This window comes from Hyla sarda, chromosome 5 (assembly GCF_029499605.1).
Source record: "Hyla sarda isolate aHylSar1 chromosome 5, aHylSar1.hap1, whole genome shotgun sequence".
Classification (NCBI taxonomy): Eukaryota; Metazoa; Chordata; class Amphibia; order Anura; family Hylidae; genus Hyla; species Hyla sarda.
The window spans coordinates 248,434,781-248,667,336 of NC_079193.1; the positions used below are offsets into that span (position 1 = coordinate 248,434,781).

At 43.7% G+C, this 232,556-nt stretch overlaps 1 protein-coding gene across 4 annotated transcripts; it reads right to left on the bottom strand.

Annotated features, from left to right (window-relative positions):
• Nucleotides 1-10,767: 10,767 nt before the first annotated feature.
• Nucleotides 10,768-196,880, bottom strand: SOCS6 (suppressor of cytokine signaling 6). Of its 4 annotated transcripts, XM_056521460.1 has the most exons (3): nucleotides 34,301-34,319; nucleotides 15,497-15,604; nucleotides 10,768-12,850 (listed from the first exon to the last, which is right to left on the bottom strand). In XM_056521460.1, exon 3 carries the CDS (start codon nucleotides 12,724-12,726, stop codon nucleotides 11,122-11,124), a length of 1,605 nt encoding a protein of 534 aa, XP_056377435.1. In that variant the 5' UTR covers nucleotides 12,727-12,850; nucleotides 15,497-15,604; nucleotides 34,301-34,319; the 3' UTR covers nucleotides 10,768-11,121. The 4 variants fall into 4 exon arrangements, with proteins under 4 accessions (XP_056377435.1, XP_056377436.1, XP_056377437.1 ...); XM_056521461.1 differs by lacking the exons at nucleotides 15,497-15,604; nucleotides 34,301-34,319 and adding an exon at nucleotides 196,815-196,880; XM_056521462.1 differs by lacking the exons at nucleotides 15,497-15,604; nucleotides 34,301-34,319 and adding an exon at nucleotides 48,511-48,564.
• Nucleotides 196,881-232,556: the final 35,676 nt, after the last annotated feature.

Consider the following 232,556-nt stretch of genomic DNA (forward strand, 5'->3'; position numbering starts at 1 on the left):
GCACTTTTTAGGCTAAAATTTTTAGCCTAAAGTCTATGTGCGTGTTATACGCCGATACACCCCCAGGAAAGGCAGGGGGAGAGAGGCCGTCGCTGCCCGCTTCTCTCCCCCTGCCTTTCCTGGGGTCTAGAGCGCTGCTGTCGGCCCTTTTCACCCCCTGGCTATCGGCGCCGCTGCCCGTTCTGTCCCCCTGACTATCGGTGCCGGCGCCGATAGCCAGGGGGAGAGAAGCGGCGCCGACAGCCAGGGGGAGAGAAGGGGCAGCGGCACCCATTGCCGGCGCAGCTGCCCCGTTGCCTCCCCCCATCCCCGGTGGCATAATTACCTGAGTCCGGTCCGCGCTGCTCTAGGCCTCCGTCGTGCGTCCCTGGCGTCATTGCTATGCGCTGAACGGCGCGGCGCATGACGTCAGAGCGCCGCGCCGTGCATAGCAACGACGCTGGGGACGCACGACGGAGGCCTGGAGCAGCGCGGACCGGACTCAGGTAATTATGCCACCGGGGATGGGGGGAGGCAACGAGGCAGCGGCGCCGGCAATGGGTGCCGCTGCCCCTTCTCTCCCCCTGGCTGTCGGCGCCGCTTCTCTCCCCCTGGCTATCGGCGCCGGCACCGATAGTCAGGGGGTGAAAAGGGCCGACAGCAGCGCTCTAGACCCCAGGAAAGGCAGGGGGAGAGAAGCGGGCAGCGACGGCCTCTCTCCCCCTGCCTTTCCTGGGGTATATCGGGGTATACACGCACACACACGCACCCTCATTTTTTCATGGATATTTGGGTAAAAAACTTTTTTTACCCAAATATCCTTGGTAAAATGAGGGTGCGTGGTATACCCCGATAAATACGGTATATATATATATATATATATATATATATATATATATATATATATTATATATTATATATATATATATATTATATATATATATATATATATATATATATATATATATATAATATATATATACCAGGGCACCTCCCTGAGTCATCTCATGTTTTTTATTTTATTTATTCAATAAATATGGTTCCACTGTGAACCTTTTCACAATATCCAGTCCATTCTCTTCATGCTGAGGGAATCACAGCGTCATCTGCAAAGGGTTCTTTTTCTCATGCTTCTCCACATCTGTATCCAGGACAGCAACCCAGAAGGATAGCAGCATTCATCCCTCCACTCAGTACCCCATTATTGCTGGTGAGTAAGGCTTTTATTTATCCTCCTCAAGGTGAGCGGCTATCTATATGGTTTTTGGGTCTATCCTTGAACCCCACTGCTCCTGTTGCCAAGGGTAATAAGCTAGGCGCCGGTTTCAGTCTCTCTCTTTTTTTCTAAACATATATAAAATATAGGGAGGGTAATCATTCCCGGGAAGGGTAAAATTCCTGGTGCTGTCATGGAAGATTTGTAGAAACCATGGGGGAGATTTATGAAAAACTGTGAAGAGGAAAAAGATGACAAGTTGCCCATAGCAACCAGATCGCTTCTTTTATACTGGTCAGCTATTACCAAGAAGACTAATCTTTTTTTTCTCCTTCATCCCCACAACAGCACCATAGGTATTAGTAGATGTGTCTCGTTCCTAGTGTTGAGCGGCATAGGCCATATTCGAATTCGCGAATATTCGCGAATATATGGACGAATATTCGTCATATATTCGCGAATATTCGTTATATTCTCGTTTTATTTTCGCATATGCGAAACTTCGCGTATACGAAAATTAACATATGTGAAAATTAGCATATACAAAATTAGCATACGCGAAAATTCGCATATGCGAATTTTCGCACGCCAGTCTCACACAGTAGTATTAGAGCCTTCTTTACACCACACAAGCTGGAAGCAGAGAGGGGTGATCACTGTGATGTGTACTGTGAAGGAAAAAAAAATAAAATAAAAAAAAAACGAATATTCGTAATTACGAATATATAGCGCTATATTCGCGAAATTCGCGAATATGCGAAATTCGCGAATAATATTCGAATTGCGAATATTCGCAAGCAACACTACTCGTTCCTCCCTGATGATTAAGGTATGATATTGTTGTCAAATTGTATGAAGAGACTATGAACATACTTGTCTGATAGAATGTTTTCTGCTACCATGAGGGACTCCTAGACTGTTTATTTCTTTGAAATCTAAATATTCATTTATTATGAATATTTATAATAGCTTTCCGGAAACAGGTGAGCCTGAGCTTAGACCCCACAACATGACTTGTATCTGTAGAAATAGGGATGTTTGGTTGATTATATCAACAAACCTCTTTCTCAAAATTTTTCCCCTGTATCCACCAATTTAAGGATGATCTGAAGGATTGTGGGATGGTTAGAACCTTTTGAAGGCCTGAAGTGTCTTTGTTTCATCTGGTCATAATGAAAATGGAGAGGTTTGGAGCGAGCATGGCTCCACAGGATTGTTGACTTGCAAGATCTTGATACCCAGAAATAACATGGAGGGACATTTATCAATGTTTGCTTATGTATTTTTTTTTTTTTAGTATTTTCTTCCTTATTTTTTTTTACTGGTTTCAGCCTGTTGATAATTTTCTTTCACGTAAGCAATTTTTCCTTTGGCATTAGTTTTTTCTGCTCCATGTTTGAGCTGGAGCTTAAATTTAGTCAATTTTTAACCTTGTTGCGACTTTTTTTTGCACAGTTGCGACTGTCGCAGTTGATAACTACCCGACTAAAGCCAATCCATTTTTAAAAATTTACTACGTAAGCAAGTTAGAATTTTCTTGCTTTTCTTTTTATTCATGCAAATTGTCGCACGAAAAACACACATAGTCGCAGTTGCGACAATTATAGTAAAGAAAACCTGAATAAACCCGTTGATAAATGTCCATCATAGAGTCTCTTTTGGAGAAGACATTTATGGAAAAAGACTAAACTTCACCAGGAGAGAGGATTTTTCTATTCAAAGAAAAGAAAATAATCGGGAAGATTTATCAAGAGGGGTGCCCATAGCAACCAGATTGCTTCTTTCAATTTTAACCTGTTAAGGACCAAGGGCATACCTGTACATCCTGGGTCCTTTCCCTTTCTATAATGCGGGGCCACGGCAAGGCCCCATGTGATAGCGGGTCGGGCCCGGCCTCTAAAAATGACCGGGACCAGTGGCTAATAGGGCATGGCACTGATCGCAGTGCCGCACTATTAACCCTTTAGACGTGGCGTTCTTGCCGCATCTAAAGTGAAAGTAAACAAATGTTGGTTAGCTCAGGGGGCTGTTCAGGACCGCCACTGTGAAATTGTGGCATCCCGAAAAGCTGTAGGACACGAGGAGGGTCCAATTGCCAGGCATGAGCAGTCAAGCGGCAGAATCATCGATCAATGGTTTCCTATGAGAAACCATTTATCAATGTAAAAGATCAGTGTGTGCAGTGTTATAGCCCCCTATGGGAGCTATAACATTGCAAAAAAAAAAAAAAAGTTAATTAAGATCATTTAACCCCTTCCCTAATAAAAAGTTTGAATCACCCCACTTTTCCCATAAAAAAAAAAAAGTGTAAATAAAAATAAACGTGTGCTATCGCCGCGTGCAGAAATGTCTGAATTATAAGAAATATATAATTAATTAAACCACATGGTCAATGGCGTACGCGCAAAATAGTGTATTTTTGGTCACATTTTATATAATGAAAAAATTTATAAAAAGCGATCAAAAAGTTCGATCAATACAAAAATGGTACCGCTAAAAACTTCACATCACGGTGCAAAAAATGAGCCCTCATACCACCCCATACGCAAAAAATTAAAAAGTTATAGGGGTCAGAAGATGGCAACTTTAGACGTATACATTTTCCTGCATATAGTTATGATTTTTTTCCCAGAAGTACGACAAAATCAAAACTATATAAGTAGGGTATCATTTTAATCTTATGGACCTACAGAATAAAGATAAGGTGTCATTTAAAAAAAAATAATTACTGCGTAGAAACAGAAGCCCCCAAAAATTACAAAATGGTGTTTTTTCTTCAATTTTGTCGTACAATTTTTTTTCCGGTGGCACAAAAAATAAGCCATCATATGGATTTTTAGGTGCAAAATTAAAAGACTTATGAATTTTTAAAGGTAAGGAGGAAAAAATTAAGGGGCAATAACAGAAAACCCCCAGGTACTTAAGGGGTTAAAGAGGTCTGTAAAAATTAAGGAAGCCATCTGATAAGATACTATGGGCAACTAAACACCTTCTGGTTACTGGAGAAAAGTCAGAATTTTATATTTTAATAATTTACAGTAACAGTTCATAAGGTTAAAAAAAAAGACCAGAGTCCACCAAGTTCAATGTATAACCCTAATGAGTCCCTACTGAGTTGATCCACAGGAAGGCTAAAGAAAAAATTCATACTAGGGGTAAAATTCCTTCCCGACTCCAAATATGGCAGTCAGAATAAATCCCTGGATCAACGTTCTGTTCCTAAAAATCTAGTATACATAACCAGCAATGTTATTATTCTCCAAAAATGCATCCAGACCTTTTTTGAACTCTTATACAGAGTTCCCCATGACCACCTCCTTTGGCAGAGAGTTCCATATCACACTGCTCTTACAGTAAAGAACCCCATCTGTGCTGGGGTACAAACCTTCTTTCCTCAAGACGTAGAGGATGCCCCATTGTTATGGATACAGTCCTGGGTATAAATATTTAGATCATGGGAAAAATCTCTATACGTTCCCCTGATATATTTATATTAGTTATTAGGTTTCCCCTGGTTGCCCATCTTTGAACCCTCTCCAGCTCCACTATATCTTTCTTGTACACTGGTGCCCAATACTGTATACAGTATTCTATGTGTGGTCTGACTAGTGATTTGTACAGCGGTAGAATTATTTCCTTGTTGTGGGCATCTCTGCGTCTATTGATGCACCCCATGATTTTATTTGCCTTGGCAGCAGCTGCCTGACACTGGTCACTAGAGCTAAATTTACTATTAACTAAGACTTCCAAGACCTTTTCTACGTCAGTCGTCCCAAGTGTTCTCCCATTTAATACATAATCCCAGCCTGGATTTTTCTTCCCCATGTGCATTACCTTACACTTATCAGTGTTGAAACTCATCTGCCACTCCTCAGCCCAAACCTCCAACCTATCCAGATCCATTTGTAACAGTGCACGGTTCTCTATTGTGTTCACCACTTTTGCTACTTTACTATTCAACCCCTCTACAAGGTCATTAATGAATATATTAAATAGAAAAGGACCCAAGACTTACCCCTGTGGTACCCCACTAGTAAGTCACACAATCGGAATAAGTACCAATAATAACCACCCTCTGTTCCCTATCACTGAGCCAGTTACTTGCCCACTTACACACATACTCCCCAAGCCCAATCCTTCTAATTTTATGTACCAATCTTATATGTGACACCGTATCAAATGCTATGGAAAAATCCAGATATAGGACATCCAGTGATTCCCCCAGGTCCAGTATGGAGCTCACCTCCTCATAAAAGCTGATCCAGACCGAAGGATTCTAGAAATGTACTTTTCCAACCGAAGGATTCCAGGAATGTACTTTTTATACTTTTATTTTTAAATAATTGTTTTAGGTATATGAAGGGACCAAAACTATGCAATACTGGACTTTGTTAATTAAACAGCATGGTCAGTGTTGCATACGTTTAAATACCATAGTATTTTTACTTTTGAAACCACATTTGTTTACATTTTTTTATTGAAGAAAAAGGGGGGATTCAAACTTATTTTTGTTAACTTATTATTATATTTTTTTAGTTTCCCACAGGCAGGGCCGTTTGAAGGAATTTGGGGGCCCCAAGCAAAATGGACATGGAGGCCCCCCCCTTGATGTTCACGCAAGTCACGCTCTAGGGCCGGCGTTAGGACGTAACAAGCCGGCCCTTGAATTCTGGGAGCACGACATGAGCGAACGCCGATACATTATATGCAGCAGAGTTCCCCCCCACATTAGGTAGGCAGTGTTCCCCACAGACATACAGCCTCCAGCCAGTGTATGGCTGGAGGCTGTATGCCTGTGTACTGCCCCACTTCAGTGCTCCGACCATAGCATTAGTTCCCGGGACCGGAGAAGGGGTGATCGGAACTAGGGATCGACCGATATAGTTTTTTTATCACCGATAATCGGTGCAGGTTAGGGCCGATAGCCGATAATTTATACCGGAATATCGGTATAAGTTATCGGCTATTTAACCCCCTGCGACACCGCTGCAGATCATTGATTTAAAGCGGGCGCTTTAAATCAATGATCTGCAGTGGCTTTTGCGGGGCCATAGGCCGCCGCCACCACCCGCTTCTCTCCACTACCTGTCAGGGTGGTCCGGGCCATCCATCCATCGATCATGTAGTGTCCGGGGGCATTCCGGGTGGAGGGTGGTCCGGTCCGGGCTGTCCTTCTCCCACGGTCTTCTTCTCCACTCCGGGCAGACTTCGGCCTAGAACGCTGCATAGACGCCGCTGCGCAGTGACGCCCGTGCGCAGCGACGCACCTGACGTCACAGCGTAGCGGCGTCTATGCAGCGTACTAGGCCGAAGCCTGCCCGGAGTGGAGAAGACCGTGGGAGAAGGACAGGCCGGACCGGTTCACTCTTCACCCGGAACGCCCCCGGACACTACAGGAAGGAAGGATGGCTCGGACCACCCCCATTACGGGTAAGTTTAATTTTTTTATTGACTCGGAGGGTGGGGGAGGGGCCCGACCGGTATACCGCCTAGCATCACGGTGGGGGGTGCGACGCTGTGCGGTGGGTCAGGGGTGCGGGGCGGCGGGTCGAGGGGGTGGCGGTCGCGGTGGGGGCGGTGCGGGGTCGGGGCATTATCGGCTTATCGGCAAGATTATTGCCGATACGATAATGCCCAAAATCGTGATTATCGGCCGATAATATCGGCCATACCGATAATCGGTCGATCCCTAATCAGAACACCAAAGATGACGTCCCACTGGTCACTTACCAAGCTGGCCAGCGCACGTCTTCCTCCTCCTCGATGCTACGGTCTTCTGCGCCTCTGTTGCTATCAGGGCCAGATTAAGGCTGCCTGGAAGACGGAGCACTTCATTAGAATGGGCCCCCCCGACAGTTCCCCCACATTAGGTGCAGTATAGTTCCACCGCATTAGGTGCAGTATAAGTCCCCGCACATTAGGGGTGCAGTACAGTTCCCCCACAAAAGGGGTGCAGTACAGTCATCCCCCCCCCCCCATTAGGTGCGCAGTACAGTTCCCCAATTAGGTGCGCAGTACAGATCCCCCCACAGACATACAGCCTTCAGTCATATACAGTGTATGGCTGGAGGCTGTATGCCTGTTTACTGCCCCACTTCAGTGTTCCGATCACAGCTCCTCCAGTCCGGGGACCGGGGTCACGATCTACTGCTATGGCCTATGGGCCATAGCAGTAGGTCCTGGGACCGTAGGTCAGAACACTGAAGATGATGTGCCGCTGGTCACTTACCATGCGCTCGCGTCCTCCTTGATGCTCCGCTCCACTCCATTCTCTTTTCTCGTATGGGCGCACGCACGGGTCGTCAGTGATGTCCCTGCGTGCGTTATCTCCCGGCAGCGCCTGCGTTTTTAAAATTAAAGGACAACTGCAGCGCAATATACACCTATCCCCTATCTACAAGATAGGGGATAAGTGTTTAATCGGAGGGTCCGACCGCTGGGACCCCCCCGAGATCTCCCTAATGGGGCGCCGCCATTAGCACTCATAGTGAGCACTAAGGCGCGTAGCGTAGACCTAGAGGTCGACAGTAACGCCCCGTCTCCTCCCCGTCCCCATACAGTTCTATGGGGGAGTCGGGGAGGCACGAACGCTGCCTCCCCGCCTCTCCCATAGAGAAGCATGGAGGAGGCGTGCCGGCCGCAACGTCATACTGCGGCAGGCACGCCCCCTGCACGGGAGAGCCGCGGCCCCGTACAGGAGATCGTGGGGGGTCCCAGCGGTCGGATCCCCGTGATCAAACACTTATCCCCTATCTTGTAGATAGGGGATAAGTGTATATTAAGCTGCAGTTGTCCTTTAACGCGAGGGCCGCCGCAGAGAAGTAACCGCTGGGACATCCTTGTGTCCTGAAAAGATTTTTCGGAACACAGGGATGTCCCAAATGTGACGGGGCCCGGAACAGGCGATCCATAGCGCTAATGAAGATCCGGCCCTGGTTGCTATGGGCGCACGCACGGGACGTCAATCTCCCGGCGGCCCCTGCGTTTTTAAAGTTAACGGGGGCATCCCTGTGTCCCGAAAACATCTTTCGGGACACAGGCATGTCCTTAATAGTGAAGGGGGAATTGCCCCGTTGTTACAGGACGGGCAAGCACCGGCTCTGCTCAGGGCCCCAAGCAATTGCTTGGTTTGCCTGTCCTGTAGTGACGGGCCTGCCCACAAGGGTCTACTGCTTGCAATTTTCAGATTGCATACACGGTTTAATGCTGCTCAATAGAGCAGCATAGATCAGTGTTAAGGGTGCTCCATTGCTCCAGCCTGCAATGGCTTACTGGAGCACCAATTGGACAGCGAGGAGGCAGGTAAGGGCTGATCGGGACACCACTATTTCACTGTGGTGATCCAGATCAGCCTGACAGAGCAGCCAGGATTATTTTAATTTTAAAGCTTTTATACAAGCCTCAATACAGATAATATCAAGGAATTTGGTGGGAGACTTGTGGTGGGATATTGACTATAAGTACACATGCTAATCTCAGGGGGATAGACCGGATCATCGCTTGCCAGAACAGGAGATATTGTATGAAGGGGATGTATTTTGGTAATATTCTGTTGAGAACAATAAACAGACAAACAGAGTTCAAGAGGTTAACCTGGCCTCCAAAAAACACAGATCTCAAACTGACTGAGCATGTTTGGTATGTGCTAGAAACACAAGTGTCATGTTTAAAAAGGTCCCACCTTGTAACTTACAGGATCTGGTTCTAATGTTTTGGTACCAGATACAACAGAACACATTCAGAGGCTTTGTGTTGTCTACGCCTCCACCGATTTGGTTGGATTCTCACACCGTATTTAGTCCTCATTTTAGTCAGTGTATGTAACCAAACCAGGCATGGTTCCAAAACACCACTGTAGTTTTTCTTTATGCCAATTAGGCTAAAATACTGACCAAACCTTTTAGGGGGACCTACCTAAGTAATATTAGGCAGGTGGTGTAACCTCATCTCCTTCCCAAACCCATGACATTCATGGGTCAGGTGGGCGGACATGACATGGGCCTGTGGGTCGGGTCCGCGTCATGACCGGGAGATGTCCACTTCTATAAGAAGCTGACATCTGCCAGTAATGGACAGAGATTGCTCCGAGGTCCGTCATTTAACTGTTTAAACATTTAAACATTAAATGCTGCCATTCCCTGACATCTAGTGGTCCCATAGACACCAGGGACCACTAGACACTGTACAAACAAGAAAAAAATACACATTTGGTATCACCATGTGCGTAATTGTCCAAACTATTAAATTATTATGTTTCTGATCATGCACGGTGGTCGGCGTATACGCAAAAAAAATTCTAAAATGCCAAAATTGCTGATTTTTGGTTACATTACATCCCAAAAACACGTAATAAAAAGTGATCAAAAAGCCAGAACTACATAAAAGTGGTACCATTAAAAACTACAGCTCAGTGAGCAAAAAACAAACCCTAAGACAGCTCTGTAGGTGGAAAAATAAATAAAAATTATAGGGGTGAGAACGTGGTATTGAACAAAGTTTATTTTTATTTTTTAAAGTTTAAAAAATTTTTTTAACCATAAAACGAAACAAAAATAATTCAAGTTTCGTATCATTGGAATAAAGATGGCATGTCAGATTTACCGTATTTGCCCTACAAAATTGTGCAATTCCATATTTTTTTCAATTTTGCCCTACATATAATTTTTTCTGGCTTTGTAATACATTTTATGATAAAAAAAAAGAAAGTGTATCAGTAGAAAGTACAACTCGCCACGCAGAAAATAACCCCCAATACAACTTTGTCAGTCAGGAAAAAAAAAAAAAAAAAAGTTATGGGTCTTAAAAGGTAAGGAGGAAAAAATGTGAGCCAGAAAAAAACATTTGCTGGGTCATGAAGGGGGTTATAGCTGATTGATGTATACTGGATGACAATGACAGTCTGATCTTTGTACTGTACTTTAACACAGCACAACTAAGAATGGTGTCACACAGGGAGCCAGCTGTCCGATATGTGCACCAATGAAGTAGATTGGGTGATTTGAAACCGATGAACAATGATATCTTAATCAGCTTATGAATGGGCCCCGAGAACTAATTTTAATGTCAAATTCAGATCTGCTTCCTGTAACAGAATCAGATATCACTATTGTGTTTTCAACTGCTCAAAGCTTACATATGACAATCTTAAAGGGGTACTCTGGCCCTAAGACATCTTATCCCCTATTCAAAAGGATAGGGGATAAGATGTCTGATTGCGGGGGTCCTGTTGCTGGGGACCCCTGCAATCTCTCATGCAGCACCCGCAGTGCTGGAGGCTCAAAGTCTGAAGCCTCATGACCATGGGGCCGAAGTATATTGACGTCAGGACGATCCTTTGGATAAAGGATAAGAGGTCTTAGGGCTGGAGTACCCTTTAATAATACGTGAAAGGTAAAAATAATCATTAGATCCTATAGCTGTAGCCATTAATCAAAGTTTTTAGCTGTAACTACATGTAAACTTCCTGTGATATGTTCAATGACTTAAACTAGAGACACAAATAAATATATTTTTGCTATCAAAATCAAAAGTAAATAGGGTTCCTACTTTAAAAACAAACAGGTAACAAAAGCTCAAATCTACAAGTTTAATGTCAGCGGTGGCAAAGAACACATGAGATGTGTGTTTTCAATGCATAATAGTCACAGTGGATAGCAGCTAAGAACATGAAAAAAAAATAGGAGAATCTAACAGTTCACATTGTGATTTTGTATGTTGATAAAAGATGGTGATTTCACGCATCAGATGTTTTATGGTTTTACTATCAAGGAAAAAAAATAAAAAGAATACAGTAATGCATTACACTTATTCTTCAGAACTAAAATATTGGTATGGCAGCAAAATATTCATACAGAAATGTGAGTTTGTAAACTGTATTTAAATCTCTTTTTTGATCCCAAAGTGCAAATTGCAAAATTCCCACAAGTTCAGTAGTGCTTTTCCTGTAAATAATCCTTCATTTTGTTTGGCAAAGGCAGTTTCTGAATCAGGTCTATTCTGGTGTACTGACGTATCACAAAACGACACAGGTACTGCAAGGACCGCACCTGCATGAACCGGGACACTGGATTTGTAAGTCTTACTGGATACGTAGCGGATCCTGGAACTCTAGACCTGGAGTAGCAAAAGGCTCCATTTTCAGAGTCCCTGATGGAATGTTCTATAAGGTCAACTATGGAGGTATGTCCTTCCACATCTGGTTGTTCATAAAAGCTAAATCTACCATTTGAATGTTCAATTCTAGTATGAAGTGTTTTATTATGAGAACGAAAACTTAGGCTTAAAAGGTAACGGTCATCAGAACTGTCTCGGACCAGAAAGGAGCCATCTGGCACATTAGCAAGTTTTTCTTCTGCTTCCCAGCGTGTGATAGGTCCCCAGTACCAACCTTGTTTTGCAAGTTTTTTAAGCTCCTCAGTAAGACTGGTTACTACCATAGGCCCATTGCTTTGTACAGAGTCATAGACTCGGCCCACACCAGGAGCAGTGTTTGGGTCGAAATTCAAATGGCACCGCATGTTTTCAGCCATGTGTGCTTCTGTGCTATTAAGTCCTGCAAAGTTCCTTTGGATTTGACTGTGCTGGACTGGAGGTAGCAATGGGGAGAGCGGTGGGACGTCGTTGTGACCTACCCTGGAATTTTGAAAAAGAACTCCATTGGTATTATGCAGCAGACCATTTACAGTCTGGTCCACAAAGATGTCCGAAGCCACTACTACATCCGGAGCCACTTGAGTTTCCTCTTCGTGAAAGCCATTACTTCCTATTTGGGAAGGTACAGCTGAAATTTCCATCGGGGATGAGCTGTCCAAACAATACGTACGCGGTCCTTCCAAAGGATACATTCCCTCATCTAAAGGCACAGTATACTGAATATAGTCCTGAGGCATAAGTCCAATAACTACAGGCACGTGTTCATTTATATGCAAATGAAGATCTCCATTATGAGAGTCTGTACTTTTCAATGGATTACTTTGTTCCTGATAAACATTATCTGACTGTAGCTCATGAAAGTCCTTTCGAACCCCATTAAGCGCCGGGCTTGGACTGGTGGAATGAACCAATGCTTTAACTTTAACTTCCATTTTTATACAGGTCTCTTCAGAGTTTGTTGGACGCAAAGGCCATGGAGTTGGACTGTAGTGGTGAGTTCGAAGTGATGTTGACCTTAATGGCCTCTGAGATCTCACGTCTTTAAAAGTAATAGGTGCAGATGACGAAGAAAATGTGTCCTCTTCTGCTGAGTTAACTGATGTGCTTCCCTTTCCTTTTTGTTTCTGCTTTGCTGAAAGGCGCCTTTTTAATGTCCCCATTAAGCTCTCACTTTTTGGCCTATTTTTGCCACCTTTCTCATCTTCACTGTTGATTTCACAGCCCGTCAAGTCTTTACCATAGCAGCTACCAAACAGAGAGTCATCTTTCACAAAGTTATTGGTTATTGAAGGCTGCTGTACCATTACAAAGTCATTTTCTTCTTTGCTTTTGTTCAAGTTAAAAGATTTGCGAAATGTTTTCAGACTGATTTTCTTCATTATGGCAAGTGACCAAGTCCTCTTACTGTTGGACTTCTCCAGTGGATTGGCCCTAGAACGCTGCCATTAATCACTGCTTCACCGCTTTTTTTATATGGCGTCATTTAGCTTCTGTAACCATCACCTGTAAGCACACAAGAAAAAAAAAAATGTAATGTCAAGATATTGAATTGGTTATTGTACAATAATCAAGTTGTGCTTAGCTTATTGCTCTCTCCAGGGCAGGGATGGTTTTAGCTGCAGAGACATACAGGAATGGGGCTACCTGGGCTGCAGTATATATGCAAGATAACATTAAGGCCTTAGTCTAATATTAAGGAGTTTACAGGCAGATACCAGATTATCTAATAGTAGTCTACATTCCCATTTTGAGGGCCTTAAAATCTACCATATATCACTTTTAAACAGAGCCAGAAAAAGGAATACATACACACCTATATATCGCACTTGTTTACAGGCCAATAATTTTTATTTATTTTTTTTATTTACACAAGGTACAGTGTATGTATTAGAAAGCTAAAGAGAACACATCAGCATTGCTTACAAAATCTCCCATATACTACTCAAAAAGGAAATACATATTTTTTTAAAGTCATCCTTTTCCAAATGGTAAATCCTTGTGATCTTTCCCCCAAAATGTATACATCTATGCATCTACCATACTGATCTTATTTCCACCTTAGAATTAAAACAAAAGAAGGCAGAAACAACACTTTAAAGACATAAAGGGGAGATTTATCAAAACATGGATAGAAGAAGAGTGGTGCAGTGGCCCAGAGCAACCAGATAGCTTCTTTCATTTTTAACAGGCCTCTTGAAAAATGAAAGAAGCAATCTGATTGGTTGCTATGGGCCACTGCACCACTCTCCCTCTGCACAATTTGATAAATCTCCCCCCAAAGAGCTTATTAAAACTTACTGACAATACTAAATCTGCTCAAATGGCATCAGATTTGAGGACCAGTTTCAAGTACACCCCACTGTGAAAAATGTAACAGTCTTTGGTTTACAATCAACTCAACAAATATAATGTGAGGCAAAAAAAAAAAAAAGCTCAGGATAGTGTAAAATAAATAAAAAAAATCTAATAAAAAATCCCCAGACAACCCCTTTAAAGGTCAAATTCACACACGGCAGTTTTGATTCACTAAAATCAATGAGTTGATCAGGTAATACATGAAGAATTAAAACAAAGAAGGCAGAAACAACACTAAAGCTAGAGATGCTCTTCTAGGGTGCCGAACACAGGAGCTCAGTCTACACAGAAACTTCTGTCTAAATACCTGTCTTTAGTTAGGATCTAAACTGGCCTCAGCCATTGACTGGCCAAAGGGCGCTTCCTTTATGTCGAAACATAAGCAGAGAATGTTATTCAGCCAGGACCATCCAGGGCACAAAGATTTGATTTGTTCAGTCCTTAAGCTCGAGACTTTATCCTCACAGATGACCATAACCCCAGCTTTTGAGCCTAACAATAATGACTGAATCAAGAATTTAAGAAAAATTGTATTCTGCCAGAAGATCTAACATGTTAATTTTTCTAGCAGAATCCGTGATTAAAAGCCAATTGAAAGCGCAACTGTCATGAAAATTATACCCCCCAGACTAATAACATGATAGTATAGATGATGATATGTGTAATGCAGCTGTACTTTTGGCTGCTGTTTATCACTCTTTATCAGCCAGAAAATAGTTTTATCGTGCGGTCAGCAACAGTCAGATAGGCTTGGCTGGGGATCGTAATGCCCCACCTACGCCACGCCTATCCCCTGTAAGTGAGCGCTGGACCACTGTGTGATTGACACACAGGTCCCCACCCCCGATGTCCATGATGTGCGGGCCTCCACTGAGCCTATACATATAATGTGCACCTTTATGTTATATGAAATACAGTGCCCGTGCTCCTCTTCTTTCTTCTCATGGTGCCGGAGACGCGCTGCTACTGCTTTCACTACAGGCAGTGAGCTCGCTCCCGTTGTCTTCCGCCAGCTCTGTGCGCCTGCGCAGTGCTAGAGGCAGGGAGCGAGCTCACTGCCTATAGTGAAAGCAGAAGCAGCGCGTCTCCGGCACCATGAGAAGAAAGGAGAGGAGTACGGACACTGTATTTCATATAACATAAAGGTGCACATTATATGTATAGGCTCAGTGGAGTCACGCCGGCCCGCACATCATGGACATCGGGGGGTGGGGACCTGTGTGTCAATCATACAGTGGTCCAGCGCTCACTTACAGGGGATAGGCATGGCGGTGGCGGGCCATTACGATCCCCAGCAACGCCTATCCGACTGTTGCTGACTGCACGATAAAATTATTTTCTGGCTGATAAAGAGTGATAAACAGGAGCCAAAAGTACAGCTGTATTACACGTATCATCATCTATACTGTCATGTTATTAGTCTGGGGGTACAATTTCAATGACAGTTGCGCTTGAAGTCAATATACCCAAATTTCCTGACAAAATCAGTTTTAAGTGCAATTGGTGCAGAAGTTACACGTTGAACTCACTAGTCGGCATTTCCTGATTACATCTCTTGAATTTCGCCCCAATTTCACTTTAATCACAAGCCAGCTAGAAGTTGAGCAGAAATTGGCTGAATGGTAGACGTCACGCCCCCTCCATTCACGACATAATGACCATGGCCGCCCGAAACCGGCATCTGGGCCAAAGATCACAGGGGGTCCCAGCTGGGACCCCCACAATCAAAAATCTCATCCCCTATCCTTTGGATAGGGGATAAAATGTCTACGTACAGAGTACCCCTAGAATTACCTTCGTGGTGTGACTGTAACAGAACTCAACAATTACTGCCAGATTCCTCCACAAAATTACTTCTGATCTTGGTGGGACACGTCATTACCAGGCTATTGTCATGGACCACTTGGAAAAAAAAAAAATAGAATGTCTAAAGCACATCATTGAGAACTCCTGCTTTCCACGTGTGAATGCATAGGTATTTAATTGTTGGGTTAAATATGTATTCATATTTAAGTATTTTAGATGCCTATTGCACAAACATATTAATGTTATTTGCCATTTGTGATCTATAATGTAGATATACTGCAAATAACGCATACCCTTTGGGAGCCATAAGCTTGTAAATATGTGCTATTATGGCAGCTTAACAACCTGAAATAAATGTAAAACTGTATTTTTATGTGTAAGGGACAAACGCATGAGACTGCATAAACAATCCTCATACTAAAGCAAGATGGAAACCGAAGACATACAGTACAAACATGAATATATCACTAAACCTTACGGCTCTGGCTTTTTATTATTCTCTCTTAAAAAGACATAAAAAGAAAACTAGAATGGTTAGGAAGGTTTTGGTTTTCGTGTAATACCAAAGGCATATTGCATAGACAGGCCAGAAGATACCACATCAACACCTTCAAGTGCCTAAATTCCTTCACAGCAAGTTAGATATAGAATCGCTGCTCAGTTCTACAAGAATCTTTTCTCGTGCTGTGAGAAATACGCAATAGTTGGACAAGTTAATAAATGTCAGAAGACACTATTTATGGAACCGTATATAGGACACTTCATGTAGCTACATGACTCACTGTCACTAGTGATAAGAAAATCTACTGCATGGAGTCTGAACAGGCAACGTTAAAGAGGCCCTCATGGCGCCGCTCCAACTGTTCTACCAAGTGACAACTGTGTAAACTGGCTGAGCTCCAAAATCCTACTGGGGAAATGAGCAGGTAAACACTATCCTGGTTACCAAACTCGCATGACTATCAATTTCTACCAATCACAACTCTACAATTCTCCAACGTTGGGCATTTGGATATAATGCAGTGCTGTTTCTTATCAGGGTGTGTTCCCTGGTTGTTTGATACATTTTCAAGCCAAAACCAGGAATGAAAAAACACATAAAACAAAAGACTGAGACAGCTTCTTTTTTGATTATATTCTTGGAACTACCCTTAAAGGGGTACTCCACTGGCCAGTGTTCCGGCTGCTTTCGGAGCATTTAGCTCTTAACGCTTTGCGCGTGCTGCGGGGGTCGACCACGCCCCCTCATGACATCAGGTCACGCCCCTTCAATGCAAGTCTATGGGAGGGGGCTTGCATTGAGGGGGTGTGGTGTGATATCACGACCCCCTGCAGCGCGCACCCAGCATTCAGCATGCGATCGAGCAGACCAGAGCAGAAGATGACCGATAACCCTGATCAGTTCTATGTCCTATGCATAGCACTGAACAGTATTAGCAATCGAATAATTGTTATAAATAGTCCCCTATAGGGACTATTAATGTGTAAAAATAAAAGTAAAAAAAAATATATATATATATATTGTGAAAAAACCCCTCCCTCAATAAAAATTTTAATTGTCCCATTTTCCCTATTTTACCCCCGAAAAGAGTAAAATAAATATTTTATATACATATTTGGTATCGCCACGTGCGTAAATATCAGAACTAATAAAATAAAATGTTAATGATACTGTACGGTGAATGGCGTGAACGTAAGAGAAAAAAAAGTCCAAAATAGCTGCTTTTTTATAACATTGTATTCCCCCAAAAATTTATAAAAAATTTATTAATAGCTTTATATAAGCAAATATGGTATCAATAAAAAGTACAGATCATGGCACTAAAAATGAGCCCTCATACCGCCGCTTATACGGAAAAATGAATAAGTTATAGGTCTTCAAAATAGGGGGACACCGGCAATCAGACATCTTATCCCCTATCCTTTGGATAAGATGACTATGGGCAGAGTACCCCTTTAAAGGCCAAAACAGAAGTGCACTTGAGGGATTATATATAAAAAAAAAAAAAAAAAAAAAAAAACAGATTCTACCTCTCTCTTGTAAATGTTTTCTGATTTTAGCTTCAAAACTATATAATTAAAAAACCTGAACAAAATCGGATCAATACCTGAACATGAAAGATGACCCTAGAGCAGGGGCATAGCTAGAAACCACGGGGCCCCGGTGCGAAAAATTGCCCTGGGCCCCCTACCACCTAACGGCCCTCTTCCCCAATCCCGGACGACCCCTTACTTGGCTGCACAAAGATATCAGTGACTGCAGCACTGATGGGACACAGTCAGGGGAATACACAACAATATAAGTGACTAACAGGCAGGGCCAGACAGACAAAACAGGCATTTAAGAATAAGCAGCCCATTTTTCTGGAGGGGGTCCAACTGCTGGGACCCCCACATATCACCCAATCAGCTGTTGTAAAGCTATAACTCCCATCATGTCTGGAGAGCCTCCGGCATTATAGGAGTTGCAGTTTTGAAACAGATGGAGAGCCACAGATTAGGGTACAACATCACCCATCATCACTGAGGAACTTAGAAGTGACTCCAGCTCTGATGGGACAGTCAGGAGAAAACACAATGATATCAGTGACCTGAGTGACGTCTTCTCTGTTGTCTTTTCTTTTCTTCTTCATCTGGTTCAGACGTCAAGACGTCTTCCAGCTCCATCTTCTCTGCAGAGTCTGACACCCGGACATCACAGGTTCTCACTTTGTCAGTAGATCCTTATCCTCTGTACGAAGACAATAATCATTATTATTCTGCTAAATACTGCACCCCCTCAATATAAAACTACCATCCACTGTACCTCTTGCATATAATACTGCCACCCACTGTACTCCCTAAATATAATACTGCCACCTACCTAATCCCCTGAATATAAAACTACCGTCCACTGTACTCCTTGAATATAATACTGCCACCCACTGCACCCCCAGAATATAAAACTACCATTCCAATGTACCTCCTGCATATAATACTGTCACCCACTGTACCCCCTGAATATAATACTGCCACCTACTGTTCACCCTGAATATAATACTGCCACACACTGTACCTCTTAAATATAAGGCTGCATTCACACCACGTTTTGTACATATGGGTGCCGGATCCGGCGGGAGGAGGGGGCAAACCGGGCACTCCCGTACCCCAGCCGGATCAGCCCGTGATCCATTTACTTTAATGAGCCTACCGGAGTCAAGCGGTGACTCCGGTCGGCTCAGTTTTGACCCGTATGCGGTTTTGTGACCGGACCTAAAACCGTAGTATACTACAGTTTTAGGTCCGGTCCAAAACCGCATACGGGTCAAAACTGAGCCGACCGGAGTCACCGTTTGACTCCGGTAGGCTCATTAAAGTAAATGGAGTCACAGGCTGATCAGGCTGGGGTACGGGAGCGATCGGTTTGCCCCTCCCCTCCGCCGTGGTGTGAATGCAGCCTAATACTGCCACACACTGTGCCCCTGAATATAAACCCTCAAAAATAACCATGCTATACGCTGTACCCTCCCACACATTATACAAACATCTTGCTTACACACATCTATCATTCATACACACATCATTATTCATACATACATCATACATACACGCCACCTCCGGACCCCCCCAAACACATGCATTATACATACACACACACACAGATCATACATACATACACCCGCCGCCTTCAGATCCCTCTGCATACATCCTTCTAGCTTACACACATCTCCACACATCATACATATACATCTTGCTTACACACAGCATTCATACATCATACATACACATCATTCATACACACGCCGCCTCTGGGCCCCCCACACATGTATAAAACATACACATCATACATAAACACACATCATACATACACCTGCTGCCTCCAGATCCCCCAACATAATACATGTCCACACATCATACATATATCCTTCTAGCTTACACACATCATACATACATCGTGCTTCCATACATCGTGCTTACACAACATCTGTCATTCATACATCATACATACACACACACATCATTCAAACACACGCTGCCTCCAGACCCCAAACACCCCCTTATGCATATATACATCGCACTTACAAATACATACACAATAATACAAACACACATGATACATGTACTCACACATAAAACATACATATACACACACACACACACACACACATCATACACACACACACACACACCTCACATAACACATACATGCAAACATACATACACATGATCCCTGCCCACCCCTCGGTCCTCGGCCTCCTCACCTGCATACGCCCTCAGTTCAGGGTGATCCGGTCCCGGGAATCCAACGGAGTCAGCAGGCCGCACGGAAGCTTTAGTGCCCTGGCCAAAGCAGAGTCCCGTGCTACAGAGCGATTCAGGGGTGCGGGAGGTTGGCGTTGGGGTTCCGGGTTTTAGTTCGGAGGAGGGCCCCCTACATAGACGGAAGGCAACCCCCCCCCCCCCAGCCGGCCACCAGGAATATGTTGCCGCGGATGTTGGGGTCAGAGGCAGATGTGGAGCACCGGCTCCCATCTGCTTGCCAGCCTCCATTTCTTCCTCAGCGTCAGGAGCAAGAAGACGTTTGTGCCTGCGCGGCGCACGTTTGCCTCCAGCAGCCAATCCGCTGCAGCAGGAGGAGGGGTAAGAGCGGCCGCAAACTTAAAGAAAAATAAAAGTTTTTAAACATTGCATTGAAGCAGACAGCCCACTGGACGGCCCGGCCCCACCGGGCAAATGCCCGGTGTGCCCAATATCCAGCCCGACCCTGGCTGCAGCATAGTATAGTGAAGTGGCAGGGGGCCCTGCGGGCCCCCCGGGCTGCAGAGCCCGGTTGAGATTGTGACCCTTGCAACCTCTATAGCTACGCCACTGCCCTAGAGGAAAAGTTTAAATAATAGATCTACTTTGGCCTCACCGATTCTTACCCGTACTTTAAACAAAGAGACCACAAGTAGCTAAGCACTAGGGAAACCAAATGGCTGTTCGGCAGATAGTATCCAGAACACCATCGCCTTGTCGGCAGGCATTTAAATTATCAGTCCATGGTTCTTTCTCAGTTGTGCAGTCAAGTGGGATTATAAAGGATGAATTACAATGTTAACAGTTGCCAGGTGCAGTCCTCACAACCATAGCCTGGCATGCAATTAATACTGCTTGTAGCTTGTAGAATAGCAAATTAATTGCCCGTAGATAGTATAAACTACAAGAATAACTGATCAGAGGATACTAGTAAACAATACAACAAAGAAGCTATTAGCACACAACATAGGAATTACAAAAAAAAAAGAAAAACATCAGCATTTCTGATGATGCCTCTATCCAACGGTATTCAAGTGCCTTATATGATGCAAAGGGAAATATCTACTGTGTCTTTCTAGAACTACCATAATGATCAGGCTAGTGTCAGGCTTAAAGCATTTGTGTACTTTGTAGTCATGCTTGAGACAACTTTCTGAACAATAAAGTTTGTTGACGATTTACGGGGTTGTCCAATTAGTTTTTAACTGTAAGGTTAAGTATTGGGCTAAATAAAAACAAAATTGAACCCCCACATACTTACCTGACATCAATTCAACGCAGGTATCGTTCTACTATTGACTTCCTGCTCTGTGTCCTGGCACTAAGGAAAATTACTGAGGAAGCTTTGGATAGTGGAGAAGGCACCCTCTCGTGTATGTCTTTTTATCCTCCCACCTTTACAGCTAAACATATCTAATTAGACATCCCCTTTAAACAGCAGTTGAGCGAACAATCACCCAGTGAACAATTGTTTCAAAATAAGGGTATGTTCACACTGCGGAATCCCGCGAGTAAAAGTCAGCACAGTGAACATTACCATCAGTGTGAATGGGTCTTCCGCGAGACCCGTTCACACTCCGAAATTTCAGCGGCAGACAATTCCGCCGCTGAAATTGTTCAGCGCAAAGAAAGAACATGTTCATCCTTTGCGCGGAAGTCCGCGAGCACTGAATAGCCATCAATGGTGACGGCGCAGTGCAGCGTGGTCCTACCGCCGCCGCCTGCCAGTCTGAATTCTGCGAGCGGAGATTCCGTTCACACACTGTAGTGTGAACATACCATAAGGCCATACATATTTTAGCCCATATTGGCCATTGTAGCATTGTAGTAGTTGCATTCATGGACAACACATGATACAATGACACTGAACAAAGGAAAAACAACCTCATAACATTTTTTTCCTGAACAAGAGAGAAAAAGCTAAGGTGAGAGAAAAATGACCACAGCCCTAGGGAAGGGGACACATTCTCCCACCAGCGCGTGTTTTTACACATGAATAAAAAATTATATACAGAGGTGTGTGTCACTGGATTTTTGTATTTTGGACATCTATGGAACTGAGCACGATTTGGGAACCTGAGTGCCGCTGAGTGCCGTTGAGAGCAGAGCCATCAGGTTTAGTGCTGGTTGCATATTTCTATAAAGGAGTGACATTAAACAGTCTGTCATTCCCACTGACTTATCTAATGTGGTTGGGGCCTTAAAGGGGTACTCCGCCCCTAGACATCTTATCCCCTATCCAAAGGATAGGGGATAAGATGTCAGATCGCCGGGGTCCCGCTGCTGGGGAGCCCCGGGATCGCCGCTGCGGCACCGCGCTATCATTACAGCACAGAGCGAGTTCACTCTGTGAGTAATGAGGGGCGATACAGGGGACGGAACAGCTTGACGTCATGGCCCCGCCCCTCATGACATCACGGCCCTCCCCCTTAATGCAAGTCTATGGCAGGGTGCGTGACGACTGCCACGCCCCCTCCCATAGACTTGTATTGAGGGAGAGGGCCGTGATGCAACGATGCTCCGGCCCCTATAATGCTCGTCATTATGCGCAGAGCGAAATCGCTCTGTGCAGTAATGATAGCGCGGTGCCGCAGCAGCGATCCCCGGGGTCCCCAGCAGCGGGACCCCGGTGATCTGACATCTCATCCCCTATCCTTTGGATATTAAAAAGGGGCAGACATCATAAGGCCCCTGATATAGCACCCCAGTCCCTTAACTCAAATTCCTTCCAGTTGCAAAGAACAAAAAGTAGCAATAATAGAACAACAGCCCCCGCCAAATGAAATATCAATTGTAGCAAAAATAGTGTAAGAAACAAATGAGAAAAACAACCTTGTAGTAGAATTAAATGGTCACTTTCAGATATAAAAACTTTTTATATGTTGCACATCTTGGCTAAACAATAGTTTTTCTTACATACTTCTTTAATAAAATTTTTAAGAAAATGTTTTAAAGAAAACTGCCTTCGAAAATCCCACCACTAGGGGTCCCCATACCTCCTGGGACACTGATGAGTCCCACAGCAGCATAAGTGTGTCCAAGGGTCATGGACACGATATGGCTGATGGACAAGGCTGCAAGAGGAACCCAGTTTGCAGCAACACTGCTTTAACGCTTTACCAATCATGTGCCTTCAGCTGTTGCAAAACTACAACTCCAAGCATGCCTGTACAGCCAAAGGATGTTTTGCAAAAGCTGTAGGCACACAGCTGAAGGCAATACTGCTGTAAAAAAAAAAAAAAAAAAAAAAAAAAAAAAAGAGTTATCCAAACACTGTACCTCCAACTTTTCCAAAACTACAAGTCCCAGCATTACAGGACTGCCTAAGGATGACACATATGAAGATGTAAGTTGTACACTCACCATATTGTCTTTGGTGGCAGAGTGCGGGGGTGTGTGTTATTTTGTGACGGAAGATAGTAACGGGAGAAATAGTGTATGCATTATTTCTTCCGTTCATTCTCCCGCCACAAAATAACGTCCGTTATTAATAACGGGCTAAAATGGGTTAAAACGGATAATGTAAAAATCCCATAGACTATAATGGGATTTTCCACCGGCCGTATGGGATTTTCTAAGAGCCATTTAACGGACAATTTTCAGGTTTTTTTATAATGGAACATTGAACGGATCTTTAAAACGGATACATTTCATAGTGTGAAAGCAGCCCAAGTTTTAATATGCAAATTTTTTTGTGAAATATCGGTGATAGAGACATAAAAATGACATGTACATGATTAGGACCAGGATGAGGTACAGAGTAACATAGAGCAGTTATGTTTTTTTTGTGGGATCTGACAGGTACGCTTTAAATCACAAAAATATCACCAAACCATCAGATAAGGTGTAGGTCCATATAGACATTGGCCCTCATTTACTAAGAGTGTTGTGTAGGTGTCTTTGTGGGTTTTAATTCCCTACAATTTATTTTCCACAGTATTTACTAAGGTTCCTACATTTTCCACTTTCCCTACACTTTGCTTTTTTTTATATTTTTTACACATGCTCTGATCTGTAGGTTTTTCCTCAGCTCAAATTCACATTTTATGTGAAAAAATTTGTAAATATGTTGTTTGTGAAAATGTCGGTAACAAGCCCTTTTTTGGAGACCACGCCCCATTTCCCGGCGGCCACGCCCCTTTCCGGGTTTTCTTAGCAAAATGGACAGTCGGGTTTTTTCAATTCTGGTGCAAAATCTGGCGCAGACAGAATTTCTGGTGCAATGCGACAGAATCTGGTGCGCAACCCGACAACACATGTCGGGTTTGCAATAGTAAATGAGGGCCAATGTGTATAACCCCCCAGCTTGGCCTCCTCAGTGTAAAGCTCGCCATAGACCTGAGATTTTTGTTGAAGGGAATCAATCAGCAGATTTTACCATATATAATGCTCGACAATGCGTTATATATGCTAAAATCATTATCCTCACCATCCCCGGGGGACGGCGAAGATATTAAGTTATAAAGTCCCCCCGCAAGTAGTCCCCTGGGCGGAGGATTTACACTTACCAACTCAGTTCGCTGCGGCTGTGGCCCCGACGGCTTGAATGACGGCTCGCGTCATCGCTCTGCTCCCTAAGCAGACGGATCAGAGCGGTGACATGAGCCATCATTAAAGACGTCGGGGCGGGGCCACAGCTGCAGCGAACGGAGCTGGTAAGTTTACTTGCGGGGTGGCCGGGGGACTTTATAACTTAATACCATCACCATCTTCACGGCTGCGGCAGTGTCCTACTTCAGTCACTGATTGGCGAAGCGGGCAAGTCCTATGGGGCTGGGACAGTACAGAACCTTGAAGAAACAGACCATCGAAGGACTGAGAGCATCAGTGGGGCAGCTGCAGGGGAAGTGAATATGGCATGTTTATTATTTGTATACAATCTCAAGATGTGGAGAAAGTTTTCATTTTGCCAGGACACCCCCTTTAAGCCTCTGGCCCTCCAATAATCCAGACAGCCCTTTGGTATATCAACACATTACGGAACATCTGCAGGTTTTACCAGTGAAACTGCACAGACATATCAGACTTGTGGATGACCGTTCAAAGATCTCATCCACGTGCTTCACCTTGTCTTCATCATGATGGAGTCTAAAATCCAGAGAATGTCAATGTTTGTTGGTGGATTGTTACCACTAATTTCTCTACCCCAATGTATAAGGGTAAATTCTGACAATCCACACCACAAGAAACATATTTTGCTGCGGCTCAGTGGCGTAATGATCTGCCACACATAATTCCAGTACAGTACTAGAATGTAAGACTAAGCAGAGACAGCCAAGATCCGACCGAATCATCTCCTGTCTTAGCATTTTATTTTACACACGTTAGAATGACAAAATGAAATATTAAAATTCCTAACCTTAAAAGGTTTAACTCAAGTGGAATTAAAGGATTTTACAGTACAAGGAAAATACATAACTGCAGCCTGTTCACTGAACTCCTGCACGAGAGCTTGTACTGGATGCGATCTGTCAGGTAGTGACTTCCAGGCCGAATTCACATCAAACCCTCATTTTTTGCCAAAGTTTATAGTCAGATTCTGCGCAAGAAAACAAGACATTTTGGGGGTGTGGGGGGGGGGGGGGGTCGCTAGCTCCCTTAAAGGGGTACTTCAGTGGAAAACATTTTATTTTTTTTTATTCAACTGGTGCCAGAAGGTTAAACAGATTTGTAAATGACTTCTATTAAAAAATCTTTACCCATCCAGTACTTTTTAGCAGTTGTATAATACAGAGGAAATTCTTTTATTTTTTAATTTATTTTTTCACTTGTCCACAGTGCTCTCTGCTGACACCTCTGTCCGTGTCAGGAACTGTCCAGAGCAGCAAGGTTTGCAATGGGGATTTTCTCCTGCTCTGGACAGTTCCTGATACGGGCATCAGATATCAGCAGAGAGCACTGTGGACAAGACAAAAAAGAGATTAAAAAAAGAAAAGAATTTCCTCTGTAGCATACAGCTGCTAAGAAGTACTGGAAGGGTAAATATTTTTTTACAGAAGTCATTTACTAATCTGTTTAAAGGGGTATTCCAGGAAAAACTTTAACTTTCTGGAGCCAGTTGAGATATATAAAGTTTTTCCTGGAATACCCCCTTTAAACAGATTAGTAAATGACTTCTATTAAAAAATATCTACCCTTCCAGTACTTCTTAGCAGCTGTATGCTACAGAGGAAATTCTTTTCTTTTTTAATTTCTTTTTTGTCTTGTCCACAGTGCTCTCTGCTGACATCTGATGCCCGTATCAGGAACTGTCCAGAGCAGGACAAAATCCCCATTGCAAACCTATGCTACTCTGGACAGTTCCTGACACAGACAGAGGTGTCAGCAGAGAGCACTTTTGCCAGACAGAAAAGAACAACACAACTTCAGCAGCTGATAATTATTGAAAGGATTAAGATTTTTTTAATAGAAGTAATTTACAAATCTGTTTAACTTTCTGGAGCCAGTAGAGAGATATAAACAGATTTGTAAATTACTTCTATTAAAAAATCTTAATCCTTTCAATAATTATCAGCTGCTGAAGTTGACTTGTTCTTTTCTGTCTGGCAACAGTGCTCTCTGCTGACACCTCTGCTTGTCTCAGGAACTGCACAGAGTAGAAGAGGTTTTCTATGGAGATTTGCTTCTACTCTGGACAGTTCCTGAGACAGGTGTCATCGGAGAGCACTTAGACAGAAAAGAACAACTCAACTTCAGCAGCACAGAAGTACTGAAAGGATTAAGATTTTTTTATAGAAGTAATTTACAAATCTGTTTAACTTTCTGGAGCCAGTTGATATATATAAAAAAAGTTTTTTTCCTGGATAACCCCTTTCACTTTCTGGAACCAGTTGATTTAAAAAAAAAAAAATTTTCCACCGGAGTACCCCTTTAATTTACAGAAGATTTCAATGGCTTATCCTTAGGATCAGTATCAGATTGGTGGGGTCAGAGGACTGACTGAGGAGGCTGTGGAGCTCAAGAGAGTCCTTTCTATTACCAGTTAGAGCTTGGTATAGTTTCTAGGGCAGAGTTTCCAAACCAGGGTGCCTCCAGGTGTTGCAAAACTACAACTTCCAGCATGCACGGACAGCCAAAGGTTGTCCAGGCATGCTGGGAGTTGTGGTTTTGCAACTGCTGGAGGCCCCCTGGTTGGGAAACACTATTCTAGGGACTGAGCTACGTGTAGTTAAATACACACCTGCTGAAACATCAAGAAAGCTGTGCTTGGAAATAAAGATGGCGTAGTACTCGGCTGAGCACCGGAATATACACTGAGCAAAGAGTATAAGTTTATATGGGGTGCATATATAACAGATCCCAAATAATGCACAGAAAAAATGGAGGCACTGACCAATGGTGCTGTATGTGGACCATGTTGTCCATTAGATTTGGGTGGCGTGCAGTTTGGTTTTCTACTGCCTAGTAAATTACTGGTCCAAATGCACACACAGATGTTCCGAATTCACAAAGTTATATAGAATGGGAATGCCCATTGTATATGAACTCCTCCTTGGCACAGTCATGCCCCCACTGAGACCGCGGGGATCCCCGGCAATCTAACATCTTATGCCCTATCCTTTTGATAGGGGATAAAATGTTTTTGCCGGAGTACCCCTTTAAACATGCTGCAGATTTCAGAGAACTGCAGTGAAAATAAAAAAAAAAGCAGCTGTACTCATTTGCCCCACTCCTGTGCCATTTTCAGGCCCCTGCTCCTGTCTGCTTGTTCCTGGTTTCTGTGACATTTTGTTTGGGCAGTAATGTACAGCCCAGTAATTGGCTAAGCGGGCATTTCCTGCCATAGAGAAACATCGCATGAACCAGAAAGAAAAAAAAGCAGCAGGAACTGGGACAGGCAGCAGCAGAGGAGCAGGGCTGGTAAGTATAGCTGCTAGATTGATTTTACTGCAGTTACACTAAATACCCTCTGAGACCCGAAAACCATTTCAAAGCGTAAGTGTTATTTGAATGCACTGAATATAGAACGGCCATGCCTATATGCTCAACCAATATCTGAACATATAACTGTGAGATAGCCACGTACATAGATAGCTGTCAGCTTTCCCTTGTACACCAAGGAGGGGGGTGTCATACTCCTATGGCGGTGGCTTATCTCTCCCTAAACAAAAGGATCCAGCAGCTGAAATTCAACATGTCCAATCCTTCTCTACCAGACATCACATGTCAGAGCGGGGTCAGGATACACAGATGGTCGAGCTGGTCCCAAGAGCAATATGGTACAGAGCAATATCAGTGAGCGAGAATAACAAAACCATGGGCTCTGACTTTCTTCTGTAGGTTTCACTCTTCACCATTTACAACTGCAGCAAAATCTAGTGTTAACACAAGTAGATTTTACAATACAACTTGTAATGGAAAATTTCCACCGGTACATAACTGTGTAAGGGGAATATGCCCTCATAGGCCCACAATGGTCCCAGTGCTGTGGGAGACTTCAGGTTTGCCTGGAATACACACAGCATTAGGGTACGTTCGCACGGGCGGATTTATTTGCGGGTTTCCCAATGCGTATTTGAAAGGGGGCGGGCTCTTCTCGGCTGTCCGCAGCAGATTTTCCGCTGTATAATTTCCGCTGACTTCAATGGGGCTTGCGGCGGATTTTCTGCTGCGGACAACAACAAAGAGCCCACCCTTTCAAATACGCAGTGGGAAACCCGTAAATAAATCCACCCATGTGAACGTACCCTTAGATTGGATGAGTTCACAATTGCATCAGAGCTTTTGCAGATTTATTTTGCAGGATTTGAACTGACATAAAAATAAAACACTTCAAGCTGTCTGGTCAAATCCTACTAAATATACAGACACCAGGCAGAAACCCAACTGACCCCATTGAAGTCAAAAGGATCTCTCCGGATCCTTCAGATCATCCAGCTCCCTTTTGCTGGCCCCAACCCATATGTGAACCCACCCTTACACTAGGCCGTACATGTGAGTATTCTTTAGATACCCTACCCGTTCTGCTGCATATTATACTTATCTGTTATGGATTTTGCTGTGGATTATCCCAGCAATCTGTTTTCTACATAGAATTTGAACAGAAAACACTACTATAATGTCAAATACGCGGTAAAAAAAAATAATTTTTTTAAAAAAAACGCATATTCTCATGGAAAAAACAATACGATGCATATTCCATCTTCAATCCTCTACTATACTCTGCTTGTTTACTCCATATAATATTCACAACCTCTGCTTGTAGTATTTCAATTGGAGCCTTGTTTCCTTTCAGAATTCAGACGACACAGAGGTCTGACATCCGTCCTGATCTAGGCTCCTATATGATCACACAGAGGTCTGACAGCCGTCCTGATCTAGGCTCCTATATGATCACACAGAGGTCTGACAGCCGTCCTGATCTAGGCTCCTATATGATCACACAGAGGTCTGACAGCCGTCCTGATCTAGGCCCGTATATGATCACACAGAGGTCTGACAGCCGCCCTGATCTAGGCCCCTATGTGATCACACAGAGGTCTGACAGCAGTCCTGATCTAGGCCCGTATATGATCACACAGAGGTCTGACAGCCGTCCTAATCTAGGCCCGTATATGATCACACAGAGGTCTGACAGCCGTCCTGATCTAGGCCCGTATATGATCACACAGAGGTCTGACAGCCGTCCTGATCTAGTCTTCTATATGATCACACAGAGGTCTGACAGCCGTCCTGATCTAGTCTTCTATACGATCACAGAGAGGTCTGACAGCCGCCCTGATCTAGGCCCCTATGTGATCACACAGAGGTCTGACAGCCGTCCTGATCTAGTCTTCTATATGATCACACAGAGGTCTGACAGCCGTCCTGATCTAGTCTTCTATACGATCACAGAGAGGTCTGACAGCCGCCCTGATCTAGGCCCCTATGTGATCACACAGAGGTCTGACAGCCGCCCTGATCTAGGCCCCTATGTGATCACACAGAGGTCTGACAGCAGTCCTGATCTAGGCCCGTATATGATCACACAGAGGTCTGACAGCCGTCCTAATCTAGGCCCGTATATGATCACACAGAGGTCTGACAGCCGTCCTGATCTAGGCCCGTATATGATCACACAGAGGTCTGACAGCCGTCCTGATCTAGGCCCCTATGTGATCACACAGAGGTCTGACAGCCGTCCTGATCTAGTCTTCTATACGATCACAGAGAGGTCTGACAGCCGCCCTGATCTAGGCCCCTATGTGATCACACAGAGGTCTGACAGCCGCCCTGATCTAGGCCCCTATGTGATCACACAGAGGTCTGACAGCAGTCCTGATCTAGGCCCGTATATGATCACACAGAGGTCTGACAGCCGTCCTGATCTAGGCCCCTATGTGATCACACAGAGGTCTGACAGCCGTCCTGATCTAGGCCCCTATGTGATCACACAGAGGTCTGACAGCCGTCCTGTTCTTGTCTTCTATATGATCACACAGAGGTCTGACAGGCGTCCTGATCTAGTCTTCTATATGATCACACAGAGGTCTGACAGCCGTCCTGATCTAGGATCTTATGTGATCACACAGAGGTCTGACAGCCGTCTTGATCTAGTCTTCTATATGATCACACAGAGGTCTGACAGGCGTCCTGATCTAGTCTTCTATATGATCACACAGAGGTCTGACAGCCATCCTGATCTAGGCCCCTATATAATCACACAGAGGTCTGACAGCCGTCTTGATCTAGTCTTCTATGTGATCACACAGAAGTCTGACAGCCGTCCCGATGTAGGCCCGTATGTGATCACACAGAGGTCTGACAGGCGTCCTGATCTAGTCTTCTATATGATCACACAGAGGTCTGACAGTCGTCCTGATCTAGGATCCTATGTGATCACAGAGAGGTCTGACAGCCGTCCTGATCTAGGCCCCTATGGGATCACACAGAGGTCTGACATCCGTCCTGATCTAGTCTTCTATATGATCACACAGAGGTCTGACAGCCGTCCTGATTTAGGCCCCTATGTGATCACACAGAGGTCTGACAGCCGTCCTGATCTAGGCCCCTATGGGATCACACAGAGGTCTGACAGCCGTCCTGATTTAGGCCCCTATGTGATCACACAGAGGTCTGACAGCCGTCCTTATCTAGGCCCCTATATGATCACACGGAGGTCAGGTGATGACAGGGGTCCTTATCTAGGCCCCTATATGATCACACGGAGGTCAGGTGATGACAGTGGTCCTTATCTAGGCTCCTATATGATCACACGGAGGTCAGGTGATGACAGTGGTCCTGATCTAGGCTCCTATTTGATCACACGGAGGTCAGGTGATGACAGTGGTCCTGATCTAGGCTCCTATTTGATCACACGGAGGTCAGGTGATGACAGGGATCCTTATCTAGGCCCCTATATGATCACACGGAGGTCAGGTGATGACAGTGGTCCTGATCTAGGCCCCTATGTGATCACACAGAGGTCTGACAGCCGTCCTGATTTAGGCTCCTATGTGATTACACAGAGGTCTGACAGCCGTCCTGATCTAGTCTTCTATATGATCACACAGAGGTCTGACAGCCGTCCTGATCTAGTCTTCTATATGATCACACAGAGGTCTGACAGTCGTCCTGATCTAGTCTTCTATATGATCACACAGAGGTCTGACAGCCGTCCTGATCTAGGATCTTATGTGATCACACAGAGGTCTGACAGCCGTCCTGATCTAGGCTCCTATATGATCACACAGAGGTCTGACAGCCGTCCTGATGTAGGCCCGTATGTGATCACACAGAGGTCTGACAGCCGTCCTGATCTAGGCTCCTATATGATCACACAGAGGTCTGACAGCCGTCCTGATCTAGGATCTTATGTGATCACACAGAGGTCTGACAGCCGTCTTGATCTAGTCTTCTATATGATCACACAGAGGTCTGACAGCCGTCTCGATCTAGTCTTCTATATGATCACACATAGGTCTGACAGCCATCCTGATCTAGGCTCCTATATGATCACACAGAGGTCTGACAGCCGTCCTGATCTAGGCCCCTATGTGATCACACAGAGGTCTGACAGCAGTCCTGATCTAGGCCCCTATATAATCACACAGAGGTCTGACAGCCGTCCTGATCTAGGATCTTATGTGATCACACAGAGGTCTGACAGCCGTCTTGATCTAGTCTTCTATGTGATCACACAGAGGTCTGACAGCCGTCCTGATCTAGGATCTTATGTGATCACACAGAGGTCTGACAGCCGTCCTGATCTAGGATCTTATGTGATCACACAGAGGTCTGACAGCCGTCTTGATCTAGTCTTCTATGTGATCACACAGAGGTCTGACAGCCGTCCTGATCTAGGCCCCTATGTGATCACACAGAGGTCTGACAGCCGTCCTGATCTAGTCTTCTATATGATCACACAGAGGTCTGACAGGCGTCCTGATCTAGTCTTCTATATGATCACACAGAGGTCTGACAGCCGTCTTGATCTAGTCTTCTATATGATCACACAGAGGTCTGACAGGCGTCCTGATCTAGTCTTCTATATGATCACACAGAGGTCTGACAGCCGTCCTGATCTAGGATCTTATGTGATCACACAGAGGTCTGACAGCCGTCTTGATCTAGTCTTCTATGTGATCACACAGAGGTCTGACAGCCGTCCTGATCTAGGCCCCTATGTGATCACACAGAGGTCTGACAGCCGTCCTGATCTAGGCCCCTATATAATCACACAGAGGTCTGACAGCCGTCTTGATCTAGTCTTCTATGTGATCACACAGAAGTCTGACAGCCGTCCCGATGTAGGCCCGTATGTGATCACACAGAGGTCTGACAGCCGTCCTGATCTAGTCTTCTATATGATCACACAGAGGTCTCACAGCTGTCCTGATCTAGTCTTCTATATGATCACACAGAGGTCTGACAGCCGTCCTGATCTAGTCTTCTATATGATCAAACAGAGGTCTGACAGCCGTCCTGATCTAGGCCCCTATGTGATCACACAGAGGTCTAACAGCCGTCCTGATCTAGGATCTTATGTTATCACACAGAGGTCTGACAGCCGTCCTGATCTAGTCTTCTATATGATCACACAGAGGTCTGACAGCCATCCTGATCTAGGGCCCGTATATGATCACACAGAGGTCTGACAGTCGTCCTGATCTAGTCTTCTATATGATCACACAGAGGTCTGACAGCCGTCCTGATCTAGTTTTCTATATGATCACACAGAGGTCTGACAGCCGTCCTGATCTAGGCCCCTATGGGATCACACAGAGGTCTGACATCCGTCCTGATCTAGTCTTCTATATGATCACACAGAGGTCTGACAGACGTCCTGATTTAGGCCCCTATGTGATCACACAGAGGTCTGACAGCCGTCCTGATTTAGGCCCCTATGTGATCACACAGAGGTCTGACAGCCGTCCTTATCTAGGCCCCTATATGATCACACGGAGGTCAGGTGATGACAGTGGTCCTTATCTAGGCTCCTATATGATCACACGGAGGTCAGGTGATGACAGTGGTCCTGATCTAGGCTCCTATTTGATCACACGGAGGTCAGGTGATGACAGTGGTCCTGATCTAGGCCCCTATATGATCACACGGAGGTCAGGTGATGACAGTGGTCCTGATCTAGGCCCCTATGTGATCACACAGAGGTCTGACAGCCGTCCTGATTTAAGCTCCTATGTGATCACACAGAGGTCTGACAGCCGTCCTGATCTAGTCTTCTATATGATCACACAGAGGTCTGACAGCCGTCCTGATCTAGTCTTCTATATGATCACACAGAGGTCTGACAGCCGTCCTGATCTAGTCTTCTATATGATCACACAGAGGTCTGACAGCCGTCCTGATCTAGGCTCCTATATGATCACACAGAGGTCTGACAGCCGTCCTGATCTAGTCTTTTATATGATCACACAGAGGTCAGGTGATGACAGTGGTCCTGATCTAGGCTCCTATATGATCACACGGAGGTCAGGTGATGACAGTGGTCCTGATCTAGGCCCCTATATGATCACACGTAGGTCAGGTGATGACAGTGGTCCTTATCTAGGCCCCTATATGATCACACGGAGGTCAGGTGATGACAGTGGTCCTGATCTAGGCTCCTATATGATCACACAGAGGTCAGGTGATGACAGTGGTCCTTATCTAGGCTCCTATTTGATCACACGGAGGTCAGGTGATGACAGTGGTCCTTATCTAGGCTCCTATGTGATCATACGGAGGTCAGGTGATGACAGTGGTCCTGATCTAGGCTCCTATTTGATCACACGGAGGTCAGGTGATGACAGTGGTCCTGATCTAGGCTCCTATTTGATCACACGGAGGTCAGGTGATGACAGCGGTCCTTATCTAGGACCTTATGTAGACATCACATGACGACAGATTTCCCCTAAGGGAAGGATTCCAGCCAAAGACAGAAAGCAGTGATCTTTAATACCACGTGAAATCCATACTGAGCTTATTAGAGAATTGCGTAACTTTAGTCAGACAAAAACTATGCCCCATGTGTTGAGGCAGTAATCCCCTTTGGGTGTACAGCACTACCAAGGTGGGGGGCTTTATTAGATTTACCAAGGCTAGAAGACGTCTCCCAGCATCCATCCAGGTGTGAACACGAGCCTATGCCACAGAGACAGAAGAGCAACAAGTGGTGTGAACAAGGAGCAATAGAGAGAGGCCAGGAACAGTGTAGAGCTCTGTGCCCCCTGCCCTGCCGCCTGCTGCCCCCTGTTCACACGTCACGGTCCCCTCTATCCACGTCCACACCGGAGCCCCGTCCTCCCCACTTCCTGCACTCTCTCCCGGGCCTCCTCCCCATCACAAAGCCTTGTCTGCGGCCTCTCCCTGCACCCCGGCGGCGTCCCCCTCCCCGGCCTTCCCCACCACAAGGCGGCCGGCAAAACGTCTCCGGTGCCCGGCCCCGTCCTCACCTTACAACGGGCCGCACGGATCACTGTGCCTCCTCCAGCCCCTGTCACCGACCCAATCCGCTGCTCCGTACGGCCCCACAGAGCCGGCCATGAGAGGAGGAGCAGGACTGCCAGACAAAGACTACAACTCCCAGCAACCCCCGCGGCAAGATGGGAAACTGTCAAAAAAAATGCAACTTTATTAAAACGAGCAAGGGGCTAACAACGAAATGAATTGGCAGCCACCAGTGTTTACCGAGGAAGGAGAAGGCGTCAGGATCTGTGGGTGTTGTGTGACACTGTGCACACGGTGCTGCTTTATGGAGGCAGGTTACTAAAACGCATCCCATCTGTATACAGAATAGTATAGGACAGACATCTACAATAACCATCACATGTGTTTATCATAATAAAGTGTTTCCTAACCAGTGTTACTCCAGCTGTTGTGACTGTCCAGGCATGCTGGGAGTAGTAGTTTTGCATCAGCTGGAGGCACTACAGTTTTTGGGCCAAATTCAGAACTTTTCCAAAAAACGCCAGCAAAGAACCTGTGTGGAAACCTAGCCTTAGGGTTCGTTCACACGTACAGGATGTGCTGCATATTTTGTTCAGCTAATATTACTACCCATCAACTTCAATGGGCAGCAAAATCAGATGCAGAAAATATGCAGCAGATCCTGTACGTGTGAACGTACCCTTATAGTAGATTGGAAAAACCGCAGCGATGGCAGTGGCAACAAAATGTGTGGGAAATGGACCCATCTTGATGTACATTGTGGGATTTATTTTGGATTTTCTATTGACTTTAAAGGGGTATTCCAGTTTTTTTTTTTTATTTGACTATGCTACAGGGGCTGTAAAGTTATTGTATTTCATAATATAGTGTCTGTACCTGTGTGTGACGGTTTTCTCACAATTCTTCTGTGATTATCGCCCCAATATTTATTTTTAACAGCATACAAAATTACTCATGTCTCAGGATTTCCCAGATTGCATTGCGTCAAGACCTGACATCACTAGTCAGATGATCAGAGGGAGTCTGTCCTGCTTCAATGGGAGGAGCGACCGCTGGGTGGGAGAGAGATTATTTTGCAACAGCTGTAGGCACCCTGATTAGGAAACACTGGTCTATTGCATTGAAGGGATTACAGGTGTGAGAGGGAGTAAAGTGACATCATATTTACAAACTATGGAACGATGGGATTAGTAGTTTAGAGAACGAAATTCAACAGGAAATACCCAGTTCTGGCAGGTACGTACTACAAAATCACTTTATGGTGGATAACCCCTTTAAAGGAGAAATCATAATCCATAAGAAACCCAGTTTCCGGAGAAAATCAGAAATTGACTTTGTTGCCCATAGCAACCAATCACAGCTCAGGTTGCATTTCATAAAAGCTGAGCTCTGGTAGGTTGCTATGGGAAACAGAGAGTCTGTGGCCCAGATTTACTAAAACTGTCCAATTCTTACACTGTAAATGTAGATTTATCACACCTTGTGCAGTGGAGCAGTTGCCCCTGGCAACCATTCATATTTCAGTTTTCTTTAAAAGAAAAAAAAAACAGCTGGAATCTGATTGGTTGCTTCACTGTTCCTTTGTACAAGGTTTGATAAATCTCCCCTTTACACCACGGAATTTCCAAACGGAATTCAACTTTGAAATTCCTCTTGGAAATTCTGATGCAGCAGAGTCCTATTGCTATCAATGGTGCACAGTGCGCACTACAGAATTTTTAGCGGTGGAGCTTACCGCCACTGAAGTCAGTCCACTGAAGAAATGAGCTGCTTTATGTTTTCAGTGGAGTATATTGCTGCCTTTGGGGACTGGAGATTTCGTAATGTGAACCCAGCCTAAGGGTACGATCACACGAGGGGATTTACAGTGGATTTTACGCTGCGGATCCGCTGGTGAAGGCCCGCTCTATGCTGTCTTTACATGTGCCTGCTCGTAGCGGCAATACACCGCGATGAGCAGACACCCTGCAGCGATGTGCGCGGCATACTCACACATCGCAGCCACTCTCCTTGCTCTGAGCTAGACAGAGAGCTCCCGCTATGTGCGAGTATACTGCGATTCGCACAACACAGTGTGTCTGCTCGGAGTAGCGTACTGCAGGCACATGTAAAGACAGCATAGAGCGGGCCTTCACCAGCGGATCCGCAGCAAAATCCGCTGCGAAAATCCGCTCGTGTGAACGTACCCTAAGGGTCTGTTCACATGTACATGTTCATACAATCTGCTGCCGTAACTCAATGGGTAGCAACATATTTTGGTTTCAGATTTTCTACTGTGGAAATTTTGCTTGCAGAATTCTGTATCGGTAATTCTGCTGCTGAAAATTCACAGCGGATTATTTACGTGTGAATGTGCCATCAAATTAGACAGCCTAACAGTGTATCAGGTTTGTGTCACATTCTTAGACTGTTTGGTCTGAGTTTAGACCAACTATTAGCCCATGGGCATCCACAGAGGCCTTGGCAAGAGGGTCCCAGATCTCTGACTATTTATATTGTGTATGTGTCGGGATTGCCATTCTCTGGAACTGACTGTAAGTCATTGGCATTCTATAAGGCGAGAGCAGCTCTGGATGTAAATGTACATCCTGGTGTGTTAAAGGGGTACTCTACTGGAAAACTATTTGCTAACTGTTGCCAGAAAGTTAAACAGATTTGTAAATTATTTCTATTTAAAAATCTTAATCCTTCCAGTACTTATCAGTTGCTGTATACTAAAGAGGAAATTCTTTTCTTTTTAAATTTCCTTTCTGTCTGACCACAGTGCTTTCTGCTGACACCTCTGTCTATGTCAGGAACTGTCCAGAGTAGGAGCAAATCCCCATAGCAAACCTATCCTGCTCTGGACAGTTCCTGACATGGACAGAGGTGTCAGCAGAGAGCACTGTGGTCAGACAAAAGACAAACATTCAAAAAGAAAAGAACTTCCTGTGGAGCATACAGCAGCTGATAAATACTGGAAGGATTAAGAAGTAATTTACAAATCTGTTTAACTTTCTGTCACCAGTTGATTAAAAAAAAAAAAAAAATGTTTTCCAATAGAGTACCCCTTTAAGTACCAGGGCACCAGGATGTGCATTTACGTCCAATGACTTTTTGAAGTTTCAGTGTAAAAGCTTTTTTTTTTTTACAATCCACCCCCGAAGGAAAAAGATATATTTTTTTAAATACAATAGATTTAATGTAAGATGTTGGCAACAAAGAAAAAAGGGTAGCCCAGCAAAAACAAGGCAACATTGATAGAAAATATTTGCCACATCACAAAAGCCGTTGAAGGGTTAATGCATTCAGTGCACTGGTTGTCTATCAGGCCTCTTCTGCATTCATATCTGCTTGCACATGCATATTTAGCATCATTTTTTGGAAACAAGTAAATGAAGGACTGCTGAAGGGCATGCAGTGTATGGTATTGCATGGAAAAGCAGGTTTTTTACACATTAAAATTTTAGAATCCAAAATGTTGAGACATATGAGGAAATAGTAAAACATGTGGCACTTAGAAGTGCAAATGTAGCCCCTAAGACTGAATGAATAAAGAGTAAAATAAATGTAAAATGCTATCAAACTGTTCATCTGGGAATGCTCGGACCTGACATCCATAATGTGGTGGTCACCATCTTGCTGGAAACACTCAGGGAACGTGCCAGCTTCAGTGCAAAAAGAGGGAAACACATCAACATGTAGCAATTTCTCCTATCCAGTGGCCTTGAGGTTTCCATTGATGAAGAATGGCCCCACTATCTTTGTACCCCATATACCACACCATACCATCAATTTTTGTGTTCCAACAGTCTTGGAGGGATCTATCCAATGTGGGTTAGTGTCTGACCAATAGCGGTGGTTTTCTTAACTTCACCATTCACATAAAAGTTTGCCTCATCACTGAGCACGTCACATTCCTGGAATTTTTCCAGCAAGATGGTGCACCACCACATTATGGGTGTCAGGTCCGAGCATTCCTAGATGAACAGTTTCCTGGAAAGTGGATTGGCCGTCGTGGGCCAGTGGAATGGCCCCCAAGGTCTCCCGATCTGACCCCCTTAGACTTTTATCTTTGGGGTCATCTGAAGGCAATTGTCTATGCTGTGAAGATACGAGATGTGCAGCACCTGAAACTACGGATACTGGAAGCCTGTGCTAGCATTTCTCCTGCGGTGTTGCTATCAGTGTATGAAGACTGGGAGAAGAGGGTTGCATTGACAATCCAACACAATGGGTAGCACATTGAACACATTTTATAAGTGGTCAGAAACTTGTAAATAACTCATGAAAGAATAAAGTTACGTTAAAACCGAGCACATCATTGTTTTTCTTGTAAAATTCACAATAAGGTTGATGTGTCACATGACCTTCGTCCTATTGAAAAAACAAAAGTTGGATTCAAAATGGCCGACTTCAGAATGGCCACGATGGTCACCACCCATCTTGAAAAGTTTCCCCCCTCACATATACTAATGTGCCACAAACAGGAAGTTAATATCACCAACCATTCCCATTTTATTAAGGTGTATCCATATAAATGGCCCACCCTGTATATTGATTTGTTTCTTCAATGTTATGTTTGCAGTTTACCTCCTTTTTTTAAAAGACTGTACACAACTTATTTATGAACTTATTATATTTTTCTTCCAAATAATTTTTATTTCTCCCTTTGGTTGTTAGTTCATTGTATTCTAATATTTTAAAGGACAAAAGCTCATTGGTAGTTTCACATTTTTTAAATGGGGATTTTCTTTACCTACCCTACGAAAATCTTTTTTACTGGATGGTAATAAATATATTTTAAATCATAATGTATTCACTTTTAATGGTAATTTGCATCACCAGACCCACGGCTGGGGACTCAATTCACCCCCAGTGACACAAATTTGTACATGGGGATTTTCCAGTCCCTGTATGTCGCGGGTGTCTGGCGATATCTGTAAGCATTTTATAGATGACTTGTTTTTAATCTGGATGGGCACAGAGGCTGACGCACTTAACTTTATATAGCACCTTAATAATAATTCCTGTATTATTTATTTATTTTTTGATCTGGAAAGTTGTAAATCTGCTGAGGGTATTATTCAGACACAAACGCACTTTAAAAAGGTTGACCTGAACAGTCTCCTGGATTCCAAGAGCTCATACCTCCCAACCGCCTCGCCGTCCCAGAATGACCCCCACATGTCCTGCATTTAACTGTAAATGCCTCCTAAAGGGGCATCTACAGTAAAATGTGGCACTCGGTGGTAAGTTTGATCACTCTTGGGCCCGCCGCTACAGTAAGGCAGCGGACACAAGAGGCTTGTTCTTCCTCTGCGCTACGGTGCACGTGTGATGTCATCAGACACCGGACCGCAGAGGAAGAAGAGAAGAGGCCGTGCCGAGGGTGAAGACAAAAGAGCCGCAGGAGGTAAGTATGCAGGAGGGGTAAGGGAACTACAACTGCCTAATATGGAGGACTTCTGCTGCCTAATATGGGGGCCTTCTGCTGCCTAATATGGGGGCCTTCTGCTGCCTGATATAGGGGACTCCTGCTGCCTAATATGGAGGACTCCTGCTGCCTGATATAGGGGACTCCTTCTGTCTGATATGGGGGACCCTTGCTGCCTCATATGGAGACTCCTGCTGCCTACAGTGGGGGTACTGCCACTGCCTACTATGGGGGAATTGCCGCTGCCTACTATGGAGGAGTTGACGCTGCCTACTATGGGGGACTCCTGCTTCCTACTTTTTGGGACTCCTGCTGCCCACTATAGGGGAATCCTGCTGCCTAATATTGAGGACTCCTGCTGCCTAGTATGGGGGGACACTGGTGCTGCCTACTATGGGGGAATTAACGCTGCCTACTATGGGGGCATTGCCGCTGCCTAATATGGGGGAATCTGCTGCCTACTATGGGGAGAATCTGCCGCATACTCTGGGGGTACTGCCGCCTATTATGTGGGGGGTATCTGCTGCATACTATGGGGGGAAATCTGACCACTATTATGGGGGGGGGGGGAAGTGTCGCCTACTGTGGAGGGAATCTGACATCTACTATGGGGGCGGGGGGAATCTGCCACCTACTATGAAGGGATTCTGCTGCCAACCTAATGTTGGGGCCATCTGCTGCCAACCTAATGTGGGGGTCTTCTGCTGCCTACCTAATGTGGGGACATCTGCCTACCTTATATGGGGAACATTTGGGGCATTATAGTTATTGGAAAAGTGCGGAGCCTAAAATGTTTTTCCCACATGTTCATCAGAAATTGTAGCCGGAAGAAATCATCATGGCCAGAAAGTGAATGACTACGATCAGAGAAGATGTCACCTGATATAACTGTTGTCACGATGCCGGCTGGCAGGAGGTGGATCCTCTGTGCCAGAGAGGGATTGGCGTGGACCGTGCTAGTGGACCGGTTCTAAGTCACTACTGGTGTTCACCAGAGCCCGCCGCAATGCGGGATGGTCTTACTGCGGCGGTAGTGACCAGGTCGTATCCACTAGCAACGGCTCAACCTCTCTGACTGCTGAAGATAGGCGCGGTACAAGGGAGTAGACAAAAGCAGGGTCGGACGTAGCAGAAGGTCGGGGCAGGCAGCAAGGATCGTAGTCAGGGGCAACGGCAGGAGGTCTGGAACACAGGCTAGGAACACACAAGGGAACGCTTTCACTAGGCACGATGGCAACAAGATCCGGCGAGGGAGTGCAGGGGAAGTGAGGTATACATAGGGAGTGCACAGGTGAACACACTGATTAGAACCACTGCGCCAATCAGCGGCGCAGTGGCCCTTTAAATCGCAGAGACCCGGCGCGCGCGCGCCCTAGGGAGCGGGGCCGCGCGCGCCGGGACAGGACCGACGGAGAGCGAGTCAGGTACGGGAGCCGGGGTGCGCATCGCGAGCGGGCGCCACCCGCATCGCGAATCGCATCCCGGCTGGAGGCGGTATCGCAGCGCACCCGGTCAGTGGATCTGACCGGGGCGCTGCGGGAACGAGAGTGTAGCGAGCGCTCCGGGGAGGAGCGGGGACCCGGAGCGCTCGGCGTAATAGTACCCCCCCCCCTTGGGTCTCCCCCTCTTCTTGGAGCCTGAGAACCTGAGGACCAGACTTTTATCTAGGATATTGTCCCCAGGTTCCCAGGATCTCTCTTCAGGGCCACAGCCCTCCCAGTCAACTAAAAAAAAGGTTTTTCCTCTGACCTTTTTGGAGGCCAGTATCTCCTTTACAGGAAAGATGTCCGAAGAACCGGAGACAGGAGTGGGAGAGATAAGTTTAGGAGAGAAACGGTTGATGATGAGTGGTTTAAGAAGAGAAACGTGAAAGGCATTAGGAATACGAAGAGAAGGAGGAAGAAGAAGTTTATAAGAGACAGGATTAATCTGGCACAAAATTTTGAAAGGACCAAGATAGCGTGGTCCCAATTTGTAGCTGGGAACACGGAAGCGGACATATTTAGCGGAGAGCCATACCTTGTCTCCGGGAGAAAAAATGGGGGGAGCTCTTCTTTTCTTATCAGCAAACTTCTTCATGCGTGATGAAGCCTGTAAGAGAGAATTTTGGGTCTCTTTCCATATGGTGGAAAGATCACGAGTTATTTCATCCACAGCGGGCAAACCAGAGGGCAAGGGAGTAGGGAGGGGGGGAAGAGGGTGACGGCCGTACACCACGAAAAATGGGGATTTGGAAGAAGATTCAGAGACTTTGAAGTTGTACGAGAATTCGGCCCATGGTAGAAGATCTGCCCAGTCATCCTGGCGGGAAGAAACAAAATGCCGTAAATAATCACCCAGGACTTGGTTAATTCTTTCTACTTGCCCATTGGATTGAGGATGATAAGCAGAAGAAAAGTTCAATTTAATCTTGAGTTGTTTACAGAGAGCCCTCCAGAATTTTGACACGAATTGGACGCCTCTATCCGAGACGATCTGCGTGGGCAACCCGTGAAGACGAAAAATGTGTACAAAAAATTGTTTTGCCAACTGAGGCGCAGAAGGAAGACCAGGAAGGGGAATAAAATGTGCCATCTTGGAAAATCGATCAACGACCACCCAAACAACAGTGTTGCCACGGGATGGGGGTAAGTCTGTAATAAAGTCCATACCAATCAGAGACCAAGGCTGTTCGGGGACAGGCAGAGGATGAAGAAGACCAGCAGGCTTCTGGCGAGGAGTCTTATCCCGGGCACAGACAGTGCAGGCCCGCACAAAATCAACAACATCCGTCTCCAGAGTCGGCCACCAATAGAAACGAGAGATGAGTTGCACGGATTTCTTGATGCCCGCATGGCCTGCGAGATGGGAGGAGTGACCCCATTTGAGGATTCCGAGGCGTTGGCGTGGAGAAACGAAGGTCTTCCCTGGAGGAGTTTGCCTGATGGAGGCTGGAGAAGTGGAGATCAGGCAATCCGGAGGAATAATGTGTTGCGGAGAGAGCTCTACTTCCGAGGCCTCCGAGGAACGAGAGAGAGCATCGGCCCTAATGTTCTTATCGGCAGGGCGAAAGTGAATTTCAAAATTAAACCGGGCAAAGAACAGGGACCACCTGGCCTGGCGAGGATTCAGCCGTTGGGCAGACTGGAGATAGGAGAGATTCTTGTGATCGGTGTAAATAATAATTGGAAATTTTGATCCCTCCAGCAGATGCCTCCATTCCTCAAGTGCTAATTTAATGGCCAGAAGCTCTCGATCCCCGATGGAGTAGTTCCTCTCCGCCGGAGAGAAGGTCCTAGAAAAAAAACCACAAGTAACAGCATGCCCGGAAGAATTTTTTTGTAGAAGGACCGCTCCAGCTCCCACTGAGGAGGCATCAACCTCCAATAGGAAGGGTTTAGATGGGTCAGGTCTGGAGAGCACGGGAGCAGAAGAAAAGGCAGACTTGAGCCGCTTAAAGGCGTCTTCCGCTTGAGGAGGCCATGACTTAGGATTGGCATTCTTCTTGGTTAAAGCCACGATAGGAGCCACAATGGTGGAAAAATGTGGAATAAATTGTCTGTAATAATTGGCGAACCCCAAAAAACGTTGGATAGCACGGAGTCCGGAGGGGCGTGGCCAATCTAAGACGGCAGAGAGTTTGTCTGGATCCATTTGTAGTCCCTGGCCAGAGACCAAGTATCCCAGGAAAGGAAGAGATTGACATTCAAACAGACATTTCTCCATTTTGGCATAAAGTTGATTGTCACGAAGTCTCTGAAGAACCATGCGGACATGCTGGCGGTGTTCTTCTAGGTTGGCAGAAAAAATCAGAATATCGTCCAGATACACAACAACACAGGAATATAAGAGATCACGAAAAATTTCATTAACAAAGTCTTGGAAGACGGCAGGGGCGTTGCACAGGCCAAAGGGCATGACCAGATACTCAAAGTGTCCATCTCTAGTGTTAAATGCCGTTTTCCATTCATCCCCCTCCCTGATGCGGATGAGATTATAAGCACCACTTAAGTCCAGTTTGGTAAAGATGTGGGCACCTTGGAGGCGATCAAAGAGTTCAGAGATAAGAGGTAGATGGTAGCGGTTCTTTACTGTGATTTTATTAAGACCGCGGTAGTCAATGCAAGGACGTAGGGAGCCATCTTTTTTGGACACAAAGAAAAATCCAGCTCCGGCAGGAGAGGAGGATTTGCGGATAAAGCCTTTTTAAAAATTTTCCTGGATGTACTCAGACATAGCAAGAGTCTCTGGGGCGGACAGAGGATAAATTCTGCCCCGGGGTGGAGTAGTGCCCGGGAGGAGGTCAATAGGACAGTCATAAGGCCTGTGAGGAGGAAGAGTCTCAGCTTGTTTTTTGCAAAACACATCAGCAAAGTCCATATAGGCCTTAGGGAGACCGGTTACAGGGGGAACCACAGGGTCACGGCAGGGAGTACTGCAAACCGGTTTAAGGCAGTCCTTGAAACAAGAGGTACCCCAACTCTTGATCTCCCCTGTGGACCAATCCAGGGTTGGGGAATGGTGTTGAAGCCAGGGTAGTCCAAGGAGAATTTCGGAAGTGCAATTGGAGAGGACCAAAAACTCAATTTTTTCGTGATGAGGTCCGATGCACATTAGGAGGGGTTCCGTGCGGTAACGCACGGCACAGTCCAATCTTTCATTGTTAACGCAATTGATGTAGAGAGGTCTGGCGAGACTGGTCACTGGGATGTTGAACCTGTTGATGAGAGAGGCCAAAATAAAGTTTCCTGCAGATCCGGAATCCAAGAAGGCCTTAGTGGAGAAGGAGAAGGTAGAGGCAGATATCCGCACAGGCACAGTAAGACGTGGAGAAGCAGAGTTGACATCAAGGACTGTTTCACCTTTGTGCGGAGTCAGCGTACGTCTTTCCAGGCGGGGAGGACGGATAGGACAATCCTTTAGGAAGTGTTCGGTACCGGCACAGTACAGGCAGAGATTCTCCATGCGGCGTCGTGTCCTCTCTTGAGGTGTCAGGCGAGACCGGTCAACTTGCATAGCCTCCACGGCGGGAGGCACAGGAACGGATTGCAGAGGACCAGAGGAGAGAGGAGCCGGGGAGAAAAAACGCCTCGTGCGAACAAAGTCCATATCCTGGCGGAGCTCCTGACGCCTTTCGGAAAAACGCATGTCAATGCGAGTGGCTAGATGAATGAGTTCATGTAGGTTAGCAGGAATTTCTCGTGCGGCCAGATCATCTTTAATGTTGCTGGATAGGCCTTTTTTAAAGGTCGCGCAGAGGGCCTCATTATTCCAGGATAGTTCTGAAGCAAGAGTACGGAATTGCACGGCGTACTCGCCAACGGAAGAATTACCCTGGACCAGGTTCAGCAGGGCAGTCTCAGCAGAAGAGGCTCGGGCAGGTTCCTCAAAGACACTTCGAATTTCCGAGAAGAAGGAGTGTACAGAGGCAGTGACGGGGTCATTGCGGTCCCAGAGCAGTGTGGCCCATGACAGAGCTTTTCCAGACAGAAGGCTGACTACGAAAGCCACCTTAGACCTTTCAGTAGGAAACTGGTCCGACATCATCTCCAAGTGCAGGGAACATTGTGAAAGAAAGCCACGGCAAAACTTAGAGTCCCCATCAAATTTATCCGGCAAGGATAGTCGTAGGCCTGAGGCGGCCACTCGCTGCGGAGGAGGTGCAGGAGCTGGCGGAGGAGATGATTGCTGAAGCTGTGGTAGTAGCTGCTGTAGCATCACGGTCAGTTGAGACAGCTGGTGGCCTTGTTGCGCTATCTGTTGTGACTGCTGGGCGACCACCGTGGTGAGGTCGGCGACAACTGGCAGAGGAACTTCAGCGGGATCCATGGCCGGATCTACTGTCACGATGCCGGCTGGCAGGAGGTGGATCCTCTGTGCCAGAGAGGGATTGGCGTGGACCGTGCTAGTGGACCGGTTCTAAGTCACTACTGGTGTTCACCAGAGCCCGCCGCAAAGCGGGATGGTCTTGCTGCGGCGGTAGTGACCAGGTCGTATCCACTAGCAACGGCTCAACCTCTCTGACTGCTGAAGATAGGCGCGGTACAAGGGAGTAGACAAAAGCAAGGTCGGACGTAGCAGAAGGTCGGGGCAGGCAGCAAGGATCGTAGTCAGGGGCAACGGCAGGACGTCTGGAACACAGGCTAGGAACACACAAGGGAACGCTTTCACTAGGCACAATGGCAACAAGATCCGGCGAGGGAGTGCAGGGGAAGTGAGGTATACATAGGGAGTGCACAGGTGAACACACTGATTAGAACCACTGTGCCAATCAGCGGCGCAGTGGCCCTTTAAATCGCAGAGACCCGGCGCGCGCGCGCCCTAGGGAGCGGGGCCGCGCGCGCCGGGACAGGACCGACGGAGAGCGAGTCAGGTACGGGAGCCGGGGTGCGCATCTCGAGCAGGCGCCACCCGCATCGCGAATCGCATCCCGGCTGGAGGCGGTATCGCAGCGCACCCGGTCAGTGGATCTGACCGGGGCGCTGCGGGAGCGAGAGTGTAGCGAGCGCTCCGGGGAGGAGCGGGGACCCGGAGCGCTCGGCGTAACAACTCTATGTAATCGCTTATATGGTCTGAAGGGGTAATGATGGGGGTTGTTGTCAGTTACCTGATATAACTAAGTAATCTCTTATATAGTCTGTAGTGGTAATGATGAGGGTCGTTGTCAGTCACCTAATATAACTATATGTAATCACTTATATTGTCTGTAGTGATAATGATGGGGGTTGTTGTCAGTCACCTGATATAACTGTATGTAATCTCTTATATGGTCTGTATTGGTAATGATGGGGGTTGTTGTCAGTCACCTGATATAACTGTATGTAATCTATTATATGGTCTGTAGTGGTAATGATGGGGGTTGTTGTCAGTCACCTGATATAACTGTATGTAATCTCTTATATGGTCTGTATTGGTAATGATGGGGGTTGTTGTCAGTCACCTGATATAACTGCAAGTAATCTCTTATATGGTCTGTAGTAATTATGATGGGGGGTGTTGTCAGTCACCTGATATAACTGTATGTAATCTCTTATATGATCTGTAGTGGTAATGATGGGGGTTATTGTCAGTCATCTGATATAACTGTATGTAATCACTTATATGATCTGTAGTGATAATGATGGGGGTTGTTGTTGTTAGTCACCTGATATAACTGTATGTAATCTCTTATATGGTCTGTAGTGGTAATGATGGGGGTTGTTGTCAGTCACCTGATATAACTGTATGTAATCTCTTATATGGTCTGTAGTGGTAATGATGGGGGTTATTGTCAGTCACCTGATATAACTGTATGTAATCACTTATATGATCTGTAGTGATAATGATGGGGGTTGTTGTCAGTCACCTGATATAACTGTATGTAATCTCTTATATGGTCTGTAGTGGTGATGATGGGGGTTGTTGTCAGTCACCTGATATAACTGTAAGTAATCTCTTATATGGTCTGTAGTAGTAATGATGGGGGTTGTCAGTCACCTTATACAGTATAACTGTAAGTAATCTCTTATATGGTCTGGAGTGGTAATGATGGGGTTTTTGTCAGTCTGTCAGTGTAGGAGGTCCTCTCAAACTTGACAGACTGACAACATTATTGCTGTTAAGAGGTATTCCCATTCTGGAGGTGAAGGCGTGGTTAGGGTGTGGTTAAGGGTGTGGCCATGAGTGTGGTTAGGGGGCGTGGCTTGTCACGCTTTGCTCTCAGCAAAAGTTGGGAGGTATGGGAGCTGTCATTTCCACAAATGGATTTTTAATATCCCTTACGGTCAATACCAGATGGTTTGCAAAAATTGCATAGTAGATAGCAACTTTATTGCACATCAAAAATTTTATAGAAACGATTTCAGGAAAAGGGTTACTCTCAGAGTCTTTTAAAAGCACAAATTTTAAAACAGTCTGAATTAGTCACTCCACATGAAATAGATGTCCCAAAAATGCAGTCAAAATAAGAATGTGAACCAAAACTATTGTTTTAATTTTATTACTAATTTTAACAGCCATAGCTCTAAGATAAAAAATAAATAAAAAAGACTTTAATGAATTACTGGCCGATCTTCAAATTGGATCCAAGTTTGAGAAAAGAGATTCCCAACAAGCCTGTGATTACCTTTCGTAGAGCCAGGAATCTAAAGAGTTTCCTTGCGCCAAGTAGATTGCATTATGGTGTCCAGAATAGCGATGAACGTAAGGGGACTAAGAATTCACTCCGATCATGTGATCTACAGCCATCTAAACGGTGTGTTCGAGAATGAAAATAAATAGCGTGAACATCCATAACTGTTTTATGAAACATAGTGTCTACCGCCATGTGTGTCTATAACATGGAGGCAATGTAAAAGTTTTACATCTGTCTATTATTGAGTGTATAGTTTGTAATAGATTTAAATTTTAATCAACAGATAATTTTATTGGATTTTTAATTATAATACTTTATATCCGGGCTTAATGAAGTGATAGAACGGACCTTGGTATGATTCATTAATTCGTGGGCATTTCATTTTGTTGTAGTTTCTCTCTTGCTTTCCTCTTGTATATTCTATGTTATGCATAGCAACGACGCAGGGGACGCACACCGGAGGCCTGAAGCAGCGCGGACCCGACCCCGGCAACAGGTTATTATGCAACCGGGGATGGGGGGAGGCAATGGGGCAGTGGCACCGGCAATGGGTGCCGCTGCCCCTTCTCTCCCCCTGGCTGTCGGCGCCGCTTCTCTCCCCCTGGCTATCGGGGCCGGCATCGATAGTCAGGGGGACAGAACGGGCAGCGGCGGCGATAGCCAGGGGGAGAGAAGGGCCGGCAGCAGGGCTCTAGACCACAGGAAAGGCAGGGGGAGAGAAGCGGGCAGCGACGGCCTCTCTCCCCCTGCCTTTCCTGGGGGTGTATCGGGGTATACAGGCGCACACACGCACCCTCATTTTACCATGGATATTTGGGTAAAAAACTTTTTACCCAAATATCCTTGGTAAAATGAGGGTGCGTGTTATAGGCCGGTGCGTGGTATACCCCGATAAATACGGTATATAAATATATATATATAATTTTATATATAGATATATATATGTATATATATATATATATATATACATATACCGGTATGTATGTATATGTATTTACATATATATATATATATATATATATATATATATATATATACACACACATATATAATATATATATATATTTTTTTTTTATATGGCTATACAATTTAATAAAAATAATGCAAAATAATTTATTGTAGAAAAGTCTATGGGATAGCAGCTACCAGTGCATGCATTGTATAATACAACGTCCGCAATTTCTAATGGATACTAAAATAATAAGTATGTTCTTTATTAATGGCCAAAAGTAATTAATAACAAAATCCGACCATAAGACAGAAAAAAGCGGCCATAATAATGCGAAGTAAACTGCAGCAATTTCTACAACTTTTCTTGTTTAGGAAAGTATTGTATTTTTTTGGTGACAAATACGATCAAAATACACTGTGTGAACATGACTTTAGTCTGATGACCAAAATAAATAATTTCATGTTGTGCTAAGAAAGCTGCACTGCAAAGTGAGTATACTCAGTATTTTTTCATTTTTGTGTATGAAGATTTAGATCATGAAAATAAATCATGCTGGCATTTTCCATGTATGAGCCATTCTAGACTGTTCTAGCCTTTTTTTTTATGTAAAGGGCTGACCAAATTATGCTTGACACACAAACAGTATCAACCAAACAGTAAATCTAAATGTCACATGATGTTGCCTTGTGACTGTTATACTCCATGAACTAATCATAAGAAATACTTTCATCTTTACATAGTTGAATGTGCTGACAACAAAATCACATAAAAATTATCAATGGAAATCAAATTTATCAACCCATGGAGGTCTGAATATGGAGGCACACTCAAAATCAAAGTGGAAAACCCCACTACAGGCTGATCCAACTTTGATGTAATGTCCTTAAAACAAGTCAAAATGAGGCTCAGTAGTGTGTGTGGCCTCCACGTGCCCATATGACCTGGGCATGCTCCTGGACAGTCTGTAGTGCAAAGTGGCGTGTCCCAGATGTGCTCAATCGGATTCAGGTCTGGGGAATGGGCGGGCCAGTCCATAGCATTAATGCCTTCCTTTTGCAGGAACTGCTGACACACTCCAGCCACATAACGTCTAGCATTGTCTTGCATTAGGAGGAACCCAGGGCCAACCACACCAGCATATGGTCTCACAAGGGGTCCGAGGATCTCGGTACCTAATGGCAGTCAGGCTACCTCTGGCAAGCACATGGAGGGCTGTGCGGACCCCCAAAGAAATGCCACCCCACACCATTACTGACTCACAGCTAAACCAGTCATGCTGGAGGATGTTGCAGGCAGCAGAACGTTCTCCATGGCGTCTCCAGACTCGGTCATATGTGCTCAGTGTGAACCTGCTTTCATCTATGAAGAACACAGGACGCCTGTGGCGAATTTTGCCTATCTTGGTGTTCTTTGGCAAATGCCAAACTTCCTGTACGGTGTTGGGCTGTAAGCACAACCCCCATGCCCTCATACCGCCCTCATGGAGTCTGTTTCTGACTGTTTGAGTGGACACATGCACAATTGTGGCCTGCTGGAGATCATTTTGCAGGGCTCTGGCAGTGCTTCTCCTGCTCCTCCTTGCACAAAGGTGGAGGTAGCGTTTCTGCTGCTTGGTTGTTGCCCTCCTATGGCCTCCAGATGTACTGGCCTGTCTCCTGGTAGTGCCTCCATGCTCTGGACACTATGCTGACAGATACAGCAAACCTTCTTGCCACAGCTCGCATTGATGTGTCATCCTGGATGAGCTGCACTACCTGAGCCCATTGTTGTAGACTTCGTCTCATGCTATCACTAGAGTGAAAGCACCGCCAGCATTCAAAAGTGACCAAAACATCAGCCAGGAAGCATAGAAACTGAGAAGTGGTCTGTGATCACCATCTGCAGAACCACTCCTTTATTGGGGGTGTCTTGCTAATTGCCTATAATTTCCACCTATTGACTCTTCCATTTGCACAACAGCATGTGAAATTGATTGTCAATCAGTGTTGCTTCCTGAGTGGACAGTGTGATTTCACAGAAGTGTGATTGACTTGGAGTTACATTGTGTTGTTTTAGTGTTCCCTTTATTTTTCAGCAGTGTATTAGACACTGTGGTCATGCAAGTTTGTGAAAGAGCCATCACCAAGGACACATCAGTCATGTCGTAAAACTCCTAACACACATTAAAATTACATCCCTGTCCTTTATTTTGATTATCAGTTAACACAGTAACATAGTTTGTAAGGCTGAAAAAACACATATGTCCATCTTATTACCCTGCACTGTTGATCTAGAGAAAAAATGAGATAGAAGCCAATGTTCCTCATCTTGGTAAAAAAAAAATTCCAATCCTGAATCTAAATTGGAAAAAAATGAAAAGAACATTCCATTATCGATTCATTGGCAATCGATTAGTTGTTGGCCCCTGACCTTTAGACTTGCTCGAACCAGTACACATCTGCGTGCCCGATCCCCTGTAGCAGGCAGTGTGTTGGAGATCTCTAGGGTTTGTGGCCTGCTTCCAGCACCGAGTTGCGGCCTGCTCCTGCCAACTAGCTGAGGAGAGACTAGGACCCAAGCGGGAGTAGGCAACTGTCCTCACTTGGGAGCCAGGCAAATAAAGAGCAGCAGCCAGAGGGACACAGCAATGAAGATTCTGGATGCCAAGTCAGGTAGGATCAACCACATCAACAAGTCTCACAACAGTCTATAGAGGATGGTATTAACAGCTCTGTTTCTATCTTTGCAGATGACACCAAGCTTTGTAGCACAGTACAGTCTATAGAGGATGTGCATAAGTTACAAGATGACTTGGATAGACTAAGTGTCTGGGCATCCACTTGGCAAATGAGGTTCAATGTGAATAAATGTAAAGTTATGCATCTGGGTACTAATAACCTGCATGCATCGTATGTCTTAGGGGGGATTAAACTGGCAGAGTCACTGGTAGAGAAGGATCTGGGTGTACTTGTGGATCACAGACTACAGAATAGCATGCAATGTCAGGCTGCTGCTTCCAAAGCCGGCAGGATATTGTCATGTATCAAAAGAGGCATGGACTCGAGGGACAGGGACAGGGACATAATAATCCCCCTTTATAAATCATTGGTACGGCCTTACCTGGAATATGCTGTTCAGTTTTGGGCACCTGTCCATAAAAGGGACACTGCGGAGTTGGAAAGGGTGCAGAGACGCGCGACTAAACTAATATGGGGCATGGAACATCTTAGCTATGAGGAGCGATAAAGGAGTTACAATTGTTTAGTCTTGAGAAGAGACGTTTAAGGGGGGATATGATAAACGTATATAAGTATATTAATGGCCCATACAAAAAATATGGAGAAAAACTGTTCCAGGTTAAACCCCCCCCAAAGGACGAGGGCGCACTCCCTCCGTCTGGAGAAGAAAAAGTTTAGTCTCAAGGGGCGACACGCCTTCTTTACCGTGAGGACTGTGAATTTATGGAACGGTCTACCTCAGGAACTGGTCACAGCAGGAACAATTAGCAGCTTTAAAACAGGATTAGATACATTCCTGGAACAAAATAAGATTAATGCTTATGAAGAAATATAAAATCTCATCCCTTCCCCAATATCGCGCCACACCCCTACCCCTTAATTCCCTGGTTGAACTTGATGGACATATGTCTTTTTTCGACCGTACTAACTATATAACTATGTAACTATGTAACTCCTGCAAGTGTTAGAGCCGGTCACCTCACCGGTAGCTGCCGCACAACTCTGGGGAGAAGTTCTCTGTCTAGTTTTGCAGCCACTAACCATCCCTGAGCTGCCAGTATGTGAGGGGGATGCTCACATTGGGGAGGGGGTTAGGTCGATTTCTAGTTAAGCAACTGCTCTTAACTTTGTACAGAAGCTGCTAAAGGCAATTTTCTTTCCATGAGCCGAGACTGCTTTATGGATTAACCCCTGAGCTGCCTGCTGCTAATCAGTCTGTTCTTGGTACAATGTATGAGTGTGCCCCTATTGTCAGAACATGATGATGGGAGTTGTAGCTTTGAAACAGCTGAAGAGTCACCGGTTAGGAGTATAGAGCAGACAGGTATAAGATAAATGTTCTCACTTTTGTCAGTGTCTGGGATTGTTACTTGTGTTACTTCTTTGGTACTGACCGATCACAACGATACCAAATTAGTACAGTTTGTCGTGTTATACTGTTTTTAAAAATCAGACTTTTTAGAAAAAAAATATATAAATAGTTATCTTCCGACCCCTATAATTAATTTCTTTTTTGCCTACGAAAACGTATGAGGGCAAAATTTTATTGCGCCATAATCTGTATTTTTTTGTACTATTTCAGTATTGATCAAACTTTTAATTCTGTCCCCTCTCTTTTCCCCCTGTAAACCCTTCAAGTGCTCCCCCCTTTTTTCACCCTGTTAAAGGGGTACTCCAAAGGATAAGGATGTTTGATCGCGGAGGGGATAAGATGTCTAGGGGCAGAGTACCCCTTTAACCCCTTAACAACGCAGGACGTATATTTACCGCGCCGCGATCCCGCATCATATCGCGTCGGTCCCGGCGCTCATCAACGGCCGGGACCCATGGCTAATACCACACATCGCCGATCGCGGCGATGTGCGGTATTAACCCTTTAGAAGTGGCGGTCAAAGCTGACCGCCGCTTCTAAAGTGAAAGTGACCCGACTGCTCAGTCGGGCTGTTCGGGACCGCTGCGTTTTCAGCTGACAGGACACCGTACCGAACAGCTGACAGGACACCGGGAGGGCCCTTACCTGCCTCCTCGGTGTCCGATCGGCGAATGACTGCTCCGTGCCTGAGATCCAGGCAGGAGCAGTCAAGCGCCGATAACACTTATCACAGGCGTGTTAATACACGCCTGTGATCAGGATGAGATATCAGTGTATAAAAATATATCATTAATTAAACCGCACGGTCAATGGCGTACGCGCAAAAAAATTCCAAAGTCCAAAAAAGCGTATTTTGGTCACTTTTTATGCCATTAAAAAATGAATAAAAAGTGATCAAAAAGTCTGATCAAAACTTCAGATCACGGCGCAAAAAATGAGTCCTCATACCGCCATGTATGTGGAAAAATAAAAAAGTTATAGGGGTCAGAAGATGACATTTTTAAACGTATAAATTTTCCTGCATGTAGTTATGATTTTTTCCAGAAGTGCGACAAAATTAAACCTATATAAGTAGGATATCATTTTAACCGTATGGAGCTACAGAATAATGATAAGGTGTCATTTTTACCGAAATATGCACTGCGTAGAAACGGAAGCCCCCAAAAGTTACAAAATTGTGTTTTTTCTTCGATTTTGTCGCACAATGATTTTTTTTCCATTTCGCCGTGCATTTTTGGGTAAAATGACTAATGTCACTGCAAAGTAGAATTGGCGACGCAAAAAATAAGCCATAATATGGATTTTTAGGTGGAAAATTGAAAGGGTTATGATTTTTAAAAGGTAAGGAGGAAAAAACGAAAGTGCAAAAACGGAAAAACCCTGATTCCTTAGGGGGTTAATACTTAACCTCTTCAGGACATAGGGCGTATGGATACGCCCTGAATCCCGAGTCCTTAAGGACCGAGGGCGTATCCATACGCCCGTGGGAATTCCGGCCCCCACCGCTAGCCGGTTGGGGACCGGAGCCGGATGCCTGCTGAAATCGTTCAGCAGGCATCCCGGCATATCGCCCAGGGGGGTCATTATGCCCCCCCATGTCGGCGATCGGTCCAGCGATCTGCGGCGATTCCGGGTCAATCGGGTCTCCGGTGACCCGGAATTACTGGCTGTTCGGGGCCGTCTCTGACGGCCCCGAACAGCCAGAGCCTGCAGGGGTGAGGTGGCACTGGTGCCACCTCACGATCGCCCTGATTCGTCGGCCGGATTACCAGCCGACCAATCAGGGCGCCTGCTGCGGGTGTCACTCCCGCACCCGCTCCGCCCCTCTTCCAGAGGACGTGAGTGGGTGCGGGAAGACGACCCCCGGTGCTGGGGACCCCGATCCCCGGCGCCCCTGTTGGGATCGGGGCCCCAGGAGCAGCGGCGGCGGCGGGACTGACCTGCAGCGTCTGGATCGTTGGAGGTGAGTGACAGCCTCCTGCTGTTGCTTAGCAACAGCTCCCAGCATGCAAAAAGGGCATGCTGGGAGCTGTAGTTATGCAACAGCAGGAGGCAGACCACCACAACTCCCAGCATTCCCTTATGGGCATGCTGGGACTTATGGTTTTGCAACAGCTGGAGGCACATTCTTTCTATGGAAAAGTGTACCTTCAGCTGTTGTATAACTACAACTCCCAGCTTGCACAAACAGCTAAAGTGCATGCTGGGAGTTGTAGTGGTGCATCTGCTGGTTGCATAACTACAACTCCCAGCATGCCCGTTGGCTGTCGGTGACTGCTGAGAGTTGTAGTTTTGCAACAGCTGAAGGCACACTGGTTGTGAAACTCAGAGTTTTTTTTTACCTAACTCAGTGTTTCACGACCGGTGTGCCTCCAGCTGTTGCAAACTACAACTCTCAGCAGTCACCGTACACCATGCACCGTACATGCTGGGAGTTGTAGTTTTGCAACAGCTGGAGGCACACTGGTTGTGAAACACTGAGTTAGGTCACAAACTCAGTGATACATAACCAGTGTGCCTACAGTTGTTGCAAAACTGCAACTCTCAGCAGTCACCGACAGCCAACGGGCATGCTGGGAGTTGTAGTTATGCAACAGCTGGATGTCCCCCCCCCCCAATGTGAACGTACAGGGTACACTCACATGGGCGGAGGCTTACAGTAAGTATCGGGCTGCAAATTTGAGCTGCCGCAAACTTTCTGCTGCAGCTCAAATTGCCAGCGAGAAACTACTGTGAACCCCCGCCCGTGCGACTGTACCCTAAAAACACTACACTACACTAACACAAAAAATAAAATAAAAAGTAAAAAACACTACATAAACACATACCCCTACACAGCCCCCCTCCCCTCCCCAATAAAAATGAAAAACGTCTGGTACACCACTGTTTCCAGAACGGAGCCTCCAGCTGTTGCAAAACAACTCCCAGTATTGTCGGACAGCCGTTGACTGTCCAGGCATGCTGGGAGTTTTGCAACAGCTGGAGGCACCCTGTTTGGGAATCACTGGCGTAGAATACCCCTATGTCCACCCCTATGCAATCCCTAATTTAGGCCTCAAATGCGCATGTACTCTCTCACTTTGGAGCCCTGTCGTATTTCAAGGCAACAGTTTAGGGTCACATATGGGGTATCGCCGTACTCAGGAGAAATTGTGTTACAAATTTTGGGGGGTATTTTCTGCTTTTACCCTTTTTAAAAATGTAAAATTTTTGGGAAAACAAGCATTTTAGGTAAAAAAAATTTTTACATATGCAAAAGTCGTGAAACACCTGTGGGGTATAAAGGTTCACTTAACCCCTTGTTACGTTCCCCGAGGGGTCTAGTTTCCAAAATGGTATGCCATGTGGTTTTTTTTTGCTATCCTGGCACCATAGGGGCTTCCTAAATGCGGCATGCCCCCAGAGCAAAATTTTCGTTCAAAAAGCCAAATGTGACTCCTTCTCTTCTGAGACCTGTAGTGCGCCAGCAGAGCACTTTTCACCCCCATATGGGGTGTTTTCTGAATCGGGAGAAATTGGGCTTCAAATTTTTAGGGGTATTTTCTGCTATTACCCTTTTTAAAAATAAAATTTTTGGGGGAAAACAAGCATTTTAGGTAAAATTTTTTATTTATTTTTGACATTTGCAAAAGTCGTGAAACACCTGTGGGGTATTAAGGTTCACTTTATCCCATGTTACATTCCCCGAGGGGTCTAGTTTCCAAAATGGTATGCCATGTGTTTTTTTTTTTGCTGTTCTGGCACCATAAGGGCTTCCTAAAGGTAACATGCCCCCCAAAAACCATTTCAGAAAAACGTACTCTCCAAAATCCCCTTGTCGCTCCTTCCCTTCTGAGCCCTCTACTGCGCCCGCCGAACACTTTACATAGACATATGAGGTATGTGCTTACTCGAGAGAAATTGGGCTACAAATACAAGTAAAAATTTTGTCCTTTTACCCCTTGTAAAAATTCAAAAATTGGGTCTACAAGAACATGTGAGTGTAAAAAATGAAGATTGTGAATTTTCTCCTTCACTTTGCTGCTATTCGTGTGAAACACCTAAAGGGTTAAAACGCTGACTGAATGTCATTTTGAATACTTTGGGGGGTGTAGTTTTTATAATGGGTTCATTTATGGGGTATTTCTAATATGAAGACCCTTCAAATCCACTTCAAACCTGAACTGGTCCCTGAAAAATACTGAGTTTGAAAATTTTGTGAAAAATCGGAAAATTGCTGCTGACCGTTGAAGCCCTCTGGTGTCTTCCAAAAGTAAAAACTCATCAATTTTATGATGCAAATATAAAGTAGACATATTGTATATGTGAACCAAAAAAAAATGTATTCGTAATATCCATTTTCCTTACAAGCAGAAAGCTTCAAAGTTAGAAAAATGCTAAATTTTCAAATTTTTCATCAAATTTACGGATTTTTCACCAAAAAAGGATGCAAGTATCGACAAAAATTTACCACTATGTTAAAGTAGAATATGTCACGAAAAAACAATCTCGGAATCAGAATGATAACTAAAAGCATTCCAGAGTTATTAATGTTTAAAGTGACAGTGGTCAGATGTGCAAAAAACGCTCCGGTCCTTAAGGCCAAAATGGGCTCCGTCCTGAAGGGGTTAAAGGAGTACTCCCGTGGAAAACCTTTTTTTTTTTTTTAATCAACTGGTGCAAGAAAGTTAAACAGATTTGTAAATTACTTCTATTAAAAAATCTTGATCTTTCCAGTACTTTTTAGGGTCTGCATACTACAGAGGAAATGGTTTTCTTTTTGGAACACAGAGCTCTCTGCTGACATCATGGCCACAGTGCTCTCTGCTGACATTTATGGGGATTTTCTCCTACTCTGGACAGTTCTTAAAATTCAGTTTTTTTTTATCTTTTTGAAAAAAATAATCCGCCAACTAATCGATTGTGCTAATAATTGTTAGTTGCAGCCCTAAAGAATACCCTTCTATGTTAATAAAGAAAGCTTCTTTCCTCTAGATCAGTGTTTCTCAAGCGCAGTTCTCCTTAGTCTTTCATAGGTGATATCATTATGGCCAGTGTATCAGGCATCACCACAGTTATATCACCTGTAAAAGACTAAGGAAATCCTGAAAACATGACCTTTTGGGTCTTGATGACCATATTTGAGAAATGCCGCCCTAGATGTAAGCTATACCCACTTGCTATAGATACAGTCCTGGGTATTCATAGTTCATGAACAGATCTTTGCATTGATATACAAGTAATTATTATTGCCTGACAAAAGCTAAGGAAATTGTATTAGAATGCCAGTGCAACAAATAGAAAACAGTTTGTTTTTGTTTATTGAAAATATAAAAAAATAAAAATAAAAACCGCACAACAGACAGTTTGAAGATGGTGATAATGATAGAAGTTTAAGGAAGCTGAACCCTTCAGGATCTTGTCTGAGAGCTGTCCTAGCCACATTACTGTGATTAAATTGCTGCAGAAAGCTATGGCTGAGCTGGGAGAGGAAAGACACAAGAATCATTTGATTATGTCATAAGAACTTTTGTAACTTCTTACGTTGCCCTCTTTGATTCAGACCATGACACCAAAGCTACATGAACCCTCCAATGTATAAATCCCCAGTTTCTTGCCGATTTATAAAGTACTGTTTGACATAGTGATTAAACAGCCCCAAAAGAAACAAAGACACTTACAGCTACTGTCTTTTTTCCACCTTTGTTCAGACACTTTTTTATATAATAAATGTATCCTGATGCTGATCACAAAGTCTAGTCACCATGTCATGTACAAACTCCTACCTAACCAGCACATCATGACTTAAAGAATGCATAACAGAAACCAGGAGAGCAACATCACAATAGAAAATCAATGCAAAACAGAATTACCTTACATTCATACTCTATGGCTTCCACTAGCTCGTGGACTCTTTTCTGGCAGAAGATGCCATCTGGGGAGTTTTAATAACTTGTTTGGAATGTGTCGACAACTGATACGTCTTTGCCAGGAAGTGACCTTAGCCCTATGTGCCTTGAGATATGTCAGTGCCTTCATAGGCTACTAGTCATATGACAAATGTGCTAAATGAGTTGAGTTTCAGGTACATGTTGCTCAGATGACTGTAAAGGAAAATGAACCTTGCTTGCTATATCTGTGGGTAAAGTCATCAATCCACATGAGCAGTGGAAAAAGACATTCTATTTGTGTTACCTAATGATAATGTGGCTAAAGATCCAGATGTTGGATCCAGCATTGATGTTATTTACATCACCCTTCAATCAGCATGTAGGCTACTCCTTACTATAATAATATTCTAGAGCAAACTTCATTTCATTTTAGTGAACACCTAGACACACAGTTTTTGGTGTGTTATTTTGTGTGTGTTTTTGTGCTTAAAAGTTCAGGGCCCCTGCAGATTTCAGACTTACCGTATTTTTCGCCCTATAGGACGCATCGGCATATAAAACGCACCCTATTGTAAAGGTGCAAAATCTAGAAAAAAAAGATTCTGAAACCTGCGGACCTCCAGATGTTGCTAAACTACAACTCCCAGCATGCCTGGACAGCCAACGGCTGTCCGGGCATGTTGGGAGTTGTAGTTTTGCAACATCTGGAGGTCCGCAGGTTGAAGACCACTGGATAGGAGGAAATACTCACGTGTCCCCGCCGCTCCGGACCCGTCACTGCTGCCCTGGATGTCGCTCCATCGCTGTCGCCGCGTCCCCGGGGTGTCCCCGACGCTCCGGACGTCTTCTTCCCCGAGATCCATGCTCTCCGTCGCCGTCATCACGTCACGTGATGACGTCGAAGGAGAGCGCCGCCATGCAGGGGATCCCGGCACAGAGCAGACACCGAGGAGGCAGGTAAGGTCCCTCCCATTGTCCTTTAAGCTGTTCGGGACGCCGCGATTTCACCGCGGCGGTCCCCAACAGCCCGGGTTACTGTCACTTTCGCTTCAGACACGGCGGTCAGTTTTGATCGCCGCGTCTGAAGGGTTAATACAGGGCATCACCGTGATCGCTGATGTCCTGTATTAGCCGCGGGTCCCGGCCGTTGATGGCCACAGGGACCGACCCGATAGGTGTGTATTCGCCGTATAAGACGCACCAACTTCCCCCCCCCCCCCCCAGTTCTGGGGAAGAAAAAGTGCGTGTTATACGGCGAAAAATATGGTAAGTCATGAAAACGTATAAATAGAAAAAGATCACCAGAGCTGGACATTTGGGACATTTATCTGAGTAGGTGACTCAGACCATGAAAAAATCTAAAATGTGGAGGATGTATAATGGCCCAGCCGCCTGATCCACCCCAGGGGAGTGTTTGGGTCTTTGAAACAGCCATATAGTATGGATTTTTGAGATTCCTCTTGGAACAACTCCAAGGGATTGTACCATCAGAAAGTCTTCCATAAAGACATTATGCAGCAGTAGCTGTTTTTTAACTGGTTTTGTCTTCTGTGGATGATTTCTGTATTTTTGTACATACCACTGTGTACCCTTTTTTTCAGTTTAAATGTTTAATTAAACAGGCACTGTCAGAAATGTTTTATATCTCTCCTGTCTGATAGTACTCGTCTGTGTTTTCTCCCGTCCTATCAGACAATAGAGAGCACAGAGGAGTACCAGCCCACCCTCGTTTTCTGGACTTTCTCCATGCCTGTGCTTCAGCTTGAACAAAGCCATGATTTTATAAGCCATGATTTCTATAAAAAGGATATAAAATTTTCTTATGAAGTATATTAAGAAGGTTTTTCCAAAATGTACAACATATAAAAAGTTTTTATATCTGACAGTGCCCGTTTAATCTGCTTTTGTCTTTGTTCTGTAAAATTTAGTTTGTTCTTAAGGGGAAAGCTCAGGTAGAATATATATGTGAAAGGGTTAAATGGACACTGTCAGATATAAAAACTTTTTATATGTTGTAGATCTTGGCAAAACAAATTTACTTCTTTTAAAAAAGGTCACATTTTATTAAAGAAAACTGCCTTTGAAAATCCCACCACTAGGGGGTCCCCATACCCCCTGGGACACTGATGAGTCCCGCACCAGCATGAGCGTGTTCAAGGGTCATGGACTCAAGATGGCTGATTGACAAGGCTGAAGAAGGACCATAACATCCACAATGGTTACTATTTGCGCACACTTGCTTAACCACACAAAAAGCAACGTCCTTGATAGCCGGGCTACTGCACTAACTTTCAACACAATATCAAGGTGCATTAATCAGCAGACAGGTTTGATATATTGAAAATCTTCTCACACCAGTCAGTAGGAGACCACTTCGATATATTCTTATTTATTCTTTAAACTTCATATTTTACATTCCATGGTGTAGGATGTAGATAATTTCATAAAGCAAGATGAATAAAGCACATACCTCGGTTAGATGGAGAGAGACACGAGTAAAAACCTGCTGCGCTACGTTTCAGGGGCACGCCCCCCTAGTCATGCGCACTGGATTGTGGCTCAGGTGAGTTTAAATGTGTGAGCAGTAGGTAGTAAATAGGATTAACCATTCACATACTGCACGTACTTCCACTATATACTTATACTTAGCACCCTGTTCACACAGAAAATGCACCTTTACATAAATATTTACAAAAAGACTTTAAAATTACAATTCTCATTTAGGCCTTTAGGTTCCAGTGATTCCAATTCTACAATCCCAAATTTTTCCCTTTTCAACAAGTTTTGCCTATTCACATCCACATTATTGTTTACCGGTACCTCTTCTATTATCTGCCATCTAAGATCGGATGCTACATGACCATTTTTTTTAAAATGCCTAGCTACTGAAACTTGTTGAAAAGGGAAAAAATTGGGATTGTAGAACTGGAATTACCGGAACATAAAGGCCTAAATGAGAATTGTAATTTTAAAGTATTTTTGTATGTAAAGGTGTGTTTTCAGTTTGAACAGGGTGCTAAGTATATAGTGGAAGTATGTGCAGTATGTGAATGGTTAATCCTATTTACTACCTACTGCTCACACATTTAAACTCACCTAAGCCACAATCCTGTGCGCATGACTAAGGGGGCGTGCCCCTGAAACATAACGCAGCAGGTTTTTACTCGTGTCTCTCTGCATTTGACCGAGGTATGTGCTTTATTCATCTTGCGATATGGAATTATCTATATCCTACACCATAGAATGTGAAATATGAAGTTTAAAGAATAAATAATAATATATCGGAGTGGTCTACTTACTGGTGTGAGAAGATTTTTCAATATATCCTACCTGTCTGCTGATTAATACACCTTGATATTGTGTTGGAAGTTAAGGCTGCAGAAGGAACATAGCTTGCAGCAACACTGCTGTAACACAGAGTTTTACCCCACATGTGCCTCCAGCTGTTTCAAAACTACAACTCCAAGCATTCCTGGACAGTCAATGGATGTCTGGGTATGCTGGGAGTTGTAGTTTTTCAAAAGCTGTAGGCACACAGTTGAAGGCAACAATGCTGAAAAAAGAGTTATCCAAACACTATACCTCTAACTATTTCAAAACTACAAGTCACAGCATTAGAGGACTGCCTAAGGAGGACACACATGAATAACATAGGAAGAGGCAAGTTATACACTCACCATATTGTCTTTGGTGGTAGAGTACATGAAATCTCCAATAATCATTTGTGTGTGTGTGTGTTTGTGTTTGTTTGTCTGTGTGTGTCTGTGTGTCTGAGTACAGCATAAATCTAGAGAGGAAAGGGTTAGAGAGCAGGGCTGCCAGGCTTCCAAGAGCATTGAGGCAGCAGAGTGAAGGAGGGAGAGGAGTCATCACAGTGCAGGCAAGAGAAGGACATGTCTCCTCCCCTTGGAAGGATGAAAAAGACATTGAGCAGCTGTAATATGCTATTTTTTTTGTTAAATATCGGTGATAGAGACATAAACAATACATCAATACATGATCAGGATGATGTACTGAGTAACATAACAATGTTGTTGTTTTTTTGTTTTTTTTGTGGGATCTGACAGGTAAGCTTTAATTTAGTGATATGCTGGGGCCAGCAACAAGGTAACCAGGGTTCTGGTGACATTAACCCTTTCACTCTCCCACTCTTCACTTTCTCTATTGTCTCAGCTAGGCCTATAGTGTGACCTTAACAAAAGGTTACAAGGTGACAAAAATACTAACAAAATTGCAATATCAATAAATCAAAATATTTGATATAACAATATTGAATATCGAAAGAAAATTTTGTAAAATAATCTTAACATGATGAAAGTTTGTCCTAAGGTTGTTCCAAGAATTCTCACTCATGATCAGGAAGAAAACAATCAGCAAATTTGTTCAGACAATTTAAGCAAATCAAAGCAGATCAGATTTTTATTTATTTATTTTTAGAAAAGCTTTCACTACAATCTTGAGTCCAAAAGTCAGTTAATCCATTGGGAAAACCCAGGTTTTACAAAGCTGAAGAAAGTATTGACAAGACAAATTCGAAACCATGTTTGATGCTACACTGAATCAATATTATTACAAAAAAAGTCCTTCAAAAGTTAGAGTCTTCTCAAATGTATGTATTTACATATAACTGCACACATTTTATTTAATAAAAACATGTTCAATGAAATGTTATAAGTTAGGGTGATAGGAAAGTGGCCAAAGTTGTGAACAAACTGATTGATCCTGTATTAGGAAATTGCTTCTGCTTACATAGCACTGTGAAGCAATTTTCAGCCCTGAACAGCCCTCCCTCCTCACCATATCTAGCATCATGTGATTTTTTTCACTCCCCCCAAAAAAACAAATCTTCACTGAAATAAAGAAGGAAACAAATGATCTCCTAAAACAGAAGATGACTTATTGCATGGCATTGAGCAGTGGAAATAAGAGTGTAGCAATACTTCAAGCAGAAGGGGAGTATTTTGAAGTACTTCAAATGTTTTACTGAAATAAAGTTTTAGAATCAGTCTTGGTTTTTAATAGCCATATCTAGTAACATATTTAATGAGGTGCTGAAGTATGAACTTGGGTCTAAAATGGCAAACTAAAAAGAATGCATCTGCTATGTCCCACTGCCTGTTTGTTCAGCATAGACAATTGGTTGTGGGACATTGTGACCCTGCATTCTAAAAACTGTAATATTTTGTACTTTGATTTTCACTGTGTTTGTACTATTGTGAATGTTATTTTGTGTGTAACACTGGCTACGAGTAGGGGGTCCCATACACTGTCCCATTCTCATATTGCCATGTCTTCGCAGGGAAAGAGAGCAGTCCTGAACTCATCCACAGCCTCTATCCCTGCCTACTTAGGTACCCGCCCTAGGCAGCGAATCCGTAACCACGGTGACGGTCCCTTCCTATCAAAGTGATTGCCGTGATAGTCAACACAATAAACTACAAAAAACAGACATATGTTGGGAACAGTCAGGAGGCACACAAACTAACAGAAATAAACTAAACAAACACAATTAAAGGGGTACTCTGGTGAAAACCTTTTTTTTTTATCAACTTGTGCCAGAAAGTTAAACAGATTTGTAAATGACTTCTATTAAAAAAATACTAATCCTTCCTGTACTTATTAGCTGCTGAATACTACAGCGGAAATTCTTTTCTTTTTGAAGCACAGAGCTGTCTGCTGACATCATGAGCACATTGCTCTCTGCTGGCACCTCTGTCCATTTTAGGAACTGTCCAGAGTAAAAGGAAATCCCCATAGCAAACATATGCTGTTCTGGACAGTTCCTAAAATGGACAGAGATGTAAGCAGAGAGCACTGTGCTCATGATGTCAGCAGACAGCTCTGTGTTTCAAACGGAAAATAATTTCCACTGTAGTATTCAGCAGCTAATAAGTACAGGAAGGATTAAGATTTTTTAATAGAAGTAATTTACTAATCTGTTTAACTTTCTGGCACCAGTTGATTTAAAAAAAAAAAAAAAGTTTTTCACTGGAGTACCTCTTTAACCCCTTAAGGACTCAGCCCATTTTGGCCTTAAGGACTCAGACAATTTAATTTTTACGTTTTCATTTTTTCCTCCTCGCCTTCTAAAAATCATAACTCTTTTATATTTTCATCCACAGACTAGTATGAGGGCTTGTTTTTTGTGCGACCAGTTGTCCTTTGTAATGACATCACTCATTATATCATAAAATGTATGGCGCAACCAAAAAACACTATTTTTGTGGGGAAATTAAAACGAAAAACGCAATTTTGCTAATTTTGGAAGGTTTTGTTTTCACGCCGTACAATTTCTGGTAAAAATGACATGTGTTCTTTATTCTGAGGGTCAATACGATTAAAATGATACCCATTATTACGTACTTTTATATTATTGTTGCGCTTAAAAAAAATCACAAACTTTTTAACCAAATTAGTACGTTTATAATCCCTTTATTTTGATGACCTATAACTTTTTTATTTTTCCGTATAAGCGGCGGTATGGGGGCTCATTTTTGCGCCATGATCTGTACTTTTTTTTGATACCACATTTGCATATAAAAAACTTTTAATACATTTTTTATAATTTTTTTTTAATAAAATGTATTAAAAAAGTAGGAATTTTGTACTTTTTAAATTTTTTTTCGTTCACGCCGTTCACCGTACGGGATCATTAACATTTTATTTTAATAGTTCGGACATTTACGCACGCGGCGATACCAAATATGTCTATAAAAAATGTTTTTTATGCTTTTTGGGGGTAAAATAGGAAAAAACGGACGTTTTACTTTTTTATTGGGGAAGGGGATTTTTCACTTTTTTTTTACTTTTACTTTTAAATTTTTTTACATTTTTTTTTACACTTGAATAGTCCCCATAGGGGACTATTCATAGCAATACCATGATTGCTAATACTGATCTGTTCTATGTATAGGACATAGAACAGATCAGTATTATCGGTCATCTCCTGCTCTGGTCTGCTCGATCACAGACAAGAGCAGGAGATGCCGGGAGCCGCACGGAGGAAGGAGAGGGGACCTCCGTGCGGCGTTATGAATGATCGGATCCCCGCAGCAGCGCTGCGGGCGATCCGATCGTTCATTTTAATCGCGAACTGCCGCAGATGCCGGGATCTGTATTGATCCCAGCACCTGAGGGGTTAATGGCGGACGCCCGCGAGATCGCGGGCGTCGGCCATTGCCGGCGGGTCCCTGGCTGCGATCAGCAGCCGGGATCAGCCGCGCATGACACGGGCATCGCTCCGATGCCCGCGGTTATGCTTAGGACGTAAATGTACGTCCTGGTGCGTTAAGTACCACCTCACCAGGACGTACATTTACGTCCTGCATCCTTAAGGGGTTAAGTCAAAGTTAACCAGCCGAGTCTGTCGAGGTATCAAGATGCTAACACGGAAGAGAAGTCAAAAAGCCAGGCCACGATCAAATAACAAAATTGGAATCACAGGATATATAATGCTAGCTACTGGAGTCAAGCTCTTTCACAGGCAAACAATGAATGGCAAATGCCTCCTTACATACACCTGAGCATCTAGCAGGAGGACACTGATAGGCTGCAACAGAAACACACCCAGAAGCTCAGAGGCCTTGTCCCAGCAACCACGATAAACAAAAGTTCTCAAGGCAGATTAACCCTTCGGGTTCTTACACATATATTGGGAACAGAAACTGGTAGGAGCCTGCCCTGGCCTAGGGTCTTATTCCCTGATGAGAGGAAGATCAATTAGAGTTAGGAAGAGAGGAGCTTCTAGTCCCCCTCTTTCCAGAGATTTAGGCCTCAGACCTGAGGACAATTGGAGAACACAACCACTGTGAAGTGGCATTCATCTACTGGTGAAAAACCATTAGCTCATGCTGAAGAGGAAGGAGGATAAAAGAAGACATTGAGGAGAAGTTCTACAAGCACCCCATTTCTACAGTAGGACCCTACTGGGTTTCAGGTTGAGCCTAGATCCCATGTGACTGCCAAGCCATCTGCATTTTGTTCAATACAGAGCCACCACCTGCATTCAGTTTGCAAACAGACTATTGAAACTGTTTTGCTATTGTTAAAAAAATCATCAACCATCTTGAGACAAACCATTCTTGCTATATGAACAGTACCATTTGTAACCTGTAATATTCATAATTTTTTAATTTGTTTCTCAGTATAGGAAATACAGGAGGGACACATTTATGGCACATATGAATATTCAGCTGGAAAATGTGTTCTTTCTTAATATGTGGTTTAATTTATATTTATGGCTTATTTAACAGAATTATGAGGTTACAGCACAAATACATTTCCAAAGACTATTTTCTTTAACATAGATCTGATTTACATACAGCTGAAATAACCTAAATCCATAGTGAATTCTGATGATGACTCTTCCGTTATTATAGCTTAACACATTTCTTAAATTGTTACACATATAAACATCTTTTATATCCAGTTCATTCTGGTAACAGATGGCTTTGTATCCGTTGGCTGCTGTGCTCCGTTCTTCCTTTTTTTCAAATCAACGTATTTGGACAGCAGGAGTGTCCAAAATGTTAACCAAAGTAAAATAAAATCATGAAAAATAGACCTGAAAATTTGCATATAAATATCTTATTTTTTATTAATATTTTCTACTTTGTACTCCCTGATACACAATACAATTTTTTTCCGGTTGCAGACTACAATTTTAATTTACAATCTCACTTTTTTTTTTTTTTTTTTAACAGATGGAGTTAATGGTATATATATATATATATATATATATATATAAATATATATATATATATATATAACTAAATGTGAATATTTAAGTTTTATCAAAGGAGAAGCCTCATGGTAAAAAACGTATCCCCTATCCGCAGGATAGGGGATAAGTTTTAGATCACAGGGGGAACCCCCGCAATCTCCTGTATGGGGCCCCCGGCTCTCCACATGAGCAGCGCGTCACAACCCCTGCCCGAAGCGGAAGATAGCCGAATGGCTCTCCCATAGAGATATATGGAGGGGGCGTGGCGGCCCCCGCTTCGGGTTGTGACGCACCACTCTGGGGGAGAACTGGGGCTCGATATAGGAGATCGAGGGGGGACCCAGCCGTCTGACCCCCACCATCTATAACTTATCCCATGGATAGGGGATATGTTTTTTTACCATGAAATATCACCTTTAAACATAAAACATATAATTAAACATAACATTATAGTAAGTTTGTAAGTAAGATGGAGCAGAATGGTAACAAAGGCTGTCAATCACGTTGAGTGGGTGGGATTACAGCACAGCCTACGGGACTAGGTAAGTATAGCTTCCTGCCTACTTATGATAAATTTTGTGTGTGCTTAAAAAATATTCACAGTTCTTAAGTTTGTTTGTTTCTTTGTATGTATATGAAGATCGGAGTACACAGTGCCAGTCATACAAAGTTTCCTTTATTTGCAGGCTGCTCCTTGTTCACTTTTGGGAATAGATACACTGCACATTTGGTGCTGTGGTTAAGGAGCGCAAATGGTACTTCAAACGCGTTAGCTGAGGAGTGTCTGTACAGTGAAACAATTTTTTTTATGTTGTGATTTTTTTTTTTTTTTTCATAATAATGTCAAGAATTTTTAGTCTTACAATTTGCCTGCTAGGAAGACAAGAAACTGACCTGCAAGGTAGGCAGTGTCAAGGAAGACAGTGGTAGACAGTGCAGCTGTCTATATAATGAAAACAAAGCCAATGACACTTTGAGAAAGTAGACAGCCCAGCAGCACCTATAGCTAAAAGTGCAAGGTGGACAGTTGTTAACACCACTAGCTGTCACTGCCCTTACAATATATAGAAGGCAGCTATGATTATATATATTTTGAGATATATATATATATATATATATATATATATATATATATATGATTTGGAAAAGGCAGAAAGTAGATAGAAGCTGCAGTATCACCAACAGTCTGATCACCTTCTTATGATCTTTTCAACTTCATTGATTCTTAATGCTACAGCTTGTCATATCCACAATTGTAAGCAATTTTCACTCTAGTTCTGTATAACAAGCCGTGAATTGACTGATGTGTAATTCCAGACACAAAGTACTGAGAAGTGTCAGAATAAGTTACAAGAGAATCCACTGAACTCATAGATTAACAACATGAGTGGAAAGATGAACTGTTATCAAAACTTTTTTCAATGTAGTTGATATGTATCTTAGTTATTATATTGGTCACAATAAGCAAAACTATAACCAGTATAGAATACATTTTTTTCTATAAAGATGCTCAGAGTGCCTGCTTAACCAAAAAAGAAACTATACATTACCTCTCATGCATTCCCGCTGCCTCCAGTATCACTGCTTCTGGTATCTGTTACTCTCCACTTCCTGGTGCTTAGTGTCAATACATCACAATGACACTTTGAACATCTTTAAATGGGCACTGTCACCAACTTTATTTTTTGATATGTTGTAGTACTTTTTTGCATTATCAGTGTGAAATTTACGTTTAAAAACCGGCCACTAGGGGTCACCCTCCTAGTGGCCGGCTGCAGCCTGGCGTGACGTCACGCCTGAAAAAGAACTGATTTTGGCCTGGCAATCAGTCCTTTTTCATTTAGGCTGCTCTCGCTCCCTGCCTGTCAATCAGACAGGCGGGAGCGAGCTCATTGGCTTCCCGGCCACTGGCTGGGAGTCCACTCCTCCCGCACATGTCACCGCCGCTGCTGTCCCAGCACGCCCACTGCCGGACTCTGCAGTATCTGTAAGTATAACGGAGGGAATGGGGTATGCGGGCGGGGGGTTTGTGATGGAGGGAACGGGATATGCGGGTGGGGGGTTGTGATGGAGGGAACGGGGTATGGCGGGGGGGGGGGGTGACGGACAGAACGGGCTAGCGCCGTAGCGCCGCATGACACTAACTTATAGTTTATCTACACAGGGTACCTCCAGCTGTTTCACTTCTACAACTCCCAGAATGCCCTGACAGCCAATAGATGTCAGGGCAAGCTGGGAGTTGTAGTGGTGAAACAGCTGAAGGCACCCTGTGTAGATAAACTAAGGGTGGAAGTGTTGTCCCCAGCAGGCATCAGTGACGTGGTGCCTGCTGGGGAAGTCTGCCTGGTAGCGAGCACACTACCAGGCAGACAAAAAGTTATTTTTAATATAGTAAAAAGAAAAATTTAAAGCAGTGAGGGGGTTAGGGATAGATTGGCTATAGGCAGGGACAGAAAAAAAAATATAGGATGGTGGGAGCTACCCTTTAAGAAAAAGAACTGATGATACTTATTGTATATCCGACATATCCCTATTTTTGGAAGCCTTACCTTTCAGGAGAACAGGGGTCTATTGAAGCCTGTTCTGCAATGTGTTTCAGCTGCTTTAAGGCAGATACTGAAAAGAAAGTTGGAACACGTGCAGCACTCTATTGGAGTCTAAAGAGTAAGACCGGATAAACACTAGCCCAACCGAAGGTTTAGTGACATGAACCAGCAGCATCATAGTTCAGGTCATTAAACCATAGTAAGACAGGATTTGTGGTCAAACTACAGGTGCCGAAATATTCTATAATTGTGCAAGTGTGAATGTGGCCTAAATGGTGCGCTCTCAAATTAAACATTTCTATACCGTTTTTGAAGCCAAATAAAATAACAACATTTTAATGAAATATATGTATTAAAGGGGTTTTCCAACAATAACCGATTGATGGCTAATCCACAAAACACATCATTAATAACTGATCTTCAACATGCTGACACCTGGCAGCTGTATTGCACAGCCACTGTGTCCAGATGTAAACTGAGACTTCTCTTTATAAATCCATTCCTGGCTTTGGCTTCAAAAATTGCACCAAAAAAAATATGTGGGACACACCCTTATAAAAAAAAATAAAAAAGCATATCAGTCTCGTTGTAGATATGCCATGAAGTGTCAAAACATGCATCAAAGGATCACTACCTTACAGTGAATCAAAATTTCTTAAAATGAGGCACCCTAAACTGTTTTATAATGCCGAAACAGGTTTGCGAATACTGGTAATCTCTTTATCTTTAGTATAACTTTTATGTTTTTTAGCTAAATATTTTAATTGCTTGCCTAAAGTATTCAATTTAGTATATGGTATAGTGATTAGTGACCACTGAATTGATAGACATCTTATTAGACTGTTATTGAGATAAAAACCTGTGAATCTCTTGTAGCTAACTTAATATGACCTGGTATTTGGGTCCGAGGTGAAGCCAATGTGATTTGTTAGACTCTAAACTGCAAATTAACCTGGAATTTGCCCTGAAATTAGCAACAAATTGTTTCCCTTTTCCCAGGTCCCAGGACTGTATCTGTTGCATTATTAATAGTTCAGACCTCTCAAAGGGGTTTTTGATTCCTTATTACCAAAAATTGATAGCTGTGTGAGGAACATACCTGGAAGCCTTTTCACTTCTCTAAGTTTAATTGAAACTGAGGAAATCAATTTTATATAATATATAGAGGGATAATAATATTTGTAGCCAATATTCCTGAGCATGGGCACTTAATAATGCATTGTACATGACTCTATCTATTGGCCTACCTTCTAAGAGCATATTCCGCCTAGCATTGATTCTCTACAGTAGAAATGTCGTCGAGAAGCAGTTACAAATAAAAAGACCCTGAGAGATCTATGCCTATTACCGCACATCATTGTCTATTGATCCTCATCATATTAGAGTGCCCTGAGAGATTGTTGCCCATTATTTCTCATTACTTCTCATTCAGACACAAACTTGTAACACAAGACAGATTCTGCTTCATTCCTCTGCATGTCCAAGCCACAAACAATTCTAGCTGAGACAGATACCTGAAAACACCACTTTGATCTCTGCTAAGTGTACATTTTAGATAGAAAGTCATATGAGATAGATCGATAGACAGATAAGATTTGAGAAAGATAGATGGTGCATCTAGAGTAAAGTGCCAGTCGGGCAGTGCAAGACTGGGTAGGGGAGTGTGCCTTACCCTGTGGGAGAGTGGACAGGGAGAGTAGCACTTGGAGCTAGCGCTAATGTCCTATTATAGAGCGCCTGGGTCACAAGTGTTAAAGGGTTACTCCAACCCTAGACATCTCATCCCCGCCGCTGGGGACCCCCGCGTTCTCTCTGCTGCACCCGGCTTTCGTTTAGAGCATCGGGTGCAGCGCCGGAGGCTCGTGAAGTCGCAGCCACGCCATGCTCATGACATCAGGGCCACTCCCCCTCAATGCAAGTCTATAGGAGGGGGCGTGAGGGACGTCACACCCCCTCTCATAGACTTGCATTCAGGGAGCATGGCCTTGACATCACGAGTGGGGCATGACAGTGACATCACGAGCCTCCACCCTCTCAAAATCATACTTCTGTGCAGGCTGCATCAGAACCCCCAGTTTAAATTTGTAACCCAGATTTGTGTCTCTATGTGAAAACCGCTATCTACATATGTTCCTGTTACCGCCAAAGCAAATAAAGCCTTCACTGAGTTAAGCATTGCAAATAGCCCTTGCACTGCCCTCACAAGCTTGTAAGGGTTATCAACATCCCCCCCCCCCTGTGCACCCCTCTTTCAGCAGTTTCTCTGTATAGTGTAATTATTTATCATTATAAATTTAACAGGAGAACCAGGGAGCTTTGTCGTCTAAGCAAAATGAAGCTCCTGACAGGTTCCCGTTCAATAGTATAAATATACTTAATCTGATTAACCATGAAAAACCAAATACATCTATAAATACTGATCAAAGAGGTATATATCACTAACAGTGTTGATTTTGATATACAGTAAAAGTGTTCCTGTCATGTCAGAGTCCCACTGTTTGTTAGGATGAGCCGAGAGAAGTGCACAGTTAAGCGCTTCACTCCCTGGCCCGCTGCCTTTTTGACCCGCTGCACGATACGAGCTCCACTGTATGTCTATAAAGTGACAAAGGGAGCACAGGGAGACAGGAAGTGAGGAGTTCAACTGTACACTTCTTTCAGCTTTTTCTAGACTTGCATTAAGGGGGCGGGGTGTGACATCCCACGGGGGCGGAGTCATGTGGTTGCCACGCTGCACACTCAGGGCCTCCAGTGCTGCGGAGAGCTTGCTAAGGTGGGTGTTGACAGATTGCGGGGGTCCCCAGCAACAGGACCCCCGTAATCAGACATCTTATCCCCTATCGTTTGGAAGGGGATAAGATGTATTTGGGCCAGAGTACCCCTTTAAGGGGTCATAACTGGTCTGTAGTTTGAAATGAACCGGGGGACTGCTTTTTAATACAAAAAAATATATATTAGTAGTAACACAAAGGCTCGCTGTAGGTGGTTAGTAAGCCTGATTTTATACTTACTACTAATTCTTATTGGTATAAAAACCAATACAAATACATAATGCAACAGATGTTACTGTGCATTTTATGGTGTTCTATGCTCATATTTTGGCTATATAGAATAACTGGCCTCTACATCAGACTGGCTCAGTTTTCTACACACTGCTGTGTTACATGCTGGTACAGCAGAAAAAGTGTTGTGATATACTTCTGCCTATTATCTGACCAAGCACTCCCTCCCTCTAGTATCCGTTACTTGTGCTGTGATGAGGATGGGATCCTGCTGTCACTAAAAAGAAGTGGGAGGACTGCGAACTGTGCACAGAAGGGAGTACTGTGACACAGCATCTTTCAGCAAAAATTACTTTCTCTCAAAATGTACCTCTTCTGCTTAAAAAAAAGAATAACAGTATTTTACTTATATATCTTAGTACACTGAAATTTAAATGCAGTATGTGCTTTTTAGAACGGAGTCATCCTGGCAACTTTGACAGTGAAGTAGAAACCACACTGGCTCAATGCAAATAGTAGCTTTGAAAAGAATAATCTGTTGAAATACTATCCTGAACTGGAAAATCACATTTCAGCATAACTGCATAAAGTTGAAAGCAAATAAAAAACAATTCCAGGAAGCCCAGAGTGCAGAGGCAGATAAAGTATTGCTTACTGATAATTGGACAGGCTAGTCATTCACGCATTGGCGCAGTGCCCGATGGTCAAAGCCAGTTTTATAGAAACATATGGGCCATATTATTATTAAAGGGGTTATCTGACCAAAATAACTAATCCACTATCACACTTCATGCAGCAGGGAGAGTCGGGCCCCAATCTGGAGATCACAGGGGTGCCAGCCTTTGGGCACCCTGCAATCAGACACTTAGCCCTTACACTTTGTGTGGGCATATGGGCTGAATAAATCCTGTTGAGCCGGTGACTGACAAGTATAGTGGTAATTGCACAGCCCCGTACAGAAGATTGTGCAGGTCCCAGAGGTTGGACCCCCCCACACACACACAATCAGACACTGTGGATACGGGATAAGTTTATTTCCTGGGAGTACCCCTTTAATAGAATGTTGGAAAATTAATAGTGCAACTTTTTCAAAAAGATAATAAACTTATAGGTGGTGCTTTACGAGTAGTGCACATTTTTGTTCAAACTAGAGTTTTTTTTTTAGCAAAAATGTATAGCATTTTTTAAATATCCATCTCTTGGGTTTAGTGGGCAGGAAGGGGCGAAGTTGGGGGGCACGCCATCCTTACATGTGACATTAGGCTTGATTTGCACCGACAAATGTAACAGACATCTAAGGGCTGGTTCACATCACGTTTTCCCCCATACTGCAGCGCATACGGCAGGGGGAAGCTAAAACCTTTATGCCTTTCTATGCGCTTCCGTATGTAATTTATTTCAATGAGCCGGCCGGAGTGAAACATTCGGTCCGGTCAGCTCATTTTTGCGCTGCATGTGCTTTTTCCCCGGACCTAAAACTATGGCCAACCACGGTTTTAGGTCTGGTTGTAAAAGCGCATACGGCGCAAAAATGAGCCGACCGGACCGAACGTTTCACTCCGGCCGGCTCATTGAAATGAATTACATACGGGAGCGCATAGAAAGGCATACGGGAGCGCAAGGTTTTAGCCCCCCCTGCCGTATGCGCTCCCGTATGGGAAGAATTGTGATGTGAACCCAGCCTAAGCCAGTGCTGTGTTAGCTTAGATTTCTGTATCGGGGGCACAGACAGCCACTGGATTTATTGAGAGGCATGTACCCCTTAATAAATCCAGCGCAGTGAACATGGGCAGAGCTTTATATTAGTGCGGCAAATGAAAACAGTGTACAATATCCATTATGGTTACCAAGTTCTTATTTTATGGGCTTGCTCTCCTTATAGCTGAATTCCTCTAAACTTTTTTTGTGAATGTAATCATCTTCTGACATCAGGAAAGTGAAAGTCAAAAAAGAAATAGCAAATGGCAAATTCACTCGAATTTCACTTGAAGAGCCTCATGTCAATGGGAGGTAGACATCCCTGTAGTTCCATACTATGGATAGGTAGGCAATGTATTTTGGAGCTTCATAATACAACTTCTGATGGACTTTGCCACATTTTTTTTTCCCATTATTCTCTAATGTCTAAATGATATCCATCAGGAAGAAAACCCATATAAAAGCAAAGGCGTTCAGAGGTCAACAGAATGTCTATGAGTGTCTATGAGTGTCATATTACAACGAAGGCTGTAATACACATCTAGAGCTGACTCTTGTACAATGCTCCTCCACTGCAGTCCACACTGTCTTCATATACTTTATCTTCACAACACAAAGCAGGTTATTAGCAGCATGGCATACTAACATAATAACCATTTGTTGAATAAAAATAATGTGGTACTCCACTTGCGGTGAAAAGTAGAAAATATTTATTGTGCCATTCAACATATCGGGTAACGTTTTGGTCAAATTAGACCTTCATCAGACCAAATTGCTGCAGAGCAAGAAAGGGTTAAGGCCACTGTACTTGACCATTCTTTATCCTTAACCCCTTCTTTCACCGCAAGTGGAGTGCCACATTATTTTTATTTAGCTATATATACAGATTGGGAACCTACCTGTGCACCCACGTATTTACAGAGTGCCTTCATCTTTCTATTGTAATAACCATCTGTGTTATTTTTTAACCCCCATCCCCAAGTGTTCTATTAATATTATTATGGCAGTGAAGGTCACATAGCTATATAAATAAGGACAATTATGGGGACACACACAATCATAATCCTTGTTACCTCTATTCTCAGGTGTTTAGTGACAGCGGACAGCGCAGTGCATACATCATATGGGAACAGATGTTCAAGGGGAGAGATTTATGCTGTAGAACATTATACCTATCTATTTTACTCAGTCACAGTCAACTAAGGTGAAACACGATCTCCCCGGAGCGGGAGGACTTATCATCTGAAATACTGCAAAATGTGGTATATCGCCCAGTAGTCACATAAACAATGAAAAGTGAGACGATAAGCCTGTGCAGAAATCTGCCATTTTCAACATCTGTTCACATCTGCTTTAGACACAACAAAAACAAGCCAGGTCTGCATCTTGATAAATCTTCCAGGCTTTTTTTTGCTCTTACCCTGGTGAGTTGATACAAGCAGAAGCCTGGAAATTATGCAGGTTTTCCACACCCTTTAGTAATTTGACCCCTAGGAGTTAGAATGAATTAGTAGCATTGCTAAATGCACATTTCTCATTAATACCATCTGTCACCTTGTAGAAAATTTACTTTCCCAAATGGAATTAAAGGGGCAATAAAACCATGTCTTCATGCACTTTGTACTGTATAACTGAACATTCCACTCCTGTATGACTTTATATAAGGCATGTATGCTTCATATAACATTACATTTTAGCTACATAAACTTGGAGCCATGTTTTGTTATTCTAAAAAGGGTATGAAAGATGTTATATGTCAGTTATCAGCCAATAACAATGCCAATAGGTTAAGAGGACACTATTGCTCTTCCTGCCATTTGGGCCATTACAGTATTCATGTTACACCGTCACATATAACTGTGGTTGACCATGGACATTACACCTAGACCTCTGGACCCCTGCATGTCAACAGCAAAAACTCACCTTTTGGATTGACACATTTTTTTTTTTATATTTCAGCTAATTATTATTATTATTTTTTTTTTTTGGGCACAGAAATTGTTACAAAATAAAACAAGTTTATTTTCTTTTTTGTTTTATATGGAGGAAATGCAAATCTGTACACTTTTCTATAATTTAGTATGATTAACCTGAAAACTTTACAAAACAATATACCGTAATACTCTCACATGTATAGCAGTACCAACCGTGTACCCTTTGTTCAACATACATACATTGTTTTAGCTTTCTAGCTTTCTGCCACCTGGGGAAATTCTGGCTGTTACACAGGGTGTAATGTGATCTCTGTGATGGCATAGTACTACACAACGCAACCTGCCAATGTTGGCCCTGAGGACAAGGCCAGGTTTAATTTTTTGTATTTTCATTTTTCCTCCTATCCTTTTAAGAGACATACCTTTTTACTTTTCCATCCACAGACCCATATGAGGGCTTGTCGCTGGACATCTTCCATTTTACAATATAATGTACAGTGGGGGGGATGGGTGGCGGGAGATTGGATTGGGGGTATTGAAAAAAAACATAATTTTGTTTTTGTTTTCACGTAGTAAATTTTATAATAAACTGACATTTATTCTGTGGGTAGAGGCAATTAAAACAATACACATGATTGCATGTTTTTCTATAATTGTATTGTATGTTAAAATAGTTTTCTTCTGATCGCTATAACTTTTTTATTATTTCGTACACAGGCTTTCCATATAGTGCTAATTTTTATGCCGTGATTACGCATTATTTTTTTCTGATATATGATGTAACCAAAAATCTGCTATTCTATTTTTTTTCTATAGTTTACACCTTTTTCCTGATATTTTTAATTTTTTTTTATTTATTCATGGCCTTATATTTTTATTGGGGGAGGACTATTAAGCGGTTCCCGTCTAAAGACGAGTTGGCTTGTGCTGAGACAGCAAGCGGTGTATGGCACGGGCTCCTGACTCGAGCCTGCGCCATACTGGCCGGCCTCCAGCTGATTCCTGTAGCTGGGGGCCGCCGTTAATAGCGGACATGCGGCAATCGCCGCGGCCAGCTATTAACCCTTTAGATTGCCGCTGTCAAAGTTGACAGCGGCGTCTAAAGGGACATTTAAACCATACCCGGTGGTCCAGTGGGGTGGATTGCCCCCCTGCAGTGTGATCGCGCCTGGGGGAGATCCACTGTGGAGGTAGTTGTAGGGCTTACCTCTGCTTCCGTCCCTGTCGCGGCTCTGAGATTAATAAAGCCTGGCTGAACCAGAGCACACAGATCAATGTGGTTCTATGGAACTACAGTAATCTGTATGCAGAATCGACTGATTCCTCCTAAAAGTCTCCTAAGGGGACTAAAAGTGTAAAAAAAAAAAAAAGGTGAATAAAAAGTTTAAAAAAATTAAAACATTAACCCCTTCCATATAAAAAGTTTGAATCACCCCCCTTTTCCCAATTTCCATATAAAAATAATTTAAGCATAATAAAAATAAACATATGTGGTATTGCCACGTCCAAAGTCCAATATTGCGTAATTTTGGCCACTTTGTATACCCTTAAAAAATGTATAAAAAGTGATCAAAAAGTTCCATCAAAACAAAAATTGTACCAATAAAAACTTAAGATCACGGTGCAAAAAATGAGCCCTCATAGTACAGTGATCCCTCAACATACGATGGTAATTCGCTCCAAATGAACCATCGTTACATGAATCAATTGTATGTTGAGGGATCCGTGCTATAATAATATAGAAATTTATACTCACGTGTCCCCGCTGCTCCGGACCGTCACCGCTGCCCTGGATCGTCGCTCTCCATCGCCGTCATCATGTCGCCGCACATGCCGCTCCTATTGGATGACGGGATGGCGTGTGCGGCGACGTGATGACGACGAAGGAGAGCGACGGCCATGCAGCAGAGCATGAAGAGGATGGTCCGGAACGTCGGGGACAGGTGAGTGACACTCACCGGAGCACACAGGGCACATTAAAAGGCTATCCGGCGACAGCTGAAGCAGTCTGCACTGCCAGCTAGCCGTTTATGCTATGGCCCCAACATATAAAAGCATTGTATGTTGAAATGATCGTATGTTGGGGCCATCGTAGGTTGGGGGATCAATGTATATGGAAAAATAAAAAAGATATAGGGGTCAGAAGATGGCAATTTTACACATTCTAATTTTGATACATGCACAGTACCCGACCAACGATGGCCCTGACATACGATAATTTCAACATGCGATGGCCTCTCAGAGGCCATCGCATGTTGAAGGCAGCATCAACATACGATGCTTTTGTATGTTGGGGCCATCGCATAAACGGCTATCCGGCAGCGCTGACTGCTTCAGCTGCCACCGGATAGCCATTTACGGTGCCCCGTGTGCTCCGGTGATGGTCTCCTACCCGTCCTCGGGGCCCCGGCACATCCTCTTCACGATCCCCTCCATCGCCGGCACTCTCCTTCGTCGTCATCATGTTGCGCGCACGCCGTACCGTCAGCCAATAGGAGCAGCGTGCGTGCGTAGTGACGTGATAGCGGCGACAGAGAGGGGAAAGCGAGGATCCCGGGGAAGCAGAGGCATCCGGAGTGTCGGGGACACCACGGGGACGCAGCGACATCGATGGAGGGCGACATCCAGGGCAGCGGTGACGGGTCCGGAGCGGCGGGGACAGGTGAGTACAGCTTCCTATACTTTACATTGCACGGATCCCTCAACATACGATGGTTTCTACAAACGATGGTTCGTTTGGAACGGATTACCATCGTATGTTGAGGGACCACTGTAGTTATAATTTTTTTATGTAGTAAAATAAAATAAGATCTATATAAATTATGTATCTTTGTAACCGTATGGATCTACAGAATAAAGATTTGGTGTCACTTTTACAGAAAAGTGCACTGCATAGAATCGGTAGCCCCCAAAAGTTACAAAATGGCATTTTTTTTCCACTTTTGCCCCACAAATATTTTTTTAATGGTTTCCCTGTCAATTTTGTGGTGAAATGATTGATGTCATTGTAAAGTACAATTGGTGGCACAAAAAAAAAAAACTCATATGGGTCTGTAGGTGCATAACTGAAAGCGTTATGATTTTTAGAATGTGATGAGGAAAAAACAAAATTGATCCTTAAGGGGTTAATAGCAATCCTTATATATGTTCAGAACTATGTTATAACATAGTACCAATTAGTACTATCAATGATCTTCTTGTACAGCCTGGCTCAGCCAACCTGCAGGCCAGAGGCTGGTAAGCGACCTCCAGTGGCCATTTGCACCCACTCAAATCCACCGCCAAATCAATCTTTACTGTAAATGCCTTGATCTCACTGATCTCAGCATATATAGGGTTGATGGTGGACATCAGCATAATTGCTGATGTACACCATTATCTGTGAGTCCTGTTCTCGCTTCATAGTTGCGCTGTAAATGTACAGCAATGTGCGAGGAATTACTTGCTGTAGTGCTATACGTTAATGGCCCGTGTCATTAAAGGGGTATAAGATGTCTGATCGCGAGAAGCCCGCTGCTGGGAACCCCCCCCCCCCCAAAAGCTCCCTGCAATACCCGTGTTATGTGTGGAGCTGCGTCTCCAAGCTCGGAAACCGGAAGTTTTCGGGACTGGAGACGTGACGCAAAGCCATGCCCCCCTCATGACATCATGCCCCTTCCCTTCATGTCTATTTGAGGGGGCGTAACGGCTGTTACGCTCCCTCACGAGGGGGCATGGCGTTATGTCACGTCTCCAGCCTCAAACTTCCGGTTTCCGAGCCTGAAGACGCAGCTCTGCACATAATGCGGGTGCTGCAGGGATATTGCAGGGGGTCCCAGCAGTGGGCCCCTCGCGCTGGGAATACCTCTTTAAGGGGTTAAAGTTCAGGTTGTTGATATTCGACATAGCTACATGGGACATTCGTAAGACATATATATGTACAGATTGGCTGCAAAAAGGGGTCGAGCTGGCCACATATTTATAGAAATATTGTCCCACTTTTTTTTTACTTTTTTTTTTAATATAGATGGGATTAACAGCTCTTTTTCTATCTTTGCAGATAACGTAGCACAGTTGTGTCTATAGAATATGTGCATATGTTCCAAGCTGGCTTGGAATGTTTGGACATCCACTTGGCAAATGAGGTTCAATGTTTAAAAAATATAAACTTACGCATCAGGGTACTAAGACTTTTAAACATCATATGTCCTAGGGGGGAGTAAAACTGGGAGAGCTACAGGTAGAGAAGGATCTGAATGTACTTGTAGATCATAGACTACGGAATAGCATGCAATGTCAAGCCGCTGCTACTAAGGCCAGCAGAATATTGTCATATATCAAAAAAGGCTGGACTCGCAGGACAGGCACATAATACTATATATTTATAAAGCACTTGCTGAGTACCCGGTGTTGCCCGGTTTTTCCTACCTAATCCTTGTGGAGGAGGAAAAGCAACATAGGACGAAGCACTCGTCCTCATATCCTGTCCTCATATCCCGTCCCCATATCATGTTCTTATATTTTGTACTCATATTCCGTCCTCATATCCCATCCTGATATCCCGACCTCATGTCCCATCCTCATATTCCATGCTGATATCCTGCCCTGATATCCCATCCTCATATCATGTCCTCATATCACGACCTCATATCCTGACCTCATATCCCGTCCTCATCTCCTGCCCTCATATGCTGTCCTTATATCTCATCCTCACATCCCGTCCTCAGGTGGGGCTGAGTTGTAAGAGATTGTAGGCAGAAAATAGGAGGTGTGGTTTTGTGGGCGTGACTTGCAAGACGGACCGATTCACAAGAAGGGTAGAAAATAAATGGGGTGGGGCTTAAATGTTGGGTGTGGCTTTGCAAGATGGGGTGTGGAATGCAGGAGGGGTGTGGCCAGACTGACACAATCACGAAGAGATGCAGAGCAGAGCTTGTGGAGTAAGGTACCGAAGTCCCATATACTGGCATGAGAAAAAAAGGGGTACTCCAGTGCTCTGGTACTCTGGGCCGGAGGCCGTGATCATGACATCACGGCTACGCCCCCTCATGATGTCCCACCACGCCCCCTCCATTTATGTCTAATGGAGGGGGAGTGTCTGTGATGTCACAATCACTGCCGCAGAAACCCGCCATTTGTTTAGATATTTTTGGATAGGGGATAAAATGTCTACAAGCGAAGTACCCCTTTAAGACAAAAACCCCATCCTTCACGTAAAGGGGTAGGTTAGGATTAATTTAACTATCATAGATTTTTATTTGACATAAAAGTAACATGCGTACTAAGTTTCATAAAAATATCTCCAGACATTTGGAAGTTATGCTGGAACATACATTTCCATAGACTTGCATGGGACTTAAAATAAAAACCCCAACCCTCGCAAATGGGGGTGGGTTAGGGTTAATTTGTCTATCCTATGTTTGTAGTTGACATATAAGTAACATGTGTACCAAGTTTTATTAAAATATTTTCAGTCGTTTGGAAGTGATGCTGGAACATACACACATACATACATACACATGGGGGAGATTCATCAAAACCTTTCCAGAGGATAAGTTGCTGAGTTGCCCACAGCAACCAATCAGATCCCTTTTTTAATTTTTCAGAGGCCTTTTCAAAAATGAAAGAAGCGATCTGATTGGTTAGTATGGGCAACTCAGCAACTTTTCCTATGAACAGATTTGATATATATATATATATATATATATATATATATATATATATATATATACTAGATGAATACCCAGCATTGCCCAGTTGTTCCTTCCTAATCCTTATTGGGGAGGAAAATAAACAAAGGAGGAAGCTTTTGACTTCATATCCCGTCCTCATATATTGTTGGCATATCCCAACCCCATATCACGTCCTCCTATCCCGACCTCCTATCCTGTCATCATATACTGACCTCCTATCCGACCTCCTATCCCGTCCTCCTATTCCGACCTCCTATCCTGACCTCCTATCCCATCCTCCTATCCCGACCTCCTACCCCGTAATATGTGTACCAGGTATTGAAATATCTCCAGCCGTATGGAAGTTATGTGGGAACATACATTTCCAATTGATTTGCATGGGACTTTAAACAAAAACCCCGACCCTCACAAATGGGGGTAGTTAAGGGTTAAATTAAATATCCTATATTTTAAGTGGACATATAAGTAACATGTGACCAAGTATTATCAAAATATCTCCAGCTGTTTGGAAGTTATGCAGTAACATATTTCCCATAGAGTTGTATGGGACTTTAAACATAAACCCCGCCCCTGGCAAATGGGGGTGAGTAAGGGTTAAATCACCTATCCTATGTTTGTTGTTGACATATGAGTAACATGTGTGCCAAGTTTCATGTTAGTATCTTTAGCCGTTTGGACGTGATGCTGGAACACACACATTGAGTTTTATTTATATATATATATATATATATATATATATATATATATATATATATATATATATATATATATATATATATATTAGCTTAATACCCGGCGTTGCCCGGTTTTTCCTTCCTAATCCTTGTTGGGGAGGAAAATAAACAGTTTTTTGACTCGAAAAACAGGGGACTCGATTTGAGCTTCTTATCTCATTATCAAAATTTCTTATAACCTTTGCTATATACTGTATTCTCTTATAACCTGTACTGGATTCTCTTTTTCATCTCACTTTGTTCTGCTAATTACCAGTCTCTCCCCTGCTCCCCCTCCCTCCCCCTTTTTCTCATCCTTATCTATTTAGTCTATGTTCCCATAACAGGACAATTTATGGCCCATCTTAGTGTGAATTCTCCACTTCTATTGTCTTAACCCCTGCATATTTGTGAGATGTAACCTGTGTCTTCTACTTGTGAGCTTAGATTTGCTTTGGACTTGATAAAGGGAGGAATCCCGAAAGCTTGTCTCTACAAAATTCTGTTAGTCCAATAAAAAAGGTATTACAAGATACTGCAACATTTTATGATTTGCATCTGCATCACTGGACTAATACGGCTACTCAAATTTACTATATATATACAGAGTTATGACAGGTCCTCTTTAAGCATTGTGCTTAGAACTTTGTGCTAGTTTTCCCGGATGGAAGCAGGTCAGATCGCAAGCTTCTGATGTCGTCCACTGTATCTTGTTTAATTTGAAAACAAAACTGGCTCCTTATGGTTATCTGTGTGAGTAAATTTTCTGCAAATAGGGTTTGATTGAAATGTCATAGATGGTCATAAAGATGACTCTGATCTCCCGGTTGCTTTATTAGTTCATTGCCCTGCAGATACAATTTCCACAATCATCCTTATGATCAATAAGTAATGTAATCACATACAGTGTGCACTTGGAAGGAGAGCATATTCTCAGTAAGGCATAGCCTGAATAAGCGTTTGGAGGCAGAAGTTCTTGTTTATTACTGAGCATTATTACAAGATCAGATCTGACACTTGATCTGAGCTTGAATTTCCAGTTTTGTAACATAACATTAACCTGGGTTTTATATGATTAGTAGCCTTTACTATTATATGTCTTAACGATTAGAAGTGTTCGTATTCAGGAGCACAAATTGGTATCTTAACTATTGTTTTCCAAATGGTAAATCACTCTGAATTTTTGTCAGTATCAAACCTGTGAACTGACACAATGAACTGATTCTACCATGTCAAAAAGGAGTAAAAAAAAGTCATATAAAGAAACAGGAAATCAAATCAAACATAGGACAATTTGGCAGAAAAAAAAAAAGAAGTTTATCTAGTTATCTGAATTGTTTGTTACTATGTAAAATGTCATTTAGTCTAAATTGTAAGGTGCAGCGGACTATATTGGCACTATACAGAGATTATTATTGTGGTAGTTGTTATAAAAATAATAATAATAATAACAACAACAATTCATGTATTGCATTACATAATAGCAACCCATGGTATTTTTTAGTTAAAGTTTGAACAAGAAACAAAAGCAAACCAAAGGAAAATAATTGGCGTATTTTCCTAGGGCTTGCTTTTGTTCAAATTGTAGCACTGTTCAATTGTTCAAATGTCCATTCCCTCACATTTTTATGTTTTTTTTTAATTATTATTATTATTATTATTATTTTTAAATCCCTATTAAAGGAGTAGTCCAGTGGTAACCCAGTGGTGAACAACTTATCCCTTATCCTAAGGATAGGGGATAAGTTGCAGATCGCGGGGTGTCCGACTGCTGGGGCCCCCTGCGATCTCCTGTACGGGGCCCCGACAGCCCGCGGGAATGGGGTGTGTCGACCTCTGCGCGAAGCGGCGGGTCGACACGCCCCCTCAATACAACTCTATGGCAGGGCCGAAGCGCTGCCTTCGGCAATCTCCGGCTCTGCCATAGAGATGTATTGAGGGGGGGTGTCGGCCACCGCTTTTTTCGGAGATAGACACCCGCTATCTGGCCGGAGAGCCTGGCCCCCGTACAGAGAGATCGCAGGGGGCCCCAGCGGTCGGACCCCCTGCGATCTCAATCTTATCCCCTATCCTTAGGATAGGGGATAAGTTTTTCACCACAATCCTGCCTATTGAGAGATATTGTGATACGATTTCATAGAGGCAATTCTACAAACTGTTCCTTGCAAAACCACAATGTAATGCAGTGTTTCCAAACCAGGGTGCCTCCAGCTGTTGCAAAACTGCAACTCCCAGCATGCCCGGACAGCCGAAGGCTGTCCGGGCATGCTGGGAGTTGTGGTTTTGCAACAGCTGCAAGCACACTGTTTGGAAACACTAAGCAATAGGAATGGGTCTTGTTGCTTAGCATTGACAAACTGCATTCAGTGACCATCTACCAAGGATTAGAATAAATATTAGTTGTAGTTTTGCAACAACTGGAGGCACCCTGGTTGGGAAACACTGACATAATTACATGTTTGTTAAAGAGGTTGTCCAGGAATAGAAAAACTTAGGTAATGTATTAAAAAAAAAAGTGTCACCTCTGTCCTTAGGTTGTGTGTGGTATTACATTACAACTTGGCTCCATTCACTTCAGTGGAATTGAGCTGCAATACTACAAACAACCTCGGGACAGGTGTGGTGCATTTTTTATTGTGCTGTAGTTTTAACCCCTTAAGGACAATGGACGTACTCCTATGCCCCCGTTTCCGAGTCCTTAAGGACCGAGGACGTAGGAGTACGTCCTGTCCATTCCCAGCCCCCCGCCGCTAGCCGGAGGGGAGCCGGTGCCCGATGCCTGCTGAAACCGTTCAGCAGGCATTGCGGCATAACGCCCAGGGGGGTCATTATGCCCCCCCCCCCATGTCGGCGATCGCAGCGCATCGCTCGTCAATTCAGACGAGCGATGCGCTGCGATTCCGTTCCCCGCCGCTCGCCGGGCGGGGATCGGAGCCGGATGTCTGCTGATTTCTATCAGCAGACATCCCGGCAGTGCGCAGGAGGAGGTCCGGAGGACCTCCTATACCTGCGATCTCTGCAGGACGCCGGTAACTACTTACCAGCGTTCTGCAGCGGTTCCGGGTCATCAGGGTCACGTGTGACCCTGTGACCCGGATATAGATGGTGACTGGTGGTGTAGTATACACCACCAATCACCATCCATGCTGTACTGGGGGCTGGCATTGTGGCCACCCCCCTCAGTACAGTTGTGATTGGGTGGCCAAAGTGGCCACACCAATCACATAGTAATGGGAGGGGATCTGGTGGGCTAGGAGCACGTTACTCTGTTCTGCCCACCATTCCACAGAGATCTGGTGTGCCCACCATTCCACAGAGATCTGGTGTGCTGCCCACCATCCCCTGAGTCCAAAAAAAGTGCCCCTTGCCCCCTTTCTGTGGCCCCTTGGCACAGAAATCGCCAGGGATAGCTTTAGATTAGGTAGGGACAGGTTAGGGTTAAAAAAAAAAAAGTCCCCCCTTTTTTTTTTTAAAAAGGCTCCTTTTTATTTTATATTTTTTTCTGTTAGGGCGGGTTAGTTTAGTTAGGTTAGGTTAGGGAGGATTAGGGCGGGTTAGGGAGGTAATATCGCACCACACCACACGCAGCACACACACCAATAAAGTTTCCCCCCCCCCCCCACACACACACACACACACACCCCCGTATCCACATTAGAGTAGGGAAATGGCCCGCAGAGTGTTTTCGGCGGAGGAGGCATATGACCTAATTGCCTCCGACACCGAGAGCGGCTCAGAGGATGATGAAGACCCCACCTTCCTTATTTCATCGTCCTCCTCATCATCTAGTTCTGATGATGAGCCACCAAGGCGGCGGAGACGCCGCCGTGCGGTGCCGCAAACCTCCTCTGCCCTTGACCCTGTGCCCCATGCTAGTATGAGTCCCCCTGGCGCTACTAGTGAAGCCCCCCTGCCAAGGTCACTGGTACATCGTACCGGAGAACTTGACTGGGCTGAGCCAGCGGACCACGAACCCGTGATTCCTGAGTTTGTTGGCGACTCAGGAATCAAAATTAACATCGCCGGGTTCACTGAAAAGGACTTTTTCGGTCATTTTTTCAGTGACGACTTTGTTAATTTGATGGTTACACAGACGAATCTGTACGCCCAACAGTTTGTCGCCGCTAACCCGGGCTCACTTTTAGCTAGACCCGGCGGCTGGACTCCAGTCGATGCAGCCGAAATGAGGACCTTTTGGGGCCTCGCGCTGCATATGGGTATAGTTAAAAAACCCAGTGTCAGGCAATATTGGAGTGGGGACGTCTTTTACCAGACACCCCTCTACAGTATGGCCATGGCACGCTCCCGGTTCGTGGCCATTCGGAGATGTTTGCATTATGCTGATAATGCGGCATGTCCCCCCCGAACTGATCCCGCGTATGACCGCCTGTATAAAATCAGGCCGGTCATCAATCACTTCGGGGCCAGATTTTGGGAGGCCTATGTCCCGGGGCGGGAGGTCTCTATTGATGAGTCTCTCATCAGCTTCAAGGGGAGACTCAGCTTCCGGCAATACATCCCAACCAAGCGGGCGCGGTATGGCGTGAAGATGTATAAACTTTGCGAGAGTACCTCCGGGTACACTTGCAAGTTTATAGTGTATGAGGGACGAGATTCCCGTTTTGAACCCCCAGAATGTCCCCCCACTCTGGGTGTTAGCGGGAAAATCGTTTGGGGCCTTTTGCACCCATTGCTAGATAAAGGTTACCACCTTTACGTGGATAACTTTTATACTAGTATCCCTCTCTTCACATCCCTCGCCGCCAGATCCACGGTCGCTTGTGGGACAGTCCGGAAGAATCAAAGAGGCCTTCTGCCCCATCCCCTACATGCTCCTATCCCCCGGGGTGAGTCCCGTGCCTTTACCTGTTGTTGGTCCGGTATAAGGACAAGAGGGATGTCCTTATGCTCACCACAATTCATGGGAATGGCAGCACCCCTGTCCCTGTGCGAGGTACCGCGGGACCGGTCCTCAAGCCCGATTGTATTCTGGACTACAATCGGTATATGGGGGGAGTTGATCTTTCTGATCAAGTCCTCAAGCCATATAACGCCATGCGGAAAACACGCATATGGTATAAAAAGGTTGCGGTCTACATGGTGCAGGTTGCCATGTACAACTCTTTTATACTGTACCAGAACGCTGGCAACACAGGGACATACCTGGAGTTCCAAGAGGTAGTTCTAAAGGCCCTCATCTTTGGTGACCGCCAAAGAGCGGGTCAGAGCACCTCTGGAACTTTAGGTCCCCGGATCGTCCCTGGCCAACACTTTCCAGGTGTGATCCCCAACACTGGAAGGACGGGACGAACCCAGAAGAAATGCAGAGTGTGTCACAAGAAGGGGAGACGGAGGGACACCACCACTCAATGTGACACTTGCCCCGATCATCCGGGCCTCTGCATAGGCTGCTTCAGGGAGTATCACACTTCCATGGAGTACTAAATTTTCCATCCTTTGCCCTAATTTTCATTCCCCAGAATTCGGCTCCAATGTACCAGTCCAGGGTACATCGACTTCCAAATTTTAAACCAAAACGCACCCCCAAAAAACAAAACCTTTTTCCCAATAGCCCAATATCTTTTTTTTTTTTTCTTCCCCCTAAAAAATGGGTCATGGGACACAGAGTCAACAGCATTGGAGGTTTGCAGTTGCCTCAAATGCGCAACGCTCTCTCTCCCCACCTGAGCGGGTTGCGCATTTGAGGTAACAGAATAGGGACGGCCCCACACATCCCCTTCCCAGAATGATGATTCAGAGTATAGGGTTTGGGGCGGGCATCATTTTTACTTTTGGCTGTACTCTGGGTCATCATTCTGGGAAAATAATTGGCATATCAGTACTAAAATTGCAATTTTCTTCCCCCCATAGTACACTTCATCCATTCCTGGAAAATAAATGAAGAGAACAGCCGTCTGTTCCAAATCTCCACTTCACCCTATACACCTTCCCTAGGGGGTGTACTGTTTGTAGTATTCTCACATATGGATGTTCCTTTCTTGTATTTTCCTCTGAATGTATGTAACTGTTAGGTCCATAACAAACATCCGCCTCAAATGCGAAGAGTTCTCGCTGAGCTCTGTCGTATTTCCAGGCGACAATTCGGAGTCACATGTTAGTTGTTCCCAGAAAGATGAAGCAGAGCATAGGTTGAAAATTGCAATTTTCAAAAGCTACCCTTCATCCATTCCTGGAAAATAAATTTAGGAAACACCTGAGCATTAAAAATGTCCTCTTTACCCCTATACCCATTCCTCAGGGTGGGTACTTTCTGTAATGGTGTCACATGTGGGTGTTTCATTTTTGTATTTTCCTCGGAATGTATGTAACCGTCAGCTACTGATATGCCAAAGGCCACAAATACAAAGTGAACTCTATGACTTCTGAGCCTTGTTGTGCGCCCGCCCAGCACGTTACCCCATATGTGGATGTATTTTTATAGTCAGGGGGAAAAGCCCTCCAAAATTTGTAACCCAATTCCTCATATTATGTTAATAATTGGGTAACCCCAGCATTTTACTGTAAAAAAATCAAATTTTTCAATTTATCGCCCACTTTTCAAAAAAAACCTGTGAGGTGTTATTTCCCGCTGTACCCCTTGTTACGTTCATTGAGGGGTGAAGTTTCTAAAATGGTGTCACATGTGTTTTTTTTTTTCCTGTTGGGGGCTTTATAAATGAACATGACCCCCGACTTCAATTACAACAAAATTTTCACTCCTTCTATTCTGAGCATTGTAGTGCGTCCACAGAGCAATTTACATCCACATATGGGGTATTTTTTTTCTCAGACAAAATTGTTCTACAAATTTTGGGGGCCTTTTGCCCTATTAAATGAAACATTTGGGGTAACACTATCAATATAGTGCAAAAAAATCAAATTTTTCACTTTTACGGCCCACTGTTTAAAAAACCTGTGAGGTGTAAGTACTCACTGTAACACTGTTACGTTCCCCAAAGGGGTCTAGTTTCCAAAATGGTATGCCATGTGTTTCCTAAATGTGGCATGCCCCCAGAGCAAAATTTGTAACTCCTTCTCTTCTGAGACCTGTAGTGCGCCAGCAGAGCACTTTTCACCCCCATATGGGGTGTTTTCTGAATCGGGAGAAATTGGGCTTCAAATTTTGGGGGGTATTTTCTGCTTTAACCCTTTGTAAAAATGTAAAATTTTTGGGAAACCAAGCATTTTAGGTAAAATGTATTATTTTTTTTTTTACATATGCCAAAGTCGTGAAACCCCTGTGGGGTATTAAGGTTCACTTTACCCCTTGTTACGTTCCCCAAGGGGTCTTGTTTCCAAAATGGTATGCCATGTGATTTTTTTTTGCTGTCCTGGCACCATAGGGGCTTCCTAAATGCGGCATGCCCCAGAGCAAAATTTGCTTCAAAAAAGCAAAATGTGACTCCTTCTCTTCTGGGACCTGTAGTGCGCCAGCAGAGCACTTTTCACCCCCATATGGGGTGATTTCTGAATCGGGAGAAATTGGGCTTCAAATTTTGGGGGGTATTTTCTGCTTTAACCCTTTGTAAAAATGTAAAATTTTTGGGAAACCAAGCATTTTAGACAATTATTATTTTTTTTTTTTACATTTGCAAAAGTCGTGAAATCCCTGTGGGGTATTAAGGCTCACTTAATTCCTTGTTACGTTCCGCAAGGGGTCTAGTTTGCAAAATGGTATGGCATGTGGGTTTTTTTAGCTGTTCTGGCACCACAGGGGCTTCCTAAATGCAACATGCCCCCCAAAAACCATTTCAGAAAAACATACTCTCTAAAATCCCCTTGTCGCTCCTTCGCTTCTGAGCCCTCTACTGCGCCCGCCGAACACTTTACATAGACATATGAGGTATGTGCTTACTCGAGAGGAATTGGGCTACAAACACAAATAAAAATTTTCTCCTTTTACCCCTTGCAAACATTAAAAAATTGGGTCTACAAGAACATGCGAGTGAAAAAAATGAAGATTTTGAATTTTCTCCATCACTTTGCTGCTATTCCTGTGAAACATCTAAAGGGTTAAAACGCTTACTGAATGTCATTTTGAATACTTTGGGGGTGTAGTTTTTATAATGGGGTCATTTATGCGGTATTTCTAATATGAAGACTCCTTTAATCCACTCCAAACCTTAACTGGTCCCTGAAAAATATTGAGTTTGAAAATTTTGTGAAAATTTGGAAAATTGCTGCTGAACTTTGAAGCCCTCTGGTGTCTTCCAAAAGTAAAAACACGTTAATTTTATAATGCAATCATAAAGTAGACATATTGTATATGTGAATCAAAAATTTTTTTATTTTGAATATCCATTTTCCTTACAAGCAGAGAGCTTCAAAGTTAGAAAAATGCAAAATTTTCAATTTTTTCGTCAAATTTTGGGATTTTTCACCAAGAAAGGATGCAAGTTACCATAAAATTTTACCACTATGTTAAAGTAGAATATGTCACGAAAAAACAATCTCGGAATCAGAATGATCAGTAAAAGCATTCCAGAGTTATTAATGTTTAAAGTGACAGTGGTCAGAATTGCAAAAAATGCTCTGGTCCTTAAGGTATAAAATGGCCTGGTCCTTAAGGGGTTAAAGGCGTTCTCTGGTGGAATTTTTTTTTTATATTAACTGATGTCAGAAAGTTAAACATCATTCCCAATGGATCCTGGTTGCTATACAGTGGGGATCAAAAGCTTGGGCACCCCAGGTTAAAATTTGTATTCATGCGCATAAAGAAGCCAAGGAAAGATGCAAAAATCTCCAAAAGGCATCAAATTACAGATAAGACATTCTTATAATATGTCAACAAAAGTTTGATTTTATTTCCATCATTTACACTTTCAAAATAACAGAAAACAAAAAAATGGCGTCTGCAAAAGTTTGGGCACCCTGCAGAATTTATAGCATGCACTGCCCCCTTTGCAAAGCTGAAAGCTGAGACCTGCCAGTGTCATGGCTTGTTCTCAATCATCATCTTGGAAGACCAGGTGATGTCAATCTCAAAGATTTTAAATGCCCAGACTCATCTGACCTTGCCCCAACAATCAGTTCTTCTAAACAGTTATCTAGAAATCTGAAACTGAAAATAGTTGACGCTCACAAAGCTGGAGAATGCTATAAGAAGATAGCAAAACATTTTCAGAAGTCAATATCCTCTGTTCGGAATGTAATTAAGAAATGGCAGTCATCAGGAACAGTGGAAGTTAAAGCAAGATCTGGAAGACCAAGAAAAATATCAGACAGAACAGCTCGCAGGATTGTGAGAAAAACAATTCAAAACCCACGTTTGACTGCACAATCCCTCCAGAAAGATCTGGCAGATACTGGAGTTGTGGTACACTATTCCACTATAAAGAGATACCTGTACAAATATGGTCTTCATGGAAGAGTCATCAGAAGAAAAACTCTTCTACGTCCTCACCACAAAAGTCAGTGTTTGAACTTTGCAAATGAACATATAGACAAGCCTGATGCATTTTGGAAACAAGTTCTGTGGACCGATGAGGTCAAAATTGAACTTTTTGGCCAGAATGAGCAAAGGTACATTTGGAGAAGAAGGGGAACAGAATTTAATGAAAAGAACCTCTGTCCAACTGTTAAGCATGGGGGTGGATCAATCATGCTTCAGGGTTGTATTGCAGCCAGTTGCACAGGAAACATCTCACGAGTAGAAGGAAAAATGGATTCAATAAAATTTCAGCAAATTTTGGATGCTAACTTGATGCCATCTGTGAAAAAGCTGAAGTTAAAGAGAGGATGGCTTCTACAAATGGATAATGGTGCAAAATAATCCAAAGTCCAAACTAGCGTATTTTTGGTAACTTTAAAATCTTAACTTTAAAATCAAACCTATATAAGTAGGGTATCATTTTAACTGTATGGACCTAAAGAATAAAGATAAGGTGTCATTTTTACCGAAAAATGTACTGCATAGTAACGGAAGCCCCCAAAAGTTACAAAATGGCTTTTTTTCTTCCATTTTGTCGCACAAGGATTTTTTTTTCCTGTTTTGCCATAGATTTTGGGGTAAAATGACCGATTTCATTACAAAGTAGAATTGGTGGTGCAAAAACTAAGCTACTATATGGATTTTTAAGTGCAAAATTTAAAGGGTTATCTTTTTTAAAAGGTAAGGAGGAAAAACAAAAGTGCAAAAACTGAAAAACGCTCAGTCCTTAAGGGGTTATAAATCTTAATCATTCCAATAATTATCAGCTGCTGTATACTACAGAGGACGTTCTTTGCTTTTTGAATTTCTTTTCTGTCTGACCACAGTGCTCTCTGGTGACACCTCTGTTCATGTCAGGAACTGTCTAGAGCAGGATAGGTTTGCTATGGGGATTTGCTCCTGCTCTGGACAGTTCCTGATATGGACAGAGGTGTCAGCAGAGAGTACTGTGGTTAGACAAAATATAACAATTCAACTTCCTCTGTGGTATGCAGCAGCTGATAAATACTGGAAGGATTAAGATTTTTTAATAGAAGTAATTTACAAATCTGTTTAACTTTCTGGCACCAGTTGATTTAAAAAACAAAACAAAATGGAGTACCCCTTTAAGCCAAAGTAGTAAAGTGGTGTGGTGCAAATACAACATCGGTCATATGGGAATTAAGCCTATACCCCTTTTCCCGCTTTTCTCAAAGTCATACATAAAGACAAAACAGCTCAGAACTATTCAGGCATTACTGTACCAAATCATGCCTCAGAGCTCCACAACAATTAGTATTTTTCAGCTGAGAATGTTCAACTGGGTATACCTGGACTTTAAGCAAAGAATATAATGCTGAATTGCTCTCAAGGAAACAGTGGAAGAAAGTAATGATTTATTTATATGTCCTGAAAATGATTTTGAAAGCTAATGTGATGATCGCAAGAAATATTGCAACCACACGAGAAAATAAGGGTGCAATTGAAAGCAATATATTAAATCGAATTTTTCTATGGCTATAAAACTGTTTATGTTTTCATTTGCTTTCAGCAGATCTCAGTGGTACTTTGATATTATGACATTCCAAACGTATGACTCTTTCATTATTTATGGGCTAGAACGTTTTCAGCCCTATTCTCCACACAAATGTCAATTTCCTCAGAGTATAAGATAAAGTTGATCTAGAATCATTACTTCTCTTAAAAGGTGGGAACCCTTCGACTGTTGATAGTATTTACAAATCCTTACATAAAGCATATATATATATATATATATATATATATATATATATATATATATAAAATAAGAGTCCTTAAAGTGAAGCCCCACAGTTGGGCAACTTTTCCCATCGTCTATGAATTGACAAAATATGTTTGCTTTTTGCTGTTGTATCCTTGGGTTTTACTGGACCAGTGGTGTTGGCATAAGCACCAAATGCTCAGCCCCAGTTGTTTTGCTGCGTGCCATGGGTATCCTGAAGCTACAACATACAGACTGGGTTTGTGCAAGAAGGAGGGCAGTGTGGTTGGCAAGGGTCACTGTAGCTAGCAAGTGGGACACTGCGGTTGGGTCACCAAAATGATAGGACCAAAATTATTACGTGAATCTCATTTCTGTATAGTTACACCATCCATGACTGTAGGTCATTATCTCACCTCTGGTAGATCTTCCCTTACTGCATTATTTTTTTTATTTTATTTTATTCTTTTGCCTCATTTGATCAATTTAATGACAAAAATGCAGCAAATTTACAGAGATTCGTACAGAACCATATTGTTTCTGATGGAAAACTAAAATGGGTTTGCTGTGTTTTTGCATAATTTAAGACAAAAACATAAATAAATAGAAGAGGCATCATGGTCTCTTGACAAAGGTCCGGCACCCAGGCACCAAAAAGGTAGAGCATTAATAAAAAAAAAAAATTAAAAAAAAAAAAAGTAGAGCATAAGTAGCTTGTGAAAGTATTTTGTGAGTCTAGTTCTTTTGTAGTGTAGTATTGGTGTGTAATGTGTGTATGTTTAGTATGGTGTTTAGTATGGTGTATGTGTAGTGTTTATTGATATTGTGTGTATGTATGTGTAGAGTACAGTTCGTATATTGTAATGTCTATGTATAGTGTCTGTATATGTATTGCAGCAGTCCGTAATGATGCAATTGGTGGTCCAAATCTAGAGAGGACAACTATCTGAACCCTTCAAACGTGACAAATGTATTGGAGGAAGGCAGCGTCAGAAGTAATACATCCCCTTAACTAGCTTGCATTCCCCCCCATGCTTTTGAATGACAGATACTAAGCTGTTTTTTTGCTTGAGCCATCCCCACTTAACCTCTTAAGGACCCAGGGCGTATGGATACGCCCTCACACCCTGGGCCTTAAGGACCCAGGGCGTACTAGTACGCCCTGGCGTTTTCCGGTCTCTGCCGCGCGCCGGGCAGAGATCGGAAGTGGATGCCTGCTGAAATCCTTCAGCAGGCATCCAGGGCAAACGCCGAGGGGGGCCATGTAGGCCCCCCATGTCGGCGATCGCCGCAAATCGCAAGGAAAATCGCCCTTGCGATCTGCGGCGATACCGGGCTGATCGGGTCTCTGGGACCCGACCGCCCGGTAATTTCGCATAATCCCGGCTGTCACAGACAGCCAGGACCATGCTAACGTATAGGAGCGAGGTGGCAAACCGGCCACCTCCTCCTATACCCTGCGATCTGTCGGTTAACTAACCGACCAATCGCAAGGGGGGGGGGCGGTTATTTCTTCCCGTCCTGCCCGGCCCCTGAAAGTCTGGAGAGGACGGGAGGAAGACCGGAGGACGCGGCGGGGGACGGGGGAGTGCTGGGGACCGGCCCCGGTACTTACCTCGTCCCTGAAGACCCGGATCCAGACGAGGAAGACGACGGCGGCGGCGACAGGTGAGTAGATCTTCAGCCGCGGTCGGGCCCTTTACAGCAATGCACGTCGCCGTAAAGCGACATGCATTGCTGTATTGGGACCCTGTAAACTACAACTCCCAGCATGCCCAGACAGCCCTTGGCATCTGGGCATGCTGGGAGTTGCAGTTTTGCAACATCTGGAGGTCCATAGTTTGGAGACCACTGTGCGCTTCCAGATGTTGCAAAACTACACATCCTCAGCATGACTTACTGTCCAGGCATGCTGGGAGTTGTAGTTCTGTAACATCTGGCCCTTCAGATGTTGCAGAACTACAACTCCCAGCATGCCTGGACAGTTTGGGCATACTGGGAGTTGTAGTTTTGCAACATCTGGAAGGGCACAGATTGGGAACCACTGTATTAGTGGTCTACAAACTGTAGTCCTCCAGATGTTGCAAAACTACAACTCCAAGCATGCTGGGAGTTGTAGTTCGGCAACATCTGGCTCTAAAGATGTTGCCGAACTACTACTCCCAGCATGTTTGAGAATGTTTGGGAGTTGTGGTTTTGCAACAACTGGTGGCACACTGGTTGGGAAACATTGTCTGTTTCCTAACTCAGTGTTTCCCAACCCGTGTGCCTCCAGCTGTTGCAAAACTATAACTACCAGCATGCACTGATAGACTGTGCATGCTGGGAGTTGTAGTTTTGCAACAGCTGGAGGTCCCACCCCTGTGAATGTACAGGATACATTCACATGGGCAGGGGGCTTACAGTGAGTATCGGGCTGCAAGTTTGCAATGCAGCAAATTTTGCGCGGCAGCTCAAACTCGCTGTAACCCCCCGCCCGTGTGACTGTACCCTAAAAACACTACACTACATTAACACAAAATAAAATAAAAAGTAAAAAACACTACATATACACATACCCCTACACAGCCCCCCTCCCTCCCCAATAAAAATGAAAAACGTCTGGTACGCCACTGTTTCCAAAATGGAGCCTCCAGCTGTTGCAAAACAACAACTCCCAGTATTGCTGGACAGCTGTTGACTGTCCAAGCATGCTGGGAGTTTTGCAACAGCTGGAGGCACCCTGTTTGGGAATCACTGGCGTAGAATACCCCTATGTCCACCCCTATGCAAATCCCTAATTTAGGCCTCAAATGCACATGGCGCTCTCACTTCGGAGCCCTGTCGTATTTCAAGGCAACAGTTTAGGGTCACATATGGGGTATCGCCGTACTCGGGAGAAATTGCCTAACAAATTTTGGGGGGCTTTTTCTCCTTTCACCCCTTATGAAAATGTGAAGTTGGGATCTAAACCAGCATGTTAGTGTAAAAAAAAAAAAAATTTTTACACTAACATGCTGGTGTTGCCCTATACTTTTCATTTTGACAAGAGGTAAAAGGGAAAAAAGCCCCCAAAATTTGTAACGCAATTTCTCCCCAGTACGGAGATACCCCATATGAGAGCGCAAAGTGCTCTGGGGGCGCACAACAAGGCCCAGAAGGGAGAGTGCACCATGTACATTTGAGGTGATTTGCACAGGGGTGGCTGATTGTTACAGCGGTTTTGACAAACGCAAAAAAAACAAAACCCCACATGTGACACCATTTTGGAAACTACACCCCTCACGGAATGTAATGAGGGGTGCAGTGAGAATTTACACCCCACTGGTGTCTGACAGATCTTTGGAACAGTGGGCTGTGCAAATTAAAAATGTTGCACAGCCCACTGTTCCAAAGATCTGACAGACACCAGTGGGGGGTAAATGCTCACTGTACCCCTTGTTACGTTCCTCAAGGGGTCTAGTTTCCAAAATGGTATGCCATGTGGGGATTATTTTGCTGTCCTGGCACCATAGGGGCTTCCTAAATGCGAAGTGCCCCCCGAGCAAAATTTGCTCTCAAAAAGCCAAATATGACTCCTTCTCTTCTGAGCATTGTAGTTCACCCGTAGTGCACTTCAGGTCCACTTATGGGGTACCTCCATACTCAGAAGAGATGTGGTTAGAAATTTTGGGGGGTATTTTCTGCTATTAACCCTTGCAAAAATGTGAAATTTGGGGGGTATCACACATTTTAGTGAAATTTTATTTTATTTTTTTACATATGCAAAAGTCGTGAAACACATGTGGGGTATTAAGGCTCACTTTATTCCTTGTTACGTTCCTCAAGGGGTCTTGTTTCCAAAATGGTATGGCATGTGGGTATTTTTTGCTGTCCTGGCACCATAGGGGCTTCCTAAATGCAACATGCCCCCCAAAAACCATTTCAGAAAAACGTACTCTCCAAAATCCCCTTGTCACTCCTTCGGTTCTGAGCCCTCTACTGCGCCCACCGAACACTTTACATAGACATATGAGGTATGTGCTTACTCGAGAGAAATTGGGCTACAAATATAAGTATACATTTTCTCCTTTTACCCCTCGTAAAAATTCAAAAATTGGGTCTACAAGAACATGCGAGTGTAAAAAATGAAGATTGTGAATTTTCTCCTTCACTTTCCTGCTATTCCTGTGAAACACCTAAAGGGTTAAAAGGCTGACCGAATATCATTTTGTATACTTTGGGGGGGGTGCAGTTTTTATAATGGGGTCATTTGTGGGGTATTTCTAATATGAAGACCCTTCAAATCCACTTCAAACCTGAACTGGTCCCTGAAAAATAGTGAGTTTGGAAATTTTGTGAAAAATTGGAAAATTGCTGCTGAACTTTGAAGCCCTCTGGTGTCTTCCAAAAGTAAAAACTTGTCAATTTTATGATGCAAACATAAAGTAGACATATTGTATATGTGAAAAAAAAAAATATTTTGAATATCCATTTTCCTTACAAACAGAGAGCTTCAATGTTAGAAAAATGCTAATTTTTCAAATTTTTCATAAAATTTTCAAATTTTTCACCAAGAAAGGATGCAAGTTACAAAATTTTTTTACCACTAAGTTAAAGTAGAATATGTCACGAAAAAACAATCTCGGAATCAGATTGATAACTAAAAGCATTCCAGAGTTATTAATGTTTAAAGTGACAGTGGTCAGATGTTCAAAAAATGGCCGGGTCCTAAGGTGTAAAATGGCTGGGTCCTTAAGAGGTTAAAAACCCACGTAAGCACTGTCTGAACTGTTTTATGAAATGTCCACATAGGTGCCTCCCCAGGATCAATGGTGATGATGCAAGCAGAAGACAGCATAATAAGTTTCATTCAAGGTTTGGGGAAGGGCAAATTAAAGATGGGGGCTATATTAACCCCTTAACGACCATTAGCGTATATTTACGCTAGTGGCCGGCTCCTGTTATTTGAAGCTATTAGAAACCAGGGCCCGCGTCTAATACCGGACATCACCGATCGGGCTGATATCCGGTATTAACCCTTTAGACAGTGCGATTAAAGTTGATTGCGGCGTCTAAATCGGGAGAAAATACTGCTCAGTGGAGCTGTTCAGGACCACGCGGTGAAAGCGCGGGGTCCCGAACAGCTGAGAGGACAGCAGGAGGTGCCTTACCTTTCTCCTCGCTGTCCGATTGTCGATTGATTGCTCAATGCCTGAGCTCAAGGCTGGAGCAATCGAGCACAGATTACACTGATCAATGCTATGTGATTTAACCCCTTACTGAATAAAAGTTTGAATCACCACCCTTTTCCCTTAAAAAAAAATGTAAACAAAAATAAACATATGTGGTATCACCACATGCGTAAATGTCTGAACTATAAAACAATAATGTTAATTAAACAGCACGGTCAATGGCGTACAGGTAAAAAAAAATTCCAAAGTCCAAAATTGCGTATTGTTGTTCACTTTGTATACTCTAAAAAAATGTATAAAAAGTGATGAAAAAGTTCCATCAAAACCAATAAAAACTTCAGATCATGGCAAAAAAGTTAGCCCTCATACCTCCCCGTATACGGAAAAATTAAAAAAGTTATAGAGGTCAGAATATAACAATTTTAAACATACTAATTTTGGTGCATGTAGTTATAATTTTTTTTAAAGTAGTAAAATAAAAAAAACTATAAAAATTAGGTATCATTATAACCGTATGGACCTACAGAATAAATATATGGTGTCATTTTTACTGATACGTTCACTCCGTAGAATTGGAAGCCCCCAAAATTTACAAAATAGAGGGGGTTTTTTCCAATTTTGCCAACAAATAATTTTTTTATGGTTTTGCCATAAATTTTTGGATGAAATGATTGATGTCATTACAAAGTACAATTGGTGTTGCAACAAATAAGCCCTCATATGGGTCTGTAGGTGCAAAATTGAAAGCGTTCTGATTTTTAGAAGGGGAGGTGAAAAAAAACAAAAGTGCCAAAACTAAAAAACCTGTGGTCCCTAAGGTTAAATGAAATAGGCTGGCTGAGCCTGGGCTCTTTTGGCAATGGATAATACACTCTGGACATCTAAAAGGACCCTCTCACATTTTACATACATCTACCAACATCAATATAGAGCAAGATGATTTCAGTAGTTACATATATATCTTTGGCTGAAAGATATAGTATAAGGCTGCATTCACATCACAATTCAGGGATACAGAAGACAGAGTCTAAATAGCTCATTTTTGTACTGTATCAGTTTTTGTTGCTGAACCAAAACTAGAGCATGGTTTTACGCCCATCAACAAAAAACAATATGGTCCAAACATGAGCCAACCAGAGTCACTAGCTGACTCAGTCCAGCTCACTGAAATGAATGTGGTCCGGCGAGGATACAGCAGCAGCTGTTTTTTTTAATTATACCACTTGTTCCGGCTACTGTATCCCTGTATCAGATCTTTTGATTCTTAGGAATCATAAAGTGGCATTGCCGAATGGACTCCTAAGAATAGAAAGTGCAGGGGTTTTATACTCCTTTTCTACAAAGATATATATTAATCTGCTCAGTTTTTACTGCTCTGTGATATAATACCAATAGATTAGAAAACTGTAACACTGGTGGTTGGAAGCCGCTAACATACGGCGTGTCCCGCTACTTACCTTGGCTGAGCCGCACACTTGGCTTCACCTCCCTTCTGCAGATTTTGGACATTCCCCTCAGTACTGTCGCAGGTGGCGACAGTTTCTGGCACACCCCATAGGGGCTGCACACACATCCCTTATTTCTGTTCTCCTTCAATCTCTGCCAGGTACCACCTATAAGAGAGCACTCCTTCCTTCATGTGGTGCCTAAGCAATAGTGTTGTTCCTGCATGGCAAAGGGGTTTTATTCTGTCTGCTAATCTATGTTCCTGACCTGAGCGTGTTATCTTGACTCTGCTTTAGCCTGATCCCTCGGCACCTGTCTGCTTCTCTTATGAACCACACCTCTGTCTGCTGATCAAGCCTATTTCTTCTGGCTGCATCTGAGCTCCTCATCACTGCTGTTTTAACAGCACCAGCTCTATTATAACCTAGTCAGCTTTATTTGACTGTTACTGCGCTTATTCCATATATAGCGTCAGCTTGCACCACCTGCTTGTAGCCCCAGTGCTTGACAAAAGGGCATTCTGGCCTGCTCGGCCAGCTGCCACTTAAGTGGGACCACTTTTGTGGTAGTGACCTGGAGTGGCAAAATGGGTGAAATCAGGAGAACACTTTGACTCTGCTCCCAACTTTGGCCCAAAGCTTATCAGCTAAGTGGCACAGCAGGTCCCGCCCTCTTGGGCACTACAATTCATGGTTTCCTTTAAGGTTAATTTAAATATTAAGAAAAATGCTGACATCTTGAAACTGAAGCATAATATGGACGTAGGTACAAGGGTATTACAATACACATGATGCTAAACCTCGTGTAGCAAGAGCCTTATTTTTATACCTTAATTCCTGTTGACAGGTCTACTTTAAAATAGGGACCGCATCAAAAGAAAGCTAGATTCCCACTTGTCTGAGTTTAGTTGTATCTGAAAGCCATAAAACTGGGGTGCATCAGGCTAACTATAGTTAAGGTTGTGACACTGTTAAAATGGGAAGCATCATAAGAAGTTAGTGCAATAACAAAATTGCAGCATTAGGTGGAGTTAAAGGACTTTGGGGTACAAACTCTGTAGAGACAAATCATGGTCATTAGCAATTGTCATAGTGTTTTGGAGAAAAATGGAGAAAAAAAAGTCACCTTGGAATCTTCAGATATAAATATTTATCCTATTCAGTACTGGATTAATTGTAAGGCCTGCTGCAAGATGATGAGTAGTACCATATTTAGAAATAACCAAAATATGACTATATCCTTAACATTGTTCAGATGATAAAATTATCTATATTTTCACACAATACAAACTTTGAATGATACAGGGCAGTGGTTACACTGATTTCATAATTTATCTCTCTACTGAAATTTGGTTCTAGTACTGCACATATGTATGTACTGAGCTCGTCCTAGTTATTTATTTAACTTAAATGTGTACTTATTTACTGTTTACAATTCCAATACCATATTTATGTATTGACCATGTTTCTGATATTGTATTTACTAAGCTTTGTTCTGGTACCATATACCTACTGGACTTAGTTTTGATACAGTATTTTTGAAGTAACCTTAATTCTTGTACCATATCTATTTACTATAGTGGCATGTGATACAGCATTTTTTTTAATGTACATGGTTCTACTATAGCACCATTATGAATTGTGCTTTGCTCTGATAATGTGTTTATATACCAAACATAGTCCTAGTACTATATTAATGAACGGAACTGTTCTGGTGCCCTGTTCATTAGTGAGCTTAGTTTTGGTGTGCAGGAATCTGATACAGCATTAATTTACTGAGCTTGGTTCCAGTTCTGTATTTATTATTTGTGCTTGATTCTGATATTTTATTTATATTCTGAGATAGTTCTGATACCATATTTCTAAACTGAGCTTGGTTTTTATAAAATATTTATGTAACAAGCCTATTATTGTACTAAGCTTGTCTCTAGTACTGCATTCATTTGGTTCTGTACTTTATTTATTTACAGTGTGTTTACTTCCTGGAGTGCACTCTCTAGTGGATTGTGTACTCATGTGATGCTAAATGTGCACATATAGGTCTGTAATGCAAGATTATTGTAGGAACCAAGGTATGTAATTAATGGAGACACCATTACTGGTGTGTAAAGCCAGGCCCGGCGCTTCCATAAGGCAGACCAAGCGGTCGCTTAAGGGCGCACGGACCAGAGGGCAGAAAAATCAAGGACTTTTTTTAAGCCTCGTTGCGCCCTGCTGCCCGCTGGGCTGTGTTGTTTGTGCTGTGAGTGTCGCTCGCTCATAGAGCGGCGCCCACGGCAGCAGAACAGTTTCTCTCCTGGGCATCATGAACAGGCTTCACTGCTACTTCACTTGCTCCTAGTGCAACCTCCCCCCGGGACCGCAGATAAATCAAAGCTGCCCTGTGCAGCCAGTGCAGGGGCCCCTCACAAAACACATATGAGCAGCGGCGCTGCACCACCGCTGCTCACTGTTCTTAAGTGCCCGCTGTGCTATTATGCGCCGCGGGAACTTTAGACCACTTCCACCAGTGAGAACGCTTCCGCCAGTGAGGATCCTGCGCCCAAACAGCAATAACATGAGGGACGCTTCCTGCAGACAGAACGCCTCCCAGGTGAGGGTGGGGAGCGGGGATTTTTAATGCAAACGGGAGGGGGGGTGAATAGAAGGGGTCATTAATAGAAGTGCGGGTGTTAATGGAAGCAAGGGCAGGAGGGGTGAATATAAGAAGGAGCGGGGGGGTTTAATGGAAGCAGAGGAGACAGTGGAAGCAGGGGGAATGGATAACTGAAGCAGAGAAGGGGGGATGGATGATGGAAGAAGGAGCAAGGGGGGTTAATGGAGACAGGGGGTGGATAATGAAAGCAGGATGGCATAATGGAAGAAGGAGTGGGGGGGTTAATGGAAGCAGTGGGGGATAATGAAAGAAGGAGCAGTGGGGGATGGATAACGAAAGCAGGGGGTAATGGAAACAGGGATGGATAATGGAAGCAGCGGGGTAATGGAAGCGGGGGGATGGATAATGGAAGCGGGGGGATGGATAATGGAAGCGGGGGGATGGATAATGGAAGCGGTGGGATGGATAACGGAAGCAGGGGGATGGATAATGGAAGCAGGGGGGTAATTGAAGCCGGGGGATGGATAATGGAAGCGGTGGGATGGATAACGGAAGCAGGGGGATGGATAATGGAAGCAGGGGGGTAATTGAAGCCGGGGGATGGATAATGGAAGCGGGGGGATGGATAACGGAAGCAGGGGGATGGATAATGGAAGCAGGGGGGGTAATGGAAGCGGGGGGATGGATAATGGAAGCGGGGGGATGGATAATGGAAGCAGGGGGATGGATAATGGAAGCAGGGGGATGGATAATGGAAGAGGGGGGATGGATAACGGAAGCGGGGGGATGGATAATGGAAGCAGGGGGATGGATAATGGAAGCAGGGGGATGGATAATGGAAGTGGGAGGATGGATAACGGAAGCGGGGGATGGATAACGGAAGCCGGGGGATGGATAATGGAAGCGGGGGGATGGATAATGGAAGGGGGGGGGATGGATAAGTCGACGACCACACTCCACCACCGGCCACCAGAGTACAGATAATGTAGTAGATGTTACCTGCAGTCCTATGTGACATCAGAGATAACGCAGTGATAACCCTCTGAGTACATATAATGTAGTAGATGTGTCCTGCAGTCCTATGTAACACCACAGATAACACAGGTAGCATCTACTACATCATTATCTGTACTCTGAGGGTTATCACTGTTATCTGTGGTGCTACATAGGACTGCATGTGACATCTACTACATTATCTGTACTCAGAGATTTATCACTGTGTTATCTGTGGTGTTACATAGGACTGCAGGCCACATCTACTACATTATCTGTACTCAGAGGGTTATCACTGTGTTATCTCTGATGTTACATAGGACTGCAGGTCACATCTACTACATTATCTGTACTCAGAGGGTTATCACTGTGTTATCTGTGGTGTTACATAGGACTGCATATCACATCTACTACATTATCTGTACTCAGAGAGTTATCACTGTGTTATCTGTGGTGTTACATAGGTCTGCAGGTCACATCTACTACATTATATGTACTTGCGTGTGGGAGTTCTGGTGGCCGGTGGTGGAGTCTGGTAGTCGACTTGGGGGGGGGCGCCAAAATGGAGCTTCGCTTGTGTTGGCAGAAATCCTTGCACCAGCTTTGTGTAAAGCTTCAAAGGCCATTAGCATGGAATATAGGAATATACAAAGAAGCTCAATCATACTAACTTTTTAGGTAGTATTCCCCTATATAACTCAAAATATGTATGTCCTAGCATAACTTTCAAATGTCTGGAGACATATTGATGTGACCTGGTACAGATGATACTTATATGTCAATTAACCCCTTGACGACGCAGAACGTAAATGTACATCCTGGTGCCCTGGTACCAGCAGTACCAGCTATCAGCAGCCAGGGACCTGCCGGTAATGGCGCACATCAGCGATCGCGCTGGTGTGTGCCATTAACCCCTCAGATGCCGTGATCAATACAGATCATGGCATCTGCGGCAATGCGGCACCTAAAATGGATGATCAGATCGCCCGCAGCGCTGCTGATGCCCTATGGGGACTATTAAAGTGTAAAAATAAAAGTATTAAAAAAGTTTTAAAAAATGTGAAAAATCCCCTACCCCCAATAAAAATTTTAATTGTCCCTTTTTCCCATTTTACCCCCAAAAAGTGTAAAAAATAAATAAATAAATGAACATATTTGGTATCACCATGTGCATAAATATCCGAACTATTAAAATATAATGTTAATGATCCCGTACGGTAAACGGCATAAACGTAAAAAAATTCCAAAATTTCCACTTTTTTGTAACATTTTATTCCCCAAAAAATTCAGGAAAATTTTATTAAAAGTTTTATATATGCAAATGTGGTATCAATAAAAAGTACAGATCACGGTGCAAAAAATTAGCCCTTATAACGCCGCTTAAACAGAAAAATGAAAAAGGTATAGGTCAGTAAAATAGAGGGATTTTAAATGTACTAATTTGGTTGAAAAGCTTGCAATTTTTTTAATTGTATTGAGCCATAGAATAAAAAAAATATGTAATTTTTACCATACATTGTACAGCGTAAAAATGAAACCTTCCAAAATTAGCAAAATTGCGGTTTTCTTTTCAATTTCCCAACACAAATAGTATTTTTTGGGTTGCGTCATTACAAAAGACAACTGGTCGTGCAAAAAACAAGCTCTCATACTCATCTATGGATGAAAATATAAAAGAGTTATGATTTTTAGAAGGCGAGGAGGAAAAAACGAAAATGTAAAAATAAATGTAAGGAACCGAAGGGTTAACTTGCACTGAGAACTGTTTGTTTGGTCATGTTGCTTGGGTTACACCTGTCTGGACAGATCAGCTGACCTTGATTTGGAGTCCTGCTCTGGCTCTATATAAGCTGGCAGACTACTTCCAGTCAGTGCCTGCTATAGAGCTTAGTTTTAGGCTACTCTAGCTAGCCTTCTACTTAATCTGTTATTGCTGACATTTTTACCCTTTAGCTTTGCTCTCTGACTATTCTCTCTGGTATTAGTATTTTGGTACTCTGGCAACTCCTGGCTTGACGCGGATAGTGGACTTTGACTTGTGTGAGTGTGTAAGTTTTGCTTTGTTAGTCTGTCTGTTTTCCTACTGTACCCTGACCTGATTCTGTATTATTGTAGTTTATTGTTTTGACTTTTTTACTGTCCCCACTAGAGATGAGCGAACTTACAGTAAATTCGATTCGTCACTAACTTCTCAGTTCGGCGGTTGCTGACTTTTCCTGCATAAATTAGTTCAGCTTTCCGGTGGGCTGGAAAAGGTGGATACAGTCCTAGGAAAGAGTCTCCTAGGACTGTATCCGCCTTTTCCAGCCCACGGGAGCACCTGAATGCTGAACTAATTTATGCAGGAAAAGTCAACAACTGCCGAGCCGAGAAGTTCGTGACGAATCAAATTTATTGTAAGTTTGCTCATCTCTAGTCCCCACCCTTATTTAGGTAGGGACTGTCTCTGTGGTTGTGGACCTGTTATTTAGGACAGGTATGCAAGTAGGCAGGGACAGGGGGAGTGGGCGAGAATAGTGTGCACTCCTTCCCTGTCCATTCCTGACATTTTAGCAGGCCTACCATATACCTGCATTTGCCTTGTTCCTGCATTATGGAAGCAATATCTGCTTTGGTGGAGCAAATGCAGGGCTTGACTCAGCTGGTCCATGATTTAGCTGAAATACTTCAGCAATATGAGTCATCTCAGTCTAATTTAACTACCATATATTTTTATTTGACATATAAGTACCGTATTTATCGGGGTATACCATGCACCGGCCTATAACACGCACCCTCATTTTACCAAGGATATTTGGGTAAAAAAAGTTTTTTACCCAAATATCCATGGTAAAATGAGGGTGCGTGTGTGCGCGTGTATACCCCGATACACCCCCAGGAAAGGCAGGGGGAGAGAGGCCGTCGCTGCCCGCTTCTCTCCCCCTGCCTTTCCTGGGGTCTAGAGCCCTGCTGCCGGCCCTTCTCTCCCCCTGGCTATCGGCGCTGCTGCCCGTTCTGTCCCTCCCCCCCCCCCCATCCCCAGTGGCATAATTACCTGGGTCGGGTCCGCTCTGCTGCAGGCCTCCGGCGCGCGTCCCCTGCGTCGTTGCTATGCACGGCGCGGCGCACTGACGTCATGCGCCGTGCAGCGCATAGCAACGACGCCGGGGGACGCACGCCGGAGGCCTGCAGCAGCGCGGACCTGACCTAGGTAATTATGCCACCGGGGATGGGGGGAAGCAACGGGGCAGCGGCGCCGGCAATGGGTGTCGCTGCCCTTTCTCTCCCCCTGGCTATCGGCGCCGGCAATGGGGCGCCGGCACCGATAGTCAGGGGGACAGAATGGGCAGCGGCGCCGATAGCCAGGGGGAGAGAGAAGGGCCGGCAGCAGGGCTCTAGACCCCAGGAAAGGCAGGGGGAGAGAAGCGGGCAGCGACGGCCTCTCTCCCCCTGCCTTTCCTGGGGGTGTATCGGCGTATAACACGCACATAGACTTTAGGCTAAAAATTATACGCCGATAAATACGGTAATATGCGTACCAGGTATAATTGAAATATCTCCAGCTGTACGGAAGTTATGCGGGAACATACATTTCCCATTGATTTGCATGGGACTTTAAACAAAAACTCTGACCCTCACAAATGTGGGTAGTTAAGGGTTAAATAAACTATCCTATGTTTTCAATGGACATATAAGAAACATGTGACCAAGTATTTTCAAAATATCTCCAGCCGTTTGGAAGTTATGCAGTAAGATATTTCCCATAGACGTGTATGGGACGTTAAAAATAAATCCTGACCCCCCCCAGCAAATGGTGGTGAGTAATGGTTAAATCACCTATCCTTTGTTTGTTGTTGACATATTAGTCACACACACACACACCCCGGTTTACTATCGCCAAACCAACGGGGGGGGGGAGAGGAGAGGAGAGGGGAATGTGACAGGGGGGGGGGGGGGGGAGAGGAGAGGAGAGGGGAATGTGACAGGGGGGGGGGAGAGGAGAGGGGAATGTGACAGGAGGGGAGGAGAGGGGAATGTGACCGGGGGGGGGGGGGAGAGAGGAGAGGGGAATGTGACCGGGGGGGAGAGAGGAGAGGGGAATGTGACCGGGGGGGGAGAGAGGAGAGGGGAATGTGACCGGGGGGGGGGGGGAGAGGAGAGGGGAATGTGACCGGGGGGGGGGGAGAGGAGACGGGAATGTGACCGGGGGGGGGGGGGGAGAGGAGAGGGGAATGTGACCGGGGGGGGGGGGGAGAGGAGAGGGGAATGTGACCGGGGGGGAGAGGAGAGGGGAATGTGACCGGGGGGGGAGAGGAGAGGGGAATGTGACCGGGGGGGGGGGGGGAGAGGAGAGGGGAATGTGACCGGGGGGGGGGGGGAGAGGAGAGGGGAATGTGACCGGGGGGGGGGGGGGGGGAGAGGAGAGGGGAATGTGACAGGGGGGGGAGAGGAGAGGGGAATGTGACAGGGGGGGGAGAGGAGAGGGGAATGTGACAGGAGGGGAGGAGAGGGGAATGTGACCGGGGGGGGGAGAGAGGAGAGGGGAATGTGACCGGGGGTGGGGGGGGGAAGAGAGGAGAGGGGAATGTGACCGGGGGGGGGGAAGAGAGGAGAGGGGAATGTGACCGGGGGGGGGGGGAGAGAGGAGAGGGGAATGTGACGGGGGGGGGGGAGAGAGGAGAGGGGAATGTGACGGGGGGGAGAGAGGAGAGGGGAAGGTGACGGGGGGGAGAGGAGAGGGGAATGTGACGGGGGGGAGCGGAGAGGGGAATGTGACGGGGGGGAGCGGAGAGGGGAATGTGACGGGGGGGGGGGGAGGGGAATGTGATGGGGGAGAGGGGGGGGGAGGGGAATGTGACGGGGGGGGGGGGGAAGAGGGGAATGTGACGGAGGGGGGGAGAGGGGAATGTGACAGAGGGGGGGGAGAGGGGAATGTGACCGGGGGGAGGGGGGGAGAGGGGAATGTGAACGGGGGGAGAGGGGAGGAGAGGAGAATGTGACGGGGGGGGAGAGGAGAATGTGACGGGGGGGGGGAGAGGAGAGGGGAATGTGACGGGGGGTGGGGGAGAGGAGAGGGGAATGTGACCGGGGGGGGGGGAGAGGAGAGGGGAATGTGACGGGGGGGGGAGAGGAGAGGGGAATGTGACGGGGGGGGAGAGGAGAGGGGAATGTGACGGGGGGGGGAGAGGAGAGGGGAATGTGACGGGGGGGGGGAGAGGAGAGGGGAATGTGCTTTCTGTTTGCTGGAGCCATAATCTCCAGCAAACAGAAAGCAGTTCTTTTCTCACACTCCCGCTCTTCTGAGTGGAATGAATTCTGACATGAATCTTGTCAGAATCCGAGAGGGATTCTGCTGCGACGCTATAACTTATATGCGACATTGTGCGGCACTCACATGCGACAAATTAGTAAATATGTGTGAAAAGCCTTAGCTATCAGTGGAAAAAATACAACCCGGAAAACTTAGTAAATGAGGGCCATTGAGTTTTATATATATATATAAAATATATATATATATATATATATATATATATATATATATATATATATATATATATATATTAGCTGAGTACCCGGTGTTGCCCAGTTTTTCCTTCCTAATCCTTGTTGGGAGGAAAATAAACAAAGGAGGAAGCTTTTGACTTCACATCCCGTCCTCATATATTGTTGTTATATTCCAATCCCATATCCCGACCTCCTATCCCGACTTCCTATCCCGTCCTCCTATCCCGACCTCCTATCTCGATCTCCTATCCCGACCTCCTATCCTATTTTCCTATCCCGTCCTCCTATCCCGACCTCCTGTCCCATGCAAATCAATGGGAAATGTATGTTTCCACATAACTTCCGTATGGCTGGAGATATTTCAATAACTGGTACACATATTACGGGTCGGGATAGGAGGTCCGGGATAGGAGGTCCGGGATAGGAGGTCCGGGATAGGAGGACCGGGATAGGAGGACCGGGATATGAGGACCGGGATATGAAGTCAAAAGCTTCCTCCTTTGTTTATTTTCCTCCCCAACAAGGATTAGGAAGGAAAAACCGGGCAACGCCAGGTACTCAGCTAGTATATAAAATCCAAATATAAGTAGCACATCAAGCAGTATTCGCTGAAAACAGATACGGGGTGCTCGCATCATTGGAGCCTGGGTCCACCGGTTCCTTTATCCAGATATGTAAAATAGGATACAGCACACCACAGATGCAATCAAGGTGATGGTTTATTCCATTACGTGCAAAGGCAACGCTTCGCCAGCCTCACACTGGCTTTTTTGAAAAAGCCAGTGTGAGGCTGGTGAAACGTCTTTGCACGTAATGGAATAAACAATCACCTTGATTGCATCTGTGGTGTGCTGTATCCTATTTTACCTATATATATATATATATATATATATATATATATATATATATATATAATCACCAACGGGCGTTTTTTGTTGAGGCCCGATACATCAGATGATAGCCATGATGTCCTGTTTTTGTTTTTAATATTTTTTCACAAATATGGTTTTGGTAAACCTTTTAATATGATATCTACAGATGAACTCAACTGTTTACACTGAAGCTATGGTGCATCGGGGGTGGGCATTGTACTGTTCGCCTCGGACAGCTTTCAATCTATGTGTATCCCAAAGTGTGTGCAAATCTAACACATTGAAAAATGCAGTTAATGGGAAATAAAGAGGCAGCAAATCTGAGGGGTTCTTAGTAAAAAGCACAAATTAGTGACAGTCTTTGTACGTGAGCTTTAGCCAAGTACATAAACAACAGTGTGATATTTACCAGAGGTCACTATCTTAAGGCACTAAATCTCATCATCGAAAACTATTACAATCAAGAAATGAGCACAGATTGCCTCGCAACAATATTCCTAATTCTTATCAAAGGATGTCAAATGCAATCTCTAGGAAAGATTCAGTCAGGTTGAATCTTATCAATCTATGTCCCAGATTATGACACAATACCAAAGACTACTGAACATGCCATTTGCAGCCTAAATAACCACTGTTTGATCTTCTGTATGGACCTCCTTAAGTGAAAACATGTTACCACTGTTAGTTTGTTTAAATTTTTCTGTGAAACCAGCTTTTTGCCAGAAAAGTGTTGTCCTTTCGGGGAAGTTTGAAATGATGCATTGCTAATATTCCTTTTTTTTAACACAAATTAATTGAACTACATTTTATTAGAATGCATGATACTCGTTTTCTTTAAATTTAAATGAGCTTTTTTCACTTTTTTGCTACAGTGACGTTGCTTTTGTTTAGTTTTTAATATGGATATACATTAAAATTTGAAGTTTTTAATTCACCTACTGCTAGGAGCCAGATTTTGACCTTTTCTCTGCTGTCATGTTTATGTGGGATACGGCCCATTGATCCTCGTGCTTCCGCTTTATTACGTGCCACAGACTTACTACATATTCAGACTAGTGGTGAGCTAATCTGCGTTTTCTTCATTTTGTCAAAATTATGAAGCAACAGACTAAAAACGAATATTTTACTGACTATTTTTCTAAGAGGCAGTCGACAGATTATTAACCCATTATCGACCCATGATGTGTATACATGGCAAGATGTTATTAAGGAGGTATAGCGCAGTCACTGGACTCAAGCATGCACCATACCAGGCAGCACCCAACTGCTTTCAGAAGCTGGGGGCAGCTGCTAACATCCAACATGTGGTGATCAACGTGGCTGGCTATGAACCCTTTAGATTGCTGCTGTCAAAGCGGACAGCAGCATCTAAAGGAACATTTAATTGGTCCCTGGTGGTCTAGTGGAGTGGGTCGCCCCCCAATGCAATATACTGTTTAGATAGCTAGAGAGCTTACCTTTCCTTCCTTGACATCTGTGGCTCTTCAATTAATAGATCCTGTCTGCAGCAGGCTCTATCAACAGAGTGCAGAGCACACAGATCAATGCAGTCTAACATATGTCCTTGTGTCTGAGGAAGGGGCAATTTTAGCACCCTGAAAAGTGTTAATAGTGTTTGAACAATAAACTACATGTTTGATGGTTTGTGCAGGGTTATAGCAGCATTTTTCTCCTGTTAGGAAACTTTTCCGTTTTCTGTTAACCCCTTTTCTGTTAACCCCTTTTCTGTTAACCCCCTCTGTATATTTATGTCCTGTGGCCGACTCTCGATCTGTGAAGTGCACTCAGAAGCTGAGCACCCTTCGTGTCTGCGGGGTCCCGGTTGCTATCAGCAACCAGGACTTGCGGCTAATACCGGACATCATCGATCGGGCTGTTGTCCGGTATTAACCCTTTAGACGCTGCAATCAAAGTTGATTGCAGCATCTAAAATGGGAGAATACACTGCCAGTTAGCTCAGTGGAGCTTTTCGGGACCTCCGCGGTGAAATTGCAGCGTCTAGGAAAGCTGAGAGGTGTCTTACCTTCTTCCTGGCTGTCCGATCGGCATTTGATTGCTCCAAGCCTGACATCCAGGCTTGAGCAATCAAGTGCAGAAAACACTGATCACTGCATTCCTATGGCAATACATTGAACAGTGCCTACAATCAGTATATTCAGTGTTGCAGCCCCTAGAGGGGGCTATAACACTGCATAAAAAAAGAAAAAAAAGTTAATAAATGTGATTGAACCCTCTCCCTAATAAAAATCAGAATCACTCCCCTTTTCCCATTAAAAAAAAGTGTGTAAATAAAAATAAAAACAAACATATGTGGTATTGCCGTGTGCGTAAATGTCTGAACCATAAAAATGTATCAATAATTAAACCGCATGGTCAAAGGCGCACGCGCAAAAAAAAATCCAAAATTGCGTATTTTTGGTCACTTTTTATACAATAAAAAAAATGAATACAAAGCGATCAAAACAAAAATGGTATCAGATCACGGCGCAAAAAATTAGCTCTCATACCGCCCTGTACGTGGAAAAATAAAATAGTTATAGGGGTCAGAAAATGGAAATTTTTAAACATATTAATTGTCGTGCATGTAGTTATGATTTTTTCCAGAAGTAGGATAAAATCAAACCTATATAAGTAGGGTATCATTTTAATCGTATAGAACTACAGAATAAAGATAAGGTGTCATTTTTACCGAAAAATTTACTGCGTAGAAACGGAAGCCCCCAAATTTACGAATTGGCATTTTTTCTTCAATGTTGCAAAATGATTTTTTTCCGTTTCACTGTAGATTTTTGGGTAAAAGGCCTGATGTCTTTACAAAGTAGAATTGGTGGCACAAAAAAAAGCCATCATATGGATTTTTAGGTGCAAAATGAAAAGGGTTATGATTTTTAAAATGTAAGGAGGAAAAAACTAAAGTTGAAAAATGCTTAGTCCTAAAAGGGGTACTCCGGTGGTAAACGTGTTTTTTTCCATTTTTGACTTACCCTATTTGTTTTGTTTCATTTCTATTCTTGTTGTTTAAGCTACTCTATTTCCGTTCTTTGTTGTCTTTTTATCCCCCACTTTGTTTTCCTATCTTTGCTTCTATTTCCTGTTTCTTGCTGTGCTGAAAACTACAAATCCCAGCATGCCACATGCCTTGCTGGTTTGGGGCGGATCCTTTTTTTTGTTTGTTTGATCCGCCCTTTACCCACCCTACTATTTTCCTGTGTCGGCTCCCTTATACACAGCACACTAATATAATCAGCATTGGTTGGGATACACTGGCATACACACACAATAGGGACTACAACTCCCAGCATGTGCCATTCAGGAGTCTTCAGTCTGTGGTATAACACCAGCATGCTGCCTCTGTAGTCTCCTGGGGGTTGTAATTCACCACCCCTCTATAGGGCATACACCAGTTTTTCCCAAACGCTGTCCAGGCATGCTGGGAGTTGTAGTTTTGATACAGCTGAAGGCACCCTGGTTGGGAAACAATACACTTTGTTTGTAATATACTGAATTGGCTAGAACAGTGTTTCCCAATCAGTGTGCCTCCAGCTGTTGCAAATCTACCAGCATGCCCAAAGTCTGTCAGGGCATGCTGGGAGTTGTAGTTTTGCTACAGCTGGAGGCACACTGGTTTGGAAACACTGGCATACACACACACATAACAGGGACTACAACTCCCAGCATGTGTCATTCAGGAGTCCCCCCCCCTCCCCCTTCACATATAGAGATCTTCCCCAGTATGAGATTTATTCCCTGACGTCTTGTCCACAACAGACTCAGAACTGTGGAAGACAGTAAAAGAAAACCCTCTGAACTACAGAACTTCCTGCCCAACAAACAGGTAAGAAAAACACACACATGCTGACAAAACATATAACACATGTATATTGCAAAAAAACTAAACTTACAAAGAAGATGCAACATAGTCAAAAAAAATTAACTACCAGAGTACCCCTTTAAGGGGTTAAAGGTTTCTCTCTTAACTAGAAGTAATAGGTGCTTGAGTGAAGTTATTACTTCTGATATGAAATAAACACTACCTTTGAATAAGGCATTAAACTAATCATACATCTTATATATTTGGACTAGATACATGCGTTGGCAAAGCCCCAGCCCAGCTTTTCTAACCAGTATAAGCAGCGTTTGCTCCCGACAGGCTGGTGTGGAAGTCTGTCAAGGCCTTTATCCAGGACCGTAATACCGTGTTGCCTTACATTGTTCTATGGTCATTTGGTGCTATAGAGAGAGACAACCATTAGGGTTAAGCGACAACAGTTGGAAGGAGAACATTGTCCTGCATCTAAACAACAAAGGATTCAATATATTACTTTTTGGTCTTTAAGAAAGGACCAACAACAGAGCTGACTTTTTGCTCTTAAATATGAGTTGGAGTTTGTTGCAGAGGTACAGAAACTCATATTGACAGTAAGGAGCTTTATATGGGAACCACCATCTGCATGACACACAAGCATATGCCCACCACCCATTGCTGGGGGAAGCTAATGTGCACATATACAGCCAGTACTTAACCCTTCCTTCATCCATTGTTCCTTATTCTGGTAAGGCCGTGTATGAGATATTGATTTAACCCTATATTTATTGCTTGGCAGGGCTCTCTGTTTTCTTTAAAATAAATGGGGCCATCACCAACACCTACTTTCCTTAACAAATTTGTATGAGGTTTTTTCTTTTTAAATCTAAGGTTAATTAACATTATGCATACAATTTCTAAGGGCCCGTTCAGACAGGCATACCTGTCCATGTAAACAAGCGCTCATCTAGCTGTTATGGGCAACGCTCTGGCCATTCAGTCCGGCTGTGAACGCACCCCTTCCTATTGTTGCGGCGGCTCCGGGACTTTCTCTGCGGGAAGTGCCCGCATACGAGTCCCGGGCATCTCCTGTCCCACAGCCTTTCACTTCATGCGCATAGCCAGTGCTACTAGATTTAAAGGGCCAGTGCGCCCTTAATTGGTCTGCTGCTGGGCACCTATCAGGCACCTCCCTATTATGGTGCCGGATCTTCATGCCTTGTGCCAAGAGAAAGTGTTTTCTAGTGTGTGCCTAATTTGTGTTCCTCCTTTGCCACCTGCCTCCTGCCCTAGTGCCTGTAACCCGACTACGTTACTTGCTGTCTGCCCTTCTTACCAGTGCTTCGTCCTGACTATTATTTACCCTCTGTGCCAAGTTACATCTGGGCAACCTGTGTGGACGGATCGTGTCAGGGGTAGCGACCTGGGTGCTGCCTGCCACAGCAAGTCCATCCCGCTTTGCGGCAGGCTCTGGTAAAAACCAGCTGCACCTTAAACTCTGCTCCCTGGTACGGTTCAGACATTGCTCTCACAGGTCAGCAAATCCACTAAACAGCCGCTTACACTAGCCTTTACTTGGCTCAACCAAAATGCCGGCAGGGCCACATGAGCAATTGCTGGAACATCCTTGTGGCACATTAACTTTTATCATCTCTTCTATATATGACCAACTAACAATGATTTTTAGGCCTGCTTAAACAATCTGATCAGTTGAGTTTCTTTTCCTTTATTTTTTTACACCAATTATCGGGAACAAATGTTCATTCAGCCAATAATCATTTTGTGTGAATGTTCCTTAAGCGGGTTTAAGAGGTTTTGGTTCCCCATAGTATAAAATCCTGCCAAGTGACCTTATTAAGTGATCCAGTTAGAACTGAAACATAATCAATACCATATAAAAAGTGCCTGAAAAATAAAACTAGTGTTTCATAAGATAGATACATATATATAGAAAATCAGATGTGAATTTAACATTGCATAAGTGAAATCTGCATAGCTGGCATAACAAGGATAAGAGTAGTAGGCTGGCTTTAAATTGCAGGTGTAATGTTGGCACAGTCTCAGGGTGAAAACTTGTTAGTTTGACGTGTGATTATATGACACCTTCTACAACACAAGCTCGCTGATCTTACCTATTTTTTCTTTCTTTTATACATGCTTTGGGTGAGCATTAGACACCTCATTGCACACTCTGAATAAAATATCTATTTCGTAACTTACGAGTTCACAACACCAGCTGCTAAATTTAACAAAAGACACTTTCATCATAACAGCAAACATACACTTCCACAAATGGTAAGTATTGAATGCTCTTGTGAGACACGGCACGGTGGTACCTTAAATGCTGGGAAAGTGGAGCAGTCAGCAGACGTTCTGTAAGAAGATATGTTCTATCTATAACAGACAGATTTAGTCGTTCCCTCTTTCCTGTGTGAAAGTATTTTATGAAGAGCACACGTCTTAACTCTTGTGAGACAAGTAACATAGAAATATATCCCTCTTAATATTATCTACTGATAACAACAAATTATATCACATTACACATTCCTATTTCATGATAGACAAGGATGTTTAGTAATAGACTCCTTTTCATTTTTACAAAGGTTATAAATGGGCTGCACTAGGTGTATTCAGAACGCAGTTATAGTATTTTTGATCTAAAAGTCAATTATGTGCTCGGATATACAGTGGTCCCTCAACTTATAATGGCCTCAACATACAATAGTTTCAACATACAATGGTCTTTTCTGGACCATTGTAAGTTGAAACCAGACTCCACATACAATGACAATCTGGACAAAGACAGTCCAGATCTGTGAAACTTGTCAATGTCCAAGAGAACTGACCAATCAGAATGGGCAATTTACTGGTAAAACCCCTGTATTACTGAAGCGTATGCACTGACTGATGTCTGGTAGCAACCCCTACAGTACAGGAAGGTATTACATGTTCTGTACTCTTTACCTGTACCAGGGTTACCTGCTCCTTTGGACACCAGGTGAGGGAGACTCCATGTTACTTTTTTAGGACAGTGGGGGATATTTATCAAAGTTGTCTATGTCCCGCATCAATATAGACCAAACTACAGAGGGTTAGTCTGGTCTATTGTGCGCCTAATTTATCAAATGGCGCACAGCTCTTGATAAATTCTGTGCACAGACTGCATGATCTATGCTTTAGTCTATATTTAAACCTGCTCCAACATGGTCTGACATTTTGGCGTACTTTCAGCCTATGCGACTTGTCGCTGAAAAGTCGCTTTTGATAAATTCAGCACCAATGCATTTTTCAATGCATTTCAGTCTAAAATAGACTTGCATGCATCATGTTCTAAAAATCCTCTAGAGCAAAAGTCACAGAAAAGTCACACATATTTAGACTGCGACTTTCTGTGCGACAAATTTAGACAAGAAAAAACAGTCTAAATCCTTTGATAAATCTCCCCCATTGAGTGTACTGTACAGGACCCTGAAGAAGCACCCAGTGTTTCCCAAGCAGGGTGCCCCCAGCTGTTGCAAAACTACAACTTCCAGCATGCCCGGACAGCATTTGGCTGTCTGGGCATGCTGGGAGTTGTAGTTTTGCAACAGCTGGAGGCTCCCTGCTTGGAAAACACTGACATGGACAGTGATCACAGCTCCCAGCAGATCTTTCTTACTTTTATTTGTAATATTATAGTCACCAGTATACAGTAAAAGGGATACTGGACCCCCTATAATTTTATATGTAAGGACTTGCTTTATCTGTATTAGTTATCTACTTATTTTTCTTTAATTCTCACTTTTTCCTATTTTCGGAGGACATTTTGGAGCTTTAGAACCAATTACGAGGTTTCCATAGAGTTATGGTCTCAACATACAATTGTTTCAACTAGAGATGAGCGAACTTACAGTAAATTCGATTCGTCACGAACTTCTCGGCTCGGCAGTTGATGACTTATCCTGCGTAAATTAGTTCAGCCTTCAGGTGCTCCGGTGGGCTGGAAAAGGTGGATACATTCCTAGGAAATATTCTCCTAGGACTGTATCCACCTTTTCCAGCCCACAGGAGCACCTTAAAGCTGAACTAATTTACGCAGGATAAGTCATCAACTGCCGAGCCGAGAAGTTTGTGACGAATCGAATTTACTGTAAGTTTGCTCATCTCTAGTTTCAACATACAATGGTCGTCCCAGAACCAATTAATATTGTAACTTGAGGGACCACTGTACTGTGTTTGGGTTATAGATTATACAAATTTAATAAAATTTACTTAAAGGGTACCTCTCATCAAATAAACTTTTGATATATTTTAGATTAATGAATGTTGAATAACTTTCCAATAGCATGTTAATGAAAAATATGCTTCTTTCTATTGTATTTTTCCTGATCAGTCCTGTCAGCAAGCATTTCCGACTCATGCTGGAGTCCTAAACACTCAGAGCTGCCAGCCTGCTTTGTACACAGCCAAACAGGCTGTGAACAAAGCAGGCTGGCAGCTCTGAGTGTTCTCCTTTGTGAACAAAGCAGACTGGCAGCTCGTAGTGTTTAGGACTCCAGCATGAGTCTGAAATGCTTGCTGCCAGGACTGGTAGGGAGACCCCTAGTGGTCATTTCTTCAAAGAGGAATATTAAATAGAAAGAAGCATATTTTTTTTAATAACATGCAATTGTAAAGTTATTCTGCATACATTAATCTATAATATATCAAAAGTTTTTTTGATGAGAGGTACCCTTTAACTTTTAACAAGAAAAATATCCCTGTTCTGTGTTAGCCAGTAGATAGAAAAATTTTAAACTGAGAGTCCTCACTTGCATATACCTTTTCATGGTTAACTAAAAATATAATGACAAATGGCAAACTTTCAAGACTACGTAGGTCGCCTTATCACACATGGTTTAACACAATCTGAAGAGTCATATTTATAACACAAAAGGACTGAGGAATGATGTGTTGAGTAGTGATTTCATGCAGAAGCATCAATATGGCAGGGGTTACAAAGGGTTGTACTAAAAATAGTTGTAGCAGTTAATACTTGAGAAGTGGGAAAATGTCTATTTTAAAATGTGTAAAAAGTTTTATTTTGTTTTAACATTATTATAACACTTTTGGGTAATAGTAACACAAAGACAAGTATGGCAAAATACTTGAGGTTTTCTTGTAATCTGTAATGAAAGTAAAACCCCTAGCACTTGCCGGACTTTTACCCCTTAAAGGGGTACTCCGCCCTTAGACATCTTATCCCCTATCCAAAGGATAGGGGATAAGATGTCAGATCGCCGGGGTTCCGCTGCCTGGGACCCCCGAGATTGCTGCTGCGGCACTGCGCTATCATTACAGCACAGAGCGAGTTCGCTCTGCACGTAATGACGTGCAATACAGGGGCCGGAGCATTGTTACGTCACGGCTCCGCCCCGAGGGGCGGAGCCATGACGTCAAGCTGCTCCGTCCCCTGTATCGCCCGTCATTACGCACAGAGCGAACTCACTCTGTGCTGTAATGATAGCGCAGTGCCGCAGCAGCAATCTCGGGGGTCCCCAGCAGCGGCACCGCGGCGATCTGACATCTTATCCCCTATCCTTTGGATAGGGGATAAGATGTCTAGGGGCGGAGTACTCCTTTAAGGACCGAGCGTTTTTCAGTTTTTGCACTTTCATTTTTTTTTTCCTCCTTACATTTTAAAAAGCATAACCCTTTCAATTTTGCATCTACAAATCCATATGATGGTTTATTTTTTGCGCCACCAGTTCTACTTTGTAATGACATCAGTCATTTATGCAAAAATCTACAGCGAAACCCAAAAAAGAATTATTGTGCAACAAAATTGAAGAAAAAATGCCATTTTGTAACTTTTGGGGCTTACATTTCTATGCAGTATATTTTTCAGTAAAAATGACACCTGATCTTTATTCTGTAGGTCCATACGATTAAAATGATACCCTACATATATAGGTTTGATTTTGTCGTAATTCTGTAAAAAATCATAACAACATGCACAAAAAATGTATATGTTTAAAATTGTCATCTTCTGACCGCTATAACGTTTATATTTTTCCGCATACGGGGCGGTATGGGGCTAATTTTTTGTGCCGTGATCTGAAGTTTTTACTGGTACCATTTTTGTATTGATCCGACTTTTTAATCGCTTTTTATTCATTTTTTCAGGATATAAAAAGTGACCAAAAATACGCTATTTTGGACTTTGGAATTTTGTTGGGTGTACACCATTGACCGTGCGGTTTAATTAACTATATATTTTTATAGTTCGGACATTTACGTATGCAGCAATAAGCACATATGTTTATTTTTATTTACACAGTTTTTTATATTTTTTGTTTTTTTTATGGGAAAAGAGGGGTGATTCAAACTTTTATTAGGGAAGGGGTTAAATGATCTTTATTTACTTTTTTTTTCACTTTTTTTTGCATTTTTGCAATGTTACAGCCCCTTAGGGGACTATAACATGCATTATATTGATCTCTCATACGGTTCAATGCTATGCCATAGCATAGCAATGATCAGTGTTTCTGCCGCTTGACTGTCATTTGGCGATCGGACAGCGAGGAGGCAGGTAGGGATCCTCCTCGTGTCCTGCAAGCTGTTTGGGATGCCGCAATTTCACCGCGCCGGTCCCGAACAGCACGAGTGAGCTAACCGGCAATGTTTACTTTAATTTTAGACAGATGGATGTTAATGAAAGTCCATTTGCGGCAAGGTGTTAATAGGCACTGTCAGAATCAAAAACTTTTTACATGTTGTAAATCTTGGCAAAACATTAACTTTTCTAATATACTTAATAGGAAAGTGTTATCTAATTTTTATAGAAATCATGGCTAATAAAAACTCCACAAGGGGTCTCCATACCATCCAGAACATGCTGGGACGAAGTCCAGGAAGTGAGGGCAGGACTAGCACTCCTTTGTGCTCAGGAGGGGTTGCAGAACAGCCTGCAGTTATTGGATAAAGAGACCAGAACTGCACAGCAGAGAGGAAGTAAGTGTATGGTGAGTGAGGGCATGCTCAGTGATTCCTTGAATAAGCTCCTTCCAGAGGAGTGGATGTCAGAATGAGTGAGCAGCAGAACAGAGGGATTTGTGAGCCGAATACAGAAGCTAGAAACATAAAATGTAAAAGCATCTGCGTGACCTAATAATATATATAGCATCTACTTCTCATCTCCCTAGCTGTACGGCATACAGCAGTGCAGAGCACACAGTTATATATACTGTACAGGAGCCCAAATTCTCGTCACTTTACTGACTGGAGTCCCTGCTCTGAGCTAGATACAGCTCAGCCTGTAGAGCGATCTCTGACCTTTACCACTATTGCTAGTTAACTGGTCCGGCACTGAGCACTCAGTCCAGTGGCGTTGACAGTAACCCACAATCTATTTCGATGGCCTTTTACTGTCTGTCCCCAGAAGAGTTAAGAAACTAAATGTTTGCTTCCTACTCAGCCCCAACTGCACCCATGGCTTTATAGTCACCGACACAGCTAAGAGCAGGGATCTTCATCATTAAAGTGACAGGAATACGGGCTCCTGTACAGTATACACTGGTGTGCTCTGTACCACTGTATACAGTACAGCTGGCGGAGGTAAGTAATGATGCTAAGCACAAACAACCAATTCTGGCCATTTGTCCGCTCATAGCGGAGTGCATTATGCACAGCAGGCCAGTTCTATTCTCCTGCCATGCTGTGCAAATCTGTGCGACAAGCACAATCCCAAATCTGTGTGACAATACACCTTGTCACACCAGACCTTCCTGATGGTGCATGACCCTCTTATTTTTTTGATACTGACCACAGGCCATCTTTAAGCATTTTACATGTATACATGTTTTCTATTCTTTCAGTCAAGCAAAACCACTAAAGCCTATGTTTATTTTCGGTAAGCCTATAATTTTATTTAATATAGTGTTTATACTATATACCGTATTTTTCCCCATATATAACTTTTTCTTCCCCAAAACTGGGGGGGGGGAATTTGGTGCGTCTTATACGCCGAATACACACCTATTGCCGCGGTCCCTGCGGCCATCAATGGCCGGGACCCTCGGCTAATACAGGACATTACCGATCATGGTGATGCCCTGTATTAACCCTTCAGATGCGGCAATCAAAGCTGACCGCCGCATCTGAAGCAAAAGTGACACTAACCCGGCTGCTCTGTTCGGAATCGCCGCGGTGAAATCGCGGCGTCCCGAACAGCTTACAGGACACCGGGAGGGACCTTACTTGCCTCCTCGGTGTTTGCTCCGGGCCGGGATCCCCTGCATGGCGGAGCTCTCCTTCGACGTCATCACGTCGTCGCGCACGCTGTCCCGTCATCCAATAGGAGCGGCGTGCATAGCGACGTGATGACGGCGACGGAGAGCGTGGATCCCGGGGAAGAAGACGTCCGGAGCGATGGAGACACGACGGGGATGCGGCAACAGCGATGGAGTGACATCCAGGGCAGCGGTGACAGGTCCGGAGCGTCGGGGACACGTGAGTATTACCTCCTATCCAGTGGTCTTCAACCTGCGGACCTCCAGATGTTGCAAAACTACAACTCCCAGCATGCCCGGACAGCCGTTGGCTGTCCGGGCATGCTGGGAGTTGTAGTTTTGCAACATCAGAAGGTCCGCAGGTTGAAGATCACAGTTGGGTTCAGAATCTTATTTTTCTAGGTTTTGCACCTTTAAAATTGGGTGCGTCTTATATGCCAGTGCGTCCTATAGGGCGAAAAATACGGTACTATGTATGTATTTATAATCTGAGCCATATATTTGTTTAATCTACATGTCACAATGTCCAATGCTATAGGTTTGATGGTTTGGTTTTCTTAACATCTTCATCTGATAATTGATTTATGTTGTCATTCCTTCTTAAGTTTGCTGCTTCTTTCAGCTGCAGAAGTGAGAACACAAGGGCATGTGGCCAAAATAAATGGCATGACTGAAAGAAGATGTCAACACTGATTGATTTCAATCTTACATAAGCCAGCTCATAAAGTTGTAGTGATAGGTGTAATGCTACAGCCTCATTCAAACTATTGACTATTTTAAAGTAATGTCATACAAATAAGCCCTCTGTTCTGACTGTTGTCTCTGTATATGACATTAGTTTCTCCGAAATCAAAGATATAAAACACGTCATTAACCCATAGTAGTCATGAATGTCTGTACATTGTATTACAATTTAGCAAACAAAATCAATAATCCGTCTACAGCAGAGCTTCTCAAACTATGGCTATATGTTGATCAAGCCTTTTGATGCCTGCATCAGTTTCTGGTTTAGCAATATACATGTAACCAACTCCTTGTGTGCTTACTTTAACTCCTTCCTGTATGCATAAGGGAAATGGTCACTTACCTGCATCCTATTGGGATAAAGAGTCATAGATGATATGCCCTTATGATCACCATCTGGAGAACAGCTGTGATTGAGGTCCATCTTCCATGATTAGAGAAAACACCAATTCTGACCATTTATCCACCTTTGGGACCTTTGTTCTTTCCTAGACTTTCTGCTTTTAGTAAAGAGATGCATTTTCCATGAAATACCTTTCATTTTTCTTTCATTGTAGCTGTATATGGTGCTATACTTGCCAGTAGAGTTGTATTTGTAATGGCACTATTTTATGGTTGTAACACATGTTTCAGAAGACAGGGACCCTGGGGGATTTGGATCCGCTGGACCTGTGTGGCAGATGACTCGGACCGTAACAGGGAGCGGAGTCTAAGGTGCCGCTGGTTTTCACCAGAGCCCGTCGCAAAGCGGGATGGGATTGCTGCGGCAGGCGGCACCCAGGTCGCTACCCCTGGCACGGCTCGACCACACAGGCGGCTGAGGAGATGCGAGGCACAGGTGGGGTAAGGCAGCTTGTAGTCAGGATAGCAGAAGGTCAGGGCAGGCGACACAGTAGCATAGTCAGGACATAGCAGGAGGTCAGTAGGCAGGCGGCAGAGGAGCCAGGTCAGGTCAAAGATCAAAGGATCAGATACACGGCAAGGCAATAACAGGAATGCTTTCTCTTAGGCTCAAGGCAACAAGTATCCGGCAGGGAAGTGAGGAGTGTGGAGGAGTTTATCAATGCGCCACAGGTGAATTACACTAATGAGCGCACTGGCCCTTTAAATCTTAAAGCTCCGGCGCGCGTGTCCTAGTGGATGGGGACATGCACGCCAGAGCAGAGAGGCAGAGGCGGGGGCAGGAGACGCACCAGGTGAGTGACGGACTGAGGCTCGAATGCGGGCGTGTCCCACTATGTGAGTCCCAGCCCCAGCAGCAGCAGGTAACGGGACCATGCGCTCACGGCCATCGTGTGCGGCCGGAGAGCATAACGTAACAATGGTATAACATACTGAATAACCTTTATTTGTTTTTCTGTTAAATTCCGCTATAGCCATTTGTGGACTTGTGTTCTATGCAACTATTTTAGGAAACAGATTTGTTTTTATTTATTAAATTGTGTGTGTTGGGGGAGGGTTTAGGGAAAATAGCAATTCTGTCTTATTTTTTGCTATTTTTGTTACATCTTTAACTATATTAACATGATTATATAGGCCATGATGCAATTTTTTCATATATGTGTATTTTTTAACACTTTCGCAAAATAAATCCACTTTTCCTGGACACAGATAATTTAATTTTGTTATGTGAACTCATCACAATGCCAGGTCAGGGTCTATCCACACGGCAGAATTCCGCTTGCGGAATTCTGCCTCAAATTAAAGCCCATAGACTTCTATGGTATTCCGCAGTCCCATTCACCCTTCTGAATTTCCTCTTACGGAATTGTGCAAGAGGAAATACAGGAGTATGGAATCCCATAGAAGTCTATGGGCTTTAATTTGAGGGGGAATTCTGCAAGCAGAAATTCTGCCGTTTGAATAGACCCTAAGCCTAGGTTCACACTGCGAAATCTCCAGGCAGCCAGTGCCGACAGAATTAGTTGGTGCTAGGACGCTAGTCTCCAATAGACTGCAATGTTTTCCGCGAGTATTGACGCCTGAAGAATGAGCAACGCCATTCTTCAGGCTGAAATTTTTAAGCAGATTTTCCGTTCACAAATTCCGCTTCCCAAATTCTGAAGTGTGAATTTGTGAATGGAAACCCATTCACTACACTATACATTTTAGCAAGCGGAATTTCTGCCTGCAATTTCAAAGTGGAATTGCAGGCGGAAATTCCGTAGTGTGAACCTAGCCCAAGGGTTTAAAGCACATTCACAAGTACACATTTACAAACTTCTGCTTGTAAGCCAAACAATGCCAATGAGCAGTAAGTACAGGACAGGATTGTATGCCTTTAGTGCCTTGTATTTCTATCCTCTACAGCACATAGCACAGAAGCTAAGGAAGTGCAGTAGGAAGAGGCAAGCAGTGATAGGGGATGGAAATATTGGGCACTTGAGGTGACTGGCCATGCCATGGTGGCACTTGCTGGCTTTTGGCATATATGAAAAATGGTAATTGCTCATCTCACGAGTACAAGTTTGCACATCTAAAGGTAGGACTGTGAAGTTTCTGTTATCCCATATCAGGCATTGTGATTAGTTAAACCATTTGAAACTATCTCACAGATTCCCCTTTAATTGTATTAAAGTATAGCAGTCACCTACATTTTTGACAAGCTACAGAGATATATCAAAAGTTTTGATCAGTCATGGTGTGAGAGTTCAGCCCACACCAAATGTTAGAATGACCAGGGAGTAGCAGAGCTGTGCACTTCATTCCCTGGCTCGCTGTGATCTCCGTCAGGCTTCAATAAAAGCCTTTGGAGCTCATCAAGTGCAATGAAGCTGCATAACCGTGATCTCCTCAGACCCTGATAAATCCTAACATGTGAAAAACTTGTGACATGTCAAAAGTTTTGTTAAATGACAGGGACTTTTTTTTTTTTTTTACATTTTATTTAATTAAATTTTAAGTCTAATTACTAAAGCATTATTGGGGTATTCCAGGATTTTTTTTATTTGACTAGGCTACAGGGGCTGTAAAGTTAGTGTAGTTCATAATATAGTGTCTGTACCTGTGTGTTACGGTTTTCTCACAATTCTTCTGTGATTTTCACTCCAATATTTATTTTTACCAGTATACAAAATGACTGTTGTCTCAGATTTTTCCCAGGTTGCAATGTGGCTGAGACCTGACTCACTAGTCAGCTGATGACAGGGAGCCTGTCTGCTTCAATGGGTGGAGAGATCGCTTGGTGGGAGAGAGATCAATCTGCATCTAATGCAACAGCTGTAGGCACCCTGATTGAAAACCCCAGGTCTTTGAATGGATGCGGCTCATTTATGTTTCAATGGGTGGGGTGGCTGATGTGTGGGAGGGAGGAAAATGGAATTGTGGGATTTGTAGTAAAAAAAAAAGAAAAGTCAAACAGGAAATACCAGTTCACATAAAGCTAGCCACAGTGTTATGGTAATCTCATGACATAGCCATTTAGCTCCAAGACAAGTGCAGATCCTTCCTAAGCATGTCCATTACGGTCTGCCAGGTTCGTACTAAAATCCCCTTATGGTGGATAACCCCTTTAAAAGCTGACAGGCAACCTTATAAGCATATAGGCATGGCAGACCAGTTGGCCACTGGTAGGACCTGGCTGTCATAGAATCCAATGTGTACACAATATTCTTGTCTCAGGGGGAATGGCAGGACCCCCATCACCCTGAATAGGGTCGGGGGATGCACGGGTACAGGACCCCCTCATCTTCCCCTTTATTTCTCCTCTCTCCTTAATTACAGGTTTCAGCTGAGTCCCGGTTTATCATCTGTGGATTGGTCCCGTTATTCTGAGCGGTCCTCCCAGAGTTTATTTAAGGCAGCTGTGGTCGGCATGCTTCCTCTTTGACCATTGTGGCAAGATTTGCAGCATGGAATCCCACCTCCAGCAGCTTATTGAGAGAGCCGACTCTCCCGGTTGTGAAGAGTGGCTGCGCAGTTGCCTGTTCCTGTTACGGTCCTATCTTTACAGCGGAGCACAATGCCTGCTTCTTCTTTGTCTCCCCTGCTGTTCTGGAGGAGAGTTTGGAGGAGGAGCGTTTGGGGCTTAGGGAGCCTTATTGTAGCGGCATGGTCCTGCGTGCTGCTGTTGCTCAGCCTCCTTCCCTTGTCCCTGTATTGGTTGCGACCTCTGCAAAGGGCAATAATAGGAAGTGTGCTATAGCCTCTGCATCTCCAGCTCCTCAGCGCTGAAGCAGCCAGGTGGCCTCAGCAGTCCAGCTACCTGTGGTGTCCGCTCCAGTTTCAGCCTTACCACTGCAGCCTTCAGCTCCTGCAGCGGGTGCTCCTGTGGGTGATAAACTTTTTGTTGCCTGTCAGCCTTGGCTTGTCTGTCCTCTCTCCTGCATTGTTTTCTTAATATAGGTTGCTAAATTTAGTAACTTAGAGCAAATGGTTGCTAAGTTTAGTGAAGTCACAGGCCGGGAATTCATTAGCTAGTGCATGGACTGGTCCTTCCCCTTGTTGCCATAGTGATGGTCCCGGGTCTAGTTCTTCTGTACAGTCTTAAAATATACCCCTCTCTGACCATCCTGGTGTTAATCCATTGTCTCGGGGGGAGTCTAATGTTACTGGGGCTCCCACTGTAGTTTCTCTATTAAATGATGCTAATACTCTAAATGCGGGGTGCTCTGGGTCTCTGGGTCGGTCAGGAAGGCTGGCTGGTGTTGCCAAGTCGTGTTTTAAAGAGGCCCTTGTGTGTGAATCCTCACCCCTTAGTTTTCATTTGCCTTTGTCTGTTAAAAAAAAAAAATGGCGTTGTGATTATTGTTATTTGGCGTTGGGATTTTGGAAAGGAAAATATTTTGCTTTTAATGAGAGCCAGTGTAAATGGGCAGTGAACTGCCGCTACCGGCATGAGTGTTCCTTTTGCGGATGGCTTCACTCAATGTCAAAATGCTTTAAGCAGGCAAATCAATCCGCTCAAGCTCAAAGCTCCCGAGATTCGCTTCCAAAAGGCTTTGATGCCAATTCGGCTAGAAAGGCTTCTGCCCTGGCTTCAGGCCTACCCAGACAACCGGAGTGCTGATCTCTTATTTAATGGGTTTTACTTTGGTTTTGATGGTACTTCACTTTCAGGTCCTGGTTGCCAGTGGCTTGACAATTCTAAGTCTATTTATTTGAATTTAAATGTGGTTGCGGATAAGATTAGGTCCAAGTTGTCTACAGGTGGAATTGCAGGCCCCTTTTCTGTTCTACCGTTTGAAAATTTTTGTTTGTTACCACTGGCTTTGGTTCCAAAGAAGGAACCAAACTCCTTTTGTTTAACTCACAATTTGCCATACCCTAGGAAATTTTCTTTGAATGATTTAACTGATAGGGATAATGCTCCCGTTTTGTGTTTCTTTTGATTCTGCTGTCTGTTTTCTCAGGAGGTTTGGTCGCCGGTCCCCTTTTGGCGAAAAGCTGACATTAAGTCCGCTTTTAGCTTGCTTACCATTCATCCCAGAGGATTCATTTTGAGGGTTTATTTTTCTTTGATAAATGTCTTCCTATAGGTTTTACTATGTCGTGTTTTTATTTTGAGTCCTTTTCAACTTTTCTTCATTGGGTATTGCAGCAGTTGTTACCAGGTATTGGTATTGTTAATTATTTGGATGATTTTTTGTTTATTGCTTCTCCTGATTCTACTGATTGTTGTTACGCCTAGCGCTCCGGGTCCCCGCTCCTCCCCGGAGCGCTCACGGCGTCTTTCTCCCTGCAGCTTCCCGGTCAGTCCCGCTGACCGGGAGCGCTGCTCTGTCATGGCCGTTGGGGATGCGATTCGCACAGCGGGACGCGCCCGCTCGCGAATCGCATCCCAGGTCACTTACCCGTTCCCGTCTCCTGCGGTCATGTGCTGGCGCGCGCGGCTCCGCTCTCTAGGGCGCGCGCGCGCCAGCTCCCTGAGACTTAAAGGGCCAGTGCACCAATGATTGGTGCCTGGCCCAATTAGCTTAATTGGCTCCCACCTGTTCCCTGGCTATATCTAGTCTCCTCCCCTGCACTTCCTTGCCGGATCTTGTTGCCCTTGTGCCTAGTGAAAGCGTTTTGTGTGTTTAAAAGCCTGTGTACCAGAACTTCTGCTATCTCCCCTGACTACGAACCTTGCCGCCTGCCCCCGACCTTCTGCTACGTCCGACTTTGCTTCTGCCTACTCCCTTGTACCTCGCCTATCTTCAGCAGTCAGAGAGGTGAGCCGTTGCTAGTGGATACGACCTGGTCACTACCGCCGCAGCAAGACCATCCCGCTTTGCGGCGGGCTCTGGTGAAAACCTGTAGTGGCTTAGAACCGGTCCACTAGCGCGGTCCTCGCCATCCCTCTCTGGCACAGAGGATCCACTACCTGCCAGCCGGCATCGTGACAGTAGATCCGGCCATGGATCCCGCTGAAGTTCCTCTGCCAGCTGCCGCCGACCTCCCTACATTGGTCGCCCGACAAGAGCACCAGCTGTCGTACTTGACCACCATGACACAGCAACTCCAGTCGCAGCTACAGCAGCTCCAGTCACAGCAACAGCAGCAACAGTCACAGCTACAGCAAGTTCAGTCTCAGCTACAGCAGCAACAACCATCTCCTCCGCCAGCTCCTGCACCCCTTCCGCAGCGAGTGGCCACTCCTAGCCTCCGCCTGTCTTTGCCGGACAAATTTAATGGGGACTCTAAGTTTTGCCGTGGCTTCCTTTCGCAATGTTCTCTGCACTTGGAGATGATGTCGGACCAGTTTCCTACTGAAAGGTCTAAGGTGGCTTTCGTAGTCAGCCTTCTGTCTGGAAAAGCCCTGTCATGGGCCACACCGCTCTGGGACCGCAATGACCCCGTCACTGCCTCTGTACACTCCTTCTTCTCGGAAATTCGAAGTGTCTTTGAGGAACCTGCCCGAGCCTCTTCTGCTGAGACTGCCCTGCTGAACCTGGTCCAGGGTAATTCCTCCGTTGGCGAGTACGCCATACAATTCCGTACTCTTGCTTCTGAACTATCCTGGAATAATGAGGCTCTCTGCGCGACCTTTAAAAAAGGCCTATCCAGCAACATTAAAGATGTTCTGGCCGCACGAGAGACTCCTGCTAGCCTGCATGAACTCATTCATCTAGCCACTCGCATTGACATGCGTTTTTCTGAGAGGCATCAAGAGCTCCGCCAGGAAAAAGACTTAGATCTCTGGACACCTCTCCCACAGTCTCCACTGCAATCTGCGCCTAGGCCTCCCGCCGAGGAGGCCATGCAAGTGGATCGGTCTCGCCTGACCCTGGAAGAGAGGAATCGCCGTAAGGAGGAGAATCTTTGTCTGTACTGTGCCAGTACTGAACATTTTTTGGTGGATTGCCCAATCCGTCCTCCACGCCTGGGAAACGCACGCTCGCACTCAGCTCTCGTGGGTGTGGCGTCTCTTGATGCTAAGTCGGCTTCTCCACGTCTCACGGTGCCTGTTCGGATTTCTACTTCAGCCAGCTCTCCCCTCTCAGCCGTGGCCTGCCTGGACTCTGGAGCTTCTGGGAATTTTATTCGGGAGTCCTTAGTGAATAAATTCCGCATTCCGGTGACCCGTCTTGTCAAGCCACTCCACATTTCCGCGGTCAACGGAGCCAGGTTGGATTGCACCGTGTGTTACCGCACGGAGCCCCTCCTAATGTGCATCGGACCTCATCACGAGGAAATTAAATTTTTTGTCCTTCCTAATTGCACTTCCGAAATTCTCCTTGGACTACCCTGGCTTCAACACCATTCCCCAACCCTGGATTGGTCCACTGGGGAGATCAAGAGTTGGGGTCCCTCTTGTTCCAAGGACTGCCTTCAACCGGTTCCCAGTAATCCCTGCCGTGACCCTGTGGTTCCTCCTGTATCCGCTCCCCCTAAGGTCATTAAGGACTCTGCCTGCCACAGGAAATGCCTCTCCCCCCCTCCCAGTCCCATCAGGCAAACCTCTGTGTCCCCTCATGGCCCTCGTCCTGGTGTCACACTGCCCCGTGCCAGGTCTCGCCCTCTGCCCTCCCTCCCCATTCCTACTCCTGCTGTACTGCCTGCCATTGAGGAAACCATCCATTCCTTCCCGGTGTCCTCATCCCAGGGGAGGCAGTCACCGGACAAAAAAAAGGGGAGACCTAAGGGGGGGGTACTGTTACGCCTAGCGCTCCGGGTCCCCGCTCCTCCCCGGAGCGCTCACGGCGTCTTTCTCCCTGCAGCTTCCCGGTCAGTCCCGCTGACCGGGAGCGCTGCTCTGTCATGGCCGTTGGGGATGCGATTCGCACAGCGGGACGCGCCCGCTCGCGAATCGCATCCCAGGTCACTTACCCGTTCCCGTCTCCTGCGGTCATGTGCTGGCGCGCGCGGCTCCGCTCTCTAGGGCGCGCGCGCGCCAGCTCCCTGAGACTTAAAGGGCCAGTGCACCAATGATTGGTGCCTGGCCCAATTAGCTTAATTGGCTCCCACCTGTTCCCTGGCTATATCTAGTCTCCTCCCCTGCACTTCCTTGCCGGATCTTGTTGCCCTTGTGCCTAGTGAAAGCGTTTTGTGTGTTTAAAAGCCTGTGTACCAGAACTTCTGCTATCTCCCCTGACTACGAACCTTGCCGCCTGCCCCCGACCTTCTGCTACGTCCGACTTTGCTTCTGCCTACTCCCTTGTACCTCGCCTATCTTCAGCAGTCAGAGAGGTGAGCCGTTGCTAGTGGATACGACCTGGTCACTACCGCCGCAGCAAGACCATCCCGCTTTGCGGCGGGCTCTGGTGAAAACCTGTAGTGGCTTAGAACCGGTCCACTAGCGCGGTCCTCGCCATCCCTCTCTGGCACAGAGGATCCACTACCTGCCAGCCGGCATCGTGACAATTGTCTTTTAGCTTTGAATAAGTTGTTTGAGGTTTTTGAGTTTTTCGGGGTTCCATTGGCTGTGGGTAAAACGGTTTATCCTTGTTGTTCATTAGAATTTTTTTCTCCTCTTACAATGGTCATACTTGATGTCAGTCTGAGTTTTTGGATTCTGATGCCCTCCAGATTTTTACTGATGCAGTTGGGTCAGTCGGTTATGGTGCATTTTTTCGTGGTCATTGATCTGCTGAGTGGCCAGATTTCTTACCAGAAACATTGTCTTTTTAGAACTTTTTCCGGTGGTGGTGGCTGTGGTGATTTGGGGTGCTGAGCTTTATAATTGTCGTATTCTTGTGAATTCGGATAATAAAGGTGTTGTTTATGCTATTAATTCTATGTCTTCTAAATCTCCCCCCGTGGTTTCCTTATTGCATCATTTAGTTTTAATTTGCATGCTAAAGGCCAAGTATGTTGCTGGTTCTACTAATGTGATTGCAGACTCTTTTTCTCATTTGCAGTCTTCGTCTTTCCGGGAGTTTGTGTTGTCAGCGGATGTGGAGGGAATTCCTTGCCATCATCAAGTTTTGGAGACGGTATGGTTCTGATTGCTGACAGTATAAGGAATTCCCTGTCTAAATGATCATGGATGGATTATTCCTCTACATGGAGGGATTCGTGTTCTTTTTGCTGTAGCTGTGGTACTTCACCCATGCAATCTAATGTTCGTTTGACCCTTAGTTTTGTCTCTCTTCTTTTGTCCTGCAGGTTGTCAGTGTCTTTTATTTCTAAGTCATTATCGGGTATTTCTTTCTTTCTCAAAGGGATACTCCACATTTTTTTTAATCAACTGGTGCCAGAAAGTTAAACAGATTTGTAAAATACTTCTTTTAAAAAATCTTAATCCTTCCAGTACTTATCAGCTGCTGTTATGATCCACAGGAAGTTCTTTTCTTTTTGAAATTCCTTTCTGCCTGACCACAGTGCTCTCTGCTGACACCTCTGTCCATTTTAGGAACTTTCCAGAGTAGGAGCAAATCCCCATAGAAAACCTATCCTGCTCTGGACAGGTTCTAAACTGGACAGAGGTGTCCGCAGAGATCACTGTGGTCAGACATAAAGGAAATTCAAAAAGAAAAGAACTTCCTGTGGATCATAACAGCAGCTGATAAGTACTGGACGGGTGAAGATTTTTTAATAGAAGTAATTTACAAATCTGTTTAACTTTCTGGCACCAGTTGATTAAAAAAAAAAAATGTTTTCCAGTGGAGTACCCCTTTAAGTTGAGCAGCTTTCTGAGAATTTCTTTTTTCAGGTGAAGCAGGTACACAGGGGGGTGTCTTTTCATCCAGATGGTTGTTGTCCTGTTTCCTTTGATGTTTTGTCATGTTTAATTGATGCTCATTCGTTTGTTCTTCTTCCTATGAGGCTGTGTTATTTAAGGTTGCATTTTTGCTGGACTTTTTTTGCTGCCCTGAAACTTTCTGAGTTAATTACTGTCAATAGGGGTCTCCGTCTGGTCTTCTTTTTAGTGATGTTTCTGTTTACGGTGTGGGTTTACACATTTTCATCCGTAAGTCAAAAATGATCCGTTTTGTTGAGGTAGCTCTGTTTTAATCCATCCACTTCTCAGCTCTCCTCTTTGTCCTGTTTCTGCGGTATCTTCTTTTCTTTCTATTCGTCCTAATGGTGGTCAAGCTTTTCTTATTCACTTAGATGGTCTTTGTCTTTCTCATTTTCAGTTCTCTTAGAATTTTAAGAAATGTCTGGTTTTCTGTTGCTTGTCTGTTTTCCTTTTCTTCTCACTCTTTTCGTATTGGTGCCGCAACTGAGGCGGCGTCATTTGGTTTGAGTGACTCTCTTTAAATGTATTGGTAGATGGGATTCTTCTCATTTCAGATCTTATGTTCATCCTAATTTATTGGATTCTTAATTTTTTCTTTTATTTTCTAGGTTCTCCAAAGATTGTTTGGATTTTCGGTCACTCCTTCATTTACTGGGCCCAGAATCGTGCTTCTTCTGGTCCTTATTCTGTTACTCTTTCATTTGATTCTCAGTCGGTGTCTATTTTTTGGTTTGGTTTTCGGGGTCTTAGGTGGCGATTTCACCCATCTATCCCCTACTAGTTTCGATATTTTTAATTTAGATTAGGAATTAATGATTGAGTCTGGGATGCTTTTTGGGGAGGCCTGATCCTTGAGGCCAGAGTAGTGGGGGGGGTATTTCATTTTATGTTATGGTGATGAGTTTATACACCGAACAGGACCCCCTTTCTTTCTCCCCTCTGCTGGCTTCTGCTCTCTCTTTTTGATCACTTACAGGTTTCAGTTGAATCCCGGTTTATAGTTGGTGGATTGGTCCCGTTATTCTGGGCAGTCCTCCTAGAGTTTATGTAAGGCAGCTGCAGTCGGCGTGGGCAAGATTTGCCTCATCCCCCCGTCCCTAAATTTTTCCCTTGTCACAGCTTTTTATTTGGTGGGGGGGGGGGGATAAGACATTCTTTAGATATATAAATGACGGTTCTTTATTTGGGGGGGATAAGACATTCTTCAGATATATAAATGAAAAAAGAAAATTAAAACAAGGAATAACTAAATTAAAAACAAAGGAAGGAGGGTATGTAGAATAGAATAAAGGGCTAGCCGATTGCCTTAATGAATACTTCTGTTCGGTTTTTACAGATGAAAAAGAAGGAAAATGACCTCCATTAGTGAGGAAGACTAATGAATAGTTTGATGCATGCGTCTTTACAGAGGAAGAGGTTCTACGTTTGCGGTCTAAAGTGAAGACAAATAATTCACAGGGGCCTGATGGGATACACCCAAAATTATTAAAAGAGCGTAGCAGTGAGCTAGCAAAACCATTAACAGATTTATTTAACCAATCACTGGTAACAGGAGTCGTCCCGGAAGATTGGAAATAAGCAAATGTCGTGCCCATTCACAAGAAGGGTAGTAGGGAGGAATCAAACTACTATAGGCCAGTAAGTCTGACATCAATAGTGGGGAAAATAATGGAAACCCTACTAAAGGATAGAATTTTGGGACATCTAAAATCCCATGGTTTGTAAGATGAAAAATGACATGGGTTTACTTCAGAGAGATCATGGAAACAAAGAAAAACACATCCATTTACGGATCAATATGTTAATTTTATTAGTACAAATAAACATAAAAAAAACACTGAATAATGTAAAAAGTTACAAACACATTAATGATAGTCCCAATGGACCAAGACTGAGAGCGGTGGCTAAGATAAGTAATACAATATAATATAAAGTGCAAGGGAAGGCATGTTATGATCTAACCTTAATATGAGTGGCAAAGCCCACAACAGTAGTATATCTATGGTAAGAAACTATACACACTTAATAGAATAATAGTAAATAATAATGGACAAGTAAAAACCACAGTGGGAAACAAAATGCCTACTTAGCCACATGCTGAACCCAACGTTTCGCTTACTGCTTCATCAGACTTCGTCGGGTTCAGCGCGTGGCTAAGTAATCATTTTGTTTCCCACTGTGGCTTTTGCATGTCCATTATTCTTTGCTAGAATTCTATTAAGTGTGTATAGTTTCTTACCATAGATATGCTACTGTTGTGGGCTTTGCCACTCATACTAAGGTTAGATCATAAAATGCCTTCCCTTGCACTTTATATTATATTGTATTACATATTGCAGTGTTTTTCAACCACCGTGCCATAGTGTAAGGTGTGCTGTGGGAAAAACACCCGCCGGGTGTTTTTGCCGCGGGACATCTCTGTGTCCCGAAAGTTGCTTTCGGGACACAGGGATGCCTCTATTAAGTTCCCGCATTTACTTTAAAAACGTGGGGACCGCTGGGAGCTAGCGCACGCAGGGACATCACTGACGTCCCATGCGTGCGCCCATAGCAACAATCGCGGAGGACCGGAGCAGCAAGGAGGACGCGCGCTGTCAACTTGGTAATTGTTACCAGCGGCGCGTTTCCTATGGTGTTCCGAGCACCGCTCCTCCGGTCCCGGGACCTACTGCTATAGCCGGACCGGAGGAGCGATGCTCGGAACACTGAAGTGGGGCAATACACAGGCATTCAGTAATACACTGTATGGCTGAAGGCTGTATGTTTGTAGGGGAACTATACTGCACCTAATGTGGGGGGACTATACTGGACCTAATGTGGGGGGACTATACTGGGCCTAATGTGGGGGGACTATACTGGGCCTAATGTGGGGGAACTATACTGGACCTAATGTGGGGAAACTAAAACCTAATGTTGGGTAACTACAACCTAATGTGGGGGTAACTATACTGCCAACCTAATGTGTGGGAAAATAAGAAATATGCAAGATAAGATATATGCAGTGTGCATAGGAATTTGTTTATAACTCTATTTGTATGTGTATATTACTTTATATATAGTCAATATAGGCCAGTGTTTCCCAACCAGTGTGCCTCCAGCTGTTGCAAAACTACAATTCCCAGCATGAAAAAAGTGTGCCTTTGAACAAAAAAGGTTGAAAAACACTGACTTTTTGTAACCGCTCTCAGTGTTGGTCCATAGGGACTATAATTACTGTGTTTGTAACTTTTTACATTATTCAGTGTTTTTTATCTTTATTTGTACTAATAAAATTAACATATTGATCCATAAATGGACGTGTTTTTCTTTGTTTCAATTTATGCTTAAAGATGGATCAGTCACACATGTGGGGTTTGCTGTATCTTTCGGGGAGATCATGTCAAACAAATCTTATTGATTTTTTTTACTGGTTGACTAAAATAATAGATGGCAGAGGGTCAGTAGACATCGCATATCTAGATTTTAGTAAGGCTTTTGACACTGTCCCACATAGAAGACTTATCAATAAACTACAGTCATTGAGCCTGGACTCCCATATTGTTGAGTGGATTAGGCAGTAGCCGAGCGACAGACAACAGAGGGTTGTAGTCAATGGAGAATATTCAGAGCAAGGTCTTGTTACCAGTGGGGTACCTCAGGGATCTCTACTGGGACCAATATTGTTTAATATCTTCATTAGTGATATTGCAAAAGGTCTCAATGGTAAGGTGTTTCTTTTTGCTGATGAATCAAAGATATGTAACAGGGTTGTTGTTCCTGTAGGGCTCTGCCAAATGGAAAAGGATTTAGGCAAACTAGAAGAATGGTCAGAACTCTGGCAACTGAAATTTTATGTGGATGAGTGCAAGATAATGCACCTGGGGCGCAAAAACCCAAGGGCAGAATATAGAATATTTGACACAGTCCTGACCTCAGTATCTGACAAAAGGGATTAAGGAGCAATTATTTCAGAAGACTTAAAGGTGGGAGGGGGATATGATAGTAACTTTTACATACATAAAGGGAATAAACACGGTATAGGAGGAGAGCATATTTAAAAGAAGAAGAAAAACTACCACAAAAGGGCATCTTTATAAATTAGAGGGGCAAAGGTTCATGCAGTAATTTCAGGAAGTATAACTTTACTGAGAGAGTAGTGGATGCATGGAATAGCCTTCCTGCAGAAGTGGTCGCTGCAAATACATTGAAGGAGTTTAAGCATGCATGGGATAAGCATAAGGCTATCCTTCATATAAGATAGGGCCAGGGACTAATGATAGGATTCAGCAGACTAGAAGGGCCAAATGGTTCTTATCTGCCAACACACTCTATGTTTCTATGTTGTCCTGACTTGATGGGCGAACTCTGGTTTACAATCGGTTCTAAGGGTATTTAATTTTATGTTATGGTGATGAGTTTATACACAGATCTTATTTACCCATAATAAAAACTGTGGCCTGTTTACCCAATTTATTTCCTCAGTCTCCTTTTTGTTAGGTTTATTGAGGCTCTGTTCCCTTGGGGTGACAGAGAGTGATCCCTGTCTAAAGAGTGATCTTTAATCCTAGTCATTACAGAAGAATACTGGCACTCCTGTGGTGATTATATTGGTACAGCTCCTGTGCCTGAGTAATCACACTCATGTACATTATTTTGCAGCAACTACATCCCAACTTCATGTTCGTCATATGACGATATAGGGTTAAAACATAATCAGCATGGGCTTTTGGATATATTTAGAAAAATGAAATGACATTCACTTTATGTGTTAACTACTGTTAATTTGTCTGCTTCAAAATACCCATATTTTGAACCCAATAGTGGTCTTCAACCTGCGGACCTCCAGATGTTGCAAAACTACAACTCCCAGCATGCCCGGACAGCCAACGGCTGTCCGGGCATGCTGGGAGTTGTAGTTTTGCAACATCTGGAGGTCCGCAGATTGAAGACCACTGCATAGGAGGTAATACTCACGTGTCCCCCCGGCTCCGGACCCGTCACCGCTGCCCTGGATGTCGCTCCATCACTGTCGCCGTGTCCCCGTCGCTCCAGAACATCTCTGCTGACGGCCGGGTATCCTCGTTCTCCGTCGCCGCTATCACGTCGTTACGCACGCCGACGCACGAACACGACGACGTGATGACGAGGAAGGAGAGCGCCGGCCATACAGGGGATCCCTGAACGGAGAACACACAGAGGAGGCAGGTAAGGTCCCTCCCGGTGTCCTGTAAGCACTAACCCGGCTATTCAGTCAGGCTGTTCAGGACCGCCGTGGTGAAATCGCGGCGATCCCGAACAGCCCGACTAAACAGCCGGGTTAGTGTCACTTTCCCTTCAGACGCGGCGGTCAGCTTTGATCGCCACGTCTGAAGGGTTAATACAGGGCATCGCCGCGATCGGTGATGTCCTGTATTAGCCGCGGGTCCCAGCAGTTGATGGCCACAGGAACCGCCGCGATAGGGGTGTATTCGCCGTATAAGGCACACCGACTTTTTCCCCCCAGTTTTGGGGAAGAAAAAGTGCGTCTTATACGGCGAAAAATACGGTATATGGTTTATATTTACAGTTTAGGTCAAGTGCTAGCTTTCCTCTCCATCATCCCTGATCTGTTGCCGACAGATTTATTCCATGCCAGCTTAATCTAGCAGTTCACATTTACAAGCATTATGTTTTGGTTAAAATGAGAGCTTAAATAGTTAAAGCTAATATATATATATATATATATATATATATATATATATATATGGCAATTAAATGTTTCGCAAAAAACCTGAACACCCTGTCCAATCATTATAACTACTTTTAAAATATTATAATACTTTAGCTTAGGAAAGAAGAAATAGAGCCCTGTTAATAGCGAGGACAGTTTGATGTCTATAATGCAAAGGCAGTGTGGACCCTCCTTGACCCCAAGATTTCAGTGCTCATTTCTTTCAAGAAAGGGCACTTTGGAGAACGTGTCATTTACCATCTAGCTCAAGTGAAAAAAAACATTGATTTTTTATGGGATAGAGATTTCTTTACTCTTGTCAGTAACAAGCACTTTCCAAGGATAACATGAAATTAAACAGTGTCTTACACTCGGAAAGAATAGGTTGTGATGGATAGTCATAGACATAACTTTATATTATTCCACTTCTGACAGCAGAAGGAAATCTTTATCATTCACTTGGTGAGAAATTGAACATTATCTGGTGCACGATACCTGAGCAGCATTTTGTGTTGCTTTTATTTTATAGTGAGTGTTTTTTTTTTTACAATCTCAAAATATAACACAGAAATCCCATACTCTGCTTAACCCCTTAAGGACTCAGGGTTTAATTTTTTTGGGGGGTTTTTTGCACCATTTTTTCCTCTTCACCTTCTATAAATCATAAAGCTTTCAGTTTTCCGCCTATGAGGGCTTGTTTTTTGTGCTGCCAATTTAACTTTGTAATGACATCAATCATTGCACTTCTCGGCAAAAATTATAACTTTTTGCATGAAAATTAGTCCTCTTTTGACCCCTATAACTTTTTTATTTTTTCGTATATGGGGCTCATTTTTTGTGCAGGGACCTGTAGTTTTTATCTGTAGCATTTTTGTTTTGATGGAACTGTTTGATTGGTTTTTATAAAAAAAAATTTAGGCTATACAAAGTGACCAAAAAATATGCAATTTTGGACTTTGGTATTTTTTTTACATATACGCCATTGACTGTGCGGTTCAATTAACCCCTTAAGGACTCAGCCCATTTGGGCCTTAAAGACTCAGACAATTTAATTTTTATGTTTTCATTTTTTCCTCCTCGCCTTCAAAAATCATAACTCTTTTATATTTTCATCCACAAACTAGTATGAGGGTTTGTTTTTTTGTGCGACCAGTTGTCTGTTGTAATGCCATCACTCATGCCATGCCATCACTACCATAAAATGTATGGCGCAACCAAAAAAAAAAAAAATATTATTTGTGTGGGGAAATTAAAAAGAAAACCGCAATTTTTTTAATTTGTGAAGGCCTCGTTTTCACGCCGTACAATTTACAGTAAAAATGACATGTGTTCTTTATTCTTTGGGTCAATATGATTAGAAAGAGTGTGGGGGGAGTGCATAAAATATAACTTTTAATAATCACATCTAAAATATTTTAATAATAGTAATGAAAATGGTCAGCCATTTGACCCAATTTAGGGCCTCTTAGCAAGTAGTACGCCAAAGCTGTGCTGCTAAAATGTAGACCAGGGGAAATTGTTCCCACAATATCAACAAAGGAGAATACACATTCAGGATACTAACTGCCCACAGGGGCTAGATGTATCCACAATGTACAACAGACCTACGTGTTTCAGCACAAAGTAGCATGTGACTTCCTCAGGGGCTCGATATATGGATGCCACAAAAACAAACACCACTTATCCACAGTATATTAATAGATAATATCAATTGTTATTCTGGTCTGTAGCCAAAATGTGGCTAAAGTATCTGGAGCGCTTCCTTCTCCCTTCCCAGATTTCACGGTCCTGTCGGGACTCGGCGTGATACGGTTCTGGCGTATAAGGTCAGTGTGAAGCGCTCCAGACAGTGTGTGTAACCCGCAGTGGCGGGGAGCTGTATGCCAGCTTCTCACACCCGACAGGACCGTGACATCTGGGAAGGGAAAAGGAAGCGCTCCAGATACTTTAGCCACATTTTGGCTATAGACCAGAATAACAATTGATATTACCTATTAATATACTGTGGATAAGTGGTGTTTGTTTTTGTGGCATCCATATATCGAGCCCCTGAGGAGGTCACATACTACTTTGTGCCGAAACGCGTAGGTCTGTTGTACATTGTGGATACATCTAGCCCCTGTGGGCAGTTAGTATCCTGGATGTGTATTCTCCTTTGTTGATATTGTGGGAACAATTTCCCCTGGTCTACATTTTAGCAGCACAGCTTTGGCGTACTACTTGCTAAGAGGCCCTAAATTGGGTCAAATGGCTGACCATTTTCATCACTATTATTAAAATATTTTAGATGTGATTATTAAAAGTTATATTTTATGCACTTCCCCCACACTCTTTCTAATCAATTATTGGGAGCTGATTGTTTATATCGGTCTGTAGATACCATACCGTCTACCTTCATATTATGGTCAATACGATTAACCTCTTAAGGACCCATGACGTGCATGTACGTCATGAGTCCGCTCCCGATCTATAACGTGGGGGCCAGGGCGTGGCCCCCCGTCATAGCGGGTCGGGCCCGGCCTCTAACAACGGCCGGGACCCGTGGCTAACAGTGCACAGCATTGATCGCGGTGCCGCGCACTATTAACCCTTTAGACGTGGCGTTCAAAGTTGAACACCGCGTCTAAAGCAAAAGTGAAAGCATGCCGGTTAGCTCAGGGAGTTGTTCGGGATCGCCGCAGCGAAATCGGGGCATCCCGAACAGCTTACATGACAGCTGGAAGATCCCTACCTGCCTCCTCGCTCTCCGATCACCGAATGACTGCTCAGTGCCTGAGATCCAGGCATGAGCAGTCAAGCGGCAGAATTATCGATCAGGGGTTTCTGATGAGAAACCAGTGATCAATGTAAAAGATTAGTGTGTGCAGTGTTATAGGTCCCTATGGGAGCTATAACATTGCAAAAAAAAAAAGTGAATAAAGATAATTTAACCCCTTCCCTAATAAAAGTTTGAATCACCCCCCTTTTCCCATAAAAAAAGTGTAAATAAAAATAAACATATATGGTATCGCCATGTGCGGAAATGTCTGAATTATAAAAATATATCATTAATTAAACCAGATGGTCAATGGCGTACGCGCAAAAAAAATTCCAAAGTCCAAAATGGTGCATTTTTGGTCACTATCGATCAATAAGTCCTATCAATGAAAAAATGGTACGTCTAAAAACTTAAGATCATGGTGCAAAAAATGAGCCCGATACGCGGAAAAATAAAAAAGTTATAGGGGTCAGAAGATGAAAATTTTAAACGTATGAATTTTCCCGCATGTAGTTATGATTTTTTCCAGAAGTGCGACAAAATCAAACCTATATAAGTAGGGTATCATTATAATTGTATGGACCTACAGAATAAAGATAAGGTGTCATTTTTACCGAAAAATTTACTACGTAGAAACGGAAGCCCCCAAAAGTTACAAAATTGCGTTTTTTTCTCAATTTTGTCTCACAATGATTTTTTTCCCCCGTTTCTCCGTAGATTGTTGGGTAAAATGACTGATGTCATTACAAAGTAGAATTGGTGGCGCAAAAAAGAAGCCATCATATGGATTTTTAGGTGCAAAATTGAAAGAGTTATGATTTTTTAAAGGCAAGGAGGAAAAAACTAAAATGGAAAAATGGAAAAACCCCGGGTCCTTGAGGGGTTAAAATGATACCCATGATAACATACTTTTTAACCAAATTAGTACATTTAAAATCCCCCTATTGTGAAGACCTATAACTTTTTCATTTTTCCGTATAAGCGGCGGTATGAGAGCTAATTTTTTGCGCCGTGATCTGTACTTTTTATTGATACCATATTTGCTTATATAGAACTTTTAATACAATTTTTTTTATAAAAAATACTATTTGTGTGGGTAAATTAAAAAGAAAACCACAATTTAGCAAATTTTGGAAGGTCTCGTTTTCACGCCGTACAATTTACGGTAAAAATGACATGTGTTCTTTATTCTTTGGGTCAATACGATTAAAATGATACCCATGATATCATACTTTTCTATTACTGTTGCACTTATAAAACTTTTAATACATTTTTTATAATAAAAATTTGAATAAAATGTTATAATAAGCAGCTATTTTGGACTATTTTAATAGTTGGGATATTTACGCATGCGGCAATACCAAATATGTATATAAAATATTTTTTCTACACTTTTTGGGGGTGAAATAGGGTAAATGGCACAATTTACGTTTTTATTGGGGGAGGTGGTTTTTCAAATTTTTTTTACTTTTAAAAAAAATGTTTTTTTACTTTTATTTTTACACTTTAATAGTCCCCATAGGGAACTATTTATAGCAATCATTCGATTGCTAATACTGTTCAGTGCAATGCATAGGACACATCACTGATCAGTATTATCGATCATCATCTGCTCTGGTCCGCTTGATCGCAGACCAGAGCAGAAGACCCGTGGAAGGCAGCGGAGGCAGGTGAGGGGACCGCCGTCTGCCGCTCTGGATGATCAGATTGCCGCAGCAGCGCTGCGGGCGTTCCGATCATCCATTTTAGTGACCCCGATGCTGCAGATGCCATGTTCTGTATTGATCACGGCATCTGAGGGGTTAATGGCGGACATTCGCGCGATTGCGGATGTCTGCCATTACCGGCGGGTTCCTGGCTGCTATGAGCAGCCGGGACCTGCCGCGCATGACTCTGGCATCGCTCCGATGCTTGCGTTTATGCATAAGACGTAAATGTATATCCTGGTGTGTTAAGTACCAGCTCACCAGGACGTACATTTATGTTCGGCGTTGCTAAGGGGTTAATGTTATATTTTTCTAGTTCGGACATATACACACAAGACCCTGCATCCTTAAAGGGGTACTCCGCTGGAAACATCTTACATACCTATACAAAGGATAGGGGATAAGATGTTAGATCGCGGGGGTCCCACTGCTTGGTGTCAAAACCCTTGTTGGCAATCCCAGAGGTCAGACATTTCTTGTCGTTGGCCACCAAGTCTGCACACTTATGAGGGTATGTTTAAGCTGTGAAATGTCCATGCGGAATTCTGCTGGAATATTCCGCACTGACAATCTGCTGCAGCAGAATACCATTGATTTAAATGTCATTTAACTGGTTAAATGCAGTGATCAATAGTGATCACGGCATTTAAACATCAAATGTCTGTAATCCCTGGTGTTTAGGGAACCCACTGGTTCCTCGTAATGTAATGGCGGAGTGCCGGGTTCTCATTCTGCTTCCCTGGCTCAGTGATTATGGTAGGCTGCCTTTGTCAGCCCAAAGCTATTGAGTACCCATTACATAAATCAATGTTATGCATTAGCATTACACTGATCTATGTAAGCCATCTACTGCTGGCTTAAGATAATCCCCAAGGGGGGACAAAAATTTTTTTAAAATAAAAAAAGTTAAAAATAATAAATAAATAAAATCCTTCCCTTCCCCCCCCCCAAAAAAAAAATGTATATCCTCTTTAACCATTTTTCAAATAAAACACTGCACTATAAAATAAAAAATATAATAATAATAAACATATTTTGTATCACCACATGTGTAATTGTCAAACTATTGAATTATTACATTCCTGATCCTGCCCAAAGGCTTAAAAATTCCAAACACCAAAATTGCTGATTTTGAATAAAAGTAATTTACGTTGAATGTTCAAAACTACATCTCATAGCGCAGAAAATAAACCCTAACATGGCTCCGTAGGTTTTAAAAAATATATATATTTTATAGAGTTTTTTCAAGTTTTCTAGTTTGGTATCACTGGAATCATAGTTACCCATAGAATAAAGTTATCATGTCACTTTTACTGTATTGTGCACTCCGAAAAAAAAAAAAAATTTCTGGCTTCATAATACATTATATAATAAAATAAAGTATGTCAATGAAAAGTACAACTTGTGCCACAAAAATAAGCCCTAATGCAACTTTGTCACTGAAAAAATAAAAAAGTTATGGGTCTTAGAATGTGAGGAGGAAAAAAAACCTAAGTCAGAAATCTAAATTCACTGGGTCATGAAGGGGTTAAGATCTGGAGCCTGGCTAAGCCACTCCAGGACCATAATGTGCTTCTTCTTGAGCCACTGCTTTGTTGCCTTGGCCGTCTGTTTTGTGTCAGAGCTCTATGTATCCTCCTATGAATATTCAATAAATGTTTTGTAGCATAATTTTCTGTGCCTTTGTAATATTAACAGTTAACTTCATATTGGTCAAAAAAAAGCTGCTGTCAGATGTAATAGCATATAGAAAAATGTAAAAAAATAAATAAATACTTAGGCTGCAACCACATATTGTATTTTTTTTTTTATATATATATAAAACTGTCCCTGCAGTTTTTAAGCCAAAAGAGGTGATTCGAAAGGAACTGGAAATATAAAGAAATCTACTTCCTCCTGGATCCACTTCTGGCTGTGGCTCAAAAACTGCAGATGGAGTTTTACGAAAAAAAGAAAATGTGTGTGATGGAAGTCTGAGGCTCGGTTTCCACTTGTTTGTATATAAAAAAATGCCCCCCAATAAAAACTAATCACAAATGCCACTCTAGTTGCAAGTCAATAGGGATTTATGAAACACCATACCCACTTGGCATTTTTTTCACTCCTCTTTTTGGGCTCTGTGTGCAATTTTTAAAATCACTGCATGTTTAGACTATGGCATTTTTCTATAAAATATTGGCATTTCTCTCCAAAGGAAGTCTATAGTAGAGGAAAATGCCATTTAAAACGCAAACATCTTTTTTAAAATTAAGAGTTAAAAAAGTGGAGTACTCAGGAACTGAAAAAACAGCCAAAGGAAAAAAAAAACACCAGAAAGAAAAACTGAAAAATGCAGTGGCAGGACTTCAAAAATGCCAGATGAAGAAAACACATATATACAGTCATGGCCGTAAATGTTGGCACCCCTGAAATTTTGAAGTATTTCTCACAGAAAAGGATTGCAGTAACACATGTTTTGCTATACACATGTTTATTCAGTTTGTGTCCAAACCAAAAAAGGGAGGAAAAAAAGCTAATTGGACATAATGTTACACCAAACTCCAAAAATGTGCTGGACAAAATGATTTGCACCCTTTAAAAATTGTGGAAAATAAGATTGTTTCAAGCATGTGATGCTCCTTTAAACTCACCTGGGGCAAGTAACAGGTTTGGGCAATATAGAAATCACACCTGAAAGCAGATAAAAAGGAGAGAAGTTCACTTAGTCTTTGCATTGTGTGTCTGTGTGTGCCACACTAAGCATGGACAACAGAAAGAGGATAAGAGAACTGTCTGAGGACTTGAGAACCAAAATTGTGGAAACATATCAACAATCTCAAGGTTACAAGTCCATCTCATGAGATCTAGATTTGCCTTTGTCCACAGTGCGCAACACTATCAAGAAGTTTGCAACCCATGGCACTGTAGCTAATCTCCCTGGGCATGAATGGAAGAGAAAAATTGATGAAAGGTGTCAATGCAGGATAGTCCGGATGGTGGATAAGCAGCCCCATACAAGTTCCAAAGATATTCAAGCTGTCCTGCAGGCTCAGGGAACATCAGTGTCAGCACAAACTATCCGTCAACATTTAAATGAAATGAAAAACTATGGCAGGGACCCAGGAGGAACCACTGCTGACACAGAGACATAAAAGAGCAAGACTACATTTTGCCAAAATGAACTTGAGTAAGCCAAAATCTTTCTGGGAAAATGTCTTGTGGACAGATGAGACCAAGATAGAGCTTTTTGGTAAAGCACATCATTCTACTGTTTACCGAAAATGGAATGAGGCCTACAAAGAAAATAACACAGTACCTACAGTGAAATATGGTCGAGGTTCAATGATGTTTTGGGGTTGTTTTGCTGCCTCTGGCACTGGGTACCTTGAATGTGTATAAGGTATCATGAAATCTGAGAATTACTAACGGATTTTGGGTCGCACTGTACAGCCCAGTGTCAGGAAACTAGGTTTGTGTCCGAGATCTTGGGTCTTCCAGCAGGGCAATGACCCCAAACATGCGTCAAAAAGCACCCATAAATGGATGGCAACAGAGCGCTGGAGAGTTCTGAAGGTGCTAGCAATGAGTCCAGATTTAAATCTCCACGCCTGTGGAGAGATCTTAAAATTGCTGTCGGGAAAAGGTGCCCTTCCAATAATAGAGACCTGGAGCCGTTTGCAAAGGAAGAGTGGTCCAACCGGCTGAGAGGTGTAAGAAGCTTTTTGATGGTTATAGGAAGCCACTGATTTCAGTAATTTTTTTCCCAAAGGGTGTGCAACCAAAAGTTAAGGGTGCCAATAATTTTGTCCAGACCGTTTTTGGAGTTTGGTGTGACATTATGTACAATTTTCTTTTTTTCCTCCCTTTTTTGGTTTAGTTCCAATATACACAAAGGGAATAAACATGTGTATAGCAAAACATGTGTTACTGCAATCCTTTTCTGTGAGAAATACTTCCTTTTCTTGAAAAATTTCAGGGGTGTCAACATTTACGGGCATGACTGTAACAAAATAAAAAATGCTGTTCAAAATGCTTTAAACCTATTATTCTTTAACCCCTTAAGGACGCAGGACATACTCAAACAGACCCTTTTCTGAGTCCTTAAGGACTCAGGACGTTTGAGTACGTCCTGTCAAATCCCGGCCCCCCGCCGCTAGCCCTCCGTTGCCCGATGCCTGCTGAAATCATTCAGCAGGCATCGCGGCATATCGCCCAGGGGGGTCATGATGACCCCCCATGTCGGCGATGGCCGCAGATCGCTGGACAATTCAGCCCAGCGATCTGCGGTGGATTCCGGGTCAATCGGGTCTCCAGTGACCCAGTGACCCGGAATTAAAGGCTGTTCGGGGCCGTCTCTGACGGCCCGAACAGCCATAGCCAGCAGGGGTGAGGTGGCACTGGTGCCACCTCACAATCGCCCTGATTCGTCGGCCGGTTTACCGGCCGACCAATTAGTGCACCTGCTGCGGGTGTCACTCCCGCAACCCACTCCGCCCCTCTTCCGGAGGACCCCGGCAGCTGGGGACCCCGATCCCCGGCGTCAATGTTGGGATCGGGGCCCCAGGAGCGGCAGAGGCGAGGGACTGACCTGCAGCGGCGGCGTGGATCAGCAGTTGAAGATGAGTGACAGCTTCCTGCTGTTGCTTAGCAACAGCTCCCAGCATGCAAAAAGGGCATGCTGGGAGCTGTAGTTATGCAACAGCAGGAGGCAGACCACCACAACTCCCAGAATTCCCTTATGGGCATGCTGGGACTTATAGTTTTGCAACAGCTGGAGGCACATTTTTTCTATGGAAAAGTGTACCTCCAGCTGTTGTATAACTACAACTCCCAGCTTGCAAAAACAGCTAAAGTGCATGCTGGGAGTTGTAGTGGTGCATCTGCTGGTTGCATAACTACAACTCCCAGCATGCCCGTTGGCTGTCGGTGACTGCTGAGAGTTGTAGTTTTGCAACAGCTGAAGGCACACTGGTTGTGAAATACAGAGTTTTTTTTTTACTTAACTCAGTGTTTCACGACCGGTGTGCCTCCATCTGTTGCAAACTACAACTCCCAGCATGCACCGTACATGCTGGGAGTTGTAGTTTTGCAACAGCTGGAGGCACACTGGTTGTGAAACACTGAGTTAGGTCACAAACTCAGTGATACACAACCAGTGTGCCTACAGCTGTTGCAAAACTAAAACTCTCAGCATGTACAGTCTGTCAGCGCATGCTGGGAGTTGTAGTTTTGCAACAGCTGGATGTTCCCCCCCAATGTGAACGTACAGGTTACACTCACATGAGCAGAGGTTTACAGTAAGTATCCGGCTGCAAGTTTGAGCTGCGGCAAATTTTCTGCCGCAGCTCAAACTGCCAGCGAGAAACTACTGTAAACCCCCGCCCATGCGACTTTACCCTAAAAACACTACACTACACTAAAACAAAATAAAATAAAAAGTAAAAAATACTACATATACACATACCTCTACACAGCCCCCCTCCCCAATAAAAATGAAAAACGTCTGGTACGCCACTGTTTCCAAAACGGAGCCTCCAGCTGTTGCAAAACAACTACTCCCAGTATTACCAGACAGCCACTGACTGTCCAGGCATGCTGAGAGTTTTACAACAGCTGGAGGCACCCTGTTTGGGAATCACTGGCGTAGAATACCCCTATGTTCACCCCTATGCAAGTCCCTAATTTAGGCCTCAAATGCGCATGGCGCTCTCACTTTGGAGCCCTGTCATATTTCAAGGCAACAGTTTAGGGTCACATATGGGGTATAGCCGTACTCGGGAGAAATTGTGTTACAAATTTTGTGGGTATTTTCTGCTATTACCCTTTTTAAAAATGTAAATTTTTTGGGAAAACAAGCATTTTAGGAAAAAAATTTAAACATTTTTACATATGCAAAAGTCGTGAAACACCTGTGGTGTATTAAGGTTCACTTTACCCCTTGTTACGTTCCCCGGGGGGTCTAGTTTCCAAAATAGTATGCCATGTGGTTTTTTTTTTGCTGTTCTGGCACCATAGGGGCTTCCTAAATGCGGCATGCCTCCAGAGCAAAATTTGCTTTCAAAAAGCCAAATGTGACTCCTTCTCTTCTGAGACCTGTAGTGCGCCAGCAGAGCACTTTTCACCCTCATATGGGGTGTTTTCTGAATCGGGAGAAATTGGGCTTCAAATTTTGGGGGGTATTTTCTGCTATTACCCTTTTTAAAAATTTAAAACGTTTGGGAAACCAAGCATTTTAGGAAATAATTTTTTTTTTTTTTTACATATGCAAAAGTCGTGAATCATCTGTGGGGTATTAAGGCTCACTTTACCCCTTGTTATGTTCCCCGAGGGGTCTAGTTTCCAAAATGGTATGCCATGTGTTTTTTTTTTTGCTGTTCTGGCACCATAGAGGCTTCCTAAAGGTGACATGCCCCCCCAAAAACCATTTGTCGCTCCTTCCCTTCTGAGCCCTCTACTACGCCCGCCGAACAATTTACATAGACATATGAGGTATGTCCTTACTCAAGAAAAATTGGGTTTCAAATACAAGTAAAAATTTTCTCCTTTTTACCCCTTGCAAAAATTCTAAAATTGGGTCTACAAGAACATGTGAGTGTAAAAAATGAAGATTGTGAATTTTCTCCTTCACTTTGCTGCTATTCCTGTGAAACACCTAAAGGGTTAAAACGCTGACTGAATGTCATTTTGAATACTTTGGGGGGTGCAGTTTTTATAATGGGGTCATTTGTGGGGTATTTCTAATATAAAGACCCTTCAAATCCACTTCAAACCTGCACTGGTCCCTGAAAAATAGTGAGTTTGAAAATTTTGTGAAAAATGTGAAAATTGCTGCTGAACTTTGAAGCCCTCTGGTGTCTTCCAAAACTAAAAACTCATAAATTTTATGATGCAAACATAAAGTAGACATATTGTATATGTGAACCAAATTTTTTTTTATTTTGAATATCCATTTTCCTTACAAGCAGAGAGCTTCAAAGTTAGAAAAATCCAAAATTTTCAATTTTTTCATCAAAATTTACCACTACCATAAATTAGAATATGTCACGATTAAACAATCTCGGAATCAGAATGATAACTAAAAGCATTCCAGAGTTATTAATGTTTAAAATGACAGTGGTCAGAATTGCAAAAAATGGCCGAGTCCTTAAGGTGAAAAAGGGCTAAGTCCTTAAGGGGTTAAAAGGAATTTAAAAAAAACGCAGAAAAAAACAAACACTGTAGCAATTTGCACAAAAAAGAAAACCTGGACATGACGTTTCAGAGAGCAGATTTTACTGCGAGATCGCAGCGAGTTTCCCGATGCGTGTATGAATCGGGCCAGGCTCTCCGTTGCAGATTTTTCGGCAGCAGAATTTCTACTGCAGACCCCATTGATTTTTCCATCACCCATAGGATCCCATGTTAATAAACAAACTGCACATTATACTTGTTATGGTATCTGTTGTAAGGAATATTGTCAACAACACTATGTCAGCCTTTATTTTTAGTGGGATACTAATGTATAACTGTGCGATGGAGGTCAAAAGGACATATTTTTGCCATCTGTCTGGGCTAGCAGAGCCCTAAGGATATGCTTAGCATGTGTATTCCTGGAACTTTTAATGGGATGTGAACACAGGCTTACGAATATGTTTTCACTTGTCATTTACAACCATTAACTGGCTTAAACAAAAACATAACAAATTTGCAATATTACAGTTAGTTAAGCAGCCAGCAATAGGATAAGGACCTGTGTTGCTGAGCAACAAAGGTTAACACAAGAATAGCAACACTCAATAATTAATAAGGGAAAACAGATACAGTAAAAGAAAAATCTTCAAATTAGCAAATCATCTGTGCGATTCCTGATACAGTGAACAGTGTCTCTGCTGGCAACCTCAATCGCTACTTTGTAATTAGGGGCCAATTTTGTTGCTTGCGCGCTAATGGAGGCAGAAAAGTTTAGAGCTAGCCTATAGTGTTGCTGTGGCAACTTATTACTTTTGGACATCATCTCTGATGTATGGAGAAGTGCATACCATTTTATGGCGATTTTTGCATGTACACTTTGCTGATAGCCTGCTAGAACGTGAAGAAGTGGTTTCAGTGTCCCAGATCCCGAAGCTATTTTGTCAAATGCATTCATGTGCCCATATTTTGGCTTAACTATTACCTTACGCTATAACAGGCACCTTATATCTAAAGTATATGTATATTGTACTTAAAAAGAAAGATTTGGTTTGCTTAAGTTTGCGCAATTCACTAGTGCGGTATTAACTGCTTTGTAAAGAAAAATATAGTTTCAGGGTGGCAGTACATAGCAGAGCCATTTCTCATTTGAGTGGTAAAGATATTACGTAAAAAGCAAAGATTTCCTGATCCTGAACTGAAAGCCATTCGGATTATAGCACAAAAATAACTCATTATTAATAAGGCACATTTTACAAGCATGTATTGCTGGAATCATTTTTATGGCTAGTCCCAGACTTTTTGCAATCCCATTTCAGTAAATTTTGTCTCAGAGCCTATGGGAGACATTTTTAATGGAGTACAGAGGACACCAACTGTAAATTACCATCTTATGGATGACTACAAATCTGTCCTCTTTGTTGTTAACTGCAGAAACAACACTTTGTCTCAATTCTCTATGTCCTTGTTAGAATAGATGCTAAAATGTGCAAGCCTTCATATTATTCATCAAAACAACTAGGTCACATGCACATGGGTTATTTAACCCTATAGGGCCTTTTTCTTGAATGTGGACCACAATACTTAATGGGGAAAACCTAGGTAAAATTGCATTCTGTTAGACATTGGTCACCTCCATAATGTACATTGTAGTGTACTTAACCCCTTAAGGACCCATGACGTACACAGGCATCCTGTGCAAACGCCCAGGGGGGGTCATTAGACCCCCCCCCCCATGTCGGCGATCGCGGAAAACCGCAAGCGAATTCCCACTTGTGAATCGCTGCAATTCCGGTGATGCGGATCACTGGTGACCCGCTGACCCGGAGATACAAGGATACACCCCAATCACCTCCTGTATCCAGGGGAGGTGGCAATTTTCGTCACCCCCCACCCCCTGGATTGCTGCAGTCGGCAATGGAGGGGTTAACAGCATCCTCCTGCAGCGTCCGCCACTGGCTGAGTTCATTCAGCGGTCAGAGCTGCTGGAGGAAGCCAGGGACCCCCCCTCTGCCGAGATCGGAGCCCCCACAGAAGACAAGAAGCCCCCCATAGATCAGGGAAAGCATACAGCCCAGGGAAAAGTAGGGTAAAAAGGAGAAAAAAAATTCCCCCCCCCCCCAGCCCCCTAATAGGTCCCCAAGGGTCCGCCGCAATTCCGCAATTTTTCAGTGTGACCCGGGCCCTATTAGAGGTTCAGGGCGCTGCATTTGGCCCCTCATTTTTTTGGGGCCGCAGCGCTCCCCCTCCCCATACAGTTATAGTTACACCAGTCACACACATACTCCTCCCACACACACACACACACCCTCCCCCCCCCCGTAGAAAAAAGGCGATGGCTTGCCAGGCATTTTCGGCAGCGGAGGCATACGACTCCGAATCTGGCAGTGAGGACGATGAAGATCCTACATTCCTGTGTTGTTCATCGTCCTCCTCATCATCTAGTACTGATGATGAGTCACCTGTATGGCGGTGGAGACGCCGCCAGGCGAGGCCACGCACCCCCCATGATAGTGGCCCAGTGGCCGGCACTAGTACAAGCAAAAATGCTGCTGGTACTAGGAGTCCGATCCCCCCAGCCAAGTTTACCGGAGTCCCCTTCCGGCGAACCTTTCCGGAGACCCCCAGAGGCTTATCAGCCATGGGTTCCGGAGTTTGTTGGCGACTTCGAAATACGGATTGACACGGCCGACTTCACTGAAATTGACTATTTCAGTTATTTTTTCAGTGACGGCCTGGTCAATCTAATGGTGGAGCAGACTAATCTGTGCGCCCAGCAGTTCATCGCCCACCACCCTGATTCTTTTTTGGCCAGGTCCAATGAATGGTACGCCATTGATGCAGCAGAGAGGAGGACATTTTGGGGCCACTTGCTGCATATGGGCCTGGTCAAAAAGCCAAGTGTCAGGCAGTACTGGAGCGGGGAATCCTAAACAAGACCCCGCTTTACAGTATGGCAATGACACGGAAGTGGTTTGAGGCCATTCGGAAATGCCTTCATTATGCAGATAATGAGGCATGTCCACCCTGAGGTGATCCCACCTATGACCGGCTTTACAAAGTGAGGCCGGTCATCGATCACTTTGGGGCCAAATTTTTGGAGGCCTACGTACCGCTCAGGGAGCTCTCGGATCGATGAGTCTCTTATAAGTTTTAAGGGGAGACTTATCTTCCGCCAGTATATTCCCTCGAAACAGGCGCTATATGGCGTGAAGCTCTACAAACTTTGTGAGAGTACCTCCGGGTACACTTACAAGTTTAGAGTGTATGAGGGACGAGATTCCCGTATTGAACCCCCAGATTGTTCCCCCACTCTGGGTGTTAGCGGGAAACTTGTTTGGAAGCATGTGCACCCTTTGCTGGATAAGGGTTACCACGTGTACGTGGACAACTTATATACCAGCATCCCTCTGTTCACATCCCCTGCCGCTAGATCGACGTCCGCTTGTGGGACCGTGCGGAAAAGCCAGAGAGGCTTCCCTCTAAATTTGATCCAGGCACCTATTCCCAAGGGTGAGTCCCGTGCCCTTGCCCATGAAAACATGTTGTTGGTCAAGTATAAGGATAAGAGGGATGTCCTTATGCTGACCACTATTTATGGCAACGGCAGCTCACCTGTCCCTGTGCGATGTACCACAACACCGGTCCTCAAGCCTGATTGTATTCTGGACTACAATCGGTATATAGGGGTAGTTGATCTTTCTGATCATGTCCTCAAGCCATACATGGCCATGCGCAAAACACGGGTATGGTACAAAAAAGTTGAGGTCTACTTGGTACAGGTTGCCATGTACAACTCTTTTTTACTGTCCCAGCACACTGGCAAAACAGGGACATTCCTCCAGTTACAAGAAGAAGTCCTAAAGGTCCTGATCTTTGGTGACCGGGAAAGAGCAGGCCGGAGTTCCGAAGGAACTGGAGTTATAGGTGCCAGGCTCGTCCCAGGCCAACACTTTCCAGGTGAAGTCCCCCACACAGGAAAGAAGGGACGAACCCAGAAAAGATGCAGAGTGTGTTACAAGAGGGGGATACGGAAGGATACCACCACTCAGTGTGACACTTGTCCCGATCATCCGAGCCTCTGCATTAAGGATTGCTTCAGGGAGTATCACACCTCCATGGAGTACTAAATTTTCCCTTCTCATTTTAATTTACCATAATTTGACTCCAATGTACCAAGTCCAGAGTACATTCCAAGTTTTAACCCCATAAACCACTAAATTGCCCAAAATAATGTTTAATCTGGAAAAAAAAAAACTGATAAGACCTCTGGGGGTATTTAAAAAAAAAAAATGTGTCATGGGTCACTGTCACTGTCATTGGGGACTTTTTTTGTTGCCTTAAATGCGCAGCGCTCTCTCTCTACCCGAGCGGGGTGAGCATTTGAGGCAACAGGTTAGGGACGGCCACACATATCACATTCCCAGAATGATGATTCAGAGCATAGGGTTTAAGGTGGGCATACTTTTTTAGTTTTGGCTATGCTCTGGGCCATCATTCTGGGAACATAATTTATAATTTTATGTCCCATTGTACCCCATTTTAGTTACTTAGTGTACCACAGTTATTTACCCCATGTAATGCCCCTTGAGGGGGGGGGGGGGTCCCACTCTTCTGGCTCCATAGGAGAAAGCCAAAGCTCAAGGACCCTGACTGATCTCCGGCACCTCTGAGACCGATGTGAATGCTGCTTACGCCAAGATGTGAGGTATGTCCTTAATCCAAAGAAATGTATTTACAAATTTACAATGACATTTTCTCCTTTTACCACATGTGAAAATGAAAAATTTGGGGTAACCCCAGCATTTTGGTGTAAAAAAAATCAAATTTTTCATTTTCACATCCCACTTCATGAATATTTAGCAAACACCTGTGGGGGGTTAAGGCTCACTGTACCCCTTGTTACGTTCCTTGAGTGGTGTAGTTTCCAAAATAGTATGCCATGCAGGGATTTTTTTGCTGTCCCGGCACCATAGGGGCTTCCTAAATGCGATATGCCCCCCCATTTCAGCAAAATTTGCACATGTGACTCCTTCTCTTCTGAGCATTGTAGTGCGCCCGCAGTGAACTTGACGTCCACACATGGGGTATTTCCATACTTAGAAAAGATGGGGTTACACATTTTGGGGGGCATTTCTCCTATTGTAAAAATGTAAAATTTGGGGGAAAACTAGCATTTTAGTGAAAAAAAATTTATTTATACATCCAAAGTAGTGAAACACCTGTGGCGTGTTAAGGCTCACTGTACCCCTTTGTTACATTCCTTGAGGGGTGTAGTTTCCAAAATAGTATGCCATGTGTTTTTTTTTTTTTTGCTGTCCTGGCACCATAGGGGCTTCCTAAATGGGACATGCCCCACAAAAAAACATTTCAGCAAAATTTGATTTGCAAAAGCCAAATGTGACTCCTTCTCTTCTGAGCATTGTAGAGCGCCAGCAGTGCATTTGACGTCCACATATGTGGTGCTTCCATACTCAGAAGAGATGGGGTTACACATTTTGGAGGGCATTTTCTCCTATAACCCCTTGTAAAAATTTTAAATTTGGGGGAAAACTAGCATTTTAGTGAAAAAAAAATAATTTACACATCCAACTTTAACGAAAAGTCGTGAGACACCTGGGGGGTGTTAAGGCTCACTGGACCCCTTGTTACGTGCCTTGAGGGGTGCAATTTCCAAAATAGTATGCCATGTGTTTTTTTTTTTTGCTGTTCTGGCACCATAGAGGCTTCCTAAATGCAACATGCCCCCCAAAAACCATTTCAGAAAAACTCACTCTCCAAAATCCCACTGTTGCTCCTTCCCTTCTGAGCCCTCTACTGCGCCCACCGAACACTTGACATACACTTAAGAGGTATTTTCTTACTCGAGAGAAATTGGGTTACACATTTTAGGAAGATTTCTCTCCTTTTACTCCTTGTAAAAATTCAAAAACTGGGTCTACAAGAACATGCCAGTGTAAAAAAATGAAGATTTTGAATTTTCTCCTTCAATTTTCTGCTATTCCTGTGAAACACCTAAAGGGTTAACAAACCTTTTGAATGTCATTTTGAATACTTTGAGGGGTGCAGTTTTTATAATGGGGTCATTTGTAAGGTATTTCTAATATGAAGGCCCTTCAAATCCACTTCAAAACAGAACTGGTCCCTGAAAAATTTCGATTTTGAAAATGTTGTAAAAAATTGAAAAATTGCTGCTATACTTTGAAGCCCTCTGATGTCTTCCAAAAGTAAAAACATGTCGACTTTATGATGCCAACATAAAGTAGACATGTTGTATATGTGAATCAATATATAATTTATTTGGAATATTCATTTTCCTTATAAGCAGAGAACTTCAAAGTTTAAAAAAATGCAAACTTTTCATAAAATTTTGGAATTTTTCACCAAGAAATGATGCAAGTATCGACAAAATGTTACCACTAACATAAAGTAGAATATGTCATGAAAAAAAATCTCGGAATCAGAATGAAAGGTAAAAGCATCCCAGAGTTATTGATGCTTAAAGTGAAAGTGGTCAGTGCAAAAAATGGCCGGGTCCTACAGTGGGTCCTTAAGGGGTTAAATGGAGTTAACTGGATACCATTTATATACATATATTGCCCAGGGTGGCATGTAAGTAAAACAAAAAGTAAAAAAAAATCCCCTCCCCCAATAAAAATGAAAATTGTCAGTTTTTCCCATTTTACCCCCAAAAAGCTGGTAATTGGTTCCGGGACGACCATTGTATGTTGAGTGTGTGTAGGTCCATACAATTAAAATGCTACCTAACTTATATAGGTTTTATTTTGTTTTACATTTGTTAAAAATTATAACTGTTTGCACGAAAATTAGCAGGTTTAAAAATGTCCTATTCTGACCCCTATAACTTTTTTATTTTTCCACATACAGGGATGTGTGAGGGTAAATTTTTTGCCCCGTGGTCTGAAGTTTTTATCGATACCATTTTTGTTTTAATGGGACTTTTTGATTGCTTTTTATACATTCTTTAGGGTATACAAAGTGACCAAAAATATGCAATTTTGGACTTTGGTATTTATGTATACACTATTGACCGTGCGCTTTAATTAATGTTATATTTTTATAGTTAGGACATTTGTACATGGCGATACCACATATGTTTATTTTTATTAGGCTTATATATTTTTTTATATGGAGTTTGGGAAAAAGGGGGGGATTAAAACTTTTAGTATGGAAGGGGTTAATGTGTGTGTTTTTTTTTTACTTTTTTTTTTTACACTCTATTGGTCCCTTAGGGGACTTTTATGAGGAATCATTAGATTCCTCATACAGATCAATGGAGTTCCATAGAACTCCATTGAACTGTGTGCTTATTTGGTTGAGCCTGGTCTAGCCAGGCTCAATCAAATGAAGAGCCACAGACAGAAAGGAAAGAGGTAAGCCCTCCGGCTACCTCCACAGTGGATCGCTATCCATGGATGGCTATGCACCCCACTGGACCACCAGGGAACATTTACATGACCCTTTAGATGGCGCTGTCAGCTTTGACAGCAGCAATCTAAAGCGTTAATAGCCAACCGCGGCGATCGCTGCATGTCGGCTATAAACCACAGCTACTAAAATCAGTTGGGGGCCGCCTGGTATGATGCGGGCTCGAGTCAGGAGTCCACGACATACACTGGTTGCAGTCTCCTTAGACAGCAAGGGGTTAAACAGCTATCCGGCAGCTACTGAAGCAGTCTGTGCTGCTGGATAGCCATTTTAGCGATGGCCCCGACACACAGGCGCAACGTATGTTGATGCGACCATCGTATGTTGAAAATATCGTCAAAAAGAAATATTAAAGAAAGTCAAAAAGTCTCATTAAATTTACTCTTTTGTTACTCAGTAATCAAAAGTCAAAGGTAGGGATAAACAATTTTTATACACAATAGTCAAGATTTACTTAAATTGCCAAATTCTTCGTTCAAATTTAGTCTTAATTTGTGTTCTATTTATTGGAGGGACAAGGCTGATAAATCTGCCACATTTTGAGACTGTCTTACTTAGCAAGTACTTTTGCCTGACGCATTTGGCCCGATTTACTATTGTAAACCTGACATGCTTTGTTGGTTTGTGCGCCAGAATTTGGCACATTGTGCCAGAATTTGTATCTGTGCCAGAATGTGTGCCCCAATTTCTGTCAACACCAGAATTTGCGGCAAAAAAAACTAAAACCTGACCAACCCAAAAAATGGGCGTGGCAGCGGTGGAAAAGGGGCATGGTCACAAAAAAGGGGAGTGTCCCCAACATTTAAAAAAATCCCCAAATATTTACTAAGGTTTCCACAAAAAATGTGGTGGATTTGAACTCTGGAAAATCCCACAGCTCAGAGCAGTTCTAAAAAAAAAAATTAAAAAAAAAGTGCAAAACGTAGGGAAACCTCATTAACCCCTTAAGGACTCAGGGTTTTTCCGTTTTTGCACTTTGGTTTTTTCCTCCTTACCTTTTAAAAAACATAATCCTTTCAATTTTCCACCTAAAAATCCATATTATGGCTTATTTTTTGCGTTGCCAATTCTACTTTGCAGTGACATTAGTCATTTTACCCAAAAATGCACGGCGAAACAAAAAAAAAAATCATTGTGCGGCAAAATCGAAGAAAAAATGCCATTTTGTAACTTTTGGGGGCTTCCGTTTCTACGCAGTGCATATTTCGGTAAAAATTACACCTTATCATTATTCTGTAGGTCCATACGGTTAACATGATACCCTACTTATATAGGTTTGATTTTGTCGCACTTCTGGAAAAAATCATAACTACATGCAGGAAAATGTATACGTTTAAAAATGTCATCTTCTGACCCCTATAACTTTTTTATTTTTCCACGTACAGGGTGGTATGAGGACTCATTTTTTGCGCCGTGATCTGAAGTTTTTATCGGTATGATTTTTGTTTTGATCGGACTTTTTGATCACTTTTTATTCATTTTTTTATGGTATAAAAAGTGACCAAAAATGCGCGTACGCCATTGACCGTACGGTTTAATTAATGATATATTTTTATAGTTCGGACATTTACGCAGGCGGCGATACCACATATGTTTATTTATTTTATTTTTTTACACTGTTTTATTTTTTTATGGGAAAAGGGGGGTGATTCAAACTTTTATTAGGGAAGGGGTTAAATGACCTTTACTAACACTTTTTATTTACATTTTTTTGCAGTGTTATAGGTCCCATAGGGACCTATAACACTGCACACAATGATCTTTTACACAGATCACAGGCGTGTATTAACACGCCTGTGATCAGTGTTATCGGCGCTTGACTGCTCCTGCCTGGATCTCAGGCACGGAGCAGTCATTCGCCAATCGGACACCGAGGAGGCAGGTAAGGGCCCTCCCGGTGTCCTGTCAGCTGTTCGGGACGCCGCAATTTCACCGCGGCGTCCCGAACAGCCCGACTGAGCAGCCGGGTCACTTTCACTTTCGCTTTAGAAGCGGCGGTCAGCTTTGACCGCCGCTTCTAATGGGTTAATACCGCACATCGCCGCGATCGGCGATGTGTGATATTAGCCGCGGGATATATGATCATATCGCGGGAGCCGGCGCAGGATATAAATATACGTCCTGCGTCGTTAAGGGGTTAAATACCGTGGAAAAAAATCTGTTGGGGGAAAAAAAAATAAACAGAAAGAAAACTACACACCACTCCCCTTTCTACCCATATCATGAAGGGCAAGTTTTTTTAGGGCAAATGGGGAGATTTATATAAACCTGTGTAGAGGAAAAGTGGTTACAGTTGCCCATAACAATCAATAAGATTTGTTTTTTTTCCCCCAGTTTTTTAAAAGTGCCTCTAAAAATGCAAGAAACAATCTGAATGGTTGCTATGGGCAACTGAACCACTCTTCCTTTCTACAGGTTCTGATAAATCTCCCCCTATATTCTGGTATAGCAACCTTAGTAAATGTGCCCCAAAATATCTTGTTGCAGTGTAAGCAAGTCTCTGATAGACTATGAAGTGTATCGTTGAAAAAATTTGCCTCTTTGCCTTTAACAGGCAAATGTTAGGTCAATTTTCATACAAAATGATATACCAACTCCCAAGAGTCAATAATAAAGAATGCATCATGTTTAAAGGGGCTTTCACATGTACAAGCATCTTGAGTTTATAGGCTTGTAAATACTGCCTTGCAACCTTTCTGTGAAATATTTTTCTGTATTGATGTTTAAAAATAGATTAATATGATGCGCCTGAGCCGGTGTTATTATATAGGATAAGAAGAACTGCTTTAGGAAAATTTGCTTCTATAAAATAAGCAGATGCCCTTTTGAAGATGAAGGCAAACATCTGTGAGAATATGATTTAATTTGATTTTTGTACTTCTTGTTGGGAGCATCCATTGTGAGATTATTTCAAACCACTGTGTAGTTAAACAGACCCTTTTCAAATACCCTACACTAGGCACTTATGGGAGTACCCCCTTTAACACCCTATCATCCACAGCACAGAGCTGTTATAAACAGAAGACTATTTAAAGGGGTTCTCCGGCACTTAGTCATCTTATCCCCTATCCAAAGGATAGGGGATAAGATGCCTTATCGTGGGGGTCCCGCCTTGACGTCACGCCTTGACGTCATGCTCCGCCCCCTTCAATGCAAGCCTATGGGAGGGAGCGTGACAGCTGTCATGTCCCCTCCCATAGGCTTGCATTGAGGGGGGCGGAGCATGATGTCACACGGGGCGGAGCCTTGACGTCACAACGCTTCAGCCCCGTGATCGACAGTAATCAGACGCGGAGCAAACATGCTCCGGGGACTGATTATAAACGGGGTGCGGCGTGAAAGATCACGGGGGTCCCCAGCGGCGGGACCCACGCGATCAGGCATCTTATCCCCTATGCTTTGGATAGGGGATAAGATGTCTAAGCGCCGGAGTACCCCTTTAAAGTGAGAAGGGATTATTCAAGTCGGACAACCCCTTCGGAAAACCTCAGTCATTGCATTTTAAGGAAGACTGCATTATAATATCTCCATTATTTCCTCCAAGCATTGTTTTTACATTGTACATTGTATTTAAATGTTGTGAGCTTAAAGGGAAGGTGTCACCTACAGTTTTCTGATTAGAGCCAATAAAACTGAAATGTATTATTTTTTCTAATCTGTTTCTATTTTCTGATTGTAATTTTTTTAAAAGGAGATGTCCGGTGCGGACTTTTCCTATTCCATCCTGCCCGGGCTGCAAAAAAAGAGAAAACAAACTTTCACTTACCTTCCTATGTTCCCCTGGAGCTCCGCAACAGCTGATCGGTCGGCCAGCCTGTCTACTACCTGCTTCCCTTAGCCCAGTATATCACACAGCGATTCAGAATATTACCGGCTACAGCGATGTTCTGCCTCGGCCAGTGATAGGCTGAAGCACCGTGTGACGTACCGGGCTAAGGGAAGTAGGAAGTAGACAGCCCGACCGACTGTTGCGGAGCTCCGGGAGCATAGGAAGGTAAGCGAAAGTTTGTTTTCTCTTTTGTTGCAGCCCAGGCAGGATGGAATAGGAAAAGTCCGCACTGTACATCTCCTTTAAGTAATATTTGTTATGGAGGCTGCCATCTTGTCTAAGTTATTTTATTACAGTATATATTGATATACTTTACGGCAGGGCCCATGGCCAATTGCTTTTAGAAAATTTTGAGATACTGTAAATGTAGCTTATCAGTTTCTTCTGTAACAATAGTATTATGCAAAAAGCACTATGTACCTGGACAGTCTTGTAATACTTGGTCAAAGGCTCTGGAGCAGATGCCACGGCAAACACCAGTCTGTTTTAGCGATATAATGCCTTTTGAGTATTGAATGTGAAGAATGCCATGGAATCTTCTTCCATTTTGATGTGTAGGTAAGCTTCAGCTAATTAAATTTTTCTGAAAAATTTTCCACCGTAGAGGTTTGCAAAAATATCCAACATTTACCACAGATCCTGACACTGCTATATTTCTTTATAATTGGAAAAACAAGAGTTGCCTATGGACTCCATAATGCCTTCTGCCTTCTAATACCTTCTATCCAACTCCTTTCCAACCTATGCAGATAGCATATGGAGCAACTTTATCCTTATGGAAACCCATTTACACATGCATTTAAAGGTCTATGGAATTTTTTTTTTTTAAACTAAAAACTGTCTCTTACTGTAAAAAACTTGAGCATTCACATCACAATTTTGTCCTACGGTTCCTGTATATGGTTTTGTATATGAAAACTGGATGCTACCATATCGGAAACCATATACATTGACTTTCCATACAAAACCGTACTCCCCAAGATGCATCCGGTTGTGTACCGTTTTGTGCTTGACAATGGCCGTGAGAGACGGCCGAAACGTCACTCTGGCATTTTTGTTCTGAATAGAGCCACATTTTTGCTTCAGAAAGTGCTGCTTTTTTGTTTTGTGAATTTGCGTTTTTTTGCTTGTGTGTTTTTTTCTGGACAGCAAACCGTAGTCTACTACAGTTTTGTGTCCTGTTTCAAAGGTTTTTGCTAACCGTATGCAAACCGTATGTGTCATATGGTTTTTGGTATTGCTCAGTAGAAGTCTTGACTCATATGAAAAATACTAGAACTTGCTACTTTTCTTGGAATTTTAATAAAACTATGGAATTATTATTTTTTTATTAAAAAATGAATAGTTGTTTTTTGTTTTTTTTACAAAAACTGATGAAACAGGACATCAAGATTCAAACCACATATCGTTTAAAACCATATCCGGTTTAAATTATCAGGATGAGTTTACATACTGTTTTGACAGTTTTTGAAGCATTTTCCTAAAAAAAAAAAAAAATTGAAAACAGTATAGCACAATCGTAATGTGAATGCGCCAGGGAGAAAAAAATTTCAGAAACAAAAAGGCAGTGTTGGTATGGCATTTTATATTTCACTACTGACTCCTAGCTAATACATGTGAATGTTGTGTTTTTTTTCAGAAAGCGTCTTATGTGAAACATAAAATACATAAAACACAAAAACAAAATTCAAGTTCTATGTTATGCTATGCTTACGTAGATATATTTTATTAAGGCTGGGGATACAGGGCAATTGATTATAGGACCAAAAATCACTGTGTCACCCTGCCATAATCACACAACATCTGAACTCATGCAAGTGAATTGGGTGAATGGGGTTGAATGAGGTGTATCCAGGATGCCGATCATGGCAGCGCGATTTGGTGATTTTTACTTGCACGACCAAATATTGCTGTACATTGCCAGCATAAGTGCTGCTCTTGCTATTTTTGAGTGCAAAAATCTATTTGTTAAACCAAATGCATAAATTTCAGGTTTTCTACAGAAAAGCAGTAACAGATAACTGAGATAAAATGGATACTTTACCTTTTATCTTAAAAGTAACAGAATCAACCTATGTATTACTACCATTATACAGTGTGTTCCCTTCCAACAGCAGCTAAAATGTGATTAGGTTGTACAATCCAGATTTATTTGGATCTGTTGCACCCAGCGATTGCTTTCTTTGAACAGACAAAGAATAGACCAAGGCAGCCACACTGTATTGTTTCTGAAGATCTTCCTATTTTATCATATACAGTGAGACAGAGAAACTCAATAAAAAATGGCAATCTTGAATTATTACTGTGGATATTACCTGTAATTTCTCATCTCTCTGTTATTCATTCATAATTATGACGGCCGGGCAGATGTCTATTATGCAAAACTGATTGCTTCTCAACATATTACATGTCAGATTATTGCTGTGCTGTGTACACACTAGGAAAAATGACCTGATGCTAGTTTATCTGAGGCCGGATGCATTGTGAGGCTGAAGACTACTGTGCCCAGGTGCATTAGAGGCACATTACTGCCACTTTCTATTTAACAGCATGTTAAATGCATATGGCTTAACACCGGTCTTACTGTTTATTTATTTTTTATATTTAAAGTAGGTCTAGGAAATGTTCCAAGAAATGCACAAGTAAAATAGTAATGCATTTAAAACAATTGCTACTGACTACTGTCATTCAGAAAGAGTGCTGCAAAACTGAAACAACAATAAAAAATAGATTTGCAACGGTTACAGAATTCACTTCACTATAGTGCAAAATCTTGGGCCTAGGGTACAATGTTTCCAGATTTTTGCCAAGAGACCACCCTGCCTTGGCCAGGGTACTTAGATACAGGACTAGAGCAAAGAAACTGAATCTTTGCCCAGAGTGATGAATAAAACTAAGGTTCCAATCAAACAGCGGAATTTCCAACCGGAAAAACGTAGAAATTCTGATGCAGCAGCCTCCCATTGTTTTCCTATGGCAAAATTTCCGCTGCAGAAAATGGTTATTATTTCAGAGGAATCTGCTCGGACAAGCATTGCCATCAATGGAGACAACATATGTTTAATTGGTCCTAGTGCTAACTAAGTTGGCACCTCTTGCGCACGGAGCGGTTCTAGTGCTGACTGATTGAGTTTTGAGTTTTCCAGGAGGATATTCCACTGTGTAACTGGGTCCTAACTGTGACTTTGTACACAGTTATGAAAACAGTGCTCGAGTACGAGTAATGTTTAAGCTATGTTCACACTGCAGAATTTCTGCATGCAATTATGCATGAACATTCTGCAATAAATTCTGCAGAAATGTATTGCCTATTTACTTCAATAATATTCCTGCAGCGGAAATTCTGCTGTGTGAATGAGACAGCAGAATCCCATTGAAATGCATTGGCTATAAATTCATGCAGAATTTTCATGCAGAATTCCATGCAGAAATTCTGGCATGTGAACATAACCATGAAGTGTGATCACATGATGCAGTTTTTTTAAAGGGTTACTATTATACTATCATTCAAGAAAAAATCTTTTGCCATGCTTTTCCGACAGTTTCTTTTTATAATAACAACTTATAAGTCACTTATTACTTGTCACTGTGACCCCCACTGATGACAAGAAGAGGGTTCCAAGTGTCTGGAGTGAACGGAGCAATCGTTAAAGGGGTACTCCAAGGCGTCTCAACGAGTCGCTATTAACGGACCCTCTTCACTTGACGTCTCTCACCACACACCTGCCTTCGTACTTTGATACCAATACAACCCCTGATGTCTCCATGCCGACTATTTGGGAGGCTCACAAGGCATACATCCGGGGCATACTTATTGCCCTAGGCTCCAAATTGAAAAGGGAATGCTCTAGGCAAGTAACTGACCTACTATCCCGAATAGCCACTCTTGAACAGCAACAGGCAGATGCAGGCCCTAGTTTTAATGATGGGGAACTCGCGTCCCTTAGGGACAAACTGAAAGACCACCTCAATAAAAAATATGCAGAAAACGTAATAAGGTTCCAACAGAAGCTCTTCCTCCATGGGGATAAGGGGGGCAGACTCATGACGGCGATGATCAAAAAGAGGAAGGAGAGGGCGTTCATTTATCAGATAGTGGACGGCCGGGGGCGCATTTGTACCTCCACCTCCGATATCACAGAGGCATTCACCGCCTTTTATCGGTCTCTTTATAATCTTGATCCTGCACACCCGCACCTGGGAACCCGAGACCAGGCCATCAAAGAATTTTTGTCGTCCCTGGAGTTGCCTTCAGTCACCGCGGAGGAGGGCCAGGCACTGCTCAGACCATGCACTGTGGATGAGCTGGCCTCGGTCATTAGGTCCTTTCCCCTGGGGAAGAGCCCAGGCCCTGATGGCCTTGGCCTTTTTTATTACAAAAAATTAGGTGATATTCTCCTTCCCCAGCTTACAAAGTGGTGTAACTCCCTCATGTCAGGGGAACCCCTTCTGCCCCAAGCCCTAGGTGCACATATTACTATTTTGCCCAAAGAGGGAAAGGATCCTGCACTATGCCCGAGCTATAGGCCAATTTCTCTCCGGAATTTGGATGTTAAAATCTGGGCTAAACTTTTATCCCTGCGAATGGGAGACCTCTTGCCCTCCATTATAAATCCAGATCTGACGGGCTTTGTTAAAGGTAGGGAGGGGCGTCATAATTCCCTGCGGGTTATGCACGCTGTCCATTATGCACGGGTACACGGGAAACCACTGCTCCTTCTCGGCACCGATGCCGAGAAGGAATTTGATAGGGTGGCGTGGGACTACATGCAACTCCCACTTAGGAAGTTTGGTTTCCCTCCACCCTTTATTTCGGCTATCATGTCCCTATATCGGGGCCCTAGTGCTCAGTTGAGGATCAATGGCACCTTATCACCCACTTTTTCCATACACAACGGTACCCGACAGGGCTGCCCCTTGTCACCCTCCCTGTATATAGTCGTCATGGAGACGCTCCTGCAGGCACTGCAACAGAATAGTGCCATTAGGGGGCTCACAATTGGAGGCCACACTCACCTCATGGTTTGCAGATGACCTCCTCCTACTGGTGACTAACCCCACTGACTTCCTACCCGCCATCTTAGCCTTAATAGAACACTACGGACTGCTGTCTAACTTTAAAGTAAACTACGCCAAGTCGGAGATACTGAACATTTCTGTCCCTCCTGACCAGGTGAAACGCCTGCAGGCGTCGTCACTGTTTCGATGGCCCTCTGATAGTATCACTTACCTGGGCATAGCCATCCCTCCCTCCTTGTCAGATTTGTATAGATTGAACTACGCCCCTCTCTTGGCGAAAATTAAGACACAGATATCTAGCTACAAACTACCTTACCTGATGTGGCTGGGCAGGCGCAACCTACTCCAAACTTATATCATCCCTTCAATTGTTTATGTTCTACGGATGGTTCGACTGAAACTACCTGCTTCCTTCCTGTCCCAGTGGAGGCAAATGTTTTCTGCCTTCCTGAGGGCTGGTCGGAAACCCAGACTCGCTTATGCGCTTCTGACAAGGAGGAAGGGAGATGGGGGCATAGGCATTCCAAATGTTGAACACCTCTACATGGCCACCCACTTGCAGAGATGGACTGAGATAGCCTCTGGGACGAGTTTGTTGCGTGGGCACTCACTGGAGGCCGATCAACTGGGCTCTTCTTGGTCTATGACCCTGAGGAACATTTGGCTTCCCACCCTTGGGAGCTTATCTATTGTCTCCAACCCCATCCTTAAAGGCACACTGTTAACCAAGATGAAATATGACCAGTCTCAAGCTGGACGTGGTTTGGAGAGGAGAGTGATAACAATCTCACTGCCCTCCTCGCTAATCCCGTACGCAATATCTCCCACACTGGAGTGCCCTGCAGACATACGGGACAGGTTGACAGACACGCCCCTTCTATCCCTCTGTACTGACAGGCGACCCCCCACACCTGAACACATCAAGACCCTACTCCCTGACGTCCCGATTAACTTTCTCCAACTACACCTTGTTAGGAGCACATGTGTAGAGGCCCTCAGAGTGTGCGACATCGCAGGTGAACATACCTGGCTGGAGAAGCTACTCCTGACCGCCCAATCCTCGAAGCATAGGCTCTCTGCGTTCCGCTCATGCCTCCTGGACGCAGGCGCCGCACACATCCCCGCATATCTGTACTCGTGGGAGAGGGAACTGGGTCTTCATTTGACAGATGTTACGCCGAGCGCTCCGGGTCCCCGCTCCTCCCCGGAGCGCTCGCTACACTCTTCTCACTGCAGCGCTCCGGTCAGATCCACTGACCCGGGGCGCTGCGATACCGCCTCCAGCCGGGATGCGATTCGCGATGCGGGTAGCGCCCGCTCGCGATGCGCACCCCGGCTCCCGTACCTGACTCGCTCTCCGTCGGTCCTGTCCCGGCGCGCGCGGCCCCGCTCCCTAGGGCGCACGCGCGCCGGGTCTTTGCGATTTAAAGGGCCACTGCGCCGCTGATTGGCGCAGTGGTTCCAATTAGTCTGATCACCTGTGCACTTCCCTATATCACCTCACTTCCCCTGCACTTCCTTGCCGGATCTTGTTGCCATCGTGCCAGTGAAAGCGTTTCCTTGTGTGTTCCTAGCCTGTGTTCCAGACCTCCTGCCGTTGCCCCTGACTACGATCCTTGCTGCCTGCCCCGACCTTCTGCTACGTCCGACTTTGCTTCTGTCTACTCCCTTGTACCGCGCCTATCTTCAGCAGCCTGAGAGGTTGAGCCGTTGCTAGTGGATACGACCTGGTCACTACCGCCGCAGCAAGACCATCCCGCTTTGCGGCGGGCTCTGGTGAAAACCAGTAGTGACTTAGAACCGATCCACTAGCACGGTCCACGCCAATCCCTCTCTGGCACAGAGGATCCACTACCTGCCAGCCGGCATCGTGACAACAGACTTGGACAGGAACACCATTCTATGTAACTCACATGGTTTCTCAAGGTGCATTAAACTACTTTCACGCTGGTACAAGACTCCAGAACTCCTCCACAAGTGGGGCCTGTCGCCTACCGCCCAGTGTTGGAGATGCAATTCTGAGTGCGGCTCCTTCTCCCACATTTGGTGGTATTGTGCAAAAATACAACCCTTTTGGAGTGAGGTAGGGAGACTGATTACTGCCATCCTAGGCCGCAAGGTTTCTCTCACGCCAACCTTGGTCCTTTTAGGTCTTCCAGACAAGGAGAATCCCTTACATAAAAGATCTCTTCTCGCACACCTGGTCTCGGCGGCCAAGTGCCTAATCCCCCCTCCATTGGAGGAAATCGGACCCGCCCATGACCTCACACTGGCTGCTTAGAGTCGCACAAATATGTAGGATGGAGGAATTATCTAGCTGGAGTACGCGCTCATACAACGCATATTATGCAACCTGGCAACCATGGCTTGCCTAAAAAAATCCAACAGCCTTGACTTTCTTTGAACTCCGCTCGGCACTTACCTACGCCCCTAATACATCCCCCCCCTTAGTACCGCTTTTCTTCCCCCCTCCCTTCCCTTTCCCTACCTACCCCCCCTTCCCCAAACCCTTCTGCCCTTCACCTCCCCGCCGAAGGACTACGGTTACTCACTGTCTCTTCTCCTTCATCCCTACTCTCTATCTCCTCCTCTTTCCCACCTTGTTTCTTCCCTCCTCTTCTTTAGTCTACTTCTTTTACCTGACCTCTTTTCTTCTCCTTCTTGTGTTTCTTCTTCTTTATAACAACCTAACAAACCACATTCCCTAACGCCTTGGTTTCTGTCTCCTCCTTCACCTATCCTACTGCTCTTCCCTTTGGCCCTATTGAAATACTTACTTATAACAACTCTTTCCTTTTCCTATTCTTCTCTACACATAACTACGTTTACTCTCTTCTGCTCATTTGTTCACAACACAATATAGAGCTCTATGGGACCACTCGTGAACCCTAATGGGCTCTCCTCTAAACTGAGCTCTTTCCTGATTGCTATGCCCTAGCCTTAATTGGTATAGTGACCCTGTTGTTCTGACTACACTCTGATGTAGTATATTAGAATATACTGATGTTCTTGTTGAACTGTTTTTATGTTCTTGCCTGTACCCCATGACTTTGGCTGCGACCTAGGTCTGAGGGTTATTTGTTCACTTTTCTTCTAAAACACAAAAATAAAGATTTGAAAAAAAAGGGGGTACTCCAATGGAAAAAAAAAATGTTTTAATCAAGTGGTGCCGGAAAGTTAAACAGATTTCTAAATTACTTCTATTAAAAAAAACTTAACCTTTCCATTAATTATCAGCTGCTGTATGCTCCAGAAGAAGTTGTATACAGTGGGGCAAAAATGTATTTAGTCAGCCACCAATTGTGCAAGTTCTCCCACTTAAAAATATGAGAGAGACCTGTACTTTTCATCATAGGTATACCTCAACTATGAGAGACAAAAAATCCATAAAGAGAAAAAATCCATAAAATCACATTGTCTGATTTTTTAAGAATTTATTTGAAAATTATGGTGGAAAATAAGTACTTGATCACCTACAAACAAGCAAGATTTCTGGCTCTCACAGACATGTAACTTCTTCTTTAACCTGTTGGGGACAAAGGGAGTATGCATACGCCCTTGCGTCCTGGTACTTAAGGACGAAGGGCGTATGCATATGCCTGTGGGAATTTCGGACCGGGGTGACTGCTGATATCTATCAGCAGGTAACCCGTTCAAATGCCCGGGGGGGGGGGGGGGGGTCATCAGAATTCACACTTGCGATTTGCGCCAATTCCGGGTAATTCCGGGTCTATGGTGACACGGTGACCCGGAATATAAGGGAGATCGCGGTTATCTAAGACACCTATGATCCCCCTGAAGGTATAGGAGTGAGGTGTCAGGGGTGCCACCCCTCCTATCCCTGCTATTGGTCGTCTGAAGCGACGATTAAGAGCAGATCGGGAGCGGGGGGGGGGGTTAACTTTCGTTTTCCCCGTCCTGCCCACCCACAATAGGCGGGGCAGGACGGGGAAAACACAGAGGACCGGGGACGAAGATCCATTTACCCCTCCGAAGGCAGCTGGGGCGGTGATCGGTGGGCGGCAATGTCATGCGGAAGAAGAGGACGGCTCCCTGGATCCTACGGAAGCCGGAAGCCAGGAAGCCTAGCAACATCTGGAGGGCTACAGTCTGAGACCACTATACAGTGGTCTCTAACCTGTAGCCCTCCAGATGTTGCAAAACTACAACTCCCAACATGCCCAGACAGCTGTTTGGGCATGCTGGAATATGTAGTTTTGCAACAACTGGAGAGCTACAGTTTGAGACCACTATACAGTGGTCTCTAAACTGTATCCCTCCAGATCTTGCAAAACTACAACTCCTAGCATGCCCAAACAGCTGTTTGCTGTCTGGGCATGCTGGGATTTGTAGTTTTGCAACATCTGGAGGGTCACAGTTTGGAGATCACTGTGCAGTGGTCTATAAACTGTAGCCCTCCAGATGTTGCAAAACTGCAAATCTCAGCATGCCCAAACAGCAAACAGCTGTCTCGGCATGCTGGGAGTTGTAGTTGCGTAGCTTCAGCTGTTGCATAACTACATCTACAGCATGCCCTTCGGCGATCAGTACATGCCGGGAGTTGTAGTTTTGCAACAGCTGGAGACACACTGGATGGAAAATACTGAGTTAGGTAACAGAACCTAACTGAAGGTTTTCCAACCAGTGTGCCTCCAGCTGTTGCAAAAGTACAGCTCCCAGCATGCACGGTCTGTCAGTAAATGCTGGGAGTTGTAGTTTTGAAACAGCTGGAGGTTTGCATCTACAGGGCACATTCACACGGGCAGATTTACAGTAAGTTTCCTGCTTCAAGTTTGGGCTGCGACAAATTTTTCGCCGCAGCGCAAACTCCTTGTGGGAAACTCACCGTAACACACCAGTGCAAATGTACCCTAAAAACACTACACTACACTACACTAACACAAAATAAAGGGTAAAACACTACATATACACCCACTTACATTGTCCCCCCCAATATAAATGTTGCAAAACAACAACTCCCAGCATTTCTGGACAGCCACTGACTGTCCAGGCATGCTGGGAGTTTAGCAACAGCTGGAGGCAACCTGTTTGGGAATCACTGGCATAGAATAACCCTATATCCACCCCTATGCAATCCCTAATTTAGTCCTTAAATGTGCATGGCACTCTCCCAATTCGGAGCCCTGTGGTATTTCAAGGACACAGTTTAGGCCCACATATGGGGTATTTCCGTACTCGGGAGAAATTGCACTACAAATTTTGGGGGGCTTTTTCTTCATTTACCCCTTATGAAAAGGAAAAGTTAGGGGCTACACCAGCCTGTTAGTGTAAAAAAATAAACATTTTTACACTAACATGCTGGTGTTGCCCCATACTTTTTATTTTCACAAGCGGTAAAAGGAAAAAAAGACCCCCAAAATTTGTAACCCAATTTCTCCTGAGTATTGAAATACCCCATATGTGGCCGTAAAATGCTCTGCGGGCGCACAACATGGCTCAGGAGTGACAGCGCACCATGTACATTTGAGGCCTAAATTGGTGATTTGCACAGGGGTGGCTGATTTTACAGCGGTTCTGACATAAACACAAAAACATAAATACCCACATGTGACCCCATTTTGGAAACTACACCCCTCACGGAACATGACAAGGGGTATAGTGAGCCTTAACACCCCACAGGTGTTTGACAAATTTTCATAAGATTTGGATGGGAAAATGAAGAAAAACATTTTTTCACTAAAATGCTGGTGTTACTCTAAATTTTTCATTTTTCATTTGCTTTTGAAGAGAAAATTTGTCCGCAATTGAAGTCCACTTGTGTTTACAAAGCCCCCATAGTGCCAGAACAATGGAGCCCCCCACATGTGACCTCACGGAATGTAACAAGGGGTGCAGTGAGCATTTACGCCCCCTAGGTGTCTGGCAGATTTTTGGAACAGTGGTCCGTGAAAATGGAAAATGTAATTTTTCATTTGCACAGCCCACTGTTCCAAAGATCTGTCAAACGCCAGTGGGGTGTAAATACTCACTGCACCCCTTATTAAATTCTGTGAGGGGTGTATTTTCCAAAATGGGGTCACAGGTTGGGGGGGTCCACTGTTCTGGCACTACAAGGGGCTTTGTAAATGCTCATGGCCCCCGACTTCCATCCCAAACAAATTCTCTCTCCAAAAGTCCAATGGAACTCCTTCTCTTCTGAGCATTGTAGTGCGGCAGCAGAGCACTTGACGTCTACACATGGGGTATTTCCATACTCAGAAGAAATTGGGTTACATATTTTGGGGGGCATTTTCTCCTATTACCCCTTGAAAAAATGTAAAATTTGGGGTAAAACCAGCATTTTAGTGACATTTTTTTTTTTCATTTTTACATCTGATGTTAACGAAAAGTCGTCAAACACCTGTGGGGTGTCAAGGCTCACTGTACCCCTTGTTACGTTCCTGGAGGGGTGTAATTTCCAAAATAGTGTGTCATGTGTTTTTTTTTTCTGTTCTGGCACCATAGGGGCTTCCTAAATGCGACATGCCCCCCAAAAACCATTTCAGCAAAATATGCTTTCCAAAAGCCAAATCTGGCTCCTTCTCTTCTGAGCATTGTAGGGCGTCAGCAGAGCACTTGACGTCCACATATGGGGTATTTCCATACTAAGAAGAAATGGGGTTACTAATATTGGATGGGCCTTTTCTCCTATTACCCCTTGTAAAAATGTGAAATTTGGGGGGAAAAACAGCATTTTAGTGAAAAAAAAAAATTTTCATTCACACATCCGACTTTAACAAAAAGTTGTCAAACACCTGTTAAACGATGTGGAAAATAGGCGATCCTGGTGTGGCACTCACCCGTGCGGCAGGAATGAATATCGAAATCCGATGGTAAAAGTAAGTGGAGTTTATTCAGGATATAAAATGGGACTACGCGTCACGAAGGGACATGCTCCCCTCTTCCTCAGGTCCAAAGGGATTGGACCTGAGGAAGAGGGGAGCGTGTCCCTTTGTAACGCGTAGTCCCGTTTTATATCCTGAATAAACTCCACTTACTTTAACCATCGGATTTCGATATTCATTCCTGCCGAACGGGTGAGCGCCACACCAGGATCACCTATTTTCCACATCGTTTACTCTACACAGACCGTCCTGCCAGACTGGAGGATCCATGCAGCACACCACGACCACTGACCCACACCAGTTGGGCTCCTGAAGCAGCTGTAGATGTTATGCTCTAAACATAACACTACCAGGTGAGCACATTTCTTCTTTGTGATTACCTTGCCTTGTTGGTTGGGAGTAACAGCACATAGACGGGTGCATTGTCCTTTTTTGTTTTACATATTCCACTGTGGGGTATTAAGGCTCACTGTACACCTTTTTACGTTCCTTGAGGGTGTAGATTGCAAAATAGTATGCCATATGAGTTTTTTTTTTTTTTTGCTGTTCTGGCACCATAGGGACTTCCTAAATGTGACATGCCCCCCCAAAAAAATTCAGCAAAATTCACTCTCCAAAATCCTATTGTTGCTCCTTCCCTTCTAAGCCCTCTAGAGCACCCACGGAGCACTTTACATCCACATATGATGTATTTCTTTATTTGAGAGAAATAAGGTTACCAGGGGATTTCTCTCCTTTTACCTCTTGTAAAAATCCCAAAAATGGCTCTACAAGAACATGCCAGTGTAAAAAATGAAGTTTTGAATTTTCTCCTTCACTTTGCTGCTATTTCTGTGAAACAACTAAAGGGTTAACAAACTTTCTGAATGTCATTTTGAATACTTTGAGGGGTGTAGTTTTATAATGGGGTCATTTATGGGGTATTTCTAACATGAAAGCCCCTCAAATCTACTTCAAACTGAACTGGTCCCTGAAAAATTCTGATTCTGAAATTTTTGTGAAAAATTGGAAAATTGCTGCTATACTTTAAAGCCCTCTAATGTCTTCCAAAAGTAAAAACATGTCAACTTAATGAGGCCAACATAAAGTATATATATTGTATATGTGAATCAATATATAAGTTATTTGGAATATCCATTTTCCTCACAAGCAGAGAGTTTCAAAGTTAGAAAAATTTTAGTAACAACGAAAATTTACCACTATGTTAAAGTAGAATATGTCAGCTAATCAAGAAAAAATTATAAATAAGGGTAAGGAAACTTATTGTGTAACTAAATATGTGGCACAATACCCCTTTAAAATATAACTTTTATTTAGATCCTTTAATAATAATATTTTCGACCAATGAGACCACCAATTATGCCTGTCGGGTGTGTATCAGGGCACAGTAATATATTGGCAAATATTATATATATAAAAATAAAGTATATTAAATAGAGCAGGCCAAGATATAGCAAAACGATATATACCAGTCACTATTAGTATATCTATAGTGATATGTAGAAGCTCTATAACCTGCACATAAATACCAATGTAAACATAAAGCCAATATATGTATAGAAATACAATATATGTTTAGAAATACAACATAGGTATATATTATTTTAAATCACCTACAGTTTTCCGCCGATAGCAGCAGGACAGACTGGTCGGCTGAAGTACGGTTATAGGGCGTATTCTGTTGGAATGATGGTATAGAAATACCTAACAGTGGAGGATGAGCCCCCACATCAAATGTTGACTGGCCGCTGGATGGCCCTATGTTGCCCTATTCAATAATAGGAGTTAACCCTAATGATGATGCATCACCACTTACAGACTAAGCATAAAATACAGTGCAATAAATGTGCGAAAAAAATATATTGATAATAACATAAAGTAAAAACATAGACTTCCTCTACGCGTTTCCCCCCATTTTGAATGCTTTTGGGGTTCTTCAGGAGGGAGTAAAATAGATACAGAGTTAAATGCTATGTGAGGAACTGGTAGAAACAATGATATAACAGAGTCTCTCCATAGCTGAGGTGCACATAGATGCCGTGCGTCCCTGTCCCTATTATTAAAGGATCTAAATAAAAGTTATATTTTAAAGGGGTATTGTGCCACATATAAAGTAGAATATGTCACATAAAAACTATCTTGGAATCAGAAAAAATGGTAAAAGCATCCCAGAGTTATTAATGCATAAAGTGACAGTGGTCAGAATTGCAAAAAAGGGTGCAGTCCTTAAAGGGGTACTCCGGTGGTCAAAGTGTTTTTCCCTTTTTGACTTACCCTATTTGTTTTGTTTAATTTCTATTCTTATTGTTTAGGCGACTCTATTTCCGTTCTTTGTTGTCTTTTTATCCCCTACTTTGTTTTCCTATCTTTGCTTCTATTTTCTGTTTCTTGCTTTGCTGAAAACTACAAATCCAAGCATGCCACATGCCTTGCTGGTTTGGGGCGACTCCTTTTTTTTTGTTTGTTTGTTCCGCCCTTTACCCACCCTACTATTTTCCCGGGTCGGCCCCCTTATACACAGCACACTAATATAATCAGCATTGGTTGGGATACACTGGCACACACACACAAAAAGGACTACAACTGCCAGCATGTGTCATTCAGGAGTCTTCAGTCTGTGGTATAACACCAGCATGCTGCCTCTGTAGTCTCCTGGGGGTTGTAGTTCACCACACCTCTGTAGGGCATACACCAGTGTTTCCCAACCAGGGTGCCTCCAGGTGTTGCAAACTACTACTACCAGCTTGCCCGGACAGCCAAAAGCTGTCGGGGCATGCTGGGAGTTGTAGTTTTGATACAGCTGAAGACACTCTGGTTGGGAAACAATGCACTTTGTTTGTAATTGGATAGAACAGTGTTTTCCAACCAGTGTGCCTCCAGCTGTTGCAAAACTACAACTCCCAGCATACCCAAAGGCTGTCAGGGCATGCTGGGAGTTGTAGTTTTGCAACAGTTGGAGGCACACTGGTTTGTAAACACTAGCATACACACACATAACAGGGACTACATTTCCCAGCATGTGTCATTCAGGAGTCTCCCGACCCCCCCCCCCCCCCCCTTCACACATAGAAATTATACCCAGGACGAGATTTATTCCCCTGCAATCTATACATCTCCATCACTTTGTTATCCTCCCCTTCAGATAACACTCTTATCTTTTCTGTCTTCTTTCAGTGCAGACCTCCGTCCTCAGAAGACAGAGAAGGGGGAGGGGAGATGAGGAGCTGTGTACGTCCTCTCTCTCCCCCTGCTCTAGCTTCTTTCTCTCATGCAGACTTGCGACCTCCGGGAGGGGGAGATGAGGGGGCATGGCTTCTTTCTCTCATGCAGACCTCCATCCTCCGAGAGGGGGAGATGAGGGGGCGTGGCATCTTTCTCTCATGCAGACCTGCGTCCTCCGGGGTCTGAAAGAACAGAGAAAAACAAGCCCTGAAGCGCTGTCCACAGCCTAATCCTAACATGGCCGACGCTGTGGACAGTCAGAGATCCAACATAGAACTACAGAACTTCCTGGCCCTCAAACAGGTAAGAAAAAAAAAACACATGCTACACAAACATGTAATACATGTCAATTGCAAAAAACATGAACATTAAAATAAGATGCAATATAGCCAAAAATCTTAACCACCGGAGTACCCCTTTAAGGTGAAAAAGGGCTCAGTCCTTAAGGGGTTAAGAAAATGTGGGGGGGTTTTCAGCATGACAATGATCCCAAACACACCGCCCAGGCAATGAAGGAGTGGCTTTGTAAGAAGCATTCAAGGTCCTGGAGTGGCCTAGCCAGTCTCCAGATCTTAACCTCATAGAAAACCTTTGGAGGGAGTTGAAAGCCTGTGTTGCCCAGTGACAGCCCCAAAACATCACTGCCAACAAAGGGTATATAACAAAGTATTGAGATGAACTTTTGTTATTGACCAAATACTTATTTTCCACCATAATTTGCAAATAAATTCTTTAAACATCAGACAATGTTATTTTATGGATTTTTTTTCTCATTATGTCTCTCATAGTTGAGGTATACCTATGATGGAAATTACAGGGCTCTCTCATCTTTTTAAGTAGGAGAACATGCACAATTGGAGGCTGACTAAATACTTTTTTCCCCCATTTTTTCTGTCTGACCACAGACAGAATCCCCATAACACTTTTTCTGTCTGACCACAAGCAAATCTCCATAACAAACCTATCCTGCTCTGGGCAGTTCCTGACATGGACAGAGGTGTCAGCAGAGAGCACTGTGGTCAGACAGAAAAATAAATTCAAAAAGAAAAGAACTTCCTCTGTAGCATACAGCAGCTGAAAAGATTTTTTAATAGAAGTAATTTACATATCTGTTTATCTTTTTGGCACTAGTTGATTAAAAACATTTTTTTTCCACCGGAGTATCCCTTTAAGTATGTGCTCTACCATTCCATTTAAACTTTTTAGGACTAACAAAGACAGCCAAGTAAAGTCAGCCTTTCTGATATGACTATTTTAGTAAATACTTGTACTCCCCATATTTGAAATATCTCCCAGAATAATTGCTAAAGCTTAAAGGGGTTATCCACCATAAGGTGAATTTAGAACGTACCTGGCAGACAGTAATGGACATGCTTAAGAAGGATCTGCGTTGGTCTTGGGGCTAAATGGCTATGTTGTGATATTACCATTATACTGTGGCTAGCTTTTTGTGAACTGGTATTTCCTGTTTCAGTTTTCTTTTTTTGACTACAAATCCTATAATTCCATTTTCCTCCCTCCCACACATCAGCCACCCCACCCATTGAAACATAAATGAGCTGCATCCATTCAAAAGACCTGTGGTTTTCAATCAGGGTGTCTACAGCTGTTGCATTAGTTGCAGATCTCTCTCTCCCACCAAGCAATTATGACATATCAATAAGTTTTTTAGTTAAAAACTAGAGAGTAGTTTCATATCGAGTGACAGTGTTATCCTGCTCTTGGCCAACTGTGATGCAACAGATATGCACTCAAAAAAGAAATCACAGCGCAATGTGTTCATACATATGCAGATAGATTTAAATCATCATACCACTAGTATGCCAGCCATAGGCTGACAGCAGTTGCAGATGTCTCAAGGTATTTCACCCCAAATCATGGGTGGGTTCATTTAGAGATAATTTTATAAATTCATTCATATATATATATATATTTGTACTGTGTGATAGCGTATATCCATAAGATACACAAATTTAAATCAAAAGACTGGTATTTTTAATATGGGGAATAAAAGTGATAACATTCACATGTACTGAATCGGGCACCATGTGTAGGACCTAGCAATACGAAAAGAAAAAATCCCCCAGAATAATTACTAGAACTCAACTTAATTAAACTTACTCACTTTAATATTCATAAAAAGGGCAACACTTAGTAAAACAAATCCACAAAGCACAACCCTCTCAATGTTTCAGGATACCACACTTCACAACATATACATTTTTAGTTCACAAATAGAGCGTAGTCGCAAACCAAGTGCCAGTTATATCCTGCTGCTGGCCACCACTGGTGCAACTGATATTCACTCAAAAGACAACACACACAAACCACTGCCACAGAAACCAAGAGGCATTATAGTATCCACAATGGAGTGCATAAAGCATCTCCATCTCAAATCCAGATTAACCCTTGATTAGATGCTCCCTGTTACCGCCCTCCATGGCCAGGATTAATCAGGGCCCTTCATTCTGATTCATCACCCTGGTTGTGGGGTCGGTAACTGAGTGATCCTTCAAGTGTCAATCTGGTTTTAAGATGGAAATTCTTTATGCACTCTATTGGGGATACCATAATGTTTATATGTATATTATTTCCAGTGCCTATTAAGGCCTCTTGGTTTCCCTGACACACATTGTAGCGCAGTATCAGACTGTGTAATGATACACAGGGAATAGTAACACCCAGATATCAGTCTATTTACACAGTTCCCATAGGAATAACAGAAACATCACAATGCAGGTAGTGTTATTTTATATTTCATTCAATATTTCCTAAAAAAGACATGTCAAGAGACTGACGGGTCCTCTTTATGTCATACTTTGGCTTTGAACAATACCTTACTGCTATCTTTATTTTCCTTATCTGCTGAGTTCTAAGTGGGCATATTATACATATATTATACATTTTGGATACTGGTTTTCTTTCGGTAATTATATAATGTATGATGTAGCCAAGACATAGGTAAAAGTAAGACTATAAGCTCCTCCAGGATGTAACTGATTATTACATATGGTGATACATGGTATATATATAGCATACATATAGCATATGGTGCCCTTAGCAGCTATCTGAATACAATTGTGTAATTTTGACATTTTCAATTCTGGACTCGATGAGCACATTTTAGTAAACAATCCTTAAACTACTAAATTTTTCATATAATTTGCATCTAGACAACAGAATTTTACTGAGGGATGTGTCTGTGGCTGGCTTACATTGTGTACAGCAGATCATTGGGGATGAAACAAGGGGAAAAAAATCTGTAGGATGATATACTGCCTCCTTAGTCTTGTCAAATGAACCTTTAGTGGATCCTTTCAGAGAATGACTGCATTCCAATTAGTACATCCTATGAATATGTGAATATGTTGATATCTAAATCATGATTAAGGAAAGTCATTGTGACAGTGCAAGGATGCCCTCTTGTGTTTGTGAGAGTAGCTAAGCCTCTAAATGTTTGTCCTGCATAGGATATTACAATGTTAATTATCTCCTGAAATTATTGAGTTTTATAGGAAGCAATTACCGTATTTTTCGCCCTATAGGACGCACCGGCATATAAGACGCACCAAATTTTAAAGGTGCAAAATCTAGAAAAAAAAAAGATTCTGAACCCGACAGAGATCTTCAACCTGCGGACCTCCAGATGTTGAAAAACTACAACTCCCAGCATGCTGGGAGTTGTAGTTTTGCAACATCTGGAGGTCCGCAGGTTGAAGACCACTGGTATAGGAGGTAGTACTCACGTGTCCCCGCCACTCCGGACCCGTCACCGCTCGTCACCGCTACCCTGGATGTCGCTCCATCGCTGTCACCGCGTCCCCGACGCTCCGGACGTTTTCTTCCCCAGGATCCACGCTCTCCGTTGCCGTCATCCCGTCGCCGTCATCCCGTTGCCGTCATCACGTCACTACGCACACCGCTCCTATTGGATGACGGGACGGTGTGCGCGGCGACGTGATGACGTCAAAGGAGAGCGCCGGCCATGCAAGGGATCCCGGCACGGAGCAGACACCGAGTGAGGCAGGTAAGGTCCCTCCCGGAGTCCTGTAAGCTGTTCGGGACGCCGCGATTTCACCGCGGCCGTCCCGAACAGCCCGACTGAGCCGGGTTAGTGTCACTTTTGCTTCAGAAGTGGCGGTCACCTTTGATCACCGCATCTGAAGGGTTAATACAGGGCATCACCGCGATCGGTGATGTCCTGTATTAGCCCCGGGTCCCGGCCGTTGATGACCGCCGCGATAGGTGTGTATTCGCCGTATAAGACGCACCAACTTTCCCCCCCCCCAGTTTTGGGGAAGAAAAAGTGCGTCTTATATGGCGAAAAATACGGTACCTCCATACAATGGTCTTTTTAAAGTGCACTTAGGGATGAGAGACTGTGCAGGGAGTACAGACATAAGAGGATGTGGATGTAGGGTGTTGTAGTCTGTTGACAGGTAGAAAGCCAAAGCCCTGTAGACTACATGCAATGCATTTAAAATCAAAGAGTCATTTACTGTATACAGCTGTAAGTACTTCACGTACAGAATGTGCTGGGTATGATTTTTTTTTCTTCTCTCTGAAACAAAATATTAAACTCCAAAAAACAAATGTGCTTCATCTTCTATAATTATTCGTTTAGCATCTCGAACTTTGAGTTAGACAATATTTCAAAGCCTTTGAACATCAAAGCGATAATTGTGAGGAGAAGCCAAACAAAGGAAGAGAAGTGCAGCTTCACAACTTTACAGAGTAGGCATCTTTCACAAAAAAAATCTATTTTAATTGCTTCTACAGTGAGCTTTCATGCACAGACATCAGCCAGCTTGTAGTTCCAGTTTTACACGGCTTTGCTGAATAAATGGGATGTGTATATATAAATTTAATTGATATTGCTGGAGTAATTATAGCTTTCCCATTTACACAATGAATGGCTGGGGCACTGTTTTATGCCTTAGATTAGCTTCCATTTATACTAATATACTGTGATAGATATAGATAGTACAGATGATGTAGTACAAACGTGCTCTATGCATAGATAGAATGGGCCTTTTCTAACACAAGGGTTGGCAGGTACGAGTTGTGTTTCTTGAGCAACCTTGTATAAAATGAAATACCTGATTCTGAATTGCAGTGAGCTGTGCAGAGAATAGGAAATGCAGAACAAGCTCTGGAATCTGTACTTTCAATATGAATAGCTACAGAGATTGTAAAAACTTATCACACTCCCTTGGACTTTATTTCATGTTTTATTGTGTTGCAACATTGAATTATCGTATTAGACGCACTTTTTCTTCCCCAAAGCTGGCGGGGAAAGTTGGTGTGTCTTATACGGCAAATACACATTAAAACCGGCGGTCCCTGTGGCCATCAACGGCCGGGACCCGCGGCTAATACAGGACATCACTGATCGCCCTGTATTAACCCTTCAGACGCGGTGATCAAAGCTGACCGCCGCGTCTGAAGCGAAAGTGACACTAATCCGGTTGCTCAGTTGGGCTGTTCGGGATCGCCGCAGTGAAATCGCGGCGTCCCGAACAGCTTACAAGAGTCCGGGAGGGACCTTTCCTGCCTCCTCGGTGTCTGCTCCGTGCCGGGATCCCCTGCATAGCCGGCGCTCTCCTTCGTCGTCATCATGTCGTCGCGCACGCTGTCCAATAGGAGCGGCGTGCGTAGCGACGTGATGGCGGCGATGAAGCGCGAGGATACCGGGCAGCAGAGACGTTCCCGAGCGACGGGGACACCCCGGGGATGCAGCGACAGCGATGGAGGGCGACATCCAGCAGGCTGGGAGTTGTAGTTTCACAACATCTGAAGGTCCGCGTTGAAGATCACTGTCCTATACTTTACGTTGTATTTGGTTCAGAATGTTTCTTTTCTAGATTTTTATACTTTAAAATTGGGTGCGTCTTATATGCCGGAACGTCTTATATGACGAAAAATACGGTAGGCGCCATTTACATCATGTTTTGGCTTTCTGTGAACATATATGTAAGGATGACTCTTGACGGGAGGCTGCAACTTACGCCACTGTAAAGGCATATAGTGGGGCAAGCTCTCAAAAGAAATCATTGGGAAGGCTCTGATGAGGTAACTGTTCATGTATGGACTAGAAACATTTATGGACATTAAGAGGATCTATACTTACTATTGTATGCCTACATTATTACTCAGTCTTTTAGTTCTTTTTGTTTTAGATGTAAAACCTATTTAAAGGAAACTGTAATTGTATACCGTCAAGTGAAGATAAGTCAGTCTACAGGTATATCATAACAGCATAAAGACCAAAAAAAAAATATTTTAAACACCTTTTTCTTAAAGCATACAAAAAAGTATTTAGTCAGCCACTAATTTAGCAAGTTCTCCCACTTAAAAAGATGAGAGAGGCCTGTAATTATCATCATAGGTATACCTCAACTATGAGAGACATAATGAGAAAAAACAATCCATAAAATCACATTGTCTGATTTTTAACCCCTTAAGGACGCAGGGTTTTTCAGTTTCTGCATTTTCGTTTTTTCCACCTTACCTTTTAAAAAATCATAACCCTTTCAATTTTCCACCTAAAAATCCATATTATGGTTTATTTTTTGCGTCACCAATTCTACTTTGCAGTGACATTAGTCATTTTACCCAAAAATCCACGGCGAAAAGGAAAAAAAATCATTGTGCGACAAAATCGAAGAAAAAACGCCATTTTGTAACTTTTGGGGGCTTTCGTTTCTATGCAGTGCATATTTCGGTAAAAAGTACACCTTTTTATTCTGTAGGTCCATACAGTTAAATACCCTACTTATATAGGTTTAATTTTGTCGTACTTCTGGAAAAAAATCATAACTACATACAGGATAATTTATACGTTTAAAAATGTCATCTTCTGACCCCTATAACTTTTTTATTTTTCCACGTATAGGGTGGTATGTGGGCTCATTTTTTGCGCCGTGATCTGAAGTTTTTATTGGTATCATATTTGTTTTGATCGGACTTTTTGATCACTTTTTATTCATTTTTTAATGGTATAAAAAGTGACCAAAAATACGCTTTTTTGGACTTTGGAATTTTTTTACGTGTACGCCATTGACCGTGCGGTTTAATTAACGATATCATTTTATAGTTCAGACATTTACGCACACGGCAATACCACATATGCTTATTTTTATTTACACAGTTTTATTTTTTTAATGGGATTCAAACTTTTATTAGGGAAGGGGTTAAATGATCTTTACTAAAAAAAAATTTTACTTTTTTTTTGCAATGTTATAGCTCCCATAGGGACCTATAACACTGCACACACTGATCTCCTATGCTGATCACTGGCGTGTATTAACACGCCTGTGATCAGTGTTATCGGCGCTTGACTGCTCCTGCCTGGATCTCAGGCACGGAGCAGTCATTCGCCGATCGGACACCGAGGAGGCAGGTAGGGTCCCTCCTGGTGTCCTGTAAACTGTTCGGGATGGCCGCGATTTCCCCGCGGCGGTCCCGAACAGCCCGACTGAGCAGCCGGGATAGTTTCACTTTCGCTTCAGACGCGGAGGTCAGCTTTGATCGCCACGTCTGAAGGGTTAATACAGGGCATCACTGCGATCGGTGATGTCCTGTACTAGCCGCGGGTCCCGGCTGTTGATGGCCGCCGGGACCGACCCGATATGACGTGGGGTCACCGCATGACCCCGCGGCATATTGCGGGAGCCGACGGAGGACGTAAATATACGTCCTTCGTCGTTAAGGAGTTAAAGCGCAACTGTCATGGAAATTATACCCCCCAGACTAATAACATGACAGTTTAGATGATGATACGTATAATGCAGCTGTACTTTTGGCTGCTGTTTATCACTCTTTATCAGCCAGAAAATAGTTTTATCGTGCGGTCGGCAACAGTCGGATAGGCGTGGCTGGGGATCGTAATGGCCCACCTCCGCCACGCCTATCCCCTGTAAGTGAGCGCTGGACCACTGTATGATTGACACACAGGTCCCCACCCCCCGATGTCCATGATGTGCGGGCCGGCGTGACTCCACTGAGCCTATACATATAATGTGCACCTTTATGTTATATGAAATACAGTGCCCGTACTCCTCTCCTTTCTTCTCATGGTGCTGGAGACGCGCTGCTTCTGCTTTCACTATAGGCAGTGAGCTCGCTCCCTGCCTCTAGCACTGCGCAGGCGCACAGAGCTGGCGGCAGACAACGGGAGCGAGCTCACTGCCTGTAGTGAAAGCAGAAGCAGCGTGTCTCCGGCACCATGAGAAGAAAGAAGAGGAGTACGGGCACTGTATTTCATATAACATAAAGGTGCACATTATATGTATAGGCTCAGTGGAGGCCCGCACATCATGGACATCGGGGGGTGGTCCAGCGCTCACTTACAGGGGATAGGCGTGGCGGAGGTGGGGCATTACGATCCCCAGCCACGTCTATCCGTCTGTTGCTGACCGCACGATAAAACTATTTTCCTGCTGATAAAGAGTGATAATCAGCAGCCAAAAGTACAGCTGCATTACACATATCATCATCTATACTGTCATGTTATTAGTCTGGGGGATATAATTTCCATGATAGTTGAGCTTTAAGGACCACGGGTTTTTCCTCCTCACCTTTTAAAAATCATAACCCTTTCAATTTTGCACCTAAAAATCCATATGATGGCTTATTTTTTGTGCCACCAATTCTACTTTGCAGTGACATCAGTCTTTTTACCCAAAAATCTACAGCGAAACGTAAAAAAAAAAATCATTGTGTGATGAAATTGACGAAAAAACGCCATTTTGTAACTTTTGGGGGCTTCCGTTTCTACGCAGTACATTTTTCGGTAAAAATGACACCTTATCTTTATTCTGTTGGTCAATATGATTAAACTGATACCCTACTTATATAGGTTTGATTTTGTCGTACTTCTGGAAAAAATCATAATTACATGCAGAAAAATGTATACATTTAAAATTGTCATCTTCTGACCCCTATAACTTTTTTATTTTACTGTGTATGGGGCGGTATGAGGGCTCATTTTTTGCGCCGTGATCTGAAGTTTTTATCGGTACCATGTTTGTATTGATCAGACTTTTTGATCGCTTTTTATTCATTTTTTCATTATATAAAAAGTGACCAAAAATACGTTATTTTGAACTTTGGAATTTTTTTGCACATACGCCATTGACCGTGCGGTTTAATTAATTATATATTTTTATAGTTCTATAGTTTGGACAGTTACACACGCAGCGATACCACATATGTTTATATTTATTTTTATTTACTTTTTTTATGGGAAAAGGGGGGTGATTTGGACTTTTATTAGGGAAAGGGTTAAATCACATTTATTCCCTTTTTTTACACTTTTTTTTGCAGTGTTATAGCTCCCATAGGGGCTATAACATTGCATACACTGATGGCCAGCACTGTTCACTGCAAAGCCATAGCTTTGCATTGATCAGTGTTATCGGCGGCCAATTGCTCAAGCCAGGCATCTCAGGAATGGAGCAATCAATCACCGAAGGGACACGCCGGAGGAAGGTAAGAGGACCTCCGCTCGTGTCCCAGCTGATCGGGACACCGCATTTTCACTGCAGTGGTCCCGATCAGCCCCACTGAGCAGCCGGGCAGCTTTCACTTTTGTTTTAGACGAGGCGTTCAACTTTGAATGCTGCGTCTAAAGGGTTAATAGCGCGCGGCACCGCAATCGCTGCCGCGCGCTATTAGCCCCGGGTTCTGGCTTCAGTTACATGCCGGGACTGACCAGATATGACACGGGGTCACCGTGTGACCCCGCGTTATATCGCGGGAGCCGGCCAAGGATGTAAATATACGTTAAGGGGTTAAAGAATTTATTTGCAAATTATGGTGGAAAATAAGTATTTGGTCAACTACAAACAAGCAATTTTTGTGGCTCTCACAGACCTGTAATTTCTTCTTTAAAGGGATCACGCCCCCTCCCATAGGTTTGCATTGAGGGGCGGAGCCGTGAATCACACGGGGGCGGAGCCGTGATGTCACAACGCTCCATCACCGTGATCGACGGTAATCAGACCCGGAGCGAACACGCTCCGGGGACTGATTTTAATGGGGTGCTGCGTGCAAGATCAAGGGGGTCCCCAGCGGCAGGACCCCTGATCAGGCATCTTATCCCCTATCCTTTGTATAAGGGATAAGATGTCTAAGCGCCGGAGTACCCCTTTAAGAGTCTCCTCTGTCCTCCACTCATTACCTGTATTAATGGCACCTGTTTGAACTTGTTATCAGTATAAAAGACACCTGTCCACAACATCAAACATTCACACTCCAAACTCCAGTATGGCCAAAACCAAAGAGCTGTCTGGAGCCAGTTGATATATAAAAAAAAAGTTTTTTCCTGGATAACCCCTTTAAGCCAGTACATGTCCGGGCCCGTCTAAAGTTTGCTAGAGAGCATTTGGATAATCCAGAAGAGTATTGGGAAAATGTCATATGGCCAGATGAAACCAAAGTAGAACCTTTTGGTAAAAATTCAACTTGTCGTGTTTGGAGGAGAAAGAATGCTGAGTTGAATCCAAAGAACACCATACCTACTGTGGGGGTGGAAACATCATGCTTTAGGGCTGTTTTTCTGCCTAGGGACCAGGACGACTGATCCATGTAAATTAAAGAATGGGGCCATGTTTTGTGAGATTTTGAGTAAAAACCGCCTTCCGTCAGCAAGGGCATTGAAGATGAAACGTGGCTGGGTTTTTCAGCATAACAATGATCCCAAACACACCGCCAGGGCAACAGAGTCCTGGAGTGGCCTAGCCAGTCTCCAGATCTCAACCCCATAGAAAACCTTTGGATGGAGTTCAAAGTCTTTGTTGCCCAGCGACAGCCCCAAGACATCACTGCTCGAGGAGATCTGCATGGAGGAATGGGCCAAAATACCAGCAACAGTGTGTAAAAACCTTGTGAAGACTTACAGAAAATGTTTGACCTCTGTCATTGCCAACAAAGGGTATATAACAAAGTATTGAGATGAACTTTTGTTATTGACCAAATACTTATTTTCCACCATAATTTGCAAATAAATTCTTTAAAAATCAGACAATGTGATTTTATGGATTTTTTTTCTCATGATGTCTCTCATAGTTGAGGTATACCTATGATGACAATTACAGGCCTCTCTTATCTTTTTAAGTGGGAGAACTTGCACAATTGCTGACTAAATACTTTTTTGCCCCACTGTACATGCCATGTTAAAAGATTTTTGAAAACCTGCCTGATTTTGTTAGATTAACCATTTAGAGTGCTGGCAAAGAACTTTTTGGGCTCTAACTACTCTTAATTATCACTAGAGAGTCCCCTCCATGGTGCACAGCTATTTCTCATTCTCTCTACTTCTCTCATTCATTTTTTTTTTTTTCCCTTCACTCCATTTCTTTTCTGTGCACTGGACTAAACAGACTTGCACTGTGTCGGGCTAACTTACACAGTACAGTACTGTAGATGGTATGTGGAGGGAGGATTGGTTACTGATGCGCTGAGCATACAGGAAAGAAACAGCAGAAGCACAGCAAGGAAGAGCTTATACTAAGCACTAAACTGCTGCTGACAAGCAGGAAAGAAAATATAACACTTCAGTTATGTGGACAGTAGTAGGTACACTAGTATTTATGCAAGGGACACCTGTCCTGAGCTTTATGGGTTTTGAGGGATGAGAGGGAAGCCTCGATTTACCTGTTAGGAACAGTGTTGATCATCTTCAGCAGGCAAACCGGCTCAGCTTGCAGTTACACAGTCCAGACTTTCTATCTCTTGTACATAGCAGTAGCTAAGCTCTGTCCCCGTTCACTGTGTTTTGTTCTGATTACTAGACACTGGCTTGGCCTCACAGGCAGTGAACAGACAGATAGCACCTAGTGACTAATATTTCAGAGTAACTATTTAAACATTCATTTTGGACATCCATTGGTCAATATTTTAGAGCTATTTTTGTGGTGTAATTAGCTGGTTTTTTTTTATTAAATAATTTACAAATATGTTAAGAAACACATAGAATATTATATGGAGGAAAGTTGTTTGACAGTGGCCTATCAAATTTTTTAAACCTATCAGTAATGTAATGAATGAACAACCACTTAAAAACAGAAAGTATAATGCTACAGTTGACAAGTTTGCCCCGAACACAATGGCCCAGCTTTGATTGCTATGGGCAAATACGACAGTTTTGGTTACAAACAGATTGATAAATCTGGGCCAAAGTTCTCAAAAACAGAATGACCAATAACATGGTGTGAAGACTACTATCAACAGATTTATAAAGAAACAGATTCTGTTGCTACAACTATTATAGCTGCATACAGTTGTGGGCAAAAAACTAATTTAACATTTTGCTTTAGTTTGACAAAAGTTAAAAGGGTATTCCAGGCAAAACCTTTTTTTATATACATCAACTGGCTCCGGAAAGTTAAACAGATTTGTAAATTACTTCAATAAAAAAATCTTAATCCTTCCAATAGTTATTAGCTTCTGAAGTTTTCTGTCTAACTGCTCAATGATGATGTCACGTCCCGGGAGCTGTTCATGATGGGAGAATATCCCCATAGAAACTGCACAGCTCCCGGGACGTGAGTCATCAGAGAGCAGTTAGACAGAAAACAACAACTCAACTTCAGAAGCTAATAACTATTAAAAGGATTAAGATTTTTTAATAGAAGTAATTTACAAATCTGTTTAACTTTCCGGAGCCAGTTGAAATAAAAAAAAAAAGGTTTTGGCCTGGAATACCCCTTTAAGTTTGGACCCTATAATCAAATGCAAAATAGTATAAGATGGCAAAATGATTGCCAAAACAATACAGAAATATCAAGGGGAAACCTTGCATTCTGCAAAATAACTGCAATTTTGACAGTTTATCCAAAATCGTGGCTTATCCAAAATTAAGGTATTAGTCCAATTCTGAACATATGGCTAGATTTTAAAATAGCTGGTCACTCAAAAGCTTGACTGGTCACTCGAATGTTGGACTGGTCGTAGGACCAGAGCACTCTCTGCTGGACCAAGAAACTGACTGCTGAAATAGCCACATATGGACCCGGCTGTTGGGCGTGAATGAGTTGCTTGGACACACAGTTATAAGTTTTGATAGGACATAAATATGTGTCTGCTCCCTGCCTTGTCACTTGCTTTTGTAGGCCACAGGCTGCAATAAGCCTGTAACCGTCAAGAAAGCAGAAGACGTAGACATTAAGGGGCCTAACTACAGAAAGGGACTTAAAGGAGAACTCCGGCAAAACTAAACTTATCCCATATTCACAGGATAAAGGATAAGTAGCTGATCACAGAAGGTCAGAGGGCTGGGACCCCCTGCGATCTCAGGGACAGGATCCTGGCTCTCGCAGAGAGGAGCGTGTGTCTTCTACTGATATTCATTTCCATGAGAGAGCCTATGATTCCCGAATGCTGTATTTGGATCTTTTCGGCGCTTCCGTAAAAATGTATGTGTAACGGCAATGGTGAAGTGGACCCGCTGAACCTGTGTGGATAATGGTGTGGGCCGTACCAGGGAGCGGACTCTAAGGTGCCGTTGGTTTTACCCAGAGCCTGCCACACTGGACTTGCTGCAGCAGGTGGCACCCAGGTCGCTACCCCTGGTATGACTCGTCCACACAGGCTGCCGAGGTAAAGCGTGGCACAGGAAGGATAAGGCAACTCAAAGTCTGGACAGGCAAGAGGTCAGGGCAGGCAGCATAGGAGTGTAGTAAGGAACGTAGCTAGGAGGTCAGAGGGCAGGCGGCACAGGAGCGAGGTCAGGTCACAGAGCAAGTGGTCAGGTACACAGTAAGGCAATACACTCTTAGGCAAGTGAGCACAAAGATCCGGAAAAGGGGAAACAGGAAGTGCTGACACAGTGTGAGCGAGCAGCAGTAACCAATTAAGGGAGTACTGGCCCTTTAAATTGCAGAGAACCGACACGCACGTGCCCTAGAGGGCGGGTAAACACACACCCGTGACCTGGGACAGCGGAGGAAGCAGGAGGTGAGTAATGGCCTGGTGTTCGCATGCAGGCATGTCCCGCGGCATCGCCTGCAGAGGAGGACGGGGCAGGATAGCGCTCGCGGCCAGCATGTCTGGCCGGAGCCCTCTTTTTAGGTAACAGAAAATTAAGGACCAGGTCACGGTCCAAGATATTTTCCTCCAGCTCCCAGGACCTTTCTTCAGAATGGAACCCCTTCCAGTCGACAAGAAAGTACCGTCTCCCTATAACGGTTTTAGTAGCTAAAATTTCCTTAACCTCAATGACGTCAGAGGAACCATACACGGGAGTAGGGGTGATTTTTTTGGGGGAAAACCGATTGATGATGAAAGGCTTGAGGAGGGAGACGTGGAAAGAGTTCATAATTCGCAAAGAAGAAGGCAGATGAAGTTTGTATGACACAGGATTAATGCAATGCATAACCTTGTAAGGACCCAGGAAGTGAGGACAACACTTATAGCTGGGAACCTTGAAATGGATATATTTGGCCGAGAGCCAGACATTGTCGCCAGTAGAGTAAGTTGGAGGGGGTCCTCTCTGCCTGAGACTTTATCCTGGAGGAGGCGAGAACTAAAGAGTGCCGGGTCTCTTGCCAGATGTTCATAAAATCCTGTAATTGGTCATCAACAGCGGGCACTCCAGAAGAGACAGGTAGAGGAATAGGAGGACGAGGGTGACAGAGGTAGACTGTGAAGAATGGTGGAATTAGCGTAGACTCAGAATCCTTGTGGTTATAAGAGAACTCTGCACAAGGTAAAAGGTCGACCCAATCGTCCTGTCTGGCTGAAACAAAATAACGAAGGTAGTCTCCAAGGATTTGATTCACTCTCTCAACCTGGCCGTTGGTCTGGGGATGGTAGGCAGAAGAAAAGTCCAGTTTGATTTTAAGACGTGAACAGAGGGCCCTCCAGAACTTGGAGACAAACTGAACTCCTCGATCAGATATGATGTGGGCCATGTAGGCAAAAGATATGCTGAAGGAAGTGTTTTGCCAGCTGCGGAGCAGAAGGAAGACCAGGCAGAGGCACGAAATGAGCCATCTTGGAGAAATGATCAACAATCACCCAGATGACTGTGTTGTTACAGGAAGGTAGTAGATCGGTGATGAAGCCCATAGCAATGTGAGACCATGGATTTTCCAGAATAGGCAAAGGCTGTAAAAGACCCGCAGGTTTAAGCCAAGCCAAACCTAGAGAGAGCATCGGCTCTGACATTCTTGTCAGCAGGACGAAAATGAATAAAGAAATTAAACCTGGAAAAGAATAGAGACCATCTGGCCTGCCCAGGGTTCAGTCGCTGTGCAGACTAGAGATATAAAAGATTCTTGTGATCCGTATAGATGCTGACTAGATAAGACGAACCTTCCAATAGATGTCACCGCTCTTCCAAAGCAAGCTTAATTGCGAGAAGTTCCCGATCTCCAATAGAATAGGATCGGGTCTTGACAATACTGGCAAATACCGAGGCAAATGCCGATTTTAATCGGGAGAAGGCTTCTTCAGCCTCAGGAAACCAAGATTTTGGATTACAGTTCTTTTTAGTAAGAGCAACAAATGGTGCAACCAAAGAAGAAAAGTGTGGAATGAACTGACGATAATAATTGGCAAACCCCAGAAAGTGTTGAATTGCCCGTAGGCCAGTAGGTCGAGGCCAGTCCAAAACTGCCGACAGCTTATCAGGATCCATCTGGAGACCTTGGTTGGAAACAATATAACAAAGAAATGGAAGACTTGACTTCTCAAAAAGGCATTTCTCGAGTTTGGCATATAAATGATTGTCCCGGAGGCATTGTAGGACCTGTCGCACATGTGAACGATGCAATCTAAATTGGGCGAGAAGATCAGGATGTCATCAAGGTACACAACAATACATGTGTAGAGTAGATCACGGAAGAGGTTGTTGACAAATTCTTGGAAGACAGCCGGAGGCCAAAAAGGCATCACAATGTACTCAAAGTTCCCATCACGGGTATTAAAAGCCGTCTTCCATTCGTCTCCTTCTCGAATTCGAATGAGGGTGTATGCTACCTGCTGATCCAGCTTGGAGAAAACCTTGGCACCCCGTAGACAATCATAGAGTTCTGAAATCAAAGGTAGAGGGTAGCGATTCTTGATCGTGATTTTATTTAGTCCCTGATAGTCAATGCAGGGGCAGAGTGACCCTTCCTTCTTTCCCACAAAGAAGAATCCAGCTCCGGCAGGAGAGGTGGACTTCCGGATGAAGCTCTTTTGACGATTTTCTTTGATGTTTTGAGCCATAGCTTGCGACTCAGGGACAGACAAGGGGTAAATTCTTCCCCGGGGAGGCGTATTACCAGGCTGAAGGTCGATTGGACAATCATAGGGACGATGCGGTGAAAGACACTCTGCCTGCTTCTCGCAGAACACATCTGAATAATCACGATGCGGTAGAGGCAGACCCAGCAGGAAAGGAGATGGTTTTAGGCTGAGTAGTCATCAGACAGTGGTTCTGACAGTAAGGTCCCCATAGGGTGACCTCGCCAGTTTGCCAGTCGAGATGTGGAGCGTGACACTGAAACCAGGGAAGACCAAGAAGAAGTTCCGAAGTACAATGAGGAAGCACGAGGAACTCGATCTTCTTCTTGTGTAACACACCTGTAACAGAGCTGGATGTGGATCCTCTACCTGTGTGGCTGATGACTCGTATCGTATCGGGGAACAAAGTCTAAGGTGCCGCTGGTCTTCACAAGGCCGCAAGGAAGTGTGGGAGGTGCAACAACTTATAATGTGGTGTCAGGTGTATTCACTGATTATGGGCGTACTGGAAGACTGTGTTTGTGGACCAGGGAGGCGTTGATAAAGTTTCCAGCGGAACCAGAGTCCAAAAAGTTTACAACAGAGAACGATGCCCTGGAAGGAGTATATACTTGGACCGCCATGGTCAAACGAGGAGAGGTAGAATTCACACCTAGGGACAACTCTCCGACGTGCCCTAGGTGCGAGCGTTTCTCGGACGAGTTGGTCATATAGAACATTCGGGCTCCCACACAAGTTTTCATTGCGCTAGCGGGATCTCTCCTGCTGGTTAATTGAGCATGATCCACCTGCATAGCCTCTTTAGCAGAGGGCAAAGAGGATGGTTGAGGTGGACGCTGGAACACGGGTGCCAAATGTGGAAAACGTTGTGTCCGAGTAGGTTCACACTCTTGACGAAGCTCCTCCTGCCTCTCAGCAAAGCGCACATCAATACGAGTAGCCAACTGAATAAGATCATTCATGGAAGACAGAGGATCCTGTGCAGCGAGAACATCCTTGACTCTACTAGAAAGTCCCTTTTTAAAGGTGGCACACTGGGCCTCGTCATTCCAGGCCAATTCGGAGGCTAGGGTGCGGAATTGAACTGCACAATCACCAACAGAAGAGTCCCCTTGGCTTAGGTTCAGTAGTGCAGTCTCGGCTGAGGAGGCCCGTGCAGGTTCTTCAAAGACACAGTGGAATTCCGAAACGAAGGCCTGCAGATTGGAGTACACCGGATCATTTCTGTCCCAGAGAGGAGTAGCCCAGGCCAGGGCTTTTCCAGAAAGAAGACTGACCACAAACGCCACTTTAGCACGCTCTGTCAGGAACTGATCAGCCATAAGTTCCAAATGCAATGAACACTGGGTCACAAACCCTCTACACAATTTAGGGTTGCCTTCATATTTCATGGGAAGAGACAGTCGTATCTTGGAGCCTACGGAAACCACGGAAGCTGCAGACACTGGAGGAGCCACAGGAACTGGTTGTGGCTGTTGTGAGGTGAGGAGCTGCTGCATCATTGAGGATAACTGGTTCAGTTGTAGTGCTTGTTGCTGTATCTGCATAGACTGTTGTGCCACAATAGCAGACAGATTAGCGACATACGGCATAGGCACCTTGGTGGGATCCATGGCCGGATCTTACTGTAATGGCAGTGGTGAAGTGGATCCACTGAACCTGTGTGGATGATGGCGTGGGCTGTACCAGGGAGCGGAGTCTAAGGTGCCGCTGGTTTTCACCAGAGCCTGCCGCAAAGCGAGATGGACTTGCTGCGGCAGGCAGCCCCCAGGTCGCTACCCCTGGTACGACTCGTCCACACAGGCTGCCGAGGTGAAGCGTGGCACAGGAAGGATTAGGCAACTCGAAGTCTGGACAGGCATGAGGTCAGGGCAGGCGGCAAAGGAGCGTAGTCAGGAACGTAGCTAGGAGGTCAGAGGGCAGGTGGCACAGGAGCAAGGTCAAGTCACAGAGCAAGTGGTCAGGTATATACAGTAAGGCAATACACAACGGGAATGCTTTCTCGGGTCTCGGTGATCGCGGGGGTCCCAGCGCTCGGACCCCACTCGCGCGATCAGCTACTTAGGGGGATATCTCCTTTAACTATAGAGGGGACCTAATTACACAGAGGGGCTCAAACTTTTAGATGGGGGGCTTACTACATAGAGCTTAGCTACACAGAAGGGGTCTAACTATAGAAATAGAGGTCTAAATACACATTTACGGGTCTAACTACACAAAAAGGGCCTAATTATGGAAACAAGGGCCTATGAAGATAAGAGGGTCTAACTATAGAGGTGGGGCCTAACTACACAGAGGTCTAACTAAGTAGAGGGGAGACTAACTACACAGATGGCATCTACCTATAAAATGGGGGGCCTATTTATAGAGATGGGGCCTAACAACACCGATGGAGCCTAACTAGACAGGGGGGGAGGTTAAACATAGAGCCTAGTACAGAGGTGGGGAGGGCACTGGAGTGAGGAGCTTAGAATTTAGCGAAATCTGGAATGCAAAATGTCCGATGCAGAAATTGCACTGTGTGAATGGGAAAGTAGAATCCCCATAAAAAAAAAAAAAAGTGCACTAAAATTCGCTGAATTTCTGAGCAGAATATTCCTGCGGAATTATGCTCAGAAATTCTGCCGTGTGAACATGGCCTAAGAAGTCTTCATGGCATTCTGGGATGAACAGAAAACTGAGGAAGACAGCACTAATCAAGAAGAAGTCCCTGGATATAACTTCACAATTATTGTACAGTATACATATTCTGTGTAGCAATGGTATATTCCACGTGACTGCTATTACAATGATTTTAGTGCTTTTTGTAGGATGTTTTCTTATATGTACTAGTATGTGCTATTTGTACGTAGATAATTACATTGTTACACTGTACAACACTATGGTTACACTATATAGCTACAGTATATGTAAATGAGCTGTGAGGAGTCTAATGATGTCATTAGCACAGGTAAAAGCATACCTCAGTCCTCAGGGGCCAGGATAAAGCGGATCTGCGCTTGCTATTCCTCTATCAACATCTCCTTGGAGATGTAAATGATCATCTGAGAAAATAAAGCAGAGAAAGGAAAGGAAGCGCTATATAATGCTGCACATTTATTTAAGTATTTGGACTGATGTATAACTTGTGGAATTGCAAGGTGCAGAGTTCCATGTAGAAAGATGATGTATGTGGAATTTAAAAAAGTACCGTATTTTTCGCCATATAAGACGTTCCGGCATATAAGACGCACCTAATTTTAAAGGATGAAAATCTAGAGAAAAAAAAATTCTGAACCTTCAACCTGCGGACCTCCAGATGTTGCAAAACTACAACTCCCAGCATGCCAACGGCTGTCCTATTGGATGACGGGACGGCGTGCGCAATGACGTGATGAGGGGATTCCGGCACGGAGCAGACACAGAGGAGGCAGGTAAGGTCCCTCCTGGTGTCCTGTAAGCTGTTCGGGACGCCGCGATTTCACCACGGCGGTCCCGAACAGCCTGACTGGGTTAGTGTCACTTTCGCTTCAGACGCGGCGGTCAGCTTTCAGGTTTTAATGTGTATTTGCCGTATAAGACGCACCAACTTCCCCCCCCCCCCCCCCGCCCCAGTTTTGGGGAAGAAAAAGTGCGTCTTATACGGCGAAAAATACGGTATATGTTTGTTGAAAGTCTAATATATATTATACACTAACACCACTTAAAATCCAAAATAATGATGTGAAGAAAGCAGAATCTGTGTCATAACATAATATTATTCCCGTATTCATTAAAATTGCTGAACTGAAGAACTGAAAGCGGGGGGAAATTTACAAATCAAATTTAGCAAATGTGGCTGACAGGTGTGCAGGTGTTGTATTTATGGATAAGCTACATATATATTTTTTGGCGGAAGGGGGGGGGGGTTCTACTGACTTATTACATATTTTCTTTACTTAATTTTTTTAAATAAATAAGAGTGTGGGGGTAGAGAGCTCTGCTGTACTGTAACTTACATTATCATCTGTGAATTATCGCAGCAATACTCACAAAACATGTACATTTTGGTTGGTGGAATTTCGTTTGATTAGGAAGGGGAATCTGTAAGTCCTATATCATGTTCAGAGCTGCAGAAATAGACATAAAAAATTATACCTGTCTCTTAGCTGATGGCGGTTTGCAAAGTTGTAAAATATGTTTTTCTTTCAAGCTCAGGGAGGTGGTGCTGAGCTAGAGCATGCGCGACTCCTCCCTCCCCCCACCCTTATCTGCCTGCATGATTAATGTACAGCAAGCATGTCAAACTCAAAGGCTAACATGGGCCAAAAAAACAAGGTTTAAGTTTATGTGGGCCGCATAAAAAAAAAACATGCCCTCCCTGCACAACACCGCATGTCCCCTATGCACAACAACCCATGCCCCCCTGCACAAGACCCCATGCCCCCTTGCACAACACCTCATGACCCCCTTCACAAGACCCCATGCCCCTTTTGTACAACACTCCATGCCCCCTTTGCACAAGACCCCATGCCCCCTTTGCACAAGACCCCATGCCCCCCTGCACAAGACTGTGCAGTACAGTCCCCCCACATTAGGTGCAGTATAGTTCCCCCACATTAGGTGCAGTATAGTTCCCCACATTTGGTGCAGTACAGTTCCCCCACATTAGATGCAGTAGTTCCCCCACATTAGGTGCAGTACAGTTTCCCCACATTAGGTTGACAGTATAGTTCCCCACATTAGGTGCAGTAGAGTTCCCCCACATTAGGTTGACAGCATAGTTCCCCACATTAGGTGCAGTACAGTTCCCCCACATTAGGTTGGCAGTATAGTTCCCCCACATTAGTTTGGCAGTATAATTCCCCACATTAGGTGCAGTATAGTTTCCCACATGAGGTGCAGTACAGTTTCCCCACAGACATACAGCCTTCAGCCATATACAGTGTATGGCTGGAGGCTGTATGCCTGTTTACTGCCCCACTTCAGTGTTCCGACCACCACTGCTCCTGTCCGGGGTCACGATCTACTGCTATGGCCTATGGGCTATAGCAGTAGGTCCCGGGACCGGAGGAGCGGTGGTCGGAACACTGAAGATGACATGCTGGTGAGTGGTGACTTACCATACCCGCGTGTCCTCCTCACTGCTCCGCTTTTCTCCTATGGGCGCACGCACGATACATCCATGACGTTCCTGCGTGCGCTACCTCCCGGCGGCCCCAGCGTTTTTAAAGTTAACGCGGGGCCGCAGAGAGGTAACTGGGGCATCCTTGTGTCCTGAAAAGATTTTTTGGGACACGGGGATGCCCCGAATGTGACGGGGGCCCCCTGCACGCACAGGGCCGGAGCAGGCGCTCCAGGGGCGCCAATGATGACCAGAGAAATGAATATCTTTGCCGCGGGCCGCATGTTTGACACCCATGATGTACATTGTTTGGCTTTTAGCAATGAGCCTAATACATCAATAATGCAGAGCAGAGAGGGGTGGGGAAGGGAGGAGATGTGTATGTCCTATCTCAGCCCGGCCTCTATAACTCCTGATAAACATGAAAAACAGGATTTTACAACTTTGCAAACAGCCATTAGCTAAGAGACAGGTATCAATTGCTTTATCTCCTTATCAGCTGCCTATCTCCGCAGCTCTGAGCATGATATAGAGGTGACAGATTCCCTTTAATGCCTACAGAATGGAATGTCCTAATAGCTCCTGTAGGTGTAGTGTGATGTTGTCGCAATACTTACATCAATATGATGTATGGGACATTTATGGACATTGGGGGAGATTTATGAAAACTTGTGTAGAGGAAACATTGACTAGTTACCCATAGCAACCAATCAGATTGCTTCTTTCATTTGTCAGTGGCCTTTTAAAAAAATGAAATAAGCGACCTGATTATTTGCTATGGGCAACTGGTCAACTTTTCCTCTGAATCAGTTTTGATAAATCTCCCCCTTAAAGGGCTTATCCACCATATGGTGATTTTAGTATGTACCTGGCAGACAGTAATGGACATGCTTAGGAAGGATCTGCGCTTGTCTTGGGGCTAAATGGCTATGCTGTGAGATTACCATAACACTGTGGCTAGCTTTTTGTGAACTGGTATTACCTGTTTGACTTTTCTTTTTTTGACTACAAATCCCACAACTCCATTTTCCTCCCTCCCACACATCAGCCACCCCACCCATTGAAACATAAATGAGCTGCATCCATTCAAAGACCTGTAGTTTTCAATCAGGTGCTGCATTAGTTGCAGATTGATCCCTCTCCCACCAAGCGATCCCTCCACCCATTGAATCAGAGAGGCTCCCTGTCATCAGCTGACTAGTGAGTCAGGGAAAATCTGAGATAACAGTCATTTTGTATGCTGTTAAAAATAAATATTGGAGTGAAAATCACATAAGAATTGTGAGAAAACCGTCACACACAGGTACAGACACTATATTATGAACTACACTAACTTTACAGCCCCTGTAGCATAGTCAAATAAAAAAAATACCTTTAATACCCCTTTAATGTTTTTTTTTTTTATATGAGTTTCATCCTTATAATGTATAGCACAGCTTAGGAAATAAATTTTGTGATTAACGCAGTATTGACCCACAACTGATGCTCTTAGATTAACCCCTTAACGACGCAGGACGTATATTTACGTCCTGCGCCGGCTCCCGCAATATGAAGCGGGATCGCGCCGCGATCCCGCATCATATCGCGTCGGTCCCGGCGCTAATCAACGGCCGGGACCCGCGGCTAATACCACACATCGCCGATCGCGGCGATGTGCGGTATTAACCCTTTAGAAGCGGCGGTCAAAGCTGACCGCCGCTTCTAAAGTGAAAGTGAAAGTGACCCGGCTGCTCAGTCGGGCTGTTCGGGACCGCCGCGGTGAAATCGCGGCGTCCCGAACAGCTGATCGGACACCGGGAGGGCTCTTACCTGCCTCCCCGGTGTCCGATCGACGAATGACTGCTCCGTGCCTGAGATCCAGGCAGGAGCAGTCAAGCGCCGATAATGCTGATCACAGGCGTGTTAATGCACGCCAGTGATCAGCATTAGAGATCAGTGTGTGCAGTGTTATAGGTCCCTATGGGACCTATAACACTGCAAAAAAAAAGTAAAAAAAAAGTGTTAATAAAGGTCATTTAACCCCTTCCCTAATAAAAGTTTGAATTACCCCCCTTTTCCCATAAAAAAAATAAAACAGTGTAAAAAAAATAAAAAATAAACATATGTGGTATCGCCACGTGCGTAAATGTCCGAACTATAAAAATATATCATTAATTAAGCCGTACGGTCAATGGCGTACGCGCAAAAAAATTCCAAAGTCCAAAAAAGCGTATTTTGGTCACTTTTTATATCATTAAAAAATGAATAAAAAGTGATCAAAAAGTCCGATCAAAACAAAAATCATACCGATAAAAACTTCAGATCACGGCGCAAAAAATGAGTCCTCATACCACCCCATACGTGGAAAAATAAAAAAGTTATAGGGGTCGGAAGATGACATTTTTAAACGTATACATTTTCCTGCATGTAGTTATGATTTTTTCCAGAAGTGCGACAAAATCAAACCTATATAAGTAGGGTATCATTTTAACCGTATGGACCTACAGAATAAAGATAAGGTGTAATTTTTACCGAAATATGCACTGCGTAGAAACAAAAGCCCCCAAAAGTTACAAAATGGCGTTTTTTTTTCGATTTTGTCGCACAATGATTTTTTTTTCCGTTTCGCCGTGCATTTTTGGGTAAAATGACTAATGTCACTGCAAAGTAGAATTGGCGACGCAAAAAATAAGCCATAATATGGATTTTTAGGTGGAAAATTGAAAGGGTTATGATTTTTAAAAGGTAAGGAGGAAAAAACGAAAGTGCAAAAACGGAAAAACCCTGAGTCCTTAAGGGGTTAAACAACAATACAAACCTCATGAAGTGACAGTTTTTTTAAACCACACCTCAAGGCATTTATCAGGGACTGCAGTAAACATTTTAAAATATATGTAGATGGTATAACAAAATGACATTTAGAACCTTTTACATATTAATGTAATGTCCTTTTTGTGTTTTTATATTTTGGTTTCACACTGGGTTGTGGCTGGGCAATTTTATTTGCTATTCTTCCTGGCTAAGGAAAAGTTAAAGCTCTTAGCAAATGACAGCTTGGGTGTGGCTATTTAAAACCGGGCTCTGCTACCCTCTGGGCTGGTGATTTGTGCAATTCTGACTATGTCTGCTTAATCATGCACCTTGCATTTATTTTGTAATATTTCTGAGTTTTTAACCATGGTTAATAGTCCTGTTTATTATAGATTTTATTCTGTGTTACATTTGTCGGTTATTTGGATATTGTATGTCCGTTCTGCTTTAGCCTTGTTTCTTAGTCCGTGTTCACACTGTGAGAATCCTGACCTGTGTGCCTCCTCATTGTGGAGTTTGATTTTGTGGAATCTCTTCAAACTCATCCGTTTCTTAGTCTATTGTTCTGTGTATTCTATTTGTTTCCTTCTAAGTCAGTATCCTGATCACACGGTGGAGTGTGCCCGCTGGCTAGAAGTCGATCTGGAGTAATTTTTTCTGTCTACTCCTTTTGTGGATAGGGGTGTCTATTATGTTCTTTGTAAGTGTCCAGAGTTGTTTGCTGTTCTTTAAAGTTTGTAGTGCACACACATATCACAGGGCACATGATCACTTATCTAGTGTTTCTTCTGTGATTTACTATTGGTCTATAGGGTCCTCTGTGCTTACTCACTGATCTGTGTCCTCTGAACTTAATCTGTTTATGTTAGTTATCTGTTTCCAGTGTGAACAGTGTTCTATGTTTTCTGATCAGTTTAGTGTTTAGCATTCAGTTCTTCTGCTCATCCCCTGCATTTCCTGGTCTCTGCTGTTTACTCATGTTATACCTTGCCTAGCTCATTTATTCATATCTGCCGTTTACCTCGATTCCAGTTTATGAACTTTTTGTTAGTACATTGCATCCTGCCCTGTTTGTGTGTTTATATTCTGTCTTGTATATCCGCTTGTTTGGTAGTTTCTCATTATGTTTCTGGCCTGTGACCGACTATGTATATTATTTGTTTTTACGCCCACTGCACTTAAGCGCAGGTAGGGACCGGCGCTGAGGTTGTCGATGCGCCGTTTAGGGAGGATGGGCAAGTAGGCAGAGTGTTATTAGGGACAGTTTAGGGCTCACTCTCCCTATCCGCCCAGTAGGTCATGACAATTAGTCTGTGCTTCCATAACAAACAAAAAAATGCTTTTGTTCTCTGGTGTCAAGTGTCAAAGAGTCGTTCCCCAGCCCCTGAAGTGCTGAGGGATGGAACACAGACAACTGAAAGCTGAGCCTTCTTTCCAAACACCTCTGCACAATTTGTATGCACAACGCAGAAACGTTATATGGAAAGGGGGCCCTCAGTGTTGCAAACTGTCAATCGAGCAGGGCTGTAAGAAAAAAAAGGCCCAGCCCTCACATGTAGGATGTGCTGTAACATTTATTTATTCATCAAATAGCAGGTCACAAAGAAGAACGCATTACAGCAGCAGCCTTTTTCACCTGTTCCTGTGCTAACAGAGGTCAGGCTATACTTAATAATTGCTGTAGAACTAGCAGTTTAGTATATGCTATTACTGTGAACATGTATGGTGTATACGTTCTGGAAAGGGGTCCCCTCGCAGCATGTGAGAAATTCATGTGGAGGCAATGTGAGCGTACTTAGTTTCATGGGAATCAAGAGGTTAATTTCCGAGAAAGGGAGAGATAACATTAAGATACTGCGTGAAATAGTGGCAAAATGGATCCTAAAAACCAATGCACAAGAAAAGGCAGATATGAATAGCAGGATCGATATAGGGGTTTTCCTCTGAACATTGCTTGTGTATGACGTCGAGAGAAGTTTTGCTACTTAGCTGACGCACACAGAACAGGTGAGATGGTCTGTTGGAGCGTACATGCGTGAAACAATTGTAACCTAACTCCTCTGTAGAACACACAAGGCAAGCTGTTTGCTCAATAAATATGCATCGATAAAGCCGTTGCTGAACCGCAAGTCTGGTGAGTTGCCCTCCTTCATATCTCTTCATTACTGTGCTAGATTATTGTGGACTTTTGCCTCAGAAAGAGTTGTGCACCATTCACGGCATCGGTCGTTGGCTGCAGGATTATAGTGATGGTTCATGTGAATGGAGCAAGTAGTATTTTCTACTGTATGAACAGTCATTGACTGTGTTTCTGCCTTTTTTGATCTGAGCATGCTTTGGTCTCCACAACAAATGAGTAACCCCACCACTGAAATGGATACAACAGGAGCTAATAATACTGCTGACCTGCCAGAGATAGCTGAGACCTCATTAGGTGCAGGTCGTCAGAACGCCAGTTTGTTCTTTAGACAATGCAATATGAATGAGCCCTGCCTCTACCTGAGTACAAAAACTCTGGAATTTAAAATGCAGACTCTTGCAGAGAAAGAGACAAAATTATTTTGGACTTTTAACTCCTTGAATTCCTACAGGGATTGCGTCCGTGTTCCAAGGGGCCTGAGAGGTTAGGAAGAAGCTATGCAATACTTAGATGACCCCATATTTATGCATAAATGGATTGAGCTGCAGAAGAAATATTCCCTGGAAATAATGGAACTTGTGCATGAACGAAATATCGAGGAATATACCACGGTGACAAAAGAGTTAAACTTAAAGGGGTACTCCAGTGGAAAACTTTTTTTTTCTTAAATGAACTGGTGCCATAAAGTTAAACAGATTTGTAAATTACTTCTATTAAAAAATCTTAATCCTTTTAGTACTTTTTAGCAGCTGTATATTTTTTTGTGTTGTCCACAGTGCGCTCTGCTGACACCTCTGTCCGTGTCAGGGACTGTCCAGAGCAGCATAGGTTTGCTATGGAGATTTTCTCCTGCTCTGGACAGTTCCTGACACGGGCATCAGGTGTCAGCAGAGAGAACTGTAGACAACACAAAAAGGAAATACAAAAAATAAAGATTTTCCTCTGTAGCAAACAGCTGCTAAAAAGTACTGAAAGGATTAAGATTTTTTAATATAAGTATTTACAAATCTGTTTAACTTTCTGGCACCAGTTCATTTAAAAAAAAAAAAAAAAGGTCTTCCACCGGAGTACCCCTTTAATAAAAGAGGAACTTCAAAAACGCCACTCTGAAAAAACCTATTGACCTTTTAAAGAAATCAGAGAAAAAACTCATTACACTACAAACTGTTACGCCGAGCGCTCCGGGTCCCTGCTCCTCCCCGGAGCGCTCGCGGCGTTCCTCTCTCTGCAGCGCCCCGGTCAGACCCGCTGACCGGGAGCGCTGCACTGACATTGCCGGCGGGGATGCGATTCGCATAGGGGGACGCGCCTGCTCGCGAATCGCATCCCAAGTCAGTCACCTGTCCCGGCCCCCGGCTGTCATGTCCTGGCGCGCGCGGCTCCGCTCCTTAGGGCGTGTGCGCGCCAGCTCTCTAAGATTTAAAGGGCCAGTGCACCAATGATTGGTGCCTGGCCCAATCAGCCTAATTAGCTTCCACCTGCTCCCTGGCTATATTACCTCACTTCCCCTGCACTTCCTTGAGGGATCTTGTTGCCTTGTGCCAGTGAAAGCGTTTAGTGTTGTCCAAAGCCTGTGTTCCAGATCTTCTGCTATCCACATTGACTACGAACCTTGCCGCCTACCCCGACCTTCTGCTACGTCTGACCTTGCGTCTGTCTAGTCCTTCTGTCCCACGCCTTCTCAGCAGTCAGCGAGGTTGAGCCGTTGCCGGTGGATACGACCTGGTTGCTGCCGCCGCAGCAAGACCATCCCGCTTTGCGGCGGGCTCTGGTGAAAACCAGTAGCAACTTAGAACTGGTCCACTGACACGGTCCACGCCAATCCCTCGCTGACACAGCGGATCCAAATCCAGCTAGCCGAATCGTGACAGTAGATCCGGCCATGGATCCCGCTGAGGTGCCGCTGCCAAGTCTCGCTGACCTATCCACGGTGGTCGCTCAGCAATCGCAGCAAATCGCCCAACAAGGACAGCAGCTGTCGCAGTTGACCGCCACGTTACAGCAACTTCTGCCACTGCTACAGCAGCAACCATCTCCTCCGCCAGCTCCTGCACCTCCTCCGCAGCGAGTGGCCGCTCCCAGCCTCCGCTTGTCCCTGCCGGACAAATTTGATGGGGACTCTAGACTCTGCCGTGGCTTTCTCTCTCAATGTTCCCTACATGTGGAGATGTTGTCGGACCAATTTCCCACAGAACGGTCTAAGGTGGCGTTCGTAGTGAGTCTTCTTTCTGGAAAGGCCTTGTCTTGGGCCACACCGCTCTGGGACCGCAATGATCCTGCCACAGCCACAGTCCAGTCCTTCTTCGCTGAAGTCCGTAGTGTCTTCGAGGAACCAGCCCAAGCTTCTTCTGCCGAGACTGCCCTGCTGAACCTGGTCCAGGGTAATTCTTCAGTAGGCGAGTACGCCATCCAATTTCGTACTCTCGCTTCCGAATTATCTTGGAATAACGAGGCTCTCTGCGCGACCTTTAAAAAAGGCCTATCCAGTAACATCAAGGATGTGCTGGCCGTACGAGAGATTCCTGCCAACCTGCAAGAACTTATCCATTTGGCCACCCGCATTGACATGCGTTTTTCTGAGAGACACCAGGAGCTCTGCCAGGAAAAAGACCTTGATCTCTGGACACCTCTCCCACAGTATCCTTTGCAATCTACCCCTGTGCCTCCCGCTGAGGAGGCTATGCAAGTGGATCGGTCTCGCCTGACCCAGGAAGAGAGGACTCGCCGTAGGGAAAAAAATCTTTGTCTGTACTGCGCTAGTACTGAACATTTCTTGGTGGATTGCCCTATTCGTCCTCCACGTCTGGGAAACGCACGCACGCACCCAGCTCACGTGGGTGTGGCGTCTCTTGGTACAAAGTCTGCTTCTCCATGTCTCTCTGTGCCCGTGCGGATTTCTCCTTCTGCCAACTCCTCCCTCTCAGCCGTGGCCTGCTTGGACTCTGGTGCTTCTGGAAATTTTATTCTGGACTCTTTGGTGAATAAGTTCTGCATCCCGGTGACCCGTCTCGTCAAGCCGCTCTACATTTCTTCGGTCAACGGAGTGAAGTTGGACTGTACTGTGCGTTACCGCACAGAACCCCTCTTAATGTGCATTGGACCCCATCACGAAAAGATTGAATTGTTCGTCCTTCCCAACTGTACCTCTGAAGTCCTCCTCGGTCTGCCATGGCTCCAGCATCATTCTCCCACCCTTGACTGGACCCCTGGGGAGATCAAGAATTGGGGTTCTGCTTGCTGTAAGAAATGCCTCACCTCTGCTCCCAGTCCCGTCTGTCGGGCCTCAGTGTCTCCTCCTGTGCCTGGTCTCCCCAAGGCCTATCAGGACTGTGCCGTGCCTCCTCATAGCCCCCGTCCTGGTGACACTCTGCCCCGTGCCAAGTTTCACCCTCTGCCCTCCCTCCCCATTCCCACTCCTGCTTAACTGCCTGCCTTTGAGGAAACCCTACAATCGCTCCCAGTGTCCTCGTCCCACGTGAAGCAATTGCCGGACAAAAAAAAGTGGGAGACCTAAGGGGGGGTAATGTTACGCCGAGCGCTCTGGGTCCCTGCTCCCCCCCGGAGCGCTCGCGGCGCTCCTCTCTCTGCAGCGCCCCGGTCAGACCCGCTGACCGGGAGAGCTGCACTGACATTGCCGGCGGGCATGCGATTCGCATAGCGGGACCCGCCCGCTCGCGAATCGCATCCCAAGTCACTCACCTGTCCCGGCCCCCGGCTGTCATGTTCCTTAGGGCGCGCGCGCACCAGCTCTCTAAGATTTAAAGGGCCAGTGCACCAATGATTGGTGCCTTACCCAATCAGCCTAATTAGCTTCCACCTGCTCCCTGGCTATATTACCTCACTTCCCCTGCACTTCCTTGCCGGATCTTGTTGCCTTGTGCCAGTGAAAGCGTTTAGTGTTGTCCAAAGCCTGTGTTCCAGATCTTCTGCTATCCACATTGACTACGAACCTTGCCGCCTACCCCGACCTTCTGCTACGTCTGACCTTGCGTCTGTCTAGTCCTTCTGTCCCACGCCTTCTCAGCAGTCAGCGAGGTTGAGCCGTTGCTGGTGGATACGACCTGGTTGCTACCGCCGCAGCAAGACCATCCCGCTTTGCGGCGGGCTCTGGTGAAAACCAGTAGCAACTTAGAACCGGTCCACCGACACGGTCTACGCCAATCCCTCGCTGACACAGCGGATCCACATCCAGCTAGCCGAATCATGACACAAACCACTATAAAGCCAGAAAGAAATGATGATGGCGCTCACCACGTACAGGGTGGAAGCTGTGTTTATTCGATAACCGGCAGATTACAGCGTGGGGAGGAGGGACACCAGGAGCGTGTGAAAGCCTTCTCGTGCACCAGGTGCACTTCTTCAGACCACTCCCCCACTGTCGTCAGTGCCGGCATAAAATATCTGGCCGTGACGTCAGTGGGCATATACACTTTTTTCACTTGTGGTGTTTTTAGAGACATACGCCCACTGACGTCACGGCCAGGTATTTTATGCCGGCAATGACGACAGTGGGGGAGTGGTCTGAAGAAGTGCACCTGGTGCACGAGAAGGCTTTCACACGCTCCTGGTGTCCCTCCTCCCCACGCTGTAATCTGCCGGTTATCGAATAAACACAGCTTCCACCCTGTACGTGGTGAGTGCCATCATCATTTCTTTCTGGTCATATTTCTCTGCATTTCGGATTGAGCACCCCGCCATAGGTGCATTGACTGTGTGTCCGTGAACGTCATTATTTGGGCATATGAGAGCTGTGCCGAGCCCTCTTTCTCTGCATCAACTTGATCTACTTTGCTATTTGCTCTGAGCACGCATTCCTCATTACCCATCTGTATCTCCTGATTAAATATGGAGACTGAAGACGTCAATCATATGGACACTTATCCGGCAGATAATGCTATCACAGCGGGGAGAGAGGGCACCTCGGAATTTTTCACACAATGCAACACTGGTAATGTTTTTCAAACCATCAGTACAAAAGGATTGGAACAAAAAGTTGGCCAACTGGCTGAAGAAAAAATGCGCCTATACTGGACACACACCGAGAGGCTTGAGAAACTATAAAGAGCCGTCTCAATTCCTGGACGATCTAGTATTCATGGCCAACTGGGAAAAATGACACCTTAACTATTCCCTACACATGCTCCGGTTAGTACGAGAAAGAAATGAACTGGAATACAGCAACGTTACAATGCGGCTGCTTCTATATAGGAAGCACTATACACCCCATCCACACTCGGTTCCGTGAACAAGTGCGATCTACAAAAACATTAAAAGGCTGTCCCAGAATTATCGAGCACGTCAACACTGAACATAAAGGAGATACCTCAGTCCTAAAAAATTTCGGATTGGAAAGAGAAATAAAGAAAAGAAAGAAAACAAAACAAAAAACAGAAGAGAAATGAGTGGCCTGGCGGGACTGAGTTGTCCATCTAGAGATGATCTCTCTCCCCATTGTATTGTCCCTGAATCTCCAATATTAAATGATGCACCAGCAGTAAATAATTTGTCCTATATTCAGATAAGTCCTGCAGTGGAGAGTTTACTCTCAAGGGGATTAAGCTACTGCATTCCTGAGCAGTTCAGCCTGGAAGACTTCGAGGCTGACCTCTTCAGAAATGTCAGAAAACTGAACCTTAAAAAATTCTTCTCCAGCTTTGAAAATAAGTCCTCAAAAAAAGAGAAGAAAGAAAGAGAGGAACCCGTGGCAATAGGTCCTCTCGGGTTCAGTATATTGGGAGAGATGAATACTCAAGAAAGGGATTGCTTAAATGCATTACAAGAACTATTGGGAGATGAAAATGTTGAAAACACAGAGAATAATGAAGTCTTGTACTTAGCTGAAAAGTCTGAGTTTACAGACGGGAACAGGTCCAAGATTTTGCCCTCCTTGACCCTGGGCAGAAGCCTCAACTTCTTCCAACAAAAAGTGTTGTCAGATATAAGAGCTTTGTTATACCCCAAGACTGCCCCTAATCTTAGCACTGAAGAATTATCAGCATTAAAATGGCTAAAATCCCCAAAACATTCACTTATAATAAAAAAAGAAGATAAAAGGGGTAATGCTGTAATTAGGTCAAAAACGTATTATGAAAACGAAGTTATGCGCTAACTCAATGATAGCACAACCTACATCAAATTATCTACTAACCCCATAGAAAAACTTAAGTCCAAGCTACAAACGTTTCTCAGAAGCAATGTGGAAATTGGTGTTCTCTCTGAAAAAACTGCAGAGAGACTCTTACCACTTATGCCCAAAGAGGCAAATTGCGCCTATTTTTTTTTACCAAAAAATACACAAGACTCTAGATTCCCCACCTGGGAGACCCATCGTCTCCGGGGTGGGGTCTCTCACAGAGTCTTTGTCGAAACATATTGATTGGCTTCTGAGACCGTTGCTACAAGAAATTCCCTCCATGGTAAAAGACACCAACGATTTTCTGTCCGCACTCAGTGCCCTTTCTTGGCAAGAGGGTTTTATATTAACATCAGCAGTTTGCTGTACACCTGCACCGTTTTTGGATGCATCAATAAAGCTGTTGCTGAATGACTCTGTTCAGGGTGTATGCACTATTTTGAATAGACTCAAAGCACGGTATGCTGAACTTTTGAGTTTACTGAAAATAGCCCATGCGGCCCTAAGTCCAGTCATTGAAATCAATGGGGTCCACTGCTCCAGATGGATATGACTAACTAGAGCACTAACGCAGTTTAAACCTAGCCTAAAAGTAGTTTGGAACATAAATTGCACCTGACAGATTCCCTTTAATATGGAGTTGCCCTCCCTTTGCAGTTATAACAGCTTTCCCTATTATAGGAAGACCTTCTACAATATCTTGGAATGTTCAGGCAATGATGTTGGATGAGAAGGCCTGGATCACAATGTCTATTCTATTTCAACCTAAGGGTACGTTCACACGGGGGGATTTATTTGCGGGTTTCCCGCTGCGTATTTGAAAGGGGACGGACTCTTCTCGGCTGTCCGCAGCAGATTTTCCACAACGTAATTTCCGCTACGGAAAATCCGCCACAAGCCCCATTGAAGTCAGTAGGGTCTGCGGCGGATTTTCCACAGTGGAAATTACGTGGCGGAAAATCTGCTGCGGACAGCCGAGAAGAGCCTGCCCCCTTTCAAATACACAGCGGGAAACTCGCAAATAAATCCGCCCGTGTGAACGTACCCTGAAGGTATTCAATAGGTTTGATTTCAGGGTTCTATGCTGGCCAGTCAAGTTTTTCTCTGCAGTCCAGTGGGTAAGATTTCCTGGCAGTCATTGAACTCAGACTCCTCTATCAAATTGCCAAACAGAGAAGTTCAGCCAGGAAATTCCTTGATGAATTTCCATAGTGTGCATGGGCCCTATGTCTTCTAATGTTCTGAAAAGAAAAAGAATACTGTTATCAAGTAAAGGTGGATTATCTGTTTTACAAGCAGAGACATTAGGATGTTAGAACAATGACCCTTTTGGCCAACCCAAATTATCATCCACATGTAGAAATTACTGTCAGCATCCATGTAGGGTTAAATAATATGGAACTTTCATTCCTTCATGCAAAAAATAATAGTGGTTATTTTTTTTAACATGGAGGAATACAAGTTTCATATGTCAGATTCAAAAACTTTGTATATGTTTTACATCTTGGCAAAGCATTAACCTTTCTAATATAAGAAAATGTTATTTATTTTTATATAAATCATTGCTGAAGCACAGGCATGGACAAAGTCCAGTAATTGAGGGTAGGCTAGCATTCCTCTGCTATCAGACTTGAGGGACCACTGTATACTGTAATAGTCATATCCCTATGCATACATACAGTGAGATGTATGTGAAGAGTACCAGTCACACAGCGAGGTGTATATATAGTACCAGTCATAGAGCGAGGTATATATGTATATACAGTGGGGATCAAAAGTTTTGGCACCCCAGGTAAAATAGTTTATTAATGTGCATAAAGAAGCCAAGGAAAGATGGAAAAATGTTCAAAAGACATCATATTACAGATTAGACATTCTTATAATATGTCAACGAAAGTTAGATTTTATTTCCATAATTTACACTTTCAAAATAACAGAAGACAAAAAAAAATGGTGTCTGCAAAAGTTTGGGCACCCTTCAGAGTTAATATCTTGTACTGCCCCTTTGGGCAAATATGACAGCTTGTAAATGCTTTTTGTAGCCAGCCAAGAGTCTTTCAATTCTTGTTTGAGGTATCTTTGCCCATTCTTCCTTACAAAAGTCTTCCAGTTCTTTGAGATTTCTGGGCTGTCTGTCTCACACTGCTCTTTTAAGGTCTATCCATAGATTTTCAATTATGTTGAGGTCAGGAGATTGTGAAGGGTATGGCAAAACCTTCAGTTTACGCCTCTTACTGTAATCCCCTGTGGATTTCGAGGTGTGTTTAGGATCATTATCCATTTGTAGAAGACATCCTCTCTTAAACTTCAGCTTTTTCACAGATGGCATCCAGTTAGCATCCAAAATTTGCTGAAATTTTATTGAATCCATTTTTCCTTCTACTCGTGAGATGTTCCCTGTGCCACTGGCTGCAATACAACCCCAAAGCATAATTGATCCACCCCATGCTTAACAGTTGGACATAGGTTCTTTTCATTAGATTCTGTTCCCCTTCTTCTCCAAACGTACCTTTGCTCATTCCGGCTGAAAAGGTAAATTTTAACCTCATCGGTCCACAGAACTTGTTTCCAAAATGCATCAGGCTTGTCTATATGTTAATTAGAAAAGTTCCAATGCTAATTTTTGTGGTGAGGATGTAGAAGAGGTTTTCTTCTGATGACTCTTCCATGAAGACCATATTTGTACAAGTATCTCTTTATAGTGGAATAGTGTACCACAACTCCAGTGTCTGCCAGATCTTTCTGGAGGGATTGTGCAGTCAAACGTGGGTTTTGAATTGTTCTGTTTGATATTTTTCTTGGTCTTCCAGATCTTGCTTTAACTTCCACTGTTCCTGATGACTGCCATTTCTTAATTACATTCCGAACAGAGAATATTGACATCTGAAAACGTTTTGCTATCATCTTATAGCCTTCTCCAGCTTTATGAGCGTCAACTATTTTCAGTTTCAGATTTCTAGACAACTGCTTAGAAGAACCCATGGTGCTGATTGTTGGGGCAAGATCAGATGAGTCTGGGCATTTAAAAGCTTTGATATTGACATCACCTGGTCTTCCCAGATGATGATTGAGAACAACCCATGACACTGGCAGGTCTCAGCTTTACAAAGGGGGCAGTGCATGCTATAAATGCTGCAGGGTGGCCAAACTTTTGCAGACACAATTGTTTTGTTTTCTGCTATTTTGAAAATGTAAATGATGGAAATAAAATCTAACTTTTGTTGACATATTAAAAGAATGTCTAATCTGTAATTTGATGCCTTATGGAGATTTTTCCATCTTTCCTTGGCTTCTTTATGCACATTAATACAGTAAATTTGAGTAGCCGTATTAGTCCAGAGATGCACATGCAAATCATAAAATGTTGCAGTATCTTGTAATACCTTTTTTATTGGACTAACAGAATTTTGTAGAGACAAGCTTTCGGGATTCCTCCCTTTATCAAGTCCAAAGCAAATCTAAGCTCACAAGCAGAAGACACAGGTTACATCTCACAAATATGCAGCGGTTAAGACAATAGATGTCACATCTGGAGGAATCCCGAAAGCTTGTCTCTACAAAATTCTGTTAGTCCAATAAAAAAGGTATTACAAGATACTGCAACATTTTATGATTTGCATCTGCACATTAATACAAATTTTTACCTGGGGTGCCCAAACTTTTGATCCCCACTGTAGTACCAGTCACACAAAGAGGCGTGTATATATAGTACCAGTCACACAGAGAGGTGTATATATAGTACCAGTCATACAGCGAGGTGTATATATACTACCAGTCAAACAAAGAGGTGTATATATATAGTACCAGTCACACAAAGAAGTGTATATATAGTACCAGTCACACAGAGAGGTGTATATATAGTACCAGTCACACAGAGAGGTGTATATAGTACCAGTCGCACAGGTAGGTGTATGTGCAGTATACACAGTACCAGTCACATAGCGATGTGTATGTACAGTATATACAGTAAAGAGGGCAAAAAAGTAGGGGCCTCCAGATGCTCCAAAGCAAAATATAGTAATTAAAATGTCACTTTTATTCCGTTAAAAAAAGAAACACGGACGTTTTTTGTGCCAAATGTGGCTCTTAGTCGTGGCAATACTTTACTGGGCATCTGCCCCTTATTTAGTGACAACCTCAAATGTGTCTGCCAGAAGTCAGCGAAGGCCAGAACCAGAATCAGCATGACGAGTGCAAGCTCGATTGCGGCCATACAAAGCCACAAATTGCGGAGCGGAGCGGATCAGTAAGGTATAACGGTACTTGTGAACGGGTCTGTATACCATATTAAACAAATAAACACAGAGTGACATGTAGTAGCATAGATGTTACAAGTGCAAATTAAAGTAGATAGGTTGTACAGGTGCTCAGAAGAGTTAAATGAGTATAGATATAATAAATATATTCACCACATCTATATATCAATATAACAAATGTATATGCATAGTAAGTCTATATCACCTGCAAATGAATATGGACTTATAACCAAATAATAATAATAATGTAATAAAAGTGAGCATTTACTATGCAAGACGCAATTAACAACAGGCAAGATCTATGTATAAAGCAACATGTAATGTGTAGTGAGACCACTGAAAAAATGTAAGATCATATCAGTTTAAATTAACAAGGACTGTAATGATAAATTAATGGGTCAGTAGATGTACATGAAATCATGTCTGGCATTCATGCCATGAGGACTGCGAGAGTCAAAATCCAGAAAGCCTCTCTGGACTTCAACTTCTGGGTCCAATTTCCTCTCCTATGGCATGGGAAAACCCGTTCTATTCCCATAACCTGAAATCCAGTGGTGATCCCTGAGGTGCTTGGTTAGACCAGATACAGATCGGTTGTTACCTAATGCATTACTGGTACATCGAAAATGTTCCGCAATTCGGATTTTTAGTTTTCTGTTCGTGAACCCCACTTACTGTATTTGGCATTTAGTACAAGTAACCATGTATATTACATGGGTAGTACTGCAATTGATCAATGACTTTATGGGTTATTTCCTTTTCATTACTGTGGATGTAAATTCAGTTCTATTTGTCATGAAGGTACAACAGATACACCTAGTGGCACCAAAGCAACAACATCCTTTGGTTGCCAACCAGTTAGCACTGGAGCCAACAGATATAAACTCACTAGGGGACAATAAGTCTCTCATTGATTGTGCTTTTTTAGCTACAAATTTGGTGCCTTTATGTAGTAAATCTGCCAGGTTGGAGTCTTGATGTAAAATGGGCATGTGCTTGCATAGGATTGAACAAATATTATTGAAGTCAGTATTGTATGTGTAGAGAAGGTGGGAACATACGGTGGACCAATACTGCAAGAGGTTAATGGAGGTTCTTGTAAATAAACTGTCTGTCCTTGGAATCAGCTATGCATTTAGCACTGTTTAGCATGGAGGTGGTATAACCTCGCTTTCTCAGACGGTTACTGATAGCTTTACATGCATCAAGGTATACAGTCGATGTGCCCTTTTCGCATTTATAAATTATCCTATGGGGAGATTGCGGATGGTTTGGTTAGGATGGTTGCTTTTGGGGTGTAATATATTATTTCCAGTGGATGGTTTGCGAAAAAGTTGTATATAAACCACATGATTCACATGGTCTTCTGTTAGGGTGACATCTAGAAAATTAGTGACATCTAATTGCAAAGTGAATTTAAGATTATGAGAAGTCTTAAGATATTTTACAAAAGAGGTCGCCTCCTCCTCCACACCAGGAGGAGGTCATCTATATATCGGCCATACCACCCCACTAGGGGGCGAAAGATATTATCTGCCGTATATAGATAGACCTCCTCCCAGTGGGACATGTATAGATTGGCTAAGGAGGGGGAAAATTTGGCCCCCATCGGGCTTCCCGTTACTTGGAAATAAAATTCTCAGTCAAAAGAAAAAAAAGTTGTGTTTTAACACAAACAATAAAACATCCAGTATATACTGTTTGAGAACTTGGCTGTAATTAGAGTATTTGTTTAGATGAAAGGATATGGCTGAAATGACAGCTTCATGTGGTATGCATGTATACAATGTTGTGACATCGCACGACAGCCATTTGTCTTGAGTGTCCCATGAAAAAGATTGCACAGCGTGGAGTAAGGTTTTACCGTCCGGTATGAACCCCATGGCCCGTGACACTGGTGGCTGGAGAAGGTGATCCAGCCACTCACCCAGATGTCCCTGAAGTGAGTCAATGCCCGCCACTGTATGGTGAAGCAGAGGGGGAAACACATGTTTATAGGTTTTGGAAAACCCGTGAAAGATAGGACATTTTGGCAAAGTCTGGTAAGGATGGGTTCACACCACGTTTTTGCAATACAGTTCCCGTATCAGGATTTTGATAAAAAACGGATTCCTCAAAACCTGACTAAACTGTATCAAATCATGTGTACAAATTTTAATCCGTATACGGTTTGAAAAATGATGTCCGGTTGCATCCGTTATTTAAGAAAAAAAGTATACTTTTTTAACTTTTCACTCCATTATGAGTAAAGTTTCACTTGTGCAAAGTCAAAAACCGTATTGTGAAAACCGGAAGGAACCGTACGCACATACGGTTCTGTGCGGTTCCCATTTTCTCCCATGTTAAAAAGAAAGTATACGTTTCAATACAGTAAGGGGCCTTATGTAGCGCTTGTAGCGCGAGACGGTTCCATAGCCCACAAGCACCTCCTTCCTATGTCGTCTCCCTGCACCTTGTCTTTGCATGGACTTCAATAAAGAGCACAGATGAAGCAACAAACGTGGTGCGTCTGCTTGACTTTCTTTCTTGTGGTGTAAAGAACCGTCCTCAGGAATAGCTCTGGGATAGTCTTGGTTACTTGCCACGGGACAAGTTTCCTCGCAATAAGTCGCCAGACAACAGTTCAGCATACAAGTCTGGCTCCTCGCCAGCTTTATTTACACTGGTTGCAGGTAAAAGTCCTAGACCATCTGGTCACTGACTACAACTCTCAGCATGCCCTTTCTACTAACTGGTGAGCTCCCCTCATTCAGTTAAAACATATGCCTCCTGCAACCTGATTACTCACAGTTCACACTGTCACTTGGGCCACTCACAGCTCCTGCTGTGGCCCGCTGTCTCCCCCTACAGCGACATGTTGTTTCCCAGGGAGAGCCCAGATCAGACTGAATCTGTCCCTTATAAACGCCTCCCTTCTCTGCTGTCTCATTCATTAGGCCGCAGGTGAGGGTTGCTCCAAAGTGAGCGATGGAAATCCACCCTTTTCTTGCCACTTTATCACATTGGATACGTTTCAATACTGTTTTTCAACCAGGACCAAAAACCTTGGTAGGCTGCGGTTTTTGGTACGGGAAAAAAAAACTGACAAAACTGTACAGGATACAAAACGGACACAGCCGGATGCATCTTTTGGAATACGGTTTTCAATGGATTGTCAATGCATACTGTTTTGTTCCGGTTCCGAACGGTTTTCAAATCGAAAACATATACAGGAACTATATTGCAAAAATGTGGTGTGAACCCAGCCTAACAAATTATTTTTCTGTTTCTCCCTAAGTATGTGTTAGGAATCACAGCAGGTGGACAGCAGGGGGTGGATCCTCTGGGCCTGTGTGGATGGAGACTTGAGTTGTGCCAGGGAGCGGGGTCTAAGGTGCCACCAGAGCCCGCCGCAAAGTGGGATGGTCTTGTTGCGGCAGGTGGCACCCAGGTCGCTACCCCTAGCACGACTCGTCCACACAGATAGCTGGGGGGTGGCATGACACAGACAGAGACTGGCAGGACGTGGCTGGCAGGACGTGGCGGGATGGCAGAAGGTCAGGCAGATACACAGGTACAGGTAGGAAAACAGGGAACAGTTACACAGTAGTGAGACACAGAACTTCACTATGGCATAAACAACAAAAGATCCGACAGGGAAGCAAGGGCGGAGCAGGAATATATGGACCAGGGGACAGGAATAATCACTTTAATTAAAGAAACAAAGCTCCAGCGCGCGCGCGCCCTAGAAGGCAGAGACATGCGCACAGGAGCAGTGAGGACAGGGACACAGTGGCTGAGAGAGGTGAGTGACGGGCTGGGATTCGCATGCGGGCGCGTCCCGCGATGCGGATCCCAGCCCCGCCGGCAGCAGAGACATGACAGCGTGCTCACGGCCAGTGTGTCTGGCTGGAGCACGGCTGTTACAGTACCCCCCCTTTTCTTTTGAACTAAAAATGTTCCCCACCAAATGAGACCAAGGGTTGTTAGAAATGGGCAAAGGCTGTAAGGAACTTGCAGGGTTCTGTCGAGGAGTCTTCTAACAGGTACTGAAGGAATCACAGGAGGATCAAGAAAGTGATCTTGGCAATATTGTACCCAGGAAGTGACTTTTCCGGTCTTCCAGTCGAGATGTGGAGAATGGCGTTGAAACCAAGGAAGATCAAGAAGAAGCTCTGAAGCACACTGTAGCACATAGAACACAATTTTTTCTTTATGCAAATTTCCCACATGAATGTCAAGGTGTTGTATGCGAAATTGCACCTTACAATTCAGATTCTGTCGATTTACAGAAGAGATGTAGAAGGGCTTGGCGAGACATGACACTGGAAGACAATATTTATGGACCAGGGGGGCACCAATGAAGTTACCAGCAGAATTGGAATCCAAAAGAGCAAGAGGCAATGAAAGAGGTTCTGGCAGAGGTGAACACTTGAACCGAGATGGTCAAGCGATGAGAGGCAAAATTCACACCAAGGGATGCTACTCCAACTTGACCAAGATGAGGATGTTCTCCCGGTCGCGCAAGACGTATGGAGCAGTCTTTGAGGAAGTGCCCCGGAATGGCACAATATAAGCACAAATTCTCACTGCGTTGACAGGATGTTTCCTATTGCATTAAGCGAAAACGGTCCACATCCATTGCCTCTTCGGCAGGAGGCAAAGTAGACAGTAGAGGTGGATGTTGGAACACTGGTGCCAGTCGGGGTAATCGCCGTGTTCGGGCAGGTTCTCCTTCCAAAAGAAGTTCTTCCTGCCTCTCGGCAAAATGCACATCAATACGGGTGGCCAAATGGATAAGTTCGCTCAGGTTTGTCGGAGAATCTCGTGCCGCGAGAACATCCTTGATTCAAGGGGAAAGTCCTTTTTTTTTTAAAGTAGCACACAAGGCCTCGTCGTTCCAGGAAAGTTCTGAAGCAAGAGTGCGGAACTGAACCGCGTAGTCGCCAACGAGGAAGTTTCCTTGGCAAAGGTTCAGTAGAGCCATCTCGGCAGAGGAGGCTGGCATGGGTTCTTCAAAAACTTTGCGGAATTCTGTAAGGAATGCTGACAGGTTCAAGGAGACCGGATCTCTACGATCCCAGAGAGGAGTAGCCCAGGCTAGGGCTTTTCCGGAGAGCAGACTGAAGACATATGCCACTTTAGCACGCTCCATCGGGAACAGATCCGCCAAGAGTTCAAAATGGGCAGAAGACTGTGTCACAAAGCCTCTACACAGCTTGGGGTCTCAGTCATACTTGGAAGGCAAGGACAAACGGAGCTGAGTCCCAGGAGAAGCTGCAAGCCCGGGAGGAGGCTCAACACAGGTGGATGCCGCTGTTGTTGCTGCTGCGCAGCAAGGAGCTGTTGCATCATGGCTGTAAGTTGGTTCAGTTATTGTGCCAGATGGGCTAACTGCTGCGACTGCTGGGACATGAAGGAGGGAAGATCCGAGACATCTGGCAAAGGCACTCCAGCGGGATCCATGGCCGGATCTTACTGTTAGGAATCACGGCAGGTGGACAGCAGGTGGTGGATCCTCTGGGCCTGTGTAGATGGAGACTTGAGTCATGCCATGGAGTGGGGTCTAAGGTGCCACTGGTTTTCACCAGAGCCCGCCGCAAAGCGGGATTGTCTTGTTGCGGCAGGTGGCACCCAGGTTGCTACCCCTTGCACGACTCGTCCACATAGGTAGCTGGGGGTAGCGTAACACAGACAGAAACTGGCAGGACATGGCGGGATGGCAGAAGGTCAGGCAGGTACACAGGTACAGGTAGGAAAACAGGGAACAGGTACACAGTAGCTAGACACAGGACTTCACTATGGCATAAACAACCAAAGATCCATCAGGGAAGCAAGGGAGGAGCAGGAATATATGGACCAGGTGTAATCACTTTAATTAATTGGGCACTGGCCCTAAAAGAAACAGAGCTCCGGCGTGCGCCCTAGAAGGCGGAGACACACACTACAGAGCTGCGAGGACAGGGACACGGTGAGGCAGTGGCTGAGGGAGGTGAGTGACGGGCTGGGATTCGCATGCGGGCGCGTCCCGCGATGTGGATCCCAGCCTCGCCGGCAACAGAGACATGACAGCGCGCCACGGCAAGCGTGTCTGGCCGAAGTGCGGCTGTTACAGTATGCTTATGTATACTCCTTCATTTAATAATTCTTACTACTGATGTGGGGTTAGATGTTACTTTCCTATATATCGTGGTATCATTCAACTGTTCCAAAACCAGTTTCTTATACAGTAGTTTATCCAGTACAACGACTGACCCCCCTTTATCTGATTTGGAGACATTGTGGTGGGAGTTTGAAGCAGAGATTTCAAATCTTCTTCTACCCTTATTTGGAATAAATCCATGGGTTCCACTCGTGAGTTAAAGGGGTATTCTGGGCAAAAACATGTTATCCCCTATCCAAAGGATAGGAGATAAGATGTCTGATCGCGGGGGAGCCCGCCACTGGGACCCCCCGTGATCTCCCTGCAGCACCCACATTCTATGCGGGAGCTGCGGCTCCATTCTATGCGGGTGCTGCAGGGAGATTGAGGGGGGTCCAAGCGGCGGGCCCCCCCGCGATCAGACATTTTATCCCCTATCTTTTGGATAGGGGATAAAAAAATTTGCCCGGAATACCCATTTAACCGGGTAAAAAGTTAATGGTGGAAAAAGTATTGAGTTTCGGTGACAAGTGATTCCACATCAGTAGTGGTGGACACTTTCTGTAAATCAATCAAGGTTTGCAGAGCAGATAGGTCTTGAAAAGATGAAGACAATGGAAGGGAATTCCTTCCCAGACTATTTAAAGGGGTATTCCAGGAATTTTTTTTATTTGACTATGCTACGGGGGCTGTAAAGTTAGTGTAGTTCATAATATAGTGTCTGTACCTGTGTGTGACGGTTTTCTCACAATTCTTCTGTGATTTTCACCCCAATATTTATTTTTAACAGCATACAAAATTACTCTCAGATTTTTCCCAGCTTGCAATGCGGCCGAGACCTGACTCATTAGTCAGCTGATGACAGGCAGCCTGTCTGCTTCAATGGGTGGAGGGATTGCTTCGTGGGAGAGGGATCAATCTGCAACTAATGCAACAGCTGTAGGCACCCTGATTGAAAACCACAGGTCTTATACAGGTGGGTGGGGTGGCTGATGTGTGGGAGGGAGGAAAATGGAATTGTGGGATTTGTAGTCAAAAAAAGAAAAGTCAAACAGGAAATACAAGTTCACAAAAAGCTAGCCACAATGTTATGGTAATCTCATGCCATTTAGCCCCAAGTCAAGCGCAGATCCTTCCTAAGTATGTCCATTATTGCCTGCCAGGTACATACTAAAATCACCTTATGGTGGATAACCCCTTTAAGAAAGAGATGCAACGATCAGGAGAATCCAAGCAAGGCCCAGACTGTGAACTCTCCTGGACATCCATATAGAGGAAATGTGTTTTTACAATTAAAGCTCTAATAAATCTGTTAACATCCTTGATGATTTAACCCCTTAAGGACCAAGGACATACGCGTACGTCCGTGGGAATTTCAGTCCCTGCCGCGCGCCGGGCAGGGACCAGAACGGGGTGACTGTTGATATCTATCAGCAGGCACCCCGTGCAAATGCCCAGGGGGGTCCATCAGATCCCCCATGTCGGTGATCACCACAAATCACCGGTGAATTCACACCGGCGATTTGCCGCAATTCCAGGTAAATAAGGTGAAAATAAGGGGGATCGGGGATGTCCAAGACACCCACGATCCCCCTGAAGGAATAGGAGTGAGGTGGCAGGGGTGCTACCCCTCCTATCCCTGCTATTGGTCATCAAGAAGCGTTGACCAATAGCAGATCGGGGGTGGGGGGTTAAATTTCGGTTTCCTCGTTCTGCCCACCCACAGTAGGCTGGGCAGAACGGGGAAACCGACGAGGACTGGCGCCAAAGGTCCACTTACCCATCGGCGGCGAGGATCGGCGGCAGAAGAGAACGGCAGTGGTCTCTAAACTGTAGAACTCCAGATGTTGCAAAACTACAACTCACAGCATGCCCAGGCAGCTGTTTGGGCATGCTGGGATTTGCAGTTTTGCAACAGATAGAGGGCTACAGTTTGGAGATCACTGTGCAGTGATCTCTAAACTGCAGCCCTCCAGATGCTGCAAAACTGCAAATCCCAGCATGCCAAAACAGCAAACAGCTGTCTGGGCATGCTGGGATTTGTAGTTGAGTACCTCCAGCTGTTGCATAACTACATCTCCCAACATGCCCTTCTGCGATCAGTACATGCTGGGAGTTGTAGTTTTGCAACAGCTGGAGGCACACTGGTTGGAAAACACTGAGTTAGGTAACAGAAACTAACTGAGGGTTTTCCAACCAGTGTGCCTCCAGCTGTTGCAAAAGTACAACATGCTGGGAGTTGTAGTTTTGAAACTGCTATAGGTTTGCCCCCCCATGTGAATGTACAGGGTACATTCACACTGGCGGGTTTACAGTGAGTTTTCTGCTTCAAGTATGAGCTGCAGCTAATTTTTTACGGCTGCACAAACTCCTAGCGAGAAACTCACTGTAAACCTCTGCCCGTGTGAATGTACCCTAAAAACACTACACTAACACAAAATAAAGGGTAAAACACTACATATACACCCCCCTTACACTGTCCCCCCCCCAAATAAAAATGAAAAACATATCGTATGGCAGGGTTTCCAAAACAGAGCCTCCAGCTGTTGCAAAACAACAACTCCCAGCATTTCCGGACAGCCACTGACTGTCCAGGCATGCTGGGAGTTTAGCAACAGCTGGAGGCACCCTGTTTGGGAATGACTGGTGTAGAATACCCCTATGTCCACCCCTATGCAATCCCTAATTTAGTCCTCAAATGGACATGGTGCTCTCTCACTTCGGAGCCCTGTCGTATTTCAAGGAAACAGTTTAGGGCCACATATGGTGTATTTCCGTAATCGGGAGAAATTACACTACAAATTTTGGGAGGCTTTTATTCCTTTTATCCCTTATGAAAAGGAAAAGTTGGGGGCTACACCAGCCCATTAGTGTAAAAAAATACAACATTTTACACGAACATGCTGGTGTAGCCCCATACTTTTTATTTTCATAAGGGGTAAAAGGAAAAAAAGACATCCAAAATCTGTAATGCAATTTTTCCTGAGTACGGAAATACCCCATATGCGGGCGTAAAATGCTCTGCAGGAGCACAACAAGGTTCAGGAGTGAAAGCGCACTATGTACATTTGAGGCCTAAATTGGTGATTTGCACAGGAGTGGCTGTTTTTACAGCGGTTCTGACATAAACGCAAAAAAATAAATATCCACATGTGATATTACAAAGCCCCCCCCCCCTGTGGTGCCAGAACAGTGAACCCCCCCCCACATTTGACCCCATTTTGGAAACTACACCCCTCACGGAATGTAACAAGGGGTATAGTGAGCCTTAACACCCCACAGCTGTTTGACGAATTTTCGTTAAAGTTGGATGGGAAAATGAGAAAAAACACATTTATTTCACTAAAATGCTGGTGTTACCCAAAATTTTTCATTTTCACAAGGGAAAATAGGAAACAAGCCCCCCAAAATTTGTAACCCCATTTCTTCTGAGTAAGAATATACCCCATATGTGGATGTAAATTGCTCTGCGGGTGCACTCAAATGCTCAGAAAAGAGGGAGCGCCATTGGGCTTTTGGAGAGAAAATATGTCCGGAATTGAAGGCCATGTGTGTTTACAAAGCCCCCATAGTGCCAGAACAATGGAACCCCCCACATGTGACCCCATTTTGGAAACTACACCCCTCATGTAATGTAATAAAGGGTACAGTGAGCATTTACGCCCCACAGGTGTCTGACAGATATTTGGAACAGTGGTCGGTGAAAATGAAAATGTAATACTCACTGCACCCCTTATTAAATTCTGTGAGGGGTGTAGTTTCCAAAATGGGGTCAAATGTGGGGGGGGGTTCACTGTTCTGGCACCACAGGGGGGGGGGCTTTGTAAACGCACATGGCCCGTGACTTCCATTCCAAACAAATTCTCTTTCCAAAAGCTCAATGGCGCTCCTCCTCTTCTGAACATTGTAGTGCTCCAGCAGAGCACTTGACGTCCACACATGGGGTATTTTCATACTCAGAAGAAATGGGGTTACAAATTTTGGGGGTAATTTTCTCCTATTAACCCTTGTAAAAAATGTAAAATTTGGGGAGAAAACTGCATTTTAGTTAAAATTTTTTTTTTTTTCATTTACACATCCGACTTTAACGAAAAGTCGTCAAACACTTGTGGGGTGTTAAGGCTCAGTGGACCCCTTCTGACATGCCTTGAGGGGTGCAGTTTCCAAAATGGTATGCCATGTGGGGGTTTTTCTGATGTTCTGGCACCATAGGAGCCTCCTAAATGTGACATGCCCCCCAAAAAACATTTCAGGAAAAACTCACTCTCCAAAATCCCATTGTTGCTCCTTCCCTTCTGAGCCCTCTACTGCGCCCGCCGAACACTTGACATACACATATGAGAAATTTCCTTACTCGAGAGAAATGGCGTTACAAATTTTGAGAGGATTTTTCTCCTTTTACCTCTTGTAAGAATTCAAAAACTGTAAAAAAATTAAGATTTAGAATTTTCTCCTTCACTTTGCTGCTATTCCTGTGAAACACCTAATGGGTTAACACACTTACTGAATGTCATTTTGAATACTTTGAGGGGTGCAGTTTTTATAATGGGGTAATTTATGCAGTATTTCTAATAAGAAGGCCTTTCAAATCCACTTCAACCCTGAAATGGTCCATGAAAAATTCAGATTTTGAAAACTTTGTGAAAAATTGGAAAATTGCTGCTGAACTTTGAAGCCCTCTGATGTCTTCCAAAAGTAAAAACATCTCAACTTTATGATGTTAATATAAAGTAGACATATTGTATTTGTGAATCAAAATATAATTTATTTGGAATGTCTATTTTCCTTACAAGCAGAGAGCTTCAAAATTAGATAAATGCTAAATTTCCAATTTTTTCATAAAATTTTGGAATTTTTCACCAAGAAATGATGCAAGTATCGACAAAATTTTACCTCTTACATAAAGTAGAATATGTCATGAAAAAACTCGGAATCAGAATGAAAGGTAAAAGCATCTCAGAGTTATTAATGCTTAAAGTGACAGTGGTCAGATGTGCAAAAAACGCTCTGGTCCTACAGTGAAAATTGGCCTGGTCCTTAACCCCTTAAGGGATTAATAGAGATTCCGTCTTTTTGTTGGAACAAACGTAAGTCCTTTAGTTAATAGGGCAATTTGTGCTGAAGTGAGTATGGTATCTGATAAGTTTGAGTCCATAGTATCTATCATTTGCGTTTCGCTCTTGTTTTGGTTTGTATGTTCCCGCTCTGCTCTCCTTGTTTTTCCATGTTTATGTCTTTTCCTTTTTTTTCTTTTGTGCGCCTGTCTCTAAAAAAGAAGGCAAATTGGATGGTACAGCGGAATTGTAAGGATTATTTTGTCTAGAAGCAGGGTACCTCCGGGTGTCCGTAGTTATTGTCTCCTCAGTGTCTGAGAGATCGGTACAGTTATCCGTGCTTTCATTGTCAGATGAACTAAATGTAACATTTGTTATTAACGGTAACGGTATGGTTATACAGATTTTCAGAAGTGATCGAGGAATGGATTTTCTGTTTCTATACCAGGTGTATATCGAATTATCTGCATAATCCTTGAGGTCCCTCTTAAATTTACTCTTCAGGTTAAGTTTTGGTTCATTTTTTTCATGTAACTTATGAAGTTCTGGTAAGTGTTCAGATTGTTTCAGTGATTCTGTGATACTACATATTTCATCTTCTAGTTTAGTGATTTCGGTTTGCTCCCTCCCAATAATCAGCCTCGTTAATTTGAATGAGCAATTCACAATGGTGAGCTAAATTCACAATATTTTTCTTTTACAGTATGTACAGTGCCAGTCATAGAGGGAGGTGTATGTACAGTAACAGTGCCAGTCACACAGAGAGGTGTATGTACAGTATATACAGTACCAGTCATTTAGAGAGGAGTATGTACAGTATATATACAGTACCAGTCATTTAGAGAGGAGTATGTACAGTATATATACAGTACCAGTCATTTAGAGAGGAGTATGTACAATATATACAGTGCCAGTCACACAGAGAGGTGTATGTACAGTATATACAGTACCAGTCATTTAGAGGAGTATGTACAGTATATATACAGTACCAGTCATTTAGAGAGGAGTATGTACAGTATATATACAGTACCAGTCATTTAGAGAGGAGTATGTACAATATATACAGTGCCAGTCACACAGAGAGGTGTATGCACAGTATATACAGTACCAGTCATTTAGAGAGGAGTATGTACAGTATATATACAGTACCAGTCATTTAGAGAGGAGTATGTACAGTATATATACAGTACCAGTCATTTAGAGAGGAGTATGTACAGTATATATACAGTACCAGTCATTTAGAGAGGAGTATGTACAGTATATATACAGTACCAGTCACACAGGAGGTGTATGTACAGTATATACAGTAACAGTCATTTAGAGAGGAGTATGTACAGTATATATACAGTACCAGTCACACAGGAGGTATATGTACAGTATATACTGCACCAGTCATATAGAGAGGTGTATGCACAGTATATACAGTATCAGTCACACAGGGAGGTGAATGCACAGTATATACAGTACCAGTCATATAGAGAGGTGTATGCACAGTATATACAGTATCAGTCACACAGGGAGGTGAATGCACAGTATATATAGTATCAGTCACACAGGGAGGTGTATGTACAGTATATATACAGTACCAGTCACACAGGAGGTGTATGTACAGTATATACAGTACCAGTCATACAGGGAGGTGAATGCACAGTATATACAGTACCAGTCATATAGAGAGGTGTATGCACAGTATATACAGTATCAGTCACACAGTGAGGTGAATGCACAGTATATACAGTATCAGTCATATAGAGAGGTGTATGAACAGTATATACAGTATCAGTCACACAGGGAGGTGTATGTACAGTATATACAGTACCAGTCACACAGGAGGTGTATGTACAATATATACAGTACCAGTCACACAGGAGGTGTATGTACAGTATATACAGTACCAGTCATATAGAGAGGTGTATGCACAGTATATACGGTATCAGTCACACATGGAGGTGAATGCACAGTATATACAGTATCAGTCACACAGGGAGGTGTATGTACAGTATATATAGTACCAGCCATATAGAGAGGTGTATGCACAGTATATACAGTACCAGTCACACAGGGAGGTGTATGTACAGTATATACAGTACCAGTCACACAGGGAGGTGTATGTACAGTATATATACATTACCCGTCATATAGAGAGGTGTATGTACAGTATATACAGTACCAGACACACAGGGAGGTGTATGTACAGTATATACAGTATCAGTCACACAGGGAGGTGTATGTACAGTATATACAGTACCAGTCACACAGGGAGGTGTATGTACAGTATATACAGTACCAGTCACACAGGGAGGTGTATGTACAGTATATACAGTACCAGTCATATAGAGAGGTGTATGCACAGTATATACAGTACCAGTCACACAGGGAGGTGTATGTACAGTATATATAGTACCAGCCATATAGAGAGGTGTATGCACAGTATATACAGTACCAGTCACACAGGGAGGTGTATGTACAGTATATACAGTACCAGTCACACAGGGAGGTGTATGTACAGTATATACAGTACGTCATATAGAGAGGTGTATGCACAGTATATACAGTACCAGTCACACAGTGAGGTGTATGTACAGTGTATATACAGTACCAGCCATATAGAGAGGTGTATGCACAGTATATACAGTACCAGTCACACAGGGAGGTGTATGTACAGTATATACAGTACCAGTCATATAGAGAGGTGTATGCACAGTATATACAGTATCAGTAACACAGGGAGGTGTATGTAGAGTATATATAGTACCAGCCATATAGAGAGGTGTATGTACAGTATATACAGTACCAGTCACACAGGGAGGTGTATGTACAGTATATACAGTACCAGTCATATAGAGAGGTGTATGCACAGTATATACAGTACCAGTCACACAGGGAGGTGTATGTACAGTATATACAGTACCAGTCACACCGGGAGGTGTATGTACAGTATATATAGTACCAGCCATATAGAGAGGTGTATGTACAGTATATACAGTACCAGTCACACAGGGAGGTGTATGTACAGTATATACAGTACCAGTCATATAGAGAGGTGTATGCACAGTATATACAGTACCAGTCACACAGGGAGGTGTATGTACAGTATATACAGTACCAGTCACACAGGGAGGTGTATGTACAGTATATATACAGTACCCGTCATATAGAGAGGTGTATGTACAGTATATATACAGTACCAGTCACACAGGGAGGTGTATGTACAGTATATATACAGTACCCGTCATATAGAGAGGTGTATGTACAGTATATATACAGTACCAGTCACACAGGGAGGTGTATGTACAGTATATATACAGTACCAGTCATATAGAGAGGTGTATGCACAGTATATACAGTACCAGTCACACAGGGAGGTGTATGTACAGTATATACAGTACCAGTCATATAGAGAGGTGTATGCACAGTATATACAGTACCAGTCACACAGGGAGGTGTATGTACAGTATATATAGTACCAGCCATATAGAGAGGTGTATGTACAGTATATACAGTACCAGTCACACAGGGAGGTGTATGTACAGTATATACAGTACCAGTCATATAGAGAGGTGTATGCACAGTATATACAGTACCAGTCACACAGGGAGGTGTATGTACAGTATATACAGTATCAGTCACACAGGGAGGTGTATGTACAGTATATACAGTACCAGTCACACAGGGAGGTGTATGTACAGTATATATAGTACCAGCCATATAGAGAGGTGTATGTACAGTATATACAGTACCAGTCGCACAGGGAGGTGTATGTACAGTATATACAGTACCAGTCATATAGAGAGGTGTATGCACAGTATATACAGTACCAGTCACACAGGGAGGTGTATGTACAGTATATACAGTACCAGCCATATAGAGAGGTGTATGTACAGTATATACAGTACCAGTCACACAGGGAGGTGTATGTACAGTATATACAGTACCAGTCATATAGAGAGGTGTATGCACAGTATATACAGTACCAGTCACACAGGGAGGTGTATGTACAGTATATACGGTATCAGTCACACAGGGAGGTGTATGCACAGTATATACAGTACCAGTCACACAGGGAGGTGAATGTACAGTATATACAGTACCAGTCACACAGGGAGGTGTATGCACAGTATATACAGTACCAGTCACACAGGGAGGTGTGTGTACAGTATATAAAGTACCAGTCATATAGAGAGGTGTATGCACAGTATATACAGTACCAGTCACACAGGGAGGTGTATGCACAGTATATACAGTACCAGTCACACAGGGAGGTGTATGTACAGTATATACAGTACCAGTCATATAGAGAGGTGTATGCACAGTATATACAGTACCAGTCACACAGGGAGGTGAATGCACAGTATATACAGTACCAGTCACACAGGGAGGTGTATGTACAGTTTATACAGTACCAGTCATATAGAGAGGTGTATGCACAGTATATACAGTACCAGTCACACAGGGAGGTGTATGCACAGTATATACAGTACCAGTCACACAGGGAGGTGTATGTACAGTATATACAGTACCAGTCATATAGAGAGGTGTATGCACAGTATATACAGTACCAGTCACACAGGGAGGTGTATGTACAATATATACAGTACCAGTCATATAGAGAGGTGTATGCACAGTATATACAGTACCAGTCACACAGGGAGGTGTATGCACAGTATATACAGTACCAGTCACACAGGGAGGTGTATGTACAGTATATACAGTACCAGTCATATAGAGAGGTGTATGCACAGTATATATACAGTACCAGTCACACAGGGAGGTGTATGTACAGTATATATACAGTACCCGTCATATAGAGAGGTGTATGTACAGTATATATACAGTACCAGTCACACAGGGAGGTGTATGTACAGTATATATACAGTACCAGTCATATAGAGAGGTGTATGCACAGTATATACAGTACCAGTCACACAGGGAGGTGTATGTACAGTATATACAGTACCAGTCATATAGAGAGGTGTATGCACAGTATATACAGTACCAGTCACACAGGGAGGTGTATGTACAGTATATATAGTACCAGCCATATAGAGAGGTGTATGTACAGTATATACAGTACCAGTCACACAGGGAGGTGTATGTACAGTATATACAGTACCAGTCATATAGAGAGGTGTATGCACAGTATATACAGTACCAGTCACACAGGGAGGTGTATGTACAGTATATACAGTATCAGTCACACAGGGAGGTGTATGTACAGTATATACAGTACCAGTCACACAGGGAGGTGTATGTACAGTATATATAGTACCAGCCATATAGAGAGGTGTATGTACAGTATATACAGTACCAGTCGCACAGGGAGGTGTATGTACAGTATATACAGTACCAGTCATATAGAGAGGTGTATGCACAGTATATACAGTACCAGTCACACAGGGAGGTGTATGTACAGTATATACAGTACCAGCCATATAGAGAGGTGTATGTACAGTATATACAGTACCAGTCACACAGGGAGGTGTATGTACAGTATATACAGTACCAGTCATATAGAGAGGTGTATGCACAGTATATACAGTACCAGTCACACAGGGAGGTGTATGTACAGTATATACGGTATCAGTCACACAGGGAGGTGTATGCACAGTATATACAGTACCAGTCACACAGGGAGGTGAATGTACAGTATATACAGTACCAGTCACACAGGGAGGTGTATGCACAGTATATACAGTACCAGTCACACAGGGAGGTGTGTGTACAGTATATAAAGTACCAGTCATATAGAGAGGTGTATGCACAGTATATACAGTACCAGTCACACAGGGAGGTGTATGCACAGTATATACAGTACCAGTCACACAGGGAGGTGTATGTACAGTATATACAGTACCAGTCATATAGAGAGGTGTATGCACAGTATATACAGTACCAGTCACACAGGGAGGTGAATGCACAGTATATACAGTACCAGTCACACAGGGAGGTGTATGTACAGTTTATACAGTACCAGTCATATAGAGAGGTGTATGCACAGTATATACAGTACCAGTCACACAGGGAGGTGTATGCACAGTATATACAGTACCAGTCACACAGGGAGGTGTATGTACAGTATATACAGTACCAGTCATATAGAGAGGTGTATGCACAGTATATACAGTACCAGTCACACAGGGAGGTGTATGTACAGTATATACAGTACCAGTCATATAGAGAGGTGTATGCACAGTATATACAGTACCAGTCACACAGGGAGGTGTATGCACAGTATATACAGTACCAGTCACACAGGGAGGTGTATGTACAGTTTATACAGTACCAGTCATATAGAGAGGTGTATGCACAGTATATACAGTACCAGTCACACAGGGAGGTGTATGTACAGTATATACAGTACCAGTCACACAGGGAGGTGTATGTACAGTATATACAGTACCAGTCATATAGAGAGGTGTATGCACAGTATATACAGTACCAGTCACACAGGGAGGTGTATGTACAGTATATACAGTATCAGTCACACAGGGAGGTGTATGTACAGTATATACAGTACCAGTCACACAGGGAGGTGTATGTACAGTATATATAGTACCAGCCATATAGAGAGGTGTATGTACAGTATATACAGTACCAGTCGCACAGGGAGGTGTATGTACAGTATATACAGTACCAGTCATATAGAGAGGTGTATGCACAGTATATACAGTACCAGTCACACAGGGAGGTGTATGTACAGTATATACAGTACCAGCCATATAGAGAGGTGTATGTACAGTATATACAGTACCAGTCACACAGGGAGGTGTATGTACAGTATATACAGTACCAGTCATATAGAGAGGTGTATGCACAGTATATACAGTACCAGTCACACAGGGAGGTGTATGTACAGTATATACGGTATCAGTCACACAGGGAGGTGTATGCACAGTATATACAGTACCAGTCACACAGGGAGGTGAATGTACAGTATATACAGTACCAGTCACACAGGGAGGTGTATGCACAGTATATACAGTACCAGTCACACAGGGAGGTGTGTGTACAGTATATAAAGTACCAGTCATATAGAGAGGTGTATGCACAGTATATACAGTACCAGTCACACAGGGAGGTGTATGCACAGTATATACAGTACCAGTCACACAGGGAGGTGTATGTAC

What these genes read in the sequence shown, in the direction of transcription:
- SOCS6 (XM_056521461.1), bottom strand. Translation starts at nt 12,726, where the DNA reads ATGAAGAAAATCAGTCTGAAAACATTTCGCAAATCTTTTAACTTGAAC.